The following is a 257,688-nucleotide window of genomic DNA, read 5'->3' as shown; positions in this document are numbered from 1 at the left end:
AACTGGCTGGAGTTTTTACGGACATTTTCAACCTCTCACTTCTGAGTTCTGAGGTCCCCACCTGCTTTAAATGGGCATCAATTATACCAGTGCCCAAGAAGAGTAAGGTGACGTGCCTCAATGACTATCGACCAGTGGCACTAACACCGGCGGTGATGAAGTGCTTTGAGAGGTTGATCATGGAGCAAATCAACTCCTACCTCGACAAAAACCTGGACCCACTGCAGTTCGCTTACCGCCACAACAGATCAAAGGTGGATGCGATCTCGCTGGCCCTCCACTCCGATCTGGACCACTTGGACAACAAAAACTCAGATGTCAGGCTGTTATTCATCAATTACAGCTCGGCATTTAACACAATCATCCCCTCCAAGATGGTTACCAAACTCGCAGAACTGGGTCTCTGCGCATCCCTCTGCAATTGGATCCTCGACTTCCTCATTCACAGACCACAGTCTGTTCGTATTGGTGGAAATGTGTCAGCCTCGATAACAATCAGCACGGGAGCACCTCAAGGCTGCGTGCTCAGCCCCCTGCTGTACTCACTCTATACTCATGACTGCGTAGCCAGTCACAGTGGTAACTCCATCATCAAGTTCGCTGACGACACCACTGTTGAGGGACGTATCACTGATGAGGATGAGTCAGAGTATAGAAGAGAGATTGAGCAACCATCCATATGGTGCCAGCGCAATAACCTGGCCCTCAACACCAGCAAAGCCAAGGAACTGATGATGGAGGGTCAAGAGCTTCAAATTCCTGGGCGTGCACATCTCTGAAGACCTTTCCTGGTCCGAGAACACTAATGCAATTATCAAGAAGGCTCATCAGCGCCTCTACTTCCTGAGAAGATTACGGAGAATCGGTTTGTCAAGGAGGACTCTCTCTAACTTCTACAGGTGCACAGTAGAGAGCATGCTGACCGGTTGCATCATGGCTTGGTTTGGCAATTTGAGCGCCCTGGAGAGGAAAAGACTACAAAAAGTAGTGAACACTGCCCAGTCCATCATCGGCTCTGACCTTCCTTCCATCGAGGGGATTTATCGCAGTCGCTGCCTAAAAAAGGCTAGCAGTATCATCAAAGACCCACACCATCCTGGCCACACACTCATCTCCCTGCTACCTCAGGTAGAAGGTACAGGAGCCTGAAGACTTCAACAACCAGGTTCAGGAATAGCTAGTTCCCCACAGCCATCAGGCTATTAAACCTGGCTCGGACAAAACTCTGATTATTAATAACCCATTATCTGTTATTTGCACTAGCAGTTTATTTATTCATGTGTGTATAATAATAATAATAATATATTTTATTATCATTGCACGTCAGTGCAACGAGATTTAGTATGCAGCTCCAACCGATGAAAAAGAAAAGTAAAATAAATAAATAAGCTCAGTGTCGTGACCATCCGAGGGAGACAGTCCATGGGGGGGTGGGGGGCACTCAGCAGGGCCGGTTCAGAGCCGCTATAGCTCTTGGAATAAAGCTGTTTCTGAGTCTGGAGGTACAGGCGTAGAAGGCCTTGTAACGTCTGCCGGAGGGAAGTAGTTCAAACAGTCCGTTACATGGGTGTGATGAGTCTTTATGGATGCTGACGGCCTTCCTGAGGCACCGTGTGTTGTAGATACCCTCCAAGGCTGGTAGCTCTGTCCCAATAATCCTCTGCGCTCTGTGGACGACGCGCTGAAGAGCTCTCCTCTCCGCCTCCGTGCAGCTGAGATATCACACAGAGGTGCCATACATTAATATGCTCTCTGTGGTGCAGCGGTAGAAGGTTGTCAGCAGCTGTTGGGGCAGAACAGTCTTTTTTAATGTCCTCAGGAAGAACAGTCGTTGCTGTGCCTTCTTGACCAGCACAGCGGTGTTGGTGGACCATGTGAGGTCCTCTGAAATGTGAGTGCCCAGAAACTTAAAGTTGGACACTCTCTCCACACTTTCCCCGTAAATGGAGATTGGGGGCATATTCTCAATAATCAATAATCAGCTCCTTGGTCTTGGAGGTGTTTAGTGACAAGTTGTTACGTGCACACCAGTCTGCCAGGTTCTGCACCTCCGCTTTGTATTTTGTTTCATCACCGTTGGTGATCAGCCCAATCACTGTTGTGTCGTCTGCAAACTTCACGATGGTGTTGGTGACGAATGCAGGAACACAGTCGTGAGTGAAGAGGGAGTAGAGCATGGGGCTTAGTACACAGCCCTGTGGTGTGCCGGTGCTCAGGCTGATAGTGGAGGACAGGTGCGGGCCCAGTCTCACTGCCTGCTGTCGCTCCGTCAGAAAGTTCAGGATCCAATCGCATATCGGCGAGCTGAGGCCTAGCTGGTGGAGTTTGGTGGTGAGCTTGGTGGGGATGACCGTATTGAATGCAGAGCTATAGTCAACGAAGAGCATCCTCACGTACGTGCCCTGTCTGTCCAGGTGAGTCAGGACAGTGTGAAGAGCCAGAGAGATGGCATCCTCTGTTGATCTATTTGCCCTGTATGCAAATTGATGAGAGTCCAGTGAGGCAGGGATGCTGGATTTGATATGGGAGAGGACCAGCCTTTCGAAGCACTTCATTGGGATTGGAGTTAGGGCAACCGGGCGGTACTCATTCAGGTTGGTGACTTTGGACTTTTTCGGCACCGGCACTATGGTGGCTGTTTTCAGGCGCTTGGGGACCGTTGCTAGAGATAGAGACAGATTAAAGATTCTCGTGAATACCTCCGCCAGCTGTACAGCACAGTCCTTTAGTACCCTTCCCTGGACTCCATCCGGGCCTGCAGCCTTGCGTGGATTGATCCTACGCAGAGCGCACTGTACCTCCTGAGTGCTCAGTGTTAAGGCCTGTCCCTCCGCCATGGCCGGGGTTATTCCACTCCTGGTGGTGTTGCCAGTTTCGAACTGGGCAAAGAAGGTGCTCAGTTCGTTGGCCAGTGTGATATCACCGTGGGGGCAGGCGGGGCTGCTCTTGTAGTCAGTGATGTCCCTGACACCCTGCCACATGCTTCTGGTGTCGGCGGCATTGGAGTGGTCTTCCACCCTTTGCCTGTGGATGTCTTTGGCCTTTTTTATGCCTTTGTTCAGGTTCGACCTGGCTGCACTGTAGGCAGAAGTGTCCCTGGATTTAAAGGCATTGTTGCGTGCCCTTAGCAGATCCTGAACCTCCTTGTTCATCCAGGGTTTCCGGTTTGGGAACATCTTTATTTGCTTGTCCACTGTGACAGTCTCCACACAGCAGTTGATGTAGCAGAGCACAGTGGACGTGTACTCCTCCAAGTCTACCTCTGTACCACTGGTAGCCTACCACTGGTAGCCTATATTTATATTATGGTATATGGACACACTTTTGTTTTGTAGTAAATGCCTACTATGTTCTGTGTGCTGAAGCAAAACAAGAATTTCATTGTCCTATTCAGGGACACATGACAATAAACTCACTTGAACTTGAACTTGAAGCCCACACTACTGCGAAGTTGCAGGCGATAGTGTGCCACAGCTTTTCAACGATATGAGAATCTCACATACACATGTACAACCATCAGACACATGCATAATCACGGCTTTCTCATGGAGGGCAATATAAATTATAGGTCATGAATGGAAAATCACACTAAGATCATTCTCCCTTGAGGAGGTGGTGGCTGTCTTGATTAGGAAGTGGGAGATTTTTTGATCAATGCCAAAGCAAGGGGAATTTCCTGCGAGCTTCATAGTCACTCAAACATCCATCTATATCCGCATGTTTTCCTGAGCCTCAGCAGCCCTAAACCTATCCACACTCACAAAGTCCTTACGGTCTCATTTCCTGTGGCCACACAAGCAGCACGCTCAGCCCCTTTGTTTTATTATTGCAGGACTTTGCCTGAACCCCACCTAGGTAAAACCACCCCAGTGCCCAGAGGTAGAGCAGGAGATCAAATCAGAAGGCACCACACCAGTTGCTGAAATAGTCAACACAATCAGCTCAGAGATTAAGAACACGTTGTAATTTATAGGAAAGAACTGCAGATGCTGGTTTAAATCGAAGGAAGACACAAAATGCTGGAGTACCGCAGTGGGATAGGCAGTATCTCTGGAGAGAAGCAATGGGTGACATTTCGGGTCTGAAGACGGGTCTCGATCCGAAACGTGACCCATTCCTTCTTTCCAGAGATGCTGCCTGTCCCGCTGAGTTACTCCAGCATTTTGTGTCTACCTTGTAATTCATGATTGGTCTTTAATATACTAGTCTCTAATAGTGCAATAACAGTTATGTAGAGGAGTCATCACAAGTGGGAGCTTGGTAGTCGTATAAGATAACCTGTCACATTTTCACCTGTTTTGGGGATGCAGCAGAGTGGTGATTTGGAGTTGAAAGCATGTACTAGCTTAGATAACAATAGTATGGAATAGCTGGCAATAGATAGTAATGGTTTAGAAGGATATGGGTCGCTAATAACACATGCAAATGAGCTTAGATGGACATCTTCGCCAGAATGGATGTTGGGCTTGAGGGTATTTCCATGGTGTGTGACTTTATGGCTGACTCCACAGTAGAAGCAGGTGAGGATCTTGTACAGTCAGAAGTAAGATGAGTTTTGGAAACCAAATTGAGGCCTGCAGGCTTATGGATCATGGCTAGGTTTAGTTCCAGCATGGCTTGTGGTTTGAATATCCTTGAAATCCCCCCCCCCACATTGTCTGCAGGGCAATCATGGATCTGAGTAGAGGACATTGTCCATGTACAGGGAGATTTCATGAGTGCCCCCCCCCCCCCCCCCCCCCCCCCCCCCCCCCCCATCGTCTGCAACGTCATCCCCGTTATGTTCTCCTCCTTCGTGATGAATGCAGCAAAAGATTCCATGCAGCACACAAATAAGACAGGGACAGTGGGCAACCCTGTTCGAACACAGATCTGTAGGGGAGGCTATCTCTTTCCCACCCACTGATTTGGACTGCACTAAAAATGTCTGTGTGGAGCAGTTGGATCCAGTTCCTGATTTCCTCTCCGGTCCATTTTGGAGAGCACTCAGTCAAGTCAGGTCATCTATAGTCAAGTCAAGTCCTTTATCATGTGTGTGTGTGATATCCTGTCAAAGGCTCTCCTGGTCCTTGCTGACCATACAGGTGTCCAGACCTCTGTCCAGCACATACTGTAAGTGATAAGATCCCTGGGCAGTGCGAGGTTGCCCAAACTGCTACTGCCATGTATAGCACAGATTTGATCCGGGTGGATCACCTGTACCAGAGCAGACTTGACCTTGTTGACAATGGACCTCAACAGGATTTTATAGTTCACATTTAGTATGAAAGCCAATTCCTCGTCATCCTTCTCCCCCTTCTGGTTAAAAGGAAAATGATGATGCTCTTTCTCGTAGAATCTGGAAGCTGGCAGAAGCATAGCGTTGAACACTTCCAGCAGGTCCAGGCCCACCGAGTCACACAACCAAATCAGCTGGTAAAACATTGTTTCCAGGAGATTTATTCAAATCAAAGAAACAGATGGATCCTTTCAGCTCCTTCACGGTCACCGGTTGGTCCATACTCTTCCACTTGCTGTTCTCCAAGAAGTCCATGATAGAGGACATGAACTTTGGGGAGGCTGTGCTATCTATAAACGTTCCGTCGTACAGACCGACATAGAAGGATGTGCACATACTCAATATTGTATATCCATGTGCGAACATGTTACTGAACTGTCATCTTCCTCAAGGGTGTGGATCAGAGTTCTCCCCCTGTGGACCTTTTGGAAGAGGAACCACAAGCACATCTCATCCTGCTGCACAGAGCAGACTCTGGCTCAGATGAGAATCTTGGAGGATTCTGACTCAAAGAACAAGGCTTGGCAGATGTTCATCTCTCGGAGTTCCACCCTCACATCTGCTCCGTTTGACATTGCAAGGAGGAAGTGCTGCAAGTCTATTTCGAGTTGGCACAATTCCCTCTGGCCCGGTCTTGTTTTCTGAACACCTTTGAGAATGAGGAAACAATCAACATTCTCCTTGGTTGCTGCCCACCAGTGTATCAGGGAAACAAAGAGGTTCTTCATGTTTCTCCAACCTGCACACTCCCTCTTTAGCTGCTCGATATTCTCTGGGGTTAATTGTTTGGCATTTAATTTCCACTTCCACTTCCTGCCTTATGGTACTCATGTAGAGGACAGGAGGCCTGTGGGGCAGTGGTCAGAGAAGAATACTGGCATGATGATGGTGTATCTTACCTTGATGGCCTTTGCATGAAGAGGAAGTGTATCTGGCTCTGGACTGAACCATCTGGTCTCAACCAGGTGAATTGCGGCTGTACTCTGCCTGCAGGGTTACTGAAGTTGTCGCACAGATTTGCAACTTTGACCATCTCCATCAGGAGCCTGGAGGTGCAGTCTACTCTGCTATCAGCACTGCTGGATCACTCAGCCGCATCGATGGCTCAGTTGATTTTGCTATCCAGAACAAAAGGCTGGGACATCACCAGCAGAAGTGGGAGCTGTTGGAAGATGGCCTGCCGCTTGCTCTACTTGGGTAAGGCATACATAATGTTCAGCCGGTGTGGAGAATTACGGCACATTATATCCATCACAAGGAGACATTCCCCGTCTCCATCTCCTCCCTGACTTTGGTTATTGTGAAGGTACCTATCCATGGCAGAATCCCCAGGCTGGAAGCACGCCAATCATTGCCCCCCACCCATACCAACAGTCCATAGGTCATCATCGTGACCAACTCCAATAGCCACAGAGATATGGCAGCTGACATTCTTGTATGATGTCACATCTGCCTTGAACTTGATAACGTACTGCAACGTGTTAATACATTGCAGAGTGCTTTTTACACTACCCATCTATCTGTCTATCATATCATATAGTAACAAAAAGTCTTTGTCTTGTTTGAGTGTGTGTATGTCAATCTGGTTAATTCCTATTTCTTCCAAACGCTAGTCCACAGTCAACGGGTCTGCTCTTTGTCTAGTATGGTCCAAGATGGCGGACTGCGGGGGTGATGCGCCGTTGTGTATGGCTGCTCCTCCTGCAGTCCGTCCTTTCACCCTTTTTTATTTTTATTTTTAGTCCTGTCGGAGGTCTTCTTTTATGTGGTGGGTGGGGGAGGGGAAGGGGGAAACTATTTTAACCCCAGTCCTACCTGGTCGGAGATGCGGTTTTTCTCCGAACCGCATCTTCGTCCTCTCTGTGCGGCCTACAGTTGAACTGGAGCAGCGCTGGAGCGGTGTTTCCTGCCGGGACTGCAGCTTCGACGGCGGTGTAGATGCTGGGACACCTACATGGAGCGGGCGATGCCTTACCGGGTCGCCTTGCGGTAAGCTCCGGGGCACTGTGACCGCCGACAGCACCGCGGAGCCTGGGATCCGAGATCGCCAGAGTCGGAGGTTCGGCCGGCGCGGCCTGTGAACTTTGGTCGTTGCAGTCTTCGGGGGGGAAGCGGCCGCTTCAGTCCGAGCCGCTGATGGATGTTCACCGACGCCGATGATCCAGCTTCGCGGCAGGAGGGCCTGAAAACACCGGGTTGGCTGAGGAGGCCAGATATAGGCCCCGACATCGGGTGGACTATGAGGGGGAGAACTGGTTATTTTTAGTGCCTTCCCTCACAGTGAATTCTGCTGTGGGGGGACGTTTCATGTTGATTTCTATAGTGTACTGTGTCTGTGTCTTTTTTCTTTTTCTCTTTTTTTGATTTGTATGGATTTATTGCATTGATCTGTTCAATTAATTTAATCAATCTCTGTAAAGCACTTTGGTTCAAATACTGGTTTTGTTGAAAAGTGCTATATAAATAAACATTATTATTATTATTATTATTATTATATTAGTACATAGCTAAAACTCTGATCTTGTGATCTTCTGTTTTTTTTCTATTTGCGCAAAAACTGTACCGATAGCGCTATGATTCTTCGTCACCTTACTCACCACTCTCCTGTACTACAAGGGCAACAAGTTTTGTTCTGATCGATGGTATATTTTAAAAGTCATTAAGGTCTAAAAATCTTAACAACCACGCATGCACAGATTGGTCTCCTCTCCTGTCAGTCGCCGGGACGGAAAGCAGCCAACATATTTAGGACAACACAGTGGTGCAGCAGTAAAGTTGCTGCCTTACAGTGCCAGAGACCTGGGTTCAACCCTAACTACGGGTGCTGTCTGTATGGAGCTTGTACGTTCTCTGTGACCACGTGGGTTTTCTCCGGGTGCTCCATATTCCTCCCACATTCCATAGACGTGAAGGTTTGTAGGTTCATTGGCTTTTGTAAATTGTCCCTAATGTGTAGGATAGAACTAGTGTGAATTGGTTATAGAAACATAGAAATTAGGTGCAGGAGTAGGCCATTCGGCCCTTCGAGCCTGCACCGCCATTCAATATGATCATGGCTGATCATCCAACTCAGTATCCCGCACCTGCCTTCTCTCCATACCCCCTGATCCCCTTAGCCACAAGGGCCACATCTAACTCCCTCTTAAATATAGCCAATGAACTGGCCTCAACTACCCTCTGTGGCAGAGAGTTCCAGAGATTCACCACTCTATGTGTGAAAAAAGTTCTTCTCATCTCGGTTTTAAAGAATTTCCCCCTTATCCTTAAGCTGTGACCCCTTGTCCTGGACTTCCCTAACATCGGGAACAATCTTCCTGCATCTAGCCTGTCCAACCCCTTAATATCAATGGTCTTGGTGCGCCGAACGGCCTGTTTTCACACTTTTATCTCTAAACTAAATATTGAAGAGCCATTTAGCCTTGCTCTCTCCCTCTTCTGCCCTCTCCCATCGGGCAGAAGATGCAAAAGTGTGAAAGCACATAAAACAAATTTTAGGAACAGCTTCCCCGTTATTCTCAGACCAGTGAAAGGTCCTCTCATAAGCTAGGGTGTAGCCTGGACCCTCCAACGCATATCATTGTGGACTATACATTTTTTCCTGTGTAACTGTAACACTATAATGCTGTAACACTATATTCTACACTCTGGAATGTTGCACTTTATACAACCAATTATAATTGTGTATGTCTTGATTATACTCGAGTATAGTTTGGTTTGACTGGATACCACACAATCAAAATCTTTCCACCGTATCTCAGCACACATGGTAAAAGTAAATCAATACCAATATAGGCAGTCTAAGAAATCACAGACCCAGAGTTTCATCTTTTCTGTGCAGACATTCCATTAGAGCATTGACAATGTCACTTGCACCCAGAATTATTTGGATTCTGGGTGACGGTTAACAATGTCAGCAAAGACCACATGAACAAGAAGGTATTTAAAAAAGTTAACAATTTTGTTGTGAAAATGGAGAACAACAAATCAGACAAACAAATGTCATCACATCATAAGGAATCAAGGGTGTGACTGGCTAAAACTTTCAAGTGAGAGCCAAGAATGAATCAGATAGATAGCTGGAGATTAAGCAGGCTTGTTCCATATTGGCATATCCAGAGAAAACCCACTTAATCAAAGGCTGAACTCTACACACACGACATTGGAGAACAGGATTGAATTCAGCTCGCCAGAGTTGCCAGAATTCAGGCATCAGTTCTTTTCTTAAGCAGCTGCACTGTTCTGCTGCCATTGTGCTTCAAATCTTGACTGAAGTTAGTAAAAAAAAAATTTTTAATCAAAAAATTTGAATTGTTCATGAATCTTGAATAATATATGTGATTTTGAACAAGAAGAACAATTTTGAGAGATTTTCAAAATGTCTGTCATTTATACCTATTTTAGTGACGGCCTTTGAAAGTTTGTTTCTGTGAAATCTATACTGGAACAGGATACCGCACAACCCAACACAACTACCAGGTATAACTAAGCAGATGTTGGTTTGTCAACACTCTCTGACTCAGGACCTGTGTCGTTATCTCAACCTATTTATGGGTATACAATGAGAGTCCACTTCATAACCATGGGGTTATGTCACACCATGTGACTTCACAATGAAAACCATAACAACCAAGAGATGAGTGGAGTGGACAAAACACAGCAAAGAAGTGTAAAATGCACACTTGTATTGAGGAAGCCAAGTCGAGAAAGCTTGCACACGAGAGTGTTCATCAACTCATCTCAACCTGGTAAGATCACAAGAGACAGGATTGGATATCCTGTGTAAAGGAACAGCGTTAATGAATGGAGAGAAAGGACTGTAAGAAGGAAAAAAGATTATCAGCTAACAGGAGGTTTCATTCTGACTGTGGCAGTGTGAACAAATACAAATTTCACTGATGATCAGATACTTAAAGCATTGATTCAATAAAGTCCTTCCGATTGAACAGCAGATTGAACTGATTGAATATAGAACAACAATCAGGATTGAGTTAATTGAAATATGTCAAACTATCTGGTACTGCAATCCTGAAAAGGAACTAGTAAGAAGGCACTAGTAATCTATGTGAATCTGAACTGAACAAATTTAGTTTTATGTCAAGAAAAGGCTCTGAAAATGTACAGTAGTGCGAAAGCATTCTCAGTTGCACTGCTGGAAATGACTGAAGAGGAAGACGCAACTTGTCAACAGAAATTATCCAACACACTCCACACACTGGGCTGTCATCATCCAGAAATAGTATTAACTGCCTGTCACGACTATCTATCCCACAGGAGCACACAATCTGATGCACAGGGGACTGTAGTCTTTGAAATCATAACAAGGATTATCAAAGACACACTTGATAAAATTAGCCAGGCAACGGCAGAGAAAGTTATCACTTTGGCTATGCTGTGGATGACAATGTCAGGAGCCGAAGTTGAGATCCAGGAAGTTACAAGTAATGTCCTGGCTGCCATGAGCTTCAGGTTTATAAATGAAATTGTCCAACTGATGATAGAGAATTTCAAACAAGGCCAGCGTTCACACATGTACCTGGTGAAGACATTGACCAAAATGTCAACAGAAAATGTGTACGGCATAATGCCATTCCTCAAAGCAATCCTGAATACCATGATTCCAGTTCTCGTTAAAGTTAGAGAGGATGAGATGAAGTCTGCATTTGCCTCCGCAATGGGGAGTTTCAGTAAGAGCATCCTAATCTACCTAGGAAATAGTGAGAAGGATGAAGACCTTACAATCACCAGAAAGTCTTTCTCTGGCGAGATTACCATCATCTATAATCTGTTGTTTCAGGTGTGGCTTGAGAAGGAGCCCTCTAAATTCAACATCCCCACAGTGGAAGCCCTTGGTTACATCAGTAACTTATTGCCCAAGGACAAACTAGAAGAGGAGTTGCCCAAGTTAATTCTAGGCATCCTGACACTCTACGAGGAACAGGTGGGGCATTTTTCCATCACAGAGTGTTTGTGCCGGGTACTGGAAATTGCCACAGAAATTAGGTTTGCTAGGCTAAAAATAATGATGGACAATCTACTCAACAGTCTTCACCAGCAGATCTGTCTATCAGTGGATCTTAATAAGCAACTTCCAACCAGGAATCAAATTGCAATCCTTTCCTGTTTCACAGTTCTGGCATCGACTTACACAGATTCAGTGTTTAACTTTCTCTTGGGGAAGTTAGAAAACAGTGATCAGCGAATGAGAGCAGGAACGCTTAATGTGCTGAGACATCTCATCAGCTCTTCCTCCTCACACCTGGAGGGACAGAAGACCCAGATCATGGCTGCAATAAAACCAGTCATTCTGGACACGAGCAGCAATATGGAGAAGAAGCACGTTGCTCAGGTAATATGTGCCCTTGTCCAAGAAGGTTACCTTGAGCCACAGGGAGGAGAGGTAATGGTGGAATTCCTCATCAAACATTGTAATATACCCACTGATTCAAGGATCCCAGCAGTATCTAGCCACCAACTAGATCACGTTACGGATGAAGATTTAGTTGCAATATGTGAAACTGTGATATTTATGATCACAGATACAGTGAAAATGGAAGCTGTTCTCTGGCCATTCCTATTGGGATGTGTCACAAAGACCCAGTATACCAAGGCTTTAACAACAATCTGCAATTGCTTAACACATATAGCAAAAAGGAAACTACAAACTAGCGGTGAAAGGTTTCTATCCATTTATGATGAGAATCTCCCGAAAGCACAGGCACTGTTGGCCCGACTCTTCCTTATTTCTTGTTGCCCTTATCAGGGAGGAAGCCGAGGTGCTGCTGCACTGAGACTATTGCAAGCTCTGAGCTTCAGTATTCATCCAGCAATAGTGTCAGACTGGGAAGAGCAACTTCTGTCATTAACTGACTATTTACTGGAGAATTCAGAAGTATCTCTACCACAACAGGAATGGGAGGAGAAACTGTTGCTTTTCTTGTCTAGAACTCTGAATGCCATTGACGATGAGGAATGGACAAGCACGCTGAGTGATGAAATGTGCAAACAGATTGACACTAACCACTGTGGCCCACAAGAAAAAGCTTTCTTCTATAAATCTCTTGGAACAGTGCTCCACCAGATGCCTAGTAAGAACATAAAGAAAGAGCTTCATCAAATGTTACAGAGTGTGCAGCATAGTGAGAGTGCAGAAAGAGAGAGTGTAGCCATTGCCTTTGGTCTGTGTGCCATGACCCACTTTGATGATACACTTGGTAGCCTGGAGGAATTTGTACAATCCAGCAGGTTCAAGAACATGAATAGTTTCTTCAATATGCCTCGAGATAAACCAGTTGAAAATGGGGATAAAGCTAAAAGCACACTAGTTCTCTGCTATGGGAACATGGCACTCTATGCACCTGAGGAACTAGCTCTCTCCAGAATTGAGACTCATATTCTGCCAGCTGTGATAAATCAATTTAATCCTTGTCGGCAAGGAATAAAGCCTGAATCTAAAGACCTCACACTGAAGCTCAGTCTGATAAAGACAGTGACTCTGATAGCTAGATCCCTACTTTCAAGTCATCAAATGGTTCCCTTCAACTTCAGCAGAAAAGGGGAGCTTCTGAGATTCATGAAGCAACTCATTGAGGCTGAGCCACCAGACCTGCTGCACAGTCCTGTTCGAAAATTAGCAATTAAGGCCTGCACTTACCTTGTACAACTACACACTGAATCAACCCCACCCGACACCTCACGGCTGGTCCAAACCTGCCTGATGAGCACCTTTAGCTTGGTACCCACTGAGCTAGAGAGAAGTGAGGATATTGATGGAAACACCAAGGAGCCTTCAACACTCTTTGGCCAAACCATGACTGCTCTGCAAGAACTTCTGAAGCAAATTTTACTTCAGGACCTGTCTTCTGAAGGTCTTCAGGCAATATTCATCGAACTGGAAAACTGGATTGTGTCAAGAAAGGACCATGAAAGAGAGAGAGCAATGGCCACTACTTTAGAGCTACTGAAATATTACTTGGAGGCATTTTATGTTAATAATGTCTCACCACCAAAAAACTTGGGGTGTTTGATTGGACAACTGATGCCACGCTGTGCAGATCCATCAGTAATCGTTGGCCAGATGGCCATGGAGAGTTTGTACATCATCCTGACCATTCAGTTATTATATGAAAGCGCCAACCTAGAACAGCATAATGAGGACCTTGAGGTTTTGAAAGCAATCAAAGGCCAGTTAATCAATCACAACAGTTCAATTTTCTTCCAAACATGCTGTCAGATCACAGAAATTATCTCCAACTGTTTGCCCCATGACCAATTGGCCAACTTAGTCTTTGCACTCTTCAAAGGGCTGGCTGACCAGCACCCCAGTTGTTCTAGTGCAGCAGCTCTCCTCATGAAAGCCATCATCGAAAGACGTGGCAGTGAACTTTGGGACCAGGTCTCAGAAATCTTTAACGTGCTGAGGGTTCCACTGCAGCATGTTCCTTACAAGATGGTGAAACTTTCAGTTTTACGCAGCATTGCCATTCTTGCCTTGCATAACACAGCAATAGTCGTCTCCTATCTCCTCACTTACAATATTACTTCAGACGAGTACATCAGTGATATTTGGAGATCACTTGCCAAGGAAAGACACTGTGCCCTGCTGACAATGACAGAACTGTTGCATACACTAAATAAACAGCTATCTACTGGGGAAAGGAAGCCCTGTTCCACCACTGAGCGCCCACCTCAACCATCAGCTCTTGAATCGCTAGCACCTGTATGTGCATTATATGAGATGATGTCCACTCCGGAATCTGAGGAGACTGTAATCGACTTATTCCCTCAATTATTCAGCACACTGCTCGTCCATCACTGCTCCTTTGTCCATGTATGCCTCCCCAAGAATTTTGTTCCCCATCACGATTCAAAGCAGAGAGAATTCTCAGCTGAGCCTGAGACATCTACCAGCAGAGATGTGTGTGTGAACTGTGTGGAGATGCTAATAAAGCTGTTGGATCAATCAAACAATCCACAAGTAGTGCATTTCATGGTGGAAAATGGAGGCTGGGACCAGATGATGGACCTACGCAAGTCCCACAGGGGGGTTATGCTACTGGCCAAAGCAATGGTCCAATGTGCTATCCCTGGTCTACCTGTGATTGTAGCACAGCTAGCAGCCTTCATTCTCACTGTGCAAGACTGTCAGAAAGTCACTGTGGCTGCTTTCTTTGGAGAAGTTTTAAAGTCTCCACTGGCTGTGCAAATGCAGCTCACGGACATCCTGATGAACAGATTGCTTCGATGTTTACTTAACACTTCTGCAGTTGTGCAGTTTCTCTGTGTCCGAGGTTTGGGCAACATTACATCTGGAGCTCCTTACGGCATTGAGAAATATTCCCGACCAGTACTCTGTGCAATGACATCTCTGATGATAACGGGGGAAAATGATAACGAGGTGCTTATGTTTGAGGTACTGTTGTGCCTGTCTAGGTATTTAGATCAGTTGAGAGCAAACACCATCAGGCCCTTCGTATTAAAAATCTTCACTGGAATCGAACCATTCTTTGAAGCCAAAAGTGATAAAGTGCGAGCCGAAGCTTTTTTTGTGTTGGGGAAATTAGCCAAATGTGCAAGTAGAGATGCCCAATCTTACTTGTGCCGACAATTCCATTCAAACTTGGTTTGCTTGTTGTTGCATCTGAATGGAAACAGTAAGGAGGTGAGCAGAGCTTGCAACTCAACCCTTCGTCAAATCATCCCCTTTATTGGTTCAGATGAAGCATTCTCAAAGATTGAGGAACAGTTGGGGGAGCCTGGCCTGGATTACACAGAGTTCTTGAGGGACATTTCAAAACAATTCATTAAGGATTGCCCCGATAGGATCCATTCATATGTGAAAGATTGTATGTCCTTCTTTGATAACCCAAAGGAACAGGTCCGTGCAAATGCTGTGACTCTTTCAGCTTTCTTTTTCCAATCTTTGGAACCACGTTCCCAACCTGTCCAGAGAGTTGGTTGGTGGAAAAAATACACACACCACAGCTGAGGTGGAACTTCTAATCAGGTCAACATAGGTTCTGAACTTCCTCAATATCTGCTTTAACAAAGGATTGGACACTCCTTGTCCTCTTGCTTGTTGCTTATTCACAATACCTACTTTTCACCAGATTGCATCCTTTGTTCTCAACTCTGTGTCAGATATTAATTACTGCTTGTTACAGAATGATATTTTGGAAATTCTTTTATTATAAATAAACTGAAATGTTGTTTTGCTGTCCTAAGTGTTGTTCATCTTCAAACAGTACATGTCAATTCAGCATGAATGGAAATTAGATTTCTTGATTCTCAAACATGATCCTGAATTAGAGTGGCACAGGGACTCAACAGGAAGAAATGCTGTCTCACAGCACAAAAAAAAACAGAATTTGATCCTAATCTTGGGTGTTGTCTGTATGGAGTTTGCATGTGTTCTCCCTGTGACTGCATGGCTTTCTTCTGGGTGCTCCAGTTTCCTCACACATCCCAAAGACGTGCAGATCTGTGGGTTAATTGCCATCTGAAAATTGTTCCTAGTATGTATAGGTTGGATGAGAAAGTGAAATAACATAACTAGTGTGAATGGGTGATGGATGATCGGTGTGGACTGGGCAGACCGGTTGTGGCAGACAGATGGCTGTGGAGGTCAAGTCATTAGGTATTTTTAAAGCAGTGTTTGATAGGTTCTTGATTAGTAACAACATCCGAGGTGATTGGGGGGGGGGGGGGGGAGGCTTGAAAATGGCGTTCAGAGGGAAAAATAGAATAGACATGAACCAATAATGGGCCGAATGAGAGGCATAGATAGGGTACAGTCTGAACCATTTTCCCAGGAGGAAAATTCAAATACTAGAGGGCATAGCTTTATGGTGGGAGGGGTACATTTATGGGCCATTTTTTGCACAAGAGAATGGTGAGTGCCTTGAACGTGCCGCCAGGGTTGGTGGTTAAGATCAATATGATCACGGCATTTAAGAGGGTTTTGGATAGGTATATGGATATGCAGGGAAGAGAGGTACATAGATTATATGCAGGTAGGTAAGAGATGCTCTCAGCATCATGTTCGGCATGGTTATTGTGGTTATCTTGAGTGGTATTGTTCTGGGAAACGTAAAGATATTTTGTTAGACAAAATGAGAAGCCTATAAACTGGAGGGGGTAATTTTAAAAGGAGTACAAAAACTGAGATTTGGAGATATTTGTATATTGTTCATTGAAAGTGGTAAGGCAAGTTTAAAAATGGGGTTAATAAAAAAGCATTCAGGGCCTCACATTTCATAAATAGAAGCATGGAAGCCTTTTCTAAAAGAAGCCTTTACAAAATATTGGCCCGGCTATAACTTGAGTGTAATATCCAGTTTTCCACACAGTCTAAAAGATTTGATGGCTTACAAGAGGGTGCAGAAGAGATTTAACAAAATTATTCCAAGCATTATGGATGTGGACAGAACTGAAGTTGGATTTTTGGCTTTGCAACAGAGTTGGTTGTCGGGATTTGATAGAAGCTTGTAAATAGATGTAAGGTTCAGACCAATCCTCCCATAGGTGGAAGGATGAAAAAAGATAGCATAAAGTAAGCGAGTCAAGAATGCACTACCATGAACAGTGTACGCAATATTAAAGTACAGTATTCAAAAGAGAACTGGATAGTATCCAAAAGGGAGAATTTGCAGTGCTATGGGGAGAAGGATCAGGTTAAGGGTCTCGACCTGAAATGTCACCCATTTCTTCGCTCCAGAGAATGTCCCGCTGAGTTACTCCAGCATTGTGTCTACCTCCAGGTTAAGAACAATTTGGTTAGCATTGCAGATTAATTAGAGCACTGAAGACAAAATGGTCTCCTGACAATACTTTCTACCTCAGGGGCAGACCGATACCCTACCCTTGCCCAGAAATAGACAAGAGAGAATCACCAAATCCCAGCACTGAGTGGACACACAGATACTTTATGGGTAGGAAAGAACTGCAGATGCTGGTTTAAATCGAAGATAGACAAAAAATGCTTGTGTAACTCAGCGGGACAGGCAGCATCTCTGGAGAGAAGGAATGGGTGACGTTTCACATCTCTGGAGAAAAGGAATGGGTAACGTTTCTATCTCAATCCAAAATATCACCCATTCCTTCTCTCCAGAGATGCTGCCTGGCCAGTTGAGTTACTCCAGCATTTTTTGTCTATCACAGATACTTCACCCTGGGTTTGAGGGGAGACACAGATCTCACCCTAATCAGCCATCCGCCGCCTAGCCCGGCGTGGCAGTGTCAAGCAGATCTCAGGTCTGATCTGGGACCCGCGAGGACCTGAAGGTTTTCCTGGAGAATGTGATTAGGGATACAGTCACTTACACCAAGCATGCCAAGCGCAAGACGGTCACTGCCATGGAAGTGGTGTACACTCTGAAACGCCAGGGTTGCACTCTCTATAAGTTGGGCGGCTGAAGATCTCCCCCTATCTCCAAACGACACTGAGCCTGAGGGGGGACATGGATACCTGACCCCGGGCCTGAGGGGAGACATATTTACTTCACCTTGGGCCGGAGAAGAGACAGATACCCGAAACGTCACCCATTCCTTCTCACAGAGATGCTGTCGGTCCCGCTGAGTTACTCCAGCTTTTTGTGTCTATCTTCCAGCATTTGTTTTTAGGCAGTTCCTTCTTACAGATAACCCACCCTGGAGCTGAGAGGAGACACTGATATCCCACCCTGAGGTGAGTGGGACACACAGATACTCCACCATGAGGCTGAGGGAAGACACAGATACCTCCTCACCCTGGGGCTGATGGGAGACACAGATACCTCACCCTGGGGTTGAAGGGAGACACAGATACCTCAGCCTGAGGTGACCAGGAGAAATACCCCACCGCGAGCAGATGGCACAGATACTCCACCCTGGGGCTGGGCTGAGACACGGATACCCCACCCTGGGGGAGCGGGGCTGGGCAGAGACACAGATACCCCACCCTGGGGCTGGGCAGAGACACAGATACTCCACCCTGGGGTGAGCGGGGCTGGGCAGAGACACAGATACCCCACCCTGGGGTGAGCGGGGCTGGGCAGAGACACAGATACTCCACCCTGGGGCTGGGATGTGACACGGATACCCCACCCTGGGGTGAGCGGGAGGGAGGGAGGCAGGCGCGCGTGAGGAAGCCTCACCTCACCTCACCGTCGCGCGTGCACCACCGCCACCTCCTCCTCCCTCAACGGCACTGGCGTGACCCCGGCGTCATGACATCATCTATTTAAATAATCTACGGGGTGAGGTCATCCGTTGCGCGCCAGACCGGGAGTCCCGAGCGAGCAAACGGAGGAGCAGCCGGAGCCCCGAGAGCGGCTCAAAGAAGCCGGAGGAGCAGGTGGGAGTCAGAGACCGTAGCCGTAGCCAGAGAGCGGCTCGAAGAGCCGGAGGAGCAGGTGGGAGGCAGCGAGCCTGAGGCCCGAGCGCGGCTCTTGGAGCAGGCCCATCCTGGGCCCCGACAGCGGGCAGCGGCCTAGGCCGTGCCTGGAGACCGATTCGATGGGGAAGAAAACGCGAATCGGCCTGCAACAGAGCCGGCGTCGGCCCATCCTACAACTGGAGTCCGATCACAAGAAGGAGGACCGCGGCTCGGGTTCAGAGGGTGAGTTGGGGGTGGCCGGCCCGGCCCGGCTGGTGAAGGGAGGCCAGAGCAGGGCCAACAACACCCCAGTGGGCAATTGGGCTGATAAGGATAACCCCGCGCGATGCCGCCACTGTCAAGGACATGTGTCCCTTGTAACCAACTGGCCTAATGCCGCCCGAGATCCCTCACCTACTCAATTCCACCTCCCCGTGCGTCAACAATGTCCCTCTAAACCTATCCCATCTATGTACTAGTCCAATCAGTGCAAAGGAAACGCAACAAATGCGTGGGTGGCCAGGGTGGCGCAACGGTAGAATTGCTGACTTATAGCGCCGGAAACCCGGGTTACGTTCTCCCCGTGACCGTGTGGGGTTTTTCCAAGATCTTCGGTTTCCCCCTACACTCCCAGGACGTACAGGTATGTAGGTTAATTGGAATGTTGTATATGTAAATTGTCCCTAATGTGTGTAGGATAGTGTTAATGTGCGGGGATCGCTGTTCGGTGCGGACTCGGTGGGCCAAAGCAAAGATCTTATAGATCTTTGGGCCAAAGGACCTGTTTCCGCGCTGTATCTCTAAAATAAAAAATAAAAACTTGAAGTCTGGGGACATAAAGTAGTTCTGCAATAAATTAATAGTGTTGAGTTTTAATGACGTGGCCTTTGTAGGTTAATTGGCCTCTGTAAAGACGCAAAAGTGGGATAACAGAATTAGTGTAAACAGATGATCGATTGTCGGTGGTAGACAAAGGTGCTGGAGAAACAACGGGTGAGGCAGCATCTATGGAGCGAAGGAAATAGGCAACGTTTCGGGCCGAAACCCTTCTTCAGACTCGTTTGTCGGTATGGACTCAGTGGGCAGAAGGGTCTGTATGTTGAATCTCTAAACTAAAACCAAACAATTACTTCATAATATGTAGCCTGTGTATATTCCACTGAGCTATATTTCAGCTACAACCGCCTGAACATATTGAGGATAGCATTGAGCAAAGTGGGTTTTTTTTTTCAAATGTTGTCAATAAATGTACCAGATATGGTGGGGCTAGTCACAATTTAATAATTGAGGGAAAAATGTAATAGTGTAGGTGACTAAAAACAATATCCTGAAGGACAATTTTCCAGTGTTCTGAAAGAAATTGATACAAATATGATTAGATATTGTTTACAATTCTGAAAAGATTTAAGGGATGGGATAGCAAACGTAACCTTTACAATAAAAAGAGTGCTACAAAGCAGTTAAATCATTTGAGAAAATGATTAAAGGAAGTAACCATTTAATGCTTAGAAAAGAATGTGATTAGGCAGTCAAAATAGTTTAGAATTGTGTTTATCACCTATTCTGAGTTCTTTAAAGGTGCAATTAATTAGACGGCAAAGCCAATGGATTAAATATATGCACAAAATGCTGGAGTAACTCAGTGGGTCAGGCAGCATCTCTGCAGAAAATAGATAAGTGACATTTTGTATCAAAGCCCTTCTTCAACATTTCAAAGCCCTTTGTCAAAATGGATTGGATACTTTGATTTCCCAATAAAGCATTGGTAAGATTGCTGCACTATATAAAGGCACATGGAGTTGAGGGGAGTTAGTATATTATGATTAAACTAACTGCATGCTTAGTGGATCAATTCTCTTACAAGCAATACCAACCTTTTATATAAAGAGACAGTGATAATTTGAAGTTTGCTGATACAACAATGGGCGGTAAAAAGAAGTTGTAAGTAAAGTATTGGAGATTGAGGTCATCCATTGTGGTAGGAACAATAGAATGGCAGTATTTAAAATTAGGAACACTGAGTGGGAATTTCTGGTTGGCTGCCTTTCACTAGGGTTTTCCACAGGGGTAGATGCTGGGTCTGCTACTTTTCACGTTGTTTGTTAATGATGTGGATAAGAGAATTAGAAACATAGAAATTAGGTGCAGGAGTAGGCCATTCGGCCCTTTGAGCCTGCACCGCCATTCAATATGATCATGGCTGATCATCCAACTCAGTATCCCGTACCTGCCTTCTCTTCATACCCTCTGATCCCCTTAGCCACAAGGGCCATATCTAACTCCCTCTTAAATATAGCCAATGAACTGGCCTCGACTACCCTCTGCGGCAGAGAGTTCCAGAGATTCACCACTCTGTGTGAAAAAAAGTTCTTCTCATCTCGGTTTTAAAGGATTTCCCCCTTATCCTTAAGCTGTGACCCCTTGTCCTGGACTTCCCCAACATCGGGAGCAATCTTCCTGCATCTAGCCTGTCCAACCCCTCTAGAATTTTGTAAGTTTCTATAAGATCCCCTCTCAATCTCCTAAATTCTAGAGAGTATAAACCAAGTCTATCCAGTCTTTCTTCATAAGACAGTCATAAGAATTGTTTGCTTTGTGGCCACGTTTGCTGATCATACAAAGATGGGTGGAGACACGTAGTATTGAGGAAGCCAACGTGAAGGCCAACTTTTCCCAATCTACCAACTCTTCCTGTAGGGAGGTTGCAGGAAGAGTTGGTAGGTTGGGAGAGAGGGAAAAGTGACAAATGGAATACAGCATAGCTAAGTGTACAGTCATGCACTTTCATAGAAGGAATTAAGGTGTGGATGATATTCTCAGTGGCAAACTGATTAAGTAATCGGGTGTAATGGGACTTGGGAGTGCTGGCGCGTGATTCTGAAAAGGTTAATTTGCATGTTGTGTTGGCAGTAAGGAAGGCAAATGCAATGCTAGCTTTAATTTAGAGGGGACTAGAATATAAAAGCAAGGATGTAATGTAATGCTGAGGTTTTATCAGGGACTTTGGAAAGGGAGCAAAGGAGGTTTATGAGAATGATCCCATGGATGATAGGGTTAAGTTATGAAGAGTGTTTAAAGTTTCTGGACCTGTTCTCACTGGAGTTTAGAAGGATGATGGAGGACCTCATTGAAACCTACCAGATAATGAGAAGCCTAGAATGAGTGGACATGTGGAAAATATGTTTTCAGTAATGGGAGCATCTAGATCCAGAAGGGACAGCCTCAGAATAAAGGGATGTGCCTTCAGAATGGAGATGAGGAAGAATTTATTTAGCCAGAAAATTGTTTATTTGTGGGATTCAATGCCACAGATGGCTGTGGAGGCCAATACATTGGGTATTTCTAAAGCAAAGAGTGATAGTTTCTTGATTAGTGATCATGTCAAAGGCAGGACAATGGGATTGTGGGGGGGGGGGGGGGGGGGGGGGGGGGGAGAGAGGGAATAGATCAGCCGTGATTGAATGATCGCGTAGACTTGGTGGACTGAACGGCCTAATTTTGCTCCTATGCCTTGTGTCATGAAAGGGTGGGTGCTCAGCGCTGTAGAGCAATCGAATTTGGAGCATAGGATAAAATGATTGACTGCCTAAAACTCAGACTAGAGAGGATTTTGTAAATAGAATTATTTACCCGAGGGAGCCATGAACCTGAGTCTTTGTATATTCAAGACGGGGTGCTCTTTTTTGAAGTCGCGGTCAAAGCTTATATCTGCCTCCGTTGTATTGAATGACGGAAGAAGCTTGTGATTTTGTCGTTTACCCCTATATCATGTTCTTGCGCATGCTTTATTGACGTTGCTGTGTGATGTGTTAATATAGCAAGAGGATTGGTTAGCAAATGGAATTTCACGTTGGCAAGCTCTTGCTACTGCACCCCAAAGTTCCTCAGTTATTTACAATGTATAACAATGGGTTGGAAGAAAAGCCACTGGGCTGGAAGATTCAACCCAAGTGTTTCTTAAGCCCCTATCTCACTTGCGTGTCCTTGGCACGCTAGTTACACGACCACGTGGTCACGTTGAGGCGCGAAGGTCGCGCGCAACTTCATGCACCCGCACAGCCACCTGGAGCTTGTGACGTCATTTGTAGATGGACACAAAATGCCGGAGTAAGTCAGCGTGACCGGCAGCATCTCTGGAGAGAAGCAATGGGTGACGTTTCGTGTCGAGACTTCTTCAGTCTGAAAGAAGGGTTTTGACCCGAAACGTCACCCATTGTTTTTCTCCAGAGATGCTGCCGGTCCCACTGAGTTACTCCAGCATTTTGTGTCTATCTTCAATCATCTTGGCCCCGCTCTGAGAGTAGGAGTGGGGGCGGATCCGGATCCACAACGGCCGTGAACCACAGGCCGAGCTCAGTGATCGTTTGCCTGCTTCTGCTGCTGTTGGAGGTGAGACATTGCGTCGCGCCAGGGTCTTGGGCCTGTCCCACTTTGGCCGTCAGTTACGCGACAGGCCGGTGGCGCTCGAAGATTTCGTTCGCAACAAAATTTCGGAGCCCTGCGCGATGTCGTGCACAACTCCATACCTCTCCGCGCTTCTCAGTGGGACTGGCCCTGCGCGGCCACACGATGCCCGTGCGCCTCAACGCGACACCGAGGCCGCGTAATTTGCGTGCCAAGGACACGTAAGTGGGACAGGCCCTTTAGTTTCAGCCAGAGTGCTTGATAAACCCTTGTGTACCTCGACAACAGTCCCGAGACTGACCCTCAAGCTTTGCTGATGTTAGCAGCAAAGACATCCCATGCCCCAGCTGCTTTTTCAAATTAGCCTGACTATAGTTGACACAAATGATCTGTATTTCCAGCCTGAATTAATCCAAGCATTAAACAGCAATTTGTATTAATTATATTTTATATTTTCATTATGGAAAATATTTTGAATCAGTCCATTAGATACTGCAATTTAAATGCAGTTCTTATAAACTGTGTCTTGTGATATTCAGCTATTTGCTCTGTAATAAACAAAGTTGATACAAGACTTACCAAAAGCCAGTCATGTGCAACTACATTTAATTTTTAATCATAGTTGTATACTGATTCATGATTATTTGTCAACATTTTGAATGTACAGAAGCTGTATCGAGTCTTTTATTTCACATTTTAAAAGTTAATTACTTGCTAACATTAGCATTATTAATTGCTGAATAATAGTCAATTTAGTATGAAAAATACAAACAATATTTCAATATTAATGACTCAATTTTCTTGCGGAATAATACAGAGGTTCAGGGTAGATAAACATGCTGGAGAAACTCAGCGGGTGAGGCGGCATCTATGGAGCGAAGGAATAGGTGACGTTTCGGGTCGAGACCCTTATTCAGACTGAAGAAGGGTCACGACCCGAAACATCATCTATTCCTTCGCTCCATAGATGCTGCCTCATCCGCTGAGTTTCTCCAGCATTTTTATCTACCTTCAATTTTTCCAGCATCTGCAGTTCCTTCTTAAACAGAGGTTCAGGGAATCCTTTTTGTTGAGTGATCCTTTGGTCATGTGACATGACAGACAAAGTGTTGTTTTTTCTGTGGCTTTTGATTCTGCACAGATCAGCTGGCAATGCTTGGTGTTACATAAAAATCTGTCAAATAGTCCCCTACTGAAATCAAGTAGTACCACCAAAACAATGCCATTGATAGACATGCAAGAAATGATGGAGAAATACACAGAGCCTTTTTGTGTATAAAATCATTAATGTCATTACATTTTTTGCAATATTATTACTTAAAATTTACATTAATGCTATCAATGCTATTGTGTAGATCTGTTGGATAGTTTTTCTCCCTCTCTTACACGATACTTACATTGAGAATTATTACACTATATAGCCATCTGAAAGTTGTTATTGTTTCTTTATACAAAGTATAAATCATAATGAATATAAATGTATACATTCACTAAAAGATCATATATTTATAACATGGCACTGTGTGCAGACTGAAGCTACAAGTATACAGTCTAAATAACCAATGAATTGGTCAGAAAGGAATTCAATTATTTGCTTCACAAGTGCAGATGGTGTTACTGTGGTGAAGCAAAGTGATATCATTGAATAATAGCTCAAGATAAAATTTGGGATTTTATAGCACCAAACCTACCCATTATACCTTTATAGCTTAAAAATATATTTATTCTATAATTATACATTCATTTAGGTCTTTGATAGCTGCAATGAACAGAGCTGCCACCAACTATATGGGTTTCTTTTACTGCACTCTAGCAAAAGATTCATTTTTCTATCAGTCGTATGACGTTTTTCCCTCTGAATGAATGCTAAGACTACATTCATCATCTTGATCGTGTCTAGACTAAGATTTGAGTTAATGTAATTTTCCCCTCACCACCATACCAGACCAGGTCTGAGACCTAACACTTTGTGGCATCTCACCCATCTCTCCAACCATTCAGTGGTTTAGAGTGCCAAAAACTGGCAGATGAGAATCTCTGTTGAAGTAGAGGCTATGAGAATCTTCACTGTCAGTGGAACCTGGGAGGGAGAAGTGTAGCAGTGGATGGAAGAGGTTCAGTGGATTGCCCTGCTGATCCACCCATCATCTCAACTGAGACAGTGTGCTCAAGGCTAATAGCACCGCCAGGACTTTTGTGTGTTCTTGGTTTGCCAATGATGCAAATCTAGTTGGGAAATTGAGCAATGAATATGCCAAGATTCTGCCTAAAACTATGGATAAAATATGTGAATGGACAAGATCAAGACATTGATACAGTGAGAAATGAAGTGTACCTAAGAAATTATAATGACTTGATAGGAAAGAAAGAAACATAAAAGTGCAAGAACAAAGGCATCGCCCTTTAAATGGTACTTCTTGAGGTCCAGTCCAATAAAACCCTTGTACTCTTTCAATTCCGCCTGTGTACATTTTAATTTTAATCACCGTCTTGGACTTGCATTCTAAAATTCGCTCTACCTTCTCTATAATTCCCTCGCCACTCTTAAAAAGCTTTGTCAGATCTATTTTGACGCAATTTTTTTAAATTATTCCTGTTACTCAATGTTAATTTTTTTTTGTAGGTGTTCTCCGCTGCTGTTCCATCATATAAATCAATATATTAGATGAGCCTTTCATTGTGATATCATTGAATAATAGCTCAAGATAAAATTTGGGATTTTATAGCACCAAACCTCCTACCCATTATACCTTTATAGCTTGAAAATATATTTATTCTATAATTATACATACTAGTTTTTCCCTTTGCTGGTTAGCCCCCTTCCTGTTCTTGTCTTTGGAAAATGTATTTGGAATCTCCTTCGGTCACCCTTTCAGATGGCTTGTGCCAGGCCTTCTTTGTATTCATCTTAAATTTGCCCATCACGTTTGATGATCATTTTATATCCTTGATCTCTGCTCATCTGTCATGGGAAGCAGTTTCTCCTCTGAAAAATCTGCTCGATGGTGAGTACATTTGCTGTTCGTCCTGTAGTTTGCTCCATGAGAATTGGATAAATCTCTACCTGAGCTTTGTTTCAAGCTGTTTATAACCAACCCCCAACCATTTTAAAAAAGAACGTGACTCGAGTTGGGTTCATTGTATGAGAATAGCACCAAGGTTGGACCCCTGGCAAGTTCACAGGAAAGGTGGGAATATATAGTGAATTTGGCCTTAGGATAAATTAATGCAATCTACTCTCTATTATAATGTAAGGGTACATCACCTAACTGATGCACTGCAAGACAACAGGCATGAAGGAATTCCCTGGTGGGACTGACAATTGAAGTTATGCATTCCCAATTATTAGTTTCAGACAGTTTCTTTGCTGGTGTTTGTCTCTGGTCCATATTTGAGTACTTTTGCAAACCTCATATTTTGGTTGACATCCCATTGTAAATGGGCATGAAATATTTTGAATACCACATGATTATAATAAGCGCAGACTCGCCAATCGTTTTGCCGAACACCTCCGCTCAGTCCGCCTAAACATACCTGATATCCGATTGCTAAACACTTGAACTCCCCCTCCCATTCCCACACTGACCTTTCTGACCTGGGCCCCTCCATTGTCAGAGTGTGGCCCAGCGCAAATTGGAAGAACAGCACCTCGTATTTCGCTTGGGCAGCTTAGACCCCAGCAGTATGAACATTAGCTTCTCTAACTTCAGCAACCCTTGCTTTCCCTCTCTCCCTCCCTCCCATCCCAGTTCTCCGACCAGTCTTACTGTCTCCGACTACATTTTATCTCTGCTTTAGCTAACAATCATCAATTCTCCATTTTCCTTGATCTCTATTCCCTTTGGCCTATTTTCACACCTTACACTTCCTTATCTATGTATCTCCCTCTCCCTTGACATCACTCTGAAGAAGGGTCTCGACCCATTCCTTCTCTCCATAGATGCTGCCTGGCCTGCTAAGTTACTCCAGCAATTCGTGTCTAACCTGGCTGGTGTGGGCACGTTGGGTCGAAGGGCCTGTTTCCAGGCTGTATCACTCTGACACTTCGGTTTAAACCCGAATCTGCAGTTCCTTCCTGCACATTATAATAAATGTGGCACTCTGATACTTATTGTTTCTCTGGATTGATTCTTCATTGGCTATGCACATCCATCACCCTTTGTATACATTTTCACATGCCAGTTACAATTGTGATCAACCCATATATGCTGTACTTCATCTTTGTTTGCCCAGGGAATTTATTTCCACCACCCTCGCACCAGCCCATTGCGTCTTCATGGGAGTGGATGGAGGTATAACAACACTCTGACAGGTGGCAGTCTAATTGTGTGGCGGCACAGGTTTGTTTTGATCATCGAGCCATGTTACAACATTCAAACTGATCTCTTCTTTGCAGATGAGCAAGAAGATGGGTCGGATCAATTTGTTAATTCAAGTTCAAGCAATGCAAATAATGGGACAACAAAAGATACTGCAGTCCGGACCACAGGTAACTGCATCATGGTCTAATTCCTAAAAGGTTCAGCTTGGTGTTTGTAAGATGGCGATTCCTTATCCTGGACTCAACTCTCTGCCTTCGATACTAAATTATTTTAAGCACTTGGATCAGATCACCCTCCACTCACTCGCATACTCATAGGAATACTGCAACAAATTGTATTTAGACAACTGCAGATGCTGGCTAATACACAAAAGGAGCCAAAAGGCTGAAATAACCAGCAATTCAGGCAGCATCCCTAGAGAACATGGACAAGCGATGTTTCGGTCGAGACGCTTCAGACTGATTGTGTGTGGGGGAGGGGGGGGGGGGGAGAGAAGAAAGCTGGAAAAGGGGAGAGGCAGGACAAAACAAGACATATAATAGGCCGACATGTGCAAGGTTTTTTGTCCATGCAAATAGCTGACAAACCATTGGTATGAACATTGCTTTCTCCAATTTTAGGTAACCTCTAACTGACCACCCCACTCCCCTTCTGTGTCCCACCAGAGTCCCACCTATTTCTTCCCCCAGCCCACTGCTACTTTCCAACCTCTGGCTTCACAATCCACAACTCGTCAAACCTGCCTCGCACCTCTGTTCTTATCTGTCTTTTGTTTCAACCACCTGCCTGTCCAGTGATGCTGCCTGAACTGTTAAGTTACTTTGTGTCTTTTTGTATAACAACTTATATTTGCAAGCCATCTCTAATGCTGTAATGCAATGGCCAGGACACCAATCAACAGCATGATTCTGAACTATCTGAACAGGAAATCAAAAGATTATTCCGAGAAGTGAAGCAATCTCTATTTGGGGAGCGAATTTAACGAATGCCAAATCAGTTAAAAACCAACAGTAGAGAGATTAGATTATGCAGAATACGTAGTAGAGAATTGGAACACAAGCCAAGATAGTATTTCCTGATTTGATTAGATGGCGTGCAAACAAAATCTTTTCACTGTCCTCTACATGTGATAATAACAAATAAATGTAAGATACGGCAATCTATTGTAATTTAACACTCCAGTAGCATGCTGGTGCATCTGCACTGTAAATATGAGGCAAAAAATATCCTTGGGATCATGTATATAATATTGAAAGGAAAATTCTGGGTGAGATATAGCTCAATTAAAGCCTATTATTTATTTTTGTATTCTGGTCTCTGAGTTTAAGGTCAATAATGAACTGGATATTTATGACATAAACCACAAAAGCAACTGAGCTGTTACAGAAAGTAAACAATTATGTCATAAATGTCCATACTCTTTCACTCTTCCTAACCTTTATTTAGAAACTGCTTCACTATGTCTCACTTGGATTAGATGGATAACTCTCACTACTTGTGGCTTTGGACAAATTCACATTCCGTCAATTTACTGTCCATCACCTATAAAATCTACCACCCCTCCCAACACTGAGATTAATGTGATGGTGTTGCAGTGTTTCCAAGAAGGGGCTTGTGATGAATGGGCATGAGTACATTAATTTTTAATTTGTTTTGGTGAATTGCTCTATTTCAGGTGGACTGGGCTTGCTGGGTGCTTACACGGACAGTGACGATGAGGATAATCCTGATGCTGAGCCCCAGGAGCCAGTGCCCCGGCCCACTAAGCCTGCAGACATCGACAGCACATTGGCAAATTTCATGGCGGTGAGGATCAATTGATATTGGGCTTGTTTAACACTACCAGTCATTCCATTTCTTTTGCTTTCTCTTCCCCCATTTATGATCCACAGTTATCCTTTTAATTTGTTCTCCCAGACTCTCCACTGCAGCATTGTTTTCTCCTTCTCTCCATCACCACTCAGTAATTTGAATGCTTCACTATGCCCTCTTCAACCCAACCCTACTCCCCTTCCACAGTTTTTCCATTCTCCCACCCATGTTCTTTCCATGCTGCCCATGACTCCAGTCTGTCTAGAACATCAAAATGCATACAACGTCTTGTTCTTTCTTTTCCCTTCCTGTTGGATTATCTTGCGCTGTGTACGGACTGAAGAATTTGTGAAATTATACTTTGAAGAATGCACTAACTACATGTAATGTATTTTACCTACAGGAGATTGATGCAATTACAGCTCCTATGCCTGTTTCTGAGTCGGCCTCTTCCACTAAGGCACCAGCCCCAACACCCACACCACCTCGGCCAGAACCCAAACTTGTGCCGAATGCTCAAAAAGCTGCAAACAACCACATTGACAGTGAAATGAATGCTCTGGTGGTGAGCGATAACATGACAGCTGAGTGGCACTATGATACACAATATTCATTGGCTGGAGGTACATGTTAGCTTAATATTATACAGTCAAAATGTAACATTTTGTTGTATACAGAACCTATTAGATAATTGATGTTGTCACTGCATAGGATGCTGGCTGTAGCTATGTGTTTTCATAGAATTTTACACATAATTTTATACAACAAGCCATGAACCATTTGGCCCACTGTGACTGTCGGCTCTTTAAAAGCGTTACCTAATTCTTTTCATCCCACCATCCAATTTTTCCCCATGCCCCTGAAGTTGGGTCTCCAAAGTCAATGCTCCTATCTATACATTTTTGAAAAGAAATGTTCTCCCCCATAAATTTTATGAAAGGAGAGCAATGTTGCCTTCCGTACACCCTCTATCTCATTTGCCTTTGTTTAAAAAAAAAATAAAAAAATGCCAGGGGGATATTATTATGATGGAGCCACGCAAGATTGCAGATACTGGAATCATGAGCAAAATTCAAACTGGAAAAACTTTGCAGGCCAGGCAGTATCTGTGGGCGGAAATGAAAATATTGAAGAAGTGTCCTGGCCTGAAATGTCCATCCATTTCCCTTCACAGATGCTGCCAAACCAATTCAATTCCTCCAGCAGTTTGCTTTTTGCACATGATCATTATTACCACTGAGATTCTGAAGTCTGGTGCTCCTATTTCTCCTCCTTCCCCTGGCCCGCTAATCAAAACTGTTAATGTTTCCACAGACCTAAAGTACAAACTTTTGCTGCTGTTTCCTCAATGCTGTAGTTGCATTTTCCAACTCGCTTGGTCTATAACACCCGTTTACTGCTTAGTTCTTGTCATCACAATGATAATCTTGCTTAAACGTTAATAAAGCCAGTTTGCCTTTTATTAGCCCAGGCTTTCGTAAGAGACTGAACTTTATCCTTGTCTCTACCTTGTCTACATACTCTTCCCACGGTTATTGTAACACTTAGTAGCCTGTAATCCCAAAGTTTATCCCCTCCCAGTTTTCATAAATTCTGCAGTCTGCTAGTGGTTTGATATCAGTCCCATATGCTAAGATGATAGTAATGTTTTGATAAGACCCTTTGGTATTTTTAACACTATTTACCCTCTATCTAAGATGCCACATCCAGTTCAGGTGACTGAGTGATGCTAGCATTTTTAGCACCCATCTTCTAAATATTAATGCTATTCTGTTCTGATGATGGATGTAATACATTCACTCGGTATTTCAGGTATTTTCTCAGAATTTATTTTTGGCGTGCCACCTGTTCATATAATTGTCTCTTTACTTTGTGGATTATTTGAAGTACATTTTAAATGACTTCCCAACCATTTTTCAAACTCATTCTTTGTATTTCTATCCTTCTCCAAATCCTCCTGTATACTATGTTTTTGAATTGCAATATATATTTGGTATCAAATATTTGCCACACTATTGCCAGCCATTTTCTTTTCCTTCCTGCCCAGTTTAAAACCTGGAATCTATTATAATCGCAATATCATAACGCCCTGTGACAACTTTGCCTGTTGAATTTACTTTTCCAGCATTTGCATTCTTTGTACATTTAAGAGAGCTGCAGATATAAATGGTTCAGTTAGTTGGACAAAACCATCAGGAGAAATATGAAGTTATGCACTTGGGGAAATACAACAAGACAAGGGCAGTGAACAGCTGTTATTGGTGGTGTGGAGGAACAGAAGGATGTTGGAATGTTTGAGTGTTAGGAACGATCTATCGATAGTCAATGGCTACAAAGTCAATTAGCCAAAGTAAAGGATATAGTATTTTGGGAGTGTACATTAGATCTCAACTACATTAGTTAAGCCACAGTTTTAGTCCTGGATACAGTTCTGGTTGCCATATTACAAGAAAAATGTGATTGCACTGGAGAAGATGCAATTGAGAGAGTAAGAGAATGATGCCAGGAACTGGGAAATTGTAGCAATGAAGAAAAATTGTATGGTTGCATTTCCTTGGAATGGAAGTGGTTGCAAGGAGATTTGAGAAAAACAACATTGAAGGGCCAAGATCAAGAAAATAAGATGGTAGAAGGGTGAAATAAGGTGAGGAGGGTTTTGTGATGGGTGGACAAAGACCAGAAATGAAAAGATAGAAGGTGTGAGATAAAAGTATTGAATTATGTAAATTGTGAAACTAGAATCAGTTGATAGTCTTTCCCGTGATGGAGATAGTGATCAAGAAAGGGGAGAGAGAGGTGTCAGGGTGGCCCAAGTGAATTTCAGGGCAGGGTGGCAGTTAGTGGTAAAGTTAATGAAATTAACGAGTTCTGCAGGGGCGCAGGAGGCGACCCTGTTGAAGTCATCAATATTGCGGAGAAAGTGTCGGGGGATAGTTCCAGTGTACGATTGCGACGTGGACTGTTCAATGTAGCCAACAAAAAGGCAGACATAGCTGGGGCCCATGCAAATGTCCATGGCTACACATTCAAGTTGGAGAAAGTGCGGGCAGTCAAAGGAAAAGTAGTTAAAGACGAGGACAAGTCCTGCCAGGCAGAGAAGAATGTTAGTAGAGGGAAATTGATTGGATTTCTGTTGAAGGAAGAACCAGTGGGCTTTGAGACCTTCCTGGTGGGGGATGGAGGTGTTAAAGGGACTGGATATCCACAGTAAAAACAAGGCAATTGGGGCCTGGAAACAAAGTTATTGAAGGGCATGTAAGGCTTCTTGGATGTAGATGTATTTGATGGGGAGATGCCCAGAGTTGATGGGATTGGAAACGGCAGTTGCTGAGTGTCTTCTGGTGATGCTCTGCCAGGCTGGTATTGCAGCCAGCTTTGGCTTATGCTTGTTTTGGGGGCTAGTCCCCTTCAGTTTTCTCTTCAGGTACTGGCTCACATATCTTCATTGATGATACAACTGCTGATGGCAGAGCATAATGAATTCTGAAGTGGATAGACACATCCTATCTGCTCAAGTTCAAACAAATGCCTCAAAACTCATTGGCCGGCAGTTCATTCTACAGCATACTCAATTGGGTTCAGATCGGATAATTCTTTTGACATCAACTGTGCAGGTCTTCCTTGGCCTGCCAGTCCCTTTGCGATTAGTAAGCTCACCAGTGCTCTTTCTCCTTAATGATGTTCCAAACAGTTGATGTTGGTAAGCCTAAGGTTTGGCTGATGTCTCTAACAATTTTATTCTTGTTTCTCAGTCTCACAATGGCTTCTTTGACTTTCATTGACACAACTTTGGTCTTCTTGTTGATAAACAGCAATAAAAAATTTCCAAAGTGATGGAAAGACTGCAGGAAAGACTAGGTGCTGAGAGCTCTCTTATGCCTGTATTAAGGAGGCATTTAAAATCACCTGAGCAATTACAAACACCTGTGAAGCCATATGTCCCAAACATTATGTTGCCCTGAAATTGGGAGAACTATGTATAAACTCAGCTGTAATTTCTACATGGTGAAACCAAAATGTAATAAAAAAACCCTTTAATAAAATCTGACAATATGCACTAAGCATATGCGATTTTCCCCCCACCCCCTTTTTTTTCTATTACAAATCTCAAATTGTGGGGTACAGAGGCAAATAAATAAATGATGGGTCTTTAGCCCAAACATTATGGAGGTCACTGTAATACTGCCTTTTATCTGACCCATGAAAGTGGTACCTTCATATTTAACCACCTAATTCGACTGCCATGTATTTTCCTGCTTCCCAATCCAGCTTTGATGCCTTGAACCTGCTTCATCCTCCCCGGAGCTCACTCTCACCCAGTTTCTTGGTAAACCCAAACACTAAATTAACTAATGTATGTATTGTGAATATCTGAGGTCCAGCTATCACTGCACCACTTCCCAGTCTTCACCTGTCATCGATTAAGGTCCTTTATTCCTACTGTTTTCTGTTGACCCGTTTTCAAACACTGCCAATATGTTACCCACCCCCACCCCATTCCATGTACTTCAATTTTGTGTACTCTTCTGAAATCCAAGTACACTAATCTTCAGTTTTCTCTTGCCTAATTTACCTGTTACTTCCTCAAAAAAACGCAGTAGATATGTCCCCTTCTTAAATCCATGCTGTCTGTGTTTAATCAATGGCATTTTCTAACTATCCTGCCATCGTATCCTTTATTCCTAACCAGTGATGTTAGGCAAATATAGTTTGTCTGTAGCTCCCTGTTTTCTCTCTCGTTTATTAAATAATAGGGTTTGCTCCCTTGCAATCTGCAGAAAGTTATATAATCCATTGAAATTTTGGAAAATTTACACATTCGTCTACTATTTCCATGGTTACTTTTAGTTCACTGTGATGTGAATTATCTGGGGCTAAATTTATCTGTTTTCAGTCCCATTAATTTATCCAGTATTTTTCTTTTAACTCGTACTAATTTCCTTTAATTTCTCCCCCCTCAACTTAGTTTCTTGGCATTGCTGGGGTTATTTCTGAGCTCCATGCAGATAGATTCAAAACCTTCAATTATTCTGCTATTTTCCCCAAAATAAATTCTCCCATTTGTCTTTTGTAATCTATTTTCTTTTTGCATACTTGTCGAGCCTTTCACATTTTTCATTTGTGTTCCTCTCAAGTTTATTTTCTTGCTCTACTTTTGCTCTCATAATCTTTTGGTTTGTTTTATTTCTGAATTTTGAAGTTTTACTCCCAATCCCGAGGCTTGCTGCCCTTTATAATATCTTTATATCTTTCTTATTTGAATCTAATACAATTCTTAACTTTTGTTCACCATAGCTAATGTGATTTTGTGTTTTTGTACCAGATAGGAATTTGTATATGCTGCAGTTCCCAAATACATAAAAGATAAACATCGTAGTGCTGGATGGCTCAAGTCATTGAGGCAAACAAGAGAACTTGGGAGTTACGGCAAAAGTTGATGGCTTTGACCATGATACCTGATATTTAAAATGGACAAATGTGTAAACATTCACAAGATGTGAGGAAGGTACAGATCAGGTTCACAGTTTATGAATGGATACTACAAAATTCATGATGACGGTAGACACTTTGTGGATTCTACAACTTTGGCTCAACCACCGGAGTGTGCTGAGAGAGGGTGAACTTTGGACTAGATGTAAATTTAGTAGATACAAAAGATGTTCTTTTCTCTTATTGCTACAGTTAATGTGGAGATGGGTGACTGGCAAGAGGTGTGGGATGAGAATACAGGCTGTTACTATTACTGGAACATACAAACCAATGAAGTGATGTGGGAACTACCTCAGTACCTGGCCACTCAGCTTCAAGGACTCCATTACCAGGCCAGGTGGGTACTCAACCACAACGGGTCAATGTTCACTCATAAAGCAGATGTCTAGCGCACTTTCTGCTGCCATCTATAATTGTTATTAACTGATGTAACCTGATGTTTGTTTTATTTTTATTTTTTTAATTTAAAATCCAGTTGAAAATATGGCACATACTATAAAATGCCCTTAACTCGCCAACCCTGCTCTGTCAAGGTGGGCCGCACCATGTTGTACACCAGTATTTCGATCAATTGAGTCAACCCAGTTCTGGCTTGTCGCTGGAGGGCAAGGCAGACTCCAAAAAAATTATGCATGTTAACTCAGAGTTCAGAGAATGTTTAGTCTCCCCTTGGCTCTCCTCCCAAGCCCCTGTAAGTCTGAGGTGATGCCATAATTGAGTGCTTGGCATGATTTTAACGTGTGTGCCCTCTGTCAGCATGAGGTGTTTTTCTTATGTTGGGATACGTGGAAATGCACACTTGACGGTTGTTCACATTCGTTTGTATCTTCCATGAGAGAAAGTTAAACATTGTTAATGAAGAAGACGCAGCAATGGCAAACCCAGAGGCCCAATTTGAGGGCAGTGAAACTAAAGGTCGGAAAGAATCAAGTATGCAAGAGGATTGGGGGATCTTGGCCAGACGTCTCCTTGGATCAGCTATTGATGCCAGCAATCAGTGAAAAAAAATGTTCATTTTACATAATTTCTAACCAAAAAACAGTCTGCAATTTTCCACTCCTAGCAATAGTGTGAAGGGCTGTTTCGCCAGGCGGTGCGACACCTCGATACACACGAGCAGGGGTGATACGACCAGTGATTCGATGCTGGCTAGTGCAAGTGGTGATCTTAGACCTACTAGTGTCTGTTCCTGTATTCGTTTACTGTTGAGGGCGTGCAAAAGGTAATGGATTGGCATTCTAACGTGCCACGCAAAGGTTTTAGGCTAAGTATTACAGTGTAATATCATTCTGCAGCAGTTTCTAATTTTGTAATCACCAGGCAAGAATTAGATTCATGATCAACTCTCCAACCAAAAGTGGGATGTTTGCAATGTTGTTGCAAGGAAGTCTGCCTGCAACTAAATGATGCATTGGTGAGACCGCACCTGGAGTACTGTTTAGTTTTGGTTTCGACAAAGGATATTGTCTTTGCGAGGGACGCGGAAGGTTCACTTGATTAGGAAACAGACTGGAGGAATTCCGTGGGTCATGCAGCGTCTGCAGAGAGAAATAGACATTTTTCTGATTGGTACCCATCAGACTGGAGTAGAGGGGAGATAGCTGGTTGGGGTGAAGACAAGAGTTGGCAAGTACCGTAAACCCTTGCATCGACCAACTTCCTTCACCCCATCAGTCCGAATAAGGGTCCTAATCCAAAATACAGGTGTTCCTCCGGCATCTTGTTTTTAGTTTTGCTTAAGATTCCAATATCTACAGTCACTTGTCTCGGGGTTCATTTGATTGATGACCATGTCTTCGGAGAAGTGATTAGAGTAGAATGGGGCAAAACAGAATGTGGCTTGAGAAAATTGGATGATCTCTGAAAAGTAAATCATGCTAAACGATGTATGGATGCTGTTTCCCACAGAGGCATTTAGAATTAGGGTTTTTTTTTTTTAAGATTAGATTAGATTTGTTTATTGTCATTCAGACCTTTCGGTCTGAACGAAATTTTGTTTCCCTGCAGTCATACTAATAATAAAAAAATGACAAAAACACACAATCAACACAAATTTAACATCCACCACAGTGAGTTCACCAAACGCCTCCTCACTGTGGTGGAAGGCAAAATCTTAAAGTCTCTGTCTCTTCCCTCTTAGTTCTCCCTCTGCGCCGAGGCGACAGTTCAAACTCCGCAGGTGGTTGCTGCTGCCGCCGCCACAGCTCCGGAACCCTTTATTGGAGAAAATAACTTTTAATTTGCTCTTGGATGTTTTACTCAATTAGTTTGCACCCTAATCATCCTCATTCATGGAAAACGGAGCCAGTCCTGCAGTTAGTTTTATTCATTAGACACTTTTTGCTCTGATGTAATTCTGCTGAATCTGCATTACTCTAATTACTTCCTTCCTGAGGTACGACACTCTAGTTGCAGTCTAACAAGAGCTTTATGTAACTCGCAGGATAAAGTTCTGAGCCCTGTATGATATGTTGGAATCAATACGGCCTTCAAAAAACCTTTTAGCAATCCATTCTGGGGAGGGTGGTGGCAAGGTTGATTACTAAGCTTTTAAAAATTGATGGAAGAGCCATTAAATTTTGAAAATGTTCTTTAGGGACCATTGAACAGCTCGGGGAGAAACACATGTTACTTTGTGTTGTCTTTCAGTTCCGTGGTCCTGTCTGCTAGTGAAGTGGAGAGCAGTTATCAACACATGGGTGTCTATCACCATGACCAAACACTGACAAAGCCTGATGTCAGAAACCTGAAGAAGAAGGTAGGGGTGAATTAGGATGATATCTATTGCTTTCCCAAAGGGGAAGAAAAATAAAATTATTGTGTGGAAGCCTACATTTGTTTCAATTGGGCCAGTGATGTGTACATAAATTCTGATTTGTGCCCATGCTGGCACCTGTGAGTATTGTCCCTCTAATCTGCTCTTTCCTGCTTCCAAAGGAAGTTAACGAAAGTGTATTTGCACTGACTGTTGATAAGGAGGAGCGATCAGGTGTTGCTGCATCCTTGCTGGCTCCGCTCATCCCTGAGGAAGTGAAGAAAGCAGAGGAAAAGTGGCGGAAGAAATTGATTTGCCAGGAAGAACCAGAAGAGGTGGTGGTGGAGAAGGAGGAAGAAAAGGAGGAAGAGAAGGAGGTGGAGGAGGTGGTGGAGGAGGAGGAAGTCATGGAGGAGGAGGAGGTGGTGGAGGAGGAGAAGGATGCTGGTGGGGACACTGTGCACGCCGAAGAAGCCCCTCCGGAGGATCAGCAGACCTTGGACCCCTCCCAGGAGAGTGTGGAGGATGAGGAGGAGGGGGTGGAAAAAGAGGAGGAGGAGGAGTATACACGAGAGCTGGAACTGGTGCTGGAGAGAAAAAAGGTTAGATTGCACCCAGGAGACAGCGTCTCTTTAAACAAGATTTCATACCTGACTATACTTTGTGATAACCGCACAGAATTGATGTATCACTATCTGAATGCTTGTAAATTTCTAAACTGTATTTACAGGAGAGCAGAATGAGACCATTCGGCCTGTCAACTTGACGGACCGAATGGCCTCATTCTGCTCTCCTGTAAATACAGTTTAGAAATTTACAAGCATTCAGATAGTGATACATCCATTCTGTGCGGTTATCACAAAGTATAGTCAGGTATGAAATCTTGTTTAAAGAGACGCTCTGTCATTCAATCATGCCTGATAGATTTTCCCTCCCAACCGCATTCTCCTGCCTTTGACGCCCTTATCAAGAACTTATCAATTTCCGCTTTAAATAGTCCCAATGATTTGACATACATAGCCATCTGTGGCAATGAATTCCACACATTCACCACCCTCTGGCTATAGAAATTCCTTCTCATCTCTATTCTAAAAGTGTGTCCTTTTTGTCTTGGCGTTGTGTCCTCTGGTCCTAGATTCTTCAACTAATGCGAACCACCTTTTCCCATCCACTCTTAATTAGGCCTTTCATTATTTGGTAGATTTTAATGAGATCCCCCCCCCCCCCCCCCCCCCCCCCCCCCCCATCCTTTATAACTCCAGGGAGTACAGGCCTGGAACCATCAAACTCTCCTCAGTTTCACAATTTCCCTCACCAAACATTTGAATTTTGTTCAAAAGAGAGCTAAATACTACATTGTGGTGGAAGGAACTGCGGATGCTGGTTTACACTTAAGATAGCCACAAAATGCTGCAGGTCTGGAGAAAATGAATAAGTGATGTTTCATGTTGAGACCCTTTTTCAGACTAAGTCCGGGGAGTGAGAAACTGGAGGTATGAGGAGGTGCAATAAATGAAAGGTATGAAAAGAACAAAGCAAGGTCATTGGTCCATTGGTGGCTGTGGCAGAGGTAATAACTAGGGAGTACAAACAGTGAAACTAGTAGGATGACTAGGGTGGGTGAGGGACGGAAAGAGAGAATGCAAGGGTTACTTAAAATTAAGAGAAATCAATATTCATAATGTGCATTGTAGGCTGCCCATTGGGAAATAATGAGGTGCTGTTCCTCCACTTTGCATGTGGCCTCACTCTGACTGGAGGAGGCCCAGGACAGAAAGGTCAATATGGGAATGAGATGGGGATTTAAAGTGTTTGGCAACTGGGAAATCGTGTAGGCCAAGACATACTGAACGTAGGTGTTCAGCAAAATGATCGCTCAGAGTGCGCTTGTTTTTGCTGATTGTGGAATTATGCATTCACAATACATTGCGCATTATACATCGGAGGAATACATTGTGGTGTTTCTTTGAGGTTATCTTGAATCATGCCATGAGGGTGATTGGTTTGGGAAAGATGACTGATTTAAGCAAATTGGTTACCAAGAAGGGTTGATTTAAAAACCCAAGTGTGCAGGTTGAGTTGCTTTGGTGTTTACAGAGCACATTTTAAGCCACTTAGTGGGGAAATTCACATGCTCCATGGTGAAAATTGGCACAGAGCAAACATTTTGTGGCACAGTCGTGCAGCTGGGAGAGCTGCTGCCTCGCAGTGCCAAAGACATGGGTTCAATCCTGATCGAGTACTGTCTGGAGTTTATACGTTCTCCATATGACCGTGTGTTTCCTCCGGGTGCTGCAGTTTCCTTCTGTGTCAATTTGTGGGTCATTTGGCCTCTTTAAATTGCCCCTGGTCTTAGGGATTCGATGAGAAAGTGGGATAACATGGTGTGAATAAGAAAGTGTGAATGGGTGATCGATGGCCAGTGTGAACCTGATGGCCAAAATGACCTGTTTCCACGATGTATCCAACCTAAAATTAAATTTCCCCCCTCAAGGTTGAAATTGACACTAACAAGATTCAAAGATATACACAGAATTCTGGAGTAACACAGCAGGACAGGCAGCATCTCTGAAAAGAAAGAATGGGTGTTGTTACCCATTCCTTCTCTCCAGAGCTGCTACCTGTCCTGCTGAGTTACTCCAGCATTTTGTCTTATTTTTGGTTTTAAACCAGTATCTGCAGTTCTTTCATACACATACTAACAAGATTCATTTTGACAAGGACAATACCACATCCAACAAAGGAAAGTGTTTGTCTGTTTGTGTTTAATACACCATTTTCATCAATGTTACCATGCTGGTCTTCACAGGCAGAGCTGCGAGCGCTGGAGGAGGGTGATGCCAATGGGTCGAGTCCACGGTCTGATTGCAGCCAGGTTATGGTGCAGGATGGGCAGGTGTCCGAGAGCAGTAAGCATGTCCACAGGAAGGGGAAGTGGCAGGCACTTGCTCGCACCTTCAGTCCTGAATCTGCTAGTCGTGATTTAAACAACCTGGAACAGGACACAACCCCGGAAGAAGTGCATTCCACAGAACCTGGTAGGTTATCAGGGACATTTTATCTCTAAGGTTTAGTTCTGACCAAGTTACTAGTTGTTAACTTCTAAGTAGCGGACTTTTTCGGAAGTGCTTTCGTACCTCTGAGCGTTTATTTCTTTATACAGAAGTGTCTGCTCAGAGTGATTAAAACTGAACTAGACTAGTTGTTGCAACTATGGCCAGCTTCTATGGTCTATTTCCTATTTAGTCTTGGTACAATATTCAGAATCTGTGATCTTAATGTCTTGAGAGGTCGCAAGACTCATTGAAAAGAAAACTGATTTCATTCATTCATGGCGTCTAAAGCTGACTATTGAACACTCGTGGAGAGGTACTGTATGAGCGCACACTTCCCACAGCATTGTGATGCACAAGCACGACTTGAACATGGTCAAAATGAATTTGTCAAATATTCCTCTGCCGGTTTTTATGGTTAAAATGAGACTCAACTGCCAAGTAAAAATAATTTCCATTCTCTGCAGGGACTCCCAGCCTTGTTTCACATTGTCCCTTCAGCCAACAGGGAATTACAAAGGAACTGCAGTGTGGTAAATTGTCACACGCAACTTGCAACAGTTCCCTCTATTTAATTGCATGGCAGGAAATTTTGGGATTCTTAACTATTTTCTCTGCTTTTGATCTCTAGCGCCTGAGAAACCCAACAGCGATGCTGAAGAAGGTGACGTGGACCTTGAAGAGTCTGCAGAAAACGCGGCAGCTGCGCCAAAACCACCTCCAGAGGAAAAGGATGATGAATGTGAACTAAAGGTGGGATGCCTGCAGTGCAGGCTGGGCTCGTGTTGCTTTCCGGTGTTTAACATGCGCAGTAATGTTGTCCCGAACGGTGCATGTGTGCTGGCATTTGTGAAGATGTGCAGATGAGGTGCTGATTGCTTTCTGGGGAAGGAATGATCATGGGTTGGAACGGGATTGAGATGGATTAATCTTGGAGGGTATTGGAAGAGTACAAATGTGGTCTTGGGTGGGAAATGGCCAGGGAGCAATCTTGTGTGTTTGTACCAGTGGTCTCCAGAGGAGATGGTATAAAGGGGGTTGGCCTTTGGTGGGGAAATTGACTGGGGCCTTTTCCTGTTGCGTTTTGGGCAGTTTATGTGAGATTATGCCTTGAACTGGTGTTAGCCTTAAATTGGGCGGATTATTCCAGGATGTCGAAACTCATCCTGGCAAGTGGTGAATGTGGTCATGTTAATATTGATTCCAGGTTTTTGATCAGTTTCAGATTGCTGAACTGGCAAACACTCTTTCCAGTAAACTGGAATTCCTGGGAATTAGCAGACAGTCTATCTCCAACTTTCACTTCCTGCTGCTCCAGATCGAGGTTTGACACTGACTCATTTCTTCCACCTAGAGTTTCTTGTGTTTGAGGATGAATAGTTTTCAGAGGGTTTTTTTTTAGATAAAATGGTATAATTATCAGTGAAGTTCCTCTTAATACCACAGTACCACCTCTGCCCTTGCCACCAGAAGAGCGCAGTGGTAGTGCTGTTGCACAGTTGCAGCAACCTGATTGAATTCAATCCTGATCTTGGGTTGGCCCTTGTGGAGTGTTGTTTCCCTTGCATCCTCCAGTTTCTACTTTCACCCCAGACCTACTGGTTGGTAGATTAATTGGCCAACGTAAATTGTCCCTTGTGAGTGGGTGAGGGACGCGATCATTGGTGGGGGAGTTGGCGAGAGAATGGGTTACAGAGGATGAGACTGATGAATGCTCTGAGCCAGCATGGACTCTGGGCTGAATGGCAGTAAGAATATCTGAGATGGGGGGGGGGGTGTAGAAATAACAGCGAATATAAAAACTGCCTCTACATCCTATATCCACCAGCAATGTTAACTGGGGTCTTTGCAGCTGGTACACGGTGGCGCATTCTGCCCACCTGTTAGTCTTATCCTAGCCTTGTGCTTCATGTCAGACATCTATCCTTGCTTGATCTTTCACTATTGTCAACCAGCACCCCAGCACCAGATTTAAGAATGGAAATTCTTGCCTTGTCACTCTGTTCCTAAAACTGTTCCCCTGCCCTCCTTCCCCGACTTCACTTGTAGATAAAATGGATAACAGATCCAATATGTGCTGGCTGAACTTGATGGCTCCCAACAAAATCCATGCCATGGTTCCTCCTCCTTAGCACTGCTTGGCCCTGGGTCCCCGCCTGCTGATAGAGCATCTCTCCTGAGCTTTACGTACACACGGGAAATTTATTTGTAATCTTTTTTCTGTACCTGATCCTGTGCTGTGGTAGTTCTAGTGTTCTATTCTAATCGTTCACCTTGGGTTTCAGACTCGAATATCAGACTGGCGAGAAGGAGCACTGAATGGCCAATATCTCAAACGTAAACTGCAGGAAGCTGATTTACAGATTAAACACTATGAATCTAATGCATCCCCAAAAGGCTGGTCCTGCCATTGGGACAGGTACGCACTCTTCTACTTTTTCACCTTTCACCTTTGACACGTGACAACTGAACTGTGACCCCCCCCCTCCCCCCACCCTCCCCATCTCCACTTGACGACGTGGCAACAATAGTTGCAGACTGCCAGCTTTCTAAACTACTAATTTGGTAGCACACCCGCATGCGTGCAAATCCCAAAAGCAAAGCAATCATTGGACCAGCCTAAAATGTCACCCAAAAATTTTGGCAATTTCTCTTGCTGAGGGTTGAGTATTGGAGTTGAACAGATAGACTGCTCGTATAATATTGTTGAGGAAGGGAGTAACGATAAAGGGGAAAGGGGCGGGAGAGAGAGTGCGCGTGCAAGAAATGTCTGCGCTTTGCTGGAAATTTCTGGGATGGAATTCCTGAACCGACCACGCAACAAAGAGGGAAGGTGCCTCCTGCAGCTGCTGCGAAAGAAGACCAAGATTATTCCCGGAAGCACAGGTCAGAATTATTTTCTTTTCTCTTTTTTTACTGTTTACTGCATCTGTAAAACATGTTACTTTTTTTAAATACATATAAAAATTACTGTTTTATTTTTCAGCTTGAAGAATATTTTTGCACTAATTCCTTCCTTATTTGCTTCTAGAGTAAAAGGGATGTCTGAGTTACCCATCAGACGCCCTCCGTGCCACCATTACTAGGCATCCATTTCCTCTCTTCAAAATCAACAATAATTGGGCTGAAATTAATAACCGTTTTTTTTTTTTTTTTAAGTGGCTGATATTTTTTTTTAAATCAAATCTAAAACAAAATTGAATCACGAGGTTTCCTGTCCAACCTCTGCCATCCTAGATCTCTAGGAGCAGGAGGTACCAAACCTCCTGTGGGCAAAAAAAAACTCATCATTTTTTCGCCTCTGGCAGGGACTCTCTGCTGTTGCCTCCAACACTAAGTGTGTCCTTTCTGTCACGCCGTAGGGAGCACCGGCGGTATTTCTATCTCAATGAACAGACGGGCCAATCGCAGTGGGAGTTCCCAGACGTGGAAGAGGAGGAGGAGGCAGCCGAGAGTACATCGAGGCTGACTGGTGGCAAAAATATGCTCAGCGCTCCAGTGGGAGAGAGTGCAGGTATGACGAGGCACCCTGCAAGCTAATGGCTGGGGGCTCTCCATGGGTTTCTATTAAACTGCCTAACATGCCCTCTACCACATGGGTTCTTTGAGCAAAGAACAAAGTGCTGGAGCAACTCAGTGGGTCAGGCAGCATCTGTAGAGAGAATGGTCAGTCGACATTTCCGGTTGGGACCCTTTTTCAGACTGGGTTCCTCGTTTATCAGAGTGGAATGGCTGAGTGTTACGCTTGTGCGTTGGCCTCAGTCAGTCTGCTGGAAAGATTACTTGGAGAGAAAGGAGCGGTGTGTTTATTTTTAAGCTGTTGATTGAGGTCCACTTTTGAAGAGTGACTGCTGTGGTTTGGCAGAAGAAGGGGCCTGGGAGAAAATGTGATTTCTACATTCAATAGCATGTGATGTTGAGGGAATGGAGATCATGGGAGAAGATGGATGCCTTAAGGGAGCTTAGATAGATGGGCTTTTCTGTTGCTTTGCCGGGATTCACAGATACTGTTGACGAAACTGCAGTCTGCTCACCTATGCAATATCTTGGGTTGTTTGTTTCTCTCACTCCTGCGTTCCATCTGTTGATAACACTTTTATTTATTCTGCTTAAATCAGATCCCACAAATCCAGAGCTATCTGCGGGTCAAGGTTCTGCAGGAACTGCTGCCCAGCCACCCCCACCCCCTCTTCCTCCTCAACCCCCCCTTCCCTTGGATCTCCCGCCCCCCCCCCCCCACCTCCACCTTCCTCCCCTCCACCCCCACCCCCCCCCCCCACCACCCCCTCCTCCTCCCCCTCCAAGTGATGACGGCGACATACAAGAAGTGGAGATGGAAGTGGAGAGCAAAGAGCCGCCAGCACCAGGAACAGAAGATGATTGTTTGGAAAGGCCCCCTCTCTCCATCGTTCCGGTTACAACAGTCCAGCCTCCAGCAGTAAAGGTAGTGAGATTGTAGAGAATGCATGGTTTTAAACAACAGCCCCACCCCTTTCTTTCCCTCCGCGCCTGCGAGTTGGGTTAAGTGGGAAAGCATCTGTTATCTGTACATTATATCTTCTGCGGACTTCAACGCAGGCAGTGAACTGTCCTCTATGTAGGCTATGTGAAAGCAAAGAGTTACTACTGTGCATGTGCTGTCCTTTATTTAATCAAGTATGGGTCTCTCAGACTTTCTTTACTGGGGTAATGTTGTAACACAGCAGATTGGAACCTATATTGCATTTGACTGTGACCTGCTCCGCACATAATCCCCTCAGCATCTTGGGCATCATTAGTGCAGTCGGGTTCCGCAAACTGATGCAGCTCCCACCCTCAACTGATTGCATAATCTAGGCATGGTATCGAAGATGCTTCTAAACATGGAGCTGGTTGTCTTTCAGAGTAATTCTGCTTCAAGCACTCCTTCAAATCCACCAGCCTCTGGTCAAGCGGCCAAACCTGGCAAGCGGAAAGCAGCAGTGCTGACTTCCCTGGCAATGCCACGGAACATCACCATTGGAAGCAATCCTGTCCTCTACAGTCAGTCAGCCATGCTCGCAGGTAACAGCGGGGGGCGTGTTGACACTTTGTATTCTTGGGTTGCATTGTTGTAGGAAGCATGTGGTGCTGAGAATAAGAGTTTGATGCAATGGTATTGAACATGCTTATGCTTTGGGAAGCTTCGAAAGATGGAGCAAGCAGATGTTGATTTGCATTTTCCCTATTTAAATCGGATGTGTAAATGGGAAGGGTTCATCTGAGAAATTAGTCAGTACTGTTAGACAAATCCATCTGTGGATTCTGCAGCCAAGCTTTTACTCTGCTGTGAAGCTCCATGCTGATTTTCTTCACGGTTATCAAGGTGATCTGTGAGTGTTGCACCAATATTACTTTATTGTGAACAATGTGTAGAAATTGGCACGAGTTGTCGGAGTTGTGCCAAATCTCCTATGGGAGTAGAGGCATTGATATGCTTTCTTGACCATAGCGTCGATGTGATTGGACCAATATAAATTATTGACACTTGGGCCAAGAATTTAAAGCTCTCAACCATCTCCACTTCTGTACCTTGAATGCTGAAGTCAATGACCAGCTCAGTTGTATTACTGACATTGAGGCTCAGGTTATCTTGACACCACATTACTAAGTTCTCTATCTCCTTGCTGTACTCTGTCTCACCATTGTTCGAGATCCAGCCCACTACAGTGGTGTCATTTGCACCCTTGTGAATTGGGTTTAGGCTGAATTTTGCCCCACAGTTATGAGCGTATAGGGAATATAGTAAGGGGCTGAGAACTCATTCTTTTGAGGCACTGGTGTTCAAAATTATCATGGAAGCTGTTTTGTCACCCATCCTTTCTGTTTGTGGTTTATGGGTCAGGTATTCATGAATGCACTTGCATTGGGGGATATTGACTTGTGGGCCCTGGGCCGAGCATCGAAAATGTGTCCAGAATTTAACTTTTGTGACCCATGTCTGGTATTTACTTGAAATTTGGCACAGATTCGGATAAAATATAATTGAGAAGGAATTCATAACTTGTCAGTGCCAAACGTTGCATACTAATTAATTACGCTGATTTGAAAATTAGATCGAAAAAGTAAGCGCCATCTAATGCTCAATGCTCATTACTCTATGGGGAGCCTCCCAGCTGACTGACTGACCCTAATCCCAGCTCTACATTTTTATTTATCATTTTTATTTAACACATCATAACTTTATTACGATAAATCAGTTGGAAAACAAAATTATCAGCAAGGTTAGCATTACCTTTATTCCTTTGAAACCTTGCTATTGTTTTGATGTAATTAGGAGGCAGCCACGATCCCAGTGTGCTCGCTGCCTCGCTAGCAAGAAACAAAGCGCTGGATTGGTCAATTGGCGCCCGACACAATGTCAAATGTGCATTTATTGGACAATTGCTACTCGGAAAATTGGAGGTTTTTTCTCATATTTTAAAAATATGTGCAGGTCTGTTCTTGACGAGTTTCAGGTATGATTTCTATAATATTTTTTACACAATATGTTATAAATACAGGTAGATATGTGATTTGGGTCACGAAATAAAACAAAAAAGCACCTCGGCCCACAGTCTATTCATGGTCCAGGAAATTGGAGATGAGTTTCATTAAAGATGTCATGTATTTAAGGAGCGTGTGCTTTCGATCGTGGACTGGGTTTTTGTGGTTGCTTCTGGTACACTTCTCATATTAAACAATGGTGTTGACATTTGAGTGACCCCAGCGAAGTATGCTCATTTTCTTCATGGTTATCAAAGTGATCTGTGGATGTTGCAGAATTATATTGCTTTATTATGCACAATGTTTTGTTTTGTGTGAGATGCAGGTCCACAGATGCTGGCCACAATGATGTCTGTTCCTCAAATGCACCAGCCCATGCCTGCCCCGAGACCTCTTCTCCTGCCCAGACCAACCCACCTAGTGCGGATACCACGCCCTATTCCGCCACATCAAATACCAGTTGCGCCAGCTATTCCGCAGCCTCCACAAGTACCAGAGGTGCTCCCAGCTCCCGCAGTGGCTCAAGCAACCGAGAAGAGCAAGAAGGTGAAAAAAGACAAGGTAAGCTAGAGTGTATCATGCCAAGTAAGAATTTAATTGTTCTACCTGGGCCATCTATGTATAATATTAAAACTGTGTGTGTGTGTGTGTTTCTGCCTGTCTTGTGGTTGCCAGCCTTTGATTCGTTGCTACGCCAACACCAGACCCACAAACGCCAGATTTTTCCATTTCGGTAGAGATTTCACTTTTCATTCCAAGTATCCACTCATTAAATTTTGTCGTGTTTATGTACACGTTTTTAATAAAATCCTTCTCTCCCCCCCCCCCCTCACTCATTTTGTCGCCTCCTGCTGGCCAGCGACCATAACGGCTGTTGGCGCCCGCCTCTCGCCTCAAAGACGCCATTTAAAAACAGCCGCACTGCTGAGTGCTCGAATCTTCAGTTGGAGGACCACGTCTCCCGTGGGGGCTACGGGTAGGGAACGGCTGCGTTGGGGGAGCAGACCCAACGGGTCTGCACTTGATCTAGTATGACAATAAGACTCTCTTGACTGAGAGCAATGGAGAAGTAATAATAAAGGTGTTCTCGTTTCTACATCTTTCCTCTGACAGTGCAGAGGTCCTTCGGTCCACCCTGTCATGCTAACCATTGAGTACCCATCTGTAGTGATCCCACCTGGCAGCACTTGGTCTGTAGCCTTCATGCCTTGGTAATTCAGGTGCTTTCCCATTTTTGTTAAAAAGTTAAGTCTCTGATAGATTTTTACCAAAGCTAAAGCCCAGGTTGGTAATACTCAACAATCAGATTTGAACTGCGACCAAAATATCAGTACACATGATGTTATGTTTTGCAGCGCTCATTCCAGTCTCTACCAGATCTTGGGTGTTTGCAGGAAGTGTTGTGGTTGTGATGAGCTGATGACTCGTGGAGGGAGGAGGGGGGAGAAACGGGTCACTACTCGCTGAAGCTTCATAATTACTGTGAATTGCTTCCTGCAAGGGTTGTTATTCATGTGGGGGGGGGGCAGTTTTTGGTTCCATGGGGCTGGAATTGGTCCTTCACAAAGAATATTGCCCTTAAACCTGCAGCCATAATTCACAAGCTACTTCTGAATTTTCAAATGCCGTCTGGACATATTGAAGACATTTGCCACGGTTGTTGCAGATTTTAAGCTCCGTTGATTTCTATTTCATGGTGTTATTTCCCTGTGCCATGCAAGTGTGGCTCTTGTTTGAGCAGTACTGCATCACTTTGCTGCATCAAACTGTCTGGCGTAAAATTTCTGCAGCAACAATCTCTGGAATTAGGTTGTGTGAATTGTTCCCCGTTCTGCAGGCAAATTGAAACCGACCCTGTCCCATCAGGACACTTTTTCAGGATGTTTCCAAATCCTATCCTCCCAAGTACAATATCAGCATTAGAAAAACATCTTTGCAGAGTAATATTATTATGAGATACAGTTGATTGGGAGGTTGCGCTAATCATCTGTCGGTTACACCAAGCCTACGTTGGCAACATTTCAGCTCAGTGGATTGATGGGAGCTAGTTGGCACAACACTCTTCCCAATGGCAAACCTCCAGTAGTGGTAAATACTTTCCCTGTGCAGATGCTGATGGTGTGCAGCCCTCCAATGCAGTTTTGACTGATTGGAAATGGTGCCAACATGTGACAACTTTCAGAGATATGCTATATCTAAACTATTTCAGAATAAGAAGAGTAAAACGAAGATGCCGTCATTGGTGAAAAAGTGGCAGAGCATTCAGCGGGAGTTGGATGAGGATGAGCAATCGAGCTCCAGTGAGGATGAGCAGAGAACAGTTCAGGCGCACAAGCGGATTGAGGAGTGGAAGCAGCATCAGCTGATAAGGTGAGCAGACTAATCCTGGTCATGATTTGCAGGAGGATTAATGCTCCATAGTCACACGTAGTGCAACGGATAATGCAGCTCAAGTCAAAATCTAACCTGTAATAGTTGCGCTGTATAATAATGCATATTCATTCATAGTAATTTCATCTGATATAGCCCGATATAACAAAAAAACACATTAATGCCAAACTCTAGGAACCTTATCTTTAAAAGCACCACTGCTTTTCACCGTACCTCTACACGTGACAATAAACTAAACAAAAACATTGACTTGGTTTATACAAAATTCTGTTTGTAAACTGTGTAAAATAACCTGCATTTAATAGCTTTGTGTTTGTCCAAGGATAATATCAGTGCGTGAAAGATCTTTGCCTGTCACATCACTCCCAAACGTTTGTCATTTCTTCAGAGGAAAGAAACTGATCATGTGCTCCTGAGGGCGATTAATATTTCCCAAGTTTTAGACCGCAGTTGACGGCCCATTTGACCCAACCAGTCTGCACTCCACTTGATCCTCCTCCACATTCTTCAGCTTGATGCATCAACATGACCCACTACTACCATCACCTTGTGCGATTGTCCTTCCTCTTAAATACATCTATACTATTTACTTTATCCATTCTTTGTGGGAATGAATTCCACATTGCTTTGAATAAGAAATTTGCAGGTTTGCAAATTTATGTGGACAGCCTCTTGTTATGCTCTTCAGCTCGTGGAAATCTTCTCCCCGTTTCCTTTCTGTTAAAGACCATTGGCTTAAAGACTTGGTATCCCTATGCTTTCTTGAGAAAAGAGACACGTTGTCTGTGTGATATCATCCTCGTAAATCTGTACACCCTGTCCATTGTCCTTGACCATACCCTGTCCATTGTCCTTGACCATAAATGTGCTCCTGGTGTGGTGCAAATGATTCAAGTTTAGCAAAACCTGCTGACTTTGCAATCCAGTCCCTTAGCCACAAATCCTGGAGTTTGGTTTATGGCGATGTAAAAGTGTTCCACAAATTTATTTTTACTCCTAGATTCCTGTGTCTGTATCTACCCAGGCTTTCATCTCTATCTCACAGTTAACTGTCGAATCGCACCTGTCATGTAGTCTCTCAGTCTAAAGCTTATTAATGTCCTTCTGGAATATGTTGTGATATTTCTCTACATTAACTACTTCCCTCAACCCCAAAATTGTTTAGTATCTGAACTTCAGAAATTGTCAGACTGGTACAAGTTGTGAGCAGCAATGGTTCCACACTGACTTGTGCGGACCAACCTTTTCCCGCTACTACTAGTAGTGGATAATTACTCAGCTGCCCACTTTCTCTCTTCAAGCTGACAAGCAATTCATTCCGCCGTATTCCTTCATCTTTTTAATTAAACTGACATGATGTGCCTCATTCATTTTCAGTGTTTGACACCTTGCCTAATACCCTCACTTCTCTACTATTAACATACTTTCCGTCCACCTTTTCCACATCCCCAGTTGCTACCTTAGATCATAATTAGTCCGTGAATCTCATGAGCATATAAATATTTCCTTTCTTGCACTCAACTTTTATGTTTCACAATTTTGTTCCACCTTGTCTGCTGATATTTTGTCCATTTTATCTTCCCAACTATCCTTTTTTGAAATCATATTTTCTCCAACTGCTTTCATGATACAGCAAAACATTTGATAAACTGCCGGTAGACACAAAATGCTGGAGTAACTCAGTGGCACAGGCAGCATCTCTGGAGAGAAAGAAGGATAAACTGCCATCTGATTGTTTGAAATCCCTATGTTTGGGCTGCTCTGTAAAATATTTTTTTTAATTGAATTAAAAATGTTTGGGTATTAATTGGGCATAATTTCCATTAATCCAAATATTACCACATCTTCTGCCTTATTAATGGAGTTTTACTGTACATATACCCTCTGTTATCACCCAAATTATCTATTATGAGCCAAATGGCCACTACAACCAACTTTGCTAAGCACTTGCGCTTGCTCCACCTAGGCCTACTGGATCTCCCGGTTGCTAACCATTTTAACTCTCCTTCCCATTCCTCACTGACCATGCTCTTCTGGGCCTCCTCTGTGGCCAGTGTGAGGCCACAGTCAAACTGGAGGAACACCTCATATCTTCTGCCTGATTAATGGGGTTTAATGGAATGTTGAATTCTCTGATTTCAGGTAACCTTCCACACATCACCCCCCTTCCCCCTCCCCCTCCCCCCCCCCCCCCCCCCCCCCCCCACACCCCAGTCTCTTTGCCTTCCCTGTGTGTCACCTGGATTCCCGCTTATTTACCTCGTCCCCCACCACCCATTTCCTCCCCCTGGCTTCACAAACCAGCCCTCCCCCCTGCCCCAATAATCCGAAGAAGGATTGTCCCAAACATCACCTGTCCATGTCAGGAGATGCTACCTGACCTGCTGAGTTACTCCAACACCTTTTGTGTATTAACCAACATCTGCAGCTCTTTGTTTATTCATCACAGGAGCAGTTCCTTCAGCCCACAATGTCTATCCTGAACATGGTACCAGGTTAAACTAATTACCTATGTTTGCATAGGACCCATATCCTTCCATTCCCTACATACCTGTGTGCCTCTCTTAAATGCTACTATCTTGAATGCTTCCACCACCACCGGGTGCATTCCAAGCATCCACCACTCTTGATGTAAAAAAAGGCCCTTGTATTTCCTTTAAACCTTCCCCCTCTGAGTTTAAAGCATGCCCCTCACATCTTCATTATGCATTCCTCTCTGATCATAAAGCTACAGTGCCCTCCATAATGTTTGGTACAAAGACCCATCATTTATTTGCCTCTGCTCTACAATTTGAGATTTGTAATAGAAAAAAAATCACATATGCTTAAAACGCATGTTGTCAGATGTTAATCAAGGCCCTTTTTGTACATTTTGGTTTCACCATGCAGAAATTACAGCTGTGTTTATACATAGTCCCCCCCCCCCCCCCCCCCCCCCCCATTTCAGGGCACCATGATGTTTGGGACACATGGCATCACGGGTGTTTGTAATTGCTCAGGTGTGTTTAATTGCCTCCTTAATGCAGGTATAAGAGAGCTCTCACCACCTAGTCTTTCCATCACCTTTGGAAACTTTTATTGCTGTTTATTAACATGAGGACCAAAGTTGTGCCAATGAAAGTCATAGAAGCCATTATAAGATTGAGAAACAAGAATAAAACTGTTGGAAACATCAGCCAAACTTTAGGCTTACCAAAATCAACAGTTTGGAACAACATTAAGAAGAAAGAGCACTGGTGAGCTTACTAAAGCAAAGGGACTGGCAGGCCAAGGCATGAATGGCTGCTGAAGGTACTGGCTCGCCTATCTTCATTGATGATACAACTGCTGTAGCCCCCAAAACAAGCATAAGCTAAGGGTGCCTGCAATACAGTCCTGGAGAGCATCACCAGAGAAGACACCCAGCAACTGGTGATGTCCATGAATCGCACACTTCAAGCAGTCATTGTATTCAAAGGATATGCAACAAAATACTAAACATGACTATTTTCATTTACATGACATTGCTGTGTCCCAAACATTATGGTGCCCTAAAAATGGGGGGGGGGGGGGGGGGGGGACCATGTATCAACACTTCTGTCATTTCCTACATGGTGAAACTAAAATGTATAAAAATGGCTTTTATTTAAATCTGACAAAGTGCACTTTAACCACATGTATTTTTTCTATTACAAATCTCAAATTGTGGCGTACAGATGCAAATAAATAAATGATGGGTCTTTGTCCCAAACATTATGGAGAGCACTGTATGCACACTTGTTTTTGACATTTGCACTCTGGGTACAAAAACTTCTGACACTCTACCCTGGTGATGCCCCTCATCATTTTATACTCTTCTATCAAGTCTCCCGTCACCATCAAGCTCGAGAGAAAGCAAATTTGGCCAAACTCCCTATAATTAAAACACTCTATTCCAGGCAGTGTTCAGTAAACCACTTCTGCACTCTCTTCGAAGCTTCCAGTAATGGTACAACCAGAACTGCACTGAATTTCTAAGTATTTCTGTTTCTTTGTATTTCTTACCTCAATCACCTGTGTTTATCTGCAGTGGGCAAGCTGAGAAAAACGCCAACTTTGAAGTGTTACCAGACGACTGGCGAGAGAGACTGAAGAGGAGGAAAATGACTTCAAACTCTTAACATTTTAAGTTTTGTACTGTGTGTAAACTATTTTTCTACCTTTATACAGAACTGTTTATATTTGTGTAAATCACTGAAAGTGAGTTAGATAGTAGGTCTGTGAGCCGTTCAGTGCATGAGCATATTTGGTGAATTGTACCCTGCTTTCAATTTTCTAGTATTGAGCTATTAAAAAAAGAAACTCCATATAATAAAATGATGTGCATCCCAGTTGTGAACTAATGGTGCCCATTTGAAGTTTCATATGTGCTGTACATTTGTATATAGCAATAAACTTTTTTTTACAATAGCTTGGAATGTTTTATCTGAACTAATCATATTTTGTTGCTTGCCTATATGTTCCACCCTGTTCAAAATGAACCCCATGTGTGTGCTGAATTGCTCCTACTTCTTTATGAACAGAAATTATACAAGTCCAGGGAACTATAAACCATCTTAGTTTTGGTTAAAATGGTGTTGGAAAAAATAATGGTACAGGTATTCCATTCTACAAGACCTTGGTTTGTTTCTGTAATGTAATATGTAATTCTACACAAGTTCCTTGGCCTACTAGTCTAAAGAAGGTTCTGGCGCAAAACAACACCTGTGCATTTCCCACTGTTTTTGTCCTTGTCTGCCTTCTTTATGACAATATTGTAATAATTGCTTGCTTTCCTTCCTCCCTTTAATCTTTCACCCAGTGTTAGAAGAGAATACTAAACGATAGCAGGGCTCAATATCAAAGGTGGGCTACAGCATTTGCAGCCATGTTTAGTGGAATATCTCTAACATCACATATGCCAGTTTCTAGCCAATTCTGTACCATGTGCTGCCAAGAAACCAATGAAGGAACCAAATGCAGCGGAGTTGCAGGATTGGTCAACATCCCAGCTGTGGTACTGAAGATGTGTGTTCCAGAAGTAGTGTTTCCAAACCTGAGCTGTTCCAATGCAGGTACAACACTGGCATCTACAGTAGGGGCATCATCATGGAGTCATAGCGTGGAAATAGGACCTTTGGCTCAACTTGCTTGCCCCAGCCACACCAATCCCACCTGCCAGCATTTGTCCCATATCCTTCCAAACCTTTCCTGTCCTTGTACCTGTCCAAATGTTTCTTAAATGCTGTGATAGTACCTACCTCAACTACCACCTCTAGCAGCCCATTCTTTGTAAAAAAAAAAAATTTAAAAAGTTGCCCCTCAGGTTCTGATTACGTCTTTCCCACCCCCCTTCATCTTAAACCTCTGTCCTCTGGTTCTGGATTTCCCTATGCTGGGTAAAAGACTGCATTTACCTTATCTAATTCTCATGATACACCTTTATAAGATCATCCCTTATCCTGTGCTTCAAGGAATAAAGTCCTAGCCTGCTTAACCCCTCCCTATAACTTGGGCCCTTGCCCTGGTAAGATCCTCGTAAAAAAACCTCTGCACCCTTAACCACATCTTGTAACGGGGTGACCAAAACTGAACACCATACTCCAAATGTGGCCTCACCAATGTCTGGTACAGCTGTAACCCGATAACAGATCTCAATTTCTATAGTCAATACTCTAAACTTCATCAGTCTATGTGCTGAAAGTCCCCTTGACTATCCTATCAACCTATGACGCTACTTTCAAATAACTATACCTACACTCCTAGATGCCTCTGCTCTATAACCCTGCCATTCATTATGTAGGTCATGCACTTCTCCAAATGTAACACCTCACACATCCCTCTATTAAATTACATCAATCATTCCTCAGACCACCTGCCAAACTGATCAATATCCTGCTGAAATTTCTAACAACCATCTTTACTTGGATATGCAATGGAAGACATTTAAAGGCTGCATGGATGAACTACAAAAATTGTTCATACCAGTTTGGCAAAAGAATAAATCGGGGAAGGTAGTACATCCATGGATAACAAGGGAAATCAGGGATAGTATCAAAGCGAAGGATGATGCGTACAAATTAGCCAGAAAAAGCAGCATACTGGAGGACTGGGAGAAATTCAAAGACCGACAAAGGGCTTAATTAGGAAAGGGAAAATAGATTATGAAAGAAAACTGGCAGGGAACATAAAAACTGACTGCAAAAGTTTTTATAGATATGTGAAAAGAAAGATTAGTTAAAACAAATGTAGGTCCCTTGCAGTCAGAAACAGGTGAGTTCATCATGGGGAACAAGGATATGGCGGACCAATTGAATAACTACTTTGGTTCCGTCTTCACTAAGGAAGACATAAATAATTTGCCGGAAATAGCAGGGGACCGCGGGTCAAAGGAGTTGGCAATTGAGTGAAATCCAGGTTAGCCGGGAAGTGGTGTTGAGTAAATTGAATGGATTAAAGGCCGATAAATCCCCAGGGCCAGATAGGCTGCATCCCAGAGTACTTAAGGAAGTAGCTCCAGAAATAGTGGATGCATTAGTAATAATCTTTCAAAACTCTTTAGATTCTGGAGTAGTTCCTGAAGATTGGCGGGTAGCAAACGTAACCCCACTTTTTAAGAAGGGAGGGAGAGAGAAAATGGGGAATTACAGACCAGTTAGTCTAACATTGGTAGTGGGGAAACTGCTAGAGTCAGTTATTAAAGATGGGATAGCAGCACATTTGGAAAGTGGTGAAATCATTGGACAAAGTCAGCATGGATTTACGAAAGGTAAATCATGTCTGACGAATTTTATAGAATTTTTCGAGGATGTAACTAGTAGCGTGGATAGGGGAGAACCAGTGGATGTGGTGTATCTGGACTTCCAGAAGGCTTTTGACAAGGTCCCACATAAGAGATTAGTATACAAACTTAAAGCACAAGGCATTGGGGGTTCAGTATTGATGTGGATAGAGAACTGGCTGGCAAACAGGAAGCAAAGAGTAGGAGTAAACGGGTCCTTTTCACAATGGCAGGCAGTGACTAGTGGGGTACCGCAAGGCTCAGTGCTGGGACCCCAGCTATTTACAATATATATTAATGATCTGGATGAGGGAATTGAAGGCAATATCTCCAAGTTTGCGGATGACACTAAGCTGGGGGGCAGTGTTAGCTGTGAGGAGGATGCTAGGAGACTGCAAGGTGACTTGGATAGGCTGGCTGAGTGGGCAAATGTTTGGCAGATGCAGTATAATGTGGATAAATGTAAGGTTATCCATTTTGGTGGCAAAAACGGGAAAGCAGACTATTATCTAAATGGTGGCCGATTGGGAAAGGGGGAGATGCAGCGAGACCTGGGTGTCGTGGTACACCAGTCATTGAAGGTAGGCATGCAGGTGCAGCAGGCAGTAAAGAAAGCGAATGGTATGTTAGCTTTCATTGCAAAAGGATTTGAGTATAGGAGCAGGGAGGTTCTACTGCAGTTGTACAGGGTCTTGGTGAGACCACACCTGGAGTATTGCGTACAGTTTTGGTCTCCAAATCTGAGGAAGGACATTATTGCCATAGAGGGAGTGCAGAGACAGTTCACCAGACTGATTCCTGGGATGTCAGGACTGTCTTATGAAGAAAGACTGGATAGACTTGGTTTATACTCTCTAGAATTTAGGAGATTGAGAGGGGATCTTATAGAAACTTACAAAATTCTTAAGGGGTTGGACAGGCTAGATGCAGGAAGATTGTTCCCAATGTTAGGGAAGTCCAGAACAAGGGGTCACAGCTTAAGGATAAGGGGGAAATCCTTTGAAACCGAGATGAGAAGAACTTTTTTTCACACAGAGAGTGGTGAATCTCTGGAACTCTCTGCCACAGAGGGTAGTTGAGGCCAGTTCATTGGCTATATTTAAGAGGGAGTTAGATGTGGCCCTTGTGGCTAAGGGGATCAGGGGGTATGGAGAGAAGGCAGGTACGGGATACTGAGTTGGATGATCAGCCATGATCATATTGAATGGCGGTGCAGGGCCGAATGGGCTACTCCTGCACCTAATTTCTATTTCTATGTTTCTACTATCGACAATGCCACCCACTTTATTGCCATTCCTGCTTCGTTATTTAATAAGCTCATCTGATTGTGACCTCTGCTCTGAAATTCTTCCTCCCCTTGGTGATATTTTCTCCCAGTATTAAGTGTGTCTACCTCTGCTGTAAAAAAACAAATTTGGACTGCCTCTATTGTCCTTCGAGGAAGAGTTCCAAATACTCATGGAACATTGAGATGCAGAGTGTTCTGGGTGTCCTAATGTAAATTCACAAAAGGCCAGAATTTGGAAAATTAAACGTTATCACATGGTTAACAATGTTATTATTGGAGAGTCACCTGAAGTTTTTCTCTTTCCACACTCCAACTGAGTTCCAGATCTTTACATTTTAAATTTTGAATTTCTGGCATCTGCAGTATCTTGCCCTCATTTATTGTTGGCAAAATGCTTTAGTTGTGCAAGGTATTGGTGAGATCACATGTGAATGTTTAGTATTAGTATTTTTCTTTAAATGTGTTGGAAGAGGTTTGTTCAACTGATATCCAGTATATGCAGATTGGTTTATCAGGAAAGGTTGGACAGGGGTTTAGAAGAGTGAAAGCCAACTTGATTGAAACTAAATCCTATGGGATCTTGACAAGGTGCACATTGAGAGAATGTTTCATCTTGTATGTAAAATTGAAAGGTAAAAAAAATAGGCTGGAGAAAGTTGGTGTGTTGGGCAGAATTCGTGGAGGGAATGGACAGGTAATGTTTCTGAAGAAATGTCCTGACCCTAAACGTCATTGTCCATTCCCACCACAGATGCCGCTGAGTTACTCCAGTCTCTTTATTGCTCAGGATTCCAGCATCTACGGCATCTTGTGCCTCCATAGAGCTAGAGTTAGTGTTTATATATTAGGAGTTGCCTACTTAAGAAAGAATAAGTGAATGTATGTTTTCTATCCGAGTGGTGCATCTTTGGAAATCTTAAAGGGCAATGGAAGCAGTCTTTTAACGTGGTTGATTAGAATATGTTGCGGTTTCAATCAGCCCAACATCTTGTTGAGCGACAGAACATATTAAAGTCTTGTTTTTGCACCTAATTTGTGTGTTTGTACAAAATTATTCCAGCTACAAATCAGGTCAAAGGCTGACAGCTAGTGCATCACTTCCTGATGCATTAAGGTCTTTCCACCATCTACAAGGCATGTAGGGAGTGTGGTGGAATTCTCTCCTCTTGTCTGGATAATACTCGAGGCTCAACATAATTCAGGAAAAGAACAGCCTGTTTGATTAGCATCCCATCAATCTACCTAAGCATGCAAATTATTTTCCTCCCCACCTCCCCCAAATGAAGCCTCTCAATTTCCCAATACTTATCCCTGACTACTGGGTAAGGATTAGTTTCTTTGCTGTCTAAAGTTACAATGAAGGTTGTGGACCCTATACTCCACAAAACATGCTGCTTTTCTCATAAAGAAATTATTTCCCAGTTCAGTAAGCTTACTGATATTTTCTTGTACATTATCACACACTGAATTTTCAAGTTCACCATTATTAACATAGATGTTCATGAAATGATATGAAATACCACATCCCAACAAAAGTAAAGTTGAATTTATTGTTCTATACACATATATGGTGAGTACAGGAACAATGAAAATCTTACCTGTCACAGCATTGCAGGTATATAGACTCAGACAATGCACATAAACTATATGTTAATTCTACAAGACAGTGAAGATACAAAATCAAGTCCATAGTAGTGCTGTAATGTTCCATTGCTGAGGTAGGATTAGGGTTATGCAGGTCGGATCAAGAACTGGATGGTTGTAGGAACATAGTTATTCCTGAACCTGGTAGGGTGGGACCAGCAGTGAAGCACAAGGGCTGAAGTAACTCAAGGTCAGGCAGATCTCTGGAGAACATGGATAGGTGACATTTCGGATTGGTTCCATGTAAAGAAGGATCCTGACCTGAATCCACCTATCCATGTCATCCAGAGATCCTGAAATTGCAGATTATTACTACACTTTGCATTCCATGTGAGATTCCAACACCTGTGGTTCCTTCTGTCTCGACTTTCCATGGTATATCTGTAGAAGTTTGTTGTATTCGATGACATGCAAATTCTCATAAACTGGTAAGAAAGTTGGGGTAATGGTGTGCCTTCTTTGTAGTTACATCTATTTACTTAGATATGCAACTCCCTTCAACACTTCCCAGTGGAATATGTAGAACAAAGGGAAAGTCTGTGATAGGATGAGTTGAAATGGCCGTTGCCAATACATTGAGCTTGGTCTATGTATATGTTGTTAATGGTCAGGGATGGAACATGTCCGACAGGTTACATTTACAAAATATAATAATATTATGTTTACTATATGTGTAGGATAACAAAACTGAACAAACATGATATTAAAGACACATGGTTAAACATTTTGGGAGAACTAAGGAGGCCAGGAAGCATTATTGGAAAGAGAAACAATTAACATGACAGGGAGGACCCTTAAGACTGAGAAAGAAAAGGTTAATGTAGGTAACCTAAATAGTTTTGATTTTCACTTAAAGATTGTATACCCAAAATCATGACAATTTCTCTTTCCTTGGATGCTTCCTGACCCGCTGAGTCTCTCCTGGGCGAACACTGGTTCAAATTACAACAAGATCTAGATCAACTGGGAAAATTGGATTCATACTTTCATACAGGCCACGCAGGATTTCCACATATGCTATTAAAGCTGATAAGCTGGGAGACCTCAGGCTGTTGGCATATAGTTCCCTGAAAATGGCAACAAAGGGAAACTAGGTGGTGAAGGCATAGCGTGCTAAGTTAAGATATATTTGGACAGGTACATGTTTGGGAAAAGTTTAGAGGAATATTTCAAAAATAAATGTCATTCACAATAGACAATCATATACAAATCAAAAACGTCATACATTCTCAGTGTGTGTATACATACAGTACATTCAACAGTATCATATTTAATAGTGTTTGCACCTGTGTTTAAACAAAACCACTTGCCACACGTGGGGTGATATCCCTTCCCTTGTTTGAGAGGTGTCCCTACCAGACTCAACCCCTCAATGTTCAGTAACAGAAGGACCCTCGGAGGGACATGGGCCAAATGCAGGCGAATGGAAGAAACTCGTGAAAGCACCTTTGTTGGTGTGGACGTTGGGCCAGAACAAGCCAGAGAGCCTGTTTTTTTGCAGTACACTGTGACTCTATGAGGATTTTCAATAATTGTTTCAGATTTCCAGCATTCTGACTATTCTATTCTGCCTAGTGTTGTCTGACTTCAGAAATGGTTGTATAGTGCCGTGCTCCACTAAAAGTCATGTTTAGGTTCTGTATTATACTAATTAATCTCTGTAACTATTTCAGATAAATCGATAAAGATTAGAATGTGTGACCTTTATTTTTTTTTTAATCTCATATTATAGTTTGTCCAGAACTGTGGTTTATATTATGCATTTGAGTCATTTTCCATTGGGGATCTCGGCATCCGCGCTGTAGCGAGTCTCGCCGCTTCCTGGGTTCCCCGGAGCCCGCGCCCGTTGTTGTCGCTGTTGCCAGGCGACGCGCGGGAAAAGTTTCCGGGGATCGAGGGAGAAGGAGAGCGAGGGTTCAGGTGGCGGGGATGGGGGGAGCGGGAGAAAGGGGAGAGTGATTGTGGGGAGTGGGGGAGACAGTGGGCAGGGAAGAGAGAGGGGAGCGTGAGCTGAGACGAGGGAGGAAGGGAAAGTGTGAAGCAGGGAGGGGAGGGAGGGAGAGAGAGAGAGGGAGAGAGAGAGAGAGGGAGGAGAGAGAGAGAGGGAGGAGAGAGAGAGAGAGAGAGGGAAGGAGAGAGAGGGAGAGAGAGAGGGAAGGAAAGAGGGAGGGGGGTGAGAGAGGGAGAGAGGTGAGATAGGGAAGGCGAGAGGGAAGGAAAGAGGGGGAGGGAAGGAGAGAGGGAGAGTGGTCAGAGAGGGAAGGGGTGAGAGAGGGAAGGAGAGAAGGTTGGGGGGGGGAGGGTGAGAGAGGGAAGGAGAGGGCTGAGTGGGAGGGAGGCATGAGAGAGGGACAGAAGGCGAGGGAGAACAGAACGGGAGAGTGTGAGCAGAGAGGAGGGAAGAGTGGTAGGGGAGGAAAGTGTGAGGAAGAGGAAAAGGAAGAGTGTTGGGGAAGGGGAAAGGGGAGAGAGGTGTAGAGGGAAGGTGGGGAGGAGGAGTTGGATGGAGGGGGTAGTGTGAGGGGGAGCAGAGTGAACAAGGGGGAGAGGGGTCACTGTTAGACCAGGCGGCAGGTTGGGAGAGTGGGTGGCATCTGTGGCTGGGCGGAGAGGGGGCAGAGGGGACGGGAGAGGAGCCGAGTCCGGGCAATGAGCGGGGATACAGGCGCCGAGTGACCCAACCCCGGCGAATCGAGACCAAGACTCGAGTGGACACAGAGCCGGAGCAGGGAGACCGCTGGGGACAGGAGCCTGGACAGGTACCGGAGCAGGGGCGGGCACACACACACACACACAAGGTATTTGGGTGAAAGGAGAAGGTGTTTGGTGTGAGAGTGAGCCTGGAGAACCCGCCGGTTGGAAGGGACCTACTGGGTCTCTGTCCAAGGCAGAAGCAGAGGGCCCAGAAACATCCTGGAGTGGGGTGAAGGTGTAGATGGTGTGTTCATGGTAAAGACGAACTGGCCGGAACGAGGGAATAGAGAACTGTCCGAATTCCTCCAAACAGCAGAATGCCACAAATGTAAGCATTAGTGGTTTGGTTTCAGAACTGGCTAACCCACAGAAGACAAAGGGGATCATTGTGGAATAGTGTTAAGCAAAGATCCTATAGCTCTGCTATAGGATCTTTGGTGTTAAGCTGTCTGAACGCCTGTGAACAGTGGTGTGCCACTGGCCATTCTCCACCTATGTCTGAAACTGATACATATAACGCTGTATCCTTTGACAACCTTCCTGTTGAATACATATATATATATGTTATATATATATATATATATATACAATTGACGGACATAAATGTAGATGGGTTGGTTAGTAAGTTTGCAGACATCAAAATTGGTTGAGTTGCTGAGAATGAGGAAGGTTCTTGTTTATTGGTTTCTTGGTCCTCCAAAATATTCCAAATGGAATTTAAACTGGAGGTGTTAGAGGTTACAGCAGGATATAGATCAGTTACAGATATGGGCAGAGAAATAGCAGATGGAGTTTAATCCAAACAAGTCACGTCAACTTTATTTGTCGCATACACATACAAGATATGCAGTGAAATGAAAGTGGCAATGCCAGCGAATCGTGCAAAAAGCTACAGAACAGAATAGAATCAGTATTTACATATTAGAAAAAAATACTGATTCTGTTCTATTCTGTTCTGTAGTTTTTGCACAATCTGCAGGCATTGCCACTTTCATTTATGAAGTATGTGTTACACTCTGGGAGGTCAACTGTAAGGGAAATCATACAGTTAATGGCAAGACCACTAATAGCATTGATGTCTAGGTGGATCTTGGGGTCCAGATCCATAGCTCAAATGGCACAGTAGCACAGTGGTAGAGCTGCTGCCTTTCAGAGCCAGACACCTGGGTTTGATCCTGACTATGGGTGCTGCCAGTACAGCGTTTGGCTACAAACCTCGCAGCTTTACTCCTGGTGTTCCAGTTTCCTCTCGCATTCCAAAGACGTGCAGGTTTGTGGGTTCATTGGTTTCTGTAGAAATTGTCACTAGTGTGTCGGATAGAACTAGTGTATGCGGGATCGCTGGTCGGCATGGACTCAGTAGGCCATAGCGATAATGAAAATTCAGATTGTGTTGTAAGAGAGAGAGAGAGAGAGAGAGAGTGTTTCAGAGGAGGAAAATAGAGAACATGATTGGGGCATTAGATAATGTGATACCTTGTTTGACAGTGTTCATGGATTAGCATTCTTTATATCACAGACAGGTTGGAATGTATTGTATAAGAGTAAAGTAAAGTAAAGTAAACTTTATTGTCAATTCAAATAATGCAACAATTAGTTACACAGAGGATTGAAATTGCGTTTCCCCATACTCCAAATGTGCAAGAAATATTTATAACACAGACAGACTAGATACCAATAAAAATAGACAGGACATATACATTATATAAAATATTCACAGTGTGCCAGAGTGTAGTAAAATTTTGAGGTATGTTATAAAGGTGCAATATAGAAAAGTGCAAATAGCATGCTGCAGACATTGAAATAAAGTTATTTTGACAATCAATTGGTCTTAGTTTGTATAATGTTCATGGAATTTTCTTGAGTGTGTTGAGTAGTCTGATGGCCTGAGGGAAAAGCTGTTTTTGAATCTGGTGGTTTTGCTCCGCATGATGCGGTAGCTCTTGCCGGATTGTAGGAGGGTGAACAGTTTGTGTGCTGGGTGGGTGGTGTCTTTGATGATATTGGTTGCTCTCTTGTGACAGCGAGATGGGTATAAGTCCTGGATTGCAGGTTGGGGTGATCTGGTGATCTTCTGGTGATCATCTGGTGAGAAAGAATGCATACCATAGAAATATGGAAATATTGGATGAACGGAATCAAGGGATATGGGGAGTATGCGGGAGCGGTGTACTGATTCTGGATGATCAGCCGTGAAGGGCCGAAGGTCCGAATGGCCTACTCCTGCACCTATTTTCTATGTTTCTATGTTCCTATTTTGCATCAGAGAGTGAGAGTGGAATATAATAAGAGACAGAAACATCTTGTATCAGATCAGGAAAGAGACAGACAATAGATAATAGACAATAGGTGCAGGAGTAGGCCATTCAACCCTTTGGGCCAGCACCACCATTCAATGTGATCATGGCTGATCATCCCCAATCAGTACATCCCCAACCCGTATTGTATTGTATTGTACCCCGTTCCTGCCTTCTCCCCATATCCCCTGACTGCTATTTTTAAGAGCCCTATCTAGCTCTCTCTTGAAAGCATCCAGAGAACCTGCCTCCACCGCCCTCGAAGGCAGAGAATACCACACTCACCACTCTCTGTGTTTCCTCATCTCCGTTCTAAATGGCTTACTACTTATTCTTAAACTGTGGCCCCTGGTTCTGGACTCCCCCAACATTGGGAACAGAGAATAAGAGTGGAGTATTGTATAAGGGGATACCACATATGACAGAGAGTTGATGGACCAACATTTTGATTTTCTTTTTGATTCAAGTTTGAGACCTAAGCATCACTGATAAGACCAGCATTTATTGCCCATCCCAATTGCCCGTGAGGCGGTGGTGCGCGCCACTGTTTAGTAAAGACACAGCGCTTCGCGGAAGGGAATTCCAAGATTTAGACCCAGCAACAATAAAGGACTGGTGATATATCTCCAAAGCAGGATGGCGAGCAACTGCTGATTCAAGTTGAGATTCATTGTTGTGAAATACACCACTGTGCAATGACATTCCCAGTATGCTTGAAGCTCATACAGTAAACATTAAATACAATTAGTTCAACAATGAATACAATGATGAATGAAATGTATGCGGTCCAGAAGGGGGCAAGTATTGCAGTGAAATCTGAAGTAGAGCAAAAAAAATCTAAAGGTCAATGATAGTATAACCGAATAAAGTAGAGTTAAAAATAACAATGGCGTGTGGAAGATGTAATTGCATGAGAAGTCTGTTATTGTGGAAGAAACTCTCTTAACTCTGGATGTCTGGGTTTTCCTGTATCTTCTCCCAGAAGATAGAAAAGGGAAATGGGAATGGCCAGGGTGGCAGATATCTTTGACAAAACTTAAAGCCTTCCTGATGCAATGTGCTATGAAAATGGACTGGATGAAAGGATGTGAGCAGCCTGTGATGGCCTGGGTTGTGTTCACCACTCTTTACAGGTTCAGGTGGTCAACAGCAGAACAGTTACCACACCCGGCTGAAAAGCATCCCGTCAGAATACTTTCTATAGCACATCTTTGCAGTTGAAAAGAATCCTCATGAGAATGCTGAATCTGCTCAGTAAATACACTGATGTGTGGTCTATGCGGAGTTTGTATTTTCTCTCCATGCGTTTTCTTTGGGTGCTCCGGTTTCATCCCACATTCCAAAGACATGCAGGTTTGTAGGTTGATTGGCTTCTGTAAATTGCTCCTAGTGCCTAGGATGTGAAAGTGGGATAATAGAACTAGTGTATGTGTGATCTATGGTTGGCATGGATTCAGTAGACTGAAGGGCCCATTTCCATAATGTATTTGTAAACGGAATTAACTGGCAGTGAGCTACAGTTGAACTGACATTGGGACCATTGATAAAGCAATCCAGGCATAGTCTATGATCTCTCATTACACTTTGGGAGAATTGAGTATCACAAAAAGGATGTTAAAATAATCTAGTGGGCCAGAGTGGAAGTCTCGGAAGATGGAAATCTTCAGTTGCAAGTTTCCAGGAAAGGCATTGCTGGGAATCCCTGGGTCAGCTTCAGTGCAGCCAACTTCATCTCTATTGCAACTTCTCACAGCTGCTGTTTTATAATCTCACAGCTTTGATCTTTGCAGCCATCCCAGAAAGGGACGAATCACAACACAAGCAGGCCACAGACAGGATGTTACAATGAGCGAAGTTGAATGTTGGGGGGGGGGGGGGGGGGGGGGGGGGGGGGGGGGGTGATGAACGGTGCCTGCAGGAGGTGCTTGTGGCAGGACGTTTAATAATGGTTTAATGTTTAAAACAACCTGCGCATTGGGGAGTGGTGCAGTGCAAGCAGATTCCCAACAGTCGCCCTGACTGCCTGCCTGCCTGCCTGCCCCAGTGGGCTGAAGGTAAAGTCGGTGATGATCCTCTGCATGAGGTTGGACGATCTGCTTCTTAGCAAGGGCCGATAAACTGGGAGATGCAGCATCTAAAGTCTGTGTTGATAAGGAGATTGAGCTTTAATGTACGTCTTGTAACTGTGCTCTCCATTTCCCTTCTCCACCTGTGTTAAGACACAGCTGCCTCGTATTCTAACTCTGGACTTTCCTTTTTAGGGTTTGCTATGTGTCCTGTGGCTGCCGGCGTCTTGGATTTCAAGGTGAGTCTGTTCCCAACTTTTAATGTAGCCGCAGTTTTAAATTTGGGTCTGTGCCTGGAGTAGGTTACACCAGCATGACATTAGTTTGGGGAGCTCAATGAAGAAATTTCAAAAATATTTCCTATCCCAGCGAACAGCTGTTGTAATGGTTCAGCCCATCATTGGTGTAAAGCTGTGTCGGAGCTGTATGTGGTGAAGGTTGTCCATGCTGTTGTGCTTCCAGGTGCTGAATGATCCATACGAGAACCTCATGCGGCATCACCTGCAACATTACGGCTATTACACAGGTCAGTGCCCTCAACCTTATGGAATTGGAGGCCGCTGAACCTCATGTCAGTGGTAGGGAAACTATTGGAGAGGATTCTTCTGGATAGGATTTACTCCCATTTAGAAGTGATGAATTAATTTGAGACAGTCAGCATAGCTTCGTACACGGCAGGTCATATCTTACTAACAATTTAGTTTTTTGAGGAGGTAACAAAGGTGATCGATGAGGGTAAGGTAGTGGATGTTGTCTACATGGATTTTAAGAAGGCATTTGATAAAGTCCCCGATGGGAGGCTATTCCAGAAGATTAAGAAGGGTCTCGACCCGAAACGTCGCCCATTCCTTCTCTCCATAGATGCTGCCTGCCCCGTTGAGTTACTCCAGCTTTTTGTGTCTAACATTTGAGGAAGACCTCTACTTCCCACCCTTCACAGGCATCCCCCAAAACTATACCAACAGCAGGGACAGTTTCTCCTGAGAATCTGAATGCCTCGACTCGAGAAGCATGGCTGCAATATTCCTTCACCCTGAGATAGAGAGAGAGAGGCTCCTCCATGGAGCAGAGCTTGCCTGAAATAGGCTGTGCTTATTTTCCCCGGAGCAAAGGAAGCTGAGTTATGATCTGATTGAATCATATAAAATTTTGAGGCATGGATAAGATAGATAGTTAGAGTTTACTTGCCATAGTAGGGGTATCAAAAACAAAAGGCCATTGTTAAATGTGTGCAGAAGGAGTTTTAAAGGGGCAATTTGTTTTGCTCCTAAATTGTACACTTTCTATGTTTAAGAGGCATTAAACTGACAGTTAAATCAGCAAAGCATAGATGGATACAGTCCTAATGCAGGCAAATGTGATTGGTAGATGGGCAAACATGTTGGCATGGATGAGTTGGGCCAAAGGGCCCATTTCTATACTGCAGGACTCCATGCGTCTTGTACTTGAGACAGTCATTCCAGCACACATTCTTCTTCCCGAAAACAATCACTTCACAGATATTCCATCAGAAATCCAGACCATATCAACCGTCTGAACACATCTTCCCTGTTTAGACTCGATCTTTCCCAAACAGATATATCGCCGTAGGTTATCTATTGTCAAATGTTCTGAGAAACAGTGAAAAATATTGTTCTTAATTCTATCTGTGCAGATTATGCCTTGTATGAGTGCAATCATACCATATAAAAGTAGGTAGACATAAATACTGGAGAAACTCAGCGGGTGAGGCAGCATCTATGGAGCCAAGGAAATAGGCAACGTTTTGGGACGAGACCCTTCTTCAGACTGATTTCAGTACAAAATATAGTGCTACAGCTACAGAGAAAGTGTAAATAGTGTAGCAGCACAATGGCACAGCTGGTAGCGTTCCTGCCTCAGATCACTAGAGACCGGGGTTCAGTCGATTCCTCGGGTGCTGTCTGTGTGGAGTTTGCATGTTCTACATGTAACTGCATGGGTTTCCTCCAGTTGCTCTGGTTTCCTCCCACTTCCCAAAGATGTGCAGGAGTAGGTTAATTGATTAGTAAATTGCCCCTAGTGTGTAAGGAGTGGATGAGAAAGTGAGATAACACGTTCTTACTTACAATTTACAGCGATTGGCAGGGCCTCAGTGGGTCAAAGTGCCTGATTCCATGCTGTATCAGTGTTTTAAAAAAATAACGTGGCTTGCAACAAGGTAAATTGGGAAATACATTCTTAGCATGCAATCTCACCCACTTGCCCTTGGAGACGTCACCCTACATAGATTAACTCACCAAGGGAGGTCCCACACCAACCTCAGACACTCAGCTTGTGTTGGAGAAGGGGGCCAATGACTATGCTCCGTTTAGATCGCACAGGCAACTATTGTGGAGCGATGAAGGTGCAGAGCTGGCAGCAGGACGCGGGCCTGACGTCAAGCGGGAACGTCCCGGAGTCCAACGACAGCAGCAGCACCAACAATGAAGAGGAGCCCCGCAAACTGGACTGTGAGTGTGAGGCGGGGAGACGGAGCCTGGCGGGGGGGCAGCGAGTGCAGGGAGAGTCGGTGATTATTGGGGGTGGGTGTCATGAGTACGAGGGATTGTCAGTGGGGGACAGTGGATGCGAGATGGGTGTTTCAGTGGGTGTGTAGGGCACTGCGCATTAGGGGGTGAGCTATCTTTGAGTCAGTGAATAATGCATACAATATATGTGTGAGGTGAGTGCATCGGTGAATGTATGTGTAGTAAATGTGTCAGGCAGGTGTGCCAGTGACTGTGTGTGAGATAAATATATCCGTGTGTTGAATGCATCAATTCGTGTGTGCAAGTGTTTCATTGAGCGAGTGTAGGTGTGTCAGGGAGTGTGTGTGAGTATGAGAAAGGTGCATATAATCACCTAACAATGAGTGAGTATCTGTAGGTCAATGAGTGTGTGTAGGTGTGTTAATAAATGTTCGAAGGTGTGACAATGGATTATCTAAATGTTGGCCGATTGGGAAAGGGGGAGATGCAGCGAGACCTGGGTGTCATGGTACACCAGTCATTGAAGGTAGGCATGCAGGTGCAGCAGGCAGTAAAGAAAGCGAATGGTATGTTAGCTTTCATTGCAAAAGGATTTGAGTATAGGAGCAGGGAGGTTCTACTGCAGTTGTACAGGGTCTTGGTGAGACCACACCTGGAGTATTGCGTACAGTTTTGGTCTCCAAATCTGAGGAAGGACATTATTGCCATAGAGGGAGTGCAGAGAAGGTTCACCAAACTGATTCCTGGGATGTCAGGACTGTCTTATGAAGAAAGACTGGATAGACTTGGTTTATACTCTCTAGAATTTAGGAGATTGAGAGGGGATCTTATAGAAACTTACAAACTTCTTAAGGGTTAAAGAGGGAACTGCAGATGCTGGAGAATCGAAGGTTACACAGAAAAGCTGGAGAAACTCAGCGGGTGCCCATCTTAAGGGGTGGACAGGCTAGATGGGAAATTGTTCCCCATTGGGGGAAGTCCAGGACAAGGGGTCACAGCTTAAGGATAAGGGGGAAATCCTTTAAAACCGAGATGAGAAGAACTTTTTTCACACGGAGAGTGGTGAATCTCTGGAACTCTCTGCCACAGAGGGTAGTTGAGGCCAGTTCATTGGCTATATTTAAGAGGTAGTTAGATGTGGCCCTTGTGGCTAAGGGGATCAGGGGGTATGGAGAGAAGGCAGGTATGGGATACTGAGTTGGATGATCAGCCATAATCATATTGAATGGCGGTGCAGGCTCGAAGGGCCGAATGGCCTACTCCTGCACCTAATTTCTATGTTTCTATGTTTCTATGTGTGTGTGGTGGATATGTCAGTCCCTGTGTAATCTGTAAGTCAGTGGGTGTGTGCAGGTGTTAATTCATGTTGGAGCATGTGGCATGAATGCACTGTTTGTGCACGGTGGGTGTGTCAAAGAGCGTGTGGGGAGGATGGCTGGATATGGCAGGAAATTCAGTACCTGCGACTGGGGGTTGTGGATGTGTTGATGTGAATAGGGAGAGTGCAGGTGTTGAGAATGGGGAGAGTGGCGACGACGTGCACATTCACTGCTCGCACTCTTCCCATTCACACTCTCCCCATTCACGCTGCCCACACTCTCCTCATTCACGCTGCCCACACTCTCCCCATTCATGCTGCCCACACTCTCCCCATTCACGCTGCCCACACTCTCCTCATTCACGCGCTGCCCACACTCTCCCCATTCATGCTGCCCACACTCTCCCCATTCATGCTGCCCACACTCTCCCCATTCACGCTGCCCACACTCTCCCCATTCACGCTGCCCACACTCTCCCCATTCACGCTGCCCACACTCTCCCCATTCACGCTGCCCACACTCTCCCCATTCACGCTGCCCACACTCCCCATTCACACCATTCAAGTCCAACTTGTCGTACAGGTTTGAAAGTTAATTGGCTTGGGAAATGTAAAACAATTGTCCCTAGTGGGTGTAGGATAGTGTTAATGTGCGGGGATCGCTGGTCGGCATGACCCGGTGGGCTGAAGGGCCTGTTTCCACGCTGTATAACTAAACTAATGCCAACCAAGTTGCCATCTACGCTAGTCCCACCTGCCCATGTTTGGTCCAAATACCATTAAACCTCTCCTATCCATGTTCTCATCCAAAGGTCTTCTAAATGATGTGACAGTACCTGACTCAGCCATCTCCTCTGCTAACTCTTTCAATATTCTCACCACCCTCTGCGTGAAAAAATACTTTCCCCTCTCACCTTAAACCTTTCTCCTCTGGTTCTATATTCAACAACTCTGGGTACAAGACTTTATGCATTCACCCTATCTAACCCCTCATGAGCTTATACGCCTCTATAAGATCATCCCTCAGCCTCTTACGCTCCATAGAATAAACTCCTATCCTGGGTGACTGGGACACAGACAGGTCTCCACATCTAGCTTTGGATGAGTGGCCCACACAACCTGTAGGCCTGGAATCACAAAGAAAAACACATTACACAGAGTCCAGTTCATGCTACAAAATGAGCTGGTATTTGAGACAGAATCATGCCATGTAGCACACTTCCACAGGGTGACTTGCAAAGATATCTCTGCCTCAACACCTTGCCCTGAGACTATGTGTGTGCCTGTCCAGAAGCCTGCATATGTCATGAATTTGTTGTTTATCCAGAGAAAATGTCAGCATTAGAACTCTTGAAATGGCGTAAGCGTTTGAGTCGGAGGTCCTTTTCTTTGAACCTGTCCAGATGCCTTCATCAACGAGTACAAGTGGTTGAGGACACGACAGCTAGTGTTTGACAGCCCTGCTGGGAGGCATCTCCCACGTCTGCGGGAGCCACGCAGTCTCTATGCCGTGGCAGGTGGGAGCCGCCTTCTCCCTCTCCGCTGGCCCACAGAGTGCGAGGTCATCAGGGAGAAGATGCACCACATTGGTAAGAAGGGGAGAATCCAGTGCGGAGGAGAGATCAGTGGTCTGACCCTATGGGGAGGAGAGGTGACTAATGCCAGCCCTGTGGGGAGGGGAGGTGTGTGAGAGGGGAGAAGATGTGCCACTCTGATCTCTATGGGGAGGAGATGAGTTGTCTGATCCCTGGGGGAAAGGAGGTCTACGGCCTGATCACTGTGGGGAGGGGAGGTGTCTAGTGTGAGCTCTGTGGGAGGGGAGGGTGTGTGGGTGGGGTGGGAATGGGTAGAGCGTGTGCATGATGAAAAGGGGCATGAACTGGGAAGGGGCATGAACTGGGAAGGGGCATGAACTGGGAAGGGGCATGAGGTGGAGACATGGAGATGAGAGTGAGATTAGACTGAAAGAGGAGATAGTGAATGGGAGGGTAGTGCAGGTTGGAGGGGTACATGACATGGAAGCAGAGGCAGAGTGGGAAATATGTGAAATGGGCATGATTGGCATGGATAATTTGGGTTGGAAGACTTCCAGTGCCTTACGACAATAATCCGGCAAAGTATCGGATCATAATCGTCAAATATCCGACAAAGTATAAAGTGGATAAATGTGAGGTTATCCACTTTGGTGGCAAAAAAAGTAGACTATTATCTGAATGGTGGCCAATTAGGAAAAGGGGAGATACAACGAGACCTGGGTGTCATGGTACACCAGTCATTGAAATAGGCATGCAGGTGCAGCAGGCAGTGAAGAAAGCGAATGGTATGTTAGCATTCATAACAAAAGGATTTGAGTATAGGAGCAGGGAGGTTCTACTGCAGTTGTACAGGGTCTTGGTGAGACCACACCTGGAGTATTGCGTACAGTTTTGGTCTCCTAATCTGAGGAAAGACATTCTTGCCATAGAGGGAGTACAGAGAAGGTTCACCAGACTGATTCCTGGGATGTCAGGACTTTCATAAGAAGAAAGACTGGATACACTCGGCTTGTACTCGTTAGAATTTAGAAGATTGAGGTGGGATCTTATAGAAACTTACAAAATTCTTAAGGGGTTGGACAGGCTAGATGCAGGAAGATTGTTCCCGATGTTCAAAACAAGGGGTCACAGTTTAAGGATAAGGGGGAAGTCTTTTAGGACCGAGATGAGAATTTTTTTTTCACACAGAGAGTGGTGAATCTGTGGAATTCTCTGCCACAGAAAGTAGTTGAGGCCAGTTCATTGGCTATATTTAAGAGGGAGTTAAATGTGGCCCTTGTGGCTAAAGGGATCAGGGGGTATGGAGAGAAGGCAGGTACAGGATACTGAGTTGGATGATCAGCCATGATCATATTGAATGGCGGTGCAGGCTCGAAGGGCCGACTGGCCTACTCCTGCACCTATTTTCTATGTTTCTATGCAAAGAGACAGTTTAGTGTTTATGGTGCCAGGTGTCACGGAATGATCAATTTCTACTCTACAGAATGGACACCACCGGAGCCAGAGAGGCTGTACCAGCCCAGCCAGCAGGAGCACATGCCCACCTGCTCGGAGGATGAAGGAAAGGACACAGTGTTTGCCATCGATCCAGGTAATCCTCAACACTTGGTGTTGGAGTGGCTCTGGGTATTGTGGTCTTCAGTCTGGCTCTAACACTGCCTTAAATGCGCGAACCCTTGTTTTTTAAACAATAATTGCTAGTTTTAGATTTCCCCACTGTAGGAAACATCCTCTCCACATCCACCCTGCCAAGATCCCTTGTTTCAATCAAATCACCACTCATTCTTCTATAAACATTACTTGCTGTAGCTGCCCACCAGCCTTTTGTGAATGATTGACTGCGGCACCCAGATTATTCTGTCTCTCTATCTCATCATTAGACTATATGTTTGTGGGTATTTGTGAATGTGTCCAATTCCTTTTTCCAGCCTTGTGTTTTTCACACCCTGTTGCAGTTTCTTGTATCTCCAGCTGTTGGGTCTGGTCCCCATTGCCTGTTATTGGAATTGGATAACCCATTGCTGTTTCTTAATGTTCAAGAAGAGACTGCAGATGCTGGAAAATCGAAGGTAGACAAAATTGCTGGAGAAACTCAGCGGGTGCGGCAGCATCTATGGAGCAAAGGAAATAGGCAACGTTTCAGGTCGAGACGCTGCCTATTTCCTTCGCTCCATAGATGCTGCCGCACCCGCTGAGTTTCTCCAGCAATTTTGTCTACCTGCTGCTTCTTAATGTTGTGTGCTCCGAATCCCTGTTATGTTTAAGTGTCCCTTTTGTCCATTGTGGACAGAGGATCCCCATTCTCAATACTCTGTAGACTTTTGCTGTTCTTTTGCTGTCTTCTGTAGACTGACCCATACCGTGTCCTCTTTTTTTTTAACCAAAAATAATTGTGATCAATTATTTACAAAAAGGATACGTATGGTACAAAATACAAACAAACCCACCACCATAATAAAAAGTAAAGCAAATATCCTAAATACTGAATAAACTATACTATACAACTATATGACTAACCCTATTGAGGAGGCATTCCACCCCCCACAATGCCCAGTGGTCCCAGAAATCTCCCAGGGTGCCCGTGGACAGCGCGTAGTCCTTTCCTAGTAGCACCCGGGCGCAGACGTAACCCGGAAAAATGGGACAGGCAGCTGGCTTGGGCAATCCCTGTTCTCTATAGACTGTCCCATTCCCTGATCTCTGTAGACTGTCCCATTCCCTGATCTCTGTAGAATGCTTCCATTTCCTGTTCTCAACACACTGTCACCACTCCCTATCAACTGCAGACTGAGACCACCAATCCATATCCTCTGCAGCGGCCCCCCATTCTCTATCCTTTGAGCTGCTTCTTCACATTTCTGATTTTGTTGACATGCGGATCTAATTTCGATGTTTTACTGCTTGTAACCTCACTCACCTTGTTGTCTTGCAGCCAACCAAGGCTCATACTTCACGTTTTCTCGTATTGGAGGTCGCCGGGGCCCTTTGCGTCTTGCCACGATTGGTTCAAGCAGTAGAGATGCCAACACTTTGATCTTTGAGTCAAGGTTTGAAAGTGGAAATCTACAGAAAGCCACCAGAGTGTGAGTTGATGCAACCACTCCTCGTGTCCGTGGCTAGGATGGTGAAGGCTTTGATGGCTCTCACATTTCTAGTTGTCCCTCGTCAATCACGAACCAACAGCACTGTTGTTAATTGCGCCTGTTTGATCTCGAGGCCAAAGTAACCTTCATTCAGGGTAACGTGTCCTGGAGAATAGTGTTTGAAGCTCTGCTGATCACTTTCAGCACAGCTGCCAAGTTGCTTTCTCCACCCTCTGTAACACTGAGCCAGAAGAGGGGATGATTCTGCCCAGCCGGACAAGATCCCCACGGGAACCTTGGATGGAATGGGACAAGTTCCCCGAGGAGCAGAAAGCGTGGATTCATAGATATTCATATTGCCACTCGGGCCAAACTGTGACCTGAGTCCGCTTGCATCTTTGCACCAAATTTCTCATACCTTTGCTCAATGTAAATAATTTATATCAGTATTGACAGCCATTTGCCAAAGGGAATTCCAGATTTTCATCACCCTCTGCACATTGAAGTGTTCCCTCACCAGAGTGCTCATGGAAATGCCTTCTGCCATATATCAGCCATCACGGCAACCTTAAACCTTCTAAGTTCCAGGGATAACAATGCCTGTCTGTATATATGTGTGGTATAGGCTGTATCAAGACTAACAGCACGTACCAATGTTTCCCTCAGTATAATTATCTTCTGTGGTCTTTGTCTCGTGGGTTAGGAATAACTTGTGTACACTTCAATCCTGAGGTGACGTTTGAGATCTTTAGGGGCAAGTTATGACTGTCAGGTGGGCAGTTTGCAAAGTGGTGTGTTACTTCAACCATTTGCAACCGGCTTCTGTGCTCTTGATGTACAGACCCAAGCCTCTCAATACCATTTACCTCTGGCAGTCAAAGGAGAGAGATCCCCTGGACTCAGAGGGGATGTCAAATGTCTTGAAGGAGGCCTTGAGCACGTGCTTGAATGTTGTCCTTTATCTACCCTGCTATCCCTTCCATTGACAGAGCTCGGAATAGAACTATTTTCTATTCTTGCCCCACACATCTCGTTATGTGGGTGGATTTGAATGACATTTATATTTCTTCCACAACTGCCTCAGGATGGAGTGGAGCGCTCGGGAACGCTCTTCTCCATTTGGATGACAGTGAACCAGCTGGGCTTTTATCACTGGTGTGGCAGATTCGCAGTCACCATTATCGTCATTTCAGACCAGTTTTATGAGGAAATCTGAATTTAAATTCCCTAGCTGTCGTGATGGGATTTGAAACCATCTTCAGATCACTGGCATAGGTGTCAAGCTATCTGTCCAGTTGTGTCTTGACTCCCATGTTGAGCTTTTGAACATGAAGGACGGCCTTAGTGAGATGATCCGTTTGGAAGTCACAGATGTCTCTGCTGACAGCTCTGGATTCAGGCATTCGCCTCTGTATAATGATATACTTTCTGCTTCAGTGGTTGTTGTACTGCCAAGCCTGGTCAACAGCAAACTGATGAATGGGGCAGAAACCCAATAGCCACTGTCCAACACTCAACCCCATCACCTGCCCAGCACCCAACCGTGCCCTGTCCGTGCCCTGGTGGTTTTACAGAGAGACCACGCACTGTCCACGGGCACCGTGGGGGATTTCCGGGACCGCTGGGCACCGCAGCGGGTGGAATGCATCCTTGACAAGGACTGTAATATAGTTGTTTCATTTTCAGTATATTTGATATTTAAGAATATTTGTTTTACTTTGCGCTATGGTGGTTGGTTTGTTGGTATTGTTATTTATTGAACATATTATTCTTGTAAATAATTAATTAAAATTAATTTTGTAAAAAATAACCCTGTCCTGTCAACCCAGTCTCCTGTTCAACACCAAACCTGTCACCCCTCCAACACTGAATCCCATCACCCGCATACACCAAACATCATTACCTGCCTAAACCCAACACCGTCACCCGCCCAAACCCATCAGCAGCCGCTCAAGCAGTTTCCAAAGCGTTCACTTCCAGTGTTCTTACTCTGTTTCTCTATTGCAGTGACAGCTACGAGTACGAGCTGACTCTGCGCACTGACCTCTACACAGACAGGCACACCCAGTGGTACTACTTCCGGGTCCAGAACATGCAGCCAGGGGTCAGCTACCGCTTCACCATCATCAACCTGATGAAACGCACCAGCCTGTACAACCTGGGCTTGAAACCCCTGCTGTACTCGGAACGAGAGGCCCAGCTGAGGCAGGTGGGGTGGCATCGAGTGGGCAAGGACATCCGCTACTACAAGAACAACCTGAGTCAGGAGGCCAAGAGCCTGTTCTCCCTCACCTGGACCTGCCAGTTCCCACACAGTAATGACACCTGCTTCTTCGCCCACTCTTACCCCTACACCTACTCGGACCTCCAGCGCTATCTAAACTCCATCGCTAGTGACCCCATCCGCTCCCATTACTGCAAGCTGCGGGTGCTGTGCCATAGCCTGGCTGGAAACCTGGTTCACGTGCTGACCATCACCTCCCCGAGTGGTAGGCAGGACCCCCGCCCGGCCAAGCAGGCGGTGGTGGTCACGGCCAGGGTCCACCCGGGGGAGACCAATGGGTCATGGGTGATGATGGGCTTCCTAGACCACCTCCTGGGCACCTCCGACGATGCCCAGCTCCTGCGCGACATGTTCATCTTCAAGGTAGTGCCGATGCTGAACCCGGACGGCGTGATTGTGGGGAACTACCGCTGCTCGCTGGCTGGCCGTGACCTGAACCGCAACTACAGCACCGTGCTGCGGGATTGCTTTCCCTCTGTCTGGCACACCAAGAACATGGTGCAGAGGTAGGTGCCCTGGCTCTGTGTGCTGCTCCCAGCAACCTGGAGCACCTGCATTGTAAACCTTTGCTTGCTGCCAAGCCTGGGATTAATGCTCAGCCCAGAGTGGTGACCATTTCCAGTCTCAGTACAGGAGACCCTGCACAGCACAGGGAGAGACCACACGCTGGTTGTGTTGCAGCCTTGAGTGGCCAACTCCTGCTTCTTGTTTGTGATTTAATATTGCATGGGGTGCAGGTGAGGATGGTACCTAAAGTCACATAAATGAGAAAAAGATACTTAGATTAATCTAACTTCCCAACTTGTATTTTGGAGTCTTGGAACTTTTTCAATGTGATCAAAATGTCTTCATCCACCATCCTTTCAGGCAGAGAGTAACCCACTATTCAGTCAGGAGAAAAAATGTTTTTCCTCGACAATAGACAATAGGTGCAGGAGTAAGCCATTTGGCCCTTCGAGCCAGCACCGCCATTCAATGTGATCATGGCTAATCATCCCCAATCAGTACCTTGTTCCTGCCTTCTCCCCATATCCCCTGACTCCGCTATTTTTAAGAGCCCTATCTAGCTCTCTCTTGAAAGCATCCTGGGAACCTGCCTCCACTGCCCTCTGAGGCAGAGAATTCCACAGAATCACTACTCTGTGAGAAAAAGTGTTTCCTCTTCTCGGTTCTAAATGGCTTACTGCTTATTCTTAATAAGGTCCCTGGTTCTGGACTCCCCCAACATCGGGAACATGTTTTCTACCTCTAGCGTGTCCAAGCCCTTAACAATCTTATATGTTTCACTGAGATCTCCTCTCATCCTTCTAAACTCCAGAGTGTACAAGCCCAGCTGCTCCATTCTCTCAGCATATGACAGTCCCGCCATCCTGGGAATTAACCTTGGAAACCTACGCTGCACTCCCTCCTAACTCACTAATTCCACCAATTAACTTCAATGTGTACCGCAAGTTACCAGCTCTTTGCTAAAGGAATATTATACACCTTAGTTATCTATTGGTCTGGTTTGTGCAAAAGCAAACAACCCCAACTAAGGCACTCTTCTTATGACTGCCCTGACAACATCCTCAAATCTCCTCTGCACCATCTTTGGTACGATCACATCCTTTTTGTACATGGTGATCAGAACTGTACATAATACTCCAGCTGTGGTCTCACTATTGTTTGTACAGTCCTGGCATGGTCTCCCTGTTCTTGTATTCTTTGGTTCCTTCTCAACAACCTCGCCCTGCCATCTTCATGTATTTGCATTCATCTCTATGTTCTGCTCCATTTGCTATCCTGTCAGTTGCAACTGTTTCTTATCTTGCTGCCTTCCTAAAAATTCACATATGGGAATTTGAGTTCTATATGCCACTTCCTGTTGCCCAAAAGTCACAATATCATTGCGGATTAGCACACTCAAAGAATGGAGAAGCCAACTGTGTTTTGGGGTAATCTAGCTTCCATCAATTATTTAAGCTAATTAAATTGAAATACCTTTCTGATTTCACAGTTGGAAAGTTTTGAGGATTTTTCATGTATGTTACCAAAAGTTATCAACTTCTGACGATCGTTTTGCTGTGCACTTGCACTTACTCCACCAAGGCCTACTGGATCTCCCGGTTGCTAACCATTTTAACTCCCCTTCCCATTCTCACACTGACCTTTCTCTTCTGGGCCTCCTGCATTGTCAGTGTGAGGCCACACACAGACTGGAGAAACAGCACTCCATCTTCCGCTCGGGCAGCTTGCAACCCAACGGTATGAACGTTGAATTCTCCAATTTCTGGTGACCTCCCCCTCTCTCCCAATCTCTTCACCTTCCCTAGTCCCCACCTGGACTCTCTATTTCAACCCCTCAGTTTCATCCATTGACTTCACAAACCTCAACTCTTCAAACCTGTCTCGCATCCACTGTTCTTATTCCTGGTCTTTTGTTCTAACTACCTGCCAGTCAAAAAAGGTCCCCTCGCTTGTGTCAAGAGTTCAAGAGAGTTTATTGTCATGTGTGTCTGATAGGACAATGAAATTCGTGCTTTGCTTTAGCACACCAGAACATAGTAGGCACGAATACAGAACAGATCAGTGTGTCCATATACCATTGTATAAATATATACACACATGTCGACCTATTAACTGCCTTGCTTTTTCCTTCCACTACCTATTTTCCAGCTTCCTTGCTCCCCTTCCCCTCTCCCCCTCCACCCTCCACCCTGCGCAATCAATCTGAAAAAGGCTATTGAACCAAAACATCACCTATCCATGTAGTTAGGAGATGCTGTCTGACCTGCTGAGTTACTCCAGTACTTTGTGTCATTTTGTTTATTAACCAGCATCTGCAGTTCTTTGTTTCTACTCACTAAATTCCCCATTCTCTCTGTCACCGATCCAGTTTCAGCCCAATCCACCTTCCCACTGATCCATGGGATTTGATTTCTTTCATCAGTCTTTGACAAATGCTGTGATGAAATTCACACGTACTCCGCCATATGCGCCATTCTTGTTGAGAGTTTTTGTAACTCAACACCCAAACTTAGGCTGATGGGGGAGTGTGTGATGTGGAGGGAGGAGGAGGAGGAGGAGAGTGTGATACCGTAGGGTAGACAAGAGTATCTAGGTTACGGTTGTTTGCTTTGGCTCAAACCAGACCAAACAGTGATCAAGGTGTATAACATTCCTTTAACAAAGAACGGTGCATGAGTCATAGAGTGATACAGTGTGGAAACAGGCCCTTCGGCCCAACTTGTCCCCACCGGCGAACAATGTCCCAGCTATACTAGTCCCACTTGCCTGTGCTTGGTCTATATCCCTCCAAACCTGCCCTATCCATGTACCTGTCTAACTGCTTCTTAAACGATGGGATAGTCCCAGCCTCAACTATCTCCTCTGGCAGCTTGTTCCATACACCCACCACTCTTTGTGTGAAAAAGTTTGTTCCTATCAATGTTCATCTAACCTTCCAGAGGAGCCTGTCATGGGGAACCTTGTCGAAATTTCAGCCTTACTGAAATCCTTGTACACTACATCTACAGCTCTGCCCTCATCGAACAGGAGGAGTAATGAGGTGGGAGGAGGAGGAGGAGGAGGAGGGCCACAAGAGTGTGATAAGAGGAGCACAGGGGAAATAAGGGGGTGTTAGAAGGTTGGGTAGGTGTGGGAGGAAAGGTGGAGGATGTGTGGCGACAGGGAGTGGGTTGAGGGGGGGTGGGAGGTGTGGGGTTGTGGAGGGGGGGGGGGGGTGGGATGTGTGGGGTTGGGGTGGGGTGGAGATGGACAGAACAATAGTACCTTTAAAGTGAGAAAATGTCGCAAAGTGTTCATGAAGTCAAACAGCACGGAAGCAGGCCCTTGTCCATACGTAACAAGATGACCTATCTAAGCCTCTTTGGTCCATATCCCTCTAAGCCTTTCCTATTGATGTACCCATCCAAGTGTATTTTAAATACTGTTATATTACCTGCATCAACTACTTCCTCTGGTAGCTCACCCTCAGAGAGAACATTATCAATGCTCATCGAGGCATAGGACCCCCAGACAGTGAGGAGAATTGAGAGTGGGCTATCACAGAGTAAGGCATTCAGAAGCACACGGAAATATATCTGGCCCATACAGGGGTGAATTGAGTGGGGAGGGAGCCCCAGAGATCAGCACTTGTGATGGAGGGAAGATGACCAAGGAGGAGAGGAGCTATGGTTGGGATTAGGGCTGGGGAGTGTCCGCGGTGGGATGGTTTGGGAGTGGCTGGTGGGCTGGGGGCAGGGGGCGCGCTGTGATGAGTCTGCAACTCGTCCCTGCAGGTTGATAGAGGAGCGGGAGGTGGTCATTTACTGCGACTTCCACGGCCACAGCAGGAAGAGCAACGTCTTCATGTACGGCTGCAGCGGTGGCGGCCAGCTGTCCACACAGCGTCTCAGCGAGAGAGTCTTCCCCCTGATGATGAGCAAGAACGCAGCTAACAAGGCACGTTGGAACGGCGACCCGGGGTGAAGACAGGGTGCTGAGGGGAGCACATTGAGGAAGGGGTGTGCGCGGCAGAGGAGGAGGGTACAAGGAAGTGGAGACTGACATTGGGAGGGGTAGATGGCTCAATGATTGGATTAGGAGGTTGGATTAGAAAGGGTGGGAGGATGAGGAGTGGGGAGTGGGGAAGGGGGGAGGAGGAGGACAGATGAAGGGATCAAAGGAACAAGGGGGGCTGCCATGTGGTTGCAGTGGAGACCTCCCTGTGGTCAGTTGACCTTCTGCTGGTGACCCCTACAAGGTGCTCCAGGCACAGGTGATGGTGGAGGACAGACTTCCCCATTGAGATCCCCATGGACTTCACCCATGGAGATTGCCATGGAGATCCCTGCCGCCCAGGTGCTGACCACCAGGCTTTCTAATCAATGTCCTAATGGTTCACTGGGACCTTCGCCTGTAACCAACTGAAGGTCAGTCACCCCATGCTCGGTCTTCCCCTGGATTGGCGGTGTGGTGGCTTTACCCTGTGGGCTCTGGGATCATTGTGCAGGTGAGGAATTAATGCGAGATGTATGATAAGCGAGATGAATGCCCGGAGAATAATCGCTCTCGCTGGGATCAGTTCTCTTACCAGAGCTGCAAGTTCAAGGTTCAGAAGAGCAAGGCGGGCACGGGCCGGGTGGTGATGTGGAAGCTGGGGATCGCACACAGTTACACCATGGAAACAACGTTTGCTGGATCCACTTTGGGTGAGTGAGAGCTCCATCCTTCCCTGTTCCCAACATTCAGTCGTCAACCTACTGGTATTTTCTGCTTATACTGTCAAAAGGGCAGTGACCTGCTTCAGACAAGTGTCGTCCATACATTCTTCCCACCCACTGACCCCATGCTTTGACATTAAGGTCGAACTCCACCTGTGTCTCTTGTCAGCCGACAGGTTTACCACTGGTGAGTAGCTCTGCATCTTTAGGGTAGAAGTCACTGTGTGTGTGTGTGTGTGTGTGTGCATGTCTGAGTGTGTGCATGAATTAATGTGCGAGTGTGTCTGACCAAGTCTTGCATCTGAGTGTGCGAGTGGGTGTGCATAGATGTGCGTGAGTGTCTGAATGTGTGTTCATGAGTGTACAGTGCATACGTGCATGTGTGTGAGAGAAGCTGGGTTCATCTGTCAGTGCCACAGTGGCTTTTACAGGTCATGGATAGACGGAGCGAGGAGCTGGCCTGGCGTGGAGCTAACTCCTTGCTTCATGTCAGGCGTTGGTGACGAACATTATGGGCAGGGATCAGGAGCCTGAGATAAAATGAAGTTGGTGAGCCAAGGAGTACAAGGGGGACCAGGAGAAAAATTAGATGGTGCTGGAAACACTCGGTAAGCCATGCAGCCATGTAAGCCAAAGGGACAGAAACAGCCCCAGCTAAATTAGCCCTCACCAGCGGAAAGGATGCTCTAGGGGAGGAGTTGGCGGGTGGTGCTGGGCTGGGCTTGTTACAGTGATAGTCGCAGTGTTTCAGGCTCGTCACCCTGTCCCTGCTGCACAGAGAGAAGATGTGACAATATCACCACTGCTCCCATGCTGGCAGCTGCAGCCTTCAAATGGAAATGGACATGTACTCACAGGGTCGTTCGTGCAGCACAGACACAAGACCCTTCAGGCCACTCATCCGTACTGACCATTGAGTACCCATCCATACTGAATCCATTTATCAGCACTTGCTCCTATTGCTCCTACAGACACAGGCAGTACGTTCCAAATCCCAACCACCCACTGGGTGAAATTAAATATTCCTTATGTTCCCTCCAAACCTGTTACTCCCCACCTTAAACCTCTGTTTATGGACACCTCTACTGAGGGGGGAAAGGTTTGCCATTCTCTACATGATCTGTGCCTCTCATAATTCTCCCATAACACTGCTATCAGGTTCCCCCCTCAGCCTTCAACACTCGAGGGAACCCAGCCCATCCAGGAAGAGAGATGCTCGATCTCAATCAATATCCTGGGAACTTTGGATTCATGCACCAATGCCTTTCTTCGTCAGTACTCCCTCAGACCCGAGCATTAATTGTAACCATTCATCTGGCAGAGGAGACAAGGAAGGACAAGGTCTTTGCCGAGGTTGAGCTGCATTATTAAATGCAGTGTGGAGATGTTGTCCACTTTTTACTGAAAGTTGTTAATTGTACCCGTTTAACAGGCAACCGCAGGGCCACCCACTTCAGCACGGAAGACCTCAAGTCTCTGGGATATCACTTCTGTGACACTTTGTTGGATTTCTGTGATCCGGATCATTCAAAGGTCAGCCTCGCCCCTCGCGATGCTCAGGCACCGCCATGTGCGTGTTATCAAGCTGCTTTCCTGCCTGTATTAATGTCCACAATTTCTCAACCCCTGTGTGCATGTAACATGTAACATGTAACATACTATAAACATTCCACACGCAAATTGTCGTTTTTATCATAACCTGTGTGTGGGCGTCTGTGACCACATGCACGCACACGTGACAATGTCAAGATATGATGCGTGTCCGACATGCGTGAGCATGTGTATATGACTGATTCCGGGGATGTCAGGGCTGTCTTATGAAGAAAGACTGGATAGACTTGGTTTATACTCTCTAGAATTTAGGAGATTGAGAGGGGATCTTATAGAAACTTACAAAATTCTTAAGGGGTTGGACAGGCTAGATGCAGAAAGATTGTTCCCGATGTTGGGGAAGTCCGGGACAAGGGGTCACAGCTTAAGGATAAGGGGGAAATCCTTTAAAACCGAGATGAGGAGAACTTTTTTCACACAGAGAGTGGTGAATCTCTGGAACTCTCTGCCACAGAGGGTAGTTGAGGCCAGTTCATTGGTTATATTTAAGAGGGAGTTAGATGTGGCCCTTGTGGCCAAGGGGATCAGAGGGTATGGAGAGAAGGCAGGTACAGGATACTGAGTTGGATGATCAGCCATGATCATATTGAATGGCGGTGCAGGCTCGAAGGGCCGAATGGCCTACTCCTGCACCTAATTTCTATGTTTCTATGTTTCTATGACATGTAGCTGGTGTGTAAAGTTAGGTGATGTGACATGTACACCACTGTACAACCAGTATATGTGATTTGTTTGTCCGTGCACAAAAGACATTGATTTCTTGTTTCTCTCGCGTTCTTTAGTTTGAACAGTGCCTGGCAGAGGTGCGTGCAGCTTTACAAAAGGAGGTGCGCCAGCGTCTGGAGAAGCTGGGCCGCGAATATCATCCAGATATGGTGCTCAGTGATCTCACTTTATCAGACTTGGAGTCAAGGTATGAGCACAGCTCATGATTAGCCGGTGTTGGGTGTTATAAAGGGAAAGCAATGATGGGTAATGGTAGCAGAGTGGCTCTGTTACTGGGCTAGGTGTAAATGGGTAGTTGATGGTCATGTGGATTGGGTCGGCTGAAGAGACTGTTTCCACCCTGTAACTCCATCTCTCGAGATGTGCTCCGTAAAAACCCTGTAACTAATGATTCCACAATCAAGTACCAAATGTTCTATGTACACCTTGGAGATCAGATCAGCACCCGTGGTGACGCTCGGAGGGATCTGTCCTACACCCTGTCTCTCAGAAGATGCACCAATGAGTGTTTACCCACAGAGTTTGTGGTTTTCCATAGACGATGACTTGCCCTGAGTGATCCTTTTTTTGGAATACCACAGGGAAAACTAGTGGGGAATGCAAGATGACATGGACCCCAATTAGATGAAATGGCTTCCTTTATTGTCGTATGAAATTTGGAGCATTGCCATCATTCACACTGCCTCACTGTGATATCGAGCAGCGGCTGCTTCCCCAGTCTCACACTGGTGTCCATCCATCCACCCCACCAGCTGCACCCATACCCACTCAGCACTGCGTTCAAGAAGGAACTGCAGATGCTGGAAGATCGAAGGTACACAAAAATGCTGGCGAAATGCCATCTCCTCCAACCTCATCTACTGCATCCGCTGCTCTAGATGTCAGCTGATTTACATCGGTGAGACTAAGCGGAGGTTGGGCGATCGTTTCGCCGAACACCTTCGCTCAGTCCGCAATAACCTACCTGAACTCCCGGTGGCTCAGCACTTCAACTCCCCCTCCCATTCCCAATCCGACCTCTCTGTCCTGTGTCTCCTCCATTGCCAGAGTGAGCAACACCGGAAATTGGAGGAACAGCACCTCATATTCCACCTGGGTAGCCTGCGTCTGGCGGGCATGAACATTGAATTCTCCCAATTTTGTTAGCCCTTGCTGTCTCCTCCCCTTCCTTAACCCTCGAGCTGTCTCCTCCCATCCCCCCGCCCTCGGGCTCCTCCTCCTCCCTTTTTCCTTCCTTCTCCCCCCCACCCCCCATCAGGCTGAAGAAGGGTTTTGGCCCGAAACGTCACCCATTTCCTTCGCTCCATAGATGCTGCTGCACCCGCTGAGTTTCACCAGCATTTTTGTTTACCCACTCAGCACTGCGTCTGAGGGTCCTTGTGACCAGAAGAATGGCAGAGTGATCCCTAAGCCTTGCAGGGATCACATAACCACATAACCACTACATATGATGTTTTGAGATTGTGCTCAAGCTAAATTTCTCTGGGTCTGTGCTTCTAATTTAGTTTAGTTTAGAGATACAGTGTGGAAACGGGCCCTTCGGCCCACTGACTCCACGCCTACAATAGACAATAGACAATAGGTGCAGGAGTAGACCATTTGCCCCTTCGAGCCAGCACCGCCATTCAATGTGATCATGGCTGATCATCCACAATCAGTACCCCGTTCCTGCCTCCTCCCCTTATCCCCTGACTCCGCCATCTTTAAGAGCCCTATCTAGCTCTCTCTTGAAAGTATCCAGAGAACCAGCTTCCACCGCCCTCTGAGGCAGAGAATTCTACCAGCGATCCCCGCACATTAAGCACTATCCTACACACAGTAGGGATAATTTACCTTTACACCAATCCAATTAGCCTACAAACCTGTATGTTTTTTTGAGTGTGGGAGGAAACAGGAGATCCCAGTGAAAACCCACGCAGGTCACGGGGAGAATGTACAAACTCCGTACAGACAAGAATTCGTCGTCAGGATCGAGCCCGGGTCTCTGGTGCTGTAAAGCAACAACTCTACTGCTGTGCCACCATGCCACCCAGTGGATAATGCCCACTGGATGGATCCCGATCTTTCCCATTGTAAATAGTCTGAGCTCCAGGTTAAACAGGAAGCGTTTGTCACTGGAAACACTCACTGCGTTGCACTCTGTTGTGATCTCCCCAGGCATCAGATGGTGGTGGAATCACTGCAATACTAGGGATCACTGAAATAGCTTACATTTATTAATCAGCTGATTCTGTGACAGTCTCAGTCAGCTCAGTCTGAGAAGTACCTTAATTTTTTTTTTTTTTAATTTAGCAATGTGACTCTCAAATTCAAAGGCAAACACATCAGCGCTAATAAACATTCCCTTATTGAGGCCGCAGCATATTTGAGGCCCCTGAAGTAATATTACCAAATTAACTGTCCATAGCTTATGGCTATGAAGTAAATCAATCTGTTTTATTAACTTTGGGAGAGGCACAACACGTTAGAGCTGTTTCTGTTTACTGCTTTTCTATTCTTCACATGTAATGTTAATTAACCAATCTAGAAGATTCTCAAAAATTAATACAAAATAATTGATGGAAGTTAATGTATTTTACACCTTTTATATTTATTCACTTTTCAGGATCTGTGCATCACTGGCAAAGCCAGCAGTGATTGCCTGCCTATTATCACCAAAATAGGCTTTTTTGGTACAAAAATTACCAACTTATGCTTTTTTGGAAACCTGCTTCTGCAGTTCCTGGCTTCTACTATTTCCCATCCCTAATTACACTTGAGAAGATAATGGTGAATGTCGTGGGCTGCCTTATCGTGACCCCTTGTCAGTACCTCACCATGTCCATGCCCATGTCCGTCAACTAGCTAGTTATACTAGTCCCATTTACATGCTCAGCACATAGGATTCCCAAAGAGTTAATCTGCAAGTTGTATCGGTAGTAAAGAAAGCAAACTCAATGCTAGCATGTATTTCAATAGGGCTTGTATACAAAAACAGGGATGTAATGTTGAGGCTCTATAAGGCCACATTTGGAATATTGTGAGCAATTTTGGGCACCATATGTGAGGAAGGATGTGCTGGGTCTGGAGAGCGTCCAGAGAATGTTTACAAGAATTATCCCAGGAATGAGCGTTTGTCGGCACTGTGCCTATACTCGCTGGAGTTTAGAAGAATGAGGGGGGACCTCATTGAAACATACAGAATAGTGAAAGGCTTGGAAAGAATGGATGTGGAGAGGATGTTTCCACTAGTGGGAGAGTCTGGGGCTAGAGGTCATAGCCTCAGAATTAAAGGACGTTCTTTTAGGAAAGAGACGAGGAGACATTTCTTCAGTCAGGTGGTGAATCTGTGGTATTCTTTTCCACAGAAGTCTGTAGAGGCCAAGTCAGTGGATATTTTTAAGGCATAGATAGATAGATTCTTGATTAGGACAGGTGTCAGAGGTTATAGGGAGAAGGCTAGAGAATGGGGTTAGGAGGGCGAGATAGATCAGCTATGATTGAATGACGGAGTAGACTTGATGGGCCGAATGGCCTAATTCTACTCCTATTCTTTATGACCTCTGAGGGACAGTCTCTACAAACTCCTTAGGCAGTTAACTGTGCCAATAAAAACTAGAACTGTGGATGCTGGTTTACAAAAAAACACACAAAGTGCTGGAGTAATTCAGCATGTTCTCCAGAAATGCTGCCTGATCCACTGAATTTCTCCAGCACTGGTTTTTGTTTGTTAACTAGTGTGAGTCTGTGAGACACCTCTAATATGGGGAAACAAGATGTACACAGAAGGTCTGTGTCTGTGGCCAGTCGACTGTGTTCAGGGAAGGATTTCTGTGTCTGCGAAGAGTGGTTTGTGTACGAGAGGGTATTTTAAAACTAGGGACAGTTGCTGGTTGTGAGCAGGGTGATTGAGTGGTCCATGCATGTGCCTAGTTTAGTGGGATGGGTGTGTAAGGTATCGATTTTCTGTTGGGAGAATTCTTGCTGCTATTTTGAAATTTGTTGATGTTACATTCACTCACTTCACGGGCACTCGAAAAAGGGACCACATCACCCCGATCCTGGCCTCCCTCCACTGGCTCCCTGTGCGGTTCCGAATATATTTCAAGATCCTCCTTTATGTCTACAAAGCCCTTAACGGGCTTGCCCCCACCTACATCAAAAGTCTGCTTACCCACCACACCACCTCCAGGTCCCTCAGATCAGCCGACTTGGGGTTACTGAACATCCCGCGGTCTAGGCATAAGCTCAGGGGCGACCACGCCTTTGCTGTTGCAGCTCCTAGACTGTGGAACAGCATCCCCCTTCCCATCAGAACTTCCCCCTCCATCGACTCTCAAGCCTTTCTTGACGTCCTCTGAGGGAGGGCTATATGTATGTATTTATGTATGTACTTAATCTATGAACCACTGTTGTATAACGTTAGTACCTCCACCAATATAAAGCACTTTGGCCAACGAGAGTTGTTTTTTAAATGTGCTATAGAAATAAAAGTGACTTGACTTGACTTGACTCTTTTTTTAACAGCACCAGTGGATCAAACAGCACTGAGTCAGATGGACCTCCCGCGCATTTAATGAGGCTGGCAGCAAAGGTAGGAGATAGACTTTTGTTAGTGGTCAACATGTTTGTGGGCATGCCAGGGGTACACATGAACGATCTTGGGATCACAATCCAATCACAAAAGCAAACCCTTCATTTTCAACTCGGTCTTCGATGAATCACCAGGAGTGATCAGGAGCATAGTCCCAGCTCACTTGCACTTTTTTTTACCCCATCTCTGCCCAGGGTAAATTGTCATATTAAGGGTGAAGACCCAACTGCTCCAGTTTAGAGGTGAGGGAGTGGAGAGACTCCCTGGGTCTCTCTGGCCCCAACACACTTGAATCATTGGATGGTGGTGATTAAAGAGAGTGTGAGCAGAGACTAGCTCTTCATCACCCCTGGTGACTCACTCAGCTGGCCAACATTCAATGTGCTGGCTGGCAGACGGACAAACTGAGAAAGAAGCCAGGGTATTGTGAGGGTACACTGTTGCAGAACTGGGTGAGAACGTTGTACTTAGAGTCATGAGGCCCTCTCCTGCTGATACTCTCCACTGTTTACACATTCCACCAGGTGGTGCCACCGCAGTGGCTGCCTTGCCAACAGTCTGTCAGTCCGCTCTCTGTTTATATTATTTTAAGTGTGTTTTAAAAGTATGATTTAGTGTTTCTTGGTTTGTTTTGTGTGGGGGAATTATGTGGGAGGGGGAATCGGGGGAAACCTTTTTCAGTCATTTACCTCGACGAAGATGCGGTTTTTCTCCATGTCACATCTCCATGCGGCCTAACAACGTGGAGTGGTGCGGCCTTTCCTGGAGACCGGCCTGGAGCTTCATGCCGTGGCGCGGCGTGGACTTTAACATCTGGAGCTGCCATCCTTTGCCGAGGGTTGCCAGCGGAGCTCCCACCGTGGTGCCTGTGGACTTTAACACCATGAAGCCGCGGTCTCCAGTAAGAAGAAGCCGATTCGGGAGCTCCATGCTGCTCCGATCCATCCCGACACCGGAGTTTCGATCATCCCGACGAGAGGGCTTGAACAGCGGATCATCAGCAACGGCAAGTGCGGAGGGTTCAAAGGCCCCGACCATGGGTGAACAAAGGAGGAAGATGACTGAAAGTTATTGCCTTCCATCATAGTGAGGAATGTGGATTCCACTGTGGTGGATGTTTATGTTACATTTTATTTTATCTGGCTGTGTGTATTGTCACTTTTCACTTAGTATGGCTGTATGTTAACTTAAATTTCACTGAACCTTATTTGGTTAAGTGGCAATAAAAGGGAACTCGAACTGGAACTTGAATATTATACTGCACTGTCGATGCAGGCTCCCTGCTACGACTGGCACTGCACTGTTTATACACACACCCTCTGCACTGTTTACACACTGCCACTCATTGATCCACTGCGTGTGGTCCTTCACTCACAGAACAAGAGCAGACAAATTCTCCTGATGTCCCGCACACAGGTGACCATTAGTCATCAGTCAGACTGGTGGTTTGAATGTGATCCTTTGCCCTTTACAGCAGCAACCAGCAGGAGGTGTTGGGAGGCGGATTGTCACTGTCCTCCAGGGTCCATAGCTACCGAATGCCAAAGCAAGGTGTAGGTAGCGCTGGGCATGGGGATGGCTGCGAGCTGGTGTGTGACACGGCCCAGCAGAGATTGGGTGCCGTGGTGGGACCCGTTCTAACCCCTGCTTCCCACGTATAGTGTCGCCTGAGGAAGAAGCGGCTGAGGAGCAGAAAGGAAAGGAACCGACTGAGGCAGCGTCTCTTCTTCACTGGCTTCTCCCCGCCGGCTCCACCAAAGCACCCGACGGGTGAGTGAGCGGAAGGGAGGGGGTGAGCGGAGGGGTGAGGGAGGGTGAGGGGGGGAGGGGGGGGGGGGGGGATGGGGGGGTGTGAGGGGGGGAAGGGGGAGGGGGGGGAGGGGGGGATGGGAGGGGAAGTGAGGGGGAGGGGAGTTGAAGGAAGAGGGAGGGTGAGGGTAGGGGGAGAAGGAGGAGTGGTGGCTCATTCACCCAGTGTCACCGTGAGAGGTGGGGGCTCAATGCAACTGGGATGGACAGGAGTGGGGTGGTGATGAGTGAGGGTCTGGAGGGGTTGTGTGGAGGTTGGAGTAAGTAGTCCATGAGGGCATGGGAGGGTTTTTTGCCCTTCTTCATCCACATGTTACTTAAGAAGATTTCTTAAGTTACTTAAGAACAAACTCCACACATCCAAGCCCTTGTTTGTTTTAGTTTAGATACAGCGCGGAAACAGGCCCTTCGGCCCACCGGGTCCGCGCCAAGCAGCGATCTCCGCACAATAACACTATCCTACACTAGGGACAATTTACACTTATACCAAGCCAATTAACCTACACACCTGTACATCTTTGGAGTGTGGGAGGAGGCCGAAGATCTCGGAGGAAACCCACGCAGGTCACGGGAATAATGTACAAACTTACTGTAGTCGGGATCGAATCCGGGACTCCGGCACTGCATTCACTGTAAGGCAGCAACTCTACCGCTGGAAAGTTAAAATCCTCCACTGTTCTCCATCTATTCCATTAATCTCACACCTGCCTATGATCTCCCTACACATTTCCTCCTCTAACCTGCTGACTATTGGGGAACCTATAGTTCAACCCATCGAAGTGATCACCCCTTCTTATTTTTCAGTTCCCCATTACAGTCTCCTTGAACGATCCTCCATGAATATCCTCTCTAAGTACTGCTGTGATGTTCTCTCAATCAAAAACTCAACTTCCCCATCTCTCTTATTTCCTTTTCTATCCATCCTGCAGCATTTGTATTCCAAAACATTGAGCTTCCACACGAACCCTCCCTCAGCTATAATCATGCCCTGTCTTATTTATCTTAAATGACCATCTCAAAGTATTTACTTTGTTTCATCTTGCGTATTTAATAAAGGCTTCGGGCAAGAAAAGAACCGAGGAGAACGAACCCCCAATCAACTTTGAAAAAACAGGAAAAGCCAAGGCAATAATGGCCAAGGTATAGTGAACATGAGCCTCATCTTATTCACTGGAGCTCACCCCAGTGTAACGTCTGTGATCTGTCCTTTGAATGCACACAGCAGGTTTCCCATGTAGGACACCAGTGACAAAGAGTGAACCTTCATCCTCAATAGTTACCATTCACAACACTTGACCTAGAGGATTTCTGCTCATCAATGCCTCAGACAATGGGCAGTAATTGTTTACTGAATGACAGGAAAGCCATTGGGCTGTATACTCATAGCAGCGACCATGGCTGTGCCCCATCTGGGCAAACGCTGATCGTCTTTCCCATCGTCTCAATGTTACCAATAGCCTAACTTCGAATTGTGCAGCACCCTCGAAGATAGCAGAATGTCCTGTGGTCGTACACAGGGGTGTTGTTCAATAAAGGCAGAGCCACATGAGGAGATGTGAGCCTGTCGAGGTGGTAGCTTTTCTGAGCTGAGTAAAAGTGGGGGAACAAGCAGGAATCCCAGAGTTTAGGGCTGGCCAACTGAAGACATATATGCCAGTGGTGGATTGACTACATTTGAGAATGTTTAATCGTGGAATTAAATGAGCGCGGGTATGTCAGAGGTTTGCAGCGATAGGGCAGGGCATGATAATGGGGAAATAGACAGCAGTTTACCTGAAGGAAAATTCAGTGCTCATTCCAAATGGTTGCAAAATGCCAAGACAGAAGATGTGTTGTTCTTCTATGTTCTTTACCTCATACTTATGCCCATTGACAGGTACATTCCTATGTTCTATCGTTCTAGAATCGTAGATATCCCTTTCTCGCTGTTTCTTTAGCATCCTTCCCGGTGGTCAGTCCTCGTGCTCATATGATCTTTCTTAACCAACCTCAGAGGTGTCTTTTATTATGCGCTCCTCCTCCACCCAACTGTGTTGAAAACTGTAACCCTCCACTTCTCCCTAAAGTTCAGAGGAAGAATCAAGATGTTACTTGACAGGTTGAGAATCTTCCAGCATTTTGTTTATGTTACCTATGATCAGAGGGCAGGTACAGTGGACCATTTCAGACAATTATCAAATGAAAGTTTGTGAAGTAGATTGCATTTATGTGAGTAGAATCCAACATCGGACTTTACTATTTACCCTATCTCCATTACAGAGGAGTCAAAACCTAGGAGTCATTGATTTGAAGTAATTGAAAGAGGGATGAGAGGAGGGATTAATGGGTGGTGGGTGCAGGGAGTCACTGCCTAAAATGGTGGGAGAGCAGAGGCCCTTATCACATAGAAATGAAGCCATGAGCTGCAGAACGATGGCCCCAGTGCTGGAAGATGGTTTCAGACCCTTTGGGGATGCTTAGTTTCTGTTCTCCCCAGGTGAGATTATGTTTTGTTGGAGTCGTGTCTTACTAAGACCTCTGCTCCTTGTCTGAACTTGATCCTAGGCACGGCTGCAACACACACACAGGGACCAGGTTCTGAAACCACCACCGTGGATTCCAAATACTGCAAGTGGACTCTCCGTTATCTGTAGTGTAAACACCAAAAACAAGGTATGTCTTTGGAAACAAATGGAAGTCGCAGAGGGTAACAATCTGCCCCAAACAAAACCAAGTCTTGACCCCCAATTAGTGGGCACTGGAAAACCCCAGCTCCAAGTGCATTGGCACGTGGAACACCACAATACCTGGATTCTGAGCTGATGCCAATCTCAGTGAACTCAGTCCAATGGTGTGGGTTTCTTTTTCTCCTCGAGTTGCATTCATGAAGATGTGTCTGACCCTGTACCTCACCACAGACTCCGTACCTCACCACAGACCCCCCTACCTCACCACAGACCCCCGTACCCCACCATAGACTCTTAACCCAATTTCAGACCCCGTACCCAATCACAGACCCCGTACCTCACCACAGACCCCCATATCCCACCATTGATCCTGTCCCCATCACTGAGGAGGCTGTTGTGGTTGCCTGACGCTCCTCTCCACAACAGTCCCATCCTCTTTTGCTCCCTCACATTTGAAGTGCCATCGTTGTCTCAAATTGGGAAGTATAAGCAGCAATTGTTTGTGCATATCAAGATCCCACACAGTAAAGAGACAGGGTGATAGATTCATACACATGGAAACAGGCCCTTTGGTCCTTCCTGCCCATGCCAATCAAGATACCCATCTATGGTCATCCCATTTACCCAAGTCTGACTCGTATACCTTCCTATCCTTGTACCTGCCAAAATGTCCTTTAAACGTTGTTTTCATATCAGCCTCAACCACTTCCTTTGGTAGTTCACTCCATAGACATACCACCCTCTCTGTGAAAAAGCTGCCCCTGAAAATGTTACAATTCCACTCTCACCATAAACCTCTTCCCTCTAATTTACAATTCTCCAGCCATGGGAGAAAATGTGTGTGCATTCACTCCATCACCCTCGTGATTTTGCATACCTGGAGAAAAGGATTAGGTGACATTTCGGGTTGAGACCCATCTTCATTGTCCTGCCCCTCGTCTCTTCCAGCTTTCTTCACCCCCCGCACCCACACAATCAGCTGAAGAAGGGTCCCATATAGTTCAATGTAAACTTCCTAGCTGCTATGCTGGGACTTGCGCTTGATTCTGGGTCAGTAGTCAAGAGCTGTAGCTGCTGATCCAGTGCCTTAACTACAATGCTGCGTTATCTTTGATAGATATTTCTCTTGCTTTGCAGACTGCTTGGTTTGAGGCAATGTCATCAGCCTACATGACCAGGCAACCTCATGCTCCTACAGGCCAGAAGTATGGTAAGATTTCCAGGCACAAGTAGCAAACAGAATGCAGGGATCCCTTTTACAATTTTGCAAGACCAATAGACCAGAGGCTGCCTTTCTTTCAGCACCCCCAGGTTACTAGCTCATATCAGGATAGATCACCAGCAGCAGTATCCAGGTGCCAGAAGATTCCCACTTCCCTGCGAGGTCACAGTGTGTGGGGGAATTTGGGAGAGGTTTGGCCATGACTGCCCTTCTACACTCTGCACCCTTTTCCAATCCAGCCTGCTGAGCAATGAGGTGAGATAACTAATCCCAAGAGTACTCTTGTCAAGTGGAGAGGAGGGAAACCCACAGCCATGGGCTAGCTCTTTTAATCTGCTGTAAACCCTAAATAAAAATATATGCGGTGACAGTCAGCAGGCTTCCCTGGTGAAAGAGTCATCACTCAAGGATTAGTTTGATCATCAGCAGGCTCACAGTGGTCAGGAAGGGTCCCCAACCTCATAAGTCAACCAAGCAACTTCTGTTTCACTGATGTGGTCAAAGGTGAGGCCAGCATGTATAGTTGCAGAAATCAAAACGACATGTTCATTAGCTGTAGCTGTTCAGTGCCTTTGATTTTCCGAGGACGTTGAGATTTTATAAGGACGTTCCTTACAGCCACACACTGGACAGACAGAACATAATTTGTTGGTTTTGATCAATTTTTACAACTCGGAAAGAATTTGGATCCGATCTGTGACTCCGGGCTCTTCCACTCTGTCTACATCTCAATGTCCAATTCCCAATCGGAATGTGAGAATTTGCTCTCGCACTCTCATACTCTCGCACTCTTTCTCTCTCACACTCTCTCCATCCCCTCACCCTCGCACTCCATCCTCTAATTCTCTCACTCACTCTCTTTACAACACTCCCTCTCTCACACACTCTCTCACATTCTCTCACACTCTCTCACACACACTCTCTAACACATAGCCTCTCGCACTCATTCTCACACTCTCTCACACATTCTCTCTCACAAACTCGCACACTCTTACGCATTGTTTCCCACCCATTCTCTCTGACTTTCTCTCATACTCTCACTCTCACAGTCTCTCTCTCTCCCTCTCTCTCTCAGACCAGTTTGCATGGGACAGTGGGCTCAGTGCCAGCGGCCCTAGTCCTGTGACCGTACAGCAGCGAGCAGTGAGCCAGCGCCACGCTCTTCCGATGAGCATCGTCGACCGGCAGCAGTCGTGGGATCCCCAGCAGGAGTCCATTGCCCCCATCAAGCTGCACCCGCTTCCCTTCGATGCAGAGCTGGCGTGCGCAGATACACTGCGGCGGTATTTGAGTGACTACAGCTGGAAGCCAGGTGAGAGGTGGTCTGAGTGAGAGGAAACCTCAGATCAAATTACCCGGGCTGCTTACATCTCTGCTGACCTACAACCATGCATGCCCTGGATACAAATTTAACCTCACAGCAGGAACAAGTGGGGCGAAGTGTAGATCTAGTGCCATTAACATGGCTCCAGAGTGCAGTGTGGAGTGTTGTCTGGTTATTACTGAGTGTATTGATGGGATCAAATTGTTTGGGTGCTGGGAATGTGGTTAGGAGGTGGGATAGCAATAGCAGATGGATTGTGATGCAGCCAGAAAAGGTGAAGCTGTTCACCATGAAAGGATTCAGCCATCATGACATGGAATCTACCAGCTCATTTAGTCTCCGCTCACTGTCTTTTTACAATCCTCACAGACTCAAACACAGCAAAAATGATGGATATGCTTGGCAGCTCAGACACCATCTTTACAGAGCTGATTCCAGTTGATGAAAATTCATCAGTTTTGTTGAAAGTTCATTAAGCTGGAATATTAACTCTGTATCTCTTTACGCAACTGTTGCCTGACCTGTTGAGTGTACCAAACATTCCATGATTTTATTTCGGAGTTTCAGCATCTGCAGTCTTTTCTTGACTATCTTTGACTCAACAAATCCTATTAATCCTTTTCCATGGTCCCTTTGTGAACATTACCATAGACATTTGTACCAAACCTGCAAGCCTGTACGTCTTTGGAGTGTGGGAGGAAAACAAAAGAACTCTCGGAGAAAACCCACACAGGTCACGGGGAGAACGTACAAACTCCATACAGCCAAGCACCTGTAGTCGGGATCGAACCCGAGTCTCTGGCGCTGTAAGGCAGTAGCTCTACCGTTACGCCTTGGTGATTCAATTGCTCCTCTAGACACCACCCGAGTCTCTGGCGCTGTAAGGCAGCAACTCTACCACTGCATCATCATGCTGCCCTGTCTTCATATCTCCATATCCCATCACTGTCTGTTTGCACTAACCTCATACACTATACCCTATCATAACAGTGTCTGTCTAACACACCATCTTATCAAGGATTCTATCTTCCATTTAATACTCAGAGAGAAAAAACAAACCCAATTAAGGTTTTCAAAGGGAACCAAGTAAAAGGGTGGATTGTTCTTGCGATCATGGTGTTAGTGACTGTATCCTCTTCTTTCGCTCTAGGTAGTTTGCCTCTGAGACGTGCTCCCTCCGCAAGCATAGCAACCCTAAATCGGTAGGTGCCAGTGTGCATGTGTACATTCTCATGCTTGTTTTCACATCTGCTCCAGGTTCTCCCTCCCTTCCTTTGTAAACTGGTCTCAGCACCTCTCTTAATTCGGCTCCTTTGCTCATCCCCACTTTTCACCGAGCAGGCAGTGAGCTCAGCTGGATTTTCTCTGGGCAGGTTTTTGATCATCAGGCTGAATACCCTCTGGGTTGAGGCAGTTATCATTTTATTCCAATCATGTGCCCAGTTACATGCCTTTGGTCTCCCCCGCTAACCCCACCTCTTATTACTGACTCCTTAAGCGTGCAGATCCCTGCTCCTCAAGTCCATGCTCACGTATTGTTGAATCAGTTTCTGCCTTTCCACCATTTCAAGCAGTGAATACAAGATGGAGCCCACCCATCTCCAGGTGAAAAACTTCATTTCCTAATCCTTCCACCTTTATATATGACATGGGATTGGTAGGTCATGGGGGGTGGAGACATACGATTGTTGGGTCTTGAGACGGGGGGGGGTACATGAATTGTGTATCCTAAGGAGTGGTACACAGATTGGAGTGACCTATAGATAGGCACAGTGGAAACAAAGACTGGGAGGCTTCTCTCTGACTCCTGGTTTTGAGCGTGACTCTAACAGTTGCTCCTCTGCACAGGTCTCTGAGCACGCACTCAGCATCCAGCCCCAGGGCTGCGATGTCGAATCGACAGCTCACTTCAAAGTCAGCAGCTCCTCACCTGGAAGATCTAAAGCCAGTGGCACCACCGGATGTAACGAGTCTGGCCGATGATGGATTAACCACCAGGCTGCCAACAGAAGCTAAATCCAAGCCAGTTGCAGCCGCAGAAGCAGGTAGTGTTGTCGTTCACAAAATTGGGGAGCAAGACCCCGATGTTGAGGGGGGGGGGGGGGGGGGGGGGGAGAGCAAGGGAGCACAGTACATGGGAGGTTGTGGCGCTGGGAATCATGACTCGTGCATGGGTGATCACTAGGAAGCAGCACGGACCAGCTATGCTAGATTCCACCATCACCAAACACCCTGAACACAGGCCATGGCCACCGCATTCAGATGATGTTTTCCACTGCTTCCTTTTCTTCTGGTTGTTCATTGGGTCTCGACCTGTTATATGACCAGAGGGGGGTTCCAATCCTGGAAAATTGATTCTGGTTTTCCACGGTATGGGTTTTAGGGCTGAAAAATGATTATTAACATGATAGAAACTCTGGGTGGAAGGCCCCAACTCCCCACTTTATCTCTCCCCTCTTCTACAGTACCTCACCCTTTTCTCCCTTGCATCCATCTTGCGTCTATTTCCCATCATCAATCTACCCTTCTTCCTACCTCCTCTCTCTTCCCATCACGTTCCCCACCTCCCTCTCCCCATCTCCTCTCCTCTGCCCCTTCCTCCCTCAGCCCCCTTTCTCTTCCCCTACCCACTCTTCCAACACCTCTCCTTCTCCTGCCCCTTTCATTTCATCTGCCCTTCTTAGCCTCCTCTCCCTTCCATCCCAACCCAAACCCTCCCCCCCCCAGTGCTCTTTCACATCCTCCCCACCCCCTCCTCTCCTCGCCAATCCCTCTCCTCCCTCCCTCAGCCCCCCACTCTCCTCCCTCCCACAGCCCCCACTCTCCCTCGCCCAGCTCCCTCTCACCAACCCACTTTCCCCATCAGTATCCTGTCCCCCTCCCCAGTCCCCTTTCTCCCTCAGCCCCCCCCCCCCCCCCCACCAGCCCCCCCTCCCCCTCCCACTCTCCCTGCTCCCTCCTCCTCCCTCCATTTTCCCAATTGTCTTTCCCTATATCCCCAATCCCAACTCCCATCTCACCTCCTCCTCCTCAATCACATTTCTCCTGTATTTCTCCCAACTCCAGCCTACCATTCTTCCCCTTTCCCACAGCTCCCTCTCCTCTGACTTCAGTCACTCTAACTCTTTGGTACCTGTTCCTGTAGGAGCAGTGCCACCTGCTCTCCGGGCTCCTCGCCTTTACCCCCGTAGAAAATTGCAGTTACTTTGTAAGGTTAGCACTGAATGTAACTGGTCCTCCTGATCTTCTCAGGCAATCCCCTGGGATCAATGATGTCTTTCACACAACCTGTCTCCGTGGGTTCTGAGATGACTGATGATCTTGGTGTGGGAGCGGCAGAGTGTGCCACAGGTAGGTCAGGGGTTGGCAGTGGGACTGGCAGAAGGGAGGCCTGCTAAGTTCACATCCAGATCTTTCGTGTATATGGCAAACAGGAAACCTGTTCCTCGGTAACCTGGGCATCGACCCCTCCCTCTGCAACTGGATACTGGACTTTCTAACCAACAGACCCCAGTCTGTGAGGTTAGACAAGCACACCTCTTCAACCCTCACCCTGAACACCGGCGTTCCACAGGGCTGTGTGCTGAGCCCCCTCCTCTACTCCCTCTTCACCTATGACTGCACACCTGTACATGGTACTAACACCATCATCAAGTATGCAGATGATACAACGGTGATTGGCCTCATCAGCAACAACGATGAGCTGGCCTACAGGGAGGAGGTCCAGCACTTAGCAGCATGGTGCGCTGACAACAACCTGGCCCTTAACTCCAAGAAGACCAAGGAGCTCATTGTAGACTTCAGGAAGTCCAGAGGCGGCACACACACCCCCATCCACATTAATGGGACGGAGGTGGAACGTGTTTCTAGCTTCAGGTTCCTGGGAGTCAACATCTCCGATGACCTCTCTTGGACCCACAATACCTCTACTCTGATCAAGAAGGCTCATCAGCGTCTCTTCTTCCTGAGGAGACTGAAGAAGGTCCATCTCTCCTCAGATCCTGGTGAACTTCTTACCGCTGCACCATCGAGAGCATCCTTACCAACTGCACCACAGTATGGTATGGCAACTGCTCTGTCTCCGACCGGAAGGCATTGCAGAGGGTGGTGAAAATTGCCCAACGCATCACCGGTTCAATGCTCCCCTCCATTGAGTCTGTCCAAAGCAAGCGTTGTCTGCGGAGGGCGCTCAGCATCGCCAAGACTGCTCTCACCCCAACCATGGACTGTTTACCCTCCTACCATCCGGGAGGCGCTACAGTTCTCTCCGTTGCCGAACCAGCAGGTCGAGGAACAGCTTCTTTCCGGCGGCTGTCACTCTACTCAACAACGTACCTCGGTGACTGCCCATCACCCCCCCCCCCCCCCCCCCTTTAAGACACTTATTATTATTTATTCAAATCGATTGCTATGTCGCTCTTCCGGGGAGATGCTAAATGCATTTCGTTGTCTCTGTACTGTACACTGACACTGACAATTAAAATTGAATCTGAATCTGAATCTGAAAAGTCCCAGCAACGATCCCTGAGTAATGACAGTATGGCAGGCATCCAGCTTCAAAAACAACCCTCCACCAACACCCTCTGCCTCCTATTACTCAGTCACTTTCAGATCTAATTTGCCAAGTTGCCCGATATCATACGTGTCTAAGATGTTTTGGTCCAGCGTCCTATGACTTTATTTAAGGCCTCACTGAAATTCACGTAGATTACACCAATCACATATCCCTCTTTAATACATTTTTTAACTCTTCCAAATATATAAAATCAATTTGGTCAGACAGGATTACTCCTTAATAAAGCCAAGCTATGCTGACTATCCATGATTGATTCCTGCTTCTCCAAGTGCAGATTAATCTTGTCCCTTGGAATTCTTCCCAATAATCCTCTTACTACGAATAATTGACTCAACAGCCTGGTTTATCCCCGCTGCCCTTAAATAAAGGCACCACATCTGACCAGAGAAGATTAGAAAATCTCTGTCAGAATCCTAGGGTTCTTTTTCCTTGCCTCCCCCAACAACCTGGGATATATTCAATCAGACCCTGGGGTTTTATTCACCTTTAAGCTCATTGTCACTCATCACTTGCCAGGCTATGTTCAATCCCCAATCATTTCCAGCTTCTCTTCCCTACTATAATCAGTCTGAAGAAGACCCACAAATGTCACCAATCCATGTCTTCCAGAAATGCTGTCTAACCCACTGAGTTACTCCAGCACTCTGCATGTTTACATAGACTATGAGTTGAGATATTTGTATTCTCTACAAAACACTGGTTACACTGCCCTTGGACTACTTTGTGCAGTTCCAGTTGTTACACTATAGGAAGAATGTAATCATGGTGGAGATGTGCAGAGGAGATCCACCAGGATGTTGCCTAGATTGGAAGATCTTAGTTATGGAGAGGGTTAGGATAGGCAGGGCTTGTTTTCCATGGAGTTAGGATTAATAGGATACATTGTAAAAATCAGTCGGGGAAGGATGGAGATGGAAGGGGAAGAGGCTACCTCTACCCTTCCCTCTTCCACTGACTCCATCCGGAAATCAACCTTTCCTCAACCTGGATCCATCTATCGCTTGGCAGCTCTTGCCTCTCCCGTCTCCCTCACATCTCCCTCATGCTGCCTATCTCCGCTCTACTATTTCAGTCCAGGTGAAGGTCTCGACCCAAAATGTTGACTGTCCATTTCCCAACACAGATGCTGCTCGACCCACTGAGTTGCTCTAGCAGTTTTTTGCTTCATGATTCCTAATCAGCCAGTCCCCCATTAATTGATGGTGACCCAAGGGAATTGTTTTCCTACATTAGCCAAGGTTTTGCTTGAGCACAAACTATTTTACTTTCAGTTTATTGATCATTGATCCATTGTGTATTATTTTAATCCTGTGTTCTAATTTGCTGTTCTTAGCTGCATATCATTTACACATTGGGGAGCCAAGTTCTCTGCCTCAGGGCCAGGATAGACAGGAGATGTGCATGGGAACCGATGTGCCATCAAGGTATTTACTATTGATTCCTCTGTTCAGTTCTCTCCTGAAAGTATCAGTGTTTCACATTTAGTTTACATTGGCTAAACAATTAGAGGGAATCCATAAGGTTCCCACCCTGTTGTATCAAGGGCCTGTCCCACTTTCCCGAGCTGCTCACGAACTCTCCCGAGTTTTCCCCTTGATTCAAACTCGGAGAATGATCGTAACGGGGCCGTAGGAGTCCGTAGATATATCGTAGTGGCTCGTTATGTCAGCCGTAGGGTACTCGGGGCATTAAATGCTGCAATTGTTCTCCTCCCGTCTATCTTTTCACTCGTGGACGTAGTTTGTCATGCTGGAAAAAACGTCCCGACTTACCTGATGCCCCGAGTACCTACGGCTGACATAAAGAGCCGCTACGATATATCTACGGACTCCTAGGGCCTCCGACGGACCCGTTACGAACATTCTCCGAGTTTGAATCAAGGGGAAAACTCGGGAGAATTCGTGAGACACCATGGAAAGTGGGACAGGCCCTTCACTCTGGTCAACCAACTTCAGTTTCAGTCTCAGATTTCCAGCCCATAACCTTTCTGACCTCGCTGTCATTGACCTCTTAAACGGTTTCAACAATGCCCAACATTAAGGCGTACAGAACAGCTCCTTATCTTCAGTCTGAGCACATCAGGAATGAACACAGAATTTGTCAATTTCAGATAACCAGTTTTTCTGGCTTGTGTCACAATATGAAAAGTAGATGGCCTTACGATAGAAGTGGTTGTTTGTGACTCTGTGCAGCTCTCCACAGATGCTACCCGTCCTGCTGAGCACTTCCAGAATTCTCTCCTATGTTAGAATTCCAGCATCTGTTTCTCACAGTTCCAGCAACTTTTTTTTTTCTCCCTCCCCTGTTTTCATTCCTCGCCCTGGAATCATCAGTTGTGGGTAACAAGCCATCATCACCACACCTACGCCATTCCGTCTTGCTTGATCATGGACAGTCCTCTCTGCCCCATGAACATAGAACAGCACAGGAAAGGGCAGGCCCTTCGGCCCACAATATCCCTGCTGAGCATGATGCCAAAATAAACTAATCTCCTCTGCCTGTAAATGATTATATAGATGAAATATTTGATTTATGACATTTGCCAGTTCCAATGGAAGATTATCGACCTGAAATATTAGCCCATTTTTTCTCTCCACAGTTGCAGCCTCACCTGATTGGTAAGTTGGCGATGGGTATCACTGACCAAAGCAAGAACAAGGTTTGCAGAACTTTCAGACAGACACAATGCATGGAAATTTACTGCATTGTGAGCGCCGTAGTAATAAAGCAGTCTTCCGTCTGAAACCACCATCTTGCTAATGGAATTACAACTGGATAGTCACTTTGAGTCCAGTGGGCACACTGTATGGTCACTGCAGGTTCAGTGGCCACGCCAAATAGTCGCTCTGAGAATCCAGTGGCCACACTGTATGGTCACTGCACGTTCAGTAGCTACACCGTATAGTCATTCTGAGAATCCAGTGGTCACACTACACGGTCACTGTGAGACACCAATGGTCACACTGAAAGTTTCCTCAAAGCAAGGACCACAGTTATGGTCACTCAGTCCAATAGGCTACACTGTATGATCACTATCTAGTGGCCACTCTGTACGGTCACTCTGAGAGTCCAGTGGCCACACTATGGTCAATCACAGTGACCACTTGGGTATGGTCACTGAGAAACCAGTGTCCACACTGTCCGGTCATGGAGAGAGCCCAGTGGCCACATTGTATAGTTGCTCAACTCTGTTTGGTCCACTCAGTGGCCTCTCGGCCCAGTGGCCATTTGGATATGGGCCAGTGGCCACAATGTATCGTTGCTCCTTGTACCCACGTTGTTTATCACCGTACTCCACAGAATCCTTGGTCTTCTCAGTGAAGAACTTTCTTCACTAAATCTCAACTTCTGTCTGTATATAGGAAGAACATCAAAGCTCCCCCTGATGTCAACAAGTCTCCCACGATGGCCCAGAGTAGCAGTGGATCCAGGGCACCTGTGAGCGAGAGGGGAAAGCGGGCCCCACCAGTCATGCTCAGCATGGCGACAGCCTCGCTGGTCAGCCTGGACACCGTGCTGGAGCAGAACGAGTAAGTCTGCCGCTGGTTTCTCGGGTAAAGCTGATGTCTGAGCAAGGGCACTGCGGGCTCTTTCATTCACATGCCCAAGAGGAGTCTGGCTAGTCCATGACAGGTCTGGCTCAAGAGATAAAGCAGCTGGCTACAGATGGGCATGCAATGATTTGTTTACCTTCCAAACATGATCAGCTAAAGGGAGAGAATATTCTGCTTCCAGTCATCAGCCGTCAATACCCTGGTTCAAATGTTATTGGTCTTCTTATTCAGAATCCCTGCCAGTGGGAATGTGTTCTCTCCACCTCTCTATTAAATCCTTTAATCTTAATCCCTCAACCTGCTATATTTAGGAGAATACTGACCATGTTAATGCAACTTGTCCTTGAAGTCTAATATTGTAGGGTTCAGTTTTATTCTGGTCAATCACTGCTGCAACTACTCTAAAACCTGTGCAACCTTGAAACATAACTTCAACCCCTTCATGTTCCATCTCCTTGGAGATACCAACAATTGTTCCAGTTTTTGAGATTATATATTGTTTCATTGCACTAGTTTTATGTGAATTTGTACTCAGCTGTCTTTACCTCCAGTTCTCCAACTCATATTCTCCAATCATTCTGAAAATATCCTAGCACCCACCTTGTGCCCAAATGGACTTCCTCATAGGCACCCATGCTAAACTCCAAAGGCCGTAATAGTGCTCATCGCTGTGGGCTGCAGGAGGAGGAGGGATGATTAAAGTGCCTATCAGTCGACAAAGTGTGACACAGAGGCATGGCAGTAGAGCTGCTGCCTCCCAGGTCCAAAGACCCAGGTTCGATCCTGGCCTTGGGAGCTGTCCGACTGGAGTTTGTTCGTTCGCCCTGTGACCATATGGGTTTTATAAAAATATAGAAAATAGGTGCAGGAGTAGGCCATTCGGTCCTTTGAGCCAGCACTGCCATTCAATATGATCATGGCTGATCATCCAAAATCTATACCCCGTTCCTGCTTTTCCCCCATATCCCTTGATGCCGTTAGCCCTTAAATCAAAGTCTAACTCTCTCTTGAAAACATGCAGTGAATTGGCCTCCACTGCCTTCTGTGACAGAGAATCCCACAGATTCACGATTCTCTGGGTGAAAAACCTTTTTCCGCATCTCAGTCGTAATGGCCTACGCCTTATTCTTAAACTGTGACCCCTGGTTCTGGACTCTCCCAACATTAGGAACATTTTTCCTGCATTAAGCCTGTCCAATTCCTTAAGAATATTACATGTTTCTATAAGATATCCTCTCATCCTTCATCATATGTCAGTCTTGTCATCCCCAGAATTAACCTGGTGAATCTACACTGGACTCCCTCAATAGCAAGAATGTCCTTCCTTAAATTATGAGACCAAAACTGCACACAAAACTCCAGGTGTGGTCTCACCGGGGCCCTGTATAACTGCAGTAGGACCTCATTGCTCCTATACTTAAATCCTCTCGCTATGAAGGCACAGCCTGCTGTACCTGCATGTTTACTTTCTGTGACTGATGTACAAGGACACCAAGGTCTCGTTACACCTTTTCTTTTCATAACCTGACACCATTCAGATAATAATCTGCCTTCTTGTTCTTGCCACCAAAGTGGACAACCTCACATTTATCCACATTATACTGCATCTGCCATGCATCTGCCCACTCACCCAGCCTATCCAAGTCACCCTGCAGCCTCATAGCATCCTCCTCGCAGCTCACACAGCCACCCAGCTTTGTGTTATCCGCAAACTTGGAGATGTTACATTTAATTACCTTGTCTAAATCGTTAATATATATTGTAAATAACTGGGGTCCCAGCACCGAGCCTTGCGGCACCCCACTAGTCACTGCCTGCCATTCTGAAAAGGACCCGTTAATTCCTACTCTTTGCTTCCTGTCTGCCAACCAGTTCTCTATCCATATCAATACCCGACCCCCAATACCATGTGTTCTAATTTTGCACACTTAATGAATCTCTTGTGTGGGACCTTGTCAAAGGCTTTTTGAAAGTCCAGATACACCGCATCCTCTGGCTCTCCCTTGTCCATTCTACTTGTTACATCCTCAAAAAATTCTAGAAGATTAGTCAAGCATGATTTCCCCTTCATAAATCCATGCTGACTTTGACTGATCCTGTCACCACTTTCCAAATGCGCTGCTATTACTTCTTTAACAATCGACTCAAGCATCTTCCCCACAACCGATGTAAGCCTAACTGGTCTATAATTCCCTGTTTTCTCTCTCCCTCCTTTCTTAATAAGTGGGCTTAAATTGGCTGCCCTCCAGTCCACAGGAACTGATCCCGAGTCAAAATAACATTGGAAAATGATCACCAATGCATCCAGAATTTCTAGGGCCATCTCCTTGAGTACTCTGGGACACAGACCATCAGGACCTGGGAATTTATCTGCCTTCAGTCCCAACAGTTTATATAACACCATTTCCTGACAAATGTGGATTTCCTTCAGTTCCTCCCTCGCACTAGATCCTCGGTCCCCTAGTACTTCTGGGAGATTGTTTGTGCCTTCCTTAGTGAAGACAGAACCAAAGTACTTGTTTTCTCCGGGAGTTCCGGTTTCATCCCACATCCCAAAGACATGTGGGTATGTAGGTTAATTGGCCTCTATAAATTGCCCGTAATGAGCAGGGAGTGGATGCAAACGTGGGATGATGTTGAACTGGCATGAACAAGTGATCAATAGTGGGTGTGGGCTCAGTTGGTCCAAGGGCCTGCTTTCATGCTGTATCTTTCACTTAAATTCAATTCAATCTGTCTAGGAGAACCGAGGACCTTGAGAGACAGTCTGTCCATTGCCGCACAGCAGTATTTGGGTTCAGTAGCTGTGTTAACTGCGGATTGATTCATCTGAATCCCTGTTGGGCAGGATACTGGGAGGGACTGGGACCAACCCTCAGTGAGACACACTCAACAAGGTTAATACAAGATGATAAAACAAAATGAAACAAATTGATGAGTGTCGGAAAGAACTGCAGATGCTGGTTTAAATCGACGGTAGACACAAAATGCTGGAGTAACACAGCGGGACAGGTAGCATCTCTGGAGAGAAGGAATTGGTGATGTTTCGGGTCGAGACCCTTCTTCAGACTGGTCATTCCTTCTCTCCAGAGATGCTGCCTGTTCTGCTGAGTTACTCCAGCATTTTGTGTCTAAATTGATGAGTGTGTTTGGGATAAACTAGCAGACGTGAAGCTGAAGGGAATGTAAGAAAATATGAGTAGGGTCTTATGCCCCTTTTCCTCGACATTGGCTTCACAGAATTCCAACCTTGGCTACAAACTGTATCTCTCAGCAAATTGCTGTCCAGGTCCACGACCTATACCCCAATTCCTGTCTCCCAGATAGGACCGGGTGGATCCGGGTGTCCATCTCCAGATCGTATCCTGGATTAAATCCTGGTCCCTGCATCCTGCGTTAAATTCAGGACAGAATCTGGGGTGGCACGGTGGTGCTGCGGTAGAGCTGCTGCCTTACAGCGCCAGACTTGGGTTTGACCCTGACTACAAATGCTGTCTGTATGGAGTTTGTACGTTCTCCTTATCACCACGTGGGTTTACACAGTGTGCTCCGGTTTCCTCCCACTCTCCAAAGACATACAGGTTTGTAGGCTAATTGGCTTCAGTACAATACATGGACAGTGTCCTGCATTAAATTCCAGTCTAGAAACCTGAAGGGCAAAGTTTCTTCCAGTGGGTGGCAGGTATATGGAATGAGCTGCCCTAGGAGATAGGAGGTACAATAACAACATGTAAAATACAGGTGCACAGGTATGTGTATTGGAAAGATTTAGGAGGGTGAGATCCAAACATGAGCAAATGGGAAAGGCGTAGACTTGGCCTCTTGGTGAGTATGGGACAGATCCCATGCTGTGTTACTCTATGACTTTATCCCAGACCGTGAGGAGCAGGACGCCTGTTATTGGGCTACGATATGAACTATCCAATCTAAGCCTGACTATTAACCACATGTTCATGATGTTATCAGTAAGTTTAATTTGAAATCGAGCTCTTTTGAAATACAGTAATGACAGTAATCTGTGATACTTTGACAGAAGTGTGAACAATGTGGAGGATAGGCTGTACAAGGTTGCACTTCCATTTGAACCCCATCCATCAGCTCCTCAAATGATCAGCGCCGTAGTGAATCGCAAGAGAAACAAACTACAGAGATACCCGAAGTTCCCAGCCAGAAGCAACACACTCATACTACCCAAAGTGGTGAGCGGGACAACAGTGGCAATGCACCAGCCCAGCAGGGGACCTTCAGGTACAAGGCAGCCATTGGACCCCCCTGCCACAGAAGGCACCGATAGGCACAGGCAAGCACCGGGCAGAAAGCCGCCAGAATTGCAGGAAAGGGACTCGGAGTGTGAGAGGCCGCGAAAGATGGAACACAATCTGCTGGTGGAATCCCTCAAAGACCCGTTGTCTACCGCAGGCATGTGGCAGGATGGCGAGCAGCAAACACAACCCGCTAATCCTACAGACACCAGCGCTGACACATAACCACTGGATCCATCTTTCAATTCCGCTGCCATCTCATCAAACACGCTGCTCCGCCTGAACCCCAACCAACCCCACACATCTCCAGCAACACCCTCATCAGCCTCAACCATTTCTACCACTATATTTTTGGAAAGAATCCATTCTATACAGTCAATGTCAAAATGATTATATTTTTATATTTGATCTGTTCTCATGTGTGTGTGTGTGAGATACTTGTGCAGTGATGGCCTGCATATTACACTGTAAATGAAAACCTAATTCTGTAAAACTCTTATTATCCATTTATTGTGTGTGTTTCATTGCTGTTAGTGGTCCAGCAAAGATTACACATCCACCATGAAACTCAAAAAGCCACTGATATTGGAGCATGCGAGAAGTCTCTGCCAAGCCTCACTCATTGATACAAACGTCCTAAACAGAAACTCTGTCCAATTCCCGGACACCTCGTGCACCAAATTCAATTTTGGCCCTGGTCTCTATCCTGCGTGAAACTCCAGACCATTTCCCTGAATTGTGTCTGCATTAAATCCCAGTCCTCATCCCCACGTTGCATCTTGCATCATATTCCTCCACTCGACTCGCTCAATCCCTGTGTCAGGACTGATTTCACTGGTTGTGCCCCTTTAATGAATTTTCCACTCACCTTACCCACTCTCAGCATTGAACTCCAACCTTTCTACTAATCCCACATTTGACTAAATTGGTATCTGTTTATGCTATCCAGTGACTGAATTCCAATGCCTGTCCAATCCACTATCTGTTTTGCAATCTGTATATAGTCCTATTGAATTCCATTCATGCAATTCCCATTATTGTATGGATTAAATGTGATACTGAATCCCAATTTATACACCAACTCAGTTTACAACATAACCCTTGGTCAGTCAGTAACGAGCTGTAGAACAAGAAGCTTCCCACAGACACAGGGCACAGCACCATTCCATAGTCTGGCCTTCAAACTAATGTGAACAGCTCAATGCAACCCGTGCAGGCACATGATGGCAGCAGCAGTCTTGAGCCTCCATCTACACTGCTTTGTCAGTCTCAGACTTTGCACAGCCACAACCTGGCAAATGTACAATTAGAGGATTCTCATTTATTCAAATAAATTGGAATGATGAGGATATTGTCCATATGGACCTCAGCAAGGTATTTGATGTTAAACATGTTAGGCTGCTCTGGAAGGTTAAATCTCACGGGATCCAGGGAGAGCTAGCTGACTAGGTTTGGAAATAGCTTCTTGGGAGAAATCAGAGGGTGATGGTAGAAGATTGTTTTCGGACTGGATGTCTGTGACTGGTTGTATGCTTCAGGGATCAACTCTGGGCCAATTGCTGCTTGTAGTTTATATCAATGATTTGGATGAGAATGTAGAAGGCATGATTAGTAAGTTTGCAGATGACACCAAGTGGGTGATATCGCGGACAGAGATGGACATCAACAATCACAGCAGGATCTTGATCAGTCAGGCAAGTGGGCAGAGGAAAGTGCGAGATGTTGCAATTTGGGAAGTCATAACAGGGCAGGACCTTCATGGTGGCAGGGCCCTGAGGAGTGTTGTAGATCAGAAAAATCTAGGAGTGCAGGTACATCGTTCCTTGAAAGTGGCATCACAGGTAGATGGGATGGTTAAGAAGGCTTTTGATACGTTGGATTTCATCAGTTAGGGTAATGAATATTGAAGTTGGGATGGTGTGTTACAAGACATTGTACATTGGTGAGGCCATGTTTGGAGTATTGTGTTCATTTTATGGTCAGCCTACTATAGGAAGAATGTTGTTAAGTTGGAAAGCGTGCAGAGAAGATTTTATGAGGATGTTTCCAGGACTTGAGGGCCTGTGCTATAGGGAGAAGTAGGGCAGGCTTGGACTTTATTCCTTGGAGCTCATGAGACTGAGGGATGATCTTTTTGAGTTGAATAAAATCATGAGGTGAAAAGATTGGATGAATGCACAGAGCCTTTTGCCCATTGGGGAATCAAGAACCAGAGGAGGTGTTTGATTTAATAGGAACATAAGGGGCAACTTTTTCACACAGTGTGTTGGGTACATGGAATGAGCTGTCAGACGGCAGTCACAGTGGCGCAGCGGTAGAGTTGCGGCCTTACAGCGAATACAGCACCGGAGACCCAGGTTTGATCCTGAATACGGGTGCTGCCTGAACGGAGTTTGTACGTTCACCCCGTGACCTGCAGGGTTCTCTCCGAGACCTTCGTTTCCTCCCACACTCCAAAGACGTACAGGTTTGTAGGTTAATTGGCTTGGTAAATGTAAAAATTGTCCCTAGTGGGTGTAGGATAGTTGCTAGTCGGCGCGGACCCGGTGGGCTGAAGGGCCTGGTTCCGCGCTGTATCTCTAAACTAAACCACAAACTAAAAGGAAGCAGGTATTATAGCAACATTTAAAAGACATTTGGGCAGATACGTGGATAGGAAAGGTTCATAGGGGTAAGGGCCCAACGCAGGCAGGTGGGGGGACTAGTGCAGGTGGGGCATCTTGGGCGACGTTGGCAAGTTGGGCCAAAGGGTTGGTTCAGTGCTATATGACTCTATGCCTCTAATACCATTCTGATACATGGCCATACAAATAAAGTGCAAGTTATTCTGGCTTAGCCCATTATGAAGATAATGTAATTATCTACCAATAACCACAACATATTCCTGCCTGACCCCAGAAAGCTTTCACCCCTTTGCTTATCAATAATTTGTCAATTTCTTCTTTCAAAATAACCATAGACTCTGCTTCTTCCATTCTGTAAGGAATTGTTCCAATGACCCTCTGAGAAAAATGAATCATGCCTAATTTCGGACTTAAATTATTTTTAAAAGCCACAGTTTAATTTGCTGCTGAAGATGGAACCTCTCACAATGAAGCGTTTTCTCAGTCCTGCTTCTCCCAGAGTGTAGAACCCCATCCACAGTTTCCCGACCACACAATAGTGCTATCTCAGTGCGACCTCTTCAACAAATCAGACCCGAGTTCCATCCTGACCGCGGAGTTTGTACATTCTCCCTGTGACCACGTGGGTTTTCTCCGGGTGCTCTCGTTTCCTTCAACATCCCAAATATGTGCAGGGTTGTAGGTTAATTGGCTTCTGTAAATTGCCCCAGTTTGATCATAAGTGATAGGAGCAGAATCAGGCCATTCAGCCCATCAATTCTACTCTGTCTTTCAATCATGGCTGATCTATCTCCCCATTCTCCTGCCTTCTCCCCATAACCTCTGACACCTGTACTAATCAAGAATCTATCTATATCTGCCTTAAATATATCCACTGACTTTGCTTCCACAACCTTCTGTGCAAAGAATTCCACTGATTCACCAACTTCTGACTAAAGAAATTCCTCTCATCTCTTTCTTAAAAGAACGTTCTTTAATTCTGAGGCTATGACATCTAGCCCTAAACTCTTCCACTAGTGGACACATCCTCTCCACTTCCACTCTATCCAAGCCTTTCACTATTCTAGTTTGTAGGATGTGGAAGTGGGATAACAGGGAACTAGTGTGCGGGTGATCGATGGTTGGTGTGGACTTGGTAGCCGAAGGGCCTGTTTCCACCCTGTATCTCTCTGGTTAAAAAACAAGGTAGGTAAATTCTATGTTCAGGTGTAAAGAAAGATGAAAACTGTCTTGCAGTGGGTGGCACAGTGGTGAAGCTAGTAGAACTGTAGCTTCTCAGCCCAGTGACCCGGGTTCAAACCTGACCTCCAGTGCCAGCCATGTGGATTTATTACATTTTATGCCATATGGTTGCCTCCCATATTCCAAAGATGCATAATTAGTATGTTAATTTACTATTTCAAATCATCTCTAGTGTGTAAGTGGGTTGATGGCAACGTGGAAAGAATAAAAACGTGATTAATGCAATTGGCAGCTGAAGGTCAACATAGGTTGAATGAGGGAAGGGCTTGTTCCTGTGCTGTATGACTTTGTAAAGGGCAATAAGCAAAGACTCAAGGTTATACATTGGACTGACAGTTGTTCAACAGACTGATTACCCAGTCTATGTTTAGTGAGTCTGACGTAATGAACTCTGCATTGCGAACAGGAAGTATAACATATTAAATCAGTGCCATGTTTGTAGGAACAGGAAGATAGGAATGACTGGAAGTGATAAAGCCAGAGTCGAGTTCAGATATTGTACTGAAAAACATATTTCAATTTGATCGTGATCTAGAAACTAAGAAACGCAGATGCTGCTCACAAACGAAAAACACAAAGTGCTGGAGTAACTCAGTGAGTCAGGCAGCATCTCTGGAGGAAATGGATGCATGATGTTTTGAGTTAGGACCCTTCTTCAGACTGATTGTAATGGGGAAGAGAAAGCTGGAAAAGAGATGGGTGCTCCCCCCACCCCACTATCCCTTCCCCTGGGTTCACATTTCACACCTCTTCTCTCCTAATCTTACATCCTTGTCCCCCTTTTATCTTTAGTCTTTGTCCATCCATCGGTCAATCAAATGCTCTCACCTTCATCGATCTATGACTTGCAGGCTTTATCCCACCCCTCTATTATCTATTTTCCATATCTCTCCCCCCTTCCACAATCAGTCTGAAGAAGCGTTCAGACCTGGAACAGCACTAGAGATGCCATCTGATCCGCCAAGTTACTCCAGTACGGGTTTATTTTAAAAGTTAATCTATCCCAATTCAAATATAAATGCTTTTCACGTGCAGTTAAATACTTCTTCACTTTCAAATACGCATGTAGGTGCACATAACTTCCTATTCAAGAAAGTAATTACATTTACTAAATACACAATTGTTGTAAGAAATCATTCAAAATACAGGACAATGAAAAGGAACATTTTTTTTTAAATGTGGTGAAACATCACATAGGGTCGGGGAGAATGGAGGGGAGAGGGCAAAGAGGTGAGACAGGGGGAGGAGATGAAGGGGGGGGGGTGTTAGGGAAGAGGCGTACAGTAGGAGGGGAGATGGGAGGGGTGGAGGTGGAGGGGGAGAGTGATAGGGAAGAGAGGTAGGGAAAAGAGGAGGTGGGTAGAGGAGGTTGGAGGGGGGGGGGAGGAGGAGGATGGAGGGGGAGAGTGGTGGGGAAGAGAGGTAGAGTAGAGAAAAGGGTAAGGAGGGGTAGAGGAGGTTGATGGGGAGGGGGAGGAGGAGATGGAGGGGGAGAGTGGTGGGGGAGAGTAGTAGGAGAGCAAAGTATAGGAGGGGGTGGAGGTTGGGAGGGAGTGTGAAGGAGGGGGGAGGGGGAATGGGGGGGAGAGTGGTGGGAGGGGGGAGGGGAGGAGGGTGGGAGGGGGTGGAGGAGGGAGGGGGAGGAGATGGGGGGGGGGGGGGGGTGTGGAAGAGAGTATAGGCGGGGATGGAGGGTTGGGAGGGGGGTGGAGGAGGGAGGAGGAGAGGAGGAGGAGGGGGGGGGCGGGAAAAAATAGAAGGGGAGGAAAAGGAAGAGGAGGGGGACTGAAGGGAAGCGGATATCCCGCCCTCCCGCCGGGGTGACGCGGATCCGGAGCGGGCGGGCTGGCGTGCGGGCTGGGACAGCCATGGCGGACACACTGAGCCAGCTGTACCTCGGGGCGGGGCTGACGGTCCTGTCGCACCCGCTCATGTACGTCAAGGTGCTCATTCAGGTGAGAGCTGAGCGATGGCGACGGTCGGGAGGGAACCCGGAGCCTTGGGCCTTGGGCACCGCGTGGGGGGGGGGCAGGATGCAGTCCCCATGGCAACGGGCCTAACCCCTCACACCCCCCACCCACATCCCCCCTCCTCACCCCCCTCTCTCCCCCCCCCCCCACTCACACCCCCCTCACCCTCCACCCCCCCCCCCACCCCCCACTCCCACACACACCCCTACCCCCCCACTAACACCCCCTCCTCACTATCCACCCCCACCTCGCACTAACACCCCCTCACCCTCCATCCACACACTCCCCTCACCCACACACCCCCCTCCTCACCCCCTCACCCACACCCACACCCCCACTCATACCCCCCCTCACCCACAACCCCCTCTCACCCTCCACCCTCATTCCCATCTCCCACTCACACACCCCTACCCCCCCACTCCCCCCCCCCCTCCACCCCCTCACCCCCACCTCCCACTAACACCCCCACCCTCCACCCCCACACACTCCCCTCACCCCCACTCACACCCCCCCTCACCCACAACCCCACTCACACCCCCTCACCCTCCACCCAAACACTCCCCTCACCCACTCATCCTCCACTCTCACACCCCCCCCCCCCCCCCCCACCACCCTCCATCGCGCCAGTGTCCCACATACTGGGTGACCCTCCCCATACCCCCTGCTCCATCGGGTCTACTTCACTTAGTGACCCACCCCCAACTCTACATGTCCCATCCAATGGGTAACACCCCTCACCCATGATCATCCCACCCCACTGGGTGACCCCCCCCCCCCCCCCCCCCCTCCCATTGCCATCCCCCTCCTACTGGGTGACAGCCCCTTGCCCAACCCTACATCATTCCACACCACTATGTAACGTTTCATTCCTCTCGTTCTCACTGGTGATCATGCTTGCCCCTTCAAACTCAGACCCCCTCACATCCCTTGAGATCTCTTTCTCTCTTTACCTGTATCAGGCCACTCCCTATTTGTGCCTCTGGGTAGTGTTGCAGCGAATTATGCCTTGGGTGGTGCACCATCAGCCTTCCTAATCTGACAGAACAATGGATAGGTTGAATATCAGTCAGAGGTTGGGAAGGGATACTGTGCTGTGGGAACATCGTTGGCACTGTTTTGCATTGTCAGGGATGTTTGTTTTTGAAGAGAAGATTGGATTTCTGGTATTGGATATATCATCTAATCGTGCAACGCCCTGCATGCGGTTGGATTGTGTTGACATTGCAGCACAACATGGTGGCAGTCATTACCCTAGTGAGAATGAAGAAGGAAAACCTAGCTCAATGATTCAATGGTACTTTATTGTCACTTGTACTCGATATAATGAAATTCTTTATTTTGCATACAATTCAGGAAAATCATACTATGCATAAACACAATCATAAGTACAAATGTGCAACGATTGTAGTGTAAGAATAGTAGACTTCAGCAAGACAGTACAGTAATTTCCAGTGCTACCTTGTGCCCTTCAAGTCTCAAATACTTTAAAGTCCGTTTTCTTGGCAGTGGCACTGGGTAGGTGTTCCAGGGATCGGCCTGGCCTAGCGATGTTTTTGATGACCTCTGCTATTGCTCCGTCATTCCATGCTTCTGCTGTCGTGTCTGGCCGTGCACTCCACCTCCATGTGGCCTCCAGCGACTCCTGAACCAGGCAAAACCTTGGCTGCTGCAGGGCCTCCAGTGGCCCACTCTGCCAACACCTAAACCCACAAACTCGCCATTCCCTTGCCTCAACCCACTAGACGGCACCCATCAACTTTGTGCGCCGATGTCACCATCTTGTAGGCTTCTCCTCTCTTTGAAACATGTTATTGTTGGGAGATTCCGATAAGGTCAATGTTGCAATGGTGTTTGGTCTCCTATCACTTTCCCATCATCTTATTTCATTAATGTTTCTATTAAAAATTTGAGAAATCTTTCGTGCATTAAGAAAATGCTGTTCAGAAACGTTTTACAGTGATGTAAATAATTGCTTTTGGCCTACGACAGCTTCGCAAGATCATAGAAAAAGGTTTTCCTCCTTCAGCCTCAGTCAAAGGAAAGTGGCCCTGGTTAACCTCAGCCTTGCTAGGCCAGAGAGAAATGCACTGATCTATTGCTCTCTTTTTGGCTTAATGAGATTTTAATAAAAGTCTGTATGATCATCTTGCATTCATATTGTTTTACCTGAATGCTGAATTTAAATCCACATAGTGAGTGAATAGGGAATGATGATGTTTGTACCAGCTAGGTCTTTGCTCCAAGTACAGAGGCACAGTCAGTCTGGAGGGTTTGGTGAATGTATGCAATCCAAGCTTCAGTAAATTGAAGATAGACACAAAATGCTGGAGTAACTCAGTGGGTCAGGCAGCATGTCTGGGGAAAGGGTGACGTTTCGGGTCGAGACACTTGTTCAGCTTCAGTAAATCTGCAGGATTTGTGGCTCGTGAGTTGGTGAGTGTGCAGGATTAAGGGGGGGCTGCTTTATCCTACATGGAAGGTCAGGCAACATCTGTGGTACATTTAACAGAGGTTCAAGTTAACCAACTTTCACTAGAACTAAAAAGAGTGGGAAATGAAACAAGTTGAAGTTGAAATAAAGGAGAAGTAGAGTAGAACAAATGGATGGTCTATGATATAAATTAGGTCCCTTGGAATGACAAACTGGTTGTGATTGAGGAAGATAAAAGTTTGTAAATAACAGTGGGTGTGCCTGGGAGAGTCGTAAGTGGAAGGTTATGATCAAAATCTAAAATTACCAGAAGAGGAAGAATAAAATGTAATACTGGAAAGACTAGAATGGGGAAATAAGGATAAGCCCAGCAACTGCAGTTCTGTCAAAGGGTCTTCAATTTGAAATATTTTTCTTCCTTAGATGCTTTAATATTGCCACCATTTTCTGTTTATATTTTATATTTTCATCATCTGCAGACTTTTTTTAAACATTTTTAGCCACAGACTAGTCAGTTCAACCACGATGCTGGGAAAAGTTTATGAAACATGGTTCTGAGACAGAAATTAAGAAAAGGTAGAGTGAGTTTGAGGGCAAATCATGTTTAACCAAACTGAGAACCTTTTGATGAGATGACAGGCAAAGTTGATGAGATGAATATAGTTACACAATTTTTGATAAGGTGCCATAGAACAGGATTTTTGAGTAAATTTGAAGCATGTGATATAATCACCATCTACACTTCATGCTGACTGGGGAAAGCTGCCAACATACCCAAAGACATTTCCAACCCTGGCCATTTCTTCTCCTTGTTCCCGTCAGGCAGAAGATTCAAAAGCTTGAAACCGTGCACCATCAGATTCAGAAACAGTTTCTTCCCCTCTGTTATCAGGCTTCTGAATGGTCTTTCCATAAACTAGTGTACCGTCTCGATTCTCTCTACCCCATTACTGACGTTAGACTTTTGTCTGTGGAAGTTTTGCGATACACTGCTGAGGACTGTATTTTTTGTGTCCCTTTGTACTTGAGTTTGGCTTGATTGTATTTATGTGTAGGAACGAACTGCAGATGCTGGTTTAAATCAAAGGTAGACACAAAATGCTGGAGTAACTGAGTCCAAAGAAGGGTCTCGACCCGGAACGGCACCCATTCCTTCTCTCCAGAGATGCTGCCTGTCCCGCTGAGTTGCTCCAGCTTTTTGTCTACCTTATGTATAGTATTATCCAACCTGAGTTTGCAGATTATACAAAAACAAGCTTTTTACTGTACTTTCTTACACATGACAAAAATATACCTAAACCTAAAATGGATATTGAAAGCATGGATGTGATGTTGGCTAAGTAACAGAAAAACGAGGGCCATGATAAATGGTGGGTGTTTGAAGCAGAGTGAGGTGAACAGCGGTGTTCTCTGGGAATCTATTTTAGCTGCTGCTTTTTTGGATTTTTATTATTAACCTAGACTTGGTGCAATCCACAATTTCAAAATGAGTGTACGACCGAAAACCTGGCATTATTGTGAACTGCAATATCACATGAGAACATGAGGTGTTGTTTTGAAAGTTTGCATTGAACTTTGTTCTAACATTATTGGAGGTCAAAGGTATTAAAGTTTGTTGGAACTGTGTGGGAGGTCAAAAGCAATGGCCTGTGAGAGTGAGATGGAGAATTTAAATTACAGGGAGAAAGACACAAAATGCTGGAGTAACTCAGCGGGACAGGCACCATCTCCAGGATAGAAGGAATGGGTGACATTTCAGGTCGAGACCCTTCTTCAGACTGACTTCAGCGTCTGTGGAGTCAATACCCAAAACACTCCGACTCCTTGATTTCTTGTGTGTCCGACTCTGACTCCGACCCCGACCCGTAGGTATAATAATTCAAAACTGCTATGATGACATTACACAAGATGGTATTTCATAAGAACTGCATGAATCATCAGGCCACCTTTTAAACCCATTTTAAACGCCAGATGGCAGCACCAATGTGATTTCTCATTCTCTCGGGTGGAAATAAAGTGTGCGGTATGTTTAAAAAGTGGGATTTTTTCTGATTTATGTTGTCGGAGTCGGGACTTTTTTACCAGCTCCGACTCCAGCAGCACCAAAATTACTCTGACTCCACAGCCCTGCATCAGACCTCAGTCTGAAGAAGGGTCTCGACCTGAAACGTCACGCATTCTTTCTATCCAGAGATGCTGCCTGTCCCACTGAGTTGCTCCAGCATTTTGTGTCTATCTTTGGTATAAACCAGCATCTGCCGTTCCTTCCTATACATTAAGTGACAGGCAACTGGATTCTCAAGGAAATAGAAGAATGAACAAAAGGAAACTATCTTTCTGGAATGTTGAAGAGGAGGTGAAAGATGTGTCTAGTGGTGACTCCGTTGGAGGCTGATCGGGTGGAAGGTGAGGACAGTGAGTGAAAGTTTGGGAAGTAGAACAAATGCAGTTGGACCCTATCAACTTTGGTGGAGCGGAATGTATGAATGAGGGAAAGGAAGGCGATTCAAAAGCACTGAAAAGGTTGTTTGCCAGAACATATGTGATAGAGATAGGGAAACCAGAAGAAAGGATTGGAATCCTTGCAGGTAATAAGATGGGAGAAGGTACAGTTGAATTGGCTGTGGGAATATGTGGGGTTACGGATAGATATTTCCAGCTCTGGATACTTTGCATGCTCTGGAATAATTTTCCTGCTCCTCTTCTGGTATTTTCAGATTACCTTCATGTCCTATCTAAAGATTGCCCTCAAATACTTGGTATGCACTAATCCATCACTTCCAACATGTACTATCACATCCTCTGGCCTCACTATCACAGACCCTCCCTTTTGTCTTCTATCACCCTCCCTATTTTCCCTAAACTCAAAACATGTTTTATTTAAGACTTTTTTCAACGTTTTGATGAAAGATCAACGATCTGTAATATTAGCTGTTTCTTCCTTCATGTATGCTATCTGGCCAGCTGCATATTTCTGCTTTCCCAACTATACTTACTTTTATCTTGTCTCTTCCCATCATCAAAGATTCCAAGTTAAAGCCCTGTCCCATTGTACGAGTTCATTCAAAGAGTTCACCCGAGTTTGCCCTGATTCGAAAGCGGAGATTTACGGTAATGGCCGCTTGTCGGTACTCGGGGCTCTCGTGGGCATTTTTCAACATTGTTGAAAAATCTTCACGAGTCTTCCCGAGCTTACCTGCCGTTAGTGAGTCTTCCCGAGTACTTGCCGTTAGCGTTACGAGCTGCTAAGAGACGTCCCCGAGTTCCGACGTACCCGCTACGTTCATTCTCCGTGCTTACCACGAGTCTGATTTTTTTTTTTAACTCGGGAGAGCTATTGAATGAACTCGCATCGTGGGACAGGGCCATGAAGCACTCTGTTCTACTGCATTCTATGTTTACAGTCTGGTCTTCCATACATTGGAGAAACAAAATGCAGATTTGGTGATTGCTTTGCAGAGCACCATTCAATCTGCAGGGGTGGGTGACCCTGAGCTCCCTTCTTTGCATTCACTTTAATGCTTCACCCCATTCCAACCTCTGTCTGTGGCCTCCATGTTGCTCCATTAATGTCACACAGCATTTGGGACAATTTTAAATTCAACAGTTTTATCTTTTCCTGCTTGTATCAGCTCTGCTGCAAGGTATCTGTAACATTAATCACAGTTTTCTCTCTTCATAGACACTGCTGAGAATTGCTAACATTTTCCTTTTAGTTCCAGTTCTCCAACACCTCTCTGACCTGCACTTTGCAACTTTCATATTTTGTTGTTATTTCCCCCTCTTGAACTGCTCTTTTAATTAGTATGCACCATGTACAGCTTTATACATACCATATTACCACGACAAACCTAACTTGCCGTTTCAGCGGTATTCCATTAGTCCTGTCCATTCTTGCAACTGCAACTTAAAACAGAAATATTTTCTCTCTTTTCCAGTTCTCATGATGAGCCTTCAACTTGAAACACTAATTTTGTTTATTGTCCCAGATATTGCCTGACCTGATGAATGTTTATTTCTGAAACTCCTACTTCTTCCTTTTAGGTTCAAAAAATCTAAAGCAACAGGAATCTTGTGTGATATCTGCCCCTGATCAAGCTTCAATGCATCAGATTGACAGTTAACTGTGAAACAAATTTGGCATCAGACTCTATGACATGCTCTATTAATGCAGTGTAATACCATGTACTAACTTTATTCTGGGCCACCTTTGAGACTGATACAGTATGAATTAATAAAAATATTTTTAATTCAAAAGCTGAAAATTGTGCAATAATATGTATTGTGGCTAATAAGATAATATATATTATATAATAAAATGATATATTTCAGGCATTTACAATTTCTGCACACTTCCACCTTTCTGAGTGCCCCTCACCTGTGAGCAAGTCGCCTCAGTGTGGACCTACTGTAGTAGGCTAGTTTGAACAAATGCTGCAGCTTCCTCATGCTTGAGTTGGTTCAGGCTTACATGCCTTACTTTATCCAGTTCATGATAGTTGAGGAGCTGGGAAAGCCCACTGGGCAAACGGATTTTTTCTCCTTGCAGAGCCCCGCTTTGTAGAAGTAATGCTTTGCCCTGGGCTTTGCCCGGGACAAGCACTCTGCAAAAGCTCGGTCACACTCGCATGACATCCTGGTGCACACAGTCCTTCCCTTGCACGTCGTCTGAGATTTGCGACACGTGTAGTTGTACAGACTCCACTTGACTTGGCTGTGACAGCCGAGGGTCACCCTGGTGTGGTGGTAGCAGCAGTCATGCAGGAAGCAGCAATGGTCCACCTGGTCGACGGGCCTGCTGGAGCCCCCAGTTCCACAGTAGCAGCCGTAATTGTTGATCTTGAGAAGGGGAATGGCAAGTTTGGAGCGGTAACACCAGAGGGTCATGGCCATGTTAAAGAGCCCTCGCCGCTCTCGCGGTGAAGACTGACCCATCTCAGCGCAGGGGCAAAGGCACATCCACATAGCACACAGGATGGACACCGAGAATCCCTTCATCTTGTTTTTCCTTCCGGCTTTCTCACTCTCTGCTGCTTTGTGCTTTCCTGGCTTTATATTCAGCGCTATATATTCTATCCTCCCTTTCCACACATCATGTGATTCTTGGCCCGCCTTCTCACACTTCTCATTCTCTGAACTGTGACTTTCTGGCCAGTTCTAAGTATTCCAAGTTATTTGAGAATAACAGGGGTTGTTGAAGTAATGACAAATTTTTTCTTGTGGGTGGAAACAGTAAAAACAAATTTATTGTATTTGTGAGTGAGTGTAAATATGGGCGCGCGTGTGTGTTCAGGTAAAAGCAGTGAAATGTCTCCTGTACCTGGAAATTATAAAAATGGCCAGTGTATTGCTTCACGGGATTCCTGACTCTCTGTAATATTGTCCTTGTTCCTTCAAGGCGTTAAAATGGCATTTGGTTTTAATTTGTGTAGGAAGGAACTACAGATGCTGGTTTCATTTATTCTGTTGTAAATTATTGGGCGATCTTTGTCATTCTAACTCTTTCAGATAGTGAGTTATTAACCATGCTCGATACACTGAGGCTGCTGGAACTTAATATCATGTCCTGGACAGTGTTACTCTATACTGCACGTGATTTCATCATCATTCTTGAATTTGATTTTTACTGTACATTGTATTAAGAGCGGTTTACATCCTTGTGTGAGTACGCACTGAAGGTCAATCTCCACAGAGTGCAGATGTCTTCCTTTTGACTTTTAATTCCATCTCCCCCTGCACCAACTCCTTTCCCCATCTGTGCCCCTCCATCCAAGGATTACTGATTATTCTCACTTAAGTATCAACCACCGTGGCTTTCAAGAATGTATTTAATGCTGGGGGCAGAGCCCAATAAAACCACAGGAGCAATGCATGTAATTTAAGAAAATGTTGAAGCAAGTAAACAAATCCATAGGACCGCATCATGCTTGTGTTTGCTATAGTTAGAAAGCTGCGTCTTCTGTTTGGCAAAATCTACCTCGATATAACGCTAGGTTTTCATTATTTTATCCAGATCAAAAGAAAATAATGGCTTCTCAAGCGCAATCAAAGCAGCAGAGACAGGGTAACAAATTGCTCTTGCCCAAAGAATGTGTGTGGTATAAAGGAGACCAGTGCCCCCAAGATGCATGTCACACACTGCCCAAAAACAAACTGACTTGCATCTCTTTCTGTCTACTGCACTGAATTGTGGCTGAGTTTCATATTTAATCTCAGTATATCATTGCCTTGAATGAGATTGCAAAGTATTACAATAAGAGCCCAATTTCTACAATTAAACTATGATCAGGATTTATTTACAAGCAACACAATCTTCAGATGAAAGCAGGCTGTGTGTGGAGGTCCAAGAGCAAAGAGTTAACCGTTTTGGACTGCGGTTTTCTATTTTTTCTTCACAATTACTTGGGGTGACTGACTTTGGTTGCTCTTATCCCTGCTTGTTCGAACCCTTTCATCTGACCCATTTGCAAATGTATAAGGGAATAGAAACTAAACGGTGATGGCAATGCTTGATGTTCACACAATATTGGTGGAAAACATCTCTGCAAGAATCAAGGGAATTTTAAGGAGGCCATATCCCGCCAGGGTAATTAAAATTGTGTACAGTGGATAACATTTCCATCATGGGTCTCGTGTCAAGCATGTCTGTTTTTTTAAAATCTTACTTCCCTTTTAACTACATATTTTCTAGCCATTTTTAACAGTTATTAATGAGTTACTTGAACAACCTCATCAATCAGTTACTCATTACTCATTAATATTGTTAATTTAACATGAATTTAAATCATTTATTTAATCCTTAACCCAGTTACATTATTGAAATTCTTAAAGCTAGGTATTTTAGGAATGAAAATAGTTGAGCAGGAATTTAAAGGGTAGGTATTAACTTGTTTAATTGAAAGAAGCACAGAATTGTATCTCGACGTGCAGAAACAGTAATGAGCCATTGCCCTTGGGGCTGGTTCTCCTATTCAGTGAGACTCACTTTAGATTCCTACCTTTTGTAGTTTTTAATACCCTTGCCTGACAAAATGTCTCTTAATTTCCAGTTGGTAATATTTATTGACCTTTTAAGGTGAGAGGGTTCCAGATTTAGTCTTGTAGCCAATTGATAATTGATATATGTAAGTGGGTTCTGCTGAATTGCCTGACTGAGTCTAGGTTAGAGAAAGCTTGTTGATCTTTGTCCATGTGAAGAAATAGAAAAGGAACATTTGGTAAATATGTGGTCCATTACAACCTCAATCCACTGCAGACATATTGTTTCCGAATATTTATCCATACTCACACCCAAAATGTATTCGGAGTGGGAATGCATGAAGTCCCTGGAGTATGGAACAGTCCTTCAAACAAGGGGAGGGGCTGAGTGGTTGTACCAGGCCACAGCAAGAACACGTGGGCTCTTGGAACAACACCCAGACACAAGCATCAACTTGAGCAACATTTATGAGATGCTGATCCTATTGTATACCAGGAGTAACTATGCAAGGTGGAGGAGGGGGGTCATGTGATAGGAGCAGAATCAGGCCTTTCAGCCCATCAAGTCTACTCTGCCATTCAATCATGGCTGATCTATCTCTCCCTCCTATAACCCCATTCTCCTGTCTTCTCCCCATAACCCCTGACATTCATGCTAATCAACAATCTATCAATCTGTGCCTTAAAAATATCAATTGACGACCTCCACAGCCTTCTGTGGCAAAGAATTCCACTGATTCACCACCCTCTGACCAAACGTTCCTAGAGTAACGTCCTTTAATTCTGAGCCTATGACCTATGGTCCTGGACTCTCCCACTATTGGAAACATCCTCTCCACATCCACTCTATCCAAACCTTTCACTATTTGGTATGTTTCAATGAGGTGTCCCCTCATTCTTCTAAACTCCAGCAAGTACAGGCCCAGTGCTGTCAAATGCTCATCATATATTCACCCACTCATTCCTGGGATCAATCTTGTAAACCTCCTCTGGATCTTTTCCAGAGCCAGCACATCCTTCCTCAGATAAGGAGCCCAAAATTGCTCACAATACTCCAAATGCAGCTTGACCGGTGCTTTATAGAGCCTCGACATTACATCTTGCTTTTGTATCCTAACCCCCTTGAAATAAATGCTAGCATGGCGTTTGCCTTCTTTACTACCGATGGGGTGGGGTGGGGGGACACACACGAGCAATTGGTATTGAAGTTTCAGCCCTGGTGGCAATGCTTGGTCTGGGTGCGGCCTGCCATAGGTTATGTGCACTCCACAGTACCACAGTAATTATGGGTACAGAAAATAAAAGTGTCACGCTGAAATTTATAAGTAGGCTATTTTAGGCTGCTATGTGCTTGTTGGTGTCTCGCTCAATGGTGGCCTCTCATGGAGCTGCTGTCTGTGTCATTAACCACTCTATCATTAGATGTTTCAGTTGTGAAAAGAGGGCTTGCTTTTCTTTAACACCTCCAATGCCACGAGCCGGTCAGAGCAATGGAAGTGATTTGAGTAGTATTTGTAATGTAAGCAATGTAGCATCTAGTTCCTGCACAGCGAATTGCCACGGGTAGTATAGTGGTAAGGGTTTCGGGAGAATAAATATTACATAGAAACATAGAAAATAGGTGCAGGAGTAGGCCATTCGGCCCTTCGAGCCTGCACTGCCATTCAATATGATCATGGCTGATCATCCAACTCAGTATCCCGTACCTGCCTTCTCTCCATACCCCCTGATCCCATTAGCCACAAGGGCCACATCTAACTCCCTCTTAAATATAGCCAATGAACTGGCCTCAACTACCTTCTGTGACAGAGTTCCAGAGATTCACCACTCTCTGTGTGAAAAAAGTTTTTCTCATCTCGGTCCTAAAGGATTTCCCCTCTATCATTAAGCTGTGACCCCTTGTCCTGGACTTCCCCAACATCGGGAACAAACTTCCTGCATCTAGCCTGTCCAACCCCTTAAGAATTTTGTAAGTTTCTATAAGATCCCCCCTCAATCTCCTAAATTCTAGCGAGTACAAGCCGAGTCTATCCAGTCTTTCTTCATATGAAAGTCCTGACATCCCAGGAGTCAGTCTGGTGTACCTTCTCTGCACTCCCTCTATGGCAATAATGTCCTTCCTCAGATTTGGAGATCAAAACTGTACACAATACTCCAGGTGTGGTCTCACCAAGACCCTGTACAACTGCAGTAGAACCTCCCTGCTCCTATACTCAAATCCTTTTGCTATGAATGCTAACATACCATTCGCTTTCTTCACTGCCTGCTGCACCTGCATGCCTATTTTCAATGACCGGTGTACCATGACACCCAGGTCTCGTTGCATCTCCCCTTTTCCTAATCGGCCACCATTTAGATAATAGTCTGCTTTCCTGTTTTTGCCACCAAAGTGGATAACCTCACATTTAATAAAGTCTAATCTAATCTAATTTATCCACATTATACTGCATCTGCCATGCATTTGCCCACTCACCCAGCCTATCCAAGTCACCTTGCAGCCTCCTAGCATCCTCCTCACAGCTAACACTACCCCCCAGCTTAGTGTCATCCGCAAACTTGGAGATGTTGCATTCAATTCCCTCGTCCAAATCATTAATAAATATTGTAAATAGCTGGGGTCCCAGCACTGAGCCTTGCGGTACCCCACTAGTCACTGCCTGCCATTGTGAAAAGGACCCGTTTACTCCTACTCTTTGCTTCCTGTTTGCCAGCCAGTTCTCTATCCACATCAATACTGAACCCCCAATACCGTGTGCTTTAAGTTTGTATTCTAATCTCTTATGTGGGACCATGTTGAACGCCTTTTGAAAGTCCCGATATAACACATCCACTGGTTCTCCCCTATCCACTCTACTAGTTACATCCTCGAAAAATTCTATAAGATTCGTCAGACATGATTTACCTATGGTACTGGCAATACCTCCCTGGTCATTCAATGTAAATTGTCTCATGGGGGTGGGGGGGTGGGGGGGGGCAGACCGTTCATTGAGGAGGAGATGGGGGTTGAGAAGCATGCTCCTCTCATTATTTCTGAAGAAGGGTTTCGGCCCGAAACGTTGCCTATTTCCTTCGCTCCATAGATGCTGCTGCACCCGCTGAGTTTCTCCAGCTTTTTTGTGTAACCTCCTCTCATTATTCATGGTTTCCAGGCCAACCTGGTGTCCACCTCAGGCTTGTCACTTCCACCCAGTCACTGTCATTGACACCCAGTCAAGTTGGAAGTATTGTCTGGAATGTCTGCTGCCTTGGGCAATTAGCACAGGGCTGCCAACATTGGGTGAGAGTTGAGAGTGAGAAATTGTGAAGGAGCGTAGTGACTTGGGGGGTGGGAGGAAGGTGTCCCTTCCCCCTCCCACGGTAGTGAGCTTTTGCATTTTTCAACTTAAAATTGTGCAATCTGGTGCATACTGTAGCGAGTCTTTTAACCTACACTTGAATGAAACATTTATGCTTTAAATTGGATTAGATATGAATAAGGTTAAGCTAAATTACATTCCACAGTAGAGACAGACTCAACAGCACATGAATGACTATATTCATGTATGGAAATCAGATTATAATTCATGCTGTTATGCATATATATTGAGAAAAAAACAGAGAAAAGACAAGTCGGACTTCCATCACTATTCTGCACAAATAAATCAATCAACATTACCCTTTGACTATAGAAACAAGACGAAAATAATGCCACATATATATGGTTCAATGAAATTAAGATATATATGTAAAACATACATATGGAAACAGGCCCTTCAGCCCACCAAGTCCACACCGACCAGCAATCTATCATACACCAGTTCCATCCTACACGCCAGGGCCAATATACAGAAGCCAATTAACCTACAAACCTGCACTTCTTTCGGATGTGGGAGAAACCGGAATAGCCAGAGAAAACCCATGGGGTAGTAAGGCAGCAACTACCGCTGCTCCAACGTGCCACCCCATTAAATTATTCTTTCTTATATATATATATTATGGTGTCACGTCAATAAAGATGAACATATGATTCTGATTTCTGCCCTTAGATGGATTTCTGCCCTTAGATGGATAACACACATCTCCAGTCATTGTGTTTTATGGCTGATCAACCTCTTCAGTCTGAAGGTCTCGACCCGAAACATCACCCATTCTTTCTCCAGAGATGCTGCCTGTCCTGCTGAGTTATTCTAGTTTTTAGTGTCTATCTTCAGTTTAAACCAGCATCTGCAGTTCCTTCCTACACTCTTTGTTAAGCGAAACGGGTCCTATTCTCATATTATTCACCTCAACTAAGTCTTTTCTTCACGTCTGTTGCTGCATAGAATACAATCCCAGTTATCAAATCTTTCTTCAAAGTGAAAAAAAATTCCAGCCCTGCCAACATCTTCATAAATCACCCCTGGATCCTCTTCAGAACAATTGCACCGTTTCTACATTGTGTCAGAGTCTTACAGCATGGAAACAGGCCCTTCATCCCAACTTATTCATGCAGGTCAAGATGCCCCATCTAAACTAGTCCCATTTATCCGCATTTGGCCCATATCCCTTTAAAACTTGTATGTTAGGTTGTGTGTAAGGGTGTGTGAGAGTGTGTGTGTGAAAGTGTGTCAGTGAAGCGGCGACAACATCCAGAGTGAGCGGAGACTTGGCGATGCCCTGGAAGCGTTTCCCTCCCACCCTTTATGATCAACGTGAGAATTTTGTGAAATCTGTGAGTCTCACGCTCAATGCGTGAGAGTTGGCAGCCCTGTTAGCATTTCTCACTTCGACATTCTAGGAGATGATATGGGTGCTTGGAAGCTTGGATGTCCACACTTAAGAACAACTTCCCCACTGCTATCACACTCCTGAACCAACCTCCCCCCCCCCCCCCCCCCCCTCCCCCCCCCCCCCCCCTTCCAGAGGTTCTGCCATGTACTCTTACTTTTAATTCTACCTCGAACAATTATTGCGCTATTACACTTCAGGGTTTTTTTTTGCACTATTTCAGATTGCATTACAATCTTAGCACCATTGTGCTGTTGTGCATTCAGCATTGTATTTATTGTTGTATCTATCATGACCATGTTGTTGTATCTATCATTTGCATGAAGCTCACTGTTTATTCTGTGAGCTTCATGCAATGCTTTATGCATCACACCTTGAGAATAAACTAATCTGAATGAAGATATCCTTCTCTCCTTGCTAGGTTGGTCATGAACCCTTGGCTCCTTCTATGGGCCGTAACATCTTTGGCCGGCCAGTTCTCCAGCTGCCTGGACTCTTTGCTTACGGTATGTACTAAAGCAAAAGTGGAATACTCTAAGTGCTTTAGATTGCTGGTTGCTAAAGTTCCTGTAGTTTGAACATTTTTAGCCACAGGTCACTGAGATCTATGCTGTATCAACCATGGCAAGTTTAGATGGGTAGTCTGAAGGAATCTGAGACTCCTTGACCATCGTGGGAGTGAGCATCACGAGGAAGTATTACATTATGGATGACGTTTAACTTCCCAGCAAAAAGATTAAGACTGCAAAGTATTTACATTCCAATGTTGGCTTGCCTCCTGGCAATGTTCTGCTGTTGTTTTGTTGCAAATGTTAGTTGCTATTAATAAAGTGGAAAAGATTGAATCTATTGTATTGCCACTTAATTGTCATTTGTCATGCAGCCAAACATATTGTGAAAATTGATGGAAAGCGAGGCCTGTTTAAAGGCCTAACTTCCCGGCTGTGTTCAGGAGCCATCGGGACCGTGGTACACAGCAAGGTGCTGCAGGTGAGTGCACTTCAGCGGTGAGGCAAGGTGCCGTATACCTGTACCCGTCGCTGCATCTGGGAATGGTGGACTGTATCCCCGGACATAGCCAATAGACAATAGGTGCCATTCGGCCCATCGAGCCAGCACCGCCATTCAATGTGATCATGGCTGAACATCCCCAATCAGTACCCTGTTCCTGCCTTTTCCCCATATCCCCTGACTATCTTTAAGAGCCCTATCTAGCTCTTTCTTGAAAGTATCCAGAGAACCGGCCTCCACCACCCTCTGAGGCAGAACATTCTACAGACTCACAACTCTCTGTGTGAAAAAGTGTTTCCACATCTCCGTTCTAAATGGCTCACCCCTTATTCTTAAACAGTGGCCCCTGGTTCTGGTCTCCCCCAACATCGGGAACATGTTTCCTGCCTCTAGCGTGTCCAAACCCTTAATGATCCCGTTGTACTTCCCCTTTTCCCAATTTGACACCATTTAGATAATAACCTGCCTTCCTGTTTTTGCTACCAAAGCGGATAACCTCACATTTATCCACATTAAACTGCATCTGCCCACTCACCCAATCTTTCCAAGTCACCCTGCATTCTCATAGCATCCTCCTCACAATTCACACTGCCACCCAGCTTTGTGCCATGTTTTTGGATCTTCTCGCATGTGTGACAGAGCAACCTTGAGTAAACGGTCTCTGTCACAGTGTGAGACAGTCAAGTGTAGCTGAGCAGAGGTGATCCAATCGCCACAAAATAGCAGAAGCTGGTTTAGTATGTAGCTCAATGCATTAGTCCACAAGCTGACAAAGCTGGGACTTGGAAACTCGTCATCAGGTCTGTGTACTCAGAGCATTGAAGCAAACCACTGCAGCAGATTAGAAGTTGAACTGATAGCTGAAGATGACCAGTTCCTGTACAGACACTTATCTCAATGCCTTCACCTCTAACTCTGACTGTATCCTTTTTTTTTCAGAGCTATCGAAACATGAAAAATAGTGAGGTGAGTCTGTTTTACTGTAGAGAACTATTTTAATTTGTCTCTGTGTTACTGCAGCTGAAAATAGGTGACCTTATGTAGAAACGAATGTGAGGAATGGAAAAACTCATCTGGAGCCACATAACAGCAGGGTGTGAACAGTAACTTCTCATTAAAGGAATCACTGAGTCACCCATTTACACAATCGCACTGATTTTAAAACCATCAAAGAAAAAACATATTTCACATCTACTACCCTGGCTCTCAGTGAAATCTCTAAAAGTTGCCTCGTTACACAGTTTGTTCCCGAAATTCATCCTGATTTTTTGGTAATCATTCTCAATCACAGTTATTTCTCATCAAAGACTCTTATCCTTGGCTCATGATATTCATTTTCTGCATATTAACCACCCCCACTTCAGCATGTAACTCCGGTGTGCCCATTATTCGATACGTGTGCCCATTATTCGATACGCAAGACACCGTTTATTTAATGAGATTGCAGTCTATAGCTCACTGCAGGGTGTGTTATTCTCTGTAAACTCTCCAGATGTCTTGCTTGTAAAACAGACATTCACCCCAGTATCTTTCATGTTTTGATAGCTCTGTAACATTGAGTTAAGTGTATGTAAAAGAACTGGTCATCTTCAGCTATCAGTTAGACAAGACAAGAGAGTTTTATTGTCATGTGTCCCAGATAGGACAATGACATTTTTGCTTGCTGCAGCACAACAGAATATGTAAACATAATACAGGTGCACAACCTTTTATCCGAAGATCCAAATAACGAAAACCTCCGAATAGCGGACATTTTTTCAGTCCTTGAAGAAGGTCCTTGAAAACGTTCACCGAGGGCGGCCCGCAGAGGTGACAGCGGAACCTCCGGTCGGTCCTCGAAGAAAGGGGAACTAAATTCCCATTCATAAAAGAGAAGGTGAGGGTATATTGCGCGGGAGGGTTAATAATTGACAATCTGCTGTTGCCTGCCCGCTGAGTTAAAAAGTTCCCACGGTAGACTCACGATACACAGTGTATCGTGAGTCTTGCGTGGGAACATTTTAACTCAGCGGGCAGGCAGCAGCAAATTGTCGCTCCCTTCAGTTTCACCCCACCTACACCCCCCTGCTTCCCGGCCATGTGTGTGACCCCTTCCCTCCCCTCTCCAGCTCCCCGCGCATTGCACCGGCGCAGGGGCTTTGCACTGTCTTCACGTTGGAGCCAGTGCCAGTCACCGGAGACGTCAGGACCAACGGGACACCGACCCCCAGGCCCTCTGCAAGCACGGAGATCCCAGAGACCCACAGCCAGCAGCAGCCCAGCCCCGTTCCAATTCCAGAGGAACACGCTCTCCGCTGTCCCCGTAGGGACAGAAGCTGATGGCTTGGGCTGTGACGTCTCTGGCCACCCCCCTGTACAGGAGCTGAGACTGGGAACTGTGGGGTTGTTTGCAGTTGCAGAGGGAGGGGGCAAGGGCAGTACAGTTCCCAGTCTCAGCTCCATTCCAGGGGGGTGACCGGCACTCAGGACCAACGGGAACCAATTGCAAGCACGGAGAAGAGACATACAGCCAGCAGCAACTACCCAGCCCCGCTCCAACTCCAGAGGAAATCGGGTTGCTAAAGGGGGCGCAGCTCGGGCTGTGGGCACAGTGCCACTTGTTCCCGTAGCGGCGCATCGGGGAACGGATTTTGTTGGTCCTGGCGTCTCTGGCCACCCCCCTGGACAGGAGCTGAGAGACGTCAGGACCACCAGAAGCCGCTCCCCGATGCGCCGCTACAGCGACAAGTGGCAGTTCACCCACAGCCCGAGCTGCGCCCCCTCATCGGGACACCGACCCCCAGGCCCACTGCAAGCACGGAGATCCCAGAGACTCACAGCCGCAACACACCTCTAGCCCATTCCAACTCCAGAGGAGCCCGGGTTGCGGATGAGGGGGCGCAGCTCGGGCTGCGGGCGAACTGCCACTTGTCGCCGTAGCGGCCCATCGGGGAGCGGATTCCTCTGGAGTTGGAGGGACAGGGAGACACAGCGGCTTTTGAGAATGGTGGGCAATCACTTCCAAAGTTCTGCCCACATAGTCAGTTTGACACTTGCTCCCGCACTAAACAAGAGAATGATCCCAGCCTAACCCTCCCTATTCTCTCCTATTCTGCAAGGAAAACTACATTGAAGACTTAAGATCGAGTAATGTAATCGAGGCGCAAACTTCGACCTTGCGGATAAGAGCCGAGCACTCTACCACTGAGCCAGCCGTTAAAATCTACGCTAAAAATCTTCCATTCCGAAAGCCGAAAAATTCTGAATTACGAAAAGTGTCTGGTCCCAAGGCTTTCGGATAAAAGGTTGTGCACCTGTACAGAACAGGAGATAAAAGTTCAGTGCGTCCGCATACCATAAACCATATATGTACACAATAAATAAACAGATAAAGTGCAATAGACTGTTATTGTTCAGAGCTTGTTTGATGTTGTGTTCAGTAGCCTGATGGCTGTGGGGAAGAAGCTGTTCTTGAACCCGGATGTTCCAGATTTCAAGCTCCTGTACCTTCTTCCCGATGGCAAAGTAGAGATGAGTGTGTGGCCGGGATGGTGTGGGTCTTTGATGATGCTGGCTGCCTTTTTGAGGCAGCAACTGCGATAGATCCCTTCGATGGTGGGGAGGTCAGAGCCGATGATGGGCTGGGCAGTGGTCACAACTTTCAGCATTCTTTTCCGCTCCTGGACATTCAAGTTGCCAAACCAAACCTTGATGCAGCTAGTCAGAATGCTCTCTACTGTGCACCTATAGAAGTTCGAGAGAGTCCTCCTTGACATGCCGACTCTCCGTAATCTTCTCAGGAAGTAGAGGCGCTGATGTGCCTTCTTTATAACTGCATCAGTGTTCTGGGACCAGGAGAGATCTTTGGAAATATGCATGCCCAGGAATGGTTGATATTAAGCTAGGTGTGATCTGAGCCAACTGGTGAATCAAAAGTTCCCTTTGTTAACGTAATTAGCTCCTATACTTTGTAGATCTGCACTTGTTCTTTTCCAGCAAATGTATTGATTACTCACCAGTTATGTTTATCTTCTCTTGCAGTGCTCAGACTTGGGAAAAAATGCAGATCCTTCATCGTTGTATCATGTGTTTGAAGAGGTAAGGTGGGGCTGGTCTGTTGAACTGTTATCCAGGAGAATGAGGAGGGATCCTTTCCACCAGCTTTAATGCATTCCCAGGAATGTGCATTGTTTCTGGAATATTATTGCACTGTGGTTACACATCCAACATAACCATTCAGTCCTGCATTACACCGATTGCTTCTAGTCCTGATTCTTGTGTTGATCCTTAGATAAACCAGTTCGCCATTCAAATGCTTTTGCGTGAAATGTAGGATTCCAGTTTTATTATATTTGTTCTCTGATAGATGATATATCATGGTCCGTTCTTCTACCACTTCATTAATTCATCCCTTATTTTAAGCAGCATGTTCTTCCTCCTCAAATCACTCCCCAACTAGTAAACAATGCCTTGAGATCTTGTTTAATCTTTCAGTTTCATAGTCATGTCAATCCAGTACCACCCTCGATCTTCACACACATCCTGTAAATGCTTCTTTAGCATCACTGGGGGTGGGGATTAATCATTTAATAACCATCAATTTTGCAGAACTATTAATTAATTGCAGCACAGGTTGGACACCATAAAGCTTCCTCTGCTGTTTAAATTCATCTAACTGGAGCATAAGGTCATTGACTGCTGTTGAGATTATGAGGGTACCATCTCTGTGCCATCCATGCTTTTATATTTTCTTTGTGCTCAGACAACACGGGAGATGATTGCTCGCTCCACAGCTACTCTTGTCACCCACCCCTTCCATGGTAAGACGGGCTTGCTGCCTTTAAAAACATTTGCTGTATTGCACCAACAAAGAATGTGCAGAAGTGTAATGTTGAGCTGTTGTGTTTAATTGTAGTGATCACCTTGAGGTGTATGATACAGTTCATTGGGCGAGAAACCAAGTACAGGTGAGTAGCGAATTGGCTGCTGAAGAAAAGCCTTGGGAAGTTGTTGATGCTGTGGGACAGAGCTCCCAGGTCCATAGGTGAGGAAACTTTCCCTAGCAGGACAGGGACGCTAAAGACCCAGACCCGCTGGAAGTGACTGAGTAAAAAAATAATAGTGACACAGAAATAGGACATTGCATCAACCACGTGCATTGGTCCCAATGTCTCTAAATGATTCGTGTGATACTTGGAATTGCCTCTAAATTATACTCCCACCTTCATAAGCAGTATTGCATGACCAGTAAATTGAAGTGCACAACTAAGATTCTGGAGGATCCAGATTTAACATGCGCCAACTGAAGCATAGTAATTTTTTTATAGTGCACACAGCACATCATATTAATTTAGGAGCAAGTTAACATCTGTGATGTATTTGGGAATGTGCACAGTGGTACAGCATATCAGTTTGGGTATATGCACAAAAGCCTTGACATGAATTCAGGAATATGCGAACAATCAACATGTCGACACCTCTGTGTATGCATAGGAGTGTACTCCAAAGCACGGCATACGAATTCAAGAGTACGCACATAATTCAAGGACATGCACATTTATGCAGTATATTAATTCAAAATTGTGTGTACAGGCATGGAATATTAATTCAAGAGTGTTTCCATAACCATGGGTTTCAGAAGTCTGTGCACAGATATGATGTTGTGTCCAGCAATGATCAAACATGTACACAAGCGCAGCTATTCAGAGAAAGTTGGACAGATGTCATATTTGCCGGAGATGAAAAGAGAGAGAGAGAGGATTGAAATACAAGATCCGAAGGGTAGATACAGAGAGAATGTTTCCTCTTGTGGAAGAACCTAGAACTAGGATAATTGTTTAAACATAAAAGGGGTTTAATACCTCCCCCTTATCCCACACCCCCCCACCAACAAGACAAATGAGGCAAAAATGCTCTCTAAGGGACGTAGTCTGTGGAGCTCATTTCCTCGAAGAAGCAGTGTCTGGATATTTTTTAGGCAGAGGGGGATACAGTGCCCTTCATAATGTTTGGGACAAAGACCCATCATTTATTTATTTGCCTCTGTACTCCACAATTTGAGATTTGTAACAGAAGAAATGTGGTTAAAGTGCACATTGTCAGATTTTATTAAAGGGTATTTTTATACATTTTTGTTTCGCTGTGTTGAAATTACCATCTGATTCTCTTTTTCTGCTTGAAGATTTATGGTTTGCTTTTTCTTTAACTCATAGTGGGATATTCAGTTCAGTAGTAACAATCTATCGGGAAGAAGGAATTTTAGGCTTCCTTGCGTAAGTATCATTTTAACTCGGAATGTGTTGCTCTATGGGGTATATTGCTGGATCCTTAATGCCAAAAATATTCCTGGTGCAACCCACCAGCCTCCGCTGAAGCACATCCATCATAGTCAGTTCCACTAGCTGCTGTGCGCTACCACCGGTCACATCTTTGCCTCCCAACTCCTATCTGCAGGCATTTTCTCTCTCTGTGATTTACTTACCCTTCCGCACCTATCTCTCTGCATCCCCTGGAACTTCCCCTGCAACCGTAGGAGGTGCAATACCTGCCCCTACACCTCCTTCCTCGCCACTATCCAGGGACCTCAATAGCCTTTTCAGGTGAGGCAAAGACTCACATGCACTTTGTCCATCCAGGTCCACTACATTCAGTACTCTCGCTGTGGATTTCTACATCAGAGAGATCAAGCATAGACCAGTAACTGCACCTCCACTCTGTCTGCAATGATAATCCTGAGCTGCTGGTTGCAAGTTATTTCAACTCCTCTTTCCATTCCCACACTGACCTGTCTGGCTTCGACCTTCTCCACTGCCAGGGTGAGGCCAACATAAACTAGAGGAACAACATCTTGTGTTGTGCCTGGGTTGACGACAACCCATTGGCAAGAACATTGAATCTACAAATCTCATCTCAGGTGTTCCTTTCACCTCTGATCCACCCAGGTTCTCTCAATACTCCTCATATTACACAGTTTATTTTACCCCCTCCACCTCCTGGTTCCATTTTACCACCATCCCTCCCTTATCCAGTTATACATTAACTTCCTTGATTCTGCTGCCCTTGTAGTGTCCACATCACCTACGGGCTTCTCATTATTGCCATCCTCCCTTCCTCTCACCTGATGCCATCTGTCCTTTTGCACCCTTCTCACCCAGTTCCACCTATCACTTTCCAAGTCCTCACCCCTCCCTCTATACAGGCCATCTCCCCTCTACACTCAGTCCAAATGCGTTGTCTTAACCTAAAACATTGACCTGTTCCACAGAAACTGCTTGAATCGCCAAGTTCATATATTTCCGCAGAGACCGTTCCCTCTGTAACTCCCTGGTCAATTCGTCCCTTCCCACCCAAGCCACCCCCTCCCCTGGTACTCTCCCTTGCAACCGCATGAAATGCTAAACTTGTCGCTTTACCTCCCCCCTTGACTCCATCCAAGGACGCAAGCAGTCTTTCCATGTGAGGCAGAGGTTCACCTGCACCTCCTCCAACCTCATCTATTGCATCCCCTGCTCTAGGTGTCAGCTGCTAGACATCGGTGAGACCACGCACAGGCTTGGCGTTCGCTTTGCCCAACACCTCTGCTCGGTTCGCAATAACCAACCTGATCTCCCAGTGGCTCAGTACTTCAACTCCCCCTCCCATTCCGAATCCGACCTTTCTGTCCTGGGCCTCCTCCATAGCCAGAGTGAGTCCCATCACAAATTGAAAGAGCAGCACCTCATATTTCTCTTGGGCAGTTTACACCCCAGCGGTATGAACATTGACTTCTCCAATTTCACTTGGTCCTTACTTTCTCCCTCCTTCCCATCCCCCTCCCTGCTCTCCCACAGCCTACTGTCTCCGCCTCTTCCTTTCTTTCTTCCCGCCCCCCCCCCCCCCCGCCCCCACATCAGTCTGAAGAACGGTCTCGACCCGAAACGTCACCTATTCCTTCGCTCCATAGATGCTGCCTCACCCGCTCATTTTTGTCTACCTTCAATTTTTCCAGCATCTGCAGTTCTTTCTTAAACAAAATGTTCATACCAGCAGTTTGTTTGCAGTGCCCTCTATTACCAAACGGTAAGGGTGGTGCATAGGCTACCTGGGATCAGTGTGGATGAAGATTGATGTGTGTACACTCTGGAACCAAACCGGGTGAGAGATGGTAGAGAGATGTGTAGACCCTCTATTACCCATCTGGCGAGGGATGGAGGGTTATGGGTAGTTGTTCTAATGCTCGCTGAGTGAAGGATGATAAAGTTATGGGTGGACCTGCAATTACTCAGAGAGAGAGAGAGAGAGAGAGAGAGAGAAGGTAGGGCGATGGGTGGACTCCCTGTTACTCACCTGGTCAGGAAGGGTAAGGTGATGGGACACCTCATTAATACCTGCCCTGTGTATATTATCCCTACAGCGGCCTGATTCCTCGACTCCTGGGCGACGTGATTTCTTTGTGGCTTTGCAATTTGTTAGCATATTTTATCAATACCTACATTCTGGAGCCTCCCAGCCAGGTGAGTCATTGTAACTCGGTCCCCGTTAGATCAAAGTCTGGACGGCCCAGGCACCTGTGCTCACTCATCACTGAAGAGAGCACACACTGAGTGGGGGAGAGGGGATAATTGTGGTACATTGGGGGGGGGGGGGGGGTGGATTTCAGGGTAGTGGCAAGGAAGTCAATGGTCAGGGTGGCTGCTGCATTATGTCCAAGAGATCAGTTTTTACCCTGGCCCAATGCCTGGTAATCAGGGGATACATTGGCCAGTTGTCCCCTGCTCTATTTCCTGCTATATCCCCCACTACCACACAGTGAAATTCCTACCATTGTACTAAGTCGACCTTCTGGATAGCTAAGTTTGCGGGGATTGATGATTCACAGTCATGCAGAACTGTACCTCAGCAAGGAGTCTCAGTGATGTTTGTGGGGAAAGAACTAAAACTATTGCTCTTGAGGCCCGTTATGGATTCTGGTGATGACGGGGTTTGTGCTTGAATGGCCTTTGGTGAGGGAGGGCGAATACAATACAGGTTCTCGTTTCTTGGTGGAGCTGTTGTGTGGCTGCTCCCTGGCAGCCGCACTGTGAGATGTTCCATTTCTACAGCTGTGGTCAGTTGCAGGTCCCACCTCAGCCCTGTGGTCACAGCTGGCCATAAATTACAACCCTGCACTTTTCTTTGAAACTCATTTTGCTGTAATTTTCAGCTATTTTTCTGGGAAACAAAAAGTAATTTTGAATTATTCTAGAAACATGAAAAATGGCAAGCCCTGGAAACGTGAAATAATGCCAGAATACGCAGCAGCGACTCTCATTTGCACCGCCAGCTATCTTGGAACAAGTAGGGGAAATAGATGGGACTGACTTGGTGGGCTGAGCCTTTAGTGGACAGCCTTGGCCTGGGTCCGGGCCTTGGACTTTGGTTTGGGCAATGGTCCTCACGCTGGGCTCTTTGGATTGTTTGAAGAGATGATCAACTGAATATATTGCTTTACTCTGCTTATTTCAGGTCTCTCAGATTGGGGAGTTGAGAAGTTACTCACAGGCTATAACTGGGGTGAGTGCTGTTCGGCATCAGCTATCTCTATCTGCTCCCAGCAACTTCCCAACGGGACACTGTAATATTGCAGCTCCATGCACACCTCTTGCCCGCATCGGGTCTGGTGCCAACATCCTCAAAGCTGCTCATGCATGCTAACGTGCTGGGTGGTAAATTGGTGAATAGAGTGTGTCAGCAGGACCTGTCCTTGTTTGGCCAGGGTGTGAAGGACTATTATTACAGTTACCTTTCAGAGGTGTCAAGGCCAAAGATCCTATAGATACAAAGATCCAAAGATAGACCAGTCCTGCTAAATGCAATGGGCTAACGTGTAGTACGCAACGGAAAGGAACGTGGGCCTTTTTTTCATCCATTTCCGTAACCCGACCCGACTCGCAGTGTAATCAATGTTGCGGGGGAACAGTTTGTGTTAATAAATTAAAATTCTGAACATGAGGAGAAGATTTTTACCAAATAACTTTTATTTTTACGAGATGTTTCCGTAACCGGCTTCCGTCTCCGCTCCAGTATCCTACGGGATCTTTGGTGCGGAGACGGAAGCCGGTTACGGAAATGGGGCCGAAAATTACCCATGAATCTGCCCATGACCGTACTACGTCTTTTTCGTCGAGTGATCTATCTTGCTCGCTGTAGGATCTTTAGTCAAGGCTGCTTCTGAGCATTTCCTTTGCTTTGAGAAGGATTTACTATTGTCCCAATTGAATGCCTGAAATAATGTGCAAGCATGTTGAACTTTAACACGTGCAAAATGGGGTGCTGTTCCTCCTGTTTGCATGTGGTCGCACTCTGGCAATGGAGGAGGCACAGGACAGAAAGGTCTGTATGGGAAGGGGAGTTAAAATTGGTTAGCAACCGGGAGCTCCAGCAGGCCCTGGACTGGAGAAATAGTACGTAATATTAAGCTTGGGTAGCTTACAACCCAACACCATCATCGTGGAATTCTCCAATTTTATGCAAGTAACTTACAAACAACACCTCCCCCCAGCAACTTTCATTCCTGTGCCCCACTTGGATGCACAACTATTTGTCCCTTTTCCCTTTCACCCGTAACCATGTTCTTCAGATGTGCTGCCTGACCTGCAGAGTTACCCTAGCACTCTGTGTTTTTGTTTTGAAAACCAGCATATGGAGTTCCTTGTTTCTACAATTAATTGACCTGCAGAGTTACCCTAGCACTCTTTGAGCTTTAACGTCAATTAATGGAGTGAGCCTACTCTGCCCCTTCTCAAAAGAGAGGTGGGACTCCAAGAGCAGCCAGCAAGCAGAACTGGGCTGGGAGAGTCCGATAGCACCACATCTTTGGCATTTGTCAATCAGCTAAAGACGTTAAGCATCTAACAACACGCCCTGTTATCTTCACTTCCTTCACGTTGCTTTTGCAGAAACGGGACATTTCAAAATGATCCGAACGGGGTTGCTACTGTTTCATTGAGGTGATGTCCCTTGATTATAATGACCTCTTCACTCTGGTGCTTTCATTACAGTTCCTAGCCAGTATGCTGACCTACCCCTTTGTCCTTGTCTCCAATCTGATGGCAGTCAACAATTGTGGGTGAGTTGAACCTTTATTTAATCCAAATGCAGGTGAGGGTGTGTGTTCTAGAAAGGGGAGCGCAGGCATTGTTGTTTGTATACTCACTATTTCATTTCAATTTGTGCCCAAACATCTTGCTCCTAATGGCAAAGGATGTGGGAAATCAGATTGTTTTCCTCTGCTGCCAGTATTCAATGTACCCAGGACTGGCACGTTACGGTTCGATAGTGGTCATAATTTTAGTAGATTTAGCATAATTATAGAAAAGGACCAAGTTAAAATAAGAGTAAATGTTCTAAACTATAGTAAGGCACATCTTACTAATGTGCTGGAAATAACTTTATGAAGGGAAATCAGGCAAAGGAGGCATTCAAGGAGATTAAAGGATTTTGCGGTAAGCATGTTCCCACAAAGAAAGTGGGACTGCTCAATCCTGAGTCCTCTGGTAACAATGCACAGAGGGTAGGGTGAGGCATTAAAGGAACCACAGTGCGTGGTAGTGTACAGTGTGAAGGTGGTTGTCAAAAATTGCAGCAAGAACTTGATCGGTTGGGCAGGTGGGCTGAGGAATTTGATGGAATTTAATACAGAGAAATATGAGGTGTTGCACTTTGGTAAGACTCAACATGCGCAGGACTTACACAGTGAATGGTGGGGCTCTGGGGTGTGTTGTAGAGCAGAAGGTTTGAGGAGCGCAGGTACATAGTTTGTTGAAAGTGGCACCACAGGTACATAGGGGGTCAAAAAAGCTTTTGGCACATTGGCCTTCATTAGTATAGAAGTTGGGAGGTCATGTTGCAGTTTGTTGGTGGTCTGCAGTTCTGTGTTCATTTCTGCGCACATGTTATAGGAAGTATATTGTTCAGCTGAAAAGGGTGCAAAGAGGATTTACTAGGATGTTGCCAGGACTCGAAGGCCTGAGCTATAGGAAGAGGTTGAGCAGGCTAGGACTCCTTAATGCGCAGGAGGATGTGGGGTGACCTTGTAGAGGTTTACGAAATCATGAGATGAATAAAGCGGGTAGTCACACAGAGTCTCTTGCCCTCAGTAGAGGAATCAAGAACCAGAGGATAAAAGTTTATGGAGAGGGGGTAAAGATTTAATAGGAACCTGAGGGGGTAACTTTTTCCACACAAAGGGTGGTGGGTGTATGGATCGAGCTGCCAGAGTAAATAGTTGAGGCAGGTACTATTGCAGCGTTTAAGAAACATTTGGGCAAGTACATGGATAGGATGTGTTTGGAGAGATATGGCCAAACACAGGCAAGTAGGACTGACTGGACATGTTGGTCGGTGTGGGCAAGTTGGCCTGAAGGGTCTGTTTTCACACTGAATGACTATGAATGGAGGGGAGAAAATAAAATAATTTCTCACAGAGGGTGGCGAGAGTCTGTAACTTGCTACTGAAGGGGTGAGAGAGGCAGAGACGTCCATCACATTTCAACAGTGCACGTGAAGAGTCATGATGTGCAGGACTGTGGACTCACTGCTGGAAGAGGTTAACCTGGTAGCTACTTTGTCATGTTGGGCCAAATAGGCCTCTTGTGTCAGACATGTTCTATGATTTAAAGCTGATACAGAGGCATTACTGCAGCATGCACACTGGGATGCAGAATGTTGCAACTCAATGAACTGGAAATGATGGCTGCTGAAATAGAAACTAGCTGGCATGTTTAGTGTGGTGGCCTACTAGCAATGAGGCATTACCAGCCATAGCGTGTAACAGAAGGTAACATCTAACAGAATTCATATCAACTGAGGGTCGCCTGATAGGAGCATTGTTTGGTGTGCGCATATATATGGGAGTGTGTACGCACACACTCTCCTGTCGATCTAACAGCACACTCCCAGGAGATGCTGGGTTGTTGAATCATTATGTAATGTGTGTGCATCTGTCTCTCCCCAGTCTGGTTGGTGGTCTCCCTCCCTATGCTGCCGTGTACAGTTCATGGATTGACTGTTGGCGCCAGTTGAGCAGAGAGGTGAGTAGAGCTGCTTCTGCTGAGCACACTGACTTGTTACATATTGTTCTGCCAACAATTGATGGGTTTTAGATTGTCCAGCAATAAGTAATAAAGGGGCTGTCCCACTTGGACGACCTAATCCGCGAGTTCTGGCGAGTTTGTCCTCGACTCATACTCGCAGCATGGTCGACACGAGGTCGTAGGAGGTCTTTGTAACTCTCCTTCATGCTCGAGAGTGGTCTCTGTGTACTCGAGCCCTCAGCTAGGTCGCGGTGTATTTTTCAACATGTTGAAAAATGCCCGCGAGTATAAAAAAGGTCACCATGGAAGAAATTGATACTTTTTTTACTCGTAGGTTTAGTCGTAGTAGGTCAGCATGTTAGTCGTAGATAATCTTCGTCATAGTCAAAGGGAGGTCGAAGGAGGTCGTCTTCAATCTCCACTATTCGGTGGCCAATTTTCCCGAAGTTAGTTGTAGCTAGTCGAAGCTGGTCTTCAACATAGTCGAAGGAGGTCTTCAACATTACATTTTTTCGAACTCTCCTAAACTCTTCTAAACTCTCCAATTAGGTCGCCCAAGTGGGACAGACCCTTAACTCTCCTGCCACCTTAGAAATGTAAACATTTGAAGTATATGAAATGTGAGATCACTTCTCGATCCAGAGTATAGGCAGGAAGTAGGTTCCATGGCGAACCATCGCAGGACGATCAAGTAGTCCTTCAATTCAATGTCTAAGATGCATGAATATACCCTTCCTTTGCTACAGAAAGTGAAACCGTTGAGTGTTCCAGGTCTGGGGTCTCTGCAAAACTCTCTACAGTTGCAACAAGACATTCCTACCCTTATACTTCAACTCCACCACCTAACCACCATTTAACATGCTGACTTCATGTCCTTCACCTACCAGTGATGTTTGGCTAACCGGCCTGCAATTTCCTGGCTTGCACTTGTAGCCTTTCTAAAATAAAGACAGAAGTAGGCTGGGTGATGACGAAATGATATGGCATGCTTGCTTTCATCGGCCATGGCATTGAGTTCAGGGTTTGGGGCATCATGTCACAGTTGCACAAGATGGTGAGACAGCACATGGAGTATTGTGTACGGTTCTGATCGTTGCACTTTAGGAAGGATGTGATTAATTAAACTGGGCAGGAATGCTGAAAAGTTGCATGAGGATGTTGACAGGACTTGAGAACTTAATTTATAAGGAGAGTCTGGATAGGCTGGGGCATTTGCCCTGCAGCACAGGACCCTGAGAGGTGACCTTATAGAGGTATATCAAATTATGAGGGATTGATAAGGTTTTTGTTTTAGAGATACAGCACGGAAACAGGCCCTTCGGCCCACCGAATCAGTGCCGACCAGCAAACCCTGCACACTAATGCTATCCTGCACACAAGGGATAATTTACACTTATACCAAGCCATCTTTGGAGTGTGGGAGGAAACCGGATATCCTGGAAAAAACCCACGCAGGTCCACGGGGAGAACGTACAAAGTCTGTAAAGACAAACAGCGTTAGTCGGGATCGAACCTGGGCCTCTGCCGCTCTAAGGCAGCAACTCTACCTCTGCGCCACTGTGCCGCCTCTGGTCACCGTCTTTTCCAAAGAGAGGAGAGTCTAGAACTAGAGGGCATATGTGTTGGGTTAAATGGGACAGATGTAAAGAAGCCCTGTGGGAGAGGGTTTTCAGACGGAGAGTGGTGGGTATATGAAAGATGCTCCAGAGGCAGGTAGAAGCAGGTATAATCACAACATTTAAAAGCTATTGATACCGGTACGTGGATAGGGAAACTTAGAGTGATCTGGGCCAAATTGACTAGCTTGGTTGGCAGGATGTTAGGCTGAATGTCTTGTTTCCATGTTGTATAACTCCATGACTTGCTTCATCTCATGTCGCTGTGGATATTCAACTGCTGCATTATCCAGTCGATACAATGTAGCTGGACTATACCACACAGATTGAACATGGTTCTCACCGACAGGCCCTGTGGAGTTAGCAGGTTTTCTGTGCGATAGTTCCGAACATATCTTTACAACTTGAATAAGCTCAGTTTCAGAATTGAAGAATGGTAACCAATGTATGTGAAGCTGGGAATGACAAAAACAGTGTTATCTTTACTCTGGTTCCAGTTCACGTGTTTTTCAATGCAGTTACATCACAGTTAGATTATATCTTAATTCCACATATTGTCCTGTGTTTTATGAGCCTCAACATGCATTGATGTTAGTTCTCAAGGCTGACACATAATGAATAATTAGTAGAGCGAGCAATGACACACAGCGTTGACCTGCCAGTTATTTCATAATCCCGGCACAGGTACATTATATGCAAGCCAATGTCAAGTGACTGTTATTATTATTACAATGTTATTATTGGAACTCTGTCCCAAGCTTGGTTCCAGGCATACTTAATTACAGAGTATACGTTGGGGTGTGCACTCATCCATCAGATGGTGCCTAGGATATCTCCAAGAGTTAAGAGTGTTAAATGTCCAATTGTCCCCTTGGGCAACAGTGACCATAATATAGTGGAATTCTGCATTAGGATGGAAAGTGACACGGTTAATTCAGAGACTATGGTCCTGAATTTAAAGAAAGAAGACTTTGAAGGTATGAGATGGGAATTGCCTAGGATAGACTGGCAAATTATACTTAAAGGATTGTCGGTGGAGATGCAATGGCAAAGATTTAAAGACCGCATGAATGAACTCCAAAAATTGTTCATCCCTGCCTGGCGAAAAAATAAAAGGGGAAAGGCGGCTCTCCGTGGTTAACGAGGGAAACCAAGGATAGTGGTAAATCCAAGGATAGTGCTAAATCCAATTGGCCAGATGAAGCAGCAAACCGGAGGACTGGGAGAAATTTAGAACTCAACAGAGGAGGACAAAGGGGTTTTGGGAGAGGGGGGGGGGAAGAGAATGAAAGAAAGCTTGGGGGAATATAAAAACTGACTCTAAAAGCTGCTTTAGGTATGTGAAAAGGAAAAGATTAGTGAAGACAAATGTAGATCCCTTGCAATCAGAGATAGGTGAATTTATAATGGGGAAACCAAGAAATGGCAGAACAGTTAAATGCATACTTTGGTTCTGTCTTCACTACTAGGGGACTAAGGATCTAGTAAGAGGGAGGAACTGATGGGAATCCACATCAGTCAGGAAATGGTGTAAGGTACACTGTTGGGACTGAAGTTTATATATTAACGATTTAGACGAGAGAATTAAATGTGACATCTCCAAGTTTGTGGATAACACAAAGCTGTGGTGGCAGTGTGAGCTGCGATGAGGATGCTATGAGGCTGCAGGGTGACTTGGATAGGTTGGGTGAGTGGGCAGAACAGAAGCATGGCAGATGCTGTATAATGTGGATACATGTCCACTTTGGTGGCAAGAACAGGAAGGCAGATTATTATCTGAATGGTATCAGATTAGGAAAAGGGGAGATGCAATGAGACCTAAGTGTGCTTGTACATCAGTCACTGAAAGTAAGTGTGCAGGTACAGCAGGCAGTGAAGAAAGCTAATGGCATGTTGTACAGGGCCCTGGTGAGACCGCACCTGGAGTATTGTGTGCAATTTTGGTCTCCTAACTTGAGGAAGGAGATTATTGCTATTGAGGGAGCGCAGTGTAGGTTCACGAGGTTAATTCCCAGGATGGTGGGACTGACATATGATGAAAGAATGGGTCGACTGGGCTTGTATTCAGTGAAATTTAGGATGAGAGGCAATCTTATCGAAACACATACAATTCTTAAAGGATTGGGCAGGCTAGATGCAGGAAAAATGTTCCCAATGTTGGGGGAGTCCAGAACTAGGGGGTCACAGTTTAAGAATAAGGTGTAGGCCATTTAGGACTAAGATGGGCTTCACCCAGAGAGTTGTGAATCTGTGGAATTCTCTGCCACAGAAGGCAGTGGAGGCCAATTCACTGGATGTTTTCAAGAGAGTTAGATTGAGCTCTTAGGACAAAATAAATCAAGGGATTGGGGAAAAAGCAGGAATGGGGTACTGATTTTAGATGATCAGCCATGATCATATTGAATGGCGGTGCTGGCTCGAATGGCTGAATGGCCAACTCCTGCACCTATCTTTCTATGTTTCCATGACATATGCATTGGGAACAAAATAATGAAATTCTTACTTTCTGCAGCGGTACAGGCACACAAATGCAACAACACAAAAATAAACATACAATGAACATCAAATTGTCGGTTATACTTGATAAACAGACCATAATAGTGCTAGCCAAAGTTTGTAGTGCAATCTATACAAAGTTCATAGCAGTTCAGTACTGATATAAGGTTGTGGTTCGGGGGATGCAGTATGGTTGAAGTGGCTTTACCTCCTTCCTGACGGTAGCAGCGAGATGAGAGCATTTAGTACAAAGCCTGCATTTATACTTTCAATTCCCTTCTCAGCCCATTTTGAGAGTTTCTCTCCTAATACTTCTATGTTTCTCTTTCAGGGGAATATGAGCCGAGGAAACAGTCTGTTTTTCCGGAAGGCTCCAGCTGGGCGGATGTATGCACTTGACCAGAAACGATTTGTGTAGATGCATGTGGCTCGGAGCTGTGATTGGGAAAGGTTGGGGTTGTGGGCGAAGATGGTGGGGGGGGGGGGGGGGGGGGGGGGTTGGGGAATGTGGGACCTGATTTGTATGATTTTGTTTACAATGATGTACCTGCAGTTTTTAATGATGTATTGTTGATCCACACTGGCACAATGTGTTTTATGATGGAATCAGATGGTCTGATTGAAAAGGGAAATAGTTTTGTTTTAATTCCCTTGATGTTAACCAGGGATTAGCATGAGTGACCTTTGTGAGGTATGACAGGGTGTGCCATGCCGTTGGGAATGAGGCACTCAGCCAAGATGGCAGCACCATTCTATATAAAATAACAAGACAGGGCATGGGACAGGGAAGGGAGTTCTGTGGCACGCTTCCCCTACTTTTGATATTTCAATGGTGACTGTTTAATGGAGACAGGATCTCCAAAGGTTTATGTGCTGGAGTGATTCTCTTTCTCCTCTCTCTCTCCACAATTCTACTCCTCACCAGGAGAGGGGACAGCACTGAAGACATTAACACTTCATCTCTTTGTCCATGTGTCAGCTTAGTGGACCTCCGAGGAGAGCAGCTAAGCCTGATCCTGTCCAGGATGTGCTGCATCATGGTTTTGTACTTGGTCCCCAACTCAATGGTGCACTGAAGTATAACTTCAAGTAGCTAAATTGGCGATGACCATGGATCTCAGCATGCTACGTGGCATTGCATGTACCGTATAGACCCACACGGAGAGGCAGACATGGGTTCCTCAATTCTATTTATAATTTAGTTTTATGTTCCTATAATCTTGAAACCAAAATTCCAGTCAGCTGACACCAGATGGAGAGTTGGCTGGTGTGAATGTTTCCATACCTGGTGCTTCAACCCCTGGGACAGCTCTGTCTCCAGTGACTGTCCCCACCAGCAGTGAGAAGTGGCATACAGCCCCAATGCTGCACTCGTGTCTCTCTAACTGAGGTACCAGTTAACAACAGACCTGTCAGACTAGGGTGCATTAACTGCCATGTGTTGGTCTGTTCATAAAGCAGGTTTGTGCACTCTGAGTTTTCCAACATTGTATGATACGCTAATAGTGGCTCCTGTCCAGGCTATATAGAGTGTTGTCAAACACTAAACCACTTTGCTTGTACCATATGTGTTATTCAGTTAAGCCCAATTCAGAAGATCTGTGTCTTGAACCGATTAAAATGATTGACTACAATACAAAGAGATGATTTCAATCTCTTCTCAACCCAAATTTAGAGCATGTAATTCCCTCCACTATGTTCTGCATTGATTACTGCACAGGCTATCTATCACTCACCATCTTCTGCACGCAATGTACAAGAGGTTAAAGTTAATATAATGGTTCATTCCAAATCAATGTTAGATATAGTGTGGAGCAGATCAAGTCTGCCACCTCCATGAAGGGAAAAATCAGGAAGGGTATATCTATGGGCGACTTCCACAACCCAATGCATGTTAAGAACCCTGTGTGGTTTTGAAGTGAAAGTAATGTAATTCAACAGGTTCAGCAATGTGGAGAACTAAGAGTTATTGCAAACGGGATTTAAATAAGCCTAAGAATTATACAAGACAAATAAATGGTTCTCCATCCCCTTTTTGTCAGTTCACCTGTTCTGGAATTTAAGGTTGGACAAAGTCAGCATCTTGACATAACTACTTAACAGTCGTATGATACTGTTAAGTGAATTAGAGGATACATCTCTGAGTATCAGAATAAGTGATTAGAAGGCAGCACGCATGCAGCGCAAGTAGTTAAAACCCGCATGTACAGATTAATTATAATTTTAAATGGCTTTGCTAAGAAATTGAAAGTGAACTAGAGGAATGGCCACAGCAGCAGCTCTGGCCCTAGGGGTTGTTCTGATCATAGACTGAGCTGTCACACACAATTGAGTGGACCACTATTACTGTGCTTGACACTGAGGAGATCCCTGACTTTGTTGGATGGGCATGAGAATAAAGAATCATTTACAAATTCTGCAAGGTGTGGGCTTTACTGATAACCAGCAGAGCACATGGAATAGGCCAAACAGGTATAGTAGGGAGAGATACGAGCAATGCAGGTCTGCAGACCAGTATCAGTGCAGAGAGGTAAGGGGGCAAGCAGACGGAATGTAAACAGGTTTTGAAGAGAATGAACACTTAATACTGAATTTTGTGAATAGCATCTTGTGAAATCTTGAACGAATGGTACTAGTACTAGCTGCCTAATTATTTTTTCGGTAGACAAAAATGCTGGAGAAACTCAGCGGGTGAGACAGCATCTATGGAGCAAAGGAAATAGGCAACATTTCGGGTCGAGACCCTTCTTCTGACATTCAGAATTCTTCAGAATTATTTCTTCTGCATGTTTGTCAATGTAAAAGAAAAGCTACTAGGGTACCAATCGTTTGACAATGTACATGAGTCTTATGGAAGTACACGTACCCACTAATTTAATTCTCCTCACCCCATATATCTTTTCCCTAAGTTTATTCTCTCAGACAAATCATTGAAAGAAATGATGATGATTTTGGAGTTTGACATCCAAACGTCCCCATAAATGGCATCTACAGCTGTCTGTAAAGGGAACAAAGCTTCAAGAGTTTCCTGCTCCTGCAGTTCAGCTCTACTCCAGCAGGGGGTTTGTTGGAGACAAAGTGAAGTGTTGCACAAACTGAGGCTGGATGCACTGTAGATCCGACAGTGAGGATCAGAATTTGCATATCACCTTGAAAAAAGATGATGGATGGGAACAAATTTGTTGGGAAAAATTATTTGGGCATAATTTTCTCCATCCAACTTTGTTATTGGAATTGGAAGCTTTTGTACAGTTAAAGGAAGTTTAGCACTGATTTATTTTTTAGTTTAGAGATACTGCGTGGAAACAGGCCCTTCGGCCTACCGAGTCCATGCTGATCACCTGTACATGACTTCTATGTCCTCCACACTAGAGGCAATTTATAGAGGCCAATTAACCTACAAACAGGCACATATGTAGAATGTGGCAGGAAAAAAAACACATGGTCACAGGGAGAGCGTACAAACTACGTCTAGACAACATCCATAGTCAGGATCGAACCCGGGTCTCTAGCGCTGTAAGGCAGCAACTCTACTGCTGTGCCGCCAGTGATAGGTTTATTGCACGGTTGTGACAATTGTCCCTGCAGGAACCAGGGGGAGATCATCGGGGAGATTAATGCACTGGATTTTCATGAGGTAGGTAGGAAAGCTCCTGTGTATTGGTCACTATCTGATGATGTTCATAACCATGGAACCTGTGAAATCTGCTGGCAGGCCTCGTGCCACACTTCTCTGCTTTGTTTTAGTACTTCAGCAAGGCTTTGGTCTGCTCCAGTGGCCGTGTTTATCAGCTGATGGATGTTACAAACCTGTTTTACTGCTTCTGTGTGCTGCTCGGGAAGGAAGTTAAGAAAGTCTCCATCAGTGAGTGGCTCTGCAAAGTTCTCCAAATCCATGAGCTAGACAGGTGAACTAATGTAGGTGATCTCTCCCCAGCTTCACTCATCCAGCTCTGGGGGTAGGGCCACATTGTCTCCATGCCTGACACCAGACTCCTGAGCAAGTGCTATACACTGTTGGCTCCATTACAGCAAGTCATTGCAAGGAGGACAGATTAAATGCTTCCGGGACTTCCTGAAGAAATGTAATCCCTGGCACAAGGCAACTCAAACTGGTGACGCAGCATTGGGCAGATAACCCCCAAGCACTTCAGACCCTCTGAAATAAATATGTGGAGTCAAGCTCAAGCAGGTGGAGTGTACAGCAAAGCAAACCACCTACTTAACTAACTGGTCAGTCACGTCCTGTCCCATCAATGGAATAAATTAATCCAGATCTGTCCGCTCAGAACCCAATAAAATCATCCTCAATCCAGTGTGATTACGGCACTTTATCCTGTAGTGGACAGTCTATCTATACACTCTGGCCTCCCCTTCCTCCCCAGTGAACACCAATGTAATTTCCTCCATCCCCTGTGTGTTCCGTCCTTTTACAAGAAAGTCAGGAATATGAGCAGGAATAGGATATGATGGTCTGCAAGCCTGCTCCATCATTCAGTGTTCACAGCTGATCTGACCTTTGCCTCAAGCTATTTTTAGTCCCTGGTTCCCTATATTGTACACATGCTTTCCGCTTCAAACCATACTTAATTAACTTAATTCACAAGTGGACGAGCAGAATGATGACGATAAAGAGCAAAGTCTAACGTTGTAACAAATTAGAGTATACGTCACAAACCACTAGTGGGCTGAAGACTGGCAACACCTAGGGAATGTGATGGGGGGTGTGGGGTATTCAAGATCATGCATACACTGCCCCAGAGGACTCGTATGAAGTCCATTTTTTAGATGGTGTATGCACTGAGACCTACAGCATGGAATGCAAGAGATAATGTGAAACATGGAGCATTCCAACACCAGGATCTCTGCTCGAGAGGGTGCCAGGGCACAGCAAAATTCCTATTTCACAAGAGGTGGAAACGTAGAGAGGAGCTGTGGACCCTTCAGATCTGCTTCACCAGTCATCAAGGTCATGGCTGAACATCCACTTAAATGTCCCATCAGTGGCCTCTCCCCAAGTCTCTTTACAATCTCTCGCCTCTGTGAATATACTTCATGATTATTTATCAAAATAAACTCCAGAATTTTCACTTTTACTGGTGTCAGATTATTTAGTCTGTGATTTCCTTGGTTTTAAATGCTCTGGAGCTAGACCTATCCCTAATTTCCGCAAGAAGCCATTGCATCGTCTTTCCCAATTTATTTTTGTGCCCTGCAAGAATGAATAATTGGTGTAATTCATGTATACATCCTTCGGATATTATCTGCCTCATCTGGAAGGACTGTTGGGGTCCCTGGATGGAGGTGAGGGAGGGATAGGGACAGGTGTTGCATTTAGTGCAGTTGCAGGGGAAAGTAACTTGGGAGAGGGTGGGAAGGGATGAGTGAACCAAGAAGTTGTGGAGGGTGCAGTCTGTGGAAGGTGGAATGCAGTGGAGATGGGAAGACGTGACTAGTGGCGGGATCACAAGACACAGCGTAGACTCGGTGACCATTGCGACGAACGCTAGTGCTCGGTCCGCCAAGGCCTACTGGATCTCCAGGTTGCTAACTATTTTAACCCCTTCCCATGCCCATGCTGATCACCTTGGCCGATGCGATCTCCTGGTTCCAAACATTTTGATTCACTTTACAATCCCCATACTTTCCTTTCTGTCCTGGGCCTCCTCCATTGCAAGTGTGGCCACAAGCAAACTGGAGGAACAGAGCGGTGGAGGCCGGTTCTCTGGATATTTTCAAGAGAGAGCTTGGTAGAGCTCTTAAAGATAGCGGAGTCAGGGGATATGGGGAGAATGCAGGTATGGGGTACTGATTGTGGATGATCAGCCATGATCACATTGAATGGCGGTGCTGGCCGGCTTGTCTATTGTCTACCTCACATTCCACTTGGGTAGCTTACAACCCAATAGCACGAGTTCTCCAATGTTAGGTAACCTCCAATAAGCCCCACCCCCCCCCTCTAACCTCCCCTTTCTCAGCCAAACCCTTCTTTCATTCCCCTCCCCTGTACCCCACCCGGACATGCCTATTTATGTCCTCCACCTGTGTTCCTTTCTCTAACTTCACAATTCTTCAATCTTTTTGTCACTTTTTTTTATCTCTGGCCCTTGTCCAACTATCTGCCAGCCCCTGCAAGACCTTCTCTCACCTGTGTTCACCTATTTCCTTCCACGTTTTATCCTGTCCCATCTCGCAGAAGCCTCACCCCCCCCCCCCCCCCCCCCCCCCCCCCCCCCCCACACAATCAGTATGAAGAACGGTTCCGACTCAAAATGCGACATCCATATTCCCCAGGGATGTTGGCCGACCTGATGAGTTACTCCAGCACTTTGTGTCTTTATTTTTTAGTAAAGCATCATCTGCAGTTCCTTGTTTCTATAAAATACACCTGCGTGTGAAGTTCACCCCTTCCACAATCGCACACCACCAACTGTTCCTACCTGCAGCAACTCACCAAGACTCCTTCGACAGCATCTTCTAAACCCACCAATTCTACCAGCTAGAAAGACAAGGGCAGCAAAAGCCTGAGAATACTTCCGTCTGGAAGTTGCCTTCCATGCCACACATCATCCTGACTTATTGTTTCTTCACCTTCCCTGAGTCAAAATTCCTGACACTCGCTCCATCCCTTATACCATTGTTGGTATACCCACACCACAAAACTGCAGCAGTTGAAGAAGGTAGTTCACCACTAGCGTTAACATGGCCAACCAGGTGTGGGTCATTCAGTGTTGGCTCAGCCTGCAATGCCTACTTCACGTGAATGAATTTAAATAAATACATCAATCACTGTATCACTTTTGAATGAACGGTGACTGAGCCTCACCTTTGTGCCCTTCAGTGCCATTCATCAGTTTCACTACTGACTACACAATTAAATTCCTCCCTTCCTCAGCCTTACCCTGTGACTATGACCCCTGTTACATCTGGGGAAACACTCTCCCTGCAATCAGCCGTTCAAGTCCTATTGGAGTTTTGTAAATTCCAATGAGATCTCTCTTCTAAATTCTAGAGATTACAATCCCAATCTGCTCAATCGCCCCTCATGCAGGAAACCCGCCGTCCTGGAGCAACAACTGAAACTTCATTGCATCCCTTCTACAGCAACTGCATCCCTTTATTTTACAAAAGTAAGTTTATTACAAGTACAAAGGACAACTAATACATGATTCTAAGGATACGTCAATCCAAAAGTAGACCTGTAGCAAATAACCAGGAAAAGGAACTTGACAACAGGGCTCCTGACCGATGGGCCACAGGCGAGGCGCTGCTGCTGCACTCCATGGGCTGCACGGCGTTGAGACGGGTGAGGCGGGGCCGGACACGGCTCTCCGACCCGACAGTCCCCTCTTCCCGAGTGTTTAAATACAGGATAAACCATTAGCCCAAAACATGTGATGTCCCGGCTAATACGGGACAGTTGGCAACCCTAGTAATTCCCCACTCTACATCTCTTCTTAGGTAAGTAAGCCAAACTGTGCACAATAATCTTGGTGTGGTCTCTCCGAGGCCCAATACATGTTATTTATCTGCGCTGCCAACTTCAAGGATACTTTGGACGCACACCAATGTCCCTCTGTTCCTCAATATTCACAAGACCTTACCATTCATGGTATATGTTCTCATTCGTATTCTTAAATTGCATCTCCTCGCCAAACCAGAGCAGGTCCTTCACAGTGAATGACTGGGCCCTGGGGACTGTTGTAGAAGGAGTGCAGGTACATAGTTCCTTGAAAGTGGCATCACAGGTATATAGGGTGGTCAAGAAGGCATTTGGTACATTGGCCTTCAGCAATCAGGGTATTGAGTATAGAAATTGGGATGTTATGTTACAGCTGTACAAGACATGGTGAGGCTGCATTTTCAATATTTTGCTCAGTTTTGGTCACTCTGCTATAGCAAGGATGTTGTTAAGCTGAAAGAGTGCAGAGAACATTTGTTGCCAGGACTTGAAGGCCTGAGCTATAGAGAGAGGTTGGGCAAACTAGGAGTTTATTTCAGCAGGATGAGGGGTGATGTTATAGAGGCGTATAGGATCATGAGGGAAATAGATAGGAAAATTGCACAGATTCTTTGATCCAGAGAAGGGGAACCAAGAATCAGAGGACGTCACGTAGGTTGAAGGCGAGAGGGAAAAATGTAATAATAACCTGCAGGGCAATGTTATCACACAGAGGGTGGTGGGTATTTGGAATGAGTTGTCAGAGGAGGTATTTGTGGCAGGACCTATAACAACATTTAAAAGACATTTGGATAGGTACATGGATAGGAAAGGTTTAGAGGGATATGGGCCAAACGTGAACAGGTGGGACTAATGTAGATTGGGCAGCTTGGTTAGCATGGACTAGTTGGGCCAAAGGGCCTGTTTCCGTGCTGTACAACTCTATGACCTTGCATTTATCTTGATTAAACTCCACTGCCATTTCACCAATACATCAATAACACCCTGTCATTTACAACTACCCTGACTACACTGTAAACAACTCCATCAATTGTTTCTGTCATCTGCAAAATTAATAATGCCTCTTACAACAACATCCAAGTCATTTACACACATTACGAAGAGCAGAGGGTCCCAGCACTAAGGAACACATCTAGTCACAGGCATCCTGTAATAACTTTCTGCCATCACAATCTGTACTTGCTACGTTTTAGCGAGGATACTCAGTAGCATAAAAAATCTCACATATTGCTCAAAGCTAAGCAGCAACCAAAAGCTGGTGATTAAAACAGATTTCAGGAGCATTTACATGCTTTTTCTGTTTTTCGTGCAGATTTCAAGCATCTGCGATATTGAAGGGGGGGATTCTAAGGCTTAGTTAAATATTAATGTGTGGACATTGTTATGCGGGGACAGGCTACCACCCTTCCTGACGGAACAGTGACTAGGAAGGAACTGCAGAGGCAGGTTTACACCAAAGATAAGACACAAAATGCTAGTAACTAATTCATTCTCAGGCAACATCTCTGGAGAGAAGGGTGGGTGAATCTGTGGAATTCATTACTACAGAAAGCTGTGGAGACCAAGTCATTGGATATGTAGGAAGAAACTGCAGATGTTGGTTTAAACCGAAGATAGACACAAAAAACTGGGGTAACTCAGCGAGTCATGCAGCATCTCTGGAGAAAAGGAATAGGCAATGTTCCCCCGAAAAGTCAACTATTCCTTTTCTCCAGAGATGCTGTCTGACATGCTGCGTTACTCCAGCTTTTTGTATCTATCTCCAAGTCATTGGATATTTTTAAGACAGATTGACCTACCCTGTAATTTCTATACCTTCAGTCTTCACCTCCCTCTCCAAACCCCATTCCTGGTTTTCCTCCTGCCTTTGAATCTTACTCATTCAATATGTTTGACACTGTGCTAAATGTCTTGCAGAACCAACTAATCTCAAATAAGCAAAAAGATATGCAAAAAAATAACAATGATAAAGGAAACAGCTGTTTGCTAGGTGAGAACGAAAAGCTAGTGTAACTTAGGTGGGGGAGGGATGGAGAGAGAGGGAATGCATGGGGTTATAGATATCAATACCCCTGGGTTGTACGATGAAATGTTGTAGATGCTGGTTTAAACCGAAGATATACACAAAGAGATGCTGCCTGTCCCGCTGAGTTACTCCAGCATTTTGTGTCCATCCCCTGGGTTGTAATTTGCCCAAGATTGTGTATGGGGACATGTTGCCTGGTGTGGGCCGGGCCGAGGCGGATGATTGACAGCGCTCCCCCCTGCCCCGCACAAAGATGGCGCCGCCCACAGCAACACTCAGCACTTTCTGCCGCGTCACCCCCGCTCACGCAGACCAGGCCCAGACCAGGCCCGGCCGCTCGCACATTCGCTGCGGGTCGCGGAGGTAGCGGAAGGCGGTGCACGGCGGCGGGGCCGAGCAGCGAGGTCTGTGCTAGTGGCCGGGACTCTGCGCCGTTGGCAGCGATCCCCGGGGTAGCGCGTCCTGCAAGTTGCGGGCACGAAACTGCGGCCCGGAGACGAGAGATCAGCAGCAGCGGGAAACATGGCGTCGCTCAACGACCGGTCGGTGTGGGAAGAGGTGGAGGGGAGTGAGGGAGGGGGAGAGGGGAAGGGTAGGTGGGTGGGGTGAGGGTGAGGGAGGGGAAGGTGTGGGTGGGGAGGGTGAGGGAGGGAAGGGGGAAGGGAAGGGGGGGGGAGAAGGTGGGGGAGAAGGGGGAGAGGGTGGGGAGGGGGAAGTGGGTTGTGAAAATAAGGGAAGGGTGGGGAGAAGGTGAAGGTTCAGTTGAAAATAGGGGCTGTGGGGTTCAGTGAAATAGGGGCTGTGGGGGATATAGGGCGATGGGGATAGGAAGGAAACAATATTGAGAGTCGGGGAGAGGGTATGGAAATGTGGAAAGGAAAGCATGAGATCAGATCAATAGTTGGAGGCAAAGTGTGAGAATGGCAGTGAATATGGGGGAAAATAAGTGGAGGGGATTGGAAAATCCAGGGGGTTGGTGTGGGATTATTATTATAGTGTAGGAGGGGAAATGGGGGGGGGGGCATGGGAGGGAGGGGGAAATGGTATTGAAAATAATGGTTGAAAGGTGAATGTGAATGGAGAGAATGGGAGTCTAGAGGGGGAAGAGCGGTTTGATGGTGCAGGTGGTGTGGGAGTGAAAAAGAGACTTGCGATAATGTGTTTACAGGATTTGAGTATAAATAGATGAATAAATATCCATTGCCCGCTCATCTGTTGTGCCCTGACTTCCATAATGGTGGTTTTGTTTTTGAAGGATGGCATTGGCGAAGAGGTGCTTAAAATGTCCACTGAGGAGATTGTTCAGCGGACACGACTACTGGACAGTGAGATCAAGGTAAATCTCCCGATTGGTTCATAAGGTCATATGGAATACAGTAGATTTAGGTCATTCCACCCATCAAGTCTACTCCGCCATGGCTGATCTATCTCTCCCTCTAATCCCATTCTCCTGCCTTCTCCCCATGACATCTGACACCTGTACTAATCAAGTCTATCTATTTCTGCCTTAAAAAATATCCACTGACTTGGCCTTCACAACCTCTGTAGCAAAGAATCCCACAGATTCACCACCCTCTGACGAAAGATATTTCTCCTCTTCTCCTTCCTAAAAGAATGTCCTTTAATTCTGAGGCTATGAGCTCTGACCCTAGACTCTCCCATTAGTGGAAACATTCTCTCTGCATCCACTCTATCCAAGCCTTTCACTGTTCTGTATGTTTCAATGACGGTCCCCTTCATTCTTCTAAACTCTAGCGGGTACAGGCCCAATGCTGACAAATACTCATCATAGGTTAACCTACTAGTTCCTGGGGTTATTCTTGTAAACCTCCTCTGGACTATCTCCAGAGCCAGCACACTCATCCTCAGATATGGTGCCCAAAATTGCTCACAATATTTAAAATACTGTCTTACCAGCGCCTTATAGAGCCTCAACATTACATCCCTGTTTTTGTATACAAGCCCTCTTGAAATAAATGCTAGTATTGAGTTTGCTTTTTTTACTATCGATTTGACATGCAGATTAACTTTTTGGGAATCCTGCACCAGCACTCGCAAGTCCCTTTGCTCGTCTGATTTCTAGATTCTCACCCCATTTAGAAAATAGTCTACGCCTTTATTCTTACTACCAAAATGCATGGCTCCACACTTTACTATACTATATTCCATCTGAAACTTCTCTGCCCACTCTCCCAACCTGTCCGTTCTGCAGAGTCCTTTCTTTCTCTACATTACCTGCCCTTCCACCTATTTTCGTATCATTTGAAAACTTTGCCACAAAGCCTTCAATTCCCTCGTCCAAATCATTAAATAGTTCTGCAGTGAACGGAATCTGCCATATGGGGACTGCACATTGGAGACCACTGGTCTCGTTCTCCTTCCTTTTCGGGAAAGGCTAGGATATTTTGGCTCAGTATTCCTTAGAGTTTAGAAGACTGGGTGGCCTCATTCAAACATAGGATCTATTAGGACTTGACATGGTTGGCATATATCTGTAAACCTTTCATGTCCATGTACATGTCTAAGTGTCTTTTAAATATCGGAATTGTACTTGCCTCACGCACCTTCTTTGGCAGCTTGTTCTATATATGAACCATCCTCTGTTGGGGAAACGTTGCCCCTTGGGTCCCTTTTAAATCTTTCCCCTCTAATCTTTTGCTTTAGACACCCATACCCTGTGGAAGCGACAGTAGCTGTTCATCTTCTGTATACCCCATGATCTTATATCTCTCTCTAAGTTCACCTTTTAGCCTTCAATGCTCCAGAGAAAAAAGACCTAGCCTGTGTATAGGAGCAGTTGACTGGGCCAAATGCAGTGAAATAGGGCTAGTTTAGATGGGTCATCTTGGTGTGGTTGAGTTGGCCCAAAGGGCCTGTTTCCGTGCTGTATGACTCTTTCCAGACACCCCCTATAACTCAAATCCTCCAGACCCGGTAATGTCCTCGTGGATCTTTCTTGCACCCATACCAGTTTAATGACGTTCTCCCAATAGCAGGGTGACCAGAACTGCACACAGTACTCCAAGGCGGCCTTACTGACAGATTCTACATCAGTAACGTTATGACCCGATTCCTGTACCCTGATTGATGAAAGCACTGGTGCCAAACACCACCCTGATATAATTGAGTTGACCTTAGCATGTGCATGCTGGATATACTAAAAAAATAGTTTTTGGAAATGAACAATTGGGTCAGGCAGAATCCATGGGAAAGGATACAGTTAACATTTCAGATTAAGAAACCTTGGCTTTATGTTTGTTCTATGCATTATTGCAAGGATGAGGAGTGATCTCTGTGCAGTGTGCCTGGACTTGATATAAACTGTGTGCTTGGCAGATCATGAAGAGTGAGGTGCTGAGAGTCACACATGAGCTGCAGGCCATGAAAGACAAAATCAAGGAGAACAGTGAGAAGATCAAAGTCAACAAGACCCTGCCGTACTTGGTCTCCAATGTGATCGAGGTAAGTACGCTGATGTCCGATAGTTGTACCGTTAAGCTAATGTTAAGGATCCCGACACGCTCTGATTCTGAAGAACCTCGGGTGATGCCACTTTGGAGCATGCCTGAGAGGGTAAACGAGACCTTGATTAACCATAGCCAGTTGTTTCAGTTTGTCAACCGAATAGACGGAAACTTAGACTTTGAGTTAGCTAGAGATCAACTCTTCCCACAGTAGCTCTGAACATGATCATGAACTTATGGAGGAGAAAAGGGTCCTACTGTGTTTAAAGGGAGTGCAGGAAACCAAATCGGGTGAAACGGATATCAGAATTTCCAAACATGGTCATAAAGGATTGTTGGGATTTTATCATGCTGGCTTGTTGTCTGGTTCATTCATGTGCTTGAATGGACTGTCCTTACCAAATCTGGCAAGTCTGGGGCTCTGGGCCCGCCAATGTAATTAACTGTTATTTGTCTCTGACCAGCCACTCGATTCAGGAGGAATTAGCGATGGTCAATAAATGCTGGGCTTGCCTCTTGTCTTCTGATCGAATAAGTAATATTTTTCAAAGAGAACCTCCTTTCAGAGTACATCACTTTCTCAGCACAAATCTAGGGTTGTGTTGAGTGGGAACCCACAATGTTTGGACATAGAAGGGAGAACCAATGTTTAAAAAGGAACTGCAGCTGCTGGAAAATCGAAGGTAGACACAAATGCTGGAGAAACTCAGCGGGTGAGGCAGCATCTATGGAGCGAAGGAAATAGGCAACGTTTCGGGTTGAAACCAAACCCATTCTTTCACGCCTCCTGCCTTCTAAGGGACACAGGAATGATCTCCCTCTTTCCCCTCCCCTTCCCAGCTTTCCCACAGCTCACTGTCTCCGCCTCTTCCTTTCTTCTTCTCGCCCCCCCCACCCCCACATCAGTCTGAAGAAGGGTCGCGACCCGAAATGTCGCCTATTTCCTTTTCTCAATGCTACCTCACCCGCTGAGTTTCTCCAGCATTTTTGTCCAACTTTGATTTTTCAGCATCTGCAGTTCCTTCTTAAACAGGAATAATGCAAGCTGCTTCTCTCTCTGGCATCAAACTGTCAACCCCTTCTGCTTGTAAACTTCACACATCTGAAAGGATACCTTCCCCACGCTGTAGAATTCACGGTCACATTTAAGTACCAGCCTAGATATTGTGCCCAAGATTAGTGGAGTGGGGCGGTTATGGGGCCTTGGCTGTGGTGGGTTGAGCAGAATGAGTTTAGGATTCCACTCACTATATCTCCTTTAATGTTTCTCAGTTATTGGATGTTGATCCAAATGATCAGGAGGAGGATGGGGCAAACGTTGATCTGGATTCGCAACGGAAAGGGAAGTGCGCTGTGATCAAAACATCTACCCGTCAGGTGAGTGGGTCTGAAGGTTTGAGGATGTAATCGCTGTGTGGGGGACTATTTTCAGAAGATAGTGTTTCTGTACTGCACATGCACGGCAACATGGGACATGTGCACAGTTCAAGTTGACTATGTGGTGTAACCTGAGAATGTGGTGGCATGAGAAAGGATTGTATAGACATGTCATACAGTATGGAAACAGGCCCTTCGGCACAACATGCCAGTGTCGACTAGGATGCCCTGTCTACACTAATCCCACCTGCCCACATTTACAATACAATACAAATTTATTTACAATACAATACAATACAAATTTATTATCATTTGAGCCCCAGTGAGACTCAAACGAAATGTTGTTTCCACAGCCATACAAACAAAGACACTGTCTTACAGACATACACATAATTAAATTTACACAAACATCCATCACAGTGAAACCACTGTGATGGAAGGCAAGTCTTTTCTCTCCCCTGTTCTCCGTGTCTCTCCCGATGTCCAAGCCCCAGGCGGGTGATGATGAGTCCCACGGCCATTTTAGGCCGCGCGGGGCGATTTACGGCCCCGCTCCCGGTCTGAAAGTCCAAGGTTGGAACCCCCACGGGCGACGGTGAGTCCCACGGCCATAAAGCCGCGCCAGGTGATGTACGGTCCCGGTCCGGGTTGTTCCAACCCCGCGACACGGGCTGGAGAAGTCACGTTGCGGGAGCTCCGGGAAGCGGTCTCTCTCTCTCCCCCCGGACCCGCGGGCTCCCGATGTCCCAGTTCACCGGACCTGCCGCTGCGTTGCTGGAGCCTCCGAGCCCCAGGAGTCGAGCCGCAGCAGCGAGGCACCGCCGCTCCCCATGCTCCGAGGCCGGCCAGCCCCACGATGGTGAGTCCGCAGCTCCGCAGTCTCTGGGACTGGAGCCCCCGGGTCGTTCAGGCTGGAGGCCGCTCCACGGTGCTAGGCCCCAACGACAGCCGAGACCCGACAGGGAAAAAGTCGGGTCTCCCGGACAGGGAAGAGATTTAAATAGTTTCCCCCCCCCCGCCCCCCACATTTACACATTTAAAAATACTATTAAAAAACACCAAACACTACATTTAACTAGACAAAAAATAAAAAAAAGACAGACAGGCTGTAGGGGCCGCTGCAACGGGTGAGTCGCGCCGCCATTTGGTCTATACCCCACTAAACCTTTCCTAGCCTTATCCATCTTTTAAATGTTGTTATAGTACCTGCCTCAACTACCTCATCTGGCAGCTGATTCCATATAACCACCACCCTCGGTGTGGAAAAAGTTGCCCCTCTTCTTATTTAAGGGCCTGTCCCACGATGCGAGTTCACCCAAGAGCTCTCCCGAGTTTTTAGAAAAAAATCAAACTCGTGGTACATCATCATGAGTATTTTTTTACTCTTGGAAACTTTTCACACTGTTGAAAAAATTTCATGAATTTCCACGGTTCCGGAGTACCTGCCGTTAGCATTACGAGCCGCTACGAGACATCCATAAGCTCCGACGTACCCGCTACGTACATTCTACGTACTTACCACGAGTTTGATTTTATTTTAAACTCGGGAGAGCTCTTAGGTGAACTCGCATCGTGGGACAGGGCCTTAAAGCTTTTCCCATCTCACTTTGAACCTGTGTCCTCTGGTTCTTGATTCCCCCATTCTAGGTAAAAGACTGTGCATTGACTCTATCTGTTCCCTTTATACATCTTTACAATCTCTTTATACATCTTTATAATCCCTTTATACATCTTTATAAGATCACCCCTACCCCGCCTGTGCTCCAAGGTATAAAGTCCTATCCTGCCGAACCTCTCCCTATAGCCCAGGCCCTCAAGTCTTGGCAATATCCACGTAAAGCGAAGATACTGCATACCTAGCTACTCTTTCACCACTCCTAAACATGCCAGAGCAAGCCTGTTATTCCAACTCTTGCTCTATATACTTCATACTGTCCCCTTACATTCAACCTCCCAAAGTGCAACACCTCACACTTGTTTGGTCTGGAATGGTAACAGAGTGGCCAGGTATGAAGTATACAAACCAGGCTGATACTGACCATGCTGCTCCTGGCTATGTAACAAACTATGTAATAAAAATGAACTACAGATGCCGCTTTACACCAAAGATGTACACAAAATGCTGGAGTAACTCAGTGGGTCAGGCAGCATCGATGGAGAAAATAGATAGGCAACGCTTCGGACCTGAAGAAGGGGCCAACCTAAAACGTCGCCTACCCATTTTCTCCAGAGATGCTGCCTGACCCACAAATGTTACTCCAACATTTTGAGCTTATCTCTAGCAGGCCGTTTGTCAGCAGGTTTTGGCTGATCTGCAACAAAACAGTGTTATTGTGTCGTTTGCAGACCTATTTCTTGCCGGTGATTGGACTAGTTGATGCAGAGAAACTGAAGCCAGGTGATCTGGTGGTGAGTTTATGACCCTTGTTTCTTTTGTCTACTCTCCTTGCCTGTTTGAAATTCTCTCTGCTTTTACTCGTTTTACAGCTTGATTTAACTTTCTAAGTATTGTGTGTGCCAATTTCCTGCTCTCAGAACCTTGTGGGGCCGTGAATGTCCCTGATCTGTATGCAGTGACCTTTTTAGTGTTTTGTGTGTGTTGAGGGTAATATCCAGCCTTTCCTTCCAGGGTGTGAACAAAGATTCCTACCTGATTCTGGAGACACTGCCAACGGAGTATGACTCTCGAGTCAAGGCCATGGAGGTGGATGAACGACCAACTGAGCAATACAGTGATGTTGGTGGCTTGGACAAACAGATTCAAGAGGTTAGTCACTGTCCACAGTTGTTGATGTCCTGTCCTGCCTGCATTGCTGGAGCATTAAAGCCAAGGGCTCCTGAGTGGGAGATGAATAGAGGTGTGATGGCCTGGTGATTGGGATGGCTTGGGTTAGGAGGGTAGAGTACCACGCACACAATACTGGGAGCTACAGACTCCAAGTTCCTATTTGGTTCTATGGGAATGTATTAAGTTGGGTTCAGAAGAGCAGATGTATTTTGGGGCAGAGGGCCAAATTGAGAGAGCAATGCGCTAGTTTGAGTGTGTAAGAGAAAGCGAGACTTTCCATAATGATCCTGGCACCTCCCTCTTGCAGCTGGTTGAAGCCATCGTCCTTCCCATGAATCACAAGGAGAAGTTTGAGAACCTGGGGATTCAGCCTCCCAAAGGTGTTCTGATGTATGGACCGCCAGGAACAGGCAAGACCCTGCTGGCCAGAGCCTGTGCTGCCCAGACTAAGGTGAGTGCCAGAGTCATGTTTCTGTGAGGGACAGTTCTGTACATGCTCCTTTTACAAGGTCCCTGGTAACTTGCTTCCACTACATTTCTGTGTGATCTAAGATCAATGTGGTAATCAATGGAGGGAGGGCTGGGCTGGGGCAGGGCAGGGGAGTCAAGAGATCCTTGACCACTTCCTCATTTGTACTGGACCTCTGAGCTCTTTGCTCCTTATATCATCCTGAATGCTGCTCCTTCATTTTGATGTCGGCCTAGGATCCCCAGGAGTCGCTGAGATGGTCCCTTCATATTTAAATATATCCTTGAATTCTTTCCTCTGTCCACTTGGTAATTAGGATGAAGTGCCTATTTTGTGAGTGTTGCTTCAGGCATGTAAACAAAGACTTGGCCAACAGAGCTGGCTGAAGTGAGGCTCAATTCCAGGATAATTCACTTATCTTTCCAGTGGATTTGGAGAATTTTACAGAAGCTGTGTTGTTGGTATCCACCAGTGTTTCAGTGTGTCGCTGTAAGCAACCCAAATCTCAGAAGCGTACAGGACAGCAGGGATCACTGCTTACCCAGTGCATCATGATCTCTGTGCTGCATTTGAGGTCTTTGTCTTCACTGACATGCAGTTGGTGATATGATCTGGTTAGAGTGCGTGGCACTGGTGATTTTTCTGCTCTTGTTTCTCCTTCAGTTGTGGTCTCATTATTAGTCCTCCCCCTACAGTGGAAATTGAGCTGTATCTCTGTTAATTGATTTCACAGGCTTGTTTAAATTGGATCTGAGCACCAAGCTGCCCAGTTTAATGTATATCTCACACAACAAATTGTCATATTGCTTATGGCTGTTTCTAGGGCTTACAACGCACTTAAATATAGCATCAAGGGAGGTATGCTCTAAATTTAAGCTGTGATGTTGCCACCCTAAGTAATAGCAGAGGAAGCTACAATTGTAACTTTTTAACTTTGCAACCTGCCTGGGCAGTTTTGGTGACAGCAGAGGATTATCTGACCGGGTTGCATTTTATTGGATGGTGCAACAGAAGCATTTCACACGCTTTGATCTTTTGATCTTTTGATCTCCTTTTCATTGTAGGCTACCTTTTTGAAATTGGCGGGGCCACAGCTGGTTCAGATGTTTATTGGGGATGGTGCAAAGCTGGTTCGCGATGCATTTGCCTTGGCAAAAGAGAAGGCTCCATCCATTATCTTTATCGACGAACTGGATGCCATTGGAACAAAGCGGTGAGTGAACTGATTGGCCTTTCGTGTTGTCTCGCTGTGTGACTGAGGGGTAGCAAAGTGGTTTCACTGTAGTTCACACTATCCATTGTGCTATTTTCTGTTTGGGGGCATTTAATCACTCTCGTATTATGACGTGTCAGTGTTCTGTTAGAAATGATGGGAGGTTCTGTTGGGGATTCGTGAAGAGAGATCCTACCGGCTGGAGTGGTTGTGGAATGTTCTTCCCCTGATACGGTTGGGGTTGAAGGCAGTATGTTGGTAGCAGCAGTGAGTGGTGTGAGTGAAATACTGCCTGAGGAAGATCATTGGGTGACACTTGGGTTTTCTCTTTCCCTGCAGATTTGACAGTGAGAAGGCTGGTGACCGCGAGGTTCAGCGGACAATGTTGGAGCTTCTCAATCAGCTAGATGGTTTCCAGCCAAATACACTTGTCAAGGTGAGCATGGGGAAAAGAAGTGTATTACCACTTAGAGTGGCGCAACGGTAGAGTTGCTGCCTTACAGCTAATGCAGCGCCGGAGATCCAGGTTCGATCCCGACCACAGGCTCTGTCTGTTCTCCCCGTGACCTGCGTGGGTTTTCTCCGAGATTTTCGGTTTCCTCCCACACTGCAAAGACGTATAGGTATGTAGGTTAATTGGCTTGGTAAATGTAAAAATTGTCCCTAGTGTGTGGTGTGTAGGATAGTGTTAATATGCAGGGATTGCTGGTCGGTGCGAAGGGCCTGTTTCCGCGCTGTATCTCTAAACTAAATTAAACCACGATTAGCTATTTTGCAGCAATAACCCTTGCAACAGGTGGAATGCACGCAGGGCCTAGCTTCTTGGAATGGAGATGGATCTCCGTCACCTTGATCTATATATTTCAGAAGCGTACTCAACCGTGATCCGAAGGGTTTGTTGGGCATGAGCAGAGTGTACTGGAGCCAGGAATGTACCTGTGAGACCTCCCTTTGTTGTCTGGGTATGACCAGCCCTCTCTGCTTTCACCCCTCCAGGTGATTGCGGCCACCAATCGGGTGGATATCCTGGATCCAGCCTTGCTGAGATCAGGCAGACTTGACCGTAAGATTGAGTTCCCAATGCCTAACGAAGAGGCACGTGCAAGAATCATGCAGATTCACTCAAGGAAGATGAACGTGAGGTAAGCCTGTCTGTTGGAACCCATGGACTAGAAGAGGTTAATCTCACTTTATTAGTCTCTATCCTGTATCATGTCTAGCCAGTCGCACACTAATCTAATGGGTAATTAGGAACTTGCAACCATGTACCAAATTGGACGTGGTAGGTGATATTGTCCAGGTGTGCATGCAAAGTAATCCAGTTGTGATAGCTTAATTATTAAGACAAAGTGGTGGCATTTCGTTTTTAGTCGCAAGATTGTTAATTCCTTGTTATTGCTCCACAGCCCTGACGTAAACTATGAGGAGTTGGCTCGATGTACTGATGACTTTAATGGAGCTCAGTGCAAGGCTGTGTGTGTGGAAGCAGTGAGTATACCTCTGAGCAGATATGTTGGGATATAGAAGATTTCAAAGAGCAGTATAAACCTGACAGCACTTCCCATAAGAATATAAGAATGAAACAGGACTGGATTATTCATTTCCTTGTGCCTGTTCTGCCATTCATTAAGATCAAGGTTGTACTTTTACCTAGCGCTGCTTTTTGCAGTAACCTTATATCCTTTATCCAAAGCTATCAACCTTTTGTCTTCAGTATATTTAGTGACTAATGAAGGGGTCTTCATGTTTTGCTATGATTGTGTGGGTTTCCACCAGGTGCTCTGGTTCCAAAAAGGTGCTGCCAGGTTAAATGGCCACTGTAAAATGCCCCTAGCTTGTAGGTGAGTGGTCAAATCTACGTCAGCAGGTCAGGTAGCATCTTTGGAGAACGTGGATAAGAGACCTTTGGGGTCGAGACCTTTCTTCAGACTTGGTCTGAAGAAGGGTCCCAACCCGGTCTCCTATCTATGATCTCCAGAGATGCTGCCTCACCCGTTGAATTAGTCCAGCGCTTTGTCTTTTCTTAAATAAACATGGGGTTTTTAACCCTCTTCTTTTTCAAATACAATGATGCTGAAAGCCCTGTCCTCAGGACTTTGGTGGCTGAAGAAAACCATGCCATGCCCATAGATTTGTATTCCCATGGAAGGTTCTTGCTGAACGACACTCGCGCATGTATGGTGCAGCTACTTCAAGTATTTTAATTGTGGAGACATCACAGTCAGTTCTTCCAGAAGAATAAATTACAGTTACCCTCCCCTTTCAACTCTGGAGAATGAAGATCTGACACTTGGTGCTGGTGACAGACTCGCATACAATTGTAAGCCTCTCAGCACCACCAGGTTCACCTTGCCATGTATCTTGAGCTGTACGATTCATGCCTGGAGGCTGAAATTGTAGTGAGTTTTCTCTAGCTGGCAGATTCTTGGGTTTCCTCAGCTAGTATTCTTTTAATCTTACAGGGGATGATTGCTCTGCGCAGAAAAGCAACAGAACTCACTCATGAGGATTACATGGAGGGCATCCTGGAGGTCCAGGCCAAGAAAAAAGCCAACCTACAATATTACGCTTAGGGCAACGAGATCAGTGTCAGCGGTGAGCAAGGAGTGTCAAAGCCTCTGATAGGTGTGGCCCACTGGGGACTTCTGTAAACATGCAATCTCTTCACTTAGATTAAATAAACTGCATTTTTCTATGTCAATTGCGGCCGAGCCTGGTCGGTGATGTATCGGGAGTTTGCCTACACAGTGTTAATGAATCTCGCAGTCCGGGTGTGACAGTATTGGGTCCCATCTGGTGTACAGCATTAACAACAGATTTACAGCTATCGTTGACGTGGCTGGGGGGATTGAGCAGAAATACAGTCCCATCTGTTTCCCGGGGTTCTCTGCCTTTTCCCGGGATGTTCCTTCGATGTTGAATTGACCCACGTGGAGGAATAACGAGCGTTTGAAGTGGTGGTATCTGCTCTGTTTCTGGAGCTCAGTGGCCCAATGGCTTTTGTTGCTGAACTTAGCAAATGGAAGGACATCAATAGACACCAACCAGCATGAATGGGAACCTCGAGGGCTGGGGGTTATCTCACCAGGGTATTTCCACAACCCAGCTCAAGAATGAAGTGGGCTTCTCTTGCTTAGATTGGGGGGAGGGGGAGATGCACCATTGGCCCTTGCCAGTCCTGCAGTCAAGGGAGGGACTGCATTAACCTCACCCAGGCATTGGAGGAACGGCATTAAATTTGATCAGTTGAGGTGGCATTGAGCATTTTGTGCTACCAACCAACCCCATCGGGGCACAAAATGCTCAATGCCACCTCACCTGACCAGACTGATAGATTTTAATGCCGCTCCTCCAATCGGGGGTTGGTTGGTAGCAACATCCCTTCTGTTTCATGTTTGAGACATTAATAGTGATGGGTGGAACGTTTCAGCATTAACATTCCAGACTCCCAGCTGAAAGGCGGGTGAGATGAAACGCCAATACTTACCTATTTGTCCCCTCCCCCTCCATGGTTACAAGGACACCATTAGCCCCATTGGTTTGCCCCCATGAATGCCCTTGTTAGAGAGGAGCAGCATTAACTCATCAGCTGCCTGGTCACTGATGAGGGCTCCACTAATGCTCCTGAACCTCTAGTTCCACAAGGTACCTAGGTAGAAGGTGACTATATTGACCTCAAATTATATTCTGGTACTGGGGTAGGGCTTAATTGATCGTCATTGCACCCTGATCAGGAATTTTGACAACCATTGCTCAATCAAACTAGTCTGAATGAAAGTCTGACCAAGTTTACCATCGCTTCACTTCCATCCCTTTTAATAAACCCCAGTGTAATAACAAGTCATTGCAGGAAAAAAAATCATCAATAAACCTTTGTCACCAGAGGCATTTCATTTAATGATGTTACCGCTAGTAGTGGTGTGTGCTCTGGCACCCACATTTTATTCTAAATCGCATTTAGATTCATATGACTTTAGTTTTCTAACCAGAGATCAATACCCGAGCTGAAATTCTCTAACCAATTCCATGTTCGTTCTGCAAATCTATTGAAGTCTAGTTTGCTGCAGTCATCATCCAACTGACAACGTCCCCAAGTTGGTTCCATAGTGATACAGTGTGGAAACAGGCCCAACTTGCCCAACATGTCCCTGCTACATTAGTCCCACCTGCCCGCATTTGGTCATATCCCTCCAAACCTGTCCTATCTGTGTACCTGTCTTAACTGTTTCTTAAATGTTGGGATAGTCCCTGCCTCTACCTCCTCTGGCAGCTTGTTCCATACACCCACCACCCTTTGTGTGAAAATGTTACACCTCAGACTCATGTTAAATCGTTACCCCTTTATCTGAAACCCATGTCCTCTGGTCCTCGATTCACCTCCTCTGGGCAAGAGATCCTGTGCGTCTACCCGATCTATTCCTCTCATGATTTTATACACATGAATTATGAAGTTATGGTTTCATTCTACAAGTTTGAACCATGGCCACAAACTGAAAGGCGATGCCACCACCACGATTATCGCTGCCCGCCTGCACATTGTGCTGCCCTAACCAACTACACTTTACTTTGCTTCAGTCTTGCATCCAAACAGACATTCTGACTCGCTAAATTCCAGACTCTTTGATGTTATTCAGTTGTCTGTTGTTGAACGCCTTTGGAAATTTACCGAGGTACATGATGCAATCATCACATCGCCTCCAAGAATTTCACAGGTCTGTTAAGCAATGTGGGCAAGTCTTTATTTTCTATCAATTACCGCTGTTGTTAAACTGACAGCTTTGTAGTTCACTGTATATGTTCAATCTCCTGTTTTAAACTTGGCTATCTCCCCCTCTTTGGCACAACTCCTTTATCTCACAGTGGTGTTCGACCAGTTAGGTTTATTTTAATGTGTGAGCAATTTTTTTTCGTCTGAGTGATTAATTGACATTTCTACATTTTATAGGTAGTTGCGTGACTTCTAATCTTATTTTCTGATTACATATACACTGATGTCTCCATAGTAAAAAGTGATATTGAATATTTATGGACTCTATGTCCCTTATTGACCAGCATGGGCAAAGAGAAGTGGAAAGGCTGTGACGTAAATTTCTATCAGTTCGTTCTTCAGTGATTTTATCCTGTTTGTCACAGTCACACCCAAACTTTCCTGCAATATATCTTACAAGTTTGATTTTGTTTTCATTACTTGATGATTTAACCTCAGATCTGTTTACTTCCTAAATGATTAAGTAATCTTCTAATCTCTATACTCTTCTGTCTGCTTATTTGTTACCTATGTCTTTCCTTTTCCTTATCATTCTGATGGAGGACAGTGCGTCAGGCAGCTTCCGATAGCAGTTTTTGCTCTAGATTCCAGGGTCTACAGCCTCCATCATTGTATTTCACTGGGTGTTAGGTTACCTGTGTCAATATATTTTGATCCTGGACTTCAATTTTCTCTTGGTTTTATCTTGATTTTGATTAAACATTTTTCCCCTCTGCTGTTCTGTATCATTGCTTGCCATTTGTGTTTTATTTTCCAAGACATTTCTTAGCCCGTCAGGGTTGACACTTCAGTCTACCTTAATTTTGTCATCTGTCTACTTTCATCAGTCATTGTCTTGTGACATGCCATGATCATTGTAGTCTAAATAGTCTAGTACTTTAATGTTCTCTGCTTTTTGTGCCTGCACACTATGGGATTCACTGCACACTATGGGAGTTCTGTGTCCTATACCTACCTCTTCTGGCCAGTTTGTTCTGAGGTATTTGAAACCCCGTTCCCCATGTATTATTACTGTCCTTTTAGGCCTTTCCAAGATGTATTGACAAGACCTCTGTTTCACCTTGCCTCCACTGTGTTCTCTCTTATCTCTGCTGCTTAGATGATATTTCGGCCTCACTCATGGAGGCAATGCATTTTTCTGCAACCATTGACCGTCTGGGGTTTGAGTCGGGGGAGGGATGGTTACAGGGGCTTTACTACTATTTCCACCTGTACAGCAGCAGCTCGCAGGACTTTGGGGAAAACTACCCAGAGCCTGGGAGAAGAAAAAGACCAGGCAGGATATGATGGGCTGAACAGCCTGAGTTGTAAGATTATTTTAAAGCTGTTAGTGACAGGAGTGTCATTGCAAAAACCTGATGGGGTGTAATAATATAAACCAAGGTGTGTGGTGTGATTTAACAGGAATGTTTTCAGTTTTAGACAGTGTTAAAGCACACACAGAAACACTGGTCTTTGGTAAACACTTTCAGTGGCACTTGCTAATTCTCTGATCTCACTGCAGGTGCTCCCTGCTGCTGAATGCCTTGGTATTGGCTTGTTGGCGATATAGGTGTGTGAGATCTGGGAGTAGGGTAGTACCTGTATTCCCAGCACAAGGCGGCCAGGGTCATGTTTGCACCCATTCGGACTCAGTACAGAATTCATTGCTTGACCGTGAGCTCAGAATCTGTATATTCTGATTCAGATTTTATTCCATAAAATACATAAAATTCTACTAAACTACATAACAGTAGCTTGTCTGTCAGTTGGTATGATGCCATTTTTGAGTAGGCTGCCACAGCTGTTCCAGCTTTACTGTTTATGCTGTAACCCAGGCTCCTGTGTACATTCCACTGCTCTTTCTTTCTCAGCCACCCATTGTCCCACTCCCAGTCATCGTCTATGGTTCAGTGCTCCACTGCCCATCTTAAACATTGTCCCATCGTATAATCTGGTGCTGCTTTTTCCATAACTCCCCTAAACTCCCTGTACCCTTTCCAGAGTTAACAGCTCAATCGGCAACCTCTTAACATCCTGCCACCCTTACCCCTGCTTTTCAATATCTATTAGTCTGCTTCAGTGACCCAGTTTAATCTTGATTTTAGGTGCTGTCTGTGTGGAGTCTGCATGTTTTTCCTGCGACCGTGTGGGTTTCTCCTGGATGCTCCAGTGACCTCCCGCATTCCCGACTGCTGCGGCTACTGTGACTTGCCTTGAGAGCATGGGTAATTGATAGACTTGAGGGCGAGGTTGATGGGATTGTGGTGAGAAGGCTGTGGGGTCGGGTTATGTAAATGGATAGTTTGACACGTACCCAGTGGGCTGAAGGCTGTTTCCATTTTGTGTGCCTTTAATCTCTGTTCCCCTCTTGAGTCTGCCCGCTTGGTTCGGGTCATTGTGCCCAGTGTGGGCCTGCAGTAACCATGAACGCAGTGCTGAGACCTGCACTATCATGGATGAGAGAGCACTCCATCCAGCCCAAAGAATGAACACAGCCACATTTGTAACTAGAATGAAGCTACAAAATACTATCTTGTAGTAATTTGTTTTTATTATTGACCAACTGAATGTTCAATGTGTATATTACAATTTCAAACACCCCCCACCCACCAATAAGATCATTTCCTTTCTTGCTCAATCCATGGAAACAATACATCTAAATGGACATCACAATATTTTACATTGCACCAAACACAGGTAGCACTGCACTGAGTTGAATACAGTACACAGACTTGCACATCCAGAGCTGCATGCTTCCTCGAGAAATGACGTGGCACTATGAACAAAGCGCAGTAGATGGAGGGGCCAGCAAGTCTGGTGACTAAAGTCAAAACCTGCCAACTTGAGGCAGGAGAGGGAGTAGAGGAAGGGTTGAATCAGCGACTGAGAAACCTTCTTTTGTCCAGGGTGAGGTGTGAAGAAACTTGAGTTATTGATAAGGGGAAGGTTGGTGGAGCTGAGCTACCACAGAATATGTGAAGCAGGCAAGGGTTTGGAGTAAAGGGCCAACCACTTTAATTTGACCTGGGTCGTGTGAAGGCTAGGGCACAGCAAACAATTAGATAGATAGCCTCTCCCAGGGTTCACTTGCGATGTCTCTCTTTACCTGCATTACCTCCTCTGTTACATGGAGGAGTTGTTGGCCCAGTTTTGTGGGCAGCCACTGACCTCTGGTCATTCATTTTTAAAAAGTGGTTGGATGGAATGGAAGAACTGACATGATTCAGGAAATGTGTTATAGTCTATTGCCTTCAACGTGCACCCACTGAAAATTATACAGCTGGTCAGTGACATAACCCCCAATGTTACCTATTCCATCCCCTCACCCACCCCCACTTTTACCCATTTTAAACCCTTCCTATGGCCCCAAATATTACTCCCTCCCGCCCTAACCCCAGTGCTTCTGCCCCGACTCCAAATTCCATATTCCAGTTCCCTCCCTTGCATCCCATCCCATTAGCCCCTCATTATTTTTTGAACCTCCTTCCCTGCAACCGCTAACCTCACCCATTCCCACCCCCACAGAACCCAATGTTATACAACCCCACCCTATCCCCCTCAGACCCTTCCCAATAATCATCCCCCTCAGAACCTGTTACACATTTCCAACCCCCAATTCCCAACTCATTCCCTTCTCCTTAAGTTCCAATGTTATCATTTCCAACTACTCTGGGGCCTCCAACCTTACCCCATCCAGAACCCCAAGTTACCATACCCAATCCTTCCTCTGCAGCCCTTACTGCTGATGAGCATTGTTCAATGACATTTAAATGGGGGGCAGGGGTTGGATAGAACTTCGCCTCTCAGTACATTGATATGCAGACTAATTGGCCTTGCTACCAGTGACTTAGGCAGGAACCTTCACAGATCCTGCAAGTAGATCTCACAGGGCAGGTACCAGATACAGAACAGAGGAGTAAATAGCAGTGTAGGAAAGAACTGCAGATGCTGGTAGACACAAAATGCTGTAGTAACTCAGCGGGACAGGCAGCATCTCTGGAGAGAAGGAATGGGACGTTTCTGGTCGAGACCCTTCTTCAGACGACTGATCAGTCTCAAGAAGGGTCTCGACCCGAAATGTCGCCCATTCCTTCTCTCCAGTAAATAGCAGTGACCATCACATAATTAGCGGTCTTGCTATTTTACCAGAGCAAATGCATGTGAATTTTTCAACCAGCTAAAAGATTTAATGAATGATAGCTTATTTTGACTGCCAATGCTCTATTTTATCGGTTTCAAATGGTTGGACATGTTTGTTAGTCTACACATTTGCCTGGGCTGTTGGATGTGTGCAAGATATGTGGGTAGCAGGTAGTTTAAGTGTCAGCAGTTTCTCTTGGATAACATGAGTGGGCTAAGGTTGGATTTTCCCTGGCCCCAGTCAGCCTGTTCTCTCTCCCCGCTGGCCCCGTCTACCCCACGCTGTCACCAGCCCACAGGTGACCATGGACTGTCCTCGCCGTACTCCAGCACTGGCGCCCTAGTGTGTGTGGAGAGTGGACGAGAGGCCGCACAGTGCGCAGCGCCTCCAACTTCTGCAAATCGTTTCATTTTCATCTCCAACGTGTTTTTATTTACAAAAATGCATTTCCAACTGATCGGATCCAACCAAAAAGAAAGACAAAAACGGTGCAATTTACAGCAAGATCAAACAAACAAACAAACAAACGCGGTGCAATTTACAGCGGCGGAATTCTGTACAGCGGGAAAAAGATATTTCTGTCTTTGTACAAATTAATGCAGTTGTGGTTCAATTCGGTCACGGCCGCATTACAAAACACGAGACCGGGCGGATCGCAGACGTACCGCCCCTCCAGGCGGGAGGGAGGCGCCACTTGTCTGAGAGCCCGGGACTCTGACGCGGGTGAGTTGTATCAAAACTGTACACCCTCAATGCAGGGCGAGGGTTTCAAGGCATTAATGAAAGATGTTTTCTTAGAGATTTTAATGCTCCTTATCACAAGTAATTCTACTAAATTACATTCAATAAAACAGCGTGGAAGTATTGAAACGTTTCTCACCAGGCCGCCCGAGGCCCAGCTCCCTCGGTCACATAGTGCCGTTCTCCACCCGCGGCTTGTGTACGGTCGTGTGCGGCGTGCTGAGGGACGGGGCCAGCGTACACAGGAACCCGGCCAGCAGCGTGAGGCCCAGCCCGCCCCAGGCGCAGAACATGGACCAGCCGTAGCCGTGGCTGATGTCCTCGGGCAGGCCGTACATGTGGCGCGGAAAACGGGAGAGTTCGAAGTTAATGCCGGCCACACAGGTGCAGAGGGAGATGATGCAGCAGGTTCCTGGCGGGGCAGAAAGCAAAGAGAGTCACTCTTTCTCAAGCAGTTGCACCTCCTCCTTCCACCCTCCCCTTCAAACTCCATTTATTATCCGCACTCCAGCCCGATCACTTCCACCGACTCTGGCACCGTCAGACTGCTCGCCTCCCACCAGTAGAACCACTCTGATAGCTTGACCCCCTCCCCCCCCCCCCCCACCGTAGATCGCATTTTCCTCTGCCCTCCAGGCAGCTCTGCACTTAACTCATCTAATGCATTTCAGCATACAAAGCCGCCCCCCCCCCCCCCCCAAAATCTCCCTAAACTCATAACTGTCCCTACCTTTATTTCCAATTTACCAATCCTTGACCTCGAGTGTAGACTGTAGAGTCATAGAGTGATACAGCGTGGAAACAGGCCCTTCGGCCCAACTTGACCACACTGGCCAACATGTCCCAACTACACCAATCCCATCTCTCTGTGTTTGGTCCATATCCCTCCAAACCCGTCCTATGCATGTACCTGTCTAACTGTTTCTTAAATGTTGGGATAGTCCCAGCCTCAACTACCTCCTCTGGCAGCTTGTTCCATACACCCACCACCCTTTGCGTGAAAAGGTTACCCCTCGGATTCCTATTAAATCTTTTCCTCTTCACCTAAAACCTATGTCCTCTGGTCCTTGATTCACCTACTCTGGGCAAGAGACTCTGTGCATCTACCTGATCTATTCTTCTTATGACTTTTTACACTTGTACATTCTCCTTAGCAACAATGAGAAACGTGTAGTTTGTACATTCTCCTTGGCACAATAGCCCCTGCCCCCACATCCCAGGGAAATATGGGTTAACTAGCCTCTACGATCTCTTCAGTGAAGATGGGTAGCAGGAGAATCAAGGGCAGTCGAAGGACGTGCAAGGGAGATTATGCTGGTTGACGTGGAGAAGGAGAAACGGACTGGTGCAGTTCCTCTCCAGGAGACACCACCACGCTAATTGGCCTTTCTGTGTTTTCTTGTAAGTTAAACGTTTTCATGGCCCCTAATTTTATTTGTGGAATCTCCTCTGACCCCCAAGGTAACTGCACTCCTTGAGCAGCACATTTTAATTCCCACCCCTGGAAGCATTGCTGCGTTCCTGATCTCTGGAATTCCTTCTCTAAAGCTTTTGAGGTCTCTGCCCCACTTTCTACGGTGAAGGTGTGCCCTAAAATTGCATGCCCCCACTTATCACATTCTGTCTCTGTTTCTAACCCCTCCTCGTCTTCCTCTTTTTTTTCCTAGCCTGTCCTAACCCATCACCCACCTGCTGTTTTCCACGAACACTTCACCTTCCTCACCTGCCCATCATCCCCTAATTCCACCTATCGCTTGCTAGCTCCTGCCTCCCCCCCCCCCCCCCCCCCCCCCCCCCCCCCCCCCCCCCCCCCATCCTCACCTCTGTTACCACTATCTCCCGTCTACACTCTCACTACAGATGAGAGTCTCAAGCCGAAACATTGACCATTCCTCTGCCTCCAGCGATGCCTGGCCCCCTGAGTTCCCCCAGTAGTTTGGTCCATGGCTCCAGATTCCATGACTCCAGCATCTGCAGTTCCACATGTTCTTTAAAACCCCAGTTGGTTACCTGCCCTGACATCTTGTGCTGCCACTCATTGTAAAATTCTGTTGGTTAAATTCCTGTGTGTGTGCTGGGTGTGTGGGTGTGTGACTAAGTACATTAATAATACTTCAGTGACAACAACCTCTACAACAGGTTAGTCTGAAACGCTGCTAGTCATCCCAGAATGAGATATAGATCAATCAAATGCCAGTATTGTCCCGAGAGAGAAAGAGGGACTGAGGTCCAGTGGATACCTCCCTGGAGGGAGCGAGACAGGAACCAGTGTTCATATATCTCCCCAAGAGGTCGGATGGGACTCCCTGTAGTCAGTGCATGGATATCTCTCTCAGTTTGCCAGGGATTGTACCAGCGGTGAGCTCTCCACGCCCCGAGTCATTGGCCTGAACTCACAGTGCGGAGACCGATCTTCTCACCTCCCATGAGGAACAACAGGCCAGCCACGTACTGCATCAGGTCGTGGTCCTTGCAGCAGCCCAGGGTGCCGATGATCCAGCCGAAGAGGATGATGGACACAGCCATTCCGATGAAGCCTGCCGTCATCCGCCGCAGATCTGTCAAACGGAGTCAGCTTTAGACTAAAAGGAAGGACATTCGCCACCCGGCACTGACGCTCGCATGATCCAGGACAACCCTCTCTCCGCTGTTCGGGCAGAGTTCCAGGGAAGCACAGGCTGGATAAGAACACTGGTGAATTATTCAGCAAATCCACCCCAATCTCAACACCAGTGTCAGCAAAACATCACACATTTGAGCTAGAATCGCATATGTGAATGTACCAATGCCAGCTTTGCACAGACAAAGTTTTCCCCTGATTTTGACAGTGATGGAGCAAAGAGGGGGGCACGCTGCATAGAAACATAGAAGAATAGGTGCAGGAGTAGGCCATTTGGCCCTTTGAGCCAGTACCACCATCTAATATGATCATGGCACATCATCTAAAATCAGTACCCCGTTCCTGCTTTTTCCCCATATCCCTTAATTCCTTTCGTCCCAAGCTAAATTCCAAAGGTTCACAACTCTGGGTGATAAACCTTTTCCCATCTCAGTCCTAAATTGCCTACCCCTTATACTTAAACTGTAACCCCTGGTTCTGGACTCCCCCAACATCGGGAACATTTTTCCTGCATCTATGTAGCTTGTCTAGTCCTTTTATAATTGTATCTGTTTCTATAAGATCCCCCTCATCCTTTTAAATTCCAGTGAATACGAGCCCAGTCTTTCCAATCTTTCCTCATATGTCAGTCCCGTCATCCCTGGTATTAACCTGGTGAACCTACGCTGTACTCCCTCAATAGCAAGAATGGCCTTCCTCAAATTAAGAGACCAAAACTGCACACAATACTCCAGGTGTGGTCTCACCAGCAGGACCTCCTTGCTCCAAAACTCAAATCCTCTTGCTATGAAGGCCAACATGCCATTAGCTTTCTTCACTGCCTGCTGTACCTGCATGCTTACTGTCAGTGACTGGTGTACAAGTACACCCAGGTCTCGTTGCACCTCTCCTTTTTCTCATCAGACACCATTTAGATAATCTGCCTTCCTGTTCTTGCCACCAACGTGAATAACCTCACATTTATCCACATTACACTGCATCTGCCCACTCACCCAACCTATCCAAGTCACCCTGCAGCCTCATCGCATCCTCATCACAGCTCACACTGCCACCCAGCTTTGTGTCATCCGCAAACTTGGAGATGTCACGTTTAAATCCCTCGTCTAAATCGTTAATATATATTGTAAATAACGGGTCCCAGCACAGAGCCTTGCGGCACCCCACTAGTCACTGCCTGCCATTCTGAAAAGAACCCGTTAATTCCTACTCTTTGCTTTCTGCCTGCCAACCAGTTCTCTATTCATGCCAATACCCTACCCCCAATACCATGTGCTCTAATTTTGAACACTAATTTCTTGTGTGGGACCTTGTCAAAAGCTTTTTGAAAGTCCAGATACACCACATCCACTGGCTCTCCCTTGTCCATTCTACTTGTTACATCCTCAAAAAATTCCAGAAGAATCCATGCTGACTTTGACCGATCCTTTCACTGTTTTCCAAATGTGCTGCTATAACATCTTTTAACAATCAACTCGGGCATCTTCCCCACTACCGGTCAGGCTAACTAGTCTATAATTCCCCGTTTTCTCTCTCCCTCTTTTCTTTAAAATGCGGGGTTACATTGGCTTCCCTCCAGTCCACAGGAACTGATCCAGAGTCGAGAGAACATTGGAAAATGATCACCAATGCATCCACGATTTTTAGGGCCACCTCCTTGAGTACTCTGTGATGCAGCCCATCAGGCCCTGGGGATTTATCTCCCTTCAGTCCCAACAGTTTACCTAACACCATTTCCTGATTAATGTGGATTCCCTTCAGTTCCGCCCTTCCACTAGATCCTCGGTCCCCATGTATTTCTGGGAGATTGTTTGTGTCTTCCTTTGTGAAAGAACCAAAGTACTCATTTAACTGTTCTGCCATTTCCTTGTTTCCCATTATAAAGGGACCTACATTTGTTTTCACAAATCTTTTGCTTTTTACATATCTAAAGAAGCTTTTAGTCAAGTTTTTATATTCTCTGCAAGCATTTGTTCATGCTCCCCCCCCACCCCACCCACACTCTTAATTAACCCCTTTGTCCTCCTCTGTTGAGTTCTAAATTTCTCCCAGTCCTCCGGTTTGCTGCTTCTGCTGGCCAATTTATGTGCCTCTTCCTTGGATTTAACACTATCCTTGATTTCCCTCGTTAACCACAGTTTGAGCCGCCTTCCCCATTTTATTTTTTCGCCAACCGGGGGGATGAATAATTTTTGGAGTTCATCCATGCGATCTTTAAATCTTTGCCATTGCATCTCCACCGTCAACCCTTTAAGTATAATTTGCCAGTCTATCCTAGCCAATTCCCATCTCATACGTTCAAAATCTCCTTTTTTTTAAGTTCAGGACCCTAGTCTCTGAATTAACCGTGTCACTTTCCATTCCTAATGCAGAATTCCACTAAATTATGGTCACTGTTGTCCAAGGGGCTTTGCACAACAAGATCGCTAACTAATCCTTCCTCTTTGCACAATACCCAGTCTAGGATGTCCTGTCCTCTAGTCGGTTCTTCTACACATTGACATCCCATATACATTCCAGGAAATCCTCCTCAGCACGGCGACCAATTTGGTTGGCCCAATCTATATGTAGATTAAAGTCACCCATGATAACTGGATATAAGGAGATGGTTGAGGAACTGAATGATCAGGACTGAGGATGAAGGTCGGGCATCCAGTGCCTAGAGCCCCATGGCAAAAGGCCAGAGGGTAAAGCAAGTCCAGAAAAGGGAACATGCTGACTAAAGTTCACAGGGAAACAAGGAACTGCACAACAGAGGAGTGCTTGCATTGGGAGCTGTCCACTGGTGTGGATTTTCAATATTACAATCCAATTTACCAGAGGGGGCAAATTTCAATAGAATATTCCAAGGCATGGTTAATATCCATGTGGAGTTGGGACACTGAGGTTGGAGGCTGGGGATGGTAGATCTACAGATGTAATGAGTCTGTTGGTGGGGCCATTATCTAAGGGTTGGGTGTGAGGACTTGATCAGCAGCTGATGCACATCTCTGCAAGAGAGTGGTCAGTCCACCAGACCACAACAGCTCCGCCATTGTCTGTGGGTTTATTGATTACACTGGGATTAGTGTGAAGTGAGTGGAGAGCTAGGTTTTAGAGGAGGCAAGGTTAGAGGGTGAGAGCAGGGTGGGTAAGCCATGGTGTTGAGGTTGAATCAGTAATCCCAGCCTCTAAGCAGCGGACAAGGATGGGTTTCTTTAACGTCAGTAGTGGAGAGATTGCAACGAAAAATAAAATAATCTGAGCAGGTATAGATCCAAGATAGCGCACAAAACTCTACTTCACTGATGGAGATCTGTTGAGAGATGCTGTCCATCTCTGTTAGGTTGGGAGAAAATACTAGATAGACTTGCCAGCAAACCTGAAGGCAAGAAAGGAGACTGCAGTAGCATGGCTGTGAAATCAGGCTCTGGACAAGAAGTGGTAATGACACTACACTGTAGAAAAATAGATGGATGTGCGTTAATTACGTTGACTTGGGAGTATGGGGCACAATCTCAATATCGGCAGATAATGCAAAGTTGTAGTAAACAGGGATGGTGACATCAAGAGGATCTAAACTGGCTGGTGTGGTGGTTAAATGTGTGCCGGACAAATGGAGTGTAATGTGTGGGACGGTAAACCAGGACAGGCAATGAGACAGTGGTACAGTCCTAAAGTGAAGTGGCTGGGTCAAAGGAGCCCAACAGGAATCTCTGCAAGTGACAGCCCAGCTGCATTGGCATCCTGGGCTTTATACATGAAGAGCAGTTGCCACTGTTGGCAGTAAAGATGCTAGCAGGTGACAGAAAATAAGTTATTAGTAAAAGCACAGCATTATGACTGAATTCTGAATGGGCGGTGGTATTAGATTAACTAATTGCTTGTTTAATGGGACTCAGTCAAACATGAAGAGACAAGACAGGGCTTGAGTAGAGAGAGATGGTTCTAACTGGATCTCATTGAGAAAGAAAACACTCACCTGATGCACCGATGGCCCATGTACAGTACAAAAAACAACAGCCTCCACCAACGTTCGAACTCCTACGTTGTCAACAAACACGCTCAGGGCACTGACATGTTTCCACCCAATAACATCTCCAGTATTATTTTTAATATTAATACTAATTTAAGAAACCATATATCATTTCCCTCGGAGCTCGATTATCTGAATGTTTCAGCAACTTCTGTTATGAAGTTGGATAGCACAGGGTGATATAGTGGCACAGTTGGTAGAGCAGCTGCATTACAGCTCCGGAGACACCAGGTGCTATCTGCATGGAGTCTGCACATCATCCCTGAGACCAGGTCTGAAGAAGGGTTTTGGCCCGAAACGTTGCCTATTTCCTTCGCTCCATACATGCTGCTGCACCCGCTGAGTTTCTCCAGCGTTTTTGTGTACCTTGTATCCCTGAGACCATGTAGGTTTTCTCCTACATCCTCAAGACATGCAGGTTGGTGGGTTAATTGGCTGTGTAAATTGTCCCTAGTGCGTAGGTGAGCGTTAGAATCTGGGGAGAGTTGATGGGAATGTATGTATAATAAAAGGGAATTAATGCTGGATGTGTATAAATGGGTGTTTAATGCTTGTGACTTGGTGGGCTGAAGGGTCTGTTTCTGGGCTGTATCTTAAAGTGTCTCGAAGGTCTATATTTAATTTATTTTCATATCCCTATTCCCGTACCATCTGCTCATAAAACAGATACTTTACTGATCCTTTTTATCATCCATCTCAACTTTTACAAATTAGCTTCATATTCCTGTTCATTCTTGCTGAATTTTTAGATGTTCCCATCAATCAGACATCACCACTCTGACATCCAAAATCCTTTCAAATCTAACACTATCTTCAGGTGCTGCATTAACCAACATTGGACAATTTTCCCGAGTTGTTTTTTACATTTCCACAACCATATAACAATTACAGCACGGAAACGGGCTATCTCGGCCCTACAAGTCCGTGCCGAACAACTTTTTTCCCTTAGTCCCACCTGCCTGCACTCATACCATAACCCTCCATTCCCTTCTCATCTATATGCCTATCCAATTTAATTTTAAATGATACCAACGAACCTGCCGACATCACTTCCACTGGAAGCTCATTCCACACCACTACCACTCTCTGAGTAAAGAAGTTACCCCTAAACTTCTGTCCCTTAATTCTGAAGTCATGTCCTCTTGTTTGAATCTTCCCTATTCTCAAAGGGAAAAGCTTGTCCACATCAAATCTGTCTATCCCTCTCATCATTTTAAAATGAGAGGGATAGACAAAATAAAACTTGTCATAGAGCACAGAAACAGGCCCTTCAGCCCACCTTGGCCATGCCGATGAAGTTGGCACATATAGGGCTGGTCCCATTTGCCTGCATCGGCCCATAGTCCTCTGACCACTTCTTATCCATACAGCCGACAAATATCTTTTACAATTCATAATTGTATCCTCTTGCATGTTCCTCTGCCAGCTAATTCCAAATGAGAACAACACTCGAGTGAAAAGGTTGTCCCTGAGATTCCTCCTTCATCTTAACAAGCCTATACCCTCTAATTTTAGAAACCTCTTCCTCGTGAAAAAGACTGTGATTGTTCACTTTATCCATGACCGCCATGATCTTGTACACATCAACAAGGTCATCCCTCAGCTTCCTTCACTCATGAGAAATAAGTCCTAGCTTATCTACCCTCCCTATAACTCAAGCCCACATGCCCTGGTAACATCCTTGTGAATCTCTTTTGAATCCTTTCAAACATAATGGCATCCTCCGTAACTGTTGGATGACTGGAACTGTACACGTACCCTGTGTTGCCTCACCAATAATTTTTACAGCCACATCATGATGTTCAAACATTTTTTCTCCATACCCTCCCCAACGATGCCAAGCAGGCCGAATTCCTTAGACACAAAAAACGGCGTAACTCAGGCGGTCAGGCAGCATCTCTGGAAAAAAGGAATAGTTGACATTTCGAGTCGAGACCCTTCTTCAGACTGAGAGTCAGGCGAAAGGGAAACGAGATATAGACGGTGATGTATAGAAATGTCTTATTCACCGCACTGTCTCCCTGACATATCACCTTTAGGGAACCATGCGCCTGTACTCACAAATCTCTTTGTTCTGCAACATTCCAAGCCTCTATCATCTATATAATTAAATGTCTTATCTTGACCACTTCCTGTCTGCGCTGTATATTTATTTTTGAAAATATGTTACCCTGTATCGCTGTGATTTGTGGCCATCTTACTCACTGTCCTCCTCCGCTGAGACAGCCCGAGGACTTTTCCCATCGATAATAAATACAAAAGTTATGAGTGTTTAAAAAAACCTTGAGATCAGCTGATTGGTCCTCTCGCCTATCAATTGCCGCTCTGAAGGTAATGCCCCTTCCGGGGGTGGTGGGGGGGGAGGACTATAAAACCCCGGATTCCTGGACGTGAGTCAATCACTCTGCAAGATCGCGATGGAGAGGCCATGACTGTAATTCTAAGCTGTGAATCAACTGAACTGTGAGTCTGCAATGTACTTGCAATAAATCATTTGTTAGCCCTTAATGATAATGCCAAGAGTTGTTTGGCCTGCTAACCTGCCTGTGCTTTAAAGTGCAATGCTTAATTGAAAATGAAATAACAATGCCATGAGTTGTTTGGCCTGCTGCCCTGCCTGTGCTTGAAAATGCAATGCTTTATTAGGTCCGACTGTGTTAGGAAGGAATAAATGCTTTATTAGGTCCGACTGTGTTTGGAAGGAATAAATGCTTTATTAGGTCCGACGGTGTTTAGTCCAAAAGTCCCGCTCATTTCGTGACTTCCGCTTAGTGGACAGGTCGTGCTGATTGCTTAATTTCCGATGAGTGCAGAGGTCGCGCTAATTGCGGAAGTGCCGCTGACTGCAGAAGCCCCACAGTGGAGAGGCTGCACTGAGCCATGTGAGTAGATTCAAGAAAGTTTACTGTCATATATATGGTTTGAGTATGTATGAGTGTGTATGTGTGAGAGTTTGTGTGAATGTGTATGTGTGTGTGAGTGAATGTATGTGAGTGAGGGTGTGTGTAAGTCTGTGTGTGTATATTAGAATTGGTGGAATATTGCATTGGGGGACCAGCCCTCTCGTGTGAAGCTGGGACCTAACGGGTCCCACTTGGTCTAGTTTACTATGTAAACCCCGCCCTGGTTTGGCATACTGCACACTTGTCAGAGTTAAATTCCATTTGCCATTCCTTGGCCCTCTTTCCAAACTGATCTAGATCGTGTTGTAAACTTAGATATATCCTTCCACAAAGTTTACCATACCAGGCTCGTCTGGTTGAAGCTCCCAGTGATGACACGGAAGGCATCAGCTTACAATGTTCCATACTTGTTGATCGCAACTCCCCATTCCCCAAGTACTATCTTGATGTGTGTATTAGGCAGGATGTAGACTGCAGCCAGGATGACAACAGAGAATTCCCAGTTGATGCCAAACCTACCAATAAGTTTTAGTGGTAATTTTTCTGAGTTTCAATACAACAGAAAGGCAATCTCAGAGCAGGTTCATCAATGTACTGAGCTGGAAAGCCATCGTAAAGTATTGCACCTATCCTTCTACCTCACCTTTACAGCAAATTGGGTTTGCCCACTCAAGCGGAAGTGTACACCTTTGTTACATGGAACTCTAAAATCCTCTTTTACATTCTGCCTGGAATACAACTTCTGTTTGAAGAGTCTATAACATTACTCGTGTGTTTTTGCACTTGCCTCCACACAAACATCCTGACTTCCCAAGCTCATACCCTTCCCTCCACCATCTTGAATCCATTAGGTCAACTTTCACCTTTCCGTCGTGCCCAGGAATAGTGATCAATAGCGACCAGATCTCCATGACAACATTAAGCCATTTTCTCGCCCACCAAACTATTAATTCATCGTCTTTTTGCTTCATGTTTCACTGGCCAACTTTCCATTTCCTCCGATGTCATCTTCATCACCAATGTCTTTCATTGTGTTCTGCCCCTGCCAGACCCACTCACCCCACCCTACAACCATGGTACTTGTGATCTTGCCCTGCTCTGATCTTCCTACAATAGACAATAGGTGCAGGAGTAGGCCATTCGGCCCTTCGAGCCAGCACCGCCATTCAATGTGATCATGGCTGATGATCCACAATCAGTACCCCGTTCCTGCCTTTTCCCCATATCCCCTGACTCCACTATCTTTAAGAGCCTTATCCAGCTCTTGAAAGCATCCAGAGAACCTGCCTCCACTGCCCTCTGAAGCAGAGAATTCCACACATGCACAACTCTCTGTGAGAAAAAGTGTTTCCTCGTCTCCGTTCTAAATGGCTTACTCCTTATTCTTAAACTGTGGCCCCTGGCTCTGGACTCCCTTCCCACTTTCATCAATTTATCCTTAGTGGTGGACAGTAATAGGAGTGATGCAGAGATCACTCCCTTCCAGGCCTTACTGTGAATGTGCGCTAGCTCTCAGTGCTGAAAGACCCTTGATATTGGCTCCAACACAAATCATGAAAACAGGCCCCTCTGTCTGGCCTCTCTCCCCCCCCCCCCCCCCCCCCCCCCCCCCCCCAAGCCCCACACTGGTGAACATCCTCCCTGTGCCCTCCTCCAGGCTATGATATAGGCCATCACTCCAAAAACACATGCCTCACCCCAATCATTAAACATGTGTATGTACAATGTCCCCTCCTTCACTATACCCCTGTGCAATGTTCCCATGGTGTCACTGCACTGCTTTGCTGAGCTGTATGCAAAAAATGCATTTCACTGTACCTGATACATGTGACAATAAAGAAACCATTAACCATTTCAAAAGGCGATTGCACCCTCTCCCATCTGACACCAACTGCTTAGTTTAGCAATGCAGCTCAGAAACAGGTCTATCAGCCCACCGCGACTGTGCCAACTAGCGATCCCCGACTGTGCCAACTAACACCATCCTACACACAAGGACAATTTTACATTTATACCAAGCCAATTAGCCTACAAACCTGTATGTCTTTTGAGTGCAGGAGGAAACTAGAGCTTCCCGAAGATAAGCCACGTAGGTGGAGAACATGCCAACTCCGTACAGACAGCACCCGTAGTCAGGATCGAACCCAGGTGTCTGGCACTGTAGGGTAGCAACCCTACCACTGTGCCATTGTGCTGCCCCAACGGTGTCTGGCATCTGTTTACTGTCCTGAACCCTGTAGCAGTGGGTGACCCTGTTTAGGAAGAGTTGATGGGGGAGAGTGGAGAATTCAGTGGGATTATTTAGAGTCATAGAGAATGGAAACAGGCCATGCCGACCAAGTTGCCCCATCTAAGGTAGTCCCATTTGCCCATGTTTAACCCAATCCATATACCTATTGAAATGTCTTTTAATGTTAGCAAATGTACATAGGCAATTGGTTATCAGAGCAAACTTGGTGTGCCACAGAATCCATGATTCTGACTTTATCTCTTGGAGTATAAAATCCTGGAATCCTTCAACCCTGCTGATGCCCTGTTTAACTGCTCTCAACCTTGGAAAGTTGGAGTTGGAGGAGGCGGGTACACTTGCTACCCATTGGATCTCCAAGAGACACGTGCTGGACATTCCACAGCTGGGGGGCAGCTCACAGCCACCATTGTGGAAATGTTGTGCTTCTCTTCATCTCTTAGTCTGTTATGCTGAAAACTTAGCACCAAACTTACCTCCCGGCTTTTAAAACCCAGGATTACAAATATTGGAGCTTCCGTGATATGCCACAAGAATGATCAGAATTACCAGCACCAAATTCTCATGTTGGCCAAATGTCCTTGTTTAGCAGAACATACAAATGGCCTGTTCAATTTCACTGGGCTGTCCAAAGTAAACTTTGAAACAGAAGCATTCTAGGCAACCACTCAGTTATTTAAGTCTGTTCCAGCATTCAACATAATGATGACTCTGCCTCAATATCACAGTCCTAATTTCTCCCATAGAGCTTCATGATGTATTTTGTACCTATCCATCTATCTCCTTTTTACATCCATTTAGCAACGTGTCCTCCACTACATTCTGCAGTACAGGATTCCACAGATTCACCTGTACAAACCTAAAGAAATGTGGCTTCATCAGACCCCCCAAATTCTGAGACCATGAACTCTGGTAGGAGAAACATCCTCCCTGCATCAACATAACTTGATCAACATTTTTTAACGGAATAACAGAAGAGAGTTGATAAGAGTGGTGTGGTCGACGTGTACGTGGATTTTCACTTTTTTTTCACAATGTAACATATAATAGGTATTTTAGCAAAATGTATTAAAAAGCAGATGATATAAAATTAATTAAGAGACAGAAATAAAATAATGTTAAATCTAACACACAAACTAAAAAATATATAAATGAATTGTTCCCTGATCAAACTATTAAGACTACTGATCATTTTGCCTTGCATTAATATCTCAGATTGGGGCATACAGGACATACTTTCAAAGCATGCAAATTATACAAAACTCAAATGTAGCAAATAATGAGATAATAACAGCCCAGGGAGGCACATGCTAGTGAAATGGGTGTCAACATTTTATGCTAAAAAGTGTGAAGTAATTCCTTTCAGTGGGAAGGATGAGGAGATCCAACACGGCTAAATTGGAAGACCCCGGGATGTGCGTAGTCAAATATTCCATAGGTCACATTGGGAGATCATTTAAAAAATAATTTCAAGGGATCCTTGGCGTTGTTTTCAGACGAACAGATAATTAAAGGTAACAAAATAGTTATGATTCGGGCTGAAGAACTGCATTCAGTCCCACATATAAGAGAGTAGAAACGTAGAATGGTGCCAGGAACGAACGTGTCCAGTTATGTGAAGCTTCTCTAAAGGTTCTTAGGCTGGAGAGAAGGTGAAAGGAGTCAAAATCATCATTCACTTTGATGGAGGAAATCAGAAGTAGAGGCAATGGCATCATGGCCGATATCACAGGGAACACATGCTGAAGAATGGTACCAGACAAAAAGGTAATACAAGGAAATCTATTGTAATTATATAGTGGTGTGTGGTTCAGCAGTGTGATGCTTGAAAGATTGGTGGGCTGAGATTTACTCATTACTACATGGACTCATAGTAGATAGTCTTCATAAAATACTATCAGCTCAAGCAGAAGCTCACGGATTTGAAGACATGTTATTGGCCTGACTTGGAAGTTGACTGGACAGCAAATGATGGAGGATGGGGATGGAAGGAGGTACAGCAAGATGTGGCCTCCTGCAATGATTAGTATAGGAACAGCATCAATTTATAAGGAATGAACCTACCTGATCCTCCGGTTGCTAGACGCCTTAATTCTCCTTCCCATTCCCACTAAGACCTTTCTGTCCTAGGTCTCCACCATTGTCAGAGCGAAGCTGAACGCAAATTGGAGGAACAGCATCTCATATTTCGCTTGGGCAGCTTACACCCCAGTGGTATGAACATAGATCTCTCCAACATCAAGTAGCCCCGGCATTCCCTCTCTCTCTATCCCACTCCATCCAGGTTGCACTAGCTTCTCGTTTTCACCCAACAAAGAGCTAACAATGGCCTCCTTCCGTTATCATCGTTACTTTTTTGCATATCTCTTATTCATTGTTCTTTATCTCTCTACATCATTGTCTATATCTCTCGTTTCCCTTATCCCTAACCAGTCTGAAGAAGGGTCTCGACCCGAAACGTCACCCATTCCTTCTCTCCAGAGATGCTGCCTGTCCCGCTGAATTACTCCAGTGTCTTTCTTCGGTTTAAACCTTCCTACACGATTTATAAGGAAACATGTGAGGTGGGAAAGTAGAATGGGGTGCTGCAACATTGCTCACTAAAAACTCATGGACAGAAAATAATTTGAATGTATTTAAGGGACTGAATTAAAAAGGATAGAAGTAATGTCACGTGATGTTCAAAGCCTTGGTTAGTCAACGCCTGAGATATGCCAGCTTAGGCTGGGTATTGTACAGGGGCTGGTGAGACTACATCTGGAGTATTGTGTGCAGTTTTGGTCTCCTAATTTGAGGAAGGACATCCTTGCTATTGAGTGCAGCATAGGTTCATGAGGTTAATTCCTGGGATGGCGGGACTGTCATGAGGAAAGATTGGAAAGACTGGACTTGTATTGACTGGAATTTAGAAGGATGGGGGGGGGGGGATCTTACAGAAACATATAAAAATACTGGACAAGCTACATAATTGCAGGAAAAATGTTCCCAATGTTGGGGGAGTCCAGAACCAGGGACCACAGTCTAACAATAAAGGGGTGGCCATTTAAAACTTTTTCACCCAGAGAGTTGTGAATTTGTGGAATTCTCCTGAGGCCAATTCACTGGATGAAATTAAAAGAAAGTTAGATAGAGCTCTTGGGGTTAGCGTAATCAAGGGGTATGGGGAGAAGGCAGGCACGGGTTACTGATTGTGGATGATCAGCCATGATCATAATGAATGGCGGTGCTGGCTCGAAGGGCCAAATGGCCTACTGCACCTTTTTTCTATGTTTCTAATAAGAAAGGATCTGTTCATATGCTGGTCATGGGGAACTCATTAGCAAAGAGTGACCAGAACATGATAAATTCTTCTATAAAATGGAAAGTGAAGTATTTCAATCTGGAAATCAGGATCTAAATCTATGCAAAGGAAACCATGAGGATATAAGTAGCGAGTTGGGCATGATAGATTATGGAGCTTCATTAAAGGCATGACAACCAAAAATACAAATGCCAACTCTGCCTTGGAAAACAAAAAGATGTATTAGATATTGTGAGCAGTTCTGGCCCCATTTCTGAGGAAGGATGTGCTGGTGTTGGTGAGAGTCCAGAAGAGATTCACAAGAATGATCCCAGGAATGATATGGGTTAACATATGATGAACCTTTGATGGCACTGGGCCTGTGCTCGCTGGGGTTTAGATGGATGAGGGGGGAACTCAATGAAACTTACCGAATAGTGAAAGGCCTGGAATAGAATGGGTGTGGAGAGGATGTTTCCACAAATATGCAAAATTAAAAAAAGACTTGTGAAGTCATCTAGGTCCCTGTGGTGTCTGGAACAAACTGTCACAGTCTCAGCATCCAGGACGGAGATAAGGAAGTAGTTATGCACTCCGAGGGCGGTGAACCTGTGAAATTCTCTGCCTCAGAGCTGTGTAGAAGCCAAGTCAATGAATATGTTTAAGGGGAATATAGAGAGATTGCTGGACACCAAGGTAATGTCAGGAAAAAGCATACGTCACACAAACTAGCCTCCCTACCATTCACTCCATCTATATTGCGAAGCAAAGCAAGAATTTCATTGTCCTATACAGGGACATGACAATAAACTCACTTGAACTTGAACTTCACACTGTCTTGGGAAAGCAGCCAGAATAATCAAGGACCACTCAAATCCCAGTCATTCTCTCTGTCTCCCTCCCCCATTAGACTGAATACAAAAGCTCTAACAGATTCAAGAACAGCTTCTTCCCTGCTGTTATGGTTCTTGAATGGGCCTCTCAGATTCGAAGGATGAAACCCGTACTTCTTCATTGTGGCCCTTGCCCTCTTTACTTAAGTCTGAAGAACGGTTTTGGCCCGAAACGTTGCCTATCTCCTTCGCTCCATAGATGCTGCTGCTGCACCCGCTGAGTTTCTCCAGTATTTTTGTGTACCTCCACTCTTTACTTAATCTGCATTTTCTCTGTAGCTGTATCACTATATTCTGCACTATGTTTGTTTTCTCTTTGCCCCACCTGCTATACTCGTGCTTGGCACGATTCGCCTAGATTGCACCCAAACAAAGTTTCTCGTTTTTATCTCTTCACATGTTAAACGGACACCAAAAAGCAGGAATATATTAAGATAAAGGACTGCATTGAAAGATGGAGCAGCTCAGAGGGCCAAGAGACCTGCTCCCACTCCTATTTTTGCGTTCCTTAAAGGACTGAGCAGCTTGGGATTCGAACCTCAAGATTATATATATTTATTTTATTATATAAGTGACAAATTGATGTCTGGGGAATCTCAGACTAAAGGGCAAGATCTAGTCCTTCAGAAATAATGGCGAATACATATTCTTAGGTCAGTGAAAACTCTGTCAATTGTTAATTTGAATCTAAGACTGAAAGAAAATTGAGAACCAAAGGGATGCAGAGGTGAGTGGCAAATGCAGGACATGTCTCTGAGACCAGTGGTGGAAATATTCGAAACGTTTACTGCGCTTCCCATAATGGAGTTAGAATAGATTGTCTGTCAAAACTAGTCACCCAAACGATTGGGAACAGTTAGATTTCAAAACAGAAGAAGAGCATTGATTAAGAGAGCAAAAATTGATTGTGAGATTAAACCTGCTGGGTTCAAAAAAGTTGGCTGTAAAATCAGCATGCCCTCACTCATCCACTATCCCTGCTGCCATAGACAGTCGACCTCCCCACAAAACCCCAGCTAGCCTGCACTTGACCCATTCCCCTCTAATCCTCTCTATCCAAATGCACGGAGCAGTGTTACTCTGACGGACGGTCTGTTACTCAATTTGTGCAAAGCTCAGTACCCGACACTCTGGTCTCTGGCCTGGCTCGGGTCTTCAACATTGCTTCAGTCACTGGTTATGTGCCGTTACTCGCCGTGCCCGGGTACTTACGGAGAGCATGCCACTCGTCTTGCCGAATGCTCATGGTTAAATTGACCGGGAGATTCTGTGGGACCGTTGAAGAGGAGTAGTGGTATTTCACAGGCAGACAGCGTTGCACGACCCCTGAAACACAAGCACACTGCCTCAGACCCGGTGTTAGTGATCAGCACAGTCACAATTCACCCCACCACTGGACTCCACGATTGTCCCCGGCACCAGTCTCAAAAGCTCCCTCTCCCTGGGATAGCAGGGGGCGATCAAACAGCACAATACCCCACCCCCCTCCCCCCCGCCAACACAAAGGGCAACGATCCCAAGGCAACTGTGCAGATAAATATCCCACTCCTCACTAAATAAAACGCCGGATCATCAGCGTTACCCTACAACTCAGAAACAGTGGGATTCCAGGCTTTTGAAACAGAACGCAATCCCCAGGGCCTGATGGTCTGCATCCCAGGGTACTTAAGGAAGTGGCTCTAGAAATCGTGGATGCATTGGTGATAATTTTCCAACGTTCTATAGACTCAGGATCAGTTCCTGTGGATTGGAGGGTAGCTAAAGTTATCCCACTTTTTAAGAAAGGCGGGGAGAGAGAAAACGTGGAATTATAGACCAGTTAGTCTGACATCGGTGGTGGGGAAGATGCTGGAGTCAATTATAAAAGATGAGATAGCCGCACATTTGGATAGCAGTAACAGGATCGGTCAGAGTCAGCATGGATTTACAAAGGGGAAATCATGCTTGACTAATCTTCTGGAATTTTTTGAAGATGTAACTCGGAAAATGGACAAGGGAGAGCCAGTGGATGTAGTGTACCTGGACTTTCAGAAAGCATTTGATAAGGTCCCACATAGGAGATTAGCGGGCAAAATTAGGGCACATGGATAGAGAAGTGGTTGGCAGACAGGAAACAAAGAGTAGGGATTAACGGGTCCCTTTCAGAATGGCAGGCAGTGACTAGTGTGGTACCGCAAGGCTCGGTGCTGGGACCACAGCTATTTACAATATACATCAATGATTTGGATGAAGGGATTCAAAGTAACATTAGCAAATTTGCAGATGACAAAAAGCTGGGTGGCAGTGTGAACTGTGAGGAGGATGCTATGAGACTGCAGGGTGACTTGGACAGGTTGGGGGAGTGGGCAGATGCATGGCAGATGAAGTTTAATGTAGATAAATGTGAGGTTATCCACTTTGATAGCAAAAACAGGAAAGCAGATTACTATCTAAATTGCGTCAAGTTGGTAAAAGGGGAAGTACAACGGGATCTGGGGGTCCTTGTACATCAGTCTATGAAAGTAAGCATGCAGGTACAGCAGGCAGTGAAGAAAGCGAATGGCATGTTGGCCTTTATAACAAGAGGAATCGAATATAGGAGCAAAGAGGTCCTTCTGCAGTTGTACAGGGCCCTAGTGAGACCACACCTGGAGTATTGCAGTTTTGGTCCCCTAATTTGAGGAAGGACATTCTTGCTATGGAGGGAGTGCAGCGTAGGTTTACAAGGTTAATTCCCGGGATGGCGGGACTGTCATATGCTGAGAGAATGGAGCGGCTGGGCTTGTACACTCTGTAGTTTAGAAGGATGAGAGGGTATCTCATTGAAACATATAAGATTGTTAAGGGCTTGGACACATTAGAGGCACGAAACATGTTCCCGATGTTGGGGGGAATCCAGAACCAGGGGCCACAGGTTAAGAATAAGGAGTAAGCCATTTAGAACGCAGACGAGGAAACACTTTTTTCTCACAGAGAGTGGTGAGTCTGTGGGGTATTCTCTGCCTCAGAGGGCGGTGGAAGCCGGTTCTCTGGATGCTTTCAAGAGAGAGCTAGATAGGGCTCTTAAAAATAGCAGAGTCATGGGGAGAAGGCAGGAACGGGGTACTGATTGGGGATGATCAGCCATGATCACATTGAATGGCGGTGCTGGCTCGAAGGGACAAATGGCCGACTCCTGCACCTATTGTCTATTGACCTTTACCCCTTCTTGAGTCTCAGTTGCAAAGCAGTGTCCAATGTTGGATCCCATTCTAGAGGAACACGCGTTCCCAGAGTGCGACCAGGATAACAGCTCACAGGCAGGAGGCATACGGGGATCATTCTACCTTGAGACCATCCCAGCAGCTCAAGTGTCCACGGACTGACAGCTCTATCACCAGAAGAGGCTGCTGTGAGTGTGGGGAAGCTACATTTACACCACGGATGAAAAACTCCATACAGATCCCACAGAAACTCAGAAGGGATTCAGGTAAATATTTGATGTAGGTAATATTGCGATCTGTGGGCAAAGAGATGGGAGAAAGACTAACTGGATTTATCTTACAAACTGCCATGAAGTCAGCAGAGTGAATGTTTGCACTCATCCCGGCTTCCACAATGATTCTAGGACACAGCCTGCAAGCTCACCACACACACTGTGATGCTCAGCGCAGTTGATCAATCCAGATTCTACATTTTACAGTGCAGTGCACTGTTACAGCTCATCACAGCACCTGAATTATCTCACTACAAACCTTTCCCTCTCTGCCCCCTGCAATGCCCCATCTCTCACCTCTTGGCATCTGCACACACTTGCCCCTTATGTTCCCATTCATTGGTAAGGCCAGCGGGATCTTAGATGTAGAAAACAGAACCAAAACCAGTATAACATGCTGTGAACACTAACCGTGACAGATGGAAATAAAATCAAATGCTGGCTGCATCCACTCATAACATAAGTGATAGGAGCAGAACTAGACCATTTGGCCCATCAAGTCTACTCCCCCATTCAATCATGGCTGATCTATCTCTCCCCATCAACCGCATTCTCCTATCTTCTCCCCGTAACTCTTGACACCCGTACTAATCAAGAATCTATGTCTGCCTTAAAAATATTTATTGACTTGGCCTCCACAGCCTTGTGTGGCAATGAATTCCACAGATTCACCACTCTCTGACTAAAGAAATTCCTCTTCATCACCTTCCGAAATTAACGTCCATTTATTCTGAGGCACCTCATTCCAGCCCTCCAACCCCAAATCTCTCCCACCTCTCCTTACCCCTGACCATTCCCACTGCACAGCATCAATGTCCACTCACTGTGTTATCACCCTGCTGCCTCCTCATCCACAAACACTACACCCTCTCCAGCCCCAATTCACCATCTCATGCCTTTATGCCACTCCTAGTATCCCAGTGAATGCATCCTGCACTCTCTTCTCTCTGGATCCCCAAACCTCCAGTCCCCACACACTCCCATCTCTGAACCCTTCCAGTCACCCATGCCGTCCCTCCCATCTGCACAACCCTGGGTTCTCACAACTAACTTTATACATTCTCACAGTGTTCTCCACTCACCCCGTTCTGTTACAATATCGACTCACCTATGCTCGCTACCTCAATATCTCCATCAATCACCCTCCATCCTCTCTGCATCTCCACCCACTCCATACTCCCTTCTGTAAACCACTGCTTTACACAGTGCTATCTACCTCTATCTTCCCATCCACTCACTGTTCCCCCTCTTTCTACACCTATTCACCCCACCCTTCCACTTCTGTCATTACACACTTGTCCTGCCCTCTCCCCCTCAATCTCATTCCACTAATTCTTCCTCCCACCCATTCACCCTGCCCTCTATCCCCACCCACTCTCTCTTCCCACCACCCACGACAGGTCTCTCTCCTCTGCAATGTGGAGACTGTGGTGCTTTTGAAGTGATATTGAGTGGGAGTAAACATGAGCATGAAAGTATCGCGCCACATGCAAGATGAACAGTCAATAAACATTTTCCTCAAATCTCTAGTCTATGTTATTCTAATGTGAGACATGGTGAGGGGTCTCGAGCGAGTGCCATATGGGACGTTGGGGCTAGGGCACTCCCAGAGACCCGGCCTACATCAGTGCAACAATGTCTCTGGGTTTCAGCCGGAGTCACTGTAGTACATACACATGGCTGGGCGACAGGTAGATCGCACGCTCCGTAAGGTGGTCACACCACGACTTGTATGGGCAGAGAGGAATGGATGATCACTGGGCAGATCTGGAGGGAAGGGCAGGTGGTCCAGGAGCCCACCTCCCTCATCAGGAATGTTTGGATGTCGGTGAGAAAGATGGTTTCCCAGGGAAATGCAGCAAAGTCAGGAATGTGCCTACACTGGAGAAGTGGAAGAAGAGAACACAATAGTGAAAGGGCATTTAATAGTTAGGGGGGCAAATGTATGTTCCTGTGGCTGTGGCTATGACTCCAGGGTGGTACAATGTCTCCCTGGTATCACTGCAGAGTCCCAAAGAGTGAGGGCAAAGACTGTGGTCCACATTGGTATCAGAAACAGGAGGAGGGTTGAGGTCTTGAGATGACTTCTTTTGAGATGCTGCTTATGAAGATCTCAAAAGGAATGACCTCAGGACTAGTTTAGTTTAGAGATACAGTGCGGAAACACCATGCCCACACCGACCAGCGATCCCCGCACATTGATACTATCCTACACACACTAGGGCCAATTAACCTACAGACCTGTACGTGTTTGGAGTGTGGGAGGAAACCGAAGGTCTCAGAGAAAACCCACGCAGGTCATGGGGAGAACATACAAAACTCCGTACAGACAAGCACCTATAGTCAGGATAGAACGCGGGTCTCTGGCGCTGTAAGGCAGTAGCTCTACCAGTACGCCATTGTGCAGCCCAAATTACTCCGTTTCACGTGCCAACACATACAGAAATAGGAAGATGGACCAATGAAGCAGTGGCTGCAGAGATGGTGCAGGAGGGAGGTCTTTAGACGTGAGGTACAGGGACTGTTTCTGGGGGAGGTGGGGCCTGCACCATCTCAGTAGGGCAGGGGCGTGGAATATGGTGGTGTGTATGTAAAAACAAACTGCTGGAGGTCCTCAGCAGGTCAGGCAGCATCTGTGGAGGGAAATGGACAGACAATGGTTTGGTTCTGGACCCTTCCTCAGACTAACGGGGAGATGGGTGGTAAAAGGAGGTGAGGTGAAGGGGTGGGGTAAGTGATAGGTGGAGCCAGGTGAAGAGAGGTAGATTGACTGTTGAGTCATATGAGAAGGACACACAAGGAACTGCAGATGCTGGAATGAGTAAAACATGAAGTGCTGGAGTAATTCAGCGGCTCAGGCAGCTTCTCTGGAGGGGAAGGGTCTGGACATTTCAGGTCTGGACTCTTCTTCAGCCTGATTATGGTAGGGGGTGAAAGCTGGAAAAGAGATGGGGAGGAACAAAGTTGGGCAAGTAATGGGTGGATATGTGAGAGGGGGGGGGGGGGGGGGGGGGGGAGGGAACCTTTGGGGGGGGGGGAGAGGAGGGAGGGGGGGGGGGAAGAGGAGTCAAGGGGGGGAAGGTGACAAAAAGGGGGGGGGGACAGGGGTGGGAGGGATAAAGGGGGGAATGGAATGAAAGGGAGGTGCACTGTAATCCCAGAAGGAGGGATATAGGGGTGGGCAATGCACAGGAGCCTACATTGGGAGCACTAAATGCAGTAGATGCAGTTACAGGAGGTGCGTATGAACCTCTGACTCACCTGGAAGGGCTGCGAGGATTTCTGGATGGAGTTGAGGGTAGACGTGCAGGCACGTGGTACATCCCCTGTAATTGTAGGGGATCGGACCCGGGGAGGGAGCAGTTTGGGTGGGAAAGGATAAGTGAACCAAGGAGTTGTGGAGGGAGCGGTCTCTATGGAAAAGTATGGGGTCGGGAAGATGTGAAAGGTGGCGGGATCGCTACAGAAAGAGGAAGGGAGGGGACGATGGGTCTCTCTGGAAAGAGAAGGATGCAGGTGATAGGTAGAGAAGACAAAAGATGGTGCAGAGGATTTAAACGAGTATTGCAAGGTCACGGAGACCTCAGAGGGTCAGGAGGATGAGAAACAGAGCTGGAATTATAAATGGACAGGAATGGCAGCAGAAACAATAGCAGCAGCAAAGAGGGTTAGAGTCCGGAAAAGTATTAGACGGCCAAATAAAGAAAGACAACATCCAAAATAAAGTCTACACCCTGTGCGAGGGGAATTAATTAACAGCACAGGTACTTGTAAACAGGCATTCTCCAATTGCCATAAGAGACATGGCTGCAGCCTACCCTCAGCTGGAAGCTAACTGCTTTCAGGGTCTTTGATAATGGAAAGGAAGTAGGGTAGTACTGCGAATAAAAGATGCCATCGCTACGGTAGATTGAAAAGATCTAGCCTCAGTAGATCGTGATACAGGGTTAAAATCTATTGGAGTGGAATCAAATAATGGCAACATGGAGGAAACGCATTCAGAGATGCTTTAACAAGATGATTTTGGGGGAGCTTTACCTATATATAGATTGGACAAATCAAATTAGCATTAATAATGTAGAGGATAAATCCCTGGGCATAATAAATGAGATGGGTTTCTGGATCAGCATGTTCAGGAACTGACAAGAGAACGGGCTATTTTTTTAATCTAGTTCTGTGCATTGAGAAAGGATTAATTAATAACTTTGTTATAGAAGCCCCTAGGAATGAATGACCAAAACATGATAACATTTTACATTGAGTTCATTTAAGGAAAACGGTGGTGTTAAGAGGAGCAGTGAGCAGGAGGGAGGGAGGGGGGGGGGGGGGGGGGGGGGGGCAGTGGCTTGTCCTTTAAAGAAGTTAGTCAAAACTTGAAAAACAAATGAACGACGGGAAAGGTGGCCCAGCCACACTTTACAGGAGACACCAAAGTGAGTATTAAATGTAAGAAGAGGTTTTATAGCTTGTCATGAACAGCAGTAAGCTTGAGGATCAGGAATGTTGTACAATAAGGATATGGGTGCAGGAGTAGGTCATTTGGTACCTGCAGCCTATACCAACATTCAATATGATCAAGGTCACTCTACCAAGGCCTCAACTCCTCATCTTTCCTATTTCCCCATGGCATTCAATTTCCTGAACTTTCCAAAATTGTAGCCATCTCCGCTTTACATATCCCCAGTGATCCTTTCCCCACTGCACCTCGATAGAGAACTCCAGCGAAGAAGATCCCACACACCTCGAGTTTTAATGACCACCTCTATATCTTATAATTATATTCCCTCGTTTGAAATCCTTCCACTTGTGGAAACGTTTCAACATCTGCCCTCACATGTTCCCTTAGCAGTCTTTATGTTTCAATAAGATTATCCCACGTTCTTCTAGAGAAACAACCCAAGAAGTAGTCTAATCTTTTAGATTGTCTCCAATGCCAATACCTTACATAAGGGGTGATGGATTGGCTTTGGAGACTCTAAAAGATTAGGCTAATTCCTGGCATTTACTCACAAACACACAGTACAATTGTAACAATTAACAAAGAAATAGAAAGTGAAAATAGTCAGTAAATCGGCACGAAACATAAAATTGTTGCTTTAAGTATTAAAAAAAAAAGGAAAAGCCAACATGGATCCCTTACAGAAAGAGAGGATAATGTATAATAACGAATAGAAAAGAACTGAAAAATGAAACAAATAGTCCCCAAGACACTGGACCCAGTGTAGGCGAGGAAATAAAAAAAGTTAATATTATGCTAAATTGGGCCACGGCCAACGTTGAGGGTTTGAGATAGCAACTCGCTCAAGTAGATTAGAGTAGGTTATTTGAGAGAAAAGGAATGTCAGGAAAGTGGAATGTTTATAAAAGTGTGCTGACCAGGGCTCAGGACATGCACGTCCCTGTTGGAGTGAAGGGCAAGGCAGGCAAACGTGAGGAGGCCTGGATGACGAGGGGAATTGAGGCTTTGGTCAGGAGTAAGGAGGCATGAGACAGGTATAGGCAGCTGGGATCAAGTATATCCCTAGGGGAGTTTTGGGAATGAAGGAGTAAATAAACAAAGGACAGGACATAGCTCTGGCAGATAGCATTAAGGAAAATCCCAAGATATTTTATAAGCACACAAAGGGGAAAAGGGTAAGCAGAAAGAGAGTTGGACCCCATAGAAATTAAAATGGTCACCTCTGTGTGGAGCCACAGGAGATGGGCAAGGTCCTCAATCAGTATTTCTCCTCTGTTGTTACTGTGGAGAAAGACAAGAGGACTGAGGAACTTGGGGCAGTCACTGGAACTGTCTTGAGAGCAGTCAGTATTATGGTCGCCGATGTGTTGAAGGTCCTGATGTATATGAAGAAAGACAAATCTCCCGCACCTGATCAGATATATCCGAAGACAGTGTGGGAAGCTGGAGAGGATGTTGCAGGAACCCTGGCTGAGATTTAGGAGACGTCCTTAAATACAGCGGAGGTGTCGGAAGATTGGAGGGAGGCAAATGCTGTGCCTCTATTCAAGAAACGCTGCAGCGAAAAGTCTGGAAACTACAGGCCGGTGAACTTAACGTCTGTGCTCATAAAATTACTCGAGAGTATTCTGAGGGATAGCATATACATGTATTTATATGGACATGGGTTGATTAGGGATAGTCAGCATGGTTTTGTATGTGAGCAGTTGTGTCTCATGAATCTGATTGAGTGCTTTGAAGAAATGGGAATCTGGACTACACTTCTTCCCACCCTGCTTCCTGTAAGGACTCCATCCCCTGCTCCCAATTCCTCTGTCTACGCCGCATCTGCACCCAGGATAAGGTATTCCATACCCGGGCATCGGAGATGTCCTCATTCTTTAGGAAACGTGGGTTCCCCTCTTCGACTATAGATGAGGCTCTCACCAGGGTCTCTTCTATACCCCGTGACTGCTCTCACTCCCCATCCCCCCACTCCTAACAAGGGCAGAGTCCCTCTTGTCCTCACCTTCCACCCTACCAGCCGTCACATACAACAGATAATCCTCCGACATTTTCGCCACCCCCAATGGGATCCCACCACTTGCCACATCTTCCCATCTCCTCCCCTTTCGGCTTTCCGCAGAGACCGCTCCCTCCATAACTCCCTGGTCAATTTGTCCCTTCCCACCCAAACCACCCCCTCCCCTGGCACTTTCCCTTGCAACCGCAGGAAATCCTACACTTGTCGCTTTACCCCCCCCCTTGACTCCATCCAAGGACCCAAGCCGTCTTTCCAGGTGCGGCAGAGGTTCACCTGCACCTCCTCCAACCTCATCTATAGCATCCGCTGCTCTAGGTGTCAGCTGCTCTACATCGGCGAGACCATGCGCAGGCTTGGCGATCACTTCGCCCAACACCTCCGCTCGGTTCGCAATAACCAACCTGATCTTCCGGTGGCTCAGCACTTCAACTCCCCCTCCCATTCCGAATCCGACCTTTCTGTCCTGGGCCTCCTCCATGACCAGAGTGAGGCCCACCACAAATTGGAGGAGCAGCACCTCATGTTTCGCTTGGGTAGTTTACACCCCAGCAGCATTGACTTCTCCAATTTCAGGTAGTCCTTGCTTTCTCCCTCTACCCCTCCCCTTTCCACCTCTCCCACCTCTTCCTTTCTTCTTTCCGTCCCCACTACCACATCAGTCTGAAGAAGGGTCTCGACCTGAAATGTCACCTATTCCTTCGCTCCGTTGATGCTGCCTCACCCGCTGCGTTTCTCCAGCATTTTTGTCTACCTTTGAGCGTTTTGAAGATGTGATTTAAAAGGACAATGGAAGGTGGGGCTGTAGACATTGTAGACATGGATTTCAGTGAGGCATTTGACAAGGTAGGTTGCTCTGGAATGTTAGATCTCCTGGGATTCACGAAGAGATCGCTGAATGGATAGAAAATTAGCTTCATGGAAGGAAGCAGAGGGTGGAAGATTGCTTTTCGGACTGTAGGATTGTGACTAGGGGTGTGCCTCAGGGTTCAGTGCTGGGCCAATTGCTGTTTGTCATCTATAACAATGATTTGGATGAGAACGTACATGGAATGGTGAGAAAGTTTGCGGATGACACAAAAGTGGGTGGTATTGTAGATAGTGGTTGTCAAAAATTGCAGCAGGATCTTGATCGGTTGGGCAGGTGAGCTGAAGAATGGTTGATGGAATTTAATACAGAGAAATATGAGGTGGAGCATTTTGGAAGCTCTAACATAAGCAGAACCTACACAGTTAACTGTAGGAGTCTGGGGTGTGTCGTAGAGCAGAGGGATCTGGGAGTACTGGTACATAGTTCATTGAAAGTGGCATCACAGTTAAAAAGAGTGGTAGAAAAGGCTTTTGCCATATTGGCCTTCATTAGTCAGAGCAAGGAGTATAGACATTGGGAGGTCATGTTGTGGTTGCATAAGATGTTGGTGAGGCTACATTTCGAGTATTGTGTCCAGTTTTGGGCACCATGTTATAGGAAAGATGTTGTCAAGCTGGAAAGGGTGCAGAGAAGATTCATGAGGATGCTGCCAGGACTTGAGGGCCTGAGCTACAGGGAGACGTTGAGAAGGCTAGGACTCTATTCCGTGGAGCACAGGAGGATGAAGGGTGATCTTGTAGAGGTATATAAAATGATGAGAGGAATTAATTGGGGACGCACAAAGTCTTGCCAAGAGTAGGGGAATCGAGAACCAGAGGACATAGGTTTAAGGCGAGGGGAGAAAGATTTAATAGGAATCTGAAGGGTAACTTTTTCGCAAAGAAAATGGTAGGTGTATGGAACGAGCTGCCAGAGGAGGTAGTTGAGCCAGGTACTTTCGCAATGTTTGAAGAAACATTTTAGACAGGTACATAGATAGAACAGGTTCAGAGGGATATGAGCCAAACACAGGCAGATGCAGACTAGTGTAAATGGGACATGTGGCCGGTGTGGGCAAGTTGGGCAGAAGGGCTATTTCCACACTGTAAACTATTAATTAAAACCTACCAAATGATTTAATAACCTAAAAGCTCAAACCCCCCAGGATTCAATGACTCAGTACACCTGAGTTTTGTAGGAGGTGGCTGGGGGAGATGCTCAGTTCACTGGGGATCATCTTCCAATTCTCTAGATTCCGCATTTTGTTGGGGGCAGCAATTGTGACTGCACTATACAGAAAAGGGTAAGGCAGCAGGTGTTGCATGGATTTTGCTAAGGCATTTAAAAACATTCCTCATGGTCGGCTGGCCCAGAAGATTAAGATGCATTAGACCCACAGTGACCTGGTCATTTGGATTCAGAACTGGCTTACTGTCATGGAAGAATATTGTTCTGCTGGAGGTTTGTGTCGAGTGGAGTTCCACAGAGATCTGTGCTAGGATCTCTGTTGTTTGTGATATATATATATATATATATATATATAAATGACTTGGACATAAATGTTGATAGTTGGTTAGTAAGTTTGAAGAGTTGTAGACTGTGAAGCAGGCTGTCCAAGTATACAGCAGGGTATAGATCAGCTACACATATGGGCGGAGAAATGGCAGATTGAGTTTAATCTGAGCAATTGTGACGTGTTCCACTTTGCGAGGTTGAACATATGGGGAAAGTAACAATGGCAAGTTCTTTAACAGCATCGATGTACAGAGGGATGTTGGGGTCCAAGTTCGTAGCTCTTGAAAGTGCAATACAAGTGGATAAAGTGATAAAGAATGCAAATTTGTCTTTGAGTATAAGTCATGCTGCAGCTTTATAGGACATTAATGAGGCTACATTTGGAGTGTTATGTGCAGTCCTGGCCACCCCATTACAAGAAGGACATCGAGGCTTTGGAGAGAGTACAGAAGAGGTTTATCAGAATGTTGTCTCAATTAGAAGGTATCAGATACAAGGAGTGGTTAGACAAGCTTAGATTGTTTTCTCTGAAGAATCGGGTGCTGAGAGGAGACCTGATAGAGGTGTATACAATTATGAGAGGCATTGGTAGGGTAGACAAAACCTTTGTCCCAGGGTGGAAATATCAAAAACTAGAGGGCATAGCTTTAGGGTGAGAGGGCCAAATTTGAAAGAAGATGTTGGAGGTGAGTTTTCTTTACACAGAGAGTGGCGCGTGCAAGGAACCTGCTGCAGTAATGGTGGTAGAAGCAGATATGATCGTGACATTCAAGAGGCTTTTAGATAGGCACAGATGTGCAGGGTATGGAGAAGTATGGATCATGTACAGGCAGAGGAGATTAGTTTAACTTGGCATTGAGTAAAGTTGATGCGATTAGCACAGAGATTGTGGACCAAATGGCCTGTTCCTTTGCAGTCCTCCTCTATGCTCTAAAGGAGGGAGAGGAGAAGCAGCAAGCTACTGACTTGCAAACCTAACAACTGCCATTGGGAAAATATAACTGAGCAGTATCAAAATGGATTTATAAAATGAAAAACATACTTGAATGATCTATTGGAGTTTATTATGGTTCCAGTGGAGTAGATGGATGTGATGTACTTAGACTTTTTTTAAATAGGCTTTTGATAAGAAACAGGGCTGTTAAACAAAGTTAGAACACATGGAGTTGTGAGTAATTTCCCAGCTTCAGTTGAAAGTCAGTTAACACTCAATTGGCATAAAGGGAGAAAGATTGAGCAGCAGTAATTATTGGGGAACTGCAGGAATGCATTCTTTGAATGCCAGCTTTTCAGTCTATGTTGATAACTTGGCCAGTGGAACCAAATGAGACAATTCTAGGTTTGCTGCTGACAAAAAAAAAAAAAGTAGGATTGTAAATATTGATGAGAACACTTTACGGAGATATGGACAAGCAGACAGTGGCGACAGCACTGCAGGCCGAATAGAATGTGGAAAAATGTGAGGTTCATATTTTAAAATGGTGAGAGATGTTGATGCTAACACACAGGTGGTTCCAGCAGTTCAGAAGATAAATGGAAATGTGACTGTTATTGTAAAACAATTTATACAAGAAATAAGAGGCTTAAAATAAAAGGTTGAAGACCTTTTATTCAGAACATTATGTGCTGAGTGTTTCCAGCATTTTCTGTTGTTATTTCAGATTTTTAGCATCTGCATTTAAAACAAAATTGTTTGAATGCATGCTTTATGAAGTCTAACTGGATTGAGATTGATATTAGGTTGTTGTCATATACACCTTGTTCATATGAAGCTCGTAGAGTAAACAGTATGCAGCAATGATAGATGTATCTGTAGATATCAGAATGATGTGGAGCATGGGCCAGACAGCAACTGAGCTATTGTGCACAGTTTAGGCCTCCTAACTGAAGGAATATACTTGGCATAGCGGGAGTATGTTGAATATTCATCCCACTAGTTTCCTGGATAGCTGCACTGTCATACAAGGAGAAATTGAGTGGACCAGAACTCTCTTTTCTCAATTTTAAAAGCATGAGAGAGATCTTATTCTGATGCACAAAGTACTTTGAGAGCATCGCAGGTTGGATATCAGGAGGATGTTTCTCCTGATTAAAAAGTCCAGAACTGAGGGTCACAGTCTCAAAGTAAGGGTAACTACTGAATTGAGGAGAATTTTTTTTACTCTGAAGTTGTTGTTTTTTAATGCTCATTCTCTGTTCAGATGGCCATCGATTGCATTCAGATCGAGGAACCAGGTGTACAGAGATAGGAAGGAAGAGATGAGGTAGAAAACCAGCCATTGGAGACTAACTACTACTACTCTTATGTCCCACCTACTTCTGTTCCCTGCCATCTATTCCATGATCTATTCTCTTTACATCCTTCACTCTCTCCCCTGCACCCACTTCTATTCGTGGTACATCTATTCCTTCATCCTCTGCTCCCATACATAATCAATGCTCTCTTTGACCCAACCATTGTCCCTACCTCCTCCCCTCATTCCCTGCTCTCCCTCTACACCGTCTCCCCCTCCATTTCCCAAACAAACCCCCTGTACTCCTCCCCCCCCCCCTCTGTATTCCCCCCTCGCATTCCCCTCTCCCCATGCCCTACCCATTTCTATATCTCCATCCACTCACTCTGTCCTGTCCACTGTGGTTGCTAGATTAATGCTCCCCCAACCCACACACTGCGCCCTGTCCTCTCTTCCCTCTGCCTCCCCCCCCTCCCCCCTCCTATCCCGTTAACTCCCTCTCTCCGTTCACTTGGGATATAGAGGGTGATGAAACTGCAGGTGATGGAGTGAGGAACAGAGGGGGAATGAGAGGGCAGGTAACGGTGGGATACAGAGCGAAGGGGAGCGTGCATGTGGGGTGAAGTACTCACCCTGTATGTCCCTCTTTCCGGACTTCACCCCTCCTGCCCTCTCCCCTTCCCTCTGTATCCTACCATTACCTGCCCTCTCTCCTCCCCTATACTCCACCGTTCCCAGCTCTCTCTCTCTCCTTACCTCTGTTCCCCACTCTGTCACATGTAGCCTCCTCGCCCTCTCTATCCCACCCTGTCACCTACCCTTACCCCTCGCTCACTAACCCCCCCCCCCCCCCCCCCCCCATACCACATACCCTCTTCCATCTCATTTCCCTTCTGCCGCTTCGGTTATTCCCCGCACTGTAATCCATGGAACTGGCAGCGACTGCACACCCACTATCATTACCCTCCTCCATATTGCCCCGGCGCCTGCCTGCCTGCCTGCCTTCACTCGCGGCAATATTTACAACGCATTGCTTCTTCGGTCTGCAGCGAGCGGAGTGGGAAAGCGGAGTCAGTGCTCGCCATGTTACAAGGCCCCCCTCCATCTGTTCTCTCCTTCCTCCCCGAGACGGTTATTACCCCACCGAACAGGGCGAGGACGGGAATTGCACCTGTTCCTAAATCCGAGACCCACAGCCAGTCCCGCCCGCACCCATCTTTCTGGGGCGATTAGCAATCTTTCCCCACCATTCCTAGATATCACTGCTGCTTCCGTGCTCACTCCCTCCCCCCCTCCATCCCTCCCTCCATCCATCCATCTGCTTTGTAAGAGCAGAGGAGCGGCCCCAGCACCGGGCTCCTGTTGCACGGCGGCTTCAGCACCACGGCCAGCGACCAAGCCGGGCCAGCCCGCCCGCTGAGCCGAGCTCACCTTCCACGCCAGGCAGCCCCAGCCCAGCCCAGCCCAGCCCGGCACAGCCCAGCCCGGCACAGCCCAGCCCAGCCCAGCCCGGCACAGCCCAGCCCAGCCCGGCACAGCCCAGCCCCGGCCCGGCCCAGCACAGCCCGCCCCCAGCCCAGCCCAGCCCCCCGCTCAGCCCCCCAGCCCAGCCCAGCCCAGCCCAGCCCAGCGCCTCCAGCTTGTAGACTCCTAGCCCCCGTCCCAGCGGACCGGCCGCTGCCCCAGCGCCACTCACCCTTGAAGATCAGCTCCTCCGTGTCCTGGTCGAAGTCCTGGCGGTGGCATTTCCTCCACAGGCCGAGGACGGTGGAGTTGAACTGCCTGCTGCAGTGGGAGTCCACGGAAGCGGAGCCGAGGAAGAACCTCCTGGAGCGGTGCGGGAGGCTGAGCGGCGCCTGGCGGAGGGGCAGGTTGTGGCTGGGAGTGTAGATGAAGCCGGGGTCGTTCCTCTTGTTGGCGTAGTTCTTGCAGCGGTCGCGGTGCCGCCGCGCGTCCGTCTCATACCAGTAGTCGGTGCAGATGGCCATGGCCAGGAGGCCGAGCGCACACAGAGCCAACAGCAGCCCGGCGCCCGTCAGCAGCCTCATCGCCGCCATCTTCACTCAGCTATACAACGGGCAGCGCCTCACTCACAGCCCGGCCATTCCCGCAGCCCGCTCCACTCCGGCCACACGCCCAGCCCAGCCCAGCCCAGCCCGGGCTAACACCAGTCCTCCCGACCTAGCCCGGGATAACAGCAACCGAGCTGATTCCAGCTCGGGTTAGTAGATACTGAGCGGGGTAAATGGTACCGACCCGACCCTAACCCGGCTTAACAATATCGACCTGCCCCTGCCCGGGATAACAGGTACTGCCCCGACCTTACCCCGGGGCAACACACGCTGGGTTAGTCGATTAGTCCGAGTAACACATAGCGATCCAATCCTAGTGCAGTCCGGACTCATTCAGCTCGGGGTTGCTGGTACCCAGAGGAGCCAAACCCGTGGGAACAGGTATCGAGCCAAACCTAACCCGGGGTAACAGGTACAGATGCAAGCTCAGCCCAACCCAGCCCGGGCTAAGACAGGTTCACGGTGTCGCCCGCACCAGCAGCATGCAGGGGACCACAGTCGCACTGAGCCCAGAGGGAGGGAGTAACAAAGAGGGGGGAACGGGGCAGCGGTAGATGTTGGGAACACTGCCCTGCTCACAGCGCCCTGCGGGCGACCCACCCCGCTCACGTTACCGCCCACCTCCCGAGTCGCCGGCTCAACCGCTCACCGACCACAGCTCCGCCCAGTACCCGAGTCAGTGTGAACACTGCCCTCCTCCCCGTTCCCAGCCCCACGCTTCAAGCATCCGCCATCCCGCCTCGTCTCTCCACCACAGCCTCCGGCCGTGGAAACACACGTGAGCAGCCGCCGGGGAAACTGGAGCTGGGCAGACACAGCCCTCGACACATTTCAGCAAAAACACGTTTTATTTGTGGCGCCGCAGCCCGAGGGAGGGAGGGAGCGACCTACTGATGATGTACCCAGACAAGGTAAACTCCGCCCTGCCTAATGCCGGGGGTATGGGACCAGTAGCCAGAACAGTCGGCGCTGACAAAACAACGGTTTACAGAATTGAATTTGGTAAGATTTTCTGAACATTTGGCATATTGCCGGCTAAATGTTGTTCTACCATATTAAGGACGACGCGACCCAAATGCAACTATTAGAGGTGGGCGCACAAACGATCAGGGGACAATTGAAAGCTAATGCATTTATCATTTATCATGAATGCATTTTATGAAGATGTTGCGAGGACTAGAGGGTCTGAGCTATAGGGAGAGGTTGAGTAGACTGGGACTCTATTCCTTGGAGCGCAGGGGGATGAGGGGTGATCTTATAGACGTGGATAAAATCATGAGAGGAATAGATCGATTAGATGCACTTGTCCAGTCAGTGATCGAGATCTCTTGCCCAGAGCAGGTGAATCAAGGACAAGAGGACATAGGTTTACGATGAAGGAGAAAATATTTAATAGAAATCTGAGGGTGTACCTTTTTCACACAAAGGGTGGTGGGTGTATGGAACAAGCTGCCAGAGGAGGTAGTTGTGGCAGGGACTATCCCGGCATTTAAGGAACAGATAGACAGGTACACGGATAGGACAGGTTTGGAGGGAGACGGGCCAGGTGGGACATGTTGGCTGGTAGGGGCAAGTTGGGCCGAAGGGCCTGTTTCCACACTGTATCACTCTGTGATTGTATCAGTCGTATTCGTATAGCTCAGCCAAAATCTATTTCTAACCCCGCCGTTGCTTGTGTGGGACAAGGTGGTGAATACATATGGTGGGGGATGTATAACCTCAGCTCACTGACAATACGGTCAGTATTATATCCACATGAGCATACTAAACCATATGCAACCTTTTTATATTGGCTGGGCACTAACTGAAGTCTTCCAAATTATGAATAAAACGAATCAAAGTACTGGAGGAACTCAGGGGGGCAGGCGGCATCTGCGGAGATAATGGACATACGACGTCTTAAGAAGGGGCCCGATCCATAGCATTACCTGTCTATTTCCCCTGACAGATGCTGCCTGACCTGCTGATCTCCCCAGAAGTTTGTTTTCTGCTCAAGATTTCAGCTTCTGCAATGTCTCATGTTTCTAAATCATGAGACCTGGACGTATGCACTGTTACCAGGGCAAAAACAAACTCAAATGTAAATGTAAAAAACAAGGCGACTGTTTCTGCTGCCAGTCATTCATCTGTGACAACAAATGCTGGAATAACTCAGCGGGACAGGCAGCATCCCTGGATGAAGGAATGGGTGACGTATTGGGTCGAGACCCTTCTTCTGTGACATTACCTTTGTTTTTTCTCTCTGCACTGACAAGCCGACACGTTTCACAGTTCCACTATTTGCAACACATTCCACTTCACCTGTATGATCACCCTCCAAGTGCATCATTAACCAAATGATTGCATGACTTCGCCTCCATTATAACATTGGTCTCACTTTCAGATATCCCCTTTGTCCTATCCATCCATCCCAGCTATATAAAGGAAGCAGAAAAGGAGACAGGACACCTCAGTACAGTACAGGAAAAGGCCCTTTGGCCCACAATCTGTGTCAAGCATGATGCCAAATGAAACTAATCTCTTTTGCTACTACGTGATCCATATCCCCACATGTGCCTATCTAATAGCTTCTTAAACACCACCATCATATTTGCTTCTACCACCACCTCTGGCAGCATGTTCCAGGCAATAGAACCTCAACAAGAAATTAGGAAGGCTAAAGGAGGCCATTGACAAGTAGGATTAAGGAGAATCCCAAGGCATATATATATATATGTATATATATGTTAGGAGCAAGAAGGTAGCTTGGGAAAGACTTAAGATTGGTATTGGTATTAAGAAGCCAGAGGACATAGGCAAGCTATTAAATGAGTATTTTGTATCAGCATTCACCAAGAGACACATGGATAATGGTGAGATTGGTGATATGGAGATAATGGTGAGGCAGGGGGGTCAAATGCAAGAGGACAGCATACAATAAGTTGCAGGACTAACAGGAGCATCTCTGGACAGAGAAATCTTGGGGGTCAAATGCATAGCATCCTGAAAGTGGCAACACAAGTGGAGAGGGTGGTACAGAAGGCTAATGGCATGCGTGTCCTCATCGATCAGGGCACTGAGTATAAAAATGAGCAAGTTATTGGGCAACTGTATATAAGTTTGGTTAGGCTATATTTGAAATATTGTGCATTGTTCTGGTTGCCGCAATGTAGGAAGTGGGTTTTTGAGAGGGGGCAGAACAGATTTACCAGGATGGTGCCTGGATTGGACTGTATTAGCTATGAGGCAGAGGTTGGACACATTTAGATTGTTTATTCTGGAGCACTGAAGGCTGAGGGGGTCAATGTTGTTCCAACAGACAATGGACCCCCATTGAAATGTATAACATGATGAAAGGCATAGATAGAGTAGATAAAGGCACAGAAATTTCTCTCAGGGTCAGTTTTCTTTACCCAGGTTGAAAATCTTAAATACTAGACCTAGGTTTAAAGTGATAGAGGAAAAGCTTAAAAGAAAATTTGTAAGACAAATCTATTTTTCTCTACCGAGAATGCTAGGTGTCTGAAACACATTGCTGGTAGAGGTGGTAGGAACAGCTATGATGGCAACATTTAAGAGGTTTTTATGCACACGAACGGATTAGGAATAGAGGGGCATTTGCAGACAGATGAGATTGTTTAAAATGGCATCATGATCGACAGAGACAAGGTGGGTTGAAGGGTCTGTTCCTGTGTTGGATTGTTCCGTGTTCTATATTTAAAATGTGGCAGAATATCCCAATGAAGGACACACAAAAATATACACTTTGATGGTAAGAAAACGGAAGGGAAATGGGAAGTTGGTAATGTGACTGAAGCGAATATATTTTCTGTTACTGGTCCCTGTGCGGCACAAAATCTAGACACTTATCACCTTGTGGATAAGGTCAACCTCTGTTGTTTACAAAAACCCAGAAGTAGTTTTACATGTATCTAATGGGGAAATTCTAGGGGCAGTTGACCATTAACTCAATACTAAATGGAACAACAAGGGATATTAAACCTTACTATAGGCTTGGAGACCCACCCACGTGTTCAATGTAACTCAGGAAATTGACTCGCAGGCTTGAATTGTAAATTCAAGACTGCCATCGCTGGAAGTTAAAGTGCTAGAAATGTTAGTAGTTTTAGTTTAGAGACATAGCATGGAAACAGGCCCTTCAATGTCCATACTGTGTCCATACCGACTTCATTCACCGGTTTATACTACTTCCATGATATCTCACTTTCTCACCCACTCCCCATACACTAGCGTTTACAGAAGCCTTTGGGATACATCTTTGGGATATAGGAAACCGGAGCACCGGGAGGAAACCTATGTTGTCACACGCAAAATGTGCAAAAAATGTGCAAACTCCACACTGACAGCACCCAAGGTCAGGTTCGAACCCTGGACTCTGGTGTGGTGAGGCAGCAACTTTACCAGCTGTTCCACCCTTCAGAGGTGAAGCAGCAGCTGGGGAGGGAGAAACAGCTAACAAGTTAATGGTCATAGGAACACAAAAATGCTGGAGAAACTCAGCGGGTGCAGCAGCATCTATGGAGCGAAGGAAATAGGTAACGTTTCGGGCCGAAACCCTTCTTCAGATAATGGTCATATTTGTGTATATGCTTTATTTTAAAGGGTCATTGACCTGTAAGATTAAGTTTCTCTCATCGCATATGCTGCCCTACCTATTGAATATTTTAAGCACTTTCGGTGCTTATTAAAACATTAATTGCACAATGAAAAAGCAAGTCATTATTAGCACAACTAACCGCACACCTGAGTCAGTGTTATTTATGCTGGGGATAATACAGATATTTCTCATCTGTGTTCATTAAGGAGAAGGACATTGTAGTTGAAGAATTCAGGTGTGGAGTGGAAATTCTAAAACATATTATCATTTAAAATGGGGGAGGCAACAATTGATGACGAAATGCATCCCAGATGCATATCCCAGACAAATAGATTATTGGGGCCACGGCAGATGTTTCTGTCTTAACTGGTCACAAGGGAGGTGACAGATGACAGGAGGACAACAAGAACATACTGGGAGCAGCTGCCGCATGCAGATCTACTTTGCACAAGTGGGAGTCATTCAAAAATGAAAGGAGTTTTCCGAAGGGTGGATTGTAGAAATGGCAATGTGTAGGGCAGCTTCTTTACACAGAGAGTGGTTGGGACCTGGAATGCACTGCCAGGGGTGATGGTAGAGGCAGATACAATATTGGCACATAATATAGGCAGGGAGTAGAGCAATATGGATCATGCACAGGCAGATTAGATCAGTTAACTGAAGAAAGGTTCTGACCCAAAACATCACCTATTTTGTTTCTCCAGAGATGCTGTCTGACCTGCTGAATTACTCCAGCATTGTGTGCCTATCTTTGGTATAAACCAGCATCTGCAGTTCCTTCCTACAATTTAATTTGGCATCACATTTGGCAAAAACATTGTGAGCTGAAGGGCCTGTTCCTGAGCTGTATTGTTTTATATACTTTGGCTGTCAAGGGATAGAGGATTGGAATATTTAAAAAAAGGCATTTAGTCGGCATCAAGAAGTGAAAATTGGGGAGGTCTTCAGAAGTACAGAAAGTATAGGGGATACTTAAATAAATTAGAAAGAAAAAGAGGGAGCACGAATAACTGGTGGAGAAGATTAAGGAAAATCCAAAAGCTCTTTACAAGTACATTAAGAATAAGGGGGTAGCCAGGGACAGTGGGGCCTATTAGAGATCAAAATGGCAATCTGTGTGGAGCCAGAGGACATACAGATGTTTTTAATGAATTCTTATCAATTGTATTCACTGAGGTGGTGGATAATGTGGTCGGGGAATTTAATGAGGGTTGAGGAGGGGATGAAATTTCGGAAAATGTTACTAGCAAAAGTGAATATTAGATGTTTCAGTGGGCTTATGCGATGTACCATGGCCCAGGCATTGATGAGATGTGTTCCAGGGTGGTATGGAAGGCTGGTAGGGAAGAAAGTTGGGCCGCTGACAGAGATGTATATATCTTCCCTGGTCACAGGGGAGGTGCCAGATGATAGGACAGAAAATATGGCAGTTTGGTTTATTATTGTCAGCTGTTCCAAGGTACAGTAAAGTGCTTTTGTCTGCCTAGTATCCAGTCAAAGACTACACATGAAACAATCAAGCCATCCACAGTGCACAGATAAAGGATACAACATTTAATGCAATATATAATATTGAAGTCTGATAAAGATAACTCAAATGTCTCCAATGATATAGATGGGTGGTCAGGACTGCATTCTAGCTGGAGAGAGGACTGTTCAGTAGCCTGATAACAGCTGGGAAGAAACTGTTCCTGAATCTAGAGGTATGCGTTTACAAACATCTGTACCTCTTGACTAATGGGAGAAGAGGTAGTGACCGGAGTGAGACTGGTCCTTGATTATGTTGACGTCATGCCGAGGCAGTGTGGTGTAGATGGAATCAATGGAAGGGTGGTTGGTTTGTGTGATGGTCTAGGCAACTTCCACAACTCTGCAATTTCTTGTGGTCTTGGATGGTGCTATTCCCAAACCAAGCTGTGATGTCTCCCAATAAAATGCTTTCTATAGTGCATCTGTAGAAGTTGGTGAGGGGTGTGTGGGGCATGCTGAATTTCCTAAGCTTTATAAGGAAGTAGAGGCATTGGTGTTCTTTCTTGGCCTTAGCTACGAAGCGGCTGGTCCAGGACAAATTGTTGGTGATATTTATTGCTTGAAGCTTTCTACCATCACTGCTTTAGGTGCATCAACTAAGATTGGGGTGCATGAACTGTTTCACTTCCTGAAGTCAATTACAATCTTCTTTGTCTTGCTGATATTGAGGGAAAATAATGTTTTCTAAGCCTCAAGTTACAAGGTTCTTAATCTCCTTTCTGTACTCATTATTATTTGATATCTGGCCCACTACAGTCATGTCATCTGCAAACTTGTATAGTTAGATTGGTATTTGTCTGTACTGTCGTGAGTGTACAAGGAGTATGGTAGGGGGCTGTGAATGTATCCTTGCGGACACCAGTGTTGAGAATTATTTGTCACCCATCCTCACTGATTGGGGTCTGTTGGTCAGGAAGTCAAGGATCCAGTTACAGAGGGGAGTGTGCACTCGAAATTCTACAAGTTTGGAGATGAGATTGGTTGGAATAATGGCATTGAAAAGGTATCATTATTTAAAAGAGCATCAGGGATATGCTGGGTGATTACGGACTTGAGTCTGATATCAATGATGTGGAAGTCATTGGAAAAAAATCTAAGGGACATGATTATTCCACACCTGGAAAGACAGAGAATAATCAATCAGGCTTTGTTGGGTGTGATCGAATCTGACCAATTTGATAGAATTCTTTCAAAGTTAAAAAAAAATTGTTGATGAGGTCAGTGTAATAATAAATAGGGTGATGGTTGTTCATTGTATTTGTGATGGACCAGTGGTATACCATAGGATTGAGTAACAGTGATGAAGAGAGACTTGGTAGGCTGGGCTTTGTTCCCTTAGACAGGAGGCCAAGATGGCACAATGGAGGTATATAAAACAAAAGGCAGATGGTTTAGATAATAAGAAACTTCTCCCCAAGGTGTTGTAAACTAAAGGTACAGGTTTAGGGTATGAGGGAAAGAGATTTAGAAGTGATCTGAGGAAGAACTTTCTCATGCAGACAGTAGTTGAAATCTGGAATGCACTGCCTGTGTGGATGATGGAGGCCGAGAATATTTCACGGCCTCCATATTCACGGCATATTTTTCCCTGTATTGAAACTAGACTTGGTCCGCACCAACCTCCCCCATGGTCACCAGTAGTTGTCAAAGTCTGCCTGATGGGATAGCAGATAAAACATTCACTTATGACTAACATGAGTTACTAGAACAACAAAGGAGTTTTGATGAAGCAGAGGAGTACGAAAGACAACAATAAATAATTATATCTCTGAATGTGAGAAACAATGTTACAAAATAGGGAAAGGCAGATAATATATGAAACACATTGAACCTCAGCAATATCATACACCGTGGATGATCAGTGTACAGACAGGGTACCTTGTATTAAGGATGCCTCCACAAATCTGAAGGTAGAAAATCTTTAAAACTTAAAGTAACTGCTTATCACAGCAAAAGAAAGCAGGCCATTCAGCACTTTTGGGTTCAAGTCAGTTCACAGCAGCGCATTCACATTAGCAAAGAGCTCACTATAGGATCTTTGCACATTAGTCCCAATTCCTCTCAATACCAAATGTACCTTTCCTACAAGCCCATCAACTCACTTTTTGCCACATTATCTCATGAGGTAATTTACCGTCAGCATGCCCCCCACATAAACCTATCTGCACATCGCTGGGATATGGGAGGAGACCAAGTGGGGTGGGGTGGGGGGTAGATGAGTGGTGGACCTAATCGGTCATAAGAATCTTCTCAGACAGCAGTCATGGTTAAACTTGGTCGCTGAATCTGAGGTAGCAGCAGAACTGCCGTGCTGATATTCCTCTTTAACTAATGATTAGTTCACCATGAAGTGAATCAGTTACTAATTTGAACTTGACCAAACAATTCACCCACGCACAAGTTGTGCAAGGACCACATTGGGAAAATGTAACAGCTTTTAATACAATCATTATGAACAAGAGCAATTACAGCAAGTTAAATTGGCAGGCTGCATAAAGGAAATCTGGTCCAACACACAGACCAAAATATCCCACCTTGCATGATAAAATGTATCCGGTGTGAAGTGGAAATAATTGAGTTTTATATTCACATTGGTGATGTATGAAGGTATTAATATCTGCTGCTTTACTATTAATATTTTCTTAAGATTTAAAGAATGCATCCTGGAATGGAGTGGGAAAGTGGGCACTGGGTTGTTATAGCTGCATGCTGAATGGGAGATGAGGAGGTCATGTCTCACATATTCCATGGATAAATGTAGATCCAAGTAAAAGGGGACCTCCGCATACCTCAATAGGATGAGGTTCCACCACCAAGTCCCACCTATATTTCCAAATCACTAATAAATGATAAACCTCTCAGAAGGTATAGCCTCTCAAACGTTTCTGGCACATACGCAACAGAACGTAAGGGAATTGAAAGAAATATAGAGGAAATTTAAATAAAAGTAAAACTATTTATAACGGTGATCAAACCACGTGTTTGTCAAATGTGGAAAATGTGAAATGATCCACATTGGGGCAAATAATTGAAAAACTTGTTAAACTGAGAGATTGGGTACTGTTGATATTCATAGAGATCCAAGTATGTTTGTAGGGCAACATCTTGGATGCAGCAAGCAATTAGCCAGACAAATGATATGTTCATCCTTGATTGAGCGTTTAACCACTGGAGCAAAAAAGACCGCATGGGGACTTTGTGAGATTGGAAAATTATACAGAGTTTTGGCTCACCCCTTCCATGCCAAATATCATATCCATCTCTATTAACCCCATATATCAGCATGTGGTCTATAACTTTCTAGGCCTTGGTGATTCAAATGTTCACCCAGATACTTTTTACATGCTGCAAGAGTAGCTGCTTCACCACTTTCTCAGGCAGTGGGGGTATTCCAAATTCCAGCCATCCTCTTACTGTTCACAAGGAGTACAACAAAGGTTCTTCAGACTGTGTTCAGAGATGGCAGATTTGCTCTTTGGGCAGATATTGAATAGACAGGGACTTAATTCCCTGAAGTTTAGAAGAATCAAATTCTCATCATATGTGCAAAATTCTTAAAGAGCTAAACAGACTAGATGTAGAGAGTAGAAACAAGGAACTACAGATGCTGGTTTACAAAAAAAACATAGGTTCTGAAGTAATTCAGAGGGTCAGGCAGTCTCTGGAGAACAGTTATGGCACACAATAAATCCTATCTACCAAACAGCCTTGACCAACTGCAGTTCACCTACTGCCACAGCAGGTCGAGGGCTGATGCCATCTCCCTGGCCCTACACACATCACTGGAACACCTTGATTAGAAGGACGCCTGTCAGACTCCTATTCATAAACTACAGCTTCGGTTTCAATACCATTTTCCCAACCAAGCTCTTCTAAAACCTTGTGGAGCTTGGAGTCCGCACTCCCCTCTGAAACAGGATGCTTGACTTCCTGACCAACAGACCATAATCAGTGAGGATAGGTGATAGATCATCTTCTACGATAATCCTCAGCAAGGGTGCCCCACAAGGATATGTTCTCAGCCCACTACTATACTCTATATACTCATGACTGTGCAGTCTAATACCAATCCAACTCAATTTACAAGTTTGCAGACTACACCACTGTGGGCCAGATATTAAATAATGACGAGAAGTAGTACAGGAAGGAGATTGTGAACCACGTTACCTGGTGCCAAGACAACAACCTCTTCCACAATGTCAGTAAGACAAAGGAAAGTGGGATTGACTTCAGGAAGTGAAGCACCACACACAACCCTATATATATTGATGGCGATTAAATAGAGATGGTTGAAAGCTTCATTCTTAGTAGATATCACAAGCAATTGGTCCTGGACCAGCCACATCGGAGCTTTCGCCAAGAAAGCACACCAATGCTTCTACTTCATTGGATGGCTTATGAGGTGCAGCATGTTCCTAACAACCCTCACCAACTTCTACAGATGTGCAGTAAATAGTATTTTATCGGGATGCACCACAGCATAGTAATCACTCAAATCAACCATTGACTCGATCTACACCATGCTTTCTCGGCAAGGCATAATCACGGGCCAGTCTCACCCTGATCACCCCCTCTTCTCCCCTCTCCCATCAGGCAAGAGGCCCAGAAGTTTGAAATTCAGGGACAGTTTCTTCCCAGTTTTTCCCAGATTCAGGGACAGTTTCTTCCCTGATTTTATCAGGCAACTGAACCATCCTCTCACCAGCTGGTCCTGACCTCCCATCTACATCATTGGAGACCTTTGAGCTATCTTTAATCAGACTTCATCTTGTGCTAGATGTTGTACCCTTTACCCTTTACTTTAACACTGTGGATGGCTTGATTGTTATTAAGTATAGGGTTTTTTTGACTGGATAGCATGCAAAAGCCTTTCACTGTACCTCGGTTTACATGACAATAAACATGACATCTTACACTTACCTTACTTATCTTATTCTTTTTACATAGCCCGAGAAACTCTTAAGATTGTTATATTACACCCAAATTTTCCCTCGTCAAATTTCCCTTCAGATTAGTTTTTTATTCTTTTGCTGCTGGATCCTAAAAACTTCCCAGTTCTCTGGCCTACTAAAGCCATTATCACTCTTTATGCCTGACTTTTCATTGAACATTATTCTTGGCCTCTTTTTCCACAGAATATCTCTTTCTTATTGGGACAAATTCTCGCTGAGCATTGTTTTAATAGCAGATTTAATTTCTACCACTGTTCATCGACTGAGCAAGTCTTAGTTTATTGTTATTGTTCACCTTAGACAACACACCATTATAATTGTCCTTATTTTGACAATTGTGGTTGAGATCCTGTGGTGTTCATCGTGAAACAGAACCTGTAATTCTCTCCTACTGTGGTCACATCCTCCTAGGCGATCATTAACCACAAGATATTTTATTAATTCTTCCTCATTGCACATGACCAAATCTAAAAAAGCCTGTTCCTAGGTGGGATCTACAACTTACTATCCTATGAATCAATCCCTGATGCACACATTTTTTTTCTTCTGTGATACCCATGCCATATTAAATTCATTCAATTAAAATCTCTCATGACAATTGCAGTTCCCTTCAAACATGCCCTAGAAATTTCCCCATTTATGCTCCACCAATTTCATGAGAAATTCCATGAGTAATAGAGCAATCTCACCCACATTTTTTCCCTTTGCTATCATGATTTCAACATGAACCGATTCTATATAGAACTCCTCTGCCTCAAATCAACATTGAATGGATACCTTCCTTGATTAAGAATGCTAACCCATGTCTTTTCTCTTTTGACCTGCTCTTCTGGAACATTTTGCCCCCACTCACGATCGCTCTATAACAAGCAATTATATCATATTCCAATGTTGCCATCAACTCATTTATCTTATTAGAAATGCTACATACATTGAAATAAAGACCATTAAGCCTTGATTTTTTACTTTTGATCTAACTTTAGATTTGCTCTGTGCATATTTTTGCGAGATGGCACATACCTCCTACGAATTATTATGTTCTTATGTTGCTCAATTTAGAGGAAAGATGAATTAAAAAAAGATCAGAGTAGTGACCAAGAACTTATTGCCTGAAAGCTCCACCATATTTTTAGTGCAGACAAGTACTTAAAAAGGCATAACCTGCAGGGACCCAGTGTTGGAAGGTGGGATTTGGCTGAATATCTTTATTCAATCAACTTAAACATAAGTAGATCAATTGGACTCCTGTTGTGTTAGAAATGTTGTGATTCCAGTGCTTATCTCAGATAGTGAGTTGTTACAGTAGATCACAATGGTGATACAGGTACATTCTGCAGCCAAGGTGTTTGGATGATGTTGGACAGTGCCAGTCATATAGAGTAGTTTGTACTGTTTTTTTTTACTTGTGGCATCGGTATGCACCCAAGTTCAAATTAATACATCACGCTCCCAACCTGGCCTTTGTATGTGGTGAAATGGCTCTGGAGACTGAAGAGATGAATCAACACTTCACTTTTTACCTATTCTTGGAGCCATATTTTCGTGGCTGTCCAGTTTTGAGTTCCATGATCTGTTTCGAGTTCATCTAAATGGAGCAATTATGGAGGCCCTCAGCATTATAGTTGTTTACATAATGGCAGGTGGGGACAGACCCAACAAGAGCTGCTCGGCTCCAAAAGATGGCGTATTACAACCAGATTGGCCAACAGCAATACTGATACTAACGTATTCTTTATAGAAACCCAGATCTGCTTGACAAGAATCAGGCTGAAAGAACAGCTTTGTGGAACTCGAATCAGGCTACTGAAATGTTGACAGACTCCGAACAACAGCTAGATTAAATATTGGTTGCAACAAAATTAGCTTTCATTGTGTTATATCATTTCAAATCTTTTTCCCTATTGACGTAACCACCATCCTTCTACATTTTTCTTAAGATACTGGAAGGATAGTCTGTGAACTGGCATTGCTCTCACTTCTGGGAGTACGAGACAAAATGAATATGAATAGTTTATTCAAATATTTCATGCTAAATATTTACAATTAAAATGAAAATACATAAATTTTATTACAAGAATACACAAAATAAAATCTATGCCTCAAAAAATAGAAGAAAGTGCAGAGTTAGTTTGCTGACGAGTCTGTGCATAGATGCGAGGTGCTGTTGATCTCATCATGCAATGAGCAGCAGTTCCACAGTAATGCAGAGAGCACCATTAATACTAACTTAACAGCTTGTAACAGTCAGACCACACGCCTTGCCTGAGTACACAGGATGAGGAGTGTTTGTATGTTTCTAATAGGATAACAGATTTCATTAGCACAGCAATAACCAAAGGGTTTGATCTAAAGATGGCTTTCTTGTACCAATGTAACACGTACCAAAAGCATCATTATGGCTGTAATCTTTGGCTGGCCTGGGCAAGATAAACAGGTTTCAGTTATTTTGATTGTGCTACCCAAATACCATGTATATAACAACTAAACATGGAAGGAAATTACTTGTCTTCAAGAAACCTGTGGAAATCAGTGATAATTTTGGGTAATTGAATGTGTGCATCTGCTTCCACAATCCAACTGGAATTCTGCTTGAACTCACAGAGCACGGTATTTGGGTTGATGTTTGGCAAAAAGAGGGCATAAAGATCAGCAGCCTGCTCAGGGTCAAATTCCATTTCCACAATAACTTGTTTTGATCTGTTCAGCTTCAACTGTAGCTACCTATCATTCAGGACATTTAGCAGGCCATAATAAAGCATGTTCACCTTTTTTCAGAGGGAATATTAAAGGTAGATATGGGTTGGTCAAGTACCTATAAGTATTTCAGTAATGGATACATATTACTGTACCCCAGGTGTTTAAGCTGATCTGTTGACCAGAATCTCATGTCAACAGTGACAAGGTTTAACAGGCACACTTCTTTTGCTCCTTTTATACAAAGTATTCTGGTGAAAGGGGAGAAGCCTAGCAAGGGGGAACAGGATCCAGTGACTACTTAATGTACAAAATAACCACCACCTACTTGGTCATGTAAGCTAAAAGGTCAGGGTTGCCAAACATTGAAGCACCATCAACTATGTGGTAGCTTTTGTAGATATGTGACACTTTAGGAGGTTTATTGCATGTTTCTTTGGTGTAGTGTTTTACTGGGTACATCAGTCATTAAACATAGCTCATTACACTCATTTTAGAAGAAACAATGGTAGAGGAAGAGATTCATCTTTTGTTCTCATTTCTGAAGCAATACTTGGTCTTTCTGATCATGTAAATAAGGCTGGCTCCAAGTTACCTTTCCATCGGTACCACTAAAATGGCACTCTGATCAAATATCAATTCAAGGCATCAATTAGACAATGGTCGAGACCAGCATCATGACTGCAATCCCACTGCAAAGCAGCAATACTTGATACACAGAATTCCTGCAACAAAGAATTACACATGAAATAAGTAGGCACCAACAAGGTAAAGACCGAGCAAACACATATACAATTCCCCAAACACCACAATTTTATTTTCTCCCTATAATTATTTACTGTTTTAATAGCTCTTCACAGAATAATTGTAGCCAACAAGGTTTGCTGGTTCAATGGCTACAACATAAGAGCAGACATGACCCGAAACGTCGCCTATTCCTTCTCTCCATAGATGCTGCCTCAGCCGCTGAGCATTTTTGTCTACCAGCATCTGCAGTTCTTTCTTAAACATAACATAAGAGTAAATCATGCATCCCTTTGGAGTTCCTTCACCATTTAATGATGTTGTGATTGGCTTAGGCACATTTTCCATCTAATCAATACAGCCCACCATTCTTGCCTCACCAGGTTCCACCTATCACCTGTATCTATAAAGCACAGCATAAATAATCAAAGAGTGTTAGGCTATGTAACAATGATTATGATTTCATGTTGTAGTCCACAGATTACAAGGCACTTATGGATAGCTCAAGAAAGTAGTGAGCAACCATAATAATGTAAACCTTTGAAGAGTAAACACTCCGCACTTTCCCACATAGGCAACTAGGGTTCAAAGATCACTTAATTGCTTACAGGAATTTTGATCCTTTACCCATCCCCTCCACTGCCTCTTCCCCAACCGTGATGTGCAGGAAGATCAGTTGGTATCATATATGTATCAGCAAACAGTTGTAGTAAAATATTTTGTTGGACTAATAGCAGTGCAAGTTGAGATCCCCTGCCTTACTTTAGGAAAAAATATGTATGCTTAAAAGATGGTGCAGGGAAAATCCGTCAATGATTTCTGGGTTTTTATGCAAACACACTGGATAGCTACAGATGCTTTCTTTGGAAAAACTCTTGGAAAAGAAACCTTCAAATGATGAAGCATATACAGTGCCCTCCATAATGTTTGGGACAGACCCATCATCAAGTGAGTTTATTGTCATGTGTCTCTGTATAGGACAATGAAATTCTTGCTTTGCTTCAGCACACAGAACATAGTAGGAATTTACTACAAAACTGATAAGTGTGTCCATATACTAGCAATGTTACAAAATTTTGAGATTTTAAAAATCAAGTCTATTTACCATCACATAAAGAATAACATAAACTGATACAAAGTGCAAATCACAGAAATATCTCAAGTATTAAAAATCATGGCCATTTTCATACGAGCCAAATTAGCAATAGTTCCCTGATTGATGGGGAATAGCTATTACAAAAAAGCTGGTGATCTTGGCAGTCTTCAAAAGCCCATTTCTAAGGAAGGTAGCAGGGAGATGAGCCTAAGTGGTCCAGCAAGGTGTGGGTCACAAATAATTGCCAATACCTGATTTTATATCTAATTTACATTAATTTATAGGCCAAATGGAAGGAATTTAGTGTTCAATTGCTGTAAATAAATGCCCATTTAAATCGGCTTTCTAGTGGGTTCATGGAACGCGCTGTTTACTACTTTTTTGACAGTCGCGCTGGATTTTCCTCTCCAGGGCGCTCAAATATTGCGTCGATATAAAAAAGCCCACAATGCAACCGGTCGCTATGATCACTACTGTGCAGGGTATAAGTTTGCCCCATTTAATGTGACAATACCGTACATACCTTTAATGTTTGCTCATAAAACCCTGGGGCTGCTGATGAGCTTTCTTGATGATTGCATTCGTGTTCTTAAACCATTAGAAAGGTATTATCAGAGATGTATAAAAGGAATTTGAAGCTTTTGACCCTTTCTTGCAGCGATTTTTTGATATGAAATGGGGCTGTGGGTCCCCCTCCTTCCAAAGTCCACAATCAGTTCCTTGGTTTTGCTGGTGTTGAGGGCCAGGTTATTGCGCTGGCACCATATGGACAGTTGCTCGATCTCTCTTCTATACTCTCTCATCCCCATCAGTGATACGTCCCACAACAGTGGTGTCGTCAGCGAACTTGATGATAGAGTTCGCACTGCGATTGGCTACGCAGTCATGTGTATAGAGAGGTCGCCGTCTGGAGCCCGGAGTGCTGGACCTGCTGCACCGACATCATGGAGCTGCGGTTTGCGGAGCTCCCAACGCGGGTGGCGCTGATCATGGTGTGTGGTCTTTGATGATATTGCCAGCCTTTTTGAGGCAGCGACTGCGATCGACCTGCAGATGGAAGGAGCTGCAGAGCCCAGCATGGACTGAGGCGGCTGATTAGGAGGTCCGGGCCGCTGAGGAGGAGGATGCTCAACCGTCAGGGTTCGGCGTCGGCGTTCTCCACCAGCACCTGTAGAAGTTTGAGAGTCTTCCTGAACAAACCGACTCCCGGGGTCTCAGGGCGACTGCGCTGGAGCTGCTCGGAAGGCCCCGACATTACGTTCTGAACACGGAGGTCTTCAGAGATGGCACGCCCATGGAATTTGAAGCTCTTGACCTTGGTGCAACCATGTTATGTGATATCGTGGGGGCTGTGTTTGAAATAGAATTTCCAAAGTCCACAATCAGTTCCTTTTTTGCTGGTTTGATTAGGTTATTGCGCTTATTTATTATGTGAGTTTTTTTTCTCTTTTTTTTACTCTGACTCATCCCCTGGACGGGAAATTCATTTCGTTGTCTCAAATTGAGACAATGACAATAAATTTGAATACAATACAATACAGTACAATAGAGTGAGTACAGCAGGGGGCTGAGCCCGCAGCCTTGAGGTGCTCCCGTGCTGATTATTATCGAGGCTGACACATTTCCACCAATACGAACAGACTGTGGTCTGTGAATGAGGAAGTCGAGGATCCAATTGCAGAGCGATGCGCAGAGACCCAGTTCTGCGAGTTTGGTAACCAGCTTGGAGGGGATGATTGTGTTAAATGCCAAGCTGTAATCGATGAATAACAGCCTGACATATGAGTTTTTGTTGTCCAAGTTGTCCAGAGCGGAGTGGAGGGCCAGCGAGATCGCATCCACCTTTGATCTGTTGTGGCGGTAAGTAAACTGCAGTGGGTCCAGGTTTTTGTCGAGATAGGAGTTGATTTGCTCCATGATCAACCTCTCAAAGCACTTCATCACCACCGCCGTTAGTGCCACTGGTCGATAGTCATTGAGGCACGTCACCTTACTCTTCTTGGGCAGTGGTATAATTGATGCCCTTTCAAAGCAGGTGGGGACCTCAGACCTCAGAAGTGAGAGGTTGAAATGTCCGTAAAAACTCCAGCCAGTTGGTCCGCACAGGTCTTTAGAACACGAACGGGTATACCATCAGGTCCAGGTGTTTTTCGGGGGTTCACCCCTCTGAAGGATTTCCTGACGTCGGCCTCTGTGACTGAGACTGAAATGCCATCACAGCGAATGGGGGATCGGGAAGGCACATCAGTATTCTCCCTATCAAAGCGTGCGTAAAACGCATTGAGCTCGTCACGGAGTGATGTTTCGCCGACATTCGAGCTGCCTCCTGGTTTCTCCTTGTAGGAGGTGATTGCATTCAGGCCCCACCACAGCTGCCGAACATCTGTCTCACCCTCCAGTTTGGAGCAGAAGTCCCTTTTGGTCTTTTTGATGGCCTTACCAAGGTCGCATCTGGACTTCATGTAGGCCACTGTATCATTGGAAGTGAATGCCCTGTGTCTGGACTTCAGAAGAGTGCGGATCTCAAAGTTCATCCAAGGTTTCTGATTGGGAAACGCTCGGAAGGTTTTTGTAGGGATGCAGGAAGAAGCAGCACCGCGGTATGGTCGGATTTACCGACCATACCATTTATTAATTTGTCTCTGTACTCCACAATTTGAGATTTGTAATAGAAAAAAAAAAAAATCACATGTGGTTAAAGTGCACATCGTCAGATTTTAATAAAGGCCATTTTTATACATTTGGGTTTCACCATGTAGAAATGACAGCAGTGTTTAGCCATAGTCCCCCCATTTCTGGGCGCCATAATGTTTGGGACACATGGCTTTGCAGTTGTTTGTAATTGCTCAGGTGTGTTTAAATGCCTCCTTCATGCAGGTATAAGAGAGCTCTCAGCATCTCGTCTTTCCATCAACTTTGGATTGCTGTTTATCAACACACGGACCAAAGTTGTGCCAATGAAAGTCAAGGAAGCCATTATGAGACTGAAAACCATGAATATAACTGTTAGAGATATCAGCCAAAATCTTAGGCTTACCAAAATCTACAGTTTTATAAAAAGAAAGAGAACACTTTGATCTTACTCAAAGTGACTGGCCCAAGGAAATTTGACAGAGAATTCTCTCTATAAAAAAAAAATCCCAAATACCTGGTTACAGATCAGAAACACTCTTCAGGAGTCAGGTGTGGATTTGTCAATGAAGTCCGCAGAATTTTCATGAACAGAAATACAGAGACTATACTGCAAGATGCAAACCACTAGTTAGCTGCAAAAATAGGATGGCCAGGTTACAGTTTGCCAAGAAGAACTTAAAAGAGCAACCACAGTTCTGGAAAAAGGTATTTGTGCTGGTAACTGTTCAATAGGTTGAATGTGTTGTAACCACTCAGTGATTCTGTAAAATAGACAACAGACAATAGGTGCAGGCGTAGGCTATTTGGCCCTTCGAGCCAGCACCGCCATTCAATGTGATCATGGATGATCATCCCCGATCAGTATCCCGTTTCTGCCTTCTTCCCATATCCCCTGACTCCGCTATTTTTAAGAGCCTTATCTAGCTTCCTCTTGAAAACATCCAGAGAACCTGCCTCTACTGCCCTCTGAGGCAGAGGACTCAAATACAGATCTCATTGAAATTAATGGAATTGCCATCCTAGTCAGCATGGTGTCAAGGGAAACAGCTGCTTGAGATTACATCTGGTCTCTCCTTCCAGCTCATCAGTTACTGCTGAAAAGTCTAGATGGGCTAAAATCCGACCTGTAGGTCAAGATGGATTTCTTCATTTGTATAAGTATGCAAGCAAGTTTGAAACAAACCATGACACTATTAGCTGACCGCTGATAATTCTCAACGGAATCTCTGGCTGTCAGCCAGCCCCATTCATTGATACAGTGCAATTTATGACCTCATCATAAATTCCTCGAGTGCCAAGTATTTTCGAAACATACTCATCTTTGCAATGTAGAAACATACAGCTGCTGTGTGTTTCAAATAGCAAAGAGCAGATAAAGTGCTCCAGTGATGCACGTTGAAATGTAATATCTAATCTCCCTTCTAGTACTTTTACTTTATATCTATTCCACCTGGTCATTATATTTCCCTTCAAAGAGAAATAGGTCTTTTCTGTTTGCTTTTTGGGAACCCTCAATTTGAATACCTCAGTTAATCTCCCCTCATACTCCATAAAAAAATAACCACTGCTTGTCCATTTTTCTTTAGCCACAATATTCCTGTCCTGGCAAAATCTTCATAAATCATCTCTGCACCCTTTTGTTCCAGTGCAAACACGTCTTTCCAAAGATTTAGTGACCTGAAATGTACTCCGTAATCAAGGTGTAGCCGGATTAACAATACATACAGTTCTGATAAAACCCCTGCTTTTTTCTCCTTGAATAAGATTGAAATAATCAGAATCAGAATCACACTTTATTCGCCAAGTATGTTTTGCAACATACGAGGAACATTATGCAATAGCAAACAATTATAGCTGCTTTAATAAGGACTCTTTATGATTCTATTAATTTCCATCAGCAGAATGAATATACTTTTTGTCCACCCAAATATGGCAGAATGATACAAACACAATTCTAAAGTCTACTGTAGCAATAATTACTTACCGCACATCCGTCTCCTGAAGGAGATCAGGTACTACAGTAACCAGAGCAATGTACAGAAATCCCCCTGATGTGAATGGTAGAATCCAGGCTACACTGCTCTCTGTATAATTGAAGAAATTGATAAATTAGAATGACAGAGAGGGGCTATCAAGATAATTGATAACATATCCCTTACCCCTAAGCTCTCAGTAATTACAGCTAACATAATTATTGATATTGGGAGAACAAACAGAAAGCTAGTTTTGAGGATAGGGGAAAGCAAAGAGATAGGTAGCACGCATACTACAGAGAAGGTGCACTAGAGAGAAACATGGGGAAGAGTTAACAGAAATTTTGGGCTGTGGTGGTAGGGGGTTATTGCATTGAGAGCCACACTCAAAGAAAGGGGGCATGGAAGGAAGACAAAGGCAGTTTGGAAAATTTAAGTCTGGGTGTTTCAAAAGCTGGAGTCAATGAGAATCTAAATAATATGAGCGTACGATATATCTATAGTGACAACTACACGTATAAATTTAAAATATTTAACAACTGACATTTAGCTTACCGAACCTTTGATGATGATAACAGAAAAATCTCTGTCAGGTCAGCATCTCAACTGTTTTGCTATTTTAATAAGCTAGTGTCCTGCCATCAGGTGCCGCCGCTCAATTACAAACATTAAGCGGTCTTGCACAAGATCACATTCTTCACCTCAAATGCTTTGTATAAGCTCAGCAATTCACGTGAAAAATCAATTCAGCAGTAAAAGAGATGAATTTATAATGTACCACTAGATGAAAGGTCTTCATCTGAACAATCTCCCAACATCAACATTGCATAAAATGACTTTGTAAGTATCGTACTATAACATTTAGTCATGACTAATCAGGAAAACAGCTGTGTACATTTGTTATTCATCATATGCTAACTATATACATAAGGGTATTGAGGAAGACGATGAGAAAATGGGTTTGGGAAATAAGCATTGACAGGAAATTTGCAAAACCATACATCACATAATCAGGGAGAAAAGTGGATTAAAATTGAAGTTGGTGGGCCACTTGCAATTACTTGAAACTGAGTAAATTGTAAGATTGCAATTTTAACAATAGGCTTTTGGAGTTAAATTCACATCCACTCGCGTGTCCCTCACAGTACAAGAAGTTAATTCCATCACTGATATGTTATCAATGTATAACTTTTTCCCTCTTAATCCAACCTCTCACCCTCTTAATCCATATCTCCTATTTGACTAAAGGGATGACGACTTCATTGATGTGTAGGAAACAACTGCAGATACTGGTTTAAATCGAAGATAGACACAAAATGCTGGAGTAACTCAGCGGGACAGCAGTATCTCTGGGGAGAAGGAATGGGTGACGTTTCAGGTCGAGACCCTTCTTCAGACTGATGGGTCATTCCTTCTCTCCAGAGATGCTGCCTGTCCCGCTGAGTTACTCCAGCATTTTGTGACTACTTCATTGATCATAGTTTACCACAATTCCAGTCTGAAATGTTTAGACAGAGCAGTCATAGATTTATCACACAGACAAAAATTAAAAACATTCTTGTGGCTTGATCACATTGTGCGTAGGCTGCTTTTCAACATGAGGTAAAAGACTTCCTGAGCCTGGAATTTCCACTGTCACTTTTGTTTATTTGTCTCTTATCCCCCAAACCCACAATCAAATCCTTCATTAATATAAAATAAATTAAATTCTACCTGTTCCTTCTGGAGACTCTGCGCATAGGGCAAAACAGGCTCCTAACACCCCTCCAAATGCAGTTGTGAGCTGCATTTTAGCTGCACTCCAACGATCAAATCCTGCCCTGAGCAGGATGGCAAAGTCTCCAATCTATAGATTAAACATTATAGAGTTAGATAGTGCTCTTAAATTTAGCAGCCAGGGGATATGGCGATAAGGCAGGAACGGGGTACTGATTGTGGATGATCAGCCATGGTCATATTGAATGGCAGTGCTGTCTCGAAAGGCCAAATGGCCTACTCCTGCACCTATTGCTATTGTGAGTAGGTCAAGTTCACAAAGATTAATTTCTTACAGCCGGGAGCTCAAACATGGCCTTCAGAGTCTAAACCTTCTCCATGGGGTTTTGTCACTGAATAAATCGATAGGGTGCACGCAATGCTGGCTGCAATAAGTTGTATTGGAAAAGTTCTAATCAGTTATTACACAAGTGTTAGTTAGAATTTACTTCAAGTATGTGGGTGACTGAATTAGGTTACAGCTGTTCAGTTTGGTTTATTGTCACGTGTACAGAGGTACAGTGAAAAGCTTTTTGTTGCGTGCTAACCAGTCAGCAGAAAGACAATACATGATTACAACCAATCCATTCACAGTGTATAGATACATAATAAGGGAATAATGTTTAGTGCAAGGTACAGTCAGCAAAGTCCGGACAAGGATAGTCTGAGGGACATTGAGGAGGTAGAAAGTAGGTCAGCACTGCTCTCTGGTTACGGTAGGATGATTCAGTTGCCAGCTGGGAAGAAACTGTCCCTGAATCTGGTAGACAAAATGCTGGAGAAACTCAGCGGGTGAGGCAGCATCTATGGAGCGAAGGAAATAGGTGACGTTTTGGGTCAAGGCCCTTCTTCAGACTGATGTGAGGGTGGGGGGGGTGGGGAAAGAAGAAAGAGGCGGAGAATGGGCTGTGGGAGAGCTGGGAAGGGGAGGGGAAAGAAAGAAAAAGCAAGGACTACCTGAAATTGGAGGTCAATGTTCATACCGCTGGGGCGTAAACTACCCAAGCGAAACATGAGGTGCTGCTCCTCCAATTTGCTGTGGGCCTCACTCTGGCCATGGAGGAGGCCCAGGACAGAAAGGTCGGATTCAGAATGGAAGGGGGAGTTGAAGTACTGAGCCACCGGGAGTTCAGGTAGGTTATTGCGAACCGAGCAGAGGTGTTGGGCGACGCGATCGCCAAGCCTACGCTTGGTCTCACCGATGTAGAGCAGCTGACACCTAGAGCAGCGGATGCAATAGATGAGGTTGGAGGAGGTGCAGGTGAACCTCTGCCGCACCTGGAATGACTGCTTGGGTCCTTGAATGGAATCAAGGGGGGAGGTAAAGTGACAAGTGTAGCATTTCCTGGTGGTGTGTTTTCACACTTCTGTACCTTTTGCCTGATGGGCAAAACAGTAAACACTAGTTGGTGTAACTACTACATTGATCATGGTTTACCACAATCCCAATCTGAAATGTTAGTGTAACAACTAGCATCTCCCATTTTCAGATGGCATTGAGTGGATTAGCCAAAGCTCCTCACAGCAGCTGAAAATTAAGGGTTACTGAGAGTGCCATGAGGACGAGTGTCATCCCAGTTATCTCTCACTTCAATGTAATATTCTTGTTGGAATGGGATGGGGGAGTGGTGGTGACTGTACACTGGATTTAGGAAATATTACATAGAATTAAAAAAATCAATTAATCATATTACAATAAGTTCACTCACCTCGTGTGGGACTTCATGAAGGAGAATAGCAAAGGTAGTAGTGATCCCAACCTGTAGGAGAAAACAAGTTTACATTGATAGTTGAACTGGCTTAATAGACAGCTGTAACCAAAGCAACTAATTAAGACACAATAACCATAGCAACATCTGGTATCATGTGACAAACTTAGTGCAGATCTCACTGAAAGAATCAATGAAATAAAGCCATTTAGAATGCAGATTTTCAATTCTTTGTCCCTGCCATTATTTAAAAACTTCCAACAGTTTGAATTTGTATTTTAACAATAACATTTGATGAAATTAGTTCCACTTTTAAATCAACCACAAAAAGCAGGGCATGAGTAATTAACATAGCACAGGCCACTCTTGTAACGACACAGGTTCCCATCATTTAGCCCACGAGGTCCCCCAGCAATCCCATTAGTCCCGTTGCCCCTCTCCTTATTTCCCTGTACTCCTGCAATTTATTCTCTCTTGCACACGCCATCAATTTTTCCTACTCCTTCTGCCATTACTAAGAAATAGTTTAGAGTAGCTAACACTAAGAGGTAGTTTACAGTAGCCAATTAGCCTACAGACGTGGTCCCTGCAGCCATGAGACACTCATTGCTTTGCCACCAGGCCATCCTTTCATTGGTTTCATTACCAAAGTAATCGGGAGAGGAAGATTCTCGTGTCAATGTCGGGAAAGATTGGAAAACAACTTTCAGCCATACTGGTCCAAGCAGATTCCCAGAAAGCTGCGCCTTGGTATTTCTGCTCTTATCATACTCTAGGGATTGTGTGAAATTGTGTGGGAAGGCAATGATGGAATTATTGAACAATCCAAACTAATCCATTCCCCAGGTCCTTCCCACAGATACAACAATTTGTCTGCATATGGAATGCACATTTTGAAATGGAGCCAGGATATAATGTGCACTAAGTAAATGTCCAGTGATAACTCTTGCATTTTCTCCCATATTTTTCGCCTATCCCAAAGTAAGCTTTCAGTTTCAATGACAAATGGACATTTTGTCAAAACCTAGTTGTTTCATGAAACTTAACACTAACAACCACTCAGATAAATATAGAAACAAGGAACATGATGGTTAACAAAAAAAAGTCAAGGCTCAGGAGTAACTTAGTTGGCTAGGCAGCATCTCTGGAAACCATGGATAGGTGACGTTTTGGGTCGGGACTCTTCTTCAGACCGATTGTAATGAGGGGGGCAGAGATGGGGAGCGAAAGCTGGAAGAAAGAAGGGACAGAGCCTGACAAGAGATAGGTGGATACAAGAGAGGGGGGAGTTGTGATAGGCAGATGCTTGGGCAAAGGCCAAGGTGTGAGATAATGATTGATGAGTTATAAATAGTGAAACCACGGGAATGAAAGCAGGTGGGAGGGGGAAGGGAGAAATAGGTGAGAGTCCAGGTGGGGCACGGGGGGGGGGGGGGGGGGGGGGGGGGGGGGGGGGGGTTAAGCTATCCGAGCGGAATGCGAGGTGCTGTTCCTCTAGTTTGTGTGTGGCCTCACTTTGGCCATGGATGAGGCCCCGAACAGAAAGATAAGTATGGGAATGGGAAGAGGAATTAAAATGGTTTGCAGCCGGGAGACCCAATAGGCCTTCGCAGATTGCGCACGTGTTCGGTGAGATGGTTGCCAAGTCTGTTTGGTCTCGCTAGCCTAAAGGAGAATATATCGGGAACACCGAATGCAGTAGATGAGGTTAGAGGAGGTGCACATAAACCAGTCTCTCATCTGAAAGGACTGCTGGTGTCTCTGGATGGATGTGAGGGAGTAGGTGTAGGGACAGATGTAGCATCCGCTGCATCAGGCGGAGTAAGTACCTGGGAAGGGGGTGGTTTTGGTGGGAATAATGAGTGAACCAAGGACATGCAGAGGGAGTGGTCTCTGTGGAACATAGAAAAGGATGGGGATGGGAAGACGTGGCTTGTAGTAGATGTCAATCAATAGCCCCCTGTGATTGTGATGGAGAGATCAGGAAAGGAGAGAGGTGTCAGAGATAGTCAAAGTACTCGGGTAAAACCCACTGCAAAATCTATCACATCCTAATGGGAATCGCGTTACCGCAAATTCAACCAGCAAAAAGCAATGCCAAAATAACCTATCAAAAAAGATAAAATAAGCGTCATCAATGGGCAAACAAGAATCAACACAGTGATGTGTAGGAAGGAACTGCAGATGCTGGTTTATACTGAAGATGGACGCAAAGCACTGGAGTACCTCAGCAGGTCAACCAGCATCTCTGAGTCTGAAGAAGGGTTCCATCGCGAAATGTCACCCATCCTTTTTCTTCAACGATGCTGCCTGACTCGCTGAGTTACACCAGTATTGTGTCTATCAACACAGTGATGCAGATAGTAGAGCAACTGTTTCACTGCACCAGATACAAGGTCCAATCCCGACTTCCTAGGCCATCTATGCAGAGTTTGCACAAATTTTCACATAACTGTGTTGGTTTCCACTGGGTTCCTCCGACATCCCATATTGGCTGATTAATTGCTTACTTTGGGGTAGGAGAGTGATAGAATCTGGGTGGGGGTGTGTGGTGGAATTGATGAGAATGAGATTAACTTATGTTTAGTATATTCATACATGGCACAGACTCTGTGGGCTGTTGAGGATTCTTTCAATGCTGTATGTCTTCATGGCTCGAAATCTGACCAATACCATTGGCAATGAGGCTCAGAGATGTCTCACAGTTCTAAGTAGCATTTGACATTATTTTATACTGTAACTGCTAGCCTACGGGCTGTGTGGCAGGCTGTCGCAAGTAATTGTCTGACTGTATGCATTTATGTCTCCTGCCAACATTTCTCCCAAAATGAATCTGAAGATATTTTGATGTTGTATTTCTGAAAGAGCATATTTGGAGTTAAGTTTGCATATTCATTGATCATACCAAATGTAATAATTAACTAAAAGAGCATTATGTACTTTGGACCAATGACAAGTTCAGCAACTCTTTAAATTCCATGATGTGCTCTGAATTGATTGATTTGCATCCAGAATTGTGGCTAGAAGCAACTACACAGGCAGAAACTAAGATCTTAAATTGCTGCAGAACCTTTGAAAATTAGTTCATTCTCTTCTACTAACCTTCCTGCTAACAAGGAAGCTGCCAGCTACTGCCAGGCCATGTGTGAAGTTATCGATACCATTGGCAATGAGGTTTAAGTAGCCACTGATCTATAGAACAAAAATGGAAATGCAGTCACACCGTATTCAAGAAAATAAATTAATTCAACAGGCATACCTCTTGCCCTCTTACCTTTATAGCTCGGACAGGTGGAGTAAATGCCTTTAGCTGTCGTGTAGAATCATGGCAGTAGCCATTGCCGAGTTGAAAATACGAATCTATGCAATGAGTATTGGCAGAAGAAATTACTTTTCCATTTGGAAGGCATTTGACCCCATTATCCAAATAGCAACAGCCATTCTGCACTGTCGTTTGGGTCTGTGGTATCTGGAAGAAGAAGAAAATGCCTAATAGAATGAATTGGAAGGAACCGATTACACTTCTTTTTAAAAATACACTTTTGGGCTCATGACATTCCTATGCATTTTCCAGTTAATTAAATATTTAAAATGTCATCAGATAATATAGGATTCATGACAACCAAAGAATACTTCAGCTAAAGGCTGAATTCAGAGGGTCAGGATCTCTGGAGAACACGGATAGGTGACATCGGGATCGTTCCTCAGACTAATTCAGTCGACTGAGTTGCTCTAGCACTTTGTGTCATTTCACTTTAAACCAGGCGCCAATGCCACTGTCTGCACCAGCAAGCCCTTCTTCACTGGTTCATGCAACTGTTGTTGTGGCTCATGTTGTAACACTGCTGGGGATGACGCTTTCTTCAGCGTGCCCTCTGACAGAATGCGCTCGGTAACCATGGGGCTCCCTCAAGTAGGGGGTGGGAGGGTGGCGGAGAACTGAAGAAAACACTGTCCCCAGGGACTACAAAACGAGCCGCAACAGCCATGTCAACGGAATGTGTAGTGGGTGAAGAAGGGCTCGTTGGTGCACTTAGCAAGTCAGGAGAGGGGTCAGGGGGTCGGAAGCTGGGTCTCTAAACTGCCGGGGAGATGATGGGAGCTGGGGTGGGTCAGTAGGTCATTCTATTCACATATAGCTTACATTTTATATTTGTTTTATTTATGTTTATGGCACTAAATGGTGATTTGGAGACACAGGAGCATCATTAACCACAATCATATGTGGTTAAAGTACACATTGTCAGATTTTAATAAAGGCCATTTTTATAGATTTTGGTTTCACCATGTGGAAATTACAGCTGTGTTATACATAGTACCCCATTTCAGAGCTCAATAATGTTTGGGACACAGCAATGTCATGTAAATGAAAGTAGTCGTGTTTAGTATTTTGTTGCATATCCTTTGCATGCAATGACTGCTTGAAGTCTGCGATTCATGGACATCACCAGTTGCTGGGTGTCTTCTCTGGTGATGGTCTGCCAGGCCTGTATGGCAGCCACCTTTAACTTATGCTTGTTTTGGGGGCTAGTTCCCTTCCGTTTTCTATTCAGCATTTAAAAGGCACGCTCAATTGGGTTTAGATTGGGTGAATGACTTGGCCACTCAAGAATTTATCATTTTTTAGCTTTGAAAATCTCCTTTGTTGCTTTAGCAGTATGTTTCAGATCATTGTCTTACTGTAGAATGAACCGCCGGCCAATGCGTTTTGAGGCACTTGTTTGAACCTGAACAGATAGGATGTGTCTATACACTTCAGAATTCATTATGCTACTACCATCAGCAGTTGTATCATCAATAGGTGAGCCAATACCTTCAGCAGCCATACATGCCCAGGCCATAACACCCCCACCACCGTGTTTTACAGATGAGGTGGTATGCTTTGGATCTTGAACAATTCCTTCTCTCCTCCATACTTTGCTCTTGCCATCCCTCTGATATAAGTTAATCTTCGTCTCATCTGTCCACAAGACCTATTTCCAGAACTGTGGTTGGTCTTTTAAGTACTTCTTGGCAAACTGGAACCTGGCCATCCTATTTTTGCAGCTAACCAGTGGTTTGCATCTTGCAGTGTAGCCTCTGTATTTCTGTTCATGAAGTCTTCTGCGGATGGTGGGCATTGACAATTCCCCACCTGACTCCTGAAGAGTGTTTCTGATCTGTCGGTCATGTGTTTGGAGATTTTTCGTTATTATAGAGACAATTCTTCTGTCATCAGCTGTGGAGGTCTTCCTTGACCTGCCAGTCCCTTTGCTTTAGTAAGCTCGCCAGTGCTCTCTTTCTTCTTAATGATGTTCCAAACAGTTGATTTTGGTAAGCCTAAGGTTCTTAAGTTTCTCAGCCTCATAATGGCTTCTTTGACTTTCATTGGCACAACTTTGGTCTTCATGTTGATAAACAGCAATAAAAGTTTCCAAAGGTGAAGGAAAGACTGGGTGTTGGGAGCTCTCTTATACCTGCATTAAGGAGGCAATTATTACGGATCTGAGCAATTACAAACACCTGTGTCCCAAACATTATGGTGCCCTGAAATGGGGGGACTATGTATAAATACAGCTGTAATTTCTACATGGTGAAACCAAAATGTATAAAAATGGCCTTTAATAAAATCTGACAATGTGCACTTTAACCACATGTGTTTTTTTTCCTATTACAAATCTCAAATTGTGGAGTACAGAGGCAAATAAATAAATTATGGGTCTTTATCCCAAACAATATGGAGGATACTGTATGTATTGCCAGGCAAAGTTGTGGGAGATTCAACTGCAGCATTCTAAAAGGGAGTTGGATAAATATCCCAAAGCCCAAATTTACTGGGATATGGGAAAGGGCAACAGGACTAGGTCTCACATAAAACTAGTATTGAATCAGTCAGCTGAATGGCCTCCTTTTGAGCTGCAATTATACATTATCACCACTCCTGATACTTCCTGCCAGTAGGTTTTGTGGTGTACATGTGTGGATGATGCAGGAAGGGGTAAGCCATTTAGAACAGAGATGAGGAAACACTTTTTTCACAGAGAGTTGTGAGTCTGTGGAATTTTCTGCCTCAGAGGGCGGTGGAGGCCGGTTCTCTGGATACTCTCAAGAGAGAGCTAGACAGGGTTCTTGAAGATAGCGGAGTCAAGGGATATGGTGAGAAGGCAGGAACGGGGTACTGATTGTGGATGATCAGCCATGATCACATTGAATGGCTTGAAGGGCCAAATGGCCTACTCCTGTACCTATTGTCTATTGAATACTTTGCCACAGAGGTAGTCATGCCATTACAGCTTTAGATAACATTTGTATCAATATTTGAAGTTAAAGCAGATCCTAGGATTGAGACAACAATTAGGACACGAGCCAAAGATTATAGTCTCAGGAAAGACATTTGTGGATCAGAAAAGTTTAGAGGGCTATGGGCCAAATGGGCCTAGTCCTGTATACCAACATAGTCAGCATGGACAAGGTGGGGTGAAGGGCGTATTTCCGTGCTGTGCAGCTTTATGACTCTATTTAGGGCAGAGATGAAGAGAACATTCTTCATCCAGATAAAGGTGAATCCGTGAAATTATTTACTATAGAAGTCTGGGAAGGCCTAGTTGCTAAATATTTGAGGAGCCAGATTCGTAGGCATTGAGTAAGAATCAAGAGTGTTTAATTGCCATATGTACCACAACGAGTCTGCAAACATAGCACTCAATAGATAACATATATATTTTTTAAATAAAAATAAATAATGCAAAGCAAAATATCCCAAAGTTGAACCAAGACAGTTCATAGTTTAGTTGGTATTTGGAGTTTTCACTAGTCTAATGTTTTTGGGTCGATGCTGTTCCTGAACTTTGAGATCATAGTTTTCAGGCTCTTATACTTTCTTCCCAATGGCAGGAATGAAATAAGAGCATGGCTGCGGTGCTATGGGTCCATGGTGAAGCTGGTTGCCTTCTTCAGTTGCCGAATCTGACTGTGATGCAACTAGTCACTATGCCCTTTGCCATACACCTATTGACATTCAAAAGAGTATTTGGCGACTTACCGAATCTCTTCAATCATATCAGGAAGTAGAGGCTTTGACAAGATTTCTTTATAATTGCTTCAATGTGCTGGGTCCAGGGAAGATCTTCAAAGATATGCATGCCCAGGATCTTGAAGGCATGGAGATCTTCACTGACCCATCAATGAAGACGAAGAAGGAAGATCAGCCTTCCTCTTCTAAAGTCAACAACGTCCTACTGACGTTGAGAGCAAGGCTGTTGTTCTGGCACCATTTAATCAGATGATCAATCTCCCTCCTATACTCTGACATTTTGTGTAATTCGTCCAACAACGTCAGTGAACTTAAAGAATCGGAATTGTGTCCGGCCACAGTCATGGGTATAGAGTGAGTGAAGCAAAGGACTGGGCACACAGCCTGGAGGCGCACCTGTGCTGATGGTTATCAAGGAGGAGGTATTGTTGCCAATTCGTACCTGTTGGTCTGTTGATGAGGAAGTCAAGGATCCAGTTGCAAAGGGATGCCCAGAGGCTCAGTTCCCTGAGCTTGGTAACTGGTATGGAGGGTTTGATGGTGATGAACGCTGGGCTGTAGTCAATGAACAATAGTATGTGTTTTTATTGTCTAAGTGGTCCAGTACAGAATGGAGAGCCAACAAGATCGCTATCCCACCCTCCCTCCCTCCCGTTGATTTATTGTTGTGGTAGGCAAATTGTAGTGGGCCCAGGTTCTTGCTAAGGTAAGAGTTGATATGTGCCATAATCAACTTCTCAAAGTACTTCATCAGCATGGACGTAAATGCCACCGTCAGCAGTCATTGAAGCATGTCACCGTACCCTTCTTTGGCACCATATTTATTGACCTCCTTTTAAAGCAAAGAGAACCTCAGACCTCTGTAATGAAAGGTTGAAGAAGTCCACAAAAGCTCCAGTCAGTTGATTCGTGCAGGTTTTGAGAATACAACCAGGTCCACCATCAGACACTTTCCGAGGGTTCATCCTCCTGAAGGATCTTCTGACGTCGGCCTCGGTAACTGGGATTCCCGTGCCGTCGGGGGCCGAGAAGGCACATTAATGTTCTCCCTGTCAAAACATTGAGCTTGTACTGGATGATGCCTCACTGTTGCTTGAGCTGCCACTTGGTTACTTCTTGTAGGAAGTGATGGCATGCAAGCATAGCCATGGCTGTGGGAAAGTGAGCTGAGTATAGGGAAAGTGAGCATTTGGTTTTCAGATAGAGGATCGGTTATCATCTTACTAAAGGGTAAAGTTAGGCTCAAAGGGGCAAATTACCTGCTCCTACTATTCTTCTATGTGTCTTGCTCATGAAAGCTTGTCCCAACCACGGGGGGGAAATGGAGGAGGACTGACTAAACTTTGTGCCTTCCGCCACAGTGATGAATGCTGTGGTGGATGTTTGTGTTAAATTTTTTATTGTGTATTGTGTGTGTTTTTTATTTTACCGCTGCTGGCAAGTTCATTTCACTGCACTTAACAAAGCACACTAGGTTTAACAGCCAGATAAGTCTGCCTTGAGTCTCAGAATCAACTTTGCTATTTGCAGGCCTAAATGGATACATTTATTGTGCTGACAGATCAGTCAGAAGGTAAAAGAAGATTGCAAAGTTTATCTGTTATTGGCCAGCCTTCTATCACAAGGTAAGAATTGTGACCAATGAGCAGGAACTGAATGCTGAGACGATAGACAAGAAGTATTGGTCAGCGTGGGTTCAGTGTGCTGACAGAATTGGCTATGGATCTGGAGTGCATGATGTGAAATGAGTGCAAATAAACATAGCAATATGATTTTTTTAAATTACTCGAGACAATGCAGATAGTCTTCCACCATATTTAAAAGCTTGCTGAATTGGAATAATATCACAACTTGGAAAAACAGCTGCCTGTCGCCAGCAATAATAGCTGTTATTTATGAAATTGGGTTTCTGAAGATTCATTGTTTTCTCAGTCTTAATTAATCTGACGTATGAACTTAATTAAGAGAGTGATTACTGAGTTGGACTGTTGAAATAGAAAAGTCAAAACTACCATGATGATGTACCAAAACTATTGCAATTCTTTTGGACAAATGCAAACGATTTCTGGGTTTTAATTTGGATCAGAATATATGCTTCTTGAAAGCGTGCCTTGAATACATCTTATCAATGAATGGGCAACTAGCACAGTTGAACACAATTGCAAAGAATGACAAATATGTAAGTACCCAATATCACTTGCCAAAATTTGACACCTTGCATGTTAGGGCAGCCCCAAACTTCCCTCCTCCACACAGCCACTCATCCGTCCCACTCCCCAGAACTGTTCACCCAGCAGAGTAACAGGATATTTTAATGCCAAAACATAAACCAAGAACCTGCAGGCACTACTGATTTCAAGCAAGGATAGGGTTTACCAATATGTTGCCTGTAGCTAGCACTTGGAGGGTGGAGTCACACTTTCCTCGCATTTCTGCTTTCCGCAGGGAGCACTCTCTCCTTGACTCCCTGGTTCACCCATCCCTCTTCCTCCACATTACTTTCCCTCGTAAAAAGTGTAACACTTGTCCCTACACCCCTTCCCATCCATGGTCCTGAATCACCCCTTCCCAGGTGAGATAGAGATTGACATGCAGTTCCACCAACCTCATCTATTCATTTAATGGTCTTGATATGACCTCCCGTATCTCAGTGAGGCCAAACACAGACCAGGCAATCTTTGCTGAGCACTTGCGTTCTGTATGCAATAGCCATTTGGAGCTCTTGTTGCAAGCCATTTTAATTCTTCTCATTCTCACATAAACCCATCTGTCTTCTGCCTCATTCACTGTCAGGGTAAGCCAAACACAAATTAGAAGAACCGCTCATATTCCACTGGTAGTCTACAAACCAATAGCATGAACACTAATTTCTCCACCTAACCTGCTCCCCTTTTCCTTTTCATTTTGCTTCTGATTGACGCAGATCCTCACACACAACCTTCTTTCCAACCTCTCCACAGCCTTCATCTTCCCATTTCATACCCCTTACCTTCTGCCCATCATCCACACTTGTGTTATTATTTCCCCTCTCCCCACCATTCTCATCCGCTCACCATCCCTCCCTTTTTAAGTTCCACCCTTCCTTTCATTTCAGATTCAATAATCTGCATTCCTTTGTCTCCATTTATCACCTCGACCTCTGTCGATATCTCTGCCTTTCCCTCCTCTACCTATACATCAAACCTTTCCCATCATTTGACATATCTTGCCCACCCCCCCCCCCCCCCCCCCCCCCCCCCCTCCCTCTTTCAGTCCAGATGAAGCATCTGGACTGAAACACCAACCATCCATTTCCCTCAATAATGCTACCTAACCCGCTGAGTTCCTTCAACAGTTTATTTCTTGCTCAGATTTCAGCACCTGCAGTCTCGTTTGCAGATCATAACATTATTTGGGGCTCCCTTTGAAATGCCATGCTGCCTTAGATAGAACAGTCATATTACTCCTGCAGAAGTGTAAAACTCCATTCCCCCAATAGAGAAGGCTCATAGTATTTGTCTATTCTGTCAACATCAAACAGAAAATGCAGAAAACACTCAGCAAGTCTCAAAAAGGGTCTTCATCCAAAACTGTTTGTTTCTCTTTCCACAGATACTGATTAACTTTCAAGGTTTCCAGCATTTTATTTTTAATCCAGCATCTGAACATTATTATTTCTAAGAAGCCTAGGTGGAACACATCTTTAATCTTAATTTTTAAATAGCAGCTCCCACTCACCTGACAGCAAATAGTTTACCAAAACAATATTGACGATTTTTAAATTTTAAGGGAATGCCTTACTGAAATCCCCAAAATGAAGCAGCAACTTAAACAGATGCAAGTGACACACTTTGCTCTTTACCTCCTTGTTGGGATGCTCCGAGTGATTTCTTTACTGGCTGGGTCAAGACTCATCACTGAGCAATGTCTCCAGGAATTTCTAGTGCCAAATTTACCTTTGTATTTTCTGCATCACTAAAGTTCATAAGCGGTGTCCTGCAACACCATGTCAAATGGTAGAGCCAACATGTACCTTAGGACTGATTGGATGCAGTCAATGATGATAGAATGGATATGGATCATATTAGGTTAATTTGCAGTGAAATAGTTCAGGGTGGTCTAGATCACAGCTGTGGAAAAAACTGGGTTTGTGTGTCAAAATAGTTTTAAAGCGCTTTTTATAGAATTGTTTTTATACTTTACTTACCCTGTGATATTCTGTGTCCTCTTCTTCTTTATCTGGGAATACTTTCTCCAAAATAAAGAATGCAAACAATCCAATAATTACCCAAAAACCTAACTTCTTCTGCTGCTCACGACTATGGCCACCATCTGCATATAAAACAGAAAGTGATGAGAACAGCACAACAACCAAAAGAAGCCTCAGGCAAGAAAACCCCTGCTGATTTAATTAATTGTTATATAAATTATCCACTATATTTCTACTTCCTTGTGTTCAAATACCCACTGGACAACAAGTACTGACAGATGGGCTCAATAACGTCAGGCTTCTCAGGTTACAGGTCTTGATGCAAGACAAAATCCTGGAACAGTTGAAAACCCACCTTCTTTTCAGGACTATGATCCAAATGGGTAATTTGCTTGGTCACAAGCCCAGTAATTTCACAAGGCAGTTCAGAATGTATCATGTTAAATCATGGGTACATAATTCAACACTACAGAAATGAGACTTTTGGTCCACCTTTTCAGTGCTGATCAGATGCCTATCTATGCTAATCCCATTGGTACCATATGCCTCTTATGTTTTCTATTCAAGTATCTATCTAAATGCCTTTTAAACATTGGAACTGTCTGGGCAACTGTTGTCATGGAACTAGGCAAAATAGAGGCCAGCTGGTCAAGAATGGCTCTTTTCCTTACCTTAAAGGATATTAGTGAACTATTTGAAATTTACACAATCCAACATCATCTTGGTCACTTTTACTTCCACCCCATGCTCACATTCTCACTTTTTTCTCTGAATCTCAAAGCACATGATATATGGCAGGCCATGCTTGTGCTGGCTCTTTGAAAGTTTTATCACTTCGCTTTCGTTCTAGCACTGCAAGTATTTATTTTCATGTTTTTGTTGAATATGCTCACACCACTCTCTCATAACCATCTGCTCAAAGCACCAAACTCCCCTCCATCTAAATCACAATTCCCGATGCGAAAAATAAATTTTCATATCTCTCCCTGCCACGTTCAAGGATTTATGTATCCGATTCCTGGGTACTTTCCCTTAAAAACTGTACCATAAGTTTTCCCTTATTTATTTTTCCAAATCGTTGATCATCATGCTCTCCTGCATTAAATGTCACACTCTAGGCAAACAATTGAAATGGCTTATCTTCCTCTATTTACTTAATTCCTAAGTTTCATGTTTATTATAATCGCAAATGTTTCTTCTAGACCCACCTATGCCATTAAAGCCTCATGTATACCATACCAAACCTACTGACTCCCATAGCTATCTTGATTACACCTCTTCCCACCCTGCTTACTGTAAAGACTCTATCCCCTACTCCCAATATCTCCGTCTACACCGCATCTGCGACCAGGATGAGGTGTTCCATACATCGGAGATGTCCTCATTCTTTAGGGAATGGGCGTTCCCCTCGTCCATTATAGATGAGGCTCATAGGGTCTCCTCGATATCCCGCAGCTCCGCTCTTACTCCCCCTCCCCCCATTCGTAACAAGGACAGAGTCCCCCTTGTCCTCACATTCCACCCTATCAGTCGTCGCATACAGCATTTCCTCCAACAGGATCCCACTACTGGCCACATTTTCCCATCTCCACCCCTTTCTGTTCCCTCAAAAACTCCCGGGTCAACACGTTCCTTCCCACCCAAACCACCACCTCTCCAGGTACTTTCCCCTGCAACCGCAGGAGGTGCAACACCTGTCCCATTACCTCCCCCCTCGACTCCATCCAAGGACCCAAACAGTCTTTCCAGGTGAGGCAGAGATTCACTTGCACCTCCTCCAACCTCATCTACTGTATCCGCTATTCCAGGTGTCAACTTCTCTACATCGGCGAGACCAAGCGCAGGCTCAGCGATTGTATCACTGAATACCGCCACTCAGTCCGCCTTAACCTACCTGATCTCCCGGTAGCCCAGCACTTCAACTCCCCCTCCCATTTCCAATCTGACCTGGACCTCCTCCATTGTCCGAGTGAGGCCCAGCGCAAATAGGAGGAACAGCACCTCATATTTCGCTTGGGTAGTTTACACCCCAGTGGTATGAACATTGACTTCTCTAACTGCAGATCGCCCTTGCATTCCCTCTCCATCCCCTTCCCCTTCCCAGTTCTCCGACTAGTCTTACTGTCTCCGCCTACATCCTATATTTGTCCCGCCCCCTCTCCTGACATCAGTCTGAAGAAGGGTCTCGACCTAAAATGTCGCCCATTCCTTCTCTCCAGAGATGCTGCCTTACCCGCTGAGTTATTCCAGCATTTTGTGTCTACCACCCTATATTTTCCTTCAGTCTAAAACAACCATTCAATATGACACTTTCTACTTTTATGTGGTTTGATGCTGTTACAAAATAAATTATGGGGAATATTAGCAAAATGCTGTTGCAAGTCCATATAACAATCAACTGTGCTACTTTCAACTTTCTCCATTATTTTCATCAAATAAATTTAAAATGCCCTATGTTCTAAAAGCATGAAGAAATATTTGTAAATCCATTAAATGTTTAATTTAAACATCTAAGGAGTGGTGATATTAACAAACCAACTACTTGATATTTAAAAGTAATGATCATTTTTAAAATCTCAAAGTGCAGTCTGGGCTAGAACTGACTAACATGCAAATCTAGATTGTAAATCAGCAGAATACAAGGACTGAATGTATGCATAGCACTGAATTTATTTGTCTTTGAAAAGTTTCTTTCCAAGGTTATATAGAACCTCAGGATAACTTGAATCACTTACTTTTATTACTGGCATACTTTCCTTCTGTGATATACGGAAATACAACTATATACATTGATAACAACTCGCTCCTCTTCCACCAGCCATTCCCAGGCTACTTATCAATATTCAATTGTCTTAAATTATTTAAAATAAACATGTTAAGATTTCCTGTTGTTTAATATTATCAGAGCCAAAGTCACTGATCTGCCAAGAGATCAGTCTCAGCTCCTTCCATCTACCCCATTTTAGACATCCCACATTTTTCCTGACGCTATAAAAGTCAAGAATGACATAAGAAAAAGATTCAGAAATATTGCCTGGACTGCTTTGGACACGTATGAATGAGTTGGGTGGAAGGCCCTGTTTCCATATTGTATAATTCTGTGAATCAATGTTATCTGTGCACAATGTCTTGGAGTCCATTTCTTACCTGCATTTCTATTGCAGGTGTAAGCCCAGGCTTCAGGCAATAGATGCAAGAAGACATCACCAAGCAGCCCACCAATGGCAAAACTCAACAATCGTTTCAATCGTTGGGAGCCATCTACACGAGCAGAAAAAGGAAAACTTAAACAGAGCCATCAACATACAAACTGCAACCATCAAGGACAAACATCAAATTCCTGCCAATGTTTCTGCTGTGACGATTCCGAGAAGCCTTAAGGGCCTGTCCCACTTGGGCGACATTTTCGGCGACATCCTGAAAAGAGGTTGGTGTGGTTGGGTTGTGACACGGCTTGATGCGTGGTGACACATGTAATGACGCGCGGTGATGCGCTGTGTCTCCCCATCGACCCTGGATTTTGAACATTCCAAAATCCAGGGGTGATATCTGGGTGTCTCATCATGTTGTGCGCCCTGTCACACGCTGACGTATGCTGTCCTGCAGATGACACCGGTTAGGGACTACAGATAGGCTGTAAAATATTCTTCCTTTTTTGCATGGAGTTTAAACATTAATATATTAAAATGAATACAATAAAATCAATTGTGCAAATGAAAAGATGTCTGAGTTGTTCAGTTTTATTTACAGGTGTATTGGTTCGCTTCCATATCCAATCACCGTCTCTAACGTTTCACAGGGATGGATTCAGTGAGTGTAGACTGAACTCCCCTCTTCCCTCCCTCCTGCCCCATCCATCCTCCACTCCCCCTACCCTTCTCCCCTCCCCTCTTCCACCCTTCTCCCTGCTCCACTCTTCGCCCCATTCTCCACTCCACCCTCCCTCACATCCCCTGCTCCCCCTCCCTTCTACCATTCTCCAACCTCCGCCCCACTTCACTTTCATCGACTCCCCCCCATTTGTGGACCCAGCCTGTTACAGCTAGATCCCACTAATAGCACTGCTCAAAACAAACATCATCTGTTTTAGTAACATTGTCTATGGGATAAATGCAGACTTTGGGAACAACACCCCTCACCTCCCCCCACTCCCACTCGCCCTGCTTCAAAATGGGTGGTGGGTATTTAGACTCAGTGGTCGGAGCAGATGGATGGCACTGGTACATTGACAATATTGCCTGCACCCAGTTGAAAAGCCCGTTGCCTCTGGGGGTTTGGAGAGACCATTGGAAGAGAGACCTGCCTCTGGGACAACTCGTGGCCAACAGTTTCGTTCCCATGAGGAGCAGGCGAAACATTGCGGGTTCGAGTCCAACCCCTGGGGCTCCTGTGTCACATTTAGTTCAGAGATACAGTGCCCTTAGGCCCACCGAGTCCGCACCGGCCAGCGATCCCCCGCACACTTTCCCACTCACGCTAGGGACAATTTATACTTATATCAAGCCTATCAATCTAGAGTTAGAGTTATGACTAGGGTTAGGGTTATGGCTGGGGTAGGGCTAGGGTTTGGGTTCCCTACCGCACTCCCAAGGTGCATAGGTTTGTATAAACTGTCCCTGGCGTGTGTGGGAGAGTGGGCGGGGGATTGCTGGTCGCAAGCTGGCTCCACAAATGGGGGGGGTGGGGGAAAGGGGGGGGGATGTGGGGGGGTTGGAGAATGGCAGAAGGAAGGGAGAGGGGATCGGGGGGGCAGTGGAGAAGGGGAAGAAGAGTGGAGTGGGGAGGAGGGTGGAAGAGGGGGAAAGGGAAGGAGGGGGGGAGTGGGGAGGGGAGAAGGGTGGGGGGGGGTTGGAGAAGGAGGGATGTGGGCTGGAGGGGTGGAAGAGGGGGGTGGAGGGAAGTGAGGTGTTCAGTCTACACTCACTGAATCCATCCCTGTGAAAAGTTAGAGACGGTGATTGGATCTGGAAGCTGACCAATACATCTGTAAATAAACCTGAACGATTCAGACATCTTTTCATTTGCACAATTGATTTTATTGTATTAATTTTAATATATTAATGTTTAAAATCCATGCATTGAAGGAAGAATATTTTACAGCACATCTGTGGTCCCTAACCCTAACCTGTAAATCCGTCAAGAAGTGTGACATACACGCTGACGAATGCTGTCCTGTGGGCGCAGCATATGTCAGCGTGTATGTCGTACAACTTGACGGTTTTACAGGCGTCAGTCACCAAAAAAAAAAAATCGCAAAGTATGACAGGCCCTTTATGGTTGACGATTGTCAATGAAGCCACATGCAGAGGAAACTAAGGCTATTTCTACTGAACCACTGAAGGCATTCTAACAGTTTGTGCTGGCAGATGGCCTTTGCCATTGCTTAAAAACAGCAATGATCGGTAACGGTTACATACAATTGGAAATTTTTAATTAACAGCATTATGTTAATTATAGCAAAAACAAGCCACCACTTTTGGTAAAGGTTCGTGATCTTGTTCAAATAAAGCTAGATTTTGCCAGTGATTACTATCATGGATTTGAGGGGGCCAGATAAAATATATCTGGCCTTCCAGCTATGTCATGGACCCTGGTGAATACAGGGGTGTAACAAGTGTATGATGCGCCTGCACCCAGCACATTCCACATTTCTGCAGCAGTGCATGGATGCAGAAGTTTGATCACTCTGACACATGCAGCTAGCTCTGTACAGAATTACCAGTCAAACATTATGGGGTAGTGACAAAGAAGAAAATTTAATTTCCCCAAGATCAATCTTCCCCAAGATAACCTATGTTTAAAAAAAAATATTTTTAGCCTTTCACAGAACATCATGACTGAGTGGTATTGAAATGCATTTTTTATTGGATGAAATATCACAACTAGAAGGGATGCTAGATAAACATGTCAAAAATTCAATGATACATTTACTCCTTTTCGCAGCTTTTATGACATTTACCTTTAGATTTCAGTGCTGCCCCAGCCTCAATTGGGATGACGAGAAGAGGAAAGACACCACTGAGCCCAACGATCACCGAGCCAATCAAAGAACAGATCCAGGCATCAATACGTTCTCCAGCAAACAGTTCTGACCATGATCGGAGTGTAAACACGTTTTCTGGACACCACCTTTGACCTTCATTTGCAGCCTGCGCAGCTGCTGCCTTTCGTGCCAGCTTTTTGGCATTGGCTCTGTGGATATCTGCACTGGACAGCGATGGAAACAAACCACAAATACAAAAGACGACAACGATAGTCGAGAGTTGCATCACCATCCTGATCCCTGGTTAGTGTAGACCAGCACAGGTCCATTCACTGCAAAATAAACTAGAGAAATAACGATTCTAAAAAGGAGCGGAATAGAAGGAACATCACACAATTCAGTTTCATCAAACGTTAAATATTGCTCAACCCCAGATATTTCCAGAAGTGGATTGCAGTCTGTTAGGCCCAATACCAACATCTTCAAAGCTCGGGTCAAAGGCATCCATCATTGACAATACAAAGTGTTACTGCAACTTTGCTGAGTCCATTTTATTTGAAAGCTACATTTTGAAGGAACATTCGAGTGTTTTTGCATACTTCTGAGACAGCAGCCTATGGTCCATGCACAACTTAGACATTGTCCCATGCTTTTCAAATCACTGCATTCCTTTATTATTCAGTAAGTGAACATCTTATGGTAACTACCTAGCTTTACCCCTTCCTTGATACTTTGTTTAGAGCACAAAATTTCCTCCAGCTTTTAATAATAATTAATAATTTTATGATTGAAGAGAGGAGCATAAACTGAAGTTTTTTTAGAAACCATGTCACTACTGATTTAGGCAAATTGGCATTGGGAACTGTGAAATAATGATATGGCATTCCATTGGATTTGAGATAATTATCTCATCAGGTCGTAAATGAGAGTTAGGCCATTCGGCCCATTATCTACACCATTCAATCATGGCTGATCTATCTCGGCCTCCTTACCCCATTCTCCTGCCTTCTCCCCATAACCTATGACACCTGTACTAATCAAGCATCTATCTATCTTTGCCTTAAAAATATCCACCGACTTGGCCACCCTAACATACGAAATTTCTCATCTTCTCCTTCCTAAAAGAATGTCCTTCAATTCTGAGGCTATGACGTCTAGTCCTAGACTCTCCCACTAGTGGAAACATCCTCTCCACATCCATTCTATCCAAGCCTTTCTGAATGTAATTTCTGAATTAAATTCACCACAGCAGCTATGATTTTAAATTTCAGTTATGATTTTAATTTCAGTCTAGAATTAAAAAAAACTGTTCTGCCGTAGGGAAGAAAAATCTCAAAAAATAATCCAATTTGCCCGGTAAAAATCCACATCCATTACAATGCTGTTGACTTTTAATTGTCTTAAATTAAACCAAGTGATTTGTTAGGCTTTTTCAAGCTGCTACATTGAAACACAATAAAACCGGCAGACGGTCTGGCATCAACTTAAGCACCAGACTGATACAAGTGCATGTTGGTCTGAACTCATTTGTATGGCAACAATTAAAACCACACAATGGACACAGCTAAGATATCAGCAGATCAAAGCTGAAGTCTACTTCATCTCGTTCTGAATAGTCGATTTATTTAATTATCTTAGGCACTGGCAATACAACAATGAAATTCTTACTTAACAACAAACAAACATACATTTATAATACAAGCCAAAGAATGCAGTGCTACCATTAATAATAGTCAATAATGTTTTTCAATGAGCAAGCCCATAATAGGAATACAAAAGAAAATGTATTCAGAACGTTTTTCCTTCCATTATTTATTATGTAAAAGAATATGTGTGTTATGATTGTGTTTATAATTTGTTTGGTTGTTTTGTTGTTTGTCTTTTGCACAAAAGTCCGCGAGCATTGCCACTTTCATTTCACTGCACATCTCGTATGTGTATGTGACAAATAAACTTGACTTGACTTGACTTGGAAGTTTGTGCAACCACAAAACAATAAATGGAGGCTAGCATTATTCCCCTTTTGTGCCAGCTTCAGCAACTTAAATTATCTTCAGTTAACAGTGCCAAGAGCACGATCCATCTCTCATCCTTAACTTCCTGTCATTTCTTCCACCAATTAGTTACTTCCAGTGCTATCAACTAACAATAAAGGCCGCTAAACCAGTTAAATAATTGTGCCTAGACACAAAATGATGGAGTAAAATGCGGGACAGGCAACATCTCTGGAGAGAGAAAGAGAAAATATGTGACGTTTTGAGTCAAGACCTTTCTGCCTACTTGACAGCATTTAAAGCTGCCCAGTAAAACCAATTGAAATAACAGGATAATTGCAATCTGAATATTATCTATCAGTTCACTTTCAATCATCAGTGATGGAAGATGCTCCAAGATTTAAAAATGACAATATTTATTTATTGAGATGAATTTCACCAGTACTATTCAAATCCAGGTCTTATTAAAGTTTGTGTGTAAGAAGGAACTGCAGATGCTGGTTTAAACCAAAGATGAACACAAAATGCTGGAGTAACTCAGTGGGACAGGCAGCATCTCTGGAGAGAAGGAATGGGTGACGTTTCGGGTCGATAACCTTCTTCAGAAACAGTTTGGTCAAACATGAACAACAATGCTAAATTCCAGAAATTAAAGTGACCGGCGCCTTGGGTGAGAAGGGATGAGTGCGAGGAGTTGCGGAGGGAGTGGTCTCTGCAGAAGGTGGAAAAGGGGGGAGAGGGGTACATATAATTGGCGGTGGGATCACGTTAGAGGTGATGGATGTGGAGGTTGGTGGGGCAAGATGAGGACCAGGGGAACTCTGTCGTTGTTGCATTCAGGGAGAGAGCGAGTGAGAGCAGAACTCCGGGGCACAGAAGAGATGCGGATGACGGATTCAACTATGACAGCCGGTGGAAACTATTTTCACTAAAAAATGAGGACATTCCTTGATGTCCTTGTCTGGAAAGCCTCATCTTGGGAGCCAGTGTAGCGCAGACAGAGGAATTGAGAGTCGGGGATAGTGTCATTGCAAGAAGCAGGGTGGGAGGAAGTGTAGTCGAAATAACTGTGGGAGTTGTAGTAGACGTCAGTCAATAGACTGTCTCCTGAGATGGAGACCAAGAGATCAAGAAAAGAAGGAGAGATGCCCCAGATAGTCCAGGTGAATTTGAGGGCAAGAGCGAAAGTTAATGAAGTCCATTAGTTCTGCATGGGTGCTGTAGGCAGCCCTGATGCAGTCATCAATGTAGTGAAGAAAGAGTTGGGGGGGGATAGGACCAGTATAGGGCAGTCCAGAGCAAGGACCAGTCCAGAGTACGGACTGTTTTAACATAACCAACAAGAGGACAAGCATAGATTGGAACCATGTGAGTGCCCATGAATACACCTTTAACTTGGAGAAAGTAAGAGGAGGCGAAAGAGAAGTTGTTGAGGGCAAGGACAGGTTCCGCCAGGCAAAGGAGAGTATTAGTAGAGGGAAATTGGTTGGGTCTCTGCATGAGAAATGTGGCCTCCATCAGAGATGACCAGGTGTTCTATTGCACTTCTACAAGTATATGATGAAGAGCCGACTGACTGGTTGCATCACGCCTGGTTTGGAAATTTAAACGCTGAAGAACAAAGGAAGCTGGAGAAAGTGGTAGACATTGCCCTCATCAGATACTGACATCCCCATCAAAGGCAGCGCTGCATGAAGAGTGCAGAGATTTGGATGTTGCCAGGATTTGAGGGGCTGAGTTTGGGCAGGTTAGGATTTTACTCCTTGGAACATAGAAGGCCGAGGGGTGATCTTTTAGAGGTATATAAAATCATGAGGGCAATTGGATAGGATGAATACACCTTGCCCAGGTGGAACAATTAGAATGAAAGGCCACAGGTTGAAGGCGAGGGGAGAAAGATTTAATAGGAACATGAGGGGCAACGTTTTTCACTCGGAGGTTATTGTTTATATTGAACAAGCTTCCAGAGGAAGTTGAGGCAGGTATATAACGGTACAGGTCCACCACGGATCTTTCGACAATTGTAAGCCGGGCACCTTTACTCGGGACAAAATTACGAGAGCTCATTTGACCCCCCCCCCCAGAAAATGTGGCATCAAGGCGGCCGATCTCAACCTCATGATTTGGCTTTGGTCTACAATATTGGGCTGTCGGCACAGGTTTGTTTATCTGGCCTATTTTTGAGGATCTTACACAGCCATTTAGATGTCCCTCCCACTGCTGTGAGGTGCTTGCTTAGGTAGTCCACAACTCAGGGACGGCAGGCATCACTGTTGTCATGTACATTAAGAGGATATGTACACTATATCATCCTTGTACACTAGGATGCAAGGTCTTAATTTTCAAACCCTCTTCAGATCACAAAAGGCTATACTGGTGTTCTGAAAGTGATGGTGGATACCATCAACATCTGCCTTACATTGAAAGACGACGCGAGTCATAGGAAATGGTCCACATTTTCCTGGGCATCATTGATGGCCTAAATTGTAGCGAGCAGTGTTGCACAATGTGGGCAAGGTTGTTACAGGTACTTTTGAATGGATTATTACAATCCCACTTTCTTCAGCACTTTCATCCCTTCCCACCCAAACCACCCCGTCCCCTGGTACTTTCCCTTGCAACCGCAGGAAATGCTACACTTGTCGCTTTACCTCCCCCTTGACTCCATCCAAGGACCTAAACAGTCTTTCCACGTGCGGCAGAGGTTCACCTGCACCTCATCTATTGCATCCGCTGCTCTAGATGTCAGCTGCTCTACATCGGTGAGACCAAGCGGAGGCTTGGCGATCGCTTCGCCCAACACCTTCGCTCAGATCGCAATAACCAACCTGATCTCACGGCTCAGCACTTCAACTCCCCCTCCCATTCCGAATCTGACCTTTCTGTCCTGGGCCTCCTCCATGGCCAGAGTGAGTCCCACTGTAAATTGGAGGAGCAGCACCTCATATTTTGCTTGGGTAGTTTACACCCCAGCGGTATGAACATTGACTTCTCCAAATTCAGGTAGTCCTTGCTTTTTCCCTCTTTCCCCTACCCTTTCCAGCTTTCCCGCAGCCCACTGTCTCCGCCTCTTCCTTTCTTCTTCCCGCCCCCACCACCCCCACATCAGTTTGAAGAAGGGGTCTCGACCCGAAACGTCACCTATTCCTTCGCTCCATAGGTGCTGCCTCACCCGCTGAGTTTCTACAGGATTTTTAACTTCCTCTTCAGCAAACAATCTGTTAGTGATTTGGATCACAGGTCCACAATATGTGCATGCTCATCCAGACTAACAGCATGTTAACGATCCTTCCACTGACATCAAAGGCCTTTATCTTTGAATCCTTCAGCATTAATGTGCCAGGGTCAGCAGTGTCCACCCACATAAATACTGCAGTGAATAGAAGCAAGTCAAATGCTGGTTATTCTGATATGACAAAGCCCTGCCATCATCTACACAATTTAGTTGTATGTGGATGAGCACAGAGCCACAACGATGAATTAAATACACACCTTCCATAAAATCCAGCTTAACTGCACATTCTCCAGTCTTGCCCAGCTACTCAACAGGACATCTTTGACAGCACCTTCCAATCCTGCAGCCTTCACTACCTAGGAGGCCATGAACTCAGCTAATCTGCTTTTGAAATATATTACTGCTCCTTCATTGGCAGTTCTAAATAATGGAATTCTCTGATCAGTCTGCAATAATCAAATACAGCTGCTTACAACTACTTTTTAAAGGCAATTATGGTTAAACAATAAATGTTGTCAGAGCCACTCACACCACAAAAAGCTAGGAATGCTGAATTGAAAAGAAAAATGGAAATTGAATAAGTGAGGGTGCAAAAAAATGATGTACAACAGGTCACTAAAGCATACACGGAGGTGCAATGTTTTAGGCAAGATCTTGCCCGACTTACTCCAGCTTTTTGTATCAATCTTGAGCGTGAGTAACTCAGCGGGACAGGCAGCATCTCTGGAGAGAAGGAATGGGTGACGTTTTGGGTCGAGACCCTTCTTCAGACCCATTCCTTCTCTCCAGAGATGCTGCCTGCCCTGCTGAGTTACTCCAGCTTTTTGTATCTATCTTCGGTTTAAACCAGCATCTGCAGTTTCTTCCTACACATTACTCTCTCACAAGTTTAAAAGACCAAATATAGCATGTTTATTGTTTTTAAATTGCATGAACAGGCTGCCCCCCCCCCCCTCCACCGCAACCGCGCGTTGAGGGGATGGAACCCAACGGGTCCCACTTGGTCTAGTTAACAATTAACACTAAGGGACATTAGCTCAGTCATCCAATTGTTTAATGGTACCTTATTGGCACATGTACCTAAGTGTAGTGACATTTTTTTGCATGCAGTTTAGAGCCAATCCTGCTATACATTAGGCACAATCATACCGAGTATAAGATAGTAGACCAAACTGAGTCCATGCACAAGAGTTGGCATATTTTAGGCACCATCTGACAGTCAGTAAATGTTTAAAAAAAAAAGCAAGGGAGACAAACCACATAACAAATACCATTTACATTATTACACATGGAAAATCCTCCAACCTCAATCATTGGATTCAACTATTTCCACGGGCCTGCCTAAAAATCCATTCCACATTCATTAAATATCTGGCATAAATAATATAAACAGATCAGGGAGCAGCAGTAGGAAGGGAAATATTTAATGTTAAAAACCTGTGACTCTTCATCAGAACTGGGAAGAAGTTAGTGAAGGCAGCACGGAAGGTGAGGATGAGAGAAACAACGCCTCATCTTCTCTGCAACTTGCATTGACCTGTTTCTCTTCCATGTCCTGATAAAGGGCCCCAAACCTAAAGCATTAACTATTTCTCTTTCCACAGATGTCCCCTATTCTGCTGAGTATTCCAAGCATTTTCTGCCTGATTCAGATGTCCAGTTTAAAAAAAATCTTAATTTGTGAGTATTCTGATTTACTTTCAGTTGAGCTCCTGCTTCTCATTCAAATCAGAAGACTGCGTGAAATTCAAACATGGATTTGAGTTATATAAAGCCATAACATCTTGAGCAACCATGCATAAACTAAACCAGAGCCAAATGCAATACTCAATGCACTCAAGTCAAGTCAAGTCAAGTTTATTTGTCACATACACATACGAGATGTGCAGTGAAATGAAAGTGGCAATGCTCGCGGAACAACAAAACAACCAAACAAATTATAAACACAATCATAACACACATTATGATTATTATACTCTCTAAACATTTTAAGATCTCTTGAAAATCTGTTTATACAAGACTTGGAATACTTCAACAGCTGAATTATTACAGGATTGTCTACTTCAGAAGTACTAAAACATGTCAATTTTTTCACAAATAATACCAGTACATCTGCATATTATTGTTTCAAAAGCCACAAAAAAACATTATTCGACAGCACAAATATCAAAATTTTGATTTATCAAGTATAAATATAATCACAGAATAATTATTTCTATGAAGACACTGCATTTCAAAACGAGATCCTATAAACATTTACAACTATATATGTTACAAAACGAACAGTATTTGTGGCATTCTTTTCCAGGTCATGTTTGGCATTACTGCAAAATCCTGTCCCATCCTGCAAACGTTTAATGCACCACTCCCCTTTCAAATATGGACTGACAAAGAAAATAAATGTTAACAGCTGCAACTATTTTTTGTAGGGTGCTTCCCTTTTGGCATGTCTAAAGTACAGGTATAAATTATTGCAAGAGATGATTGGAATGGAAAAGTAACACCTTGTAATTTGACCGCCCACCTAAACCTTACTACTGTGACTGATAAACTGACTTTAGCAGCCGAAAAACTCATCTGACAGTCAGTGACATACCTTCTGGTATGCTCACCCCCCAGATATCGCTTTGTACACCACCAAGTTACTAAACGATCGTGTTTACATTCTGAAATTGCTCTGCGAAATACTTTGAGGCATTTACAACTTGGAGACACGTTGGATATGAATGTGATTTGCAAGCTCAGGTCAATGTTTTTGATGTTAGATGAATTAACTTTAATTTCTTTGTACAATGTTCTGGGGTTGAGTAGAATTATAAACTATCGTTTATTTGGCAGCAGTGATAAGCAACTTATTATGTACAACAACCCTAAATGGTAGGGATTGTCCAGGCCACGACAGGTTTGACACCGAGTTACTCCATAGGGGAAGGAGGAAAACCTACTGCGAGGCAGTGGGGTACAAGACATAGAAAGCCTGCACATACCTTTACCTCCAACCCCTCGCCCCCGACCCCTGCTGCGCCATACCAGGGGACCTCTCTCCCTCTCTCCTACCCCCTACCACCAGGGGACCACTTTCTCCCCCCTACTACCCAGAACCATACGGACCATGGGACCTCTCCCTCATGTTGTATCAGACCATGGTGGTCCCTCTCCCTCCTCCCCCGCCCCAGGATCAAGGGAACCCTCCTGCCCCAACCAGAGGTTCGCGGGGATCTCCGACCCTCCCACTCTTCCTCCGGGGTATCGGTAAAAGGCTGATGAGATACCGAACCCGCTTGAGCAGGGAGACAGCGCAGATTTATTTTATTGCGCGCCGGAGGCAGCGTTATATTGAGGAACAGGCGGACGATACCGACCGACAAGTCGGGGAACAGGCGAAAGGATTGCAGGGCAAACGGCAGGAAAAATATATCTCGGCGCCCGCGAACCCCGCTTTGCTTTCACCCCTTTCCCTGAGCACTCACCTCCGGCAGCAGCGGACGGCGTCGCCGGCTGAAGTGCCAGGAAAGACTGACAGGAGCAGCCACTGCTGCCGCCGTGTCGCTTGCCTGCACCGCGGCCACCTCCTCCCCTCAGCTCCAGCCGCCGCCACGTAGTCAGCGAGGAATGCAGAGCTCGAGCGCCGGCCAGGCGCGTGCACGCTCACACTGGAGCGTGAGGGAGACAACGGCCGAGGGCGGACACGCGCGAGGGAGGCACTGGTACAACAGACGAGCGCGTGTGAGGCACGAGCACAACGGCCGAGCGCGGGAGACACGAGCACAACGGCCAAGCGCTGAAGCGCGGGAGGCACGAGCACAACGGCCAAGCGCTGAAGCGCGAGAGACACGAGCACAACGGCCGAGCGCTGAAGCGCGAGAGACACGAGCACAACGGCCAAGCGCGGGAGACACGAGCACAACGGCTGAAGCGCGAGAGACACGAGCACAACGGCCAAGCGCTGAAGCGCGGGAGACACGAGCACAACGGCCGAGCGCGCGGACCCGGGCTCGCGCATCGTTGGCCCGCACGCGCAGTAATAAGCGGTCGCCGCGCGCTCTGGTCGGTCCGAGAGCAGCCAGCGGAACGATTCACCAACTCCTCTCT

General features: G+C 45.2%; 9 protein-coding genes and 1 non-coding gene across 14 annotated transcripts; 7 read left to right on the top strand and 3 right to left on the bottom strand.

Moving 5' to 3' along the window:
- The first annotated feature begins 5,459 nt into the window (after positions 1-5,459).
- Positions 5,460-18,747, top strand: LOC129705971 (maestro heat-like repeat-containing protein family member 1). Its single transcript, XM_055649946.1, has 5 exons — positions 5,460-5,584; positions 6,272-6,475; positions 10,550-11,624; positions 12,039-14,687; positions 18,535-18,747. Exons 1-5 carry the CDS (start codon positions 5,460-5,462, stop codon positions 18,745-18,747), a joined length of 4,266 nt encoding a protein of 1,421 aa, XP_055505921.1.
- fnbp4 (formin binding protein 4) lies at positions 18,491-53,788 on the top strand. 2 transcript variants are annotated; one of them, XM_055649853.1, is made up of 18 exons: positions 18,491-18,872; positions 27,430-27,522; positions 29,031-29,161; positions 29,571-29,790; positions 34,850-34,994; positions 37,307-37,415; positions 37,595-37,750; positions 37,835-38,014; positions 40,222-40,450; positions 41,097-41,218; positions 41,673-41,789; positions 42,751-42,884; positions 43,828-43,979; positions 44,584-44,909; positions 45,349-45,508; positions 47,295-47,530; positions 49,179-49,339; positions 53,409-53,788. In XM_055649853.1, the coding sequence occupies exons 1-18, from the start codon at positions 18,770-18,772 to the stop codon at positions 53,497-53,499; spliced, it is 2,865 nt and encodes a 954-aa protein (XP_055505828.1). In that variant the 5' UTR covers positions 18,491-18,769; the 3' UTR covers positions 53,500-53,788. The 2 variants fall into 2 exon arrangements, with proteins under 2 accessions (XP_055505828.1, XP_055505827.1); XM_055649852.1 differs by having other exon boundaries at positions 37,595-37,753.
- Positions 53,789-66,321: 12,533 nt separating this feature from the next.
- agbl2 (AGBL carboxypeptidase 2) lies at positions 66,322-90,728 on the top strand. The gene is made up of 13 exons (XM_055649945.1): positions 66,322-66,366; positions 66,590-66,653; positions 68,461-68,598; positions 71,338-71,523; positions 72,953-73,060; positions 74,402-74,552; positions 76,560-77,342; positions 81,117-81,279; positions 81,902-82,028; positions 83,473-83,573; positions 84,434-84,564; positions 88,884-88,950; positions 90,612-90,728. The coding sequence occupies exons 1-13, from the start codon at positions 66,331-66,333 to the stop codon at positions 90,726-90,728; spliced, it is 2,172 nt and encodes a 723-aa protein (XP_055505920.1). The 5' UTR covers positions 66,322-66,330.
- Positions 90,729-91,333: 605 nt separating this feature from the next.
- LOC129705926 (uncharacterized) lies at positions 91,334-112,866 on the top strand. Of its 2 annotated transcripts, XM_055649854.1 has the most exons (10): positions 91,334-91,899; positions 93,304-93,411; positions 94,563-94,635; positions 95,723-95,959; positions 97,122-97,173; positions 97,820-98,016; positions 99,224-99,322; positions 101,881-101,971; positions 103,910-104,077; positions 108,135-112,866. In XM_055649854.1, the coding sequence occupies exons 1-10, from the start codon at positions 91,891-91,893 to the stop codon at positions 108,586-108,588; spliced, it is 1,488 nt and encodes a 495-aa protein (XP_055505829.1). In that variant the 5' UTR covers positions 91,334-91,890; the 3' UTR covers positions 108,589-112,866. The 2 variants fall into 2 exon arrangements, with proteins under 2 accessions (XP_055505829.1, XP_055505830.1); XM_055649855.1 differs by lacking the exon at positions 99,224-99,322.
- Positions 112,867-114,031: 1,165 nt separating this feature from the next.
- Positions 114,032-151,604, top strand: mtch2 (mitochondrial carrier homolog 2). 2 transcript variants are annotated; one of them, XM_055649848.1, is made up of 14 exons: positions 114,032-114,184; positions 128,776-128,860; positions 129,238-129,344; positions 130,305-130,331; positions 133,386-133,442; positions 134,107-134,164; positions 134,260-134,311; positions 135,557-135,616; positions 137,737-137,836; positions 138,828-138,875; positions 140,363-140,430; positions 142,318-142,393; positions 146,840-146,958; positions 151,297-151,604. In XM_055649848.1, exons 1-13 carry the CDS (start codon positions 114,098-114,100, stop codon positions 146,924-146,926), a joined length of 912 nt encoding a protein of 303 aa, XP_055505823.1. In that variant the 5' UTR covers positions 114,032-114,097; the 3' UTR covers positions 146,927-146,958; positions 151,297-151,604. The 2 variants fall into 2 exon arrangements, with proteins under 2 accessions (XP_055505823.1, XP_055505824.1); XM_055649849.1 differs by lacking the exon at positions 130,305-130,331.
- Positions 120,676-121,729, bottom strand: LOC129705924 (basic phospholipase A2 F17-like). Its single transcript, XM_055649851.1, has one exon. The coding sequence runs from the start codon at positions 121,626-121,628 to the stop codon at positions 121,107-121,109; it is 522 nt and encodes a 173-aa protein (XP_055505826.1). The 5' UTR covers positions 121,629-121,729; the 3' UTR covers positions 120,676-121,106.
- On the top strand, positions 144,278-144,406 carry LOC129706028 (small Cajal body-specific RNA 14). The gene has a single exon (XR_008725000.1). It is a non-coding gene; the product is annotated as a small Cajal body-specific RNA 14 (non-coding RNA).
- A 5,577-nt stretch (positions 151,605-157,181) lies between the features above and the next one.
- On the top strand, positions 157,182-168,008 carry psmc3 (proteasome 26S subunit, ATPase 3). Its single transcript, XM_055649844.1, has 11 exons — positions 157,182-157,332; positions 159,333-159,458; positions 160,733-160,837; positions 163,184-163,246; positions 163,467-163,604; positions 163,933-164,076; positions 165,159-165,307; positions 165,647-165,743; positions 166,304-166,449; positions 166,714-166,795; positions 167,770-168,008. Exons 1-11 carry the CDS (start codon positions 157,231-157,233, stop codon positions 167,878-167,880), a joined length of 1,263 nt encoding a protein of 420 aa, XP_055505819.1. The 5' UTR covers positions 157,182-157,230; the 3' UTR covers positions 167,881-168,008.
- A 6,351-nt stretch (positions 168,009-174,359) lies between these two features.
- tmem276b (transmembrane protein 276b) lies at positions 174,360-208,173 on the bottom strand. The gene is made up of 4 exons (XM_055649847.1): positions 207,124-208,173; positions 192,108-192,221; positions 177,360-177,497; positions 174,360-175,351 (listed from the first exon to the last, which is right to left on the bottom strand). Exons 1-4 carry the CDS (start codon positions 207,482-207,484, stop codon positions 175,107-175,109), a joined length of 858 nt encoding a protein of 285 aa, XP_055505822.1. The 5' UTR covers positions 207,485-208,173; the 3' UTR covers positions 174,360-175,106.
- A 12,397-nt stretch (positions 208,174-220,570) lies between these two features.
- LOC129705919 (zinc transporter ZIP13-like) lies at positions 220,571-257,206 on the bottom strand. Of its 2 annotated transcripts, none has more exons than XM_055649846.1 (10): positions 257,067-257,206; positions 248,344-248,699; positions 245,532-245,645; positions 242,382-242,506; positions 234,458-234,652; positions 234,286-234,375; positions 231,184-231,234; positions 229,433-229,565; positions 227,731-227,830; positions 220,571-221,997 (listed from the first exon to the last, which is right to left on the bottom strand). In XM_055649846.1, the coding sequence occupies exons 2-10, from the start codon at positions 248,657-248,659 to the stop codon at positions 221,925-221,927; spliced, it is 1,197 nt and encodes a 398-aa protein (XP_055505821.1). In that variant the 5' UTR covers positions 248,660-248,699; positions 257,067-257,206; the 3' UTR covers positions 220,571-221,924. The 2 variants fall into 2 exon arrangements, with proteins under 2 accessions (XP_055505821.1, XP_055505820.1); XM_055649845.1 differs by having other exon boundaries at positions 248,344-248,711; positions 257,067-257,204.
- Positions 257,207-257,688: the final 482 nt, after the last annotated feature.

This window comes from Leucoraja erinacea, chromosome 18, assembly GCF_028641065.1.
Source record: "Leucoraja erinacea ecotype New England chromosome 18, Leri_hhj_1, whole genome shotgun sequence".
Taxonomy (NCBI): Eukaryota; Metazoa; Chordata; class Chondrichthyes; order Rajiformes; family Rajidae; genus Leucoraja; species Leucoraja erinaceus.
The sequence above is the reverse complement of the archived record's forward strand: the minus strand, read 5'-3'. Positions and strand labels throughout refer to the sequence as shown.

What these genes read in the sequence shown, in the direction of transcription:
- agbl2 (XM_055649945.1), top strand. Translation starts at nt 66,331, where the DNA reads ATGTGTCCTGTGGCTGCCGGCGTCTTGGATTTCAAG. An exon ending in AGTGTTTGCCATCGATCCAG is followed by an intron (nt 73,061 to 74,401) that starts GTAATCCTCAAC and finishes GTTGTCTTGCAG; the next exon opens with CCAACCAAGGCTCATACTTC. An exon ending in GTTTGCTGGATCCACTTTGG is followed by an intron (nt 82,029 to 83,472) that starts GTGAGTGAGAGC and finishes CCCGTTTAACAG; the next exon opens with GCAACCGCAGGGCCACCCAC.
- LOC129705971 (XM_055649946.1), top strand. Translation starts at nt 5,460, where the DNA reads ATGGATCCTTTCAGCTCCTTCACGGTCACCGGTTGGTCCATACTCTTC. An exon ending in CTATCTATAAACGTTCCGTC is followed by an intron (nt 5,585 to 6,271) that starts GTACAGACCGAC and finishes CTCTGCCTGCAG; the next exon opens with GGTTACTGAAGTTGTCGCAC. An exon ending in AGAAGAAGCACGTTGCTCAG is followed by an intron (nt 11,625 to 12,038) that starts GTAATATGTGCC and finishes TGCCCTTATCAG; the next exon opens with GGAGGAAGCCGAGGTGCTGC.
- LOC129705919 (XM_055649846.1), bottom strand. Translation starts at nt 248,659, where the DNA reads ATGGTGATGCAACTCTCGACTATCGTTGTCGTCTTTTGTATTTGTGGT. An exon ending in CACCTGCAATAGAAATGCAG is followed by an intron (nt 242,507 to 245,531) that starts GTAAGAAATGGA and finishes TTTTATATGCAG; the next exon opens with ATGGTGGCCATAGTCGTGAG. An exon ending in CACCTGTCCGAGCTATAAAG is followed by an intron (nt 234,376 to 234,457) that starts GTAAGAGGGCAA and finishes TTTGTTCTATAG; the next exon opens with ATCAGTGGCTACTTAAACCT.
- tmem276b (XM_055649847.1), bottom strand. Translation starts at nt 207,484, where the DNA reads ATGGCGGCGATGAGGCTGCTGACGGGCGCCGGGCTGCTGTTGGCTCTG. An exon ending in AGACGAGTGGCATGCTCTCC is followed by an intron (nt 177,498 to 192,107) that starts GTAAGTACCCGG and finishes TCCGTTTGACAG; the next exon opens with ATCTGCGGCGGATGACGGCA. An exon ending in CCTGTTGTTCCTCATGGGAG is followed by an intron (nt 175,352 to 177,359) that starts GTGAGAAGATCG and finishes CTGCCCCGCCAG; the next exon opens with GAACCTGCTGCATCATCTCC.
- mtch2 (XM_055649848.1), top strand. Translation starts at nt 114,098, where the DNA reads ATGGCGGACACACTGAGCCAGCTGTACCTCGGGGCGGGGCTGACGGTC. An exon ending in ACGTCAAGGTGCTCATTCAG is followed by an intron (nt 114,185 to 128,775) that starts GTGAGAGCTGAG and finishes TCTCCTTGCTAG; the next exon opens with GTTGGTCATGAACCCTTGGC. An exon ending in ATGGCAGTCAACAATTGTGG is followed by an intron (nt 140,431 to 142,317) that starts GTGAGTTGAACC and finishes GTCTCTCCCCAG; the next exon opens with TCTGGTTGGTGGTCTCCCTC.
- LOC129705924 (XM_055649851.1), bottom strand. Translation starts at nt 121,628, where the DNA reads ATGAAGGGATTCTCGGTGTCCATCCTGTGTGCTATGTGGATGTGCCTT.
- psmc3 (XM_055649844.1), top strand. Translation starts at nt 157,231, where the DNA reads ATGGTGGTTTTGTTTTTGAAGGATGGCATTGGCGAAGAGGTGCTTAAA. An exon ending in TACTGGACAGTGAGATCAAG is followed by an intron (nt 157,333 to 159,332) that starts GTAAATCTCCCG and finishes TGTGCTTGGCAG; the next exon opens with ATCATGAAGAGTGAGGTGCT. An exon ending in TGAAGCCAGGTGATCTGGTG is followed by an intron (nt 163,247 to 163,466) that starts GTGAGTTTATGA and finishes CTTTCCTTCCAG; the next exon opens with GGTGTGAACAAAGATTCCTA.
- fnbp4 (XM_055649852.1), top strand. Translation starts at nt 18,770, where the DNA reads ATGGGGAAGAAAACGCGAATCGGCCTGCAACAGAGCCGGCGTCGGCCC. An exon ending in GGACTCCATTACCAGGCCAG is followed by an intron (nt 34,995 to 37,306) that starts GTGGGTACTCAA and finishes GTTGTCTTTCAG; the next exon opens with TTCCGTGGTCCTGTCTGCTA. An exon ending in TGGTCCTGCCATTGGGACAG is followed by an intron (nt 42,885 to 43,827) that starts GTACGCACTCTT and finishes GTCACGCCGTAG; the next exon opens with GGAGCACCGGCGGTATTTCT.
- LOC129705926 (XM_055649854.1), top strand. An exon ending in GTGTAAACACCAAAAACAAG is followed by an intron (nt 93,412 to 94,562) that starts GTATGTCTTTGG and finishes CTTGCTTTGCAG; the next exon opens with ACTGCTTGGTTTGAGGCAAT. An exon ending in GGAACCGATGTGCCATCAAG is followed by an intron (nt 101,972 to 103,909) that starts GTATTTACTATT and finishes GTCTGTATATAG; the next exon opens with GAAGAACATCAAAGCTCCCC.